Source organism: Parasteatoda tepidariorum, chromosome 10 (assembly GCF_982258835.1).
Source record: "Parasteatoda tepidariorum strain Cologne lab strain chromosome 10, Ptep-v5.0, whole genome shotgun sequence".
In the NCBI taxonomy this organism is placed as follows: domain Eukaryota; kingdom Metazoa; phylum Arthropoda; class Arachnida; order Araneae; family Theridiidae; genus Parasteatoda; species Parasteatoda tepidariorum.
The window spans coordinates 65,455,185-65,743,542 of NC_141764.1; the positions used below are offsets into that span (position 1 = coordinate 65,455,185).

The window sequence follows — 288,358 nt, forward strand, 5'->3', positions numbered from 1 at the left end:
ATTCTAGGCATAAGGTTCTATATTTACGTTTTGATAACATTAACACATGAATGATTAAATAAGCATTTAAATTTGATCAGAAATACCCAACGCTTTCAGTAAGTTATTTTTTAAATTAAAGAGCAATTAAACACGAGAAAAGCCCGATTGGCCCCATCCGTCATTCTAGTGTTAATTTGCTTTAAGAATGTTACAAAAATCACATTGACAAAAACCTGTTTTCTTAGTTATTGTTAGCAAGATTTTTGTTGAATAGATAGAAATTCTTCACGATATAATAGAGTAATATTCAATTTCGATACATTATAGAAACTGGTTAATAATACAAAGTACGTGTCACCAGTTTTTAAGTAGTACTACATTCAAAATGCAGTATTTTAAGCATGCATCTTAGAATTCATTTAATGAACAATTGGTAATTTATTGATTCATATGTTAACAAATACTTACCAATAAACATTATGTAATAATATTTATTTTTTAATCCTTTATCAGCATTCCTTGATTTAGTTCATACCTATTTTTTTTTCAATAAAATTCAGTTTAATATCTTTATTTGTTTATAATATGAATTGGAATATATTTTTGATTTTGTAAGTTTTAGAATAATATATCCAATTATATAGTAATTGGTAAAAGTATTTTGTACATATAAGAATATGCAAAATCTTTGCATTTACTTAATTTTTCTTATTTATTTTTTTAGTATGATTTTTTGTGAAAAGACATCTAGTGCTTTAACTATTCCGTCCATTTTACAATAAGACCGGTGAGATTAGTTTATACTATTGTATCTGGACAATGAAAAATAGTTTGTTACGCATTGAAATATTCACAATTCTAGTCATTTTGTAAAGATATTAATTGTTACATTTTTAATATCTTTGAAATGAAACACATGAGTGTAATGAGAAAATTCCCTAAAATGAATTGTAAAAATTCATTGCAGTGTTTCAGGCAAATGTTAGTGCTATAATCCAAATATATGTTAGTGACTTTTTTTTCCTACAATTTTTGTGTTGTTATTTAAACATCACTGCAAATTATATTGAAAAATATTTCACTATATTATTATAAAAATGTAAATTCTAGTAAATTCGTATGCAGAAAGTTAAAACAAGTGTGGTGAATATTTTAGCCAAAATTTTGATGGATTTTTTTTCCAAAGTTGTTTAAATTTTAATCAAGTTTCAGTAAATATTGTTGGAGTCTAAGACAGTATTACTGGGCCCTCTTCTTTTATCTTTCTTAAAAAAAAATATATGATTAATAAAAAATGCCTATAAAAATTTTTGGGCTAAAAAAACTCAGTTTGCCTTTACTTTTATTAGATTTTTATAGTTAACCATTTATTTTTTTGACTCTAAATAATAACTAAATAAACTGACTAAAAATAAAATTTAATAAGAAAATGTGTAAACTTCATATGAAAAATTACATAAAATTCAAATCTACTATTAACATATTTACTATTTTTATCAACTAATTTAAGATGATGTAAATAACAGTATACAGTAAAAGCTCTCGACTACCTGAAAAAGCAGCAAATTTTTGATAACTAGTGAAAATTCCACATATTTGAGTGCCTCAATTTTAATATTTCGTAATTTTCTGGGGGGGGGGGGGAAATGCTGTGCCTCAAAAAAAAAAAAAATTATAACTAAATAATTAAAAAAATAAATAAACCTTTAAAAATAGTCTGGTATATGTGTACTCTTCCAAAAAAATGCTTTTATTCTTTTAAAAAATGTGGTCTATGTAGCCTGCATATTAAAACCTATACTTATAAAGTGTTATAAAAACATGAATAAAAAACTAATGTAAATCAAAGCCACTAATTATAGAAAAGTAATAAAGAAAATAAATAAAAACATTGCAATAGTTAATAAATTATAATTTGAAAGAATTTTTTTTTTTTTTTTTTAAATTTCCAAAAATTTTGGTTACTTGAGCTTTTACTGTTATAAGATGACAAATTATGTTTTTTTTAATGTAAATAATGCTAAAATATTTTTTGCCTGCTAGGAAGAGCTTTCTAGTTTCAGAAAAGTTGCAAAATTTCTAAATAGAAATATAAGTGTGTTTAGTTTATTAACCACAAATGAGCTCTTATACCATTTTACTTTTTGTCTCCCTTGTCTAAGGCCCTAAATACTATAAACAAAATGAGCACATTTATTTGGATTGCAATTTATCAATGTATACTTACATATAATAATGTGTGCACCTTGTATTATATTCACAATGAAATGTACATTCTGAGTGAGTATATTTTGAGAATGTTTTTTATTATAATTTTGTCACACCTTTAAGTGTTCATTGTTAAAAAGTTAATGATGTATAAATAGAATATATTCTACCTTTATTAAATTATTATATCTTACAATAATATATAAGCAAAAATCAAAATTAACTTGTATTTTATGATGCATATTATATTTAACCAATATTATTGTTATATGTTAAAATCTATTTGGGAAATTGTGCTTAATTGTGTGAAAGCTTATTTGTTTCTGAAAAAAAAAAATCATAATGTTTTATTTTGTTATTTACTAAGTTGAAATTGCAGCTCTGTATTTAAACTATGTTTGCAATAAAAAGGAAAAATAAAAATTCATTAACTTTGCCTAAACCTAATGTCTTGTATAATTTCATTATACTTTTCAAACTAGATATGTGATTAACCCTTTAATTGTTAAGTTAGTTCAGCAAATTTTATACAAAAATTATTTTAATTTTCGTTAAAAAATCTGATTTGTTGTAAGGAAGCACAATTTGGTTCCCAACTATAAAACACTTAACTCAGACAAGAACCTAGAATTGATGGGTTAATCATCACACATATAAATAAGGCCTTGTGGACACCTCTACACCATAGCTGCTAACACGGATAGGAAAAAATCCATTTCATGATAATTGTTATGTTATAAATATTTTATACATAGTGAATTTTAGGGATTTTTATAGTCATCAAAATAGAAAAACTGCAATATTTTTCAGTTATGATTGAAATTAAACATACTTGAAATGTTATGTATTATGTTTACTAATTTTGAATATTGATAGGCATTTAATTTATCAAAGATAGTTATAAGACTTTTTTTAGTTGATTTAAAAAGGGAGTTTAGAATAAAAATAAACTGACCATTTTAAAACAAAAAAAAAAATTAAACTGATTTCTATAAATGAGGTTAGCTTCATTATGTATTAGTAATAATTATTTAAATATTTAAGCAATCAAGCAATAATCTGTACAAAAATTCTATTTCAATAGGGATTCTTTTAAGAAACTTTTAGGGAATTTTCTAAAATGTACTAAAAATTAATTAAACCAGTAGAAACTGGCGAAATCCAGTAGAGTTAGCAGCTATTTTATAATGAATTTATTTTTAAAAAAATTGCGCAAATAATATAGGACATATTAGATTTAAATATAATTTTGAACACTTAGATTTGCAACAGAATTAAATAATAATAAACTATTAGAAAATGTAAATAACTAGCATTTTATAAACTAACTGAAAAAATAACTTATAAAAATAATACAAACTTTACAGGCTGGATACAAAAAAGGGGATTTCACTAGTGTTATTTAACTTCATTCGTCTATTCTATTAATTTTAATTGAAAACTCGAAGGTCCATAAATAAATGTTTGATGTAGACATTACTAGAACAAATTAAATAATAAAAAAGCCATTACATTGGATATAGTTATATAGTATTGTCAATGAACATAAAAAAATAAAATAGTTTATGAATGAACTGATCTCTGTTTAGATATTCAGTTAATATTACTATCTTAGAAAATATATTGTGAATAATTTTTAAACTAATGTTAATTTTTTTTTTTTTTAGATAAAAAAATATTGATTACTCAATCTAACATTTGTAATAATTTTAACTGTTTTTCATATTATGCAATTTCATTTAATTTGGGTAACGTAACAAAACATATTTCTTAAATTTAAGATATCATTTTTGAAGCTTTAATCGAAAAAAATTTTTCTTTTAAATTTCATCAGCTGTGTATTAAAGCAAAAGTAAAGTCTAGTTAACGAGCTTTGTATAAAATGTTAGGATCCTATCTCTTCTACGAAATTTTAGGTCTCGATATTTTTTAGCAATATTTAAAATGTCTGATTTTTTTTTTTACACAATGCATCTAAAAGATTTTTTAGATTATGAATATCCTTTGATAATACTTTCATATTTTAAAATGGTATAATTATGTGTATTTAGATTAAAAAAATTTTATGAAATGTTATGTAATTCATATGAAATGTAATGTAATGTTAATTCAAAATAAATATAACTTTAAATTTATTTCAATTTTATTACAACTGCAATAAATAATAATCTGAATTCAACAAAAAATACCACTGATCACTGGAATTGAAATAAAATGAGACAAGTCTAAATACAAGAAGTTTGTACAACTTATCCTATTTTAAAAACATGAAGAAAAAAATGACAAGAATCAAAATATTAACACAAATACTATTTGTAACATTTTGTACTATTATGAAATTAAAAGACAGCTTGAATATTTCAGTATTACAAAGTTCTTAAACATTTTATTATGTTAAATTTTGCAAGTAAATGTATAAGTTATTATATGTATTTTAGGTCGTAAAATTTCCAATTTATATTTTACACTTCAATTATAATACATTAAAAATGACAAACAATGAATTTTCATCCAACAATGCTGGGTTGATGTCAACAAATTTATTACAATAAAAACATGTAGTAAAATTACTTGAGCAACATAACTCAATGTTAAAAATAAATATCACTAATTCTTTTTTTTCTTCCAAATAACATCAATATATTTTCAAATAAGGAATTAAACAAATAAAATTATTTTGAAATATAATAAATCATATGTGTTTATCACTTGCATTCATTAGAAATATGAAAAGATTGTTAATCAAAATATACAACTTTAAGCTGCAATGGTTTAATAAAGATTTTACCTCTTGTATTTTGATTAATAAATAGTAAGTCTTATCCACACAATGAAATAAAATGTAATTTTTTTACTGATTTGCAATTCAAACAATTTGACACAAAAATTTCTCCATTAAGCACTTTATCTTCACTGAATCAGAGAAAAACTGATTGCATCAAATTAAATGTGGAAGGTGACATATAAAGAGGTAATAAGTGAAACTTTATTTATTTGCAGCACAATATGTTTAAAAGTCATACCATCAAATTAAAAAATATTTAATTTCTATTAAGAATTGAAAACATAAGCATTGTTTATTAAAGTGATGGGGATAGAATTTACGATTTTAGTTCTGTATTTTAATGAAACTAAAAAAAAAAAAAAAAGACAGAATGGTTTGACTGAAGATGGCAGAATCATGGTGGCACAGCAACATTGTTGCAGAATGTTACAGAGTTCTTGCAGAAAGAGTTTTCCTTTGGGAAGTAAAATTTTTGCTTTTCTTTTCTGCAGAAATTTTTGAAAGATTTTATTGTTTCTTCAGAATTATATTCAAAAGATGCCTTTCTCGCATGTTAAAGGAGTGGAAAAAAATACTCGTGATTTTTCTTTTGAGAATAATGAAAAATAGAGCAATGAAGTAAAAAAAAAATTAGGTTTTCTTTTCCGCATAAATTTTTATTCTATTATTTATGCAGTTATTACTATGGCCTTTAAAATCCAATATTTACGATATTTATTACAACTAAATCTCAACATGCATTTAGTAACCCCTTTTTGAAGAGTTCGATTCACGTGATATTGTGGTCGATCTTTTTTCGATAGTTACTGCTAAGGATTTCACGATTTTTTTAATGTGATGATGAATTACAAAAATGAAATAGTGTGCTATTGCCCAACAAAATGCAAGAATATCGACCAAAATCTTAGAATAAAAAAAATATTACATATTCAATTATAAAAATTATTTTATTTGATCAGAAATTTTTTTGTTCAAATAGAAGCTTCTGTTACTTTAAATTAGTAATATGTTTATTTCATAATTTTCTAAGTATCTAGCAGAAAGATTGTCGCAGAGAGCCACAGGGTGAATAATACTTTTTCAATTTGTCCTTCAATGTGATATATTTTCTTCAGTTTTTTGATTCTTCTAAAAACTAAGATACCATTTTGACACAAATATACACTTTTCCCAAATGGAAATTTGAATAATATTTTTTTTAACAATTATTAGTTATTAAATTCACGGTTATAGAATTTTATAAAATACTAAATTAAGATTTTTATATCAAAACCTATGTTAAAGAAAAGAATAAAAGTAGAGAAACGAGATATTGAAGAAACTATAGAATATATGAATGAGGAATGTATGAACATAATCCCCAAAATTGGGTTGGCTACGGTCAAGCTTGATTATGAATGAAAAGAAATGTTATAAGAAGGTATTAAATAACTTTCTCTAATAAAATCAATAATTAATATAGATGGGGATTAATTAATTTTCTAAGCAGTATATTCCACGAGTAAGTGCAAACCTATGATTCTCTGTTATAAATCCCATTTAATGCAGATATTTCTATAATCATAAATAGTATTTTATATGATCACTAGTCAAGATTCATTATTATGGAGTCAGACTTATTATTTATTAATATAATAACCTTACTAATAATTGCATACTATAGTTTGTAAGCCTTCTTTATTATCAATTAATTCTATTTTAACCATGTTAAACATAATGAAATTTTCATAGTGACAGGTGGCATACCTAAAATTCTCTGTTGTATTTAAAGATTTCTTTATTGTGGTTAGTAATGCAAAAATAAAACAAATCACATCTGATGCACCACAAGTCTCTGAATTCCTGAGTGAAACATAGAAATCCAAATACTATTCTTTACAATCATCGGTCGTTAGATTAATCACAATATTATTGTCTATCAATAGGATAAGAATCTTATTAATAATTAAATTAAGTAAGCCTATAAGCTTACTTTAGGACCAGTATATGGTGCAGCATCACACCAAAAGTCAGTAGGAGGAGAGGTTCTTAGTAACCAAGTTTTAACCTCAGAGTCAGTTTTATTGGTTTCTAAGGGAACGTAATAATGGCAGTCTCTTTCTTTCATATCGTAAGGAGGTGCTAGAATATCTAAGAATGCTGCAGTCCCACCAATAGCGCAAATTTCGTGAAAATTAGACTCTTTCGGTCTTAAAACACAAGGCTCATCTTTGTCAGTCACATTTTCTGGAGAGTGCTTTTCAACAGGAATTAGCCGATCTTTTTGAGAACTTTTGATTCTGTTGCTGATGTCTTGGGGCAATTTAACCTCTCCAGGAACCTTGGACAAAGCACTATAGGAAGAAATTTTCAATGTACCTTGTATGACTTTCAGTACACCGTGCATACCGGGATGATCATGCAACGGTATTCTAGCACCGCTTCTTAGTAGAAATATACCCATCGAGAAGCACTGATTCTCCGCAACTTCGATATATGTCACGGGAGCTAAGGATTTTGATGAATTTCCACTGTTTATAGTCCTAATAGTTTCTTTGTTTAGCTTTAAATCGGAGGAACGTATTCTAGCAACATTTCTAATTAGTTTGGTAAAACTTTCTGCGAAGTTTTCTTCCGTCAAACTTTTTGAAAATGTAGCTTGCGCTTGTTTCGCTATTACTTCAACCAACGAAGACATGATTATTGAAAATAAAGATGGTGTTGATGCCAGATTATATAAGTGAAATCTAGAAAGTAATAATGTGAAGAAAGTATTGAAGCTCTTTGCAGTGAAGCTTACAGCTTATACAGATGCACATTTGTTCCATCGCGATCGCAACACTCGAATACGCCATCTGGGGAGAGACCGGTTTCATGTTTTTAGCCCTTCTCCCTTCCCTCTCCTCCTCTTTTCAGTTGTATAGGAATGTACTACGATATTTTCCCTTTTCTTAATATTTTTCCTTTTTATATAATAAAAATATTTCTTAAAATTTCCATGATACTTTTCTTTAGAACTATGTTTAATGTAGTTTTCAGTTCCATATGGATGGGGGATCGTGTAAAGCTAAGGGTGGTGGCGCTAGTGGTAAAGTTGCTCTTTCAAGACTTCCGGGTTACTGCTTCCGATATATTTTTACGCCGCAGATTGAAAAATCGCGCCATCATATTATTGCATCATATCTTTTTCAGTATTTCACATGTACCGAGTTCTTTCTTTCAGCCTTTAAACTTCAGCATAATCATATTAATACTATAATTATTAGAATATTTTCTAATTAGGATAACTTGAAAAGATATTTTTAAATATATTTTTGGCGACATTTCATTCAAATGCAGCCAAATAAGGGACAAAATACAAAACATGGCAAACCTTAAGAATTATTCACAATGAGATATTAACTTTCCAAAATTTGTTTTGGCCTTGCGACCTCTGAGAATCAATACATTTCTGAAAGCTCTTATGAATGGTACAATTATGTTTAGATTTGAACCTAAATTACAATAACAAAACTGCATAGAATATTTGGCTTCTTCACACATCGCCTCGTAGACATAACATAAGCGGAGGGATACACCGGAAATTTTCTAAATTTCTTCCGGTTTAAGGACGCTTGTTATTGTTTACATTAGACCACCCATCCATAGTTTCTCAAGTTAAAAGATTTTAATCTATATGAAAAACCAGAGAGAAACTAACGTAATTCCTTCCTCTATGACTTTCCACACGCTAATGGGGAAAGCATGTGAAGTGTTGCCATAGGAAAAGAGTTCTGCTCTACACCACCTGCAGCCCATTTCGATCGCCAATAATCATAAGCTACATTTTCACTGCTAGTTTATTACTTTTTTTAGAAGCATTCACATGCGTGCAGTTCCTTTAAGGACCATTCACACTCATAAAAAAAAAAAAGCGTTTGTGAAATCGTAGACAGGTTCTTACTCGCATCTCCGAATTCGTAGGCGCGATTTTTTTCACATACAGAATGAATGGTCCTTTATTCATTTTCATACCCTATGTATATTCTGATCCATAAGTTTCTGTGTGCTTGTTAATGCAATAATTCTTTTCCTGATGTTTTTTTTTTTTTTTTTTTTTGCTTTTCACCAACGGTCTCTACTATTCGCGATTGCAACGTTGTTGTATGAGACGAATTCCTGCGATTTCCATAAAAACAGTCATTTAGTTGCTCTGGAAATGTCTTCAGTGTAGTATTGTAACGTTCCTTCTTTATTGTAGCTTATTAAATTTAAAAGAGAAAAATGTTTGATATTCTTTCTTATGCAAGCGAAAACAAAATGGTATCTTTTTTTAGAGAAGGAACATCTAAAACACATCGGAAATTTTTTTTAAATAAACAGGACAAAAAATATGCATCTTATTATTAGAGTTAAAACCTAATGCCTGAGGAATAGTTGTAGTTTTAATTAGCTTAATGATATAGTATGAAGTGCCTATTTGAACTTCACATTCTATAGTTTTAAGAATCATATTAGTTCAAACATTAAAATATGCAAGAAGTGTACATAAGCTCATAATTTTATATTATTTAATTTTACAAGAAAAAATTTTTGACAACTATTTTTATTAAATTAAATTTTAACATTTTTAAAGATCTTTTTCTTTACCCTACTACGTTTATTATTTCTTCATTAATATACTAATCAATTTTTTTAGTACTTTAATTTAAGTTTACTTTAAAGTAAAGTTCCTTTTTAACTTATAGGCAAGTTTTTTTTAAGAGAATTATTGTCTGCTAGCTAAGAATGAAACCTTGTTAAGAAATTAAAAACATTCCGCTGTTTAAAATTATTTAATGCAAAACAACTAATTATTTACTAAGCATAAAATTTTTTTCGAAAAGAGAATATAAATCATCTTTTTTTTTGTTTCTTGTGACTTCAACATAGATTATCTAAAAGAGTGTTGATGTTTCAGAAGTCACTACAAAGAGTATAAAGATACCGAACATAAAAGGCTGTTGAATACGTAGCCAAAATTTTTAAGCGTCTTAAAATATCTCAGTATCTTGAAAGTCGTCCTAACATATCTTAGTAGTGAAATTAAATTTTCAATTATCTGACCACGTGTGATATTTACTAATTATTTCATTATATCTTTTACTCTTTCTTTATGATTCTATGTAGATTTTTTTTTCGGATAATATACTAAACTATTTTGTTTAATTTTTTACTTCCCAAGATATTATTGTAGCACGATTTCCAAGATATTATTGCAGTATAATTTGCTATCAGGAAAAATGCCTTATTTTGTTAAGCAGGAAATACTAAAAATTGAAATTTGTAAGAAGATTCTGAAGTTGTGCCAATTTTGGAATCATCTGATTTAAAAAAAAAAATGCAATTAAAAATACGCAATTTCCGAACTTGTTTTGATTAAAAAAAAAAAAACGTGGCAAGAGGGCTAACATACTTTTTACAGACTCTGTGAAAACCAATTTTTCCTACATTTCGTCAAAAAAGAATAAGAATGATATTGCTCCAAGGGACCTACTCAATTTCGCTATTTCCAGAATGAAATCTGTTTGATCGAAACATATTTCCTTGAAAATTAAAATGAGGAAAAAATTAACTTTTATTATTTATCTAAGCTTATTCCATTTATTTAATGATAGCAGTATCAAGGTTAAGGATATGCGATGGAAGCCCAGTTTACTATTATACTATAAATGCATTAAATCATGTAGCTTGAATTATTTATTTTAAGCAAATTATTTAATAATTTTAAGCAAATAAGGGTGTAAAAATAGACTCGATCAAAATACTCCGAAATTATACCCTAAAATATTTGTAAAATAAACTTTGGAATCTATTTATGAAATATACCTTTTTAAACAACTTCGACTAGGACGAAAACTTGTTTGAAATAGTTGTCTTTGTAACTATTTAATTTCGATTCCTGTTGCTAGCGGACATTCCATTTTCACATCCGACTTTTGAAATTTCAATTGTAAACGGAATTTTTTTATGTCCTTAAATTGCTTATGTCCTTATGTCCTTATCCATTATGTCCATTATGTCCTTATCTCCTTTTTTATGTCCTTAAATTGTTAAGGCTTGCAGCAAAAAAAAAAAAAAAAAAAAAAAAAAAATTTACTGCATTGATTTTTTCACAAAGTAGTGAATTATTACTTTTTCCAATCTAAGAACCTGTGCAAAACTTATTTTAATATCGAGTGAAATAATTTAATATGTTGTGTAACTAAATAGTCAAAAGTCGCAATAGAACTAATTTTATTATGTTTAATAAAATCTAAAATCGGTTGATTATTAATGATAATCCAAGAGAAACCTTCTTTAAAAATATTTTTAATTATTTTATTTAAGTAGTTAGAGAAAATGGTGCCAGGTTTAGTTAGATAAGTATTAGTGATAGTTCTAAATTTAACAGGAATTTCATGAAATTTAGGACTGATAATTAAGTAAGGAAATTGTATAAGCTAATTTTAATTTTCACTCTCTTATATAAAGCTAAAATTTTTTTAATGACAATATTACTATTTAAATTATTAAGTTAAAATTTTTACTATTTTTTAATTCCGTTTTTAAAAGTTCAACATAGAATTTTTTACAGAAGATTGCATAATTATTGTTAGCTTTGTCTATGGGAGTAATTTCGAAATTTTTTTCAAGTTGCTTAATTGATTGAACAATTTTAGAAAAATTTGCTCAATTGTTACTGTTATTCAAATTATCCTTATTATTTAAAACAAAGTTTTTAAAGTAATAATAAACACTAGCAGACCTAAAGGTAAAGAGAATCTATTTGATATCTTTAAACAAAAGCTATTGAGATCATTAAGAAAGTATTTTAGAATTTTATTGATTGATATGTGGTAAATGGGACCAAATTTTGTTCCTTTTATCATTAAATTCCTAAGTTCTAAGTTTTCCATAATATTTAAATTACCAGTAATAATATGTTTATGATGTTCATCAATAAAATCAAAATATTTCTCCTCCTCATAATCGGATATATTAATCCTCCCTAAATTTTTTGCTTATATGATTATAATTAAATGTAGTTCTATCAGAGATATTACCCCGAGGAATTAATCTTGCTTCGTAATCATGATGATAATATTAATTTCAATTTTTTAGATTTGGGTATTATAAAAGAGGAAAATATCTTCTTTGCTGATTTATACGCTAAAAGAAATGATTTTAATTTTAATATAAATAAACCAATTCCTTGGAATTCTAATGTCTCTAGGAACATATATTTAAATACCACTTTTAATGAAATGAATAGAATTAAAAGAATAAGTAGTAATATTTATTTATTCACAAAACAAATAGATAAACTATTTCAAAATTTCATGGAAAATAATGGTTACCCAACTAAAGTAATAAAATTCTATATAAAACCATTGAGTTAATCGTATATTATTGTAGATATATTTACTAAAAAAATTTTCTTTGTTAATTTAAATTATTTTTCCATGTAAAAATCAATTTCGGGCTATTCCGTAGCTAAAATTATTTACTAAAAAATTTCTTTGTTAATTTATATAATTTTTCCATGTGCAAATCCATTTCGGGCAAATCAGTGGCCAATATTATTTATTAAAAAGTTTCTTTGTTAATTTATATAATTTTTCAATGTGCAAATCCGTTTCAGGCAAATCCGTGGCTAAAATTATATGCAAAACAGGCAATTCATATTTCTTTCTCCTTTCTATTTTATATTTTTTTCTTAAATAAATATTTATTTTCTATAATTATTAACTGTCAGCTTCTTTAAATTATCCAGTATAATATTACCTTGCGCACATCCATTTCGGGCCCATCCTTGGTAACTAAAAAATCAAACGCACTTCAGTATTGCAATAAGAACGCACTTTAATACAAAAATCCTCTAGCTACGCTTTTACCTCATTTTGCGCTTTTGTTTTCTTTTTTTGCAATCTGGCAATCTTGTTACGAAAATATTTAAAATCATTTTAGAAAAATTTCCCGTTCATGTAAGTTTATTTGAATTCGCTACTCGCTTTTTTGATTTCATTTCATGTTTCATTCAGATTTTTCTTTATACTAGGAGGCTTCACCCCCTGCTCGCTGGCGCTCACCAACCCCTGGAACTGCTTTCGCAGTTCATTTCGGATTGCTTCGCAATCCAATGCTCGCTTTGCTCGCTCATTGGATACGTTCTTAACGTCTAGTTTTTGTATACTTTTTTGAATATTGAAGTTCCAAAAACTTTTCACTGTAGAAAATTCTAAACCTGTACATTTCAATATTAATTTGAAATTGCAAACAGTTAACATATTTTTCTTAATCACACTATTTTAAATTTAAGTTGTTGAGAAAAGTAACTGTTGTAAGCTTTGTTTTAAAGTCTTTCCCACCAGAGGACTAAAGCCATGCGTTGTAAAACAATATAAAATAGTAGTCTGCCACTGAACGCTGGATGTAAAGCATCGGCTTTGATGAAGATAATTTTGTATTTTTAATTCTCTGAAGGGCACCACCTTAATAATATAGAGTTTGTAAAATAAATGTATATAGATGGTGTTTTCAATAGAAATGTAAACAATAACAATCTCGAGCTCGGGACCTACTTTAGTTCCGGTTAAAAAGTTTGCAGCTGCTTACTACATGTTATTCTGATAAGCGATGTTTTCAAACGGATAAATTTGTTTTCAATAAAAGAAATAAATTATAGATAATTTCTGAGCTCAAATCTGCCGTCTTTCATAAGATATTAATGTTATTATGTAATTCTGGGGAGTTTGGAGTGAAAATGTGTTTTAGTTATTTTGTTATTTATTATTAAAAGACGGTGACATGGTTGCTAGATTTTGAATAACTCGCTTTTTTAGCAGTCTTGATTTGGCCTCTTTCCATTTGTTTATTACTGTTTGTTCGTGTTGGAAGCTGTGCACCATCTTACGTTAGTGTTAACACAACACTTTTAGTATTGTAAACACAAGTATTGATAGCATTGTAAACATAAGTAATAAGTAATCAAATGCATTGTTTGCAAGAATCTCAAAACACAATGATGCCAAATGGCTTTAAAATACAACTGAAACAGTAACCCGGAAATTTAGGCAGTCCCGAGCTTGCAGCGTTCCCTAGTATAGAAAACAACATCCATATTTTTGATTGTTGATGAAGCCAATAATTTTGTGTTTTCATCAGTGTTCAAAAGAAGAACAACTATAAGTTTTTTATTTTATCAAAAAATATAAAATGCATTAAAAACAAAGAAAAGAGTAAAAAAATGAGTATAGTCATAGAAAAAGTTAAAATTATAATATAGTATTTGTCAGTTAAAATAAAACTTTTTGTTTAAGACATTGCTAACAATTCAAATTTCTCCGAGGCAATTCTAAAGTATCAATTAAGGTAGTATTGTTAAGTTGAAACACAATATTTTTAGTTTTGATGTCAACAATACAATTTAATTTTTCACAAAAACGATTGTTTCCATTGTTAAGTTCAATGTCAACAATTCAAATTTTTCTGAGGCAACTCTTAACCTCTAAATATTATTTTTTTTATGTACACATTTCTAAATGTCAGTATTCAACCACAAAACAACTTAAAGTCCTCAAATTTAGCATAAGTTGTAAAATGTAATGAAAGAGGGTCATAGCAATAATGAAAGTAGAACTAAAGTTAGTACTGTAAAATTAAAACAATATTTTTAATCAATGAGTCAAGTTCTTCAAGAAACAGTTGTAGAAGTAGGTTTTTTATTTAAAACTTTTTATTGAATTTCTTTGAATTGGGCATTTGGCGATACAACACTTTTAGAATTGAAGGACTTGTTACGTCAAGCGCTCAGGTATCATAATTTTGATCTAGTTGCGCTTCTATGTCATTTTGATTTATGTTGATAAGTTAACTTTCAAAAAATTCTATGGCTGGCAACAGCATTTTTATTTTTTAAGTTGTTTATTTTTATTTCTTTTAGAATTCGTTATTTTTTTAGCGAAATGTTTTTTAACCTAACAGAATTCTTTACCGACTGTTTTCTCTATGAATGAAGAAAATAAAGTAAATATTTAACTGTTGTGAAAAGAATCTTATTTAGTTGTACAAAGTACTTCAGCCAGATTTGGGAGACACGTAATAGAATTATGTATATTAGATCAGAAACACATCATTAAAAGGCAGAATGCTTTGGTGTTTTCAAAACAAAGCAAACGTTGCCACTGGCTGAAAAGAAATACAGCCAAAATTTGGGAGCCACGTAAGAGAATTATTTATAATAGATTTTATTTTCTGTTTTTACGTGATATTTTTACTTATTGCGTTCGATTTTATTTGTTGTAATTTTTGTAAAATTTTTTGACTGCTCCTCACACTATTGTATTGATATATTTTGCTTTGGCTGTATTGATACAATATAAGAAAGCACTCTTTTTTGTGGATATAATCGTGTGAGCTGATGAAAAGATTATATCTTTTATTTTCCGGATTTTTTTTAAAATTTTTGTCCTTTTTTTAGGATTTTTCTTTTCCGGTTTCTTGTTATTTTTATTACTATTTTTCTTTTATTTTTTCCCCCTCTTTCATTGTTCTGTAATTTATATATATATATATATATATATATATATATATATATATATATATATATATATATATATATATATATATATATATATATATATATATATATATATATATATTTATATATATATATATATATATATATATATATATACACAAATTAACATGAAAAACATGAATAAAATAAAAATAAAAAACTAAATGGTAGAGAAACAAGAATGGTATAAGCAAATAGTCGTTGTCAAGACACATCTAATTGCCATAAATAATGCGATATTTCTGAATAAAGAATAATTATCCTAAGATAAAAATTATTCTTTATATGTGTCGATATCGCAAAAAACCTTATTTTGAAAAAAATCATGAAATAAAAGAAAAATGTAATAGGAAATCAAACTTACCGGCGTGAATTAAAACGCGGTTTAGGTTTAAAAGTACAATAATAAAACAGTTAACAAAAATCGCGAAGATGTAAAATATTGCTTATAGCTTGAATCGAATATAATAAAATTAAAAAAACATTTGATCGAAGAAGAAGAAAAAATGTTTAGGTAAAATATTAGTGCTGCCATCTATGAGAAACAATTAGTAAAAAGGTAATAAAATTGAAATAATAATAAAAATGTTTAACGGATTGAATAAATTAGCAGTCTTAAAAAAATAAAAAAAATTAAATAAATAAAAAAATATAAAAATAAAAATAAAAAATTTAAAAAAATTAAAAAAATCATTAATAGGGAAATTAATTTAAAAGTCAGTCTGTCAGGATAGAAAGCCGTTTATAGACTCATCCATCATTCATAATTTTACAGAATACACATATCCATCTTTCATAGGGTGACTTATTTAAAAATCAGAGCCTGCATACAGGAATAGAAAACCGTTTATAGGTTTTATTCTTCATTCATACAACCTTACATAATTTTAAAGTATACACGTATCACCTGCATTCATTTGGGGTGGTTCTTTATGAACCAGAGCCCATTCCACTTATACAAAAATAAAAAATAATTAAATAAATAAATAAATAAATAAACTGTTTATTATACTGGACAATTAAAATTAAATTAATTTTAAGAGGCTACAAATATTAAAAAGTAACTAAAAAATATTTAACTAATCCAGTATAAAAGGTCATACATCCAAACTATTCCGTCCAGTGGCTTTAGGAATAGTTTATCATAGTTAGTTCCTACCTTGAAAAAATCAGAGCTTATTCTTAAAACAGAAAAATTAAATAAAAATTAAAAATTAATGTACCAAGTTTTTTAAGATTTTTTTAAAATAGAAATTAAGAAATGAACTAGGAAAATGGCTATTAATTAAATCGTTTTTATATATATCAGTATCTAATAAAAACTCGTTATAGTTAGAATTATTCCTGTAAAATCTATGAATTTGATTGGCAATAATATTAGAAAAAACCTTATTGGCTAAGTTAGAGTTGAAATCTATGCATTTTTTAACTGGAAATTTAAATTCATTTCTTTTGTCAAAAAGTTTAAATGTAATATTTTTATCTGCATTAATATCAAGAGTCAAATCTAAAAAATTTGCTGAAGAATTACTATTATTTGTTTTATTAAGAATTAATTCATTTGGATAAATATGTTTTGCTAGAATATCGAAATCATTAAAATTAATAACTAATAGATCATCAATGAATCTGAGAAAGAGAGAATCAATTGGAAGATTAACATGTGATTTTACAAATCTATATTCTTGTAGAAAAAGAAAAATATTGCAGATGTTAGTACTAAAATTATTTCCCATGGGAATACCATTAATTTGTTGAAAAAGGTGGTCATTGAAAAGAATATAATTGTTGTTAAGGTTAATATGTACTAGAAAGTTCCAGTTATCTTCATTAATAATATCACTGAGATTAAACATGCTATGAATTTGAAGAAGGTCATCATGAATTTTATTAGTTGGAAGGGAAGTATAGAGGTTTTCGAAATCAAAACAGTGAATTGAATCTACATTTTTTAAAGTTTTTAGTGTATTTAAAACCTGAATGCTATTTTTAATATTCCAATTTAAATAGTTATTATTTTTAGTAAGTTTATTAATTTTGTTATAAACTTTTTTAAGAATGTTCTCAAAGTAAATACCGATTTTTTTCATGTTACTATTAACGCCACTTGCAATAAACCTGAATTTGGTTGGAGTTTTATGGAATTTTGGATTGGCAAAAAGAAAAGGAAAATTGTTAATATTATTTGGTTTAATTTTAAGTCTTTTATAGATAGCATTAATTTTATTAATAATAATATCACTGTTGGTGTTAAGTTTTTTGTAGGTAATATTGCTATTAAGTTCATTGGAAAGAAGTTGTTTGTAAAAAAATTTTCAAATAATTGCAAAATTATTACTAGCTTTATCAACAGTGGTTATACAAAATTTATTTTGAATATTTTTAATATCTTGTCTTAAAACAGAGTTAAAAATTAAATCCTTTTGAAAAACTAATTTGTCCCTTTTAATATTGATTTTAAAATCTTTAATGATATTCTCTCTCCATTCAAAGAAACCTTCAATTGGGAAATTATGTTTGTAAGATAATTTTAAAATAAAATCATCGAGATTTTTAATAAAAATGGAAATAACTTTGTTTTTTGAAGTTGGAAAAGATGGTCTAAATTTTGAACCTAAAGACATAAATTTTTTAATATTATCGTTGTCAATAATATCTAAATCCCCTGTAATAACGTGTTTATGGAAGTTATCAAAAAAAGGAGTATCTTTAAAATCATCACAATTACATACATAGTTGAAATTATCTGTAGCTATATTCCTATAATTACAGATTAAATTTTTTAGACTCTTAGTGTATCTGAAAGTTGGTTTGCAATTAAGTTGGATAGGAAGAAGGTTTTTATTTTTACCTATAATGGCATTTATGTTAAGATTATTAAAAATTTTATTGGTAAAATCTAAAACAAAATAATCTGGTTTGGGTAAATCCTTGTGCTTATAATTATTCTTAAACCTATATCTAGCTAGATCTTCTACTAAGTTTAAAAGATTAGAAAAATATTGATTTGAATTAATTTTTACTTGATCTAACTTTAAAAAATTTAAAAGTTTGTTGTGAAAATTAAGTTTAACCCCTAGAATTTTAGTTTTAATAGATTTAATAGCATTGGGTTCATCATAACAATTAATGCAATCATTAACAAAATCTTTTAAGTTATATTTAATTTTATTTTTACTGTTACCTCTTTTTCCTCTATTATTATTATTGTAATTTTTAAAAAGTTTGAAAATATTATAAATACACTCATTATTATCAAAAGATTTAAAATTGAAGTTAGTATTTAGACCGTAAGGAAAAATAGATTCATTAATAATCATATATTTATTTTCAGCCTCAAGACGTTTTTTAGGGTTTTTTACGAAATCCAGAACCTCTATTGAAATATTTTTAAACCCGTGTTCAGAAAAATGTTTAATTTCAAGGCTATTGTTATTATTACAGTTAAACTTATTTGTTAAAGACCTATGTAAATTAATTCTTTTGTGAAGGGGTTGGGAGGTTTGTCCAATATATATAACATCACAAATTAAACATTTAAAATACAAACATACATCACAAATAAAACATATATATATATATATATATATATATATATATATATATATATATATATATATATATATATATATATATATATATATATATATATATATATATATATATATATATATATATATATATATATATATATATATATAAAAGTTAGCTTGTAATCTCGCATCATTAATACCGATAAAGTAGCCATCACTTTTCAAATAACCAAAACTTTTATTTAAAAGGTGAGAAATGTGAGTGATAGCTCATCTAACCTAGCAAGAATGACGAAGGGAGGACTAAAGTTGTAATTAACCCCGGGGGGTGATGAGGGATGGAATCTTTGGGCAGATAAAGGCTAACAGTGATTTACTAGTAATTTGAAGAGGGGGGAGCTGAAGAATCAAACACACTGTCAATGTCACACCAAAGTCATATTTCCATTCAAGTGGTTCAAATAAACGACTTCCTTAAAACTTGAAATACGGGTATCCAGTCCCCTGGTGGTTTCTTTCAAGAAGTAACAATTTGTAGCAACTGTAAAAGTTGTTCCAAATCGAAATTTCGAAGCGTGTTTGAAATTTCTTTGCCTTTGGAAATTTATTTATATAATGGCTACCACAGGCGTGGACTATCCTGATTTCTCGCTTGTTTTCAAAGCTTTCCATCTGAAAGAAAATGCTCCAAATGGAATGATTTGCCGTTGCGGGCTTGAAAAAGAGGATACTGTTTTATTTGAAGACGAAGAGAGAGATGATGATATTTGCTATTGGTATGATTTTACGAGATATTCTTTTCAAATCGAAACTGTAATGGTACCAACATGTGATGATGATATTTCATCAATTGAAAAGTTGAAAATGATTTTTCGCGATATGTCAACTTACAAGAGATTGGTTTGGTGTGGTCGCCTTCTAATTGAATTCCACGAAGAAAACCAATGCAGTCGGTATTTATCGTCTGCTCTAAAGTTTTATTTAAGAGCGATTGAAATTTACAAAAAGACTCGCCATCTTTTAAATATCCATCCTGATGATATTAAAATTAAAGAAGTTTTAAGGCTTTCATCTAAATTTCGCGTTCACCATAGTGTATTTCTCGAACTTTTGACATTGTTTAGCACAGATGTATATTATTACAGAGCGATTCCGTTTTTCCATGATGTTAGATTGTTAGAAGATATATTTAGAGCTGCAAACGAACTTAAAATAGATATATTGGTATTAATGAAAAAATTAGACAGCGGATACTACTACAATTTATTTACTTGTTTTGTTCATAAAAACATTGAAGCTTTTATTCCATTAATCAAATTTGGAAAGACTGAGTGCATATCTATAGAGAGTGGTAAATATTTGCTGTCATCATTGCGCGGGTAATTATTATTATTTTTCTATTTATTTATTATCTGTTTGTATACTACAAACTATTACTCTTCATCTCAAATTGTTGAGAGTACGAAACTGCAAAGTATTCTATAGATAATTTTTAGCAACATTTACTTCTTCTTTATATCAACTACAAGTTACTCCAAAATGTAGAAAACTGCTTAATTTATAGTTATCCACACGTCCACCGAATATCGACTTAATTGTTTTTTATTTTTCCGCAAAAGGATTCACCAGATACACTTGTTTTTTTCTTTATTAGAGTATTTAAAATAAGTAAGGAAAACAATGAAACGTATTTTTTTTTCTAAAACTTGTTTTACAAGTTATCAGCATAATTTCTGTTAATTATCACTATTCATGTAAAATAAATTTTATTATTAATTGTTGTGGAATTGAATAATATTCCGGTTTGACTGACTTTAAAAATATACTTGCTTACAGGGTGTGGAGAAAAAAAATGGACAAATAACTTTTAAGAGAACTTTATTAAAAAATAAATAATCACAAATAATAATAATAGTAGATTTACTAATAAATAAATTTAATTGACAATAAATAGTAATATTTAAGTTTGATTAACAAAGCGGCAATCTTAAGTAGAGGCGCAGATGTTTATCGAAAGCAGTGGGCCACAATTCCCCATAAAGGTGTTTCGTGGAATCCTTGTGTTCTGTGGAAAGTTCACAGGGGTTAGGAGCTTTTATTTAAAACTAGAAATAATTTTTGAAACCTATATTAGGTTTGCAGTCAACCAATAATTAATTTATTTTGTTAATTTGGTTATCATTATGAAATAATTTAAATAAATAATTCCGCAATAAAAAATAAAGAAGTAGCAAATTTCAAAATTTATCATCAAATTTTTTTCCAATAACAATAAACTGAATAAATTACTAAAAAGGTTTGCATTTGCATCAGCCTTTCTCAGCGAACTTTAAAGTTCAAAATAAAGTTACAAATTTATGGATTACTAATTATTTTTTCTCTGATAACTCTGTCATTTTATAATATTTCTTTTAGGTTAATTTATTCAATTTGATTTATGCATACGCCAAGAAGTAATATTTAGATTAAAAATTGTTACAGATTTGCAAATTCAACTGCCTAAAATAAAATCTAACTTTAAGACTGGTATAGAAGATGAAGGAATGAAAAAAAATTTATTGCCCGCAGCAAATTCACATCTGCTAATTAGCTTTTTTAAGTCCGTGGGAAGTTTAACCACCAAGGGAAGTTCAATCATTTAGGGCAGAAAAAAATTAAAAGTCACTGCTTTAGAGAATTAAAACTTTAGTAAACTTTACAAAAAAAAAAAAAAAAAAAAAAAAGGAGCACCTTTAGAATTACTGGTCGGATTTTCATTCTATAAAATCCTTTGATAATTATAAATTTCTAGAAATATGTATAACAGTTCTTAAAATAGGTATTATAATTTTAGCGGAATATACTTTTTCGGACAATTTAGAAAATGCACTTTTTTTTTAGAAACTTGCTTTTCCCCCAACAAATTCAGATTTATCATCACAATATAACTATCTCCTGAGCCGCGATGGCTCAGGGGATAGAGCGTTCGCCTTCCAATGATGTGAACCGGGTTCGAATCCCAGTCGATACGAATTCCGCATCCAGCTTGCACCGTCCACAGTGCTGACGTGAAACATCCTCAGTGGTAGACGGATCATGGGTTAGAGTCTTCTTGCTGTCAGGCTAACCGTGGGAGGTTCTCGTGGTCTTCCTCTCCATGTAACGCAAATGCGGGTTAGCTCCATCAAAAAGTCCTCCACGAAGGCAGATTTCTCCCAATACTCGATCCAAGAGTTCCCTTGTCTTCTGGATTGGGTTCAAAATTACAAGGCTACGGATTTCAGCATTAGTAGTCGTAAACCCATAAAATTGGATCGGCTGTTCAACGACTGTTATAAAATAAAATATAGGAGGTAAACCAAGTTCTAAAGGGCTGGTTTTATAGTTTAACCGCTACAGTGTTCCAAATTTTTGTTACCCTAATATGACAAGATTCACATATTTTCTTTTAAAATATTTGATAAATTACAATTATTTTTTCACAAAAAAGTCTTGGCCCAGAGACAAATATGTAAGATAGAGCAACAATGTCTCAGGGGGTAGAGCGTTGTATAGCAATTTTTCTGTCAAAGATTTGATTTATAAATTTTTGTTTACGTTTGAGATTCCTATTTCTTTTGTATTCTTACTGACTTCAGGAAGGTAATCCTGTTCAATCTATCACCCTCCCTAAGTATTGGAAGGCCACCTTAATTGGTAAGATAGGTTTTATCTCTTATCTCTGGACTATTTTTCTGTAATTTTTCTACTGATTCACATTCCTAAATGTCCAATCAATTTTACAAGCTCAACTTGAGACTTTAGGAATGTAAAAAATTCTGTTAAATTAAAATGAAAAAAATTCTAATTGTAAGCAATTTTAACGTAAATCGAAACATATTGAGAAATTCGCGCATTTTAGAAAGAAAGAGGACAATTTAGGGGAAATTCGTGCCATGACAGAACTGCATCCCGAAAATCATAACTTTCAAAATTGTTTGAAATTTATGATTGAATATAATTGGTAGGTGTCATGCGATTGCAGTGCCAATAAAATTGTAATTAAAATCAACTGCAGTTGTAGTTGTATTATAGTGAAATAAATAAAACCTGGAGAAAGCATTTTTTTTTTTGAAATTTTCATTAATTTGAGAAAAATTTATTTCAAAATTCATGAAAATTGCATCACTTGTGAAAGAGAGACTAAGGAGTCTTTTTTTGAGCATATCAGGATAAATTTTAATTTTTTGTTAAATTTTTTATTTTGCTTTTGAAAAAAAAATTAATATATAAGGGGATTTACAAGTCTAACATAAACATTGCTTATACCAATCAATCAACTTTGTCAGGAAAAGGAAGATGCTCCACCATTAGATGCTTACTACCACATTCTGACGTAAACAAAGTAACAGACAGAAAAATAAAATAAATTACTAGACAATAATTATAATAACGAGTTAAAAATTTGATAATGCTATATTTGGAACCTAAAGTCGTAATTGTTACAACTAGATAACTTTTAAAATAAAACGTAGCATTAATATTTTTATTATTAAAATTTTTTTTTCAAGAAAAGAAAAGAAAAGGCGGAAGAAATTTATCTTGTTTTTGTTCACAATTTTTAAGATTAAAGGTAATTTGAGCATGGAATGTTTTATACAGCAGGCCGGGCAGGCGTTGAACTCGTGTTCGTCTGAGCGGGGGTTCAAATCCAACAGACTGGTGTATTAAATGGCGACTGGTGAAAGCTAAATTCTATTGAAGTCACAAAGTCCTTCAAGTTAACGAAGCAAATCAATACATCTGGGGGTACTGATCCAGGAGTTCCCTAGTCTTCTGGATTGGGCTCAAAATTACAAGGTTACGGAGTTGAACATTGGTAGACGTAAACTCAAATTTGGGTCTGCTGCTAAACAACGGTTATAAGTTAAAATACTTTACAGCAAATCAGGATTAATAAATAGCTACTATAAGGTATTTTGTTAGTAATTATATTCTTTTTGTTAATTATATTTACATACCTGCCAACTCTTCCGGATTTTCCGGAAGATTTTATTTTCATATTTAAAGTGGTAGTAAATATATACTATTTTTTCTTTTATGAAATTAATTTTTAAATGATTTTGATCACCACTATTCTTACAAAAATTAAACACATATATTAATATGCGTTACTATCATGATTGTCAACTTAAGTTTTCTCAAATACAACGTATTTGTTTGCTTAAAATTGAAGTTTTAATTCCATTTTAATACCACTGGGAAAAATGATAATGGGAGGGATTAAAAGTTGGCAGGTATGTATTTATTCTATTCATTAATTATATTTATTAACAATATTCTTTGCACTTAAAAAGTTTGGAAGAAAATAATGATAAGCCACACTTTCAAATTGTGCTGTTATCAGGTAAAGGTTCCAGAAATTTGAAAAGTATTTATCTGGAAATTATGCTATGTGAATTATGTATTTATCTGGAAATTATGCTATGTGAATTATGTATTTATCTGGAAATTATGTTTTATGTGAAAATGTCGATTTTTGACAACAGTGGCTTATCATTATATTGCACCTACCCTTATATTTTGGTAATTTTAAATTACATTTTTTTCCTGTTACAGTGTGTCTGAGTCAATAACAGTGAACAGTGACTATGTATATAACTCTGCAACATTCCGAGCACTGCAAACTCTGCGTTTGTTTTTTCAATTAAATTCCACAGACTCTAAACCAACTACAGGACCTTACGCACTGAAGTTATTGTGGAATAGTATAACAGAACCATTTCTGCGTCAGGAGGAGTTTAAAAAGAGTGTAAAAGCAATCCAACCATTTGATCGAACAACTGCAGCATGGGATTGGTATGCAAGTCAGGTGCTGGAGAACGTCATCTCACCCAGAGGACCAAGATCTCTGGCCCATCTTTCAAGGTGCTCAGTTCGTCGGCAACTGGCGACGTGCCTTCAGCTGCCGTGTGGTGTAGACCAGCTTCATGTTCCGAAGATTCTAAAGGATTATATTCTCTTGAAACATTGAAAGCCTTTTACCAGTTCAGAGCTGAAAAAGCTGTATAATTTCGATGAATAAATTTCATTCTAATAAATAAATTACAATTGTTAATTGTACATTGTTCCGACTAAACACCTAAGATAAACTTTCCAAATCTTTCCTTTGAAATTATTAAAACTCCAGACTGCATTTTTTCTATACAAGCAATGAAATTTCCCTTTCGTAGAAGATGTGTTGGTTATAACATTTTGTAGGAAATAAAATTTCATAAGACGAAGGTCTTATTTTCAGATTTTATAATACAGAGTATCACTTCTATATAAATCTAATATATATAATTCTCTTACGTGGCTCCCAAATTTTGGCTGCATTTCTTTTCCGCCGGTGGCAACGCTTGCTTTGTTTTGTCAACGTTACTATTTCTCTTACACGGCGAATCGACCAATGATTGCCGCTAAAAATGTCACATGCCAAATCTAGCTGAGGTGGCTCAACATATGGCGCTTTTAAAAACGGTAACTGAAGTAACCACAGAGCATCAGCTGCGGCCATCTCATACTATTAAGCTAGGCAGAAGTGAGTAGTCATTGTCGATAGATCTCCTCTATTTTAGTATTTTGTCGAAAGCGATTTTTTTCACGAATTTATATATCACAAATTTATTCGACGATTTTTGATTAATATCACGAATTATACTATAGCGCATTTCTATTAGGTTTAACGAATTACATGTCATTTATTCGAATTCAAATTAATTTTAATGACTTAGTATTTACTAAGAAGATGTAATTTTTTTTTAAAAAAAAAGTTTTTATACGGATTTGAATGATTGTTTTGAATTCTGAGAATTTTGTGCATTTGCAATGTACCTAAGTTAGTAAGTAGCGAGCGAAGCAAACCATATAAGATTGCGTAGAAATTTTCGGGGGTTGGCGAGCGTTAGCGAGTAGGGGGGGGGCAGCTCACTAGTTAATAATAATATTCGATTTTTAGTTCGAGAATATTAACAGTAAAACCTTCGAGAGGGAGAGCAACCAAATTTTCAACAAAAAATAATTACGTTTCAAGCTCTTAAAAAATAGTTTTGAAAATTTTTTTCTAAAAAAAAAATCTAATATTTTCCCCTCTCCATGTTGAAAGCCTATTATTTGAATGCATAAAATTATCAAAGTAGAAAGACACTTACAAAGATTTTATATAATTATTTAAAAATAATAAGTTTCTGACAAAGTTTCTGATAAGTTTCTGACTACTCAATTCTTGATTTTATTAGACACCATAAAACATTTTATGCACAATTCCAAATATATTCAATACCGAGTTCATTATTATATTTTTTAAATTAATAACAATTTTATTCAATTGTATAAAAAATTAATTTAATTTCGAAATTGCAATTAGTTAAAATTTAAATAAAAATTTATAAATATACACTCAACAAAAACATTTACAAGATGATTATTTGTAATTTTGTTCAGTATTTCTTTAATGAAATATTTAAAAAATGTATTCTATAAATCTGAAATATAAAAATTGAATAAGCATTGCAGCTAAAAAAAATTGTACTGCTAATGCTTGCGTAAGTGGAATATATTTTAAACTGTATAGGTTCAATCATAGCAATGGAAAAGGCACAAGCGCAGTTCGGTGATGAATGCAAATTTTTGCGCTATATAACGAGAAACACATAAATGCTTAATCGAAATCTTTATTTTTTGTTACGTAAACATATACAGACTTATGTGCTCAATTTCAAGAACAACTTATAAGCCTACCAAGGGCAAGAGCAGATAACAGAAAGGAAAGGAGAACAGCACAAAGATGCATCAACGGTAACGATAGGCTTGGAACCTGCTACTTCCATGTTTTATGTTCGGCCTAAGGCACGACAATACCACTGGGCTACAGAGATTGGAGGAAAACCGATATATTTTTAAGATTAAGATGTGAGAAAAACTTATTCTATATGAATCCTTGATTTAATCTAATATCACTTCCTATATCGACTTATATTACAATTTAAGCAAAATGCAAACAGGACTATTACGATGCCACTAAAAAAAAAGGGGGGGGGGTAATATATTAGGCATGAGAGCCAGTAATTAATTTGTATCAAAAGCCTTGGGTGTGCGTTTCAAAACCATTAAAAATCCTCAATGCTGACTAGTGAATAGCTTTAAAGTACTCGAAAAAGTTGTGCAAACTTCATAGCTCTAGGGCCCGCAGTGGACTGATCGTTAAGACACGGTTCCCAGCAGATCACCGAAGTCAAGCATCACTGGGCTGCGGGCAGTGTACGGATAGGTGACCACTTGGATTAGTCTGCGCAGGGACCGAGGGTGTGCGGTATTGGTCCTCATTAAACTGTTCGACCGTAAAGTGCTTGACTTCTCGTGCAGGTCGTCAGGCTACCAAAGTAGGGGTGCCATCCCCTCTGCAGAGGATCAAAATTGCGATAGCATGTCATCGGATCATCCTCAGGGATGTTACCCAGACCGTCGCCAATAGCCCATTGGGCAGCTCTAATGCGACGTAAATGAGCTGCAACAGCAACATCATAGCTTTAGACCTCGGCTCACGAACCGGTGACAGTTAGCTCCGTCTCTTTTAGTTTCCGGTTCATATAAGTTTTTCTTTTCAATTTAATATTTCGTTCATAATTTTTGCACACATATAAAAATTTATACGAGAGTGATCTTAATTTCAATGAAATAAATTTAATATAATGGTTAATTCGATTTTTTGAATATTCGATTCGATGGATCCAAAAGACAATACCAATGTTAAAATAAATAAATAAATAAATAAAAACAAAAATTGTTCGTTATTACGGTTTGCATACATACTTAGTCAATTTAACGAAATTTTCTCTTTATCTCTGGCAAAATTTTATTTGTCATAGAATTACAATGAAGTCATGTTGCATAAAATGGCGTTGTTGCTTATTTAGAATATTTTAAAAGTTTTTTTTTAATACTTAATCAGGAAAATTTAAAGTTTCACGAAGTGACTTTAAACTGTTAGAGACATGGGACGCCTTTTTCTTAAAAAGGACACTCTCCAAATGAAATAAGGTATGATTGGAGACGAACTATTACATTTTTTAAACAGTATTTTAAGTGTTTAGTTCTAAGTTTTAAATATGCAACTTCATATGTTGTTATTGTTTATGAAGTTGCTAAATTTAATCTGTATATGTTTGTTTTCAAAAGGGTAAATTTGGTAAACATGGAAAACACTATTCCGTTTTCCCCCTGCAGTTTCGAATTGCTTATAGTGTTTAAAATAAAATTAAGGATTTGCTCAAACGTTTTTTATAAGTTATTTGAAACATTAAGTTCTATACTTTAAGTTCTATGCAAGTCCCAATGTATGCGAATATTCGAATTACTGTCGCATTTTTTAGGAAAAGCTACCTTTTTTTGCACCTCGTCTCATCGTCCATCAGTGTCTTAGAAACTATATATCCGATTTCTATATTTTTTTTTCTTTTTCTTCAATAAAGTGTTAGTTTTTGACATCTCCGATTTTGAATATCCTATAAACTTCAGCATTTTAATTTTACGTAACCTTTCGTAGCTTTTAAAAAAGTAAAAGTGCGATATCAATAATTGTTTTCGCTACATTTGAGGATTGAATTAGTAATAAGTTAGTATAAGTTAATCGCATATATGAAGGGAAAAATTGTGGTTGTAGGTCCAAATTTGTGATTGTTGCGCATGTTTCACATTACTTCATTTGCTTCTGTAACTTTTCCACGTAAGCCTGAATGCTTAAAATTCCTGTAAACATATAATTTACTCTATAAATTAACAAAAGATGCAAAAAAATTTTTTTTGAAAAAGTTTATGGTAGTAGCTAGAACTTTCAGGGAGTGTTTTTAAGGTTGATGTTCTTTAAGTGCCCAAGGACCAGTTACTGACAATCACAATAAATATTTTCTTTAAAATAAGAAAATGATTTTTACGTATATGAAGTTTTAACAAAAGAAACGAATTGTTTTTTGCCCCTCCTCGATGCACTTTGTCATAGACAAAAAACAAGTAATAATATGAACTATAACCAAATGTGAGATATTTCGCATTGTGAATTCAAACTGAATATTTCAAAATACATCGATTTGTTATCACGTGAAATTAAAACAAGATAACCACTAAAATGCGTAATAAAAAAAATCATGTTTCAAGTGGATAAAAAAAGAAACGAGACAATTATTTAGCCTTTGCCACGCCTAAAATAAAGAAAAATGCGAAAATTTTAGACAGGAATTCATTTGTGAAATAAATACATCGACTTCCTCTCGTGTCTGCCTAATAAAGTGCTCAATGACTTCGACCACGATGATGACGTAAGTTTTGTTTTATTTACTTATTTTTTCTAAACTTTTTATTTGAAGACCAAAAGTGTTAACGATGTAAATTTAAAAAAAAAAATGCAAAAAACTCTTTCTTACCTTAAAGTATCTGTTAATTTAAATTGGTGGGTGTGAAAATGCAATCTAATGGTATGTAACAGTAAAGAATTTCCGCAACAGCCCGTTGTGGGCCAGGGGGGGGGGGAGTGATAGAGGTTAAGGCTCCGCAATTTCGTGACCAACGGCAAGCTTATGGTTTCGTGACTAACGGCATGCAACACCGTGCACCGGCCGCCTTTACTTCCCTGACAAGCCAATATCCATTAATCTGAGCCTGGTTGGGCTTCAAGCCACCACCGTAATTTATAATGTAACACTTTCCTTATAAAACCTTCAAAGTAATTCAATTTCGAGTGCGGCAGTTTATAATCGCAAATTTTGTAAGTCTATGATAGATGGAACAACAACGAACATTGTAACAATAGTTCACGATTTTTCAACATTTTTCTTTTTGGCTATTGCCTTGTTCTGCACTTTTAGTCATAGAAGGAAAAAACGAAATTTCAAATTCTCCTGCATTTATTTTTCAGCAAAAATAGATAGTTTATTTAGTGCCCTTAAGATTGTTCGACTTTTACAACTGGGTCGTGTAGTGAGAAAATTGAAAAACTATCTAGAAAATGGAGAGTTTACTACTTTGTTTCTACAATGTTAATTTCTCACTCGCTCGCTTGCACATATTGTTCACTTGTACATAGGACGTAGTAGATGCTGAAAACGGTTTTGTACATAGTTAGCTTTTTCAAGTTTGATAAAAAAAAATCTTTCTTAGTCCACTAACTTCTTCAAGATCGAAATTATAAATCTGCTGATAAGGTAAAACTGAATTTTCTCAAGACTGGATGAAATCATGCATAAAAGTGCATATTAAAATTTTTTTTTAGCGTCAATTTATTCACTCGATTTTTGCGTCTGTAAATTTAGGCAGGAAAGTGGACGAAATTTGATTGACGATAAATTCTGCTCTTATAAAGGAAGAATACACATCTCGAAAATTCCTATTAAAATAAAGTTAATCTTAGATTAGAAATCATGGTTGAAAACCTTGGATAGGGTACAAATTAGTAGCTTGATTAGCCTTTAGGGTAAAATAAACTCAGTTTATTTACTTTTAAACTAACAATAACTTTTCAGCTGATGTGTATTCGTGGTGCAACGATTAGGCTGCTGCGTTTTACCAAAGCGGTCCAGGTGTAAAATCTCAGCTAGGACAATTGAAATTTACCTAATTTTCTTTCCTAAAAAGGTAGATATTTATTAAGTTTTATTTCAATTTATAAATTATTTTTTAATTTCATTTACTTTTTAAAAAAAAATAAATTTTATTGAAAAATTAATAGGTATTTATTTTTTTTATTTAATACATATGGATTAGTTTAAGAAATTACAAAATTTTAATTTAAATTTTAAATTACAAGTTTTTTTTTCTAATAATCAATACATTTCAATTGAAAATAAAATTTACATAAATCATTTTTTTTAATGTTTTTAAAAATTAAATTTGAAAATACTAAGTTTAAAAATAATACATTTAAATTGAATAGTTATAATTTATAAATTGAATAAAAAATATTAAGTAGTTATCAATCTATTTAGAAAAGAAAATTAGACGTAACACTCAATCGTCCTGTGGTGTGGCTAAATCAAAAAGGGGGGTGACTAACATTAAGTCAATTTACGATTAAATAAAATTTAGATACTAATTATGTAAAGGCCGAAAAAGTATAAGTGGTATACAGTGGAAGTGGGTGCAAATATTAAGGTAAGGCAACAAAGGAGCATGCTGAAAAAAAAGGAAGAGAAAACAACTTATACTGTAAAATTACTCACCAGATACATTCTTTAAGATGCAAAATACTATTTTATTTGTAAAATAACATTTAAAAACAGGTAAAAATGCTTGGCAAACATGCCAACACCAGAAATCTCGGCCTAAGCCGCAAGAACTAAACAAAACTACAATTGAGAGAAAAACAACTGCTACTGACTATTTCTTCATTATGAAGATAGGGGAGAAAACTCTCGCCAAAAAAATTAAACTTTTGCGAATAACCATTCGGTTGGCTGGAGAAGGATCTGAGGGGCAAATCACAGAGCTGCAAATATTGGCCAACTGGCGAAATTAATTGTTAAGCTCCATGCCAAACATGAAGCGGGGTTGTCTAAAGTGGTGATACACCTGGTAAAGAATTTTGTGGAATGTTCTGGAACATTCTTGGCGCCATCATAAGATCAAAAGGGGCGCTTTGCAATTGATGCAAGCCGAAACGTGGGAAAGAGGACTTGCTGACATTCCCTCTCCATCCAACAATAGGGGTTTGCTGACTGGACATACATCTTGCTGTCAGCAAGTAACAAAAGGAGGAATCTTCTTTTAAAGGAAGAACATACATGCAGAGAAAGATTACTTTCCCAAGGTTACAAAACCAATTGAGGCTTAAAACTTAAATATTACATGAAATATATTGCAAAGAATTATTGAATACTGATAACTAAATAACATTAATTACAAGTGTAAAAAGAAGAAATTAAAAAACATACAATTAAAAGTTTATCACAAATTTAACAGTTACAATTATTTAAGCGTTTAATACATTATTAACAAAATAACAATTAACAAATGATTATTAAATTAGATGAATGATGATGATTACATGAATTAAGATGATTAGATAATTAAATTAGAATTAACAATGATTAGATAATGAAATTAGATAATTAAATTAAAATTAACAATTGATTTTATTTAATATGTAGTATACCATACTACATATATTCCCCCCAGATACAGAAAAAAAGGTGAAGCCTTTTTGTACAAAAACTAAATTCAGGACAGCAGGATCTGAAAATAAACAAATGCCAAAACAATTAATATATCCAATGCAATAATGGGAAGACAAAAATCAGAAGCTGGGAAAAAGGTAAAAATTTGCATCCAACAAAAATTAAAAAAAAAAACTTGAATAAATACTTAATTGACAACACACAGATACACTACACTGAAAAAAAAAAAAACTTGGTGAGATGTTAAGTTGTTTTCAATGAATAATGGCAACACAAAGTCTAAAAAAAAATATATATACACAAAAAAAGGAAAAGGTTTACAAAATTCATCTGAAAAGCAAAAGTATTAGTGCTTGAGAATGAAATTCGTGAAAAGTCACAATTCGGGAGGGAGTCCATGTCAAGAAGAACCAATCAAGTAAGACAGATAAAAATATGTACTGCTCTTGTAGCTGTGCACCTTGATCTCAAACAACACATCCAACCACTTAGCTGCCATTAATTTGACGAAATAACACAGTTCAGTGAATCCAGAAGGACATAATATATAATGCACGGTGAACTATGAAACACCGACATTGAGTTGCCACTAATTTGTCGAAATCACACCGTTCAATGAAACCAGTAGGAGCACGATATGAGACTATGTGAACGAAGAAACATTGTCATTAAATAAGAGGCCAAGATTACCTCAGTATAAGACGGCAGGATCATGCCTCAGGAGCCGATAGTAGACAATACACACATCAGAAATACCCAGCAGGGGTCTGTCCAGACATCAGGGACGAAGACAGTTCGCGGTAGCAGATACACTGACCACTTCCAGATAAGGTCTGGCAAAGACAACTGGCAGAATCGCAGATGAGGGATAGCAACATCAGGGATGAAGACAGTACAAGGTAGCAGATACACTGACCACTTTCAGATAAAGTCTGTCAAAAGTCCAGATGAGGGGTACAGACATCAGGGATGAAGACAGTTCAAGGAAGCACCAGAAGACAGAGCCGAGCAGTACAGTTTGTGTCGTTGTAGTAAGTTCTGACTCATATGTTCATACAAATATTGAAAACAATTTATATTAGCTCAAACAAAGATATATGCATAAAAACAATACTTATAGACAAGTAAGTATAAACAAAAAATGAGAATAATGTACAATAAAAAATTTAGACTTTGTGTTAGACCAACAAGGTTTAGAACATGTCTCCAAAAAAGGTTGCATGAAAATGCATATAAAAATGACACATAGAAGATTGGGATAAACCCATTACTTAAAATTAAATGCAGTATTAAAATTGCATTAAAGGTTATTTGTATAGTACCACATTCCAAAATAAACAAGGAAAACCTAATTGTATTCGAAAAAATCCAAAGTAATAATTAAAGTCACTTAAGTTACAAAATGTTTACATGAATAGTTGAGTGAAAACAAACTAAGAAAATAGGTAAAAAGTATTGCCCTGAGTTGATAAAAAATTAAACAAGAAAGTGATTAATTAATTAATGATTCTGAAACAAACGTTTCGATCACAACATTCCCAAAAAAAAATCTTGTCAGGCCTGATAAGATGTCACATGTACGCCAGCGTAGCAGAGACATCCCAAAATTTTATGGGGGTTAGCAAGCAAAACATTAGCAAAATCACACAAACAGTTATTTGAATTAAACATGTGAACGAAGAAAATATCTAGTATTTTGTTGAGGTAATTTATTACTGGTAGCACACAGAGATGTTTTTCTATGCGGGGCTAACCTTAGACGGTTTGCATGAATTTTAAACACAGGAGCATTAGGATTAGATAAAAATTGGATACTAAAATTAACATCATTATGTTTTGTAATGATGGTGTATGGACCATTGAATTTGGGATTAAAAGAATCTTTGGATTTCAAATATACAATATCATTTACTTCGAATTTACGAAGTTTAGCATTCCTTTCAAACTTACTGTTTTGATCAGTCTGATTCTGCCTTAAAGAAGTATAAGCATTACTATAATAATTATTTAGATCATTTAAAACCTGAGAAACATAAGAAGCTTGGTCTAAACTTATAAGTTTATTGTTAGAATTTTGGTATGTGTCAAAGAAAATACTCATTTCACGACCAAAATGAAGCATGTTAGGGCTATATCCTGTGGCAGGATGAATAGCACTATTATAGATTTGTTGGTGAATTAAGAGGGCAGATTGAATAGAAATTCCTTGTTCTCGCAAGGCAATCAATGAGGATTTTAAGGAAGTGTTTATTCTTTCTGAAACTGAGTTCAGTTGAGGGTGCCCTGAAGTGGTATGTATTACCTTAATACCTAGTTCAGAATTTATAGTATGAAACACTTCACAATTAAATTGAGTTCCAAGATCACTTAAAATCATGGTAACTCTACCAAACAATGACATATAATTTAACAAATGTTGGACCATAGTATTAGCAGTTAAGTTCCTTAAATGATATAATACAGTAAACTTACTGAAGTGATCAATAACAGTTAACACATGCCCAGTATCTTTAATAGGTCCAACAATATCAATACTAATAAAATCCCCAGGGCGAGTAGGTATGTACACATTTTTTAAGGGGGCTGGTTTGACAGAATAATGCTTGATGCGAATACATGCATCACAAGATAACACATAGTTTAACGTGTCAGCATAGTAGCCTTTCCAATAAAATCTTTTCGACAATAACTCAAAAGTTTTCTTGACACCTGTATGAGATACATGAGTAATTTCCAAAACCTTAGGTCTGAGAGACTTGGGCACAACTATTAAATCAGCATAATCATTCTTATTATATTCTTTATGAAACATGAGTAGCTTAGTATCAGGGGATATAAAATATTTATCAATAAATTTAGTGTTTAAGCTATTATCCTTTAATTTAGTAATGATATCATTAAGTTCTTGATCTTTGGTTTGATTGTCCTTAAATGTTTCATTAGATATTTCAAATTTAGGGTCAGTTTGAGTAACACACACTAACTCATTATTTTTAGGATCAGAAAAAGGTACAATTAGGGATTCAGTATTATCAAAATCATTAAAATTACAGTCTTCTCTTAAATCAGGATTTTGGCATCGACTAAAATAGTCAGCTAGAACATTACAAGAACCGGGTACATATTTAAAATCAAAAGTGTACTCACTTAATAAAAGAAGCCAACGCGTTATAATGTCAGCAGGTGAAGTAGATTTTTTGTAGTATTTAAGGGGTTTCGAATCAGATAGAACTGTGAATGATTTGTTGTATAAATAGTACTTGAATGCTGTTATACCCTTAACAATGGCGAGCAACTCCAACTTTATAGCAGGATAATTTTTCTCACCCTTATTTAATGATTTGCTAAAATAACCTACTGGATGAAAACCATCCTCATATTCTTGTAATAACACAGCAGAAACTGCCATTTTACTTGCATCAGTGTTTAAAAAGAATTTCTTAGAAAAGTCAGGTAATTTGACAAACGGCTTGTTAAAAAAAATATCCTGTAATGATTTAAATGCATCTTGATGCTGTTGGGTCCATTTAAATGAAATATTCTTCTTCGTAAGATCAGTTAAAACACCAGTTAATTCTGCAAAGTTGGGTATCAATGAGCGATAAAATCCGCATAAACCTAGAAATCGTTTAACTTGTTTTACTGTTTTTGGAGCAGCAAAATTAGTGATTTTAGCAATATTAAATTCAACAGGTGAAATTATGTTTTTGGCAATACGAAAACCTAAATAATCTATTTCTTGTTCAAAAAATCTACATTTAGAGGGAGTAAGAGTTACATTATATTTACTTAAAATGTTTAACACAGCTTTAACTTTACCCATCATGTCATCAAATTCATTGGCACAGATGATAAAATCATCTTGGTAGGCATAAATATGCTCAATACCATGTGCTTTTAACTCATCAATAATTTTGTCAACGAAAGCTTGAAAGGTACTGGCACTAGTTTTGAGACCAAAAGGTAGTCGTTTGTTAGAATATGTACCAAAAGGTGTAGTAAATGTTAACACCTCCTGAAGTTCATCAGGTACCATTATTTGATTATAAGCACTTTTAAAATCTACTTTTGAATAATATTGAAATTGAGAAATATTGTTAATTAGAGTCGAAATCTTGGGAAGAGGGTACGTTGAATTTTCTATTATGGAATTAAGTAACCTAAAGTCTAAAGCAAGTCTATATTTGTTTTGATTAGAGGAATCAGTATCTTTTTTCTTTACTAAAACCATGGGCGAAGCCCAGCTAGAAACATTTCTTTCAATAATATTAGCATTCATTAACTCAGTGAGTTCATTTTTTACAATATCCTGTAAAGCTTGTGGTATATCATAAGGTAAGGTTTTAATAGGGTTATTGGATTTTAACTTAATACTAGGTTCAACTAAATCGGTACAGCCAAGTGTGGCAACAGATTTTGAAAAACAAGCATAATTATTTAATAAAATATCAGCAATAACATGTTTTTGAGATTCATTTAAATTATCAAGGTAAAAATCATTAATAGACAACTCTAATTTTCGTCTTTCAAGCATTTCAGGTGAAGCTTGAATCAAATTTACATATTCATTATTGACATTTTGGTTATCAAGATTATTTTTAACATCAAAATCACTAGAAATTGATCCAATTTTGCAAGACTTATTTAAATGAATTGGTGATGCACTTTTGTTATATATTAATACATGAAATGAATTTTGGGTTAAATTATGAACACTTGGATGCATCAATAAATCATTATGATTAATAAGGGGAGTAAACAAAATGTCATTATTTAAAAACTTGTCATTATCAGTAGAGACATTGATGAAAACACTTTCATTAGGATCAATAACAACCTTATTAGTTAAATGAACATGTGATATTATATTTTGAACATTTTTCTGTTCAGACAAAGGTAAAGCAAAAGGTAATTTAAAAGAGTCAAAAATCAATTCATTATTCTTAGAATCTATAATTATGTTATATTTGGATATTATATCATATCCAATGATACCTTGAAAATGAGAAGTATTAAATTTAGATACAAAAAAATGATGCTTAAACTGACTATTACTGATTTTAAAAGAAATTTGAGCACACGATAAAAAATTAAGTTCAGAGTTTAGTGTAGAAATTTTTACATTTCTAGATAAATATTTAACTTTAGTTACTAATTTAATTTGGTCAAAAATATCTTTAGGCATTAATGAAATAGAAGCACCAGAATCAATTAAAAATGTGAACTTTTTATCACCAAACATTATATTAATAAGTGGCAAATTACATTTGTTTTCACTAAATAAATTAAACAAGGTTGTCTCATTAGACATTGGATTTAAGAAGTCAGATATTTTTGTTTTACCATCACCCATAGTGTGATTTAAATACTCAGAAGGTTGATCAGACTGATCAGAAACAGGGGTTCGTTTAGTTTGAAAAGGGACCACAGTTTGTCTACAATGTGGTCCCGACACTAGTTTAAATTGGGACGACCTTGATTTTGTGGTCTTCGGTTATTACTTGAACCACTACTTCTGTTAGGATTTTGCCCAGAACCCTGCAAGTTCAAATATTGGTAACATCGAGCCATAATATGACCATTTCTCCCACAAAAATGACATACAACTCGTTGTCTAGCATTGTTATTTTGGGTTCTCACATTAGATGTTGTGAATTGAGGACAATTTTTTAGACAATGGTCAGGAGATTTGCATAGAGGACATAAATTTACTGCCTCTTGAACAATAGTAGTCAATTGCTTAATTTGATCTTTAAGCATTTCGATTTCAGAGCATTGGTCCATATTTTGGGTTTTATTTAGAACATTAACTGCAGCATTAGTATGTGGTGCAGAGCAGGAAGATATTATTTCTGCCTTATTTACAATTGCCATGAAATCTGAAGGATCCTCAAAGGCTAGTTGAGTCTTTATGCTAGGAGATATAGCATTTAAGAATTGAATTGACTTAATTTTGTTTAATGCAGCTGCATCATTAATAAAAGCATATGCCTGATGGGCTGCTGACTCAAGTCTATGGGCAAAATTTCTTATCGTTTCATTATGAAACATGTTTAGATCATTAAATTCAGCAATAGCTGAGGCTTCATTTTTTGTGGCACAAAAGAAATTTTGAAGGATTTTTACTGCTTCCTCAAAAGAATTGAGGCTTAGGCAACTAGGAGAAGTTGCAAAAAAGGTAAGTGCAGAACCCTTTAATTTGGACTTAAGGAAAATAAGGGCTGCCTGATTATTCCATTTGTTAAGTGCCTTAAGTTCCCTTACTTGGGACAAAAACCAGTTTAAAGTACTGGGATCCCCATAAAATGGGTCAATATTAAAGTGATATTCTCTTGAAGTTGGAATAACCTCACTCTGAGGGTCTGCTTGCCTAGTCCTTGGCATAATTAAAATATTCAAATACCAAAAATTAAAAAAATGCTTAGATAAAAAAAATCAATTATCTACCCCTAAAATAAATTTATGAAAAACATGAAATAAAAAATAAAAAAAACACCATCATAAAAGTGCACACTTAAAACATAAAAAAATGGAGACATAATCTAAACTATTCAAAAATTTCCTTTTCACCAATGATGCATCTCAAATAAAAACATTTAAAATAAATATAAAATAAACATAAGTACAATGATCGAATGAAAAGAGGTGCATCATTGAGTTTTCAGCATGTCAACTGTTGCAAACGCGGCACCAAATATTATGTGGTGTGGCTAAATCAAAAAGGGGGGTGACTAACATTAAGTCAATTTACGATTAAATAAAATTTAGATACTAATTATGTAAAGGCCGAAAAAGTATAAGTGGTATACAGTGGAAGTGGGTGCAAATATTAAGGTAAGGCAACAAAGGAGCATGCTGAAAAAAAAGGAAGAGAAAACAACTTATACTGTAAAATTACTCACCAGATACATTCTTTAAGATGCAAAATACTATTTTATTTGTAAAATAACATTTAAAAACAGGTAAAAATGCTTGGCAAACATGCCAACACCAGAAATCTCGGCCTAAGCCGCAAGAACTAAACAAAACTACAATTGAGAGAAAAACAACTGCTACTGACTATTTCTTCATTATGAAGATAGGGGAGAAAACTCTCGCCAAAAAAATTAAACTTTTGCGAATAACCATTCGGTTGGCTGGAGAAGGATCTGAGGGGCAAATCACAGAGCTGCAAATATTGGCCAACTGGCGAAATTAATTGTTAAGCTCCATGCCAAACATGAAGCGGGGTTGTCTAAAGTGGTGATACACCTGGTAAAGAATTTTGTGGAATGTTCTGGAACATTCTTGGCGCCATCATAAGATCAAAAGGGGCGCTTTGCAATTGATGCAAGCCGAAACGTGGGAAAGAGGACTTGCTGACATTCCCTCTCCATCCAACAATAGGGGTTTGCTGACTGGACATACATCTTGCTGTCAGCAAGTAACAAAAGGAGGAATCTTCTTTTAAAGGAAGAACATACATGCAGAGAAAGATTACTTTCCCAAGGTTACAAAACCAATTGAGGCTTAAAACTTAAATATTACATGAAATATATTGCAAAGAATTATTGAATACTGATAACTAAATAACATTAATTACAAGTGTAAAAAGAAGAAATTAAAAAACATACAATTAAAAGTTTATCACAAATTTAACAGTTACAATTATTTAAGCGTTTAATACATTATTAACAAAATAACAATTAACAAATGATTATTAAATTAGATGAATGATGATGATTACATGAATTAAGATGATTAGATAATTAAATTAGAATTAACAATGATTAGATAATGAAATTAGATAATTAAATTAAAATTAACAATTGATTTTATTTAATATGTAGTATACCATACTACACGTCCCTTCTGGGATTTTAATTCCTGACCTCTCGGACAGAATGCAGACAGCCTAACTGTTACACTACTGTTGGATAAAGTTTTTTTAAAAAAATAAATAAATAAATAAAAAAAAACTGAAAATTTAATGGGCATATTTCATCCCAGATCTGCCGGCAGATTTGTGTCTTATCCAAGGTTTTCAAAAACTCTCTTTAATTTAAGCTTAACTTTGTTGTAATAGGAATTTTCGAGATACTTACTGCGTATTTTAGCATTTCGAGGAGTGCGTAATTAGATGCGTATTTTTGTATGCGTATTTTAGAGTATTTTCTTTTAGCGATAGATGCATATTTTCGAGATGCATCGTTAGCGGTAAGGAAATAATCTAAATTTTTATTGTCATCTGGCCTGTAGCTCTAACTGAAATTTGTGCATTCCAGTGAGTCGAAAAACGGTTGAAATTTTGATTGTAAGATTTGATCTCCTCTCGAAAGCGAGTGACAGTTTTAAAGCAGTTAAAGATAAATTAAAATTTAGTTTGATAATTGTTTACATTTCTTGTGTCATCATGTTTTTTAGAAACATGAGAAACATTGTTTAGGTATAGATAAAGAAAGTTTTGATTCGATTTAAAATTGGAGATATTTTACTTGCGAGTTGAAGATTTCAATTGGAAACATCAAGTGGTACTTTAAAAAATAAATAAATAAAAAACCTGCATATTCTTTTTTTATTATTGAATAAATAAATATTTTTATATTTGTCAATAAAATAAAAGGTGTTCCATGTAGGTCTCCTTTACATGTATAGTATTTTGAATTCTTAGAGCAAAAATGAAGACAAAAAATTGCACACATCGGAGGTTGTCACATAAAACTTAAGCGATGGAGGGAAAAAAAAAACGCTATCGAAGATTGACAAGTTACAGTTAAAGAAGATGGCTATACGAAAAGCAAAGCTTGTTTCATTGATAGAGGAAACAGAAAGAATTTTAACAACGAATGATCGAAACGCCATCAAATTTCAACCTACAATCAAACTGGATTTGATGTTCTGTACAACCGCTTTCCTCGCTTTTGATTCTTTAAAATTCGATTACGTTTTTTTTCCTTCCTCGTTTAAATATTGTCTTTCGACCTTCAAGATTGTATACTTTTTTTTACCTTCATTTTTGAAAGGGATTCTAGAAGTAGATGTTATGGGCGGTCTTTACGGAGCACTCTGCGTAATGTGTAATTTTTGCTTGGCTACGTTTTTATTATATCTTGTAATAATGTTTCCCAGTATATAAAATTACAACTCACTTTGACAGAGAGTTGGCATTAGCTTTTATCAGCCAGTAATACTGAATTAAACAATTCACAGACAAACCATGATGCGTTTTATTTTTTTTTTAACTGAAGTTAACAAGAACTATAAATACAAAACGTTAAAAATATGTAGATTTATATATTGCTTTTATTTATTATTATTATTTCATTCAAGAAAAATACACTTTTCAATAGGATTCATATTGCTTCCAGGCTTACAGTTAAATATGTTTCCAAATGTTTTTGAGTTTCTCACCATTCCATTTAACCTTCAAAAAATAAATACAAAAGCAATAAATTAGTGACATAAGTAAAAAGACGAAATGTTAAATAGGCAAATAAAAGGATAAATTAAATAATAAATAATTATAAATATAAAATGAGAGATAAATTTCAATTTAGAAATACGCTCCTGTTTATAACAAATTATTTTTCCCCCAGAGAGAAGGGATGTTTCCCAGACCGTCGCCAATAGCCCTTTGTGCAGCTCTAGTGCGACGTAAATTAACAACAACAACCCCCAGAGAGAACAGCAATCAAATTAACATATTGACTTTTTTAATGTTTATAAAGATTATAGAAGCATACTTTTAGTGGTTTTGTTCTCTCTGTCACCTTGCCGGTATATCGGAAAGCCTCCTATGATTGCACTGTAAAATATTACTGTAAATTATACAGAAGAAAAAAAATTGTTTGAAGATAGATTTTTTCTGTTGTTAATTGTTACCCGCGTGCTGCAAAAAATCCCCCCCTTTTTTTTAACAGGATTGCTCCATATATTTCACGGTTTAAAGCTGTTTTCGACATAAGTTTTTCTTTGTTTTTCACCTTAATCATAAACGGATTAAAACGGTCAATTCAAATCGAAGTTTTTATCATACAGTTTTCCTAACCGTAAGATACCGTAGATATTCCTTACCGTCGGAAAGCCCCCTATGTTTACACTGTAAAATATTACTGTACTCAGTACAGAAAAAAAAAAAAAATTGTTTGAAGATAGATTTTTTCTGTTGTTAATTGTTACCCGCGTGCTGCAAAAAATCCCCCCTTTTTTTTTAGCAGGATCGCTCCATATATTTCACGGTTTAAAGCTGTTTTCGACATAAGTTTTTCTTTGTTTTTCACCTTAATCATAAACGGATTAAAACGGTCAATTCAAATCGTTCAACGGTCAATTCAATCGTTTTTATCATACAGTTTTCCTTACCGCATGATAACTTTATATTTTTTTTCCACCCAGCACCAATATGGTGCCCATGATAAAATGGTTATAAAGTGCTACAATGCTTCTTTAAAAAAAAAAAAAAAAAAAAAAAAAAAAATAGAATGATGAAATATTTCTTAAATTTGGACGAAATTCGCTTCCTCGAAGAAATTACAAAAATTATTTCGTCACTTCTTCTAGAAGTTCGACGAAATTTTTGCTCGGAGCAAATATCAGGAAAGAGTTTCGTCAAAAACGAAAAAAGTTTCGTGAAGTTTATGAGCCTCCAGTTTCTACACTGTGCTTTGAGACAAATGTGTTGAACGTTTTTAATTATGGCAATATTATACTGAGCATCTTACATACTCAAACAATTTCGTTAAATTCGAATGAATTAGAACTATTTCGCAACATTTTCATGTTTGAAATACAATTAATTATACGCAGAAATAACAGAGTAATAAACAAAATAATTGTTTACATTTCTTGTGACATGTTTTTTAGATACAAACAGCCAGTATGGTATAGATAAAGAAAGTTTTGATTCGATTTAAAATTAGCGATATTTTACTTGCGAGTTGAAGATTTCAATTGGAAACATCAAGTGGTACTTTAAAAAATAAATAAATAAAAAACCTGCATATTCTTTTTTATTATTGAATAAATAAATATTTTTATATTTGATTCATACCTTATGTATGTAGGAGCATGATTATCATTTCGATATTTCTCTTCCTCCAATTGACGGCTTCTTGATTCGCATAAAAGCTATAAGATTAAAAAAAAGAAAACTGGAAAAAGCAAGTTCAATTTAGAGCAATTTTAGCTCATTCTCACAGTAAAAAATGAGAAGGGGTGAATTATAATGAAAAACAAATACAAATTTAGGTGTTCAAAACGGTTTATTTAAGATACTCTTGTAAAGATTTTAACAACAAAATTTGTTCAAAATGTCAGTAAATAAGATAATGATATCAGAAAGTTTAGGATAGAGTGACTTTTGGTCTGAGGAACCAATTAAAATCGAAATTCTTCTCCATTGGTACAAAAGTAAATCTATACAAAACCTTTATCAGACCAATTATTCTATATGGTAGCGAGACCTGGGCAATTAATAAAGCAGAGGAAAATAGACTACTCATTTTTGAAGGAAAGATCCTTCGGTCAATTTTTGGAGCAGTTAAGGAAAATAATATTTGGAGAAGTTTATATAATCATGAGATATACAATAAATATAGATTACCCAATATTTTGAGGGCTAATAAGGCCTACAGGATCAGATGGTTGGGGCACGTTTTTCGGCGTGAAGATTTAGATCTAGTTAAAAAGCTTACTTTTTCGAAAATTGAAGGAACTGGAAGAAGAGGGAGACCAGCTACAAGATGGTTGGACAGTGTTGAGAATGACTTAAAATTGCTGGGAATAAACAAGTGGAAAAATCTAGCTCAAAGTCACCCTGCCTGGAGGCAGCTATTTGAGAAAGCTTCGGCCTGCACTGGGCTGTAGTGCTGGCGACGAAGAAGAATAAAGTGACTAGTTTTGACAATAAGTGAATTTTTCAAACTTAACCTTTTGGCTAAACAAACAACACATCAAAAGTGAGTACAACAGATTAAGTTAAAATTCCTAATGCATTTTTTTCTCATTTATTTCCATTGTTGCGTTAAGCGTGCTCATTAGTTGAAGGGACAGGATCCTCCAAAACGGGTTTTCGCCAATCAGGTTCATAAACAAATCATAGTGAAAAGTAGCAGTTAAGATGCAATATATGTCAAGATTAAAAAAAAAAAAATAATAAATGTCCTGCTGATAAATCTCAAGAAAGTAGTGTGTTCAATAATTACACTTAAGATAATGCATAGTTCTTTCTTCTTTTCCATGTTTCCATGGTGCAGGTACACTCATTTTTACCAAGAAAATAAAAGAAAAAATAATTTGCGTTCAAAAAGGATATTTTTGATTGTTTTTTTTAATGATGGATTAACATGAACAAGATGATTATCATCATGAGCATCCATTAAAATCCTTATCCCTCCTTGATGATACCATCAAGATGATGGTATCATCAGATCAATGGTCACCCCATTCTAGGAATTGGAGCTGGTTCAACATGATAAAAACAAACATGGTTTTGTTGGATGGCTCAACAAAAGTAATCCCTAATGAACCATCATAATTTAATGGTTTTCAACTTAATATCCCATCAAAAATCACTTTATTGTTTGATTTTACTATCAAGACTGACCATCTCGTGAAAAAAAATTGTTGATCGCAAACATTAAGTTAAAGTTTAAAATTGGGACAATTTCATCCAAGCAACAATAAGTTGAAATAAAATAATTTATGTCTGAAGCACAATCTGATCATAGTTAAAGTATTCGAGGAGTTTAAAGCGAGGTGCCTGTAACGAGAAAACTGTAGCACTGAACTCGAACAAATTTTCTGTAGAATCATTGCAAGTTACAAAATTAACAATTTGACTATAGGAATTCGAATTTTTAAAAGAAAATTTATTTCTTGTTTAACGTGATTAGAGGCTAAAACGCCGCTACAAGTCTATTTTTTGAGCAAAATAGACGCAGCAAGCAACAAGCACTCATGTAAAAACACGCTGATGCATTTTAAAATTGGCATCTCATTTGCAATTGCATCTTGCAACTTATATTTTATAAAACATTTTAGCAGTTTCTTCCTTGCAGAATCTTGTTATAATACTGATTTTCACGTAAAGGCGGAATTATTTGTATTTCGCCTTTCTTAAATTAAGTGTTGGTATGCTACTTGCTTGTAAGCGATGAATATTTTCAATGATGTAGGATGAACATCAAGACAAACTTGCTTTTGTGCAAAAATCTGAATATACTGCAAAGGAACTGCAAAGGAAAAACATGATTGCTGATAATCTTTTTTAAAGTGTGAGTAGCGGGAGCTCAGGAGATAGAGCGTTCTTCTCCCAATGAGGTGAGCATTGTTCGAATGCCAGAGGTGACTGGCCGATACTGATTGTGCGTCCGGCTCACACCGACCACAGTGGTTGACGGATCCTGGGTTTCCTTGCTGTCAGACTCGCTATGAAAGGTTTTCGTGGTTTTCCTCTACATGTAACACAAATGCGGTTTAGTTTCCAATGCAATACCAATCGAGATTTATCATTCGAGCCGAAAGCAACATCTATTGATGATTGGTCGTTCAGGTCAAAATTACGATCTGTGAATGAAAAGGAATGGAGCTTGAATAGGTCGTCCCTGTTAAACGGGGTTCGACGTGTGTGTGTGGCTGAAGTGGTATTCACGGCCATTCATAGATGGCGCCACTGAAAATAAGAAACGTACCCTCTGCCTTGAAAATCTGCTTGGATTCCCATGGCAGGCTTTCTGATATTGTCAAGTAGCATTAGTAACAACAACAACAACAACTATGCAATCAACAAAAAAAGATGTTCTGGCATATAAAAATTTCATTTCGTAATGTATTAGTATTCTTCTTCTTATTATTATTATCATTATAACATAGCCGACAGGGCATGCAGAAAAAAAAAGGATTTTTCGAACAGATTTTTCAGAACAGAAAGGATTTTTCGATATAGAGTAGTACTGATAATGAGCGAACACATTTTTGTTAGTAATGAAAACGAAATTTTGATGGAGTTTTGATAGTTATTTGCATAAAGTAATAACAATAACGAATGAGTAAAACGTTGAGGCCTATTTGAATAATTTTGAATAGAAATAAGTAATTATATTACGATGAATAGAGGCTGGGTTGATGATCTAAAAAATCCCTAGTAATGCCTTAAAATTGAAGAAAAAAAAAATGCCATGAAAATCATCTAGTAAAATGAAAAAAATCCCTTGTTTCATAAGATTTCAATCCAAAATAACATTTCTTTCCTGAAATTTCATATAACTTACAAATGTATTATAAAATTTATATTAAGAGAAAGTGAAATGCAATTTTCATTACATTTCAAAATTAATGTTAAATTAAAAAATAATTACAGGATAAAGAAGAAAGAAAAACTGCTTTAATGTATGCAAACTGTCTAACCAAACTCAGAAATAAATTTCCCCAAATGATAAGATTTAGATGTTTAGGATTAGCCTATTTTTCTGTAACAGCTGAAAATCAATCAGAGCTCAAATTATTTCGACTGGATGGGTCTACAGAAATTCAGCTGTCGAAAAAAAAAAATACCCTAAAATTTAAAAAAAAAACTAAGAAAAAAATGTTCCAAAAATTAAACAAAATGCCATAAAACTAAGCTAATGTACAGTAAAAAAATTGCCCCAAAACTAAAAGAAATGTCACAAAATTAAACAAATGCCCCAAAAACAAATTAAATGCTCTAAAAACTTTAAAAAAAAAAATGCTTTAAACTAGCAAGTATTCAAAAATGCTTAGCCCCTTAACGATCGGTTAATTTTCAAGAAAACGACCATAAAAGTGCCTATTTTGCCAAATATACATATTTGATTAGTGCTGACATCTAGTTTAAAATAAACGAACTATCTATAATTACCTTAAAAATATTCTGGTACAGCCATCTGGTGAGTAAAATGAGAAATAAAACGTTTTCCGGGCAAAAGAAATGAATTTGTTTTATTCTTATTGGCGCGTTGCTACTGAACACTCCAGCCCGGAAATTTCACGGGAGCGAGAAATAGAGGGCGAAACCTCACCCGTAATTTTCACAGGAGCGAGAAGGAAGGGGTTAATCAAAACCCGGTCTATAAAGAAAAGTATTTAAATGCATCATTTCTGAAAAATTCTGAATGAGTAGAACTAAAAATTTGTTAATTTCCAATGCTTTCAGAAACGTCTATTTCTTTAGAGCATAAAAAGATGTAGTTATTAAAGAAAAGAAAGTTAACCGAATATTATAGTAAATAAATTAACTTTTTGAATTCTGAAATAGATTTCCAAAATTTATTACTACCTGAGCCATTGATATAAATACTAATTGTTGCATTGAATATCGCAAAGCTGGTAAACTCTTCTTCAAGATAGCATCATTTTCAGAAATGAGTTCTTCAAGCATCTAAAAATAATGTGCGCAAATAAAAACACAAAAGCAATTAATATTTAATGTATTTTGCTTCAAAAAAAAAAAAAAAAAAAAAACGAAGCATCCTGAATGACTTTTGGTCTAATGATTGCGTTTTTGGTTTCAATCTTTATGGTTCTAGGGGATGCCCTCAACTATGATAATTAATTAGTGCAGACGATATTTAAAAAAGTTGTATAATTAAAATTCGATTTCTCATTAACTATTAAACCGATAGTAGTATACCACCCGGTATAAGCGGCGGAAGTGACGTCACAGTCAACCGGAGCTTATTTCTGCCCCAACCGGAAGTTGCTTATTTCTGCCCGACCATAAACCGGAAGTGACTTATTTCTGCCCTCCTATAAACCGGAAGTTGCTTATTTCTGCCCGCTTGCTTATTTCTGCCCGCCTGAAAATCGAAACTTCGTCTGCAACGTTATGGGGAGCTTATTTCTTTTTTTTCTTAAGCCTAACATATTTTTAGTTTCGGTTTCTGTTTTTAATTTAGTTTCGTTTTTTTAAATATTATTTAATTTATTAGTTTTTTGAGGGTGGCATCACTTATTATTTTAATATTAGTTTTTAAGGATGGCAACATTTAGAAACTTTGTTATTTGGGGAGATATTGTATATTATGAAGTTATGACGTCATCTCTTATTACATAACACATAAATGATATCATACTTTTACTCTAGTGGCGCCATCTATGTGGGAATAAAATAACTTTAAATCTATTTTAATATTTAAATCTGTTTTTAACATTATTTATTAAATATAATTAAGGCTGAGGATCGAACTCACGCCATCAAAAAGCCTTCGTGGGTCAGTAGTTGGATATCATAACCACTGACCCACGAATGCTTGGTTAGATATGTGTTAATAAGTTAAACTTTTGTATTCTGAACACGTGTATAAATGAAAAGGATTTGATATCGATATCATCCTGCAGTCTCATTGATATATTTTTCACTTAACCTTTGACAGTTATTAAATAATTATTTCTGCCCCTCTTAATGTTATGATAACTTTCTCTGGGTGGCAACGGTACTGACCATACACATGTTAAGATTTGACGTGTTTTGTGTGATAACACAACTACTGGTTACAGAGCGAGTCATTCTGATAACATATAACAAACTAGATCTTGGACTATGACGCATGTGTTGAATTCAGTTCCTTTCACTTGCGCTGGTAAATAGTTAAGCATGTGACAGTTTAACATTTTTCTGATTGGTTGTTAGAGTTATACTTTCATGATTTGGATAGAGTGACTAATTTCCCCTACCCCCCTCTTATATTAGTATTTCACTTGTTCTTCTGTTGTGTCTCGATTAAGTTTTTGAAAGTTTTTCAATTCACCATTTCGTTATGGACGGTTATTTAAACAGAAAACATGCTGAAACTGAAGTAAGTACTATTGATTTCTTAGTAATTTACTATGCTTTTAAATTTATTGTTAATAGAATTGTTTTATTTTAACTTCTAGCACTAATTCGTTTTTAGGCAGAGCATGTGACAAAACTTAGTTAACTTTCAAAATTTTATAACTACGTTATTTTTATTATATTGATGATAAATAGTATATTGATAATGTTAAATAGTATTATTTCTAAAACTACTGAGATGCGTTAATCTGTATCTTTAATTAACCAAGATAAAGTAAATTGTTTTGTACATTTTAATTAATTATTTTTATTTTGTTAATAACAAAAATTACTCATCTTCTTAGTTACAAATTAGGAATAGTTATTATTTTTTTTTTCATTGCGTAATCTAAATGAAGTTAATATTTCTTAAATTAACTTTCTATTTGTTAAAATTTATTAAGTATGTCTACTGTGAATATTAAAAGTATTAGAATTAAAGGTATATTAATTTTAAATTAATAAATATTAGTTTATACGATTAGGTATTTTTATCCCTATCGTTTGGATTTACGGCTATCAATGTTGTCATTTTTGAACCCAGAAGACAATGGAACTCCTAGATCTTGAGACAATACATGTCTTCGAACTTTGTGAGTACCCATGTTATATGAGGAGGAAGACTACGAAAACCTCCTACCCTTAGTCCGACGACAAATAGTGGGATTGGTTTCGTTAACCAGTATCCTGTGAATGTACAGAGATCAGAGGAAAACTTAAGGTTTTAATAAAATAAATTTGAATAATTTAAAAAAATACTATATGAAGTTAGAAAGAGACTATATTAATAACTCTTAATTTTAGTTATTTTTTAACGTAAATACAGTTGATATAAATGGCTATAATTATTATTTACCTATTTAATATTACTTATTATTAACCTATTCAATAAAAAAATACACCCTTTAATAATTAATACCAAAAAGTTTCATAAAAACTAGAAACTTATTACAAAAATATAAAAATTATTTTTGAAAAACTAGAAATTTTTCACAAAAGTAAAATTATTTTCTGAAATATTAGAAAATCTCCCTCAGTAATAAAAATATTTTCTAAAAACTAGAGCATTTTGTTAAAAAGAATAAATAACGACATATTTATATTATCAATTATATATTAAATTTCCTTAAAATTTCAAATGAATTATTTTAAATCTAAGAAACATGTAATGGGAATTTTTGCCGCTTTAAATTCAATTATATTAAAAACATGTAATAGGAATTTATCATTTTATTACGTCGTTTTATTCAGTTATTACAATATACGATTCATTTATTACAATATTATTACAATTACGTCGTTTTATTCATTTATTTCATCGTTTTATTACAATTTAATATCATAATAATGCAAATAACTTACTTTATTTTCAAATTAGGAGGTAATGTTAAACTATTTATAGCCTTTCTATTTGAAAGTATATATTTAAATGATACTGATTACAGAACTTGAACATGTTATCTATTTCTCACAAAATTTTACAAAGATAATGCCTGTCCGGGACGTTCGGGGCTTATCCACGTTTTATCAATTAGTCATAATAACATAGTGCTTCATACTTGTTATAGAACGTGGGAATAAAATTATTTCTTAGAAAATTGTTAAGAAACATATGATGTATGCTCGCAGAAGTGATTGGGTGAAACTTTGAATATAATGTTATTTATTTTATTAAAATATATTTTGTCTTTATTGATCATTTTCACATGTGAAAAAGTTTATATTATCAAGAAAAAATTACACTCTTTAATAATTAATAGAAAAAGTTTCAGAAAAATATATAGAATTTTCTGAAAAACTAGGAGATTTTAGCAAAAACTTAAATATTTTTATAAAACTAACAAATTTTTAACAAAAAAAGTAAAAATATTTTCTTGAAAGAGAATTTTTTTTTGTAAAAGCATAAATATTTTCTTAAAAGATAGAAAATTTTTAACAAAAAGTTAAAATTTTTTCTTAAAAGATCGAAAATTTTTCTAAGAACATAAATATTTTCCTAAAAGATAGAAAATTTTTAACAAAAAGTTAAAATATTTTATTAAAAGACAAAAGTTTTTGCAAAAACGTAAATATTTTCTAAAAAGATAGAAAATTTTGTGAAAAAGTTTGAAGTATTTTTATAAAATTAGCAAATTTTTAACAAAATGTTTAAAAGATAGAAGATTTCTTGTAAAAACATAAATATTTTCTCAAAAGATTGAAAATTCTGTTAAAAAGTTTGAAATATTTTTATAAAACAAGTAAATTTTTTTTGCAAAAAGTTAAAATATTTTCTTAAAAGTGAACGTTTCATATTTGTTTTTGTAAAAAGATTTATTTTAGACAGAACTCAGGAGGTAAAGACTTTTACTTTGCAAATAAATTCTTAATCGTAGTAATCGAAAGGAGTTATGAACATTATCATAAACATTTTAACTGTGTGTTGTTAATTATTTTTCTTGGTGTCTCAAAATTTTCTTTTTTTTTATTGTAGGAAGGAAACAGAAAAGGATTCTCAGCTTTAGTCATTGATTTTGAAGGTTTTCAACTTTCATCAGGGGCATACATTGTCAAAGAACTTGCTTTTCATGCTGTAAAAGGTAATTCCATTACCGGAGTGTGTACATTCCAACCACCGTTTCCGTTTGAAGAACTTCCAACACAACAGAAAATGCAATATTCTTGGACAGTCCGAAATATTCATCAAATAGATTGGAACCAAGGAGAATTACCCTACGTTAAATTTCATACTATGTTGACTTTTTTGTGTGATATGTATTCACATATCTATGTGAAAGGACTCGGAAAACGGAAATTTTTAGAAATTCTAACCGGCAGAGTGTTTTACAGTTTGGAAGATTTTGGCTGTCCTAAAGTAGATGAACTGATACCAACTTTTTCATCGTGCACTATACATTCACCAGATTTTAAGCATTGTGCTCTCGTTAAAGCGAAAGCATTTGGACGATTTCTACTAGACCTATAAATAGGACAAGCACTCGGAATTCAGCATAAAGCTGTTCCTGGAAGTAATATAGTAAATCTTATAAATGACTTTTTTGCGAAATAGAAAATCAGCTCCAGTGGGGGGGAAATGTATTTTTAAAAACATTAAACGATGTTCAATTACCAGCAAATTTATATGAAAATAGAAAAATTATATAGTAAAAGTCAAATTTTTAAAAAAACCCGTGATGTATGCTCGCAGAAGTGGCGAGGTGAAACTTTGAATAAAAATGTTATTTATTTTATTGAAATATATTTTGTCTTTATTGAGCATTTTCACGGGTGAAAAAGTTTATATTATCAAGAAAAATGTCACCCATTAATAAACAATGCAAAAAGTTTCAGAAAAATATCTAGAACTTTTTGAAAAACTAGGAAATTATTACAAAAACATAAATATTTTCTTAAAAGATAGAAAAATTTTGTTAAAAAGTTTGAAATATTTTTATAAAACTAGCAAATTTTTAACAAAAAGTAAAAATATTTTCTTAAAAGAGAAATTGTTTTTATAAAAACATAATTACTTTCTTAAAAGATAGAAAATTTTTAACAGAAAGTTAAAATATTTTATTAAAAGAGAAAATTTTTAGTAAAAACATAAATATTTTTCTTAAGAGATAGAAAATTTTGTTAAAAAGTTTGAAATATTTTTATAAAACTAGCAAATTTTTAACAAAAAGTCAAAATATTTTCTTAAGAGAGAAAATTTTTTGTAAAGACATAAATATTTTCTGAAAAACTAGAAAATTTTGTTAAAAAGAAATAAAAATGTTACATTATTTCCTAGTTCGTTAAGATTTTAAGATGATTACTTTAAGTTAGATCAATAAATATTTTCTATAAAATCATTTTAACATTAATTTTGAATCATGAAGGCAGGAGAATCCGTTGGTTCTATGAAGCATTCAGATGAAAAATGTTGTGATCGAGTCCCATATATCTCAAGCTTTGAAAAAGAGTTGTGAAAAATGTTGTGATCGAGTCCCATATATCTCAAGCTTTTTGGAAAGTTTTTTTCGACGAATTCATAGAGATGGGAGTCTGGATGGAGGATGAACTTTGTAGAAAGTAGTATTTAAATATGGGTCCTTGTCCCACACTCTGAATGCTTCATAGAACCAACGGATTCTCCTGCCTTCATGATTCAAAATTAATGTTAAAATGATTTTATAGAAAATATTTATTGATCTAACTTAAAGTAATCATCTTAAAATCTTAACGAACTAGGAAATAATGTAACATTTTTATTTCTTTTTAACAAAATTTTCTAGTTTTTCAGAAAATATTTATGTCTTTACAAAAAATTTTCTCTTTTAAGAAAATATTTTGACTTTTTGTTAAAAATTTGCTAGTTTTATAAAAATATTTCAAACTTTTTAACAAAATTTTCTATCTCTTAAGAAAAATATTTATGTTTTTACTAAAAATTTTCTCTTTTAATAAAATATTTTAACTTTCTGTTAAAAATTTTCTATCTTTTAAGAAAGTAATTATGTTTTTATAAAAACAATTTCTCTTTTAAGAAAATATTTTTACTTTTTGTTAAAAATTTGCTAGTTTTATAAAAATATTTCAAACTTTTTAACAAAATTTTTCTATCTTTTAAGAAAATATTTATGTTTTTGTAATAATTTCCTAGTTTTTCAAAAAGTTCTAGATATTTTTCTGAAACTTTTTGCATTGTTTATTAATGGGTGACATTTTTCTTGATAATATAAACTTTTTCACCCGTGAAAATGCTCAATAAAGACAAAATATATTTCAATAAAATAAATAACATTTTTATTCAAAGTTTCACCTCGCCACTTCTGCGAGCATACATCACGGGTTTTTTTAAAAATTTGACTTTTACTATATAATTTTTCTATTTTCATATAAATTTGCTGGTAATTGAACATCGTTTAATGTTTTTAAAAATACATTTCCCCCCCACTGGAGCTGATTTTCTATTTCGCAAAAAAGTCATTTATAAGATTTACTATATTACTTCCAGGAACAGCTTTATGCTGAATTCCGAGTGCTTGTCCTATTTATAGGTCTAGTAGAAATCGTCCAAATGCTTTCGCTTTAACGAGAGCACAATGCTTAAAATCTGGTGAATGTATAGTGCACGATGAAAAAGTTGGTATCAGTTCATCTACTTTAGGACAGCCAAAATCTTCCAAACTGTAAAACACTCTGCCGGTTAGAATTTCTAAAAATTTCCGTTTTCCGAGTCCTTTCACATAGATATGTGAATACATATCACACAAAAAAGTCAACATAGTATGAAATTTAACGTAGGGTAATTCTCCTTGGTTCCAATCTATTTGATGAATATTTCGGACTGTCCAAGAATATTGCATTTTCTGTTGTGTTGGAAGTTCTTCAAACGGAAACGGTGGTTGGAATGTACACACTCCGGTAATGGAATTACCTTTTACAGCATGAAAAGCAAGTTCTTTGACAATGTATGCCCCTGATGAAAGTTGAAAACCTTCAAAATCAATGACTAAAGCTGAGAATCCTTTTCTGTTTCCTTCCTACAATAAAAAAAAAGAAAATTTTGAGACACCAAGAAAAATAATTAACAACACACAGTTAAAATGTTTATGATAATGTTCATAACTCCTTTCGATTACTACGATTAAGAATTTATTTGCAAAGTAAAAGTCTTTACCTCCTGAGTTCTGTCTAAAATAAATCTTTTTACAAAAACAAATATGAAACGTTCACTTTTAAGAAAATATTTTAACTTTTTGCAAAAAAAATTTACTTGTTTTATAAAAATATTTCAAACTTTTTAACAGAATTTTCAATCTTTTGAGAAAATATTTATGTTTTTACAAGAAATCTTCTATCTTTTAAACATTTTGTTAAAAATTTGCTAATTTTATAAAAATACTTCAAACTTTTTCACAAAATTTTCTATCTTTTTAGAAAATATTTACGTTTTTGCAAAAACTTTTGTCTTTTAATAAAATATTTTAACTTTTTGTTAAAAATTTTCTATCTTTTAGGAAAATATTTATGTTCTTAGAAAAATTTTCGATCTTTTAAGAAAAAATTTTAACTTTTTGTTAAAAATTTTCTATCTTTTAAGAAAATATTTATGCTTTTACAAAAAAAAATTCTCTTTCAAGAAAATATTTTTACTTTTTTTGTTAAAAATTTGTTAGTTTTATAAAAATATTTAAGTTTTTGCTAAAATCTCCTAGTTTTTCAGAAAATTCTATATATTTTTCTGAAACTTTTTCTATTAATTATTAAAGAGTGTAATTTTTTCTTGATAATATAAACTTTTTCACATGTGAAAATGATCAATAAAGACAAAATATATTTTAATAAAATAAATAACATTATATTCAAAGTTTCACCCAATCACTTCTGCGAGCATACATCATATGTTTCTTAACAATTTTCTAAGAAATAATTTTATTCCCACGTTCTATAACAAGTATGAAGCACTATGTTATTATGACTAATTGATAAAACGTGGATAAGCCCCGAACGTCCCGGACAGGCATTATCTTTGTAAAATTTTGTGAGAAATAGATAACATGTTCAAGTTCTGTAATCAGTATCATTTAAATATATACTTTCAAATAGAAAGGCTATAAATAGTTTAACATTACCTCCTAATTTGAAAATAAAGTAAGTTATTTGCATTATTATGATATTAAATTGTAATAAAACGATGAAATAAATGAATAAAACGACGTAATTGTAATAATATTGTAATAAATGAATCGTATATTGTAATAACTGAATAAAACGACGTAATAAAATGATAAATTCCTATTACATGTTTTTAATATAATTGAATTTAAAGCGGCAAAAATTCCCATTACATGTTTCTTAGATTTAAAATAATTCATTTGAAATTTTAAGGAAATTTAATATATAATTGATAATATAAATATGTCGTTATTTATTCTTTTTAACAAAATGCTCTAGTTTTTAGAAAATATTTTTATTACTGAGGGAGATTTTCTAATATTTCAGAAAATAATTTTACTTTTGTGAAAAATTTCTAGTTTTTCAAAAATAATTTTTATATTTTTGTAATAAGTTTCTAGTTTTTATGAAACTTTTTGGTATTAATTATTAAAGGGTGTATTTTTTTATTGAATAGGTTAATAATAAGTAATATTAAATAGGTAAATAATAATTATAGCCATTTATATCAACTGTATTTACGTTAAAAAATAACTAAAATTAAGAGTTATTAATATAGTCTCTTTCTAACTTCATATAGTATTTTTTTAAATTATTCAAATTTATTTTATTAAAACCTTAAGTTTTCCTCTGATCTCTGTACATTCACAGGATACTGGTTAACGAAACCAATCCCACTATTTGTCGTCGGACTAAGGGTAGGAGGTTTTCGTAGTCTTCCTCCTCATATAACATGGGTACTCACAAAGTTCGAAGACATGTATTGTCTCAAGATCTAGGAGTTCCATTGTCTTCTGGGTTCAAAAATGACAACATTGATAGCCGTAAATCCAAACGATAGGGATAAAAATACCTAATCGTATAAACTAATATTTATTAATTTAAAATTAATATACCTTTAATTCTAATACTTTTAATATTCACAGTAGACATACTTAATAAATTTTAACAAATAGAAAGTTAATTTAAGAAATATTAACTTCATTTAGATTACGCAATGAAAAAAAAAATAATAACTATTCCTAATTTGTAACTAAGAAGATGAGTAATTTTTGTTATTAACAAAATAAAAATAATTAATTAAAATGTACAAAACAATTTACTTTATCTTGGTTAATTAAAGATACAGATTAACGCATCTCAGTAGTTTTAGAAATAATACTATTTAACATTATCAATATACTATTTATCATCAATATAATAAAAATAACGTAGTTATAAAATTTTGAAAGTTAACTAAGTTTTGTCACATGCTCTGCCTAAAAACGAATTAGTGCTAGAAGTTAAAATAAAACAATTCTATTAACAATAAATTTAAAAGCATAGTAAATTACTAAGAAATCAATAGTACTTACTTCAGTTTCAGCATGTTTTCTGTTTAAATAACCGTCCATAACGAAATGGTGAATTGAAAAACTTTCAAAAACTTAATCGAGACACAACAGAAGAACAAGTGAAATACTAATATAAGAGGGGGGTAGGGGAAATTAGTCACTCTATCCAAATCATGAAAGTATAACTCTAACAACCAATCAGAAAAATGTTAAACTGTCACATGCTTAACTATTTACCAGCGCAAGTGAAAGGAACTGAATTCAACACATGCGTCATAGTCCAAGATCTAGTTTGTTATATGTTATCAGAATGACTCGCTCTGTAACCAGTAGTTGTGTTATCACACAAAACACGTCAAATCTTAACATGTGTATGGTCAGTACCGTTGCCACCCAGAGAAAGTTATCATAACATTAAGAGGGGCAGAAATAATTATTTAATAACTGTCAAAGGTTAAGTGAAAAATATATCAATGAGACTGCAGGATGATATCGATATCAAATCCTTTTCATTTATACACGTGTTCAGAATACAAAAGTTTAACTTATTAACACATATCTAACCAAGCATTCGTGGGTCAGTGGTTATGATATCCAACTACTGACCCACGAAGGCTTTTTGATGGCGTGAGTTCGATCCTCAGCCTTAATTATATTTAATAAATAATGTTAAAAACAGATTTAAATATTAAAATAGATTTAAAGTTATTTTATTCCCACATAGATGGCGCCACTAGAGTAAAAGTATGATATCATTTATGTGTTATGTAATAAGAGATGACGTCATAACTTCATAATATACAATATCTCCCCAAATAACAAAGTTTCTAAATGTTGCCATCCTTAAAAACTAATATTAAAATAATAAGTGATGCCACCCTCAAAAAACTAATAAATTAAATAATATTTAAAAAAACGAAACTAAATTAAAAACAGAAACCGAAACTAAAAATATGTTAGGCTTAAGAAAAAAAAGAAATAAGCTCCCCATGACGTTGCAGACGAAGTTTCGATTTTCAGGCGGGCAGAAATAAGCAAGCGGGCAGAAATAAGCAACTTCCGGTTTATAGGAGGGCAGAAATAAGTCACTTCCGGTTTATGGTCGGGCAGAAATAAGCAACTTCCGGTTGGGGCAGAAATAAGCTCCGGTTGACTGTGACGTCACTTCCGCCGCTTATACCGGGTGGTATACTACTACCGATTTCGCTCAAATTTTGTATTTTGCCATGTAAAATTACATACTTTAAAATGATGTAAGAAATTGTATGACTTGAAATTCAAATTTTTTTTGCCTATTACTGAATAAAATAATAAATATTTGCTAAAATATATATTTTTTTTGCATGGAATTATCGTTTTATTAAGGAATTTTATAATAGCATGCAAATTTTTTTAGTTCGCTCTAAAAACTCGCTGATATGGCGAAAGACGAAAAAAGTAAGGTTAACATTAAGAGATTCAAACTTTAGATCGCTTTCTTGACCAAACTGTGTAGACTTCATTTTCCATATATATATCCCCGATATTTTGGGAGTCAGAAATCCGAATCTGTCAGAAAAAAAAGTATGTTTATTCAGAGAAAGTACGTTTTGTGTCTGATTTCGTAACTTAAAATATCGTCTGCATTAATTAGTATATTTGAAATTACCCCCCTCGAACCATTAAGATGGAGTTCTAGAATGTGAAAATCTTTTTTTTTTCTTTTTTTTTCTGCACACTGTACAATAAAGTATAGGATATTGGATACATATGTGTCACAATAAATATATGTGTATAATATAAGAATATTTAATAAGATATATAAGCATATGTAATTTGTGCCACAATAATTCTAATAAGCTGTTTTCCTAATTTTTCATTTTGGTATTTATAATTAATTAATTAATGTTTACAATTTACTTCTTATAAGTTTAGAAACCTAAATCCTTTTAATATAGCGTCAGAAAATATTAGAAATTAACTATTTTTATTTTTGTATATGTTTTACTATTGGCAATCTTGCATCCTGTACAATGTTAAAAATCAACCGGCAAAGCATAAATTGATTAAACATTTTACATATTCCCTAGCATTGTATTCAATGCCGAAAGGAAAAAAAACGTATCAGTAAGAAACGAAAAAATATGTAAGATTATTTCATATTTTTAATTTCCATGGTTATCTATTATTATTAGTTCTATGTAATTTCATAATGCGAAGGCATACGCTATCAGTTAAGTCCATATATTAATAATAACCCGATTTATCGGGGAAGTATCCAGGCAGGCATGTTTGAGAATTTGATAGGTATTTCCTAAATTGTTTCTAAAGACTAAAAAAGTTTGCCGTTATTCCATATACTTATATTTTTCTTGAATTGATATCATTATGTACTATCAGACTTCCTCTAAAAATCAGTTGTCATCGTATTGGGTAATGTGTACAATGTGCAAAAATGCTGTACAATGATGACATTACGTATATTGCCGCATATTACATATAGATTATATAGGATAAAATAAAACGTCATTAATAACGTTTAACTGATATCAGTGATCATTTTTTACATTGGAAAACTCGAAGAAAAGTATTAATTCATAGGAAGAGGGTGATTTTTAAAATTCCTTAAGTTCGCTGAAAGTTAATTGATAGCGCCGGTTGTCAATAACTGCTAAATATTGGATATGGCCCTAAGAAATGGTTAGCCAATGGACAACTAGTCAAATTTTCCTTTTGTGACATAGCTAAGTTAACCGATCATAAGGCCAAAGCGTCCCCATAAAGTTCTCTTTTTTTGTTACAAATATAAACAAAATCGACTGTGAACCTCTTAGAAGATCGACCTCTTAGAAGAAAGAAGGCCTCATCACGGATCAATTTAGTAGTCCGACGTAACAAACATAAACTGCGCAGTGGATGAAAAATAAGAAAGATGTCACAACGTTCGGGCAACTAAGCTGAGCAATGGTGGTAAACACGAAAGATGTCATTACGTTTGGACTACCAAAGGATCAAATTTTTTGTTTATGGTGACCCGTGCTGAGGCCTTCTCTTTCCTAGTAGGTATTGCTCTGAAGCGGGCGGGGATAGCCTGGTTGGCAGGGAGCTGGACTCACGTATGTGAGAACGGGAGTTCGAGTCCAGCCGGCAGAAGACTCTCCGTGTAGTAAATGGTGACTGTCACGCGTTAAATCTGTCGGGTCACAAAGTCCTCTATGTTCTCATAACAAATCAATACTTCTGCGACTATTTAATTGGAGATTGCTCACTCTCTGGCTCAGGTCAAAATTACGATCTGTGGAAGAATGAATGGATGTGTGAATGGGTCCGCCTTATAAACGAGTGTGACGTATGGTTGTCGCATAAGTCGAATTCTTGGCCATAGAGGGCGCCACTGGAAAGAACGAACTGTCGCACCCCGCTGCCTTAATGGCTGACGACGACAACAATAAGATTGGTCAAGATTGAAGAAGTGTTCTCTTTCTCAACCGGTTGTGTACGTAATAGAACCGATTGAACCTCTTACCTTGCTTCGGAGATCACGAGCGATTAAATTTCAAAGTGGCTCGATCACGTTATTTGTCGAAGGGAGATGGTATGTATCGGTTGGCGTTTACTGGACTTTGGCTACAAATTTTGTTTTTACGCTTGCTCTGGACTTATTTGATTCTTTTAAATGTTTACGCAATGTCAGTATTAAGTTTGATTACAATGAGTTTGACTATATCAAAAATTGTCACAACGTGGTACAAATTGTAAATAGTATTTTTATTTTGAACGATTTCGATGAAAAGAAATATTTGTTTAGTCGTATGCATAATACATTATAATATTTGCAACAGAAACAAAATAAAATACTTTCTACAGTCACCAGGTCTAAAGAGAGAATAGAAGAGCTGGTTCACGCTTCTTTGAAGAAACTGTCGCCGCGCCAAACCTCCGATTTTTGCCTGTGACGTCACTGTGACTCAAAGCTTGAACTTTTACTTCATGTACAGAGTGTTCTGTTTAACTAGCTCTAACTTAAACACTTGTTAATTGTAATTAAGCTACCTAATATTTCGTCAAAAGTATGCATAGAAATAAAAAAAATTCAGAAATAGGTTGTTATTTAACTGCGGAATAGTTAGAAAAAGGATTTAAAAAATACACAACAAAGAATATAGTCTCCGAAAATAATGATATTCTAGACATCCGTGAATCGGCCATTTTGAAATTTAATCGCTCGTCAGAGATCACATTACTTATAAGGCAAAAATAAATATTCAAACATCAACAGTTAAGACGCTCCGCCCCGTTCGCGTTCTGTGTGTATGGATAGCAACCTTTTCCTGCTTGAAGCATTTTAGTTCTTGGAATATCGAATGTAACGATTCAACTAGGATATATTAAAAAATTTGACTTCCATCTTAGTTTTCAGATGTAATTAAAGTTATGTTAAAATTTATACATTATTTCCCATATGATTTAGAATACTCTATGAGAGATGGTCAATTTTTTTTATCACTTGTACGGGGTAGACATATATATGTATAAGTTTAAGAATGTTTAAGAATTTTAAACATTTTCATTAAAAAAAACATCAGTAAAAAATTTAGAGTGTAGTACTTATTTGTGTAAATACTTTACTCTTCAATGCTGGTAGAAATCGGAATTGAAAATTTTGTACATTTACCTTGTCAATTATTTGAACAGATATTAAATCAGCAACATTTTCTGAGAAGGTCTCCTTTCCTTTGACCTACAAAAGTATTCAGAAGTTTCAGTTCCGTGAAACTGAAAAAAAAATATGTACAGGACAACAATAAACGAAAATAAGGTAGAAACGTAGGGTGCATAATTTTTGTATTAAACTTCTATCACCATCAAAAATTCTCATTCTGTTTTTCGAAAGGGAGATGCCTTACGTTTTTGGTTTCAAGTAAAACAATAGAAGTATTTTATCCTATTTTGTGCCTTTTTAAAATTTTAGAATAATAAAATTTCGATTAGTATATTTGCTAAGAATCTCACGCTGCACCTATCGTTCGTGAGGCTACTTCCCCAATTTTTACTTAGATCTGAAGGGCAGTGGAATTTTCTCCAGATCCCTGTACCCATGGTCAACGACATGACTTTCGATTTCACAAATTTTACGAACATGTATATCGCATGTAGTCGATGGGTTTTAGCGGAGTCTAGGATCAAACCCCGGCACCTTCGGACCGGAGTCCACTGGGCTACCAGGATCCACAATGCTATGTCTAGACAAGGGAAATATTTTTTCCATATGTGTTTTTCCACGTTGATTTAAATAAGTTCAAACACGAGTCATTGGAATTGATATTTTATTTGTTGTAAGCATTTTTATGTATAAATAGTACCAGGGCTTGATTATCGCACGGGCTGAAAGGGACTTGCCCGTTGATATTTAAAAGATTTGAATTTGACACTTTATTCAAGTGTGATCCTAACCAATTCATTATCTCTTACAATAATTAAATTTTTATCAATAAGGACTTATCACATTAATGACACATATGTGTACGTTTGTTTGTATATATATAATATAGGCAATTGACCAATCAAATTCTCAATAAAGCGAGGCTTATCAGAGAAATTTAGAATTAAATTGATGCGGTATCCAAACGTATGATACAGTATTAACTATGCTAAAGGCAGTAGTGTAGTAGAATGAAATTTTTATTGAAATAAAAGCAAACAAATTTTATAGTCACTTGAAGTTTTGGAGCCCCCTTAGTCATAATTTTCCCAGGGTCCTAGATTATTGGGTTCTGATGAGGGTTATTTTTGTTTTGTTCTTATTTGCACTTTTGACGTTGCTATCTAGTTACTATCTACGCAAGATTTTTATAATTATTTTTTTTCTTTCACACTGAATCTAAAGACCTGGTTTCTTAGGACAGGACGCCGTCAGCTGGAAATCAGCGCTAACCTCTGATTGGTCCATTTGTGAGTTTGATAGTATACGTCATCGAACGCTCATCTTGAACTACAATTGCCGTCCAACTCAACTGCAGTTGGATTACAACGTGAAGTTAACCACAGAAGCAATGGCGGACAACATCCAACAGCACATTGAAATCAGCCAAGATTTTGACATTAAACATAGCTTCTTCATTAAACATAGCACTCTTCATTTAGCTCAGCTATAAAGTGTTTTTTCTTGGACAAAGTCATTATTTGCTCTCTAAAACACTGATCGACAATAATAAAATCAATACAAATTCGAAATAAATATTTGTTTACGTTATTAACGCATGCGCAATGAGAGATAATGTCTGCGTTGAACCGACTGCTCACGCTGAGCTAACAAAAAGTATTTTTTTGGCGTCAGCTCTACGTCAACTGTTAGATGACGCCCAGATAAGGCGCTAGTTCTAAGAAACCAGGCCTCGAGCAAAAAACCAGTATTTTGTTGGCATCAGCGGGACATGGACGTTACGCTGACGCCCAGATAAGGCGCTTGTCCTTAGAAACCAGACCTTAAGAAAATCAACTCGGAGTGGCAATAAAGCTAATAGATTAGAAGAAAATTGGTAAATTAATATAGGAAATTGTACTTTTTGTGCATAAGAACCCTAGTAACATCTGAACTATAAGTCCTATTGACTAATGTTTGGTCTTGTTTGGAACAATCGTTTATTTGTCTGGAAAGAAAACTTAAGGCCTGGTTTCTTAGGACAGGACGCCGTCAGCTGGAAATCAGCGCTAACCTCTGATTGGTCCATTTGTGAGTTTGATAGTATACGTCATCGAAAGCTCATCTTGAACTACAATTGCCGTCCAACTCAACTGCAGTTGGATTACAACGTAACCAGAAACCAGGAAACCAGACCTTTAAATGTATTGATAGGTACTGATCAGATATTGTATTTTTTTGAACGTAGAATTGTTTTAAATTATCTAGTGATAAATAGTCTAAAATATAGTCTAAATAGTGTAAAATATTATTGTCTAGTTCTATCATCTCAGACTTGGTTTTATTCGATTCATCAAAGACAAATATATACGAAACAATACTTTATTTTTTACCACTGTTACTGGATAGCTATATCAAATGCATAAATAAGTACGAGATAAAAAAAATATTTTTTTTATATAAAAATCCTTGCATCTAATGAAATACACTGGTTATCATAAATTAAGGAAAATTCACAAAAATCGCGATAACTCAAGAAATTACACATGGAATTTTATGAAACTTACCCACAATATACAACACATAGTAAGGTATTAAACAACATAAAAAGAAATTATCAGACATTAATAGTAGTATAGAAATTAGCACATGTATAAAATAAACAAATTGGAAGTATCGGTTTGCAATAGAAAAAGTACCTTTAATATGGAATATGATTGCCTCTAGAAGCAATACAGCACAAACAGCGATGTGTGATGCTTTCAATTATGCGGTCTATCAGTTCAATAGGAAGTGAGAGCCATTGCTCTTGTAAAGCAGTTGCAAGCGTGGCAAGGGTCTGAGGGGGCGGATTGATGGCTGATACACGCCTCCCTAGAGCATCCCAAACGTGCTCGATAGGATTCAAGTCCGGGGATCGAGCTGGCCACTCCATGCGAGTAATTGTTTCCTGTTGAAGATAATCATCAACAATGCGAGCTCTGTGTGGTCTTGCATTATCGTCCTGTAACAGGAAGCAATCACCAATTGCCCCGGCATATGGGCGCACATAAGCATCAAGGATGTTGTCTCGATAAACCTGAGCATTCACGGTTCCCCTTGGAAAGACATGGAGGTATGTGCGCCCTCCTAAGGATATGCCTCCCCAAACACAGACACTGCCTCTTCCGTATGCATCTCTTTCACGGATGTTTGATGGATGATAACGGGTCCCAGGTTCTCTCCATATCAAATAACGTCTACTGTCACTTTCTAGACTAAACCTGGACTCATCCGTAAAGAGAACAGGCCTCCATTGATCTGACGTCCAGTGGACATGTTGTCGGGCCCACTGCAAACGGTCTCTCCTATGGCGTGATGTGAGCGGCACGCAAATGGCTGGTCGTCTCGCATACAGACCACCTTCGTGGAGCCTTCTGCGCACAGTTGACGTTGACACCAACCTTCCGGTGGCTGCAGCAAGAGAGGATCTAAGATGTGTCGGAGTAGCGGTTCTATTCCTGCGTGCACTTAATGTCAAATATCGGTCATCGGCACTGGTCGTAACAGTTGGCCGTCCTTGACTGAACCTCCTAGATGCCGAATCTGTGGTTTGAAATTGCCTCCAAAGTCTATGAACCACAGATGGACTCACATTTAGCCATCTGGCCACTTCTGATTGACTCTGCCCTGCCTCTAGTCTCCCGATGGCTCTCCGTCGTAGTTCTTCAGGCAAATGATGCCTAGAGGTCATTATTACGAATTGGCTATCTCAGATTTTCAATGTCGCAATCACAGTAAAATTTGTGTGCTTTCTCTCAAACTTGGACTTTTATGCTCCAGGCAGATGACGTAAGCCGAGTGCAGCGCCACTAATTTGCATATTGCAATTTTACTCAGCTACTCTTAGTGGACAACATATGCAAATTTTGCACGGTTTGGCTTACTTTTGAAAGAGTTATCGCTATTTTTGTGATTTTTCCTTAATTTATGATAACCAGTGTATTATTTTTATTGATTGAAGTTAAATTTCATTCAAATCAGCATGAAAAATGCAGAGGAAACAATGCTTAATTTATTATAAGAATGTCAGATACAAAAATAAGTAGAAATCAATTTTTTGTACATAAAATTATAATAACTTTTAAATTATTAGTCTACCAAACTCGAACTTTGTTTTATTCGCTTTAACATAAAAAATCATCTGAAACAATGCCTTACTTGACTGTACAGATGATATTTAATTCTTAATGAAATTTTAATTTTAGCTTCTTTAACAACAAATGTTTTCAAGCATAGTACCGATTTTAACAATGAAATAATAACTATGGTATTTTTACTGTGATAACTATGATATTTATGAATTATAAAAAAAATTTCTCGTAAAAATTGCTATAATTAGAATCGCATTTTATATTCATTCTACGCCTAAAAATGTGTTTCTTTAGTGATATTTAATACTATTTAGATCATTCTGCAACGATGGTTAGCGCAAACTTGGCGTTGTTTACAATCTCTATTCAAAAAAGTGCAGCGAAAACTCAGGCCGTAGTTCAATAGAAAGTCTTTTTGATTCAATAAGTTATTAAAGTCTATTCTTTCTCTTCTACATGCATAAAAAGGTGAGTACATTTCTTATTGACATTTATATTTATTTTCAGAATTTTCCATTTTAATATATTTATAATAATTACAGCCTGAACATTTAGATTTTAGATAAAAATATACGTAATATTGTTTTTATTTTAATTAAACGCGAGTTTTTGCTCATTTTCGTTTCGATGAATTTTTCATTTTGACCAAAGTGCTTTCATTGCTAGAAGTAAACCATATAATACTCAAATATATGCTGAATATTGAGCAAAATATAGCATATATTTTGCTCAAATATATGCTAAATTTAAAATTTGATTTTGAACAAAAAAAAACAGCAAATAGTAAAAGCCGAATAGTTTTTGTGATATTATTTACAGATATATTTTTAATAGGAAACTAAGTTAATTATTGATACATAGATTTTGATTAATAAGACACTATTTAGTTCATTATAAACGTTTCTTTTTTGTTGCAATTAATGTAAAATTCGACAAGAAAATGTTTCCAAAACTATTTCACATTTCTTCTCCCAAGAAACCAAATATGCAAAAATTAAAAAAAAAAAAGTACCTATGAGCATTTTTATTTAGAGTTATAATATACTTGAATATATAGCGAAAATTGTTTTATATTAGCTTAAGTTGAAACTGAATTTTAAAATCTTTCCTGTATTTTTGGAGATAATCTGTCAAACCTGAAAATTCTCGAGCAGTGTAAATAAATCATGATTTGGAAATGATTGTGGGCAAATTTGCTGCTTAAGGATATTCTAATCTTCTAAGGTTTTCTTAGGGACATAATCAAGTTCTTTTTTTCTCACTTTTTCAGATAATAAATTTTTTTTTGGAGAAAAAAAACTCTAGAATTTCTTAATGTAAATTGGTGAATCGTATTTGATCGTATTAAATGCATGGCAGAACAATTATAACAAAAGTACTTACATTCTTGCCAATCTTTTCCAAAACATACTCAGAAAATTGATCTTGTAGGCAGGCAGATTTTTCTTTGTATTTTGTTGCATTAGCATCTCCTTTATGCATCATAGCATCTACAAACGTTACGAGAAATGCATGCATGAAATTGTAATGTATTTATGCGAATTGCATTCAAATACGATTATCGTATGTTTATTTGTATCATGAATATTTAATAAATACTACATTTCATAAAAATAACTACATTCAGCTAAATAATTATAAGTTGTTGTTAAAATCGCACCCCCTATGCCTGTTTAGGCATAGGGGGTGCGATTGTTCTTGTTTTCCAGTGGCGCAATCTATGGCCAAGAATTCGACTTCTGCCACACCATACGTCACACCCGTTTATAGGGCGGACCCATTCATACATCCATTTATTCATCCACAGATCGTAGTTTTGACCTGAATCAGAGAACGATCGATCTCTAATCCAGTACCCCCAGAGGTATAGATTTGTTATGGGAACATGGAGGACTCTTGCGACTCGACAGATTTAACGTGCATCAGTCACTTTACTGCACGAGGAGTCTTCGGTCGGCGGGTTCGAACCCTCGAACATGGGCCCAGCACCCTACCGACTAGGCTATCCCGGCCTTATAAGTTAAGTTAATAGAATAAAATAAAAGTATATAGCTAAAGTTAAAATAATTATATTTAATAATTAGATTTAATATAAATAATTTCATTACATAAAAGCATTACATTTTACTAAAGTAGCTAATTTTAATAAACTGATTATATTTTATTAATATATTGTAGGCTAATGGAAATGTTTTGTCTTTAACAGATTTTAAATCCCTAAGAGACTTTATTAAGAGACATTTAATAAAGATATTTTTAAATTCTTATTTCTCAAAATGTAATAAATTTCGTCCCCCCCCCCCTCTCCTACATACGTGTTGAACAATTAGGAGCTTTGTGCTATTTCTTTTTCTTTTTTTTCACTGAAAGTGGGAGTTTTAAAGTTTTGAACATTTAAATTAAAACCATAAAAAATTAAGAAATTTTTTTCCAACTCAGCAAATCTTTTAAATTTGTTTTAAAATATGAATCATTTTTTTTAAAAAATTACACTTAATTCATCGTTAGATTGATTTTAAATAACATTTGTCAACTCAAAGTTCTCCTTTCGCTTTTTTGATCCATCCTTTTGAACTTGATTTTAATGTTTTAATAAATTACTTTAAAATTCGCCATAATTTTTTTGAAATAGACGATTAAGATTTATTCCTTTGGGATCAATATTACTATTGCAATATAAAAAGAATGCGATAGTGAAATTAGTCATGTGAGATAGGGTGTTGATGGTCTTATGACGTACAATAGGTTTTAAAAAGTATAGGATGTTGAATATTACTTACCGAGTACCATAGATATTCCATGACCAATTTCATGCAAAATAATATATCCTACAGAACCTAAATTCAGCACGCTGATAAAAAAGAGATAAATTTTAAGAGTGAAATATTTTTCTAAAATAAATTTTAAGATTTACTACACGATAAAAATTATTAAGTTTAACAGCTTACTTTAGATTATTTCTGTACGAAAAAAAAAAAAAAAAAAGGAACTAAATTACTGTTCAGCTTTCACGAGAATTCCTAGTGCAAATCTACGGTTTTCTTCTACTATGGAACGAATGAAATCGTTTCCCATTGGAAATATAAAAAATTGTATATAATTCTCCCTACCTACATGAAAAAGAAAAGATTGACACCACAACCTTATCCTCGTAACCATGGTAACAGTCAGCACGCGAATCGGGTGCCTGAAGGAGTTCTCGGTATAGCTATTCGACCTTATTCTCGACCACGTTTCATGTTCTCCACGGTAGGAGGTAGTATTTGTAGAGGTTGTTTTAACTTCCGGTATAAGATTCAGGTAGAAGAATTTCTGCTGGTGTAAACCAAATTGCGCTAATCCGCATCTTAACGATCTTGTAATTGCATATCAATTTAGGATAATTTTCCGAAGTACCTTTATTTATATCTTTATATGATATTTTAAAATATGAGAAGCACATTTTTTCACAAAAAACACGGCACAAAAATTAAATTAAGAAAAACTAAGTATTCCGACTATATACAAACAAATCCGGAGCGTCTAAAAAAGAAATAGTCTCTTTAATGCTATGACGTCAGAAGAGGACCTCAAGACTTCCGGTAGCTTTTGTTTTTTTTTTTAGGATAGATGGTGAATATAGTACTTGGAGGTTCATTAATATATGGCTGTTTGTTTTATTTCCCTTTTATATGGTACTAATGGGCTGTGCCCCCTGATCGCTAACGCTCGCCAACTCCCGAAAATTTTTTCGCAATCTTATATGGTTTGCTTCGCAAACCAAGCTCGCCTCGCTCGCTACGAACTTAGGTGAACTGCAAATGCACAAAATTCTAAGAATTCAAAACAATCATTCAAATCCGTATAACAGCTTTTTTCTTTTTAAAAAGAAATTACATCTTCTTAGTAAATACTGAGTCATTAAAATAAATTTGAATTCAAATAAATGGCATGTAATTCGTTAAACCTATTAGAAATGTGCTATAGTATAAAATCTTAACATAAAATTTCTAAAAATAAATTCGTGATATAAATCAAAAATCGTCAAATAAATTCGTAATATTTAAGTTCGTGAAAAAAAGCGCTTTCGACAAAATACTGAAAAAAGATTATATCGACAAAGACTACTAACTTCTTCCTAGCTTATGCTCTCTCTGGTTATTTCAGTTTCCGTTTTTAAAAGCGCTATATGTTGAGCCATCACAGCTAGACTTGGCATGTGACATTTTTAGCGGCAATCATTGGTCGATTTTCTAGAGTTGCCATTCGGGGAGTTGTAATGAGGTTTTTTTTCATCGCCGTGTAAGAGAAATATATATATATAGATATTTGTAAACATTGTAAGTTTAAGTAGCTGAATTCTTCCTAGGAATACTTATTTAACTTGATAAACACTTGTTTGATACGTTCCCGTTAGATGGTGGTATAATTTTGATTATCATGTTCGACTATTCCTTGTTAATATTTGATTGTTAACATTGTTTTGAGTTGAAGGTTCCAAGTGGCATTTTACTGGATTGAAGAAAATTAGCATTAAAGTTTTTACGTTATCCTTTTTCTTTCTACATAATTTCACAAAAAATCGTGTTTTTTGTATATAACGCACCGAAGGTAGCTCAATTATGAAGGTGTAGCTGTTTTGATTGGAAAGCATTTCGAATGTTGTTTCAAGAATGCATCAGCATGCATTATGATTTTTATTCCATACGTACAAAAGAGATATTTGAAGAATTTAACTTTTTATGGGAAAAAAATCAGATGTGAGAGGAAATAAAGATTTTGTTTGGCTCTTTTGTCCGTAAGTTGTCAATTAGTAAAATCTATAAGCCTTAAAACTCTCAGTTGAACTATTCGTGTCTCAGAGTTCGAAATCTTGGTGTCTTAATATGCTGCCAAAAAAAAAAAAAATTCTATGAATTTGAGTCCTATGTTTTTAGCCAAATTCTCTTAAAATCTTCCTCCAACCAATTCTGAATTTTTTGAAAGAGGACTAGGTCTATTAAAAAAGCGAAAGTGATTAAAAATCAAAACAAATTTAAAATAGTAAAGAAAGCTTAAAATTTCTAATTATTTATGTGAATTATATACCTAATAAATAAATCTTATGAAAGTTTTTTTAAATATTTCAGGGAAATGCAAAATAATTCTTTTAAGTTCCCCTTATTCGTTTGCCATATTTAATTCAATTAAACCCCATACTCCTAGTCCGAACCTGAGGTTAAAAAATATCTTGTTTTGTGGTATAAGTGAGTGGTTACTTTTAACGCAACAAAATAATAAATTCAAAAATATAGAAAAAAAATCAAAATTGAAAATGAATCTTGCATCAATTAATTTTAACTAACAATCAATGAAGTAAACCAATCACATAAGAATTGATTGATATTATGTTTACAGAAGTTTATAGGGACTTTAACTTTACAAGTTTGGAGTAATGAAACGTATAAATTTATGAGGAAAATATCTTAAATATAAGTAAAGATTTATAAACAAGCGTTTTTTTTAAACACGCTCAGTATCAAAATATATCTAAAACTTTACTAAAATATAGTTAACTTTTGGTATACAAATTAACAAAAACTTGCAACAATATTGCTAAAATCAGCGCTCGAAATTTACTCAGTAAAATAGCTTTAAAAAAACCCCGAAAAAGGCAATTGGTCATTTGATCTTATAACAAATAAATTTTCTGCATTAATCAAAACCCGCGTCATAATACATAAAAATCCATCATCTGGTCAAATGGCTTTTAAAATTTAAAGTTTTTGTTTCGCGAACTATAAATTTAATAATGAAATTACGGAAATGATAGAAAGAATTTCTTACCTTGGTCTATTAAAGTGATAGGCTGGTGGATTAAGAATTCCATATCTAAGAACTGAATACATAGATTGTAAATAATAAGAACTCATTAAATAGTTGTTGTTTTGATTATTTTTATTATTATTTAACTATTGTTATTCATTGAATAACTTTTGTGAACAAAGAATCTTTTAATTTACAGCAAAGATTTAACATCAAATAGTTTTATACTTAAGAGGAACATATAAAATTTTGATTTTGCTGCTGATGACAAAAGATTAAAGAACAAAAGATTAAAAAAAGAATAGATTTTAATCTGGTATTTGTCATGTTACGTAACTCGTTACTATTTCTGTAATCTGGCCATTTACTACTATGTGACAACACTTTGCCACTTGTTAGACAATATTAAGGCAGAAGAGTGAGCTTCTTCCTGTTTTGAAGTGGCGCCATCTGTAGCCTAGAATTTGTCTACTGATGCACACATACGACATAGCCCGTTTCACAGGGAGGACACATTCACGCACTATCCATCCATCCATCTGCAGATCATTATTTTGACCCGATTCTGAGCACGATCATTCTCCGATCCAGTACCCCTACAGGTATTGATTTGTTGTGGGAATTTGGAGGACGTCGTGACCCCGATAGATTCAGCGTTAACCATCCACCATTTTGCACACGGGGAATCTTTGAACGATCAAACAGCAGACCCCTTGAACATGGACCTACCGCCCGATTAAACCGGCAATCCAGGTCATAAAACATCAAAAGCCAAAAAATTCAAAAAGCAACAGATTTCTTTCAAATCTAGCCAAATTTTCTGTTCATTTCCGAATGTTCATTGTTCTAAAAAAATCATCTGCTTTTAAATATATATCAAGAATGATAACTTTTCCTACATCTTTTTATCAACGAAGTTCTCGTTACATTGTCAACTAATTTGATAGATATCATCATTACCAACATCGCATTCTATATCCGTTTTCCCAACAGACAAGATCTACAAGCCTCAGCAGTGCAGCCGGAGACATGACCACGAACCAAAACATGCCTACACTGCTTGCCTACTGACCATCTAAACCAACTGTACTCCGTTGCGAGTTAAGAAAAGACCATTGCGGTATAGGATTTAAGTAATCAACCGCGACAGCATATAGTTTCATTTTATTTCGTTATCAAATTATACAAATTCGCGTTCAAAGCAATATAAAAGGCTTTTAAAAATTAAACACGTCAAACAGAAATTTAATTCGTGCTATCTTTTATGATATATATCATAGAACTATTAAAAAAGGTTATAGTTTTGCAGTCTTACTGGCGACACATTTGGTTAAATAAGGGGAACATTCGCTCTTGAAAAAGAAACAACTATACGATATTACAAGAGCACTGGGTTTGATTGGACTATTAAAAATGGCGCGACTTATGCTGACGTGCCATTAGCAAATCAGAATTTCACTTTCCTTTCGCTATAGAAGAAAATCGTCTGTAAGAAGCAATATTTATATTCTTTCATCACTTTCTTTAATTGCGAACAGAAGGGAATATTTTTATTACAACTCTTAGATTTCATTTTTATTAATTCTTATTACTTGCTCATTGTTTATTCATCAAGTTTAGTTTTCCTCATTTCGCACAATTTAAAAAAGCAAGCAAAAAGAAAGCTGTGCAACGTTGTTTCGAGAGTTGGCGATGTTGATATTCGTTCGCACTAGGAGCTTGGCCTACATTTGGCAGGCACTCAGATGCAAACTGGCTCTCTCTATAGGAATAATGTTTTTTTTTAAAAACTTGCAACAGAGTATAGTTGGATTCTAAATACATCAAACACTCTTCGATAATGAATTCAATGCTTGAAGCATTTAGATTCTCATCAAAAACACTAGTTTTGAATGATGTAAAGTCATAATGAAGACAATAAAGATTTAGATGTGACTAGGAGGCTTCGCCCCCTGCTCGCTGGCGCTCGCCAACCCTCGGAACTGCTTTCGCAGTTCATTTCGGATTGCTTTGCAATCCGATGCTCGCTTTACTCGCTCATTGGATGCGTTCTTAACTTTTAGCTTTTGTATACTTTTTTGAACACAGAAGTTCCGAAAACTTTTCACTGTAGAAAATTCTAAACCTGTGCATTTCAATATTAATTTGAAATTGCAAACAGTTCACATATTTTTCTTAATCACACTATCCTAAATTTCAGTTGTTGAGAAAAGTGACTGCTGTAAGTTTTGTTTTGAAGCCTTTCCCACCAGAGGGCTAAAACCATGTGTTGTAAAACAATATGAAATAGTACTGAACTCCGGATGTAAAGCATCGGCTTCGATGAAGATAATTTTGTGAGAAATGTTTTGATAATTCGATGAGAATTCAGTCGATTAGACATATGATTCTCACTACGTGCCCTTGCGCGCCGAAGCCTATCGATTAAAACGTATTAGCGTTTTATATAATATAGATTAGCCATATGATGCGCACTACGTGCTCTTGCGCGCCGAAGCCCATCAATTAAAAATGAAAACTGTTGCCAACGCGAGAAAAGAAATATCATCGGTTTTATTGATACATACGTACTAGCGTTTTATATAATATAGAAGATAGATAGATTAGCCATATGATGCTCACTACGTGCTCTTGCGCGCCGAAGCCTATCAATTAAAAATAAAAACTGTTGCCAACGCGAGAAAAGAAATATCATCGGTTTTATTGATATATACGTACGTATTAGCGTTTTATATAATAAGATAGATATGATTTTACTTACCAATATGTCGTCCAAAAACAGCATTTACAACAAACATGCTGAAAGATAACATTAAAGTTATCAGTAAAAATTTTCAGATGAAATCGTGCCCGAAATAAAATACATTACTCTATACTAAATTATACGTACATACTTAAAACAATTTTCAAGCTTAACCTGTAAAATAACTTAGCCTTCAGATGACCCACTAGTGCTTAAGAAAATGGTGTAATATTTATTAAAAATGTATTACAGTGAAGCCTCTCGGGAGCGACTACTTTCTGTTCCGCAGTAAAATGGTCGTTAATGAAGGTTGCTCGTTCTTAGGGGTTATTTCCCTTAACCTCAAAACCTTACCGATGGTTCATGATTTTTCGCATACGATTTAAATTTTCGTTCCTGTCATTTTCTTTGCGCGGAAGTGACACTTGTGTTGACCTCATGTAATCCGGATCGATGAATGACATTTAGCTACAATAAAGATGATCCCTACTGATATGTAAAAACAAATTTACCAATTATAAAAAGGATAGAACAATTTTAAATGAATAAACAATTAGGCTTTTTTGTTTACGTTTTCATATAATTTTATATCATAAAAATTAGTTAGCTTTAAAAGATGAGAATTTGTTTGTTTAAGTGATTAGTTTTCTCTGAAAAAAATTTTTTTTTCTCATTTAACTTTCAACTCTAAAAATAAATCATTAATAGCATCGTCATTAGTGCACTCTGATTGCATCATGAGATTGTAGATCTCTTTCAAAGATCGTTAAAAAAAGCTCTCCAAATAAGAACCTCACAAATATTTTGAATAGAATTTACTCTATTTATTTGTTTTGTTATTTTTTTGTTTTGATAATTGGTGCTGAGGTTTGCCCGGTCGCTGGATGAGGTTTTGTTAGTCTCTCCTAAACATAAAGTCAATGTAAAAATTCCTTGCCCCCAAAAGGGATTGTAAGAAGAAAGAAGAGGAGGTCGCTACACAGAGGTGGTCTTTCTTGGAGGTTTCACAGCACATGATTTGTATAACTTTAATTTTAGCAAGGTTTTTGAAATTATGCATTACTCTTTGTAAAGGCACGTGAAGTATTTTTCCAACTGTAATAATTTTTAAATACTTATAAGAAGCTATTTTAATACCTATGATTTGAACAGCAATCTGATGGTAACTTCAACAAAGAAAAAATTTATAAAAGGCTTTGTTTGCATAAAAGTAGTTACAGTAAGGGTACGTGGGATCAGGAAAAGAGTCCAACACACAGGAGTTATTTTTTCTTGTATATTATGCGATCGTGCATTGGACCATTTCTCGTTGAAGTTGCACAGACAGAATTTATAAATTTAGTAATTTATAAGAACAGAAGTGGCCGGGATAGAATGGTTGGCAAGGGGTTCAAATCTAGCCGGCTGAAGGCTCCCCGTGTAGTAAATGGTGACTGGTACACGTTAAATATTTTGGGACAAAAAGTCCTCCATTATCTCTTAACAAATTGTACCATTTGGGGTACTGGATTCGAGATTGATTGTTCTCTGGTTCAGGTCAAAATTACGACATGTGGATGGATGTATGAATGAATCCGCGCAATAAACGGGAGTGACGTTTTAGTGTGGAAGGATTCGAAATCTTGGTCATAGATGGCGCCACTATGTAATAAGAACAATCGCACTCCCTTGCTTTAATGCCCTACGACAACGACAACATAAGAACAGAAGTGCAAGCTAAAGACCACTTCTTTAGAGATGATAAAATTTTGTAAATCTCACTGAAAAAATGGTCTTTAAAATTGAATTAATTTTAAGTGATAAACTAAATGAACTGTTCCTTATAAAACAGTCTTTCCTAAAATTATTTTAATATTATATTAATAGGAAAAAAATGGTCCTATGAAGGGTCTAGGACAATCATTAAAGAATACCTTGCTTTTGAATACTAAATGGTATTTAAAATAGGACATCATGGGGCAACTCTGTTTCGGTCAGACACAAAGAAAATCGTCAAACTGTTATTGACGGTATTTCTATGTATTTATGTCAATTTACGATTCTTTTTTCCAATTATTTTTTAATTGTCAGCTTCGGATATTTTATTTTCTCTTTTTTCTTGTGCAAGAAGTTGAAAATTATATTTTCAATTAATTTTTTTAAAAGTCTTTTTAAAATAATTTTTTTTAAATATCTTTTTTGTAAATTAATTTTAAAAGATTTTGAATCAAATTTGACTAATTTTTATAAAAAATTCAGTTAAAAGTATAAATGATTTTTTTTTTTTTTTTGGAAAAATAATTTAAACTTTGTTTTAAATGTGAAGAACTTACCTATCGTCATTAAATCTGTAAAAATTGGATGATAAAGTATGCTTCAGCTTGACCTTCTGGTATTCTGAAATGTTCCAGAAAAAATTGTCCTTGGAGGGTTCGAACTGAAAGTAAATAATTTCTTTTAAAAGTTGCAAACATAGCTTAAATAATCATATTGAGTTCTGAATCAAATGGATTAGACCTTAGGGCGCTTTTTCATTACACGACACGATAACGACAAAACGGATCCGATTGTCGGCGAACGACATAGGGTCAAGTAAAATACATGGTCAGCAACGGAGCGCTTTTTCACTCACCGATACGATAACGATTATGTCGTATCCGACAAGGCGATATCGTTTGTCGGAATCAAATGTCGGTTAGGCAAGCAAATTTCTCCTCAAATCATGGCGATTTTATTAGTTGTTGTGTATCTTTCCTATTTTTTTTCCTCTTTTGATATCATTATTTTATTCTTTTAATCAATTTTAATATTTTATTAGATCATGTCAAATGTAAAATTCGAAAATAAAAGTTTTATATAATTTATTCTCATGTCTGGTTGTAAATTTTTAATTTCATGAAGTTGCATTTTTTACATTATAATGAGGTTGAAAGACGTAAACAATCATAAAAGTTTCATTGAAAATTTTTATAAATTCATTATATGCTTTAATGAAGGGATGGTATTTTTTATAATAGTAATGGTTTGATAAGAAGGCAAATAAAGACCCTTATGTATTTCAAACAGAACTCGATCTAACTACTGGTTTCTGCTTGATTGAATAATATAAAGTTTGTTCCCTGATTCAACTGAAACATTTTTTTAAAACATGATAGAACGGCTTCATAAGATAAATTTGATAAAACTCATTTAAAAAATCATCTAAAAAGATTATTCTAAATGAAACTAATATTTTAATTCGATTTGAAAAAAACGTTAATACTTTAAAACATTTAAAGAATTTAAGTAATGTTAAGTGATTACATACATAATTTTAAGGGTAGATTGGCGGCACTTAAAAACCGCCAAATCTGTAGCTGCGGTGGCGTTAATACGTAAGTACCATTTCGTGCACCCAAAAACGTTTCTGCACTGCTAGCTTTTTTCTTCTAAAATAAAGTAAGTAGTTTGAGACGACGATTATCATCCGGCATATTTAAAGTTTGCAGAAAAAAATCACAGCAGAACACAAGCAACTGCTCACTTGTTGGGTCTTTGTGCCAACTAAATTAAATGGACGCCAATTTACGATACTACCAATAATTTTATCAAAAAAATAGCATATTTTATTTCTGAAACATTTTAGAACACAACAACATTTATTATATATCTAACTCCGTTGCCAAAACGAATTCAAAACTAAAACTTATAATTTTTCAAAACACGTTCAAATAAATTATTTAAATTTTATGTCTCTACACACTCAAGCTCAAAACATTGAATGAACAAGAATTTCTACTTCTCGGACTAACGATATCGGACAAGTGAAAAAACAATTGCTTAAACGATCCGGCAACGACATTGTCGTTCACACATTTGTCGATATCGTGAACGTGTAATGAAAAAGCGCCCTTACAGTATGAAGCTTAAAATGAAACAATAGAATTTAAAAAGGAATTCCAAATTTTAACTAATAATCCAGTTTTTACATAAACGCATAACTAAAGAAAATAATTGCTGATACTATACGTTTCTTAATCATCGTCTAAAGACGGTGATTACATTAGCTGTTAAATAATATATTAAAATAATATATTAAAATAATATATTAAAATAATATATTAAAATAATATATTAAAATAATATATTAAAATAATATATTAAAATAATATATTAAAATAACATATTAAAATAATATATTAAAGCGTATATAAGTATAAATTTTCTGAAAGCTTATCAAAATAAAATTTACTAAGAACTGCTCATAGGACTCTCAAATTTAGGATTAGGGGTTATTTTCGCCAAAGAGAATAAAAAAGCAGTACCCGAAGCATAGCTCCGATTTCAAATTATATATAACTTGGCGAAAAGAATTGTTCGAACGGGTACGTATTTCCCCAATGTTAAGTGAACATACGCGATAGCATTTGAAGCACAGAAGTGACAGCAGCATCATTCTCCAAGTTTATAAATAAGGTGAGAAAAGTGCACTACAGATTACGTAAGATTTACAAATCAGTTCACATGAGAGTATTTAAAATGAATGCAAAGTTGAGATAAAAGGGAAAAATCAGTGCAACGCCCAGAAATAAAATTTTTGTGTGGCAGAGAGTATTGCGAGCGGCTGAGAGTAAAGGGAGAGTAATGTGAACATTTATCATTAAATGGTGTTGATTATGACGAGCACTGTCTGAAACAAACGACGATGAACAAATCATGCAAAAGTTTTCGTTATTTCCGCAGTTCAATAACAAATCTGAATAGTGACAGAGCAAGCCAAGATATCCAGTTAATCTATCGTTTCTGTTAATGAACTTATTCTGCATCTTTTTTTGCACAACTTTACATTACTTTGCAACTTTATATCTATCCGATTTGCAAATGCTCTCACGCGAACAGGTTAATCAGTTTGCATGCAGTTTGCATCTTTTTTTGCACAACTTTACATAATTTTACAACTTTATATCTATCCGATTTGCAAATGCTCTCACGCGAACAGGTTAATCAGTTCGCATCTTTTTTTGCACAACTTTACATAACTTTACAACTTTATATCTATCCGATTTGCAAATGCTCTCACGCGAACAGGTTAATCAGTTTGCATGCAGTTTGCATCAGTTTGCATCTTTTTTTGCACAACTTTACATAACTTTACAACTTTATATCTATCCGATTTGCAAATGCTCTCACGCGAACAGGTTAATCAGTTTGCATGCAACCTATGGTGCATTCCTTTTACCTTCCTTTATGACCTTAAATCTTTTATGGTTCTATGCATTTCGGACGCTATTACAAGTGTCCATTTTTTATTTCAGCAACCCTTATAATTCAAATAGACATGTTGTTTTTTAAAAATTAAACCTTTTAGAACATGGAAATTTTGGCGAGATCTTTTTCCACTTTCATGAAATTCCTTAACTTCAATAAATAATTAAAAGGCGCAGCAAGGAAAATTTAATTTTTTTCTTTCTATTATTGGATTTATGAAGTCCACTGCGTAAACCAGTTGTTTTATTCGTAAATTTAATTAGGCGATAAACACCAATTTAAGATTCTGGACTTAAATTAGGATTGCACAAAGCCCTATCATTCTTAACTTATGCATATTTTTGAGGTTTTATTTTTTACTCTAAAAGCGTTTTAAATCCAGGTAGTGCTTATGAACTGCATTAGGCGCTAGAAAGAGACAAATGAGTATTAATAGGAACTGGCATCCAAACTTATTTTCATGATTTAAAATTCACTCTAGGTCTGATTGAACTCAACAGTGGTTGGTCAGATGTTAAAAATTCCTTCTCTTAATTTATAACATTAACTTAAAGCTATTAATGTAGAATATAAGAAATGTATTGACTAATATTTTAAAATATCTATGCAAAAATCGGTGATTATAGAGCAACTGTATGTTGAACTGTATGAGGATATACTGTAAGTTTTTTAGCGCAATTGTTAATTCGAATTCTCTTAAATTAAAATATTTTTTTAATTGAAAGGAAAAAAATCTAAATTATGTTACTTTGTAGCTTTGGTGGAAAATAAACTTAATATTTATTTATTACTTAAGGTTAAAAAAAATTAAAAAGAAAATTGTTTTTAGATTATTGACTTTTTTTTTAACGAGTCGTAATACGAGGGTTGTAAATTAAATAGTGGCAACTTAAGCTTGAAACTCACAAAAGGGCGCGCATGCGTAAATAGGGTATGGGTGCGGTGAGGTGGCGCTGTTGTCGATGTGCAGAGTGCAAAAAACAGTCGATTTGCTTAGAAGGGTAGTTGTTGCGTGGCGTTAAAGTGAGGAGTTTCATTTCCAACGCTTTAAAGCATGTTGTGAAAAGGCTTAATGACGAAAAAAGACGAGATGCTTGAATCCATCGTGCTACTGTCCTATATGGTAAAGCATTTGCTCCAAAGGCTTCCACTAATCCTCGATAGCATTCTGTTGCATTTTTGCCACGGGCAACCTCGATTGTAAGCCACGACCGCTGATCACTTTTTGAAAACATGCTTTAGAGCAATGGAAACAAAACTCCTCACTTTAACGCCACACAACAACTACTCTTCTAAGCTAATCGACTTTTTTTTGCACTCTACACATCGACAACAGCCCCACCTCACAGCTCCCATATCTAATTTGCGCATGCCCGTCCTTCTGTGAGTTTAAAAGTTAAGTTGCCACTATTTAATTTACAACCCTCGTATGACAATATATATTAAGGGTAAGAATTACGAAATAACACTTATTAAATTGTACCGAATTGGTTTAGAAACCAAACATAATCTTTAGTGATATAGAAATTGAGTAACTTAATATATACTTACCTTTAACATAAATTGGGAGAAATTACTAAGAAGTTTCTCATATGGATTTAATTCAATAGAACGGAACTGAAATAATGAAATGAATTGAACTGAGCAATACAAAGCAGAAAATGAAATTAAATTAAACATCAGAGTGTATAAAAAATTTAAGAATGAATAATTAAATAAATATTACTTTGGCAAAAGCAACAGAAATGGAAATATAGCATTAAAAAACTCAATAGACGGAATTTTTTTATGAATTATGTGGTCCATACTTTTTTTTAATCTCAATGGTGTGCAATTAAAACAATGAATAAAATATTTATTTAAAATTATAAAGACATTGTAATTGTAACTATTAACTTTCCGTACTCTTGTTAAATGATCTCTTTGACGAAAAAAATAACGATTTTTTATAATAATCCAAAGTTTAATAAGCATTAAAAACAAATTTGAGGATGAAGTTGTAATCGAGCAAAATTATTTGGGCTGATTTATTTGATTCCGATTGAATGGGAAACTCAATTATTTGTTTTGGGAGCTCTTAATCAAATGTTTACTATTTTGATCAAAAATGCTATTTAAAATGCTATGATCAAAAATAACTATTTTGATATCAAAAATGCAGTGGCGTATTTCAGCTAAAAAACAACCTAAATGCAAATTTTTGGGAATTTTTTTTATAAAAATAAAAATCCTTTTAGATATTAGTCATAGTATTTGAAAAATGTTTAACAAAATTTGACATATATATATATATATATATATATATATATATATATATATATATATATATATATATATTCCTTTGATTTTGTAACTTAGCCGCCTGAATTAATTAAAATATCTTAGGTAGTTGTCTTCTTAACTTATGCAAAATTTAGTATCTATATTAATTTCTAGTGTTAGTATCTTTGTATCTTTTAATTTTATTGTTACTGATACACTTGTACATGAGTAAGTATAATTAATATTTAAAGTCCACTTTCAATCAATATCATTAATTATCAAGGAATAGGGGCAATAATTATCAGAATAGGAAAGAATCCTAGAAAAGGCCAGGACCCACTCCGGGCTGTCGCGTCAGTAATAATGGATTATATCTCTTAAAACAAAACCTTAGCTGCATGACAGTAGATTGGTAGATACTAACGTGAAGATGATGAGTTAGTTGGGTTGACAAGTCTTAGTTTGGAAACTATCTATACCGGGACGGGTAGTTTACGAAGTATAAGTAAAGTATCTAAAAATCCGATCATTGAAAGAAAAGTTATGCGAAAGGGAACTTTTATTATTTTGCTCATTGTAACAATTTTTAGACAAAAAAAAAATTGTTTTGGAGAATACAATGATTGCTAATCGAGAGAGAAAAACGAAGAAAATTAAGAAAAATAATAAGTTTTATTAAATTTATTTTATTATTTTAACTTATTTTTTGAGTTCTATATACTTGTAGCTTATGAGCAATAAATAAAATTTATTATTTATCTTACTTTTATTCGTTTTTCTCTCTTTTTTTTCCTTTTTGAGCTATATTTTAACTTTAATCTTTTTAATGTGGAAATTTAAAATGGTGCATTTTGTTTACCAGTTCATGAAATGCTCGTTTTGTTGAATTATCAATCCATTCTTGCTCTACAGTATAATTTCCAGCTTTAATTAGGAAGTTTTTAAACATATCATTAATCTGAAATAAGGAAGAAAATGTATTCTTAAAACTAATATCAGTAAAGTAAATTTAAAAAACAACATTTTAAAGTAAGAAAAAAAATATTTTTTCACTTGAGTATAATTTCAATAATTTATGTAGTTTCAAAAATTCGCTAATAACTAGCCAAATTATTATAATAACTTTTCTCCTCTATTTTGATGATGTTGCAGAATTAAAATTTCACATTTTTTTAAGCATGCTTAATTTATATTCTTCTGTTTTATGACCTTTCTTTAATATTTGGTACGACCATTTTTGCCTGAATTAAAGTAGTGATTTGACGTGGTATGAATTCGATATGCATTTTATTTATACCCTCCATGTTTTATATTATTACAAAAGTAAAATGAAACAAAAACCTCAATCAGAATTTACTGTTTTTTTTTCAGAACAAAATTAATTTTATCAAACAGTAATCAATACTTAACTTCTTCTTCTTCTCATTGGCACGACAGCCCAGGATGGGCCTTGGCCTTCTCAACAAGCCTATGCCAAGACATTCTTCCCTTAGCCAAGGTTCTCCAGTTTATTATCTTTAAAACTTGTAGGTCCTTTTCAAGGCAGTCTAAAAATCTTAGGTTTGGTCGTCCTCTTTTTCTTGTACCTGTTGGCCTGGCACAGAAAACTTTTTTGGTTGTCCTGCTATCCTCCATTCTTATAATGTGGCCTGCCCATTTAATCTTTTGAATTTTGATAATTTAATGACATCAGGTTCTTTATATGCTTTGTAGAGTTCCGTATTTGATCTTCTAAACCAGGTACCGTTTTTACTTATTCCACCAAAAATGCTTCGCAGTATTTTTCTCTCAAAACTAGCTATCATATTTTCTTCTCCACGGGTCATTGTCCAGGTCTCACATGCGTATGTAAGCACTGATCGTATAAGACATTTATAGAGTAACACTTTTGTTTTTCTCTTTATTAGGCTTGACTTAAGATATTTTCTTAGGCCATAAAAATACTTATTGGCCATCGTGATTCTCGTGTGTATTTCTTGTGTAGTGTCATTTTTGTTGTTAATCTTAGACCCCAAATAGGTGAAGCTATCAACGGCTTCGAATTTGTATGCTCCAATTTCAAGCTGTGTTTCTTTATAGCCAGCCTTTGTGCAGGGCATATATTTAGTTTTATTTTCATTGATTCTTAATCCCATCTCAATGGCTTCCTTCTCCAGACATAAAAAGGATTGTGTTAGTGCTGTCTGCGTTCTAGCGATAATATCTAAATCATCAGCAAAAGCCAATATTTGAACCGATTTGTTGAAGATATTTCCTCGGGTGTTGATGTTTGAGTCCCTTACTATTTTTTCTAATGCTAGATTAAAGAGAAGACATGCCAAGGCATCTCCCTGTCGTACACCATTTCTAATTTCTATTGGATGGGAAAGACTATTCTGTATCTTGACCATGATTTTGGTTTCACTTAGTGTCAAGCTAATCAACTTCACTAGTTTCTCCGGTATATTAAATTCTCTTAGGGCTGATATTAGAGTTTTTCGGCTAACACTATCGTAAGCTGTTTTAAAATCAATAAATAGATGGTGCGTGTCAATACCAAATTCTATTGTCTTCTCCAAAATTTGCCGGATGTTGAAAATTTGCTCTGAGGTGGATCGCCCTTCCTGAATCCGACTGATAATCTCCAATTATATTGTCGACAAGTGGGAGAGTCTTTTGAAAAGGATGTTAGAAAATATTTTATAACTTGTACAGAGCAAGCTGATTCCTCTGTAGTTTGAGCAATCCAGTATATCTCCTTTCTTATGTATCACACAGGTCATGCTGGTTTTCCACTCTTCAGGGATTAATTCTTGCTCCCATATAGCTCGTACCAGATCATATATTTTCTTCGTGACACTTGTTCCCCCATTTTTAGAAATTCTGATGGGATTTCGTCGGGGCCTGGTGCTTTATCGTCCTTTAGCTTTTTTATTCCGTCATCGACTTCTTCTAATGTTGGCGGTTCCACAATATGTTGGTTATAAATTTCAATGTCTTCTGTAGGTGGTTCATGTTCATCACTAACTCCATTCAGTAGTTCATAAAAATGCTCATTCCATCTCTCCAATACTTGCATTTTGCTAGTCAAGATTGCTCCATTCTTGTCACGACATGAGGTAGTTCTGGTTTAAATTCCTTTCGTCCTAGGTTTATTTCCCGAAAGAAAGCTCTGCTTTCATTAGATCCCCTTAAATGTTCAACATTTTTTAAAAGATCCTCGAGAAATGCCTTCTTCTTTGTTTTATGAATTTTCTTCTCCTCCTTCTTGCCTCTTTGTATTTGATCTCAGCATTTCTAGAATTTCTCTTATTCAGCATCTTTTTATATGCTTCATTCTTTTTTTCTGTTATCATGTAGCATTTACAATCAAACCAATCTTTCCTTTTAGTTTTCTTAGCTTTTCCAACAACCTCGTTACCAGTCTTAACGATTGTTTCCTTCAAAGAGTTCCATTTATGCTGTCTTCCTCCCCATGGTTATCCTTAGATTCTTCAAGATTACTGTCAATTTGATTCCGGAATTTGAGCTTAATTGCCTCATCTTTTAGTTGTTTACAGTCAAACTTTTCCAAACATTTTCCTCGAATCTTTCGAATGTTGGAGATTCTAGCTCGTAGTTTTGCTATTATTAAGAAGTGGTCTGAATCTAAGTTGGCACCTCGGTAGGTTCTTACGTCTTCAATATCCGATTTATGCCTGGAATCTATCAAAAAATGATCGATTTGATTATATGTGATCCCATCAGGAGATCGCCAGGTCATTTTATGTATCCTCTTATGCTGGAACATTGTGCTTGGTATGATCATATTATGATCTGCAGCGAAGTCAATAAGTCGCTTTCCATTGTCGCTTGAAATGTCATGGAGACTAAATTTGCCAATTATTGATCTAAATTCTTTTTCCTTGCCAATTTTTGCATTTGCATCCCCTAGTAACACTTTGACATCATTTTTTGGGCAGGATGCATATAAAGCATGCAGTTCTTCATAAAAGAGCTCCTTTTCCACACTGTCCTTGTCTTCAGTTGGAGCATGAAAGGTAATGAAACTGTAGTTGAAAAAAGCTCCCTTAATCCTAATTTTACATAGTCTTGATGATTTGGTGACATAATCTATTAATAATGGCCTTATCCTTTTACTCAGGATAAAGCCTGTTCCAAATATGTGTTTCTTCTTATCACAACTATAGATAACTGTGTGATTTTTCTTTTCAATTATTCCATCTCCAGTCCATCTGACTTCTTGGATGGCCATTATATCGATTTGATAGTTTTCATCTTGATCAATCAGCATTTGTTGTCCTTTATTCCTGTACAAAGAGCGTATGTTCCATGATCCTACTCTCAATTCCTTAAATCCTTTTCCTGTTCGTCTCCGAGAAGTCTGTCCGGGTATATTAGCTTTTTGAGAACTCGCAACAATTGTTTTTTTACAGGGTGAGGTTGTTAGCCCCACGCCTAACCCCCAACCTGGAGGACCAGGGTGTTCCTCTTCGTCTGGTGTCTCCCCTCCGACCAGTCCGGCTTGGGTGACCCTGCCAGGAGCCGAAGCTCCCGCCGGCATAGCTCTCGGGATCAACAACACACACAAACCACAACACCACGTTAAGGTGGGAACACCATCGTCAATACTTAACTGCCTCAATATAAAATTTTGACTAAATCTTGTATTGTTCCAACACTTTTATAAAATTCGGGTTCTATTATAAAGTTTCAGATATTTTCCGAACGTGTAGCATATCGTTTAACAATAAGTCATGAATTTTATTTCCTCGGAGATATTGTTCACAAATTCAAATGAGAGGACAGTACTAATAGTCTTTGTAGTAGCATGATAAGGTGTAATCACGTATTTAATTTAAGCAAAATAAATAAATAAATACATTCATATATGAATGAATGTATTCATTATTGAATGATTTATACATGCATTCATTCATCTGCATGAAATAGACTAATCTTTAATCAATCTCCACATTACAACTTTTATTTTTAGCTGAATTTGATGCATAGATGTGTGTCAAATCAATTAATGCAACATTTAAGACAAAGAAATAAAAATTTCAATTGTGTGTTTGTGCAAATTATAAGGAACAGTTAAGTACCTTATAAATGGTTTGAGAATTAATGGTCTATTAATAAGTAAATACATTCTATTTATAGTAATAATATAGCTCTATTTAACAATTTAAGTAATACATAGTACATAGTATACAATTTAAGTAAATATATAGCTCTATTAATAGTGCTATAAATATACACTTTCCCATGAAGCGTGATACGTAAATTAAACGTAAATTTTGGGGAAATAGGTAAAATCAATACTCTCTATACGTAAATTTTACGTAATATGGACAAAATGAAAAAAAAAAAAGCTTTGTTATATTTTGGGTAATATTAACGGAAGGGATTTTACCAACTAAAATTCGGTAAGATTCTTTTCGTATATTTTGCGTAAGATTAACGAAATAATATTTGCTATTTAGATTTAGTAAAAACGATTCTGTGTATTTTACGTTATATTGACGTAGCAAATTTATCATTTAAATTTCTGTTTGAATTTATTTACGCAAATTTCTGCTTTTCAGATAATCACTTTTCTGTATAATTTGACGTTCCAACTTATGTACATTTTGACATATTATTGACGTATAATTATTTATAATTTGATGTTTCAGTTCTACGCAAGTTTAAGGAATGCTTTGTAAAATTTAGCCGGAAATATACGTATTTTTGAAGTAAAATTGATGGTTTTCTGCTACTGGGCTTACTAATAGTGTAATAAATATGAAATATTATTAAGCATGACAGTTATGTTACGAACTCTAACTATTTACTGGAGGTGAAATGTTTGGGAGTCGCAGGTTAAATGCTGGAAGAGCCACAAAGTAGTGAAAGCGCTGAGTGGCTTTTAATTAGGTTCTGGAGTTCGATCTCCGGTAGCAGCTTGAAGCTTTCTCATCTTCAGATTGAGAATTCTAGAATGTTTGGTAAGTAAGGCGGCGATTGCGTAATGCTGACTACATTGCCATCATCTTACCGATGGACCCAAAATGAGTCACTGGGGTACCAGATCCACAACGGGATGTTGCAGGAATTACATTCTTAAATGCTGGAAACAAATTGTTTTCAAAATATTGGATAGAAAGAAAAATAAGAATGAAATTGTGCATTAATACAGTATACTCTTCGATATCTCAAAGTTGAAGGGACGATAAAAAAAAATTTCAAGATAGTGATTTTTGAGATAACAAGTTCAGAACGAAATAAACTGCTGTTTGTAGAAAATGCAACACCATGAAAGAATCATCAGAATCAAATGAAATTTAATGCAGAAACGACTTGTACTGATACAAATAAATGATGAAATTTTCAAAACAAAAGAAACAAATTAAGCGTCCGAAATCAGTATTTGGTGCAGCCACCACGCGCTGCAATAAGTGCTGCTATACGACGTGGCATGGAGTCAAACAGATGTTGAATATCTGCTTGAGGAAGAGAATTCCATATCGCTTGTATGCGCAACCAAAGTTCGTCTTTGGAAACTGCAGGACGCGGATCACGAGTGAGACGCCGACCAACCATATCCCACACGTGCTCAATAGGCGACATATCCGGCGAATAAGCAGGCCAAGGAAGAAGTTGCATGCGTTGTGCTGAACAGAAGTCTCTAACAGTCCGCGCAACATGTGGGCGTGCATTATCCTGCTGAAAGATAGCTCCAGGGATGCCTTGAAGGAAAGGAACGACTTCGGGCTGTAGCACTTCACGGACGTATCTGTTGCTATTGAGATTACCCTCAATTCGTATCAAATTGGATCGTCCATGATACGAAATCGCACCCCAGACTATAACTCCGGGTGTTCGACCACTATGTCGTTCAATAATACACTCAGGAAGGCAGCGTTGACCGGCATAACGTCTAACACGAACACGGCCATCATGGGTCCACAAATTGAAGCGTGATTCATCTGAAAAGACAACTTGGTGCCAATCAGCTCGCCAGTCTCTGTGCTCAAGAGCCCACTGCCGACGCAGCCGTCGATGATCCGCCGTGAGGGGAATCCTGTATAATGGCACCCTTGCACGCAATCCACGGCGCAGCAGACGACGACGAATTGACGAAGCCGACAATTGTACACCTGTAGCAGTAGACCAATGTGCTGCCAGCTGCCTGGAGGAAGCTGTGCGATCATTCACCGCCATGCGGAGCAGGTGTCGATCATCGCGCTCTGACGTCACCTTCTGTCGTCCAGTGCCTGTTTTTCGAGTTGTTCGGTGCTCGTCGGTCCACTGCTTCCAAACTCACATCACTGTGGAACTGTTCCGCTGCATACGAGCTGCTATTGCGCGATAGGAAAATCCTCCTTCTCGAAGGCCGATTATCCTCCCTCGTTCAAACTCCGTAAGTTGCTTGAATTTCTTATTCTTCCGTCGTGGAGGCATACTCAGGTCTCACTAAACGTTTGCCACTAACAAATAATCATAGACTATTTTCAACGTCCCGCTACAGCACTTTATTTATACGCTTTCAGCATCAATTCAGAGGGCGCTGCGCGCGCCACGCACGCGCGATGGCTCTGAAACTTTATTAATTTGCATAATATCCTATAATTGACATTTGCTGCGAATTTCATTTGATTCTGATGATTCCTTCATGGTGTTGCATTTTCTACAAACAGCAGTTTATGTTCTGAAAAGTTAACAAATATATTTGAAAATATTATTCTAAAAAGTAGTCATGAAACATAAGAATAACTACAATTAAATAGGTATATATTGCTAATTTTATTTTTAAAAGTAAGACAAGAACAATTATGCATTCATTAGAAAATAATTGGTTTACCATGAACTTACATTGTGACTGTTCCGAAAAACTTCATTTTCTATTTAAAAAAAAATTCAACATAGCAAAGTTTTGAGAAAAAAACCTTTCGACATAGGAATTCAAATTAGCATTAGGTGTATATATAATGCCAAGGGGGAAAATAATTTTTTGACAAAACAAGATTTTCGATGTATTGAAGTTCGAGATATTGAGAGTATACTGTAGTTCTTCTCTCCAACTTAAACAAGAAAAAGCTAAAAATGAATTACTCACGTCTTCTCTTAATTCAAGAGGCATGATGTCCGAAATATATAGCAAGGCCAATGGTTCGGACATGGCTACAGCCATCCAGGATGCGCAATGTTCTCTCTTATTTTGAGGATGACGGGCAAAAAAATGGCTGTAACCTAGGCTACCATCTTTAATAACATGATATTTCATCGAACGGAAATATACGTTCATTTCCTTCATGTGTCTAATGAAGAATCGTAGAGCTAAGAAGTTCGCTATAGATCTAAAGATGAATGACGAATGATGAAGTTTTAAATATTTTTCAATAAAATTTAAAAGATACTGTAAAATATATGCAAAATAAATGAAAAATAAGATCTATGTTTAAAGAGGGAAATTATTTTATACTTAAACACATCTTGAAGAATAGAGAATTTTATCAAAATTGCTTTTAAGTTGTGTAAGAATAAGTTATTGTTAATAACATATTTTTCATGTTAACAATAATGATAAAAATGGAACAGCATGAATGGAAAATGGAGTTAGGTTAAGTTTTTCTATGCTTAACCCTTTGGCATATCATTTCTTGATATAGAAATGATTGTGGGGGCGGAGTTATCGACAATGCCAACCTTCATCTATCAAAAGGTACCTCGTGATTGAATCAAGTTAGCATGTCTTATATACCAGTGAATTGATGTTTAATTTTCGTAGTGGTAGTTACGCCACAATACTCCTCCACCAGAATTTTATCAGGGATAGAATTCGATGAACGGATCTCACTAGTTGCTGTTCTTGTGAAAGACCGGGAGAGCCGGAATTAAGATCACCGGGTTTTTGAGTGCTGAATGTGAGAGGTGTATTTACTTCACAGTCGTAGTCACTCCTGTGTTGCCATTAGCAGTCGAGTGTATGCAGGCAGACGTTGTGTTTAATCGAGACGAGACTGAGTAGCAACAGCGTGAGGAGGTGGATAATGTCGCAGTCACAAGTAGCAAGTCAACTGTTCAATGTGGATCATCCAACGAAGTAGGCGTTACCGTCAAGTTATTTAGCGAAGTGGGCGTAACTGCGTGTTCAAATCGCGTCCGGGTCACCACTTATCTTTGGCGAGAAATCGGTTGCGATTATTATAAGTCTGCATTTTTAGGTAAGTCTGCCGCCAAAGATAACAAAAAGGAGAAATTCTAAATTTAAACATAACTTTAATAAAAGCTTAACAACAAAATTAAAAACATTCAAGAATAATCGAGTAAGTAATAACTGAAGAAAAACGTAAAGCAGATTACGAAAAGAGAAAAGAAAAGTAAAGAAAAGAACTAGGTATCACGATGGTTTCGATGGTAACGAAGTCTTACGATGATCACATTTTATTTCTTGAACCTCAGTTCAGTTCAAAGAGAGCGTATGTTGAAATTTTCAGGTTCGCCAGAGCATGAACTTCTCGAATCAAGTACGATGATTACACCACATAATCTTTGATTGCACTGTAGACAACATCTCGCAACGGAATGTTGACAGAGATGCCAACTGCTTCTGACATGCCAAAATAATTAAAAAAAATGGTAAATAACTGCAAACTAGATTTTGCATATATTTGACTATTTTTGCTTGCTTTTTAAAAGGCATAGCATGACATAACTACTATAAAGTGGTGAATTATATAAGCCTACGAATAGGGGTGGATAAAAATCTACTAAATTGAATTTATTAAACCAAGAATCACAACTGATAAACTACCACTTTGAAAAATTTTTTTGTTGTTCGAAGCAAGTTGGCATCTCTATGTTGAAGACGTGTGAGACACGTCAATTATTGTTTTGACATAAGAAACAAATGACGTCCCTCAGACGTCTTCGTATGTCAAGGGGTTAAATACTAAAAGTGAAAACGTGAATGAAATTCATAGTTTGGTTAACTTTTCATCTACTAAGCCTTGACACAGATCTCTCGTCTCTCTTATATATTTTGTGGTGTATCTTTTATATATTTTTTCTCACACTCGAATTACAAGCAAAAACTTATTTTGGTAGTTTTTAATTACTAAAAAACAGCTTAACAGATACTAAAAAAAATCAGTAAGATTACTACTAAAATATAAAATACAAAAAAAGTAATTTGAATTTTTTTTTCCATTCATATTCAAAAATGTATCAAATTGATTTTGTACATTAAAGAAATTTCAATGATGAATAATTGTTTCGCTTAGATCTAAATAACTGCAAATAAATGCAAATTGAAACAATTATTGTTTGGAATTGAGCCGTATTTGAAGATTTTACCATTAACACAGAAAAAGATACCGGTGTTTCGCTTTATATTTCATAACCATAAATTATTAAAATGCTTTATACAATATTTTTTTCACTTATTTTGATCGAAATTAATAAATGAAAAAAAAGGGAAATGCAAAAAAAATGGGAAAAAAATATTAAAAAAAAAGTCTTATGATTTCTTTGATTATCGTATTATTAAAAATGAAGTCATTTTCAAATTTTTTTTTTTTTTTAACTTATGGAAGTGTCTTACTCAAAAGTTTGAAGTGGTTATATAATTAGCAAAATAATATAATCATTATTTACTGTTATTCTAATAAAAACGCTTTTAGATTTGATTTTAATCCATAAATAATGTCCATAATTCGTTTTCAAATAGTGAAAATATAATATTTTTATCTCAATAAGAAAGCGAGATAAGACTTAATTTAATTTTTTCCCCGTATTAAACAGGAAATGTTGGGAACTTCCTGCTTCATGACAAGTTTTAATTTTGTTTTTCCACTTTAGAACAATACATTTCAAAACCTTTTTTTCCTTTCGTTAATTTATTTCCCAAAATTTTTAAAACATTTTAAAGTTTCATTTTATAACTCACTTAAATGATAGAGAGACAAAATATATCAGCTTAATTTAGGAATCATTAAAAAAAAATTTTAAATTTCTTAAGTTTTTCAATATTTAAAAATACTTAAGAAAAACAAAGCGGAAGTCTTTGTTCAAAATAACTTTTATTAATTTTTAGGTAAAACTTGTTTATTACATTCAAAATTAGAGTGTTAATTTTTAAAATTTGTAAGTTTCAAAATTTTGTATGGGTTTTAAATCGTACTCGTCCTAAATAAAATTATTTAATTCAGTGTTTTTGATAAATATTGTATTGTACATTGTAAACATGACAAGATTAGGACATTTTTCTCACATTTTATGTGACAAAATACTTACATTTAAAATTAACAACTGCTTTGTTCCAAATCAGCATTAATTTATAATTACATCAACGATAAATTAATAATTACAATATAATAATTTATTTATCAATATGCAAATAAAATTTTTATAAAACCCGATAATTATAAAATACAATAAAATACATAATCGTAAAAAAAAAATATATATTTTTTGCATTGTACAATCGACTTACCTATGTGTATAATTCTTTAAGATCGAATAAAGTCCAAAAACTTCGTCTGCTTCTTGAACTAACACGAACTTTTTTGTAAACTCATTTTCTAATCCAGTATGAGTTATAAAGAATTTTAAAATGTTGCAAATAAATGTCTGAAAAAGAGTAAAATGCGTAAAACGCAAAGTTATCCATTTTATTACAAAAGAACTTGCAACAGTAAAATGCAAGCAGCAAATGGAAAATGTTGCTAGCACTTAATATTGTTTTACTGTTGTTAATCTAGTTTCTCCAACTATGCTCTTTGAGTGTTTTTGCCGTCAAACATTTTGTAACTTAAAAGCAAAACAAAAAACGCCAGCAATACTTTAATTCTGGGATTTTAAATTTTAAAGGCTATGTGTGAATGGTTAAAAAAATTGAGAGAAAGGAAATACTGGAATAATTGTTTTCTTCTTCTATGCAACTTTTTTAGAATACTAAGATAAAAAAAGTGTTTTTCACTATTACCTTTACGTTTTTTCTCTGAAGATTAACGAATTTAATCGTTTTTTTAGTTTCCTTATTTATGATACAGAATGGTTGCAATTAAAGTGATCCTATTCAGTCCCTTCCAGAATCCCGTTTCACTTATTGAATTTTGATGATATTCCGTTTATTTATAATATAGACTATGCGAAAACGATATCTGCAATAGAAATGGTTCTAATTTTGATAACTAGGGGGAATGGTGGCTCCGCAAGATTCATCTAAATCATTAAAATTTATTCAATTGCAGAATGTGCTTAACGTGTACTCCATTGACATAATTGACGTGGTAAAATCTCATAATAGCATGTTCAATGGTAGAGTGAAGAAACTCTCGAGAGAATTCAACAACATAGTGTGCAGGTTTCCAACTCGGGAAAGTTTTAATTCCTCCTTCTTAAGTATTTTGATGATCCCCACGAGCAGAAATCATTGGGATTTTCGTCAGATGAACGAGAGGAGGAGAAACATCCGGAAAATCTCTGGATCCGGAATCGCTAAAGTTAGAACGAAGCAGTTTTATAAATTAGAGCCCGAAGTACATGACGTTGACATGAAGACATATCAGTTCATGTAAAGTCCTGCTGTCGAAAGAATTCACTGCACCACGCACTTGAGACAGAGTAGTTGTAGGAAATTGAGAAGTTAGAATTTTGATGAAAAGCGATCCGAGGATAAAATCATCCACACAATACAGCCACGTAATCAGAATGCATTGGTTGTTGGCGCAGGACATCAGGAAGTAAAGCAGTACGCATGTGGCACTTTTGATTACTCACAGCCCCATTCAAAATAAAGTGTGGATCATCTGACCATAGAATTATCCAAGGTCACGCATCATCAACTTTCATTATCTCCAAAAATCGGCATGCAAATATGCAGAGCATGTTTTGAGCTCTTTAGGTTGCAGAATTTGCATCACGTAGATATTATAGAGACAGCACTCTAAAATGGATAGCAGATTTTTCTTACTGCTGACCACGGAATCGGTAACTCTAGTGCCTCCAATCCAGCACTTGCAGAAGAATGGCTGGAACTGGGCGCTCTTCGATATGAGTTTTTCGTGATCCTTTAAGCGAAGATATCCACGGAGGGCAGCTCAGCAATTAATAAAATTAATAAAGCTATTAAGCAACTAATGAAGCCAAGAAATTAATAAAACAGCTTTACCAGTAAAGCTTCTTTCTTCAGTAAGGTCATAAGTAGCGATGACAAAGTCACGTGGAATAATTTTCTGGCTTTAACTGCAAACTTCAAGTCTCTTTATTTATTTGAACAAATTACGTAAAGAAGTTTTGAAAAATCCCCATCTGGTTGTCAAAATTTGAACTATTTTTTTATTGCAGAAATTTTTGCCCGTAGTCCATTCCTATACGCTAAATTTCGTAAAGTTTTAATAAGTAGAACGTAGACTCAAATTATAACTCAAATAGTAGTATCAAAAGTAGTCTAACACAATAGATCTCCATACTTGCTAACAAACGTGAAATTTGATAACTTAACATAATATATTAACGCATGAACATTTCTACTTACGACGTTATCGCTTTCTGTCTCTGCACACCCCCACAGTTTAGGCTCGTAATTGCGTCCGTAATCTGTAAGGTTTTTTTCAGCCTCCTTAACTTTATTTACAGCAATTTGAGAAGCTGTAGTATCATTCACTGTACTTTCAGTCGTACTTGCATTTTTATCTTCAACACCGTAGACATCGAAGAACAGTTTATTCTAAAAATAGAATTTTTAAATACTGTAAAGCTGCTATTGACTCAATTAAAAAAAAAAAAAAATTTTTTTTAGTCAAAAATTCAAATTTTTTAAATTTGTCATTGTTAAATTAAAGAACAAAATTTCAAATTATTTTTCATAAATCATCATTTTATAAATTATCTTTTATAAATCAAAAACCGAACAAAATAAGGAAAAGTAGACACTGAATTTCAAAATGAACAAAGATGAGTTGGCCCAATGTCCAAATAAGACCTTCATATCATTCTAAACAAAATATATTCGCTAACAACGCATTTACTTCATTTTTAACTTTCCGACCACCACCTAATAATATTTTAATTTCTGTCGGCGCCTAGCACCTAGTTTTAACTGATGGACGCAAGCGTTGCCGGTTTAGATTCACGTATTGATGCCACATTATTACAAACTAGGGGGCTTCGTCCACTGCTCGCTGACGCTCGCCAACCCCCGGAGCTGCTTTCGCAGCTCATTTCGGATTGCTTCGCAATCCGATGCTCGCTTTGCTCGCTCATTGGATACGTTCTTAGCGTCTAGCTTTTGTATACTTTTTTGAGCACTGAAGTTCCGAAAACTTTTCACTGTAGAAAATTCTAAACCTGTGCATTTCAATATTAATTTGAAATTGAAAACAGTTCGCATATTTTTCTTAATCACACTATTCTAAATTTCAGTTGTTGAGAAAAGTAACTTTTGTAAGTTTTGTTTTAAAGTCTTTCCCACCAACCATGTGTTGTAAAACAATATGAAATAGTACTGAACGCCGGATGTAAAGCATCGGCTTCGATGAAGATAATTTTGTGAGAATGTTTTTGATAATTCGGTGAGAATTCACCCGATTAGACATATGATACTCACTACGTGCTCTTGCGCGCCGAAGCCTATCAATTAAAGCGTATTAGCGTTTTATATAATATGGATAAGCCATATGATGCTCACTACGTGCTCTTGCGCGCCGAATCCAATCAATTAAAAATGAAAACTGTTGCCAGCGCGAGAAAAGAAATATCATCGGTTTTATTGATACATACGTACGTATTAGCGTTTTATATAATATAGATAGATAGATTATGTGTTTTTTTTAATAGTCTCTCTCTCTTTACGTGATCTGAATATTATATTTTAATTGATGGAATTACTTAAAATCTTTTTCTAACAGCCAATCTGTACTTTGTTTAGAGAATATCACATTTATGAGCTAGTTCCTTTTATTTATTTTCCTGATCATCATTTAATTATTTGGTGGATGAAGCACACCGAAAATATTTAATCCTAGACTATGCCTCACATAGGCCTCATGATGCATTCAGAGAGGATTGCTAAGCTTCCATCTTTAGTTTTTTGCAGTGATTTATCAAAGAAACGCTTATAAAAATTATAATCAAGAACAGAGAGTCGAGGGGATAGAGCGTTTGTCTCCTAATGAGGTGACACAGGTTTGAATCCCCGCAATGGCTGGTCGATACGAATTCCGCATCCGCAGAAATTAAAAAATAATCAGGTGTTGGTTGAAATTCATTGTGAGCAAGTATATTCAGTTTAAAATAATGTGAAGGGTCTTATTTGAACGTTGGGCCAACTCATCTTCGCTCATTTTGAAATTCAATGTCAGCTTTTCCTTATTTTGTTTGATTTATGGTTCTGTTTGTGCAATAGAAATAAGCTGGAGGTGTTTTAGTTTTAAAATAAAGCTGGTATGACTTATATGAAAAAAGAAAGTAAGGCTTTTATCTCAATCATGGAGTTGACGCATTATTTAAATAAGGTCTTGATATAAAGTAAAGAATGTATTTTTATCGTTTCAATTTAAATTACTAAATAATTAGATAACAAAAAAATTTAGCATCGTAAAAATAAAAAATAAAAATATTACAGTTCCTTCAGATATATAGTTTCATTCAGATAATGCAAAATGGGATTGAAAAAAAAATTATCAATTTATTGTACTACTTGTAAGTTTCATGCATTACAAAGCAGAATATCGTTTCCTTAAGTGCAAATAGTTAATTAAATCTAGCAACAGTAACGTTTAGTCTTATCGCCTTTTCCCACAACTAGGATTTGTACATTTTTCTAGTTTATACTTGAAAATATCTGTTTCTAGACTATTTTTATCTAGCCAATCCCGCATATTTTATGAACAATAATGTTTTTTTAACTCTTAATTGTTTTTAAAATTTGATTTCGTTGATATAAAAAAAAATATAGAAACCGCTAGCGAGGCATCATAAATATCCTTCTCAATGGTTTTGAAGCTTTCCCATTCTTCACTGATTTTATTTTCATTCATTTTATGGTAACGCAATGTTTTCTTGACAATATCTTCATAACCATCAATATATGAGCTATTACTTTCGCTGTTACCTTTAACACTGACCTAAAATTAAAAATTTCAATATTATTTCAAATACAACAAAACCCGGCTCTTGAAAAAAAGAGAGAGCTAAAAACAACACTGGTAGAAATTTCGCTGCAATAACGGTTAAATAGCAATTTATTTAATTGTTATTAACAGTTAAACAACCATAAAAACATAGTTAAACCGTAAAAAAGACAATACTAAAACTATAAATTGTGAAGGAAATAAACGTTTTTTAATTGTTTTTACCTCATACGGTTTAATAATCAGAATTCTTTCCGCGCCAATTAGGCCCAGCTTACGAAGCCATTTTGTTTTGCGCACTATGTATATACTGTAGCTGGAAGGGTTAATCGGGCAATCTCATGACCGGCTAACCATAGATTTGAATCCCAGCGTTGATGACACAATATTTCTTCCATTCTTTCAATACAAGTTCCCAGTATCCTACACTCTTCAGTGACTATTAGAATACGAAAATATCATTCCCGCATAAATGGCGCAACACCCACAGAGCTCCAATAGCCGTTCAATCTTTATTTTTATGGTTTAGTAACGATGCTAGTTGTAAATGGTTACAAAACCGAATAGTTTTGTATTCACGGTCGTTTAACCGTACCAGTTGTAAACGGTTTCAAAACCATGAAGGCAAAGAAATGTTCTTAGCCATAAACTTCAAGGTTAATCGGATGGGCAGATTGCTACCGGTTATTTCACCTTAAAATCAAAATGAAAATTCGAACAGTGTATAAAAGCAGTGTCTAGGTTTACACAGCCTATGTGGAAACAGCTGGTAATAAACCCCAATTGTGCAAGTTGTTAAAATAATGTTTTATCCATTATGTATTTAAAGTATTTTTGTTGTTTTATATGTAAAATGTATTATATGTAAAAAAAAAACTATGTGTAAAATAGTTAAGGCATTAATAGTAAATCAATGCCTGCTTAGGTTATGTCTTTTTTTTCAACTATCGGCTTTCTCAATCGTGGTTGATAATGCATAGCTCTTGCATCTCCATGAATGAATAGCAAGCTAGGTAACGTCTTGAATTTTTAACAGATTTAGTTAAAAACGTGACAACAAGCAAACAATATTCCGCAATAATTTCTCCAAATATACATTTTTAACCTTTGTCAAACATGAAGTTAAAAAAGTACGCACAATATAGTTTTCAAATCAATATTTAAGTTAGGTAAAAAAGAAAAACTTTATTAAAGCTTAACAAATTATTAACAAAGAAGATAGGGACCTTCCTACAGTGTGTCCTGTTTAAATAAAGCCACATTGATTTTGTGCTATAACTGGACACAAATAAATTCAATGGGAATCAAAGATATATATTAAGTAAGTTAACATCTAAACAAGTATTTATATAAAGTAACTAGCTTCTTGCTTCACTTGAACAGGGAGAAATCGAATGGGTAAAAAAAAAAAGGAAGGATAAAATTGTCCCACCGAAATTAAGCCACTTTTGAAAATATCTGCCATATTCTTATATGATTTAAAATATGTGATGTTGCATGCCATGTACCAAGCCCAGGAGGACAGTAGCATTAATGTTGTGTCAAGTTTCAATAATGGCAGTTTTTAATACTACCACAGACGGAGGCTGTTTTTTTTCTTGAAGGGAACAACATACAGCATTACTGAGAATTAGCCTTTCATGTTTTATTGTTGCTTGATATCAGGAGGGGGATGATTGCTTGAGCTTGAGATTATGACATGTACCCTATTATCCAAAAACCATTGCATCAAAGATTTGGCAACGTAAATGTAGGCATTCTCTTGCTGGAAAATCCAACTTGGCTACACAGTTAAGAAAAATGTTCAAATGCCGGTAAATGAGCTACTAGCACTTTTTGATCAGTGGTAATCCTCATGCGTTTAGGAAGAGAGGTTAGTTTATCAACATAGCCGAAGCCTTCCTATAGCCTTTATGAGCCTTCACATTTCTGTTTATTCGGAGAAAATTTTCTGCTTATTTCTCTCATGTACTGTTTCAATTCACATATCCGACAAGAAATTTGCGATATAAAAAAATTTAGCAGTGGAAAACGTTGAAAGCTGCCCACTAGCAAAGGAGAGTAGACAATAAAAGAATTAACATGACGCAGACTGTCTGTGCTATTACAATGATATGAGAAAAGAAGATTTCCTCTCTGTTACAGAGCAAGGTGGAGGCACAGTATGTGATTTCATCCATGGTGGTGGACTTAATCTAGCCTCTCTCTCAGGTCGCATGAAGGCTACCGATTACCAAAACGTTCTAGAAGCTGATCTGCTAGAATTTGTAAGTAGAATTGTTGTACCAAGTCGTATTTTCCAGCTGGAAATACATATATATTATTATTGTTTATATTATAATATTAGTATGCAATATTTTATGAGATATGATCATTTCTACACACGTGCAATAAACTGAGAGAATCAGGACTTTCCGATTTTCTTTGCGCTTGAAAAATGAGGAAAGCGTATTCGTCATGTGCTTCCAAAATAGCCAACGTTTCTTCTAATGTTGGCGAGTTGAAATAGAAATCGTCAGATAAATGAGGCCAATCTCCTAGCCCAAGACGATTCAAAAACTCCGATATCGTTTGCATTGCATTGATTTCAGATGCAGCTGAAATGTATAAAGAGAATTTAATACCAAATGAGCACGAACACTTTATTAAAAAAGCACATTTAATTTGCAGAATTAAATAAATGATATAGAAAATCATTTTGTGAATATATTTAATTTTTTAACTGGAAAATTAATTTTTTTTAAATTTAAAAAGTAATTTTTGTTTTATTTTTTAATGAAAAATATTTTTAAATATTTTTAAAAAAATAATTTTTTAAATACAGTAGAATATAATTTCTGTTTTTTAAAAAAAAAATCTGTTTTTTTTATTAAAGTTAATATCGAAGTGTTTTGCGTTTTTTCAGGTATATGCATGTGTAATGAAATGATGTAAGATACAATGACATTAAAAAAAAGATGTGTTTGATATGAAGATTTGTTGTAATTTAGGTTTGTAATATTTGATTGAAGTGAAAGTTCTTATAAAAAAATCTTAACTTAACTGAAACTCATGCAGGATTCGAACACTGTTTTCATCTTCTCCGCGGAACTATTTGCAGAACCATTCACATTCTGTAACATATCTGAAATAGTCAATAAAATAGTTCTTAAAGTCTTCTGAAATAGTTAATAAACTAGGCACAAATTAGGCAACTTACCTGCCCCTAGGAGAAAATATGCCATTAAAATTTCAGTTCATTTACTTCTAAATTAAAAAACTTACAGGCTGACGAATAAAAGTGGTGCAACAGTTAGGCTGTTCGCTTTCTGCGGAAGAGGTTCGAGGTTCATTCCCAACCAGGAGAATAAAATTTTGTCTCTACGCAATTTATTTTTTCTAAAAAGATAAGTAACTATTTACTATGCTTTATTCAATTTTTGAATTGTTGTTTTTTTAATTAATTTTTTTTAAAAGCTGTTTTAAAACAAAAAAAAAAATAGATATTTCCTTTTAATAAACTAGAGGGCTCCGCCCCCTGCTCGCTGACGCTCGCCAACCCCCGGAGAATTGCTTCGCAATTCTTGCTTGGTTTGCTTCGCAAAACCAAGAATGCTTTGATTTCATATATTTCAATATTAAACTGAATATTAACTGTTATCATCGAAAAGAATTAATTTTCTTAAATGCAGAATAAGCAGTGTGTCAATATCAATGTCACTTTTTTTCGTTGACTACAGTTCCTTCTATGTCCTATTTGTTCTCTAAATGAGCCAAAATTGTCAGAAATTAACATCAATGTGCAGATATAATCTTAATATGAAACTTGTTTAAAAAAAATGATAATCACAATAATACAGACTTTGTCCCAAAGAAATGAATATATTTTTAACACATTTAATTCAATATATATATATATATATATATATATATATATATATATATATATATATATATATATATATATATATATATATATATATATATATATATATATATATATATATATATATATATATATATATATATATATGCAAACACTATAATATTTTTCAATAAGCAATATTGTTAAGAACAGGGTAGTTTTTAAAAAAATATTTTAATAATATTCAGCAAAATAACTATAAATGAAAACATTAATTTTGCGGAATTAAAATAAACAATGCACCAATAGCATTTTCTTTACGCTAAATACATTTATAAATTTGACATTAGTTGCGACTGTGTAGCAATTACACACATTCTCTTTTAGCTCAACCTTTGTTAGTTTAACTTTTTTTTTGTTAGTTGAATCATCATTAGGTTGTATAAGCAAAAGAGCATTATTTTCTTCTATACTATGAAGTTTACGTTTTTCCCGCTTTCGCATTGAGTTGCGACTTTTTAGTAATGTTAGGTCTTTTCTTTTTAGGCATTACTTGTAAATAAACAAATCGAATTAAGATTTAAAACCAGATTAAACTTACGAATTAACGTTTTAGAAAACAAATAATCAGATTAATCAATATATCAATACGAAATAAGTTGAGATGTTGTAAAACTGAAGAATGAAATTCTAACTATTTTGTGATTGGTTGCATCTCTGAAAAAGAAAATTCAGACTTGTAAATCGCTTTTTTAAGCTTGCCGTTTTCAGACATGTGATTGGCTGTTGTGAACGGCGGTTATTCTTCATTATTAACTGCAAAATCGTGCTTTAAAACTAAAATAAATAAAAATTTAAAATTATGTAAAAGATTTGAATGCCCTAAATGTCTTCCCTGAAAGATTCTGAATGAATTGATTCCTTAATCTTCGATTTTCATCACGTAGTTAAAAAGTTTTTCAGGAGACAATATTAACTGCAAAAACTTTTTTTTAGAATAGAGAGAAAATATATGGATAGTTCAAAAAAACAATTACAACATTTTTATTTAAATTATAAATTACATTTTTTAAATATTCCATATATTTTAATTAAAAAATTAAATATCTATTTGTTTTTTAAAAAAATTCATTTAATTTAAAATATAAAAGTTTATAAATTGAACAAAAAATATTAAATGACTATCAACCTTTTCAGAAAAGAAAATCAAAGATAAAATTTAATCATCCTAGCTGGGATTTGAACACTTGACCTCTCTGTTAGAAGGCGAACAGCTAAGCAGTTTTACCAGGAATACCCAAAAACTAGAAATTTTTTTGTTAATTTAAAAGTAAATGAACTGAAACTTTAATGTAATTTTCGAGAATTCCCTTGCAATCATTGAACTTCATTAAAGCGCTGAGCAATACTTTTAAAAATTTTTACATGGCAATACTTTTTACAAAAGTAAGAAATACGTACTATTACTTGTACTTTGTTACGTTTTAATTTAAGTACTTTTACTCTTTTTTTCGTTACGTTTTTTGGAAATAGGTATAATTGTTTGTAACTAGAATGTCAAAAGAAATCATTAATTTTTTAAAAATTTTTTTAAAGACTTTCGTCGAAAAAAATTTTAATTATTTTTTCTAATAAATAAAATAAATAATTTCAATATTTTGTTTTCATTTTATACCCATTTTTGAACATTTATGCTCATCATACGATTAAAATTTAAAAATAAAACTTCTGTGCTTAGTCTTTTATTAGTGAAAAATTAACGATAAATTTAAAAATCGTCATTATTTAAAACTCAAAAATAATTTCTTCTAAGTTTCATGAAAATGAAAAATAATTATTAATTTAAGGAAGTTCAAGGGGTTATCTATGCATGAATACATTTATTTTACTTTTTTATCTATTTATTTAAACAAAAAATACAATGTTATCGAATTCATTCATCAAATTACTTTATTACTACGAATTCTTAAATTAAAACAAAATTTCTAAAGATTTGGTAGTTTTGAAATTAACATAATTTAAAACTGTTTATTGAATTTTGATTTCTTTTTTGGTTTCTGGGTATTTTCATCGTTCATTATTTCAACGAATTTCGTAACATTTTCCGACGTTTTAAATTTTATGTATTTAAAATAAAATTTACTGCATTTTAAATGAAGAAAAAGTATTTTTCTTGCATTTTTTTAATGAAATTAATGGTTACTGCGAATTTTCAATTTCCTCGAAATATACTATAAAATCGTTACTTTTTCGTTTTGTACTTGTACTTTTTTCTCGTCACTTTTACAAATCAAACTATTTTACTTTTCACTCGTTACTTTTGCTTTAAGTACTTGCACTTTTATTGGTTACTTTTTAAAAGTAACGTTCCCATGTATGGCATTGATGGAGTCTACTAAACATTGGTCTACATTAAAAATTCAAGGATATCTACTAAGCACTGGATTTTATTAAAACTCTGAGGAAGTTCTGCTACGAGTTGAGATTTTTAAAATCTTAGAGAAAGCTCATTTAATCCCTTAAAAATAGAGAAAAAAATTACCTGCAATAGTATTTTTCATCGACAGTTTCATATCAGAAATAACAGAGTGGTTTTCTGATTTTCCAACTTTCTGAATGTAACTCCCACAAGCAAAGGAATAAAAATTGTCACATGGATTTACATCTGGATTAATGGATCCAAGAAAATAGTTTGCTGAAAATAACGTTAACTTAAAATAATATATGTATTAATGTAATTGCATGAATATATATATATATATATATATATATATATATATATATATATATATATATATATATATATATATATATATATATATATATATATATATATATATATATATATATATATATAAGTATATATATTGAATATAAGTATATATATATATATATATATATACTTATATTCAATGAATATAAGTATATATATATATATATATATATATACTTTTTTTTTACTTTCCTTAAAATCAATAATCATATTTCATCGATACTATACATAAATGTAGAATTTTCTATAAGAAAAGATCATTACGGGGAGCTTATTGTTTTTGTCATTAATCAGTCTATTCAATGAATTAAATTAAAGCAATATGCTCCTGATTTTATTTAGGGCTAAAATACAAAATTATAATATAACTATAGAATGAGTAGTGAATCTGAAAATTCTAGTAATTCTTGGACCAGTTTTTATTAGTTCATAAAAATCGGAACCTAGATTTACTAAAGCTAACTATGTGTTTCTTTGTGTACGCAACTTTTTACAAAGCAAGAAGATTTACCAATTTCATATTTTAAGTTGTAATTGACGAGTTTTATTCACATTTCTTGATACTCTCACTTTGTGTAAAATTTTGCACACGTTAAATACATTTTACATTTTCAATTTATTTATTAAAATATATATTAAATATTAAACATATTTAATACATATTTTTAATGACTTTGTACAAGTAAATATTTCTTTTCCTTTGTTAAAATAGAGTGGGTAATGTTTGTTAGGAATCCTACTAATAGTAATATAAAAGTTACCAATTTTACAGATTAGAATAATACTTTAATACCAATTATCGAAGTCTTTTTTTTTCTAAGGCTAAAGATTTTGAAAATTAAAAACAATATGTTACGTTCCTATCAGCCAGTTTTTAAATTTTTTTTAAAAATTTAAATTTCTTAAAGTTACAAAATATTTGAATTAGTGTGAATTACACCGGATGGAATTTATAATATAAATAATTTTAAACTAAATTGTTATAACTGTTTAATTTTTTCTTATCTAAGTTATATTCACTTAAAGTGTGCGAATATGACACTCACGAACGTTAAAATTGCTTAATTTAGTTTTTGAATTGTTTTAGTTCTGTACTGTGAGTCAGTGTTTTGTATCAAAAGAGTTTAAAAATAGTTACCATTTTGAATACATTCTTTAGTCAAACATTTTTCGGGACACTGACTTTGCGCCAACACGCTAGAAACTGTAAAAATTCAAATCACATTTCCTATTAATTTAAACTTTAAAAAAAATTTAGTTATATGAGTTATTTAAAACTGCTGGAATATAAAAATAAAGAAACTTATGATTTAATATTTACTTTACCTGTTTGGCTGTAGGCTTCATTTGAAAGCTTATTTCTACCTAGAGTTAAAAAAAATAGCCCATCAACATTGTTATAATATTTATAGTGACAATTCTAAAAAACAACGACGTATGGTAATTTTCCAAATTTATTTAAAATGCTTTTAGAGCTAAAATAATAATCGTATAATTCAATTTCAAACATACTTCTAATTTCAGTTGGCAGATAAGCGTTTTTAAAGATTTAGATAAATGCCATTCTATTTTTAAAAAGAAAAAAATAATAATTTCTTGATTTATTAATGTAAGTTTGGTATACCTGTCCGATAAAACAATCACCTGATGCAGTTTTCTTGACAGCTTATTTGCCCGGCAGGTTAGTTTGCCTTATAACTCATTTCTTCGATAGGTTCGTTTTCCTAACAACTTATTTGTCCGATCGAAAAAAAAACATTCATAGACATTGAAGATCTTTATACTAAATAAATGCTAATATAATTTAAATTATATCTTGAAAAATTAGTTAATTAAGTATTTTATACGTTAACGAAATCTAAAATGAAAAAAAAAATTTTTTTTTGAAACCTACGTAGCGCGAGTCTCAATAAAATTATTTTTAGAAATAATTTCGTGTTTTGAATTTGGTAATTAGTTAGTGGCTGATAATTAACGTTTTTCACTTAAAAATAGTAACTAAAAATTTATATAAATCTCTCGTCAATCAATTAACAGATGACAATTCTACAATTTAAATTTTTTTTTTGAACCGTGGTGGCTAAGGGGATAGAGTGTTTGTTCCCCTATCTGATAGCCCAGGTTCGAATCCCAGCGGTGGCTGGTTGATACAAATTCAGCTCAAAGATATCACGAACCACAGTGCTAACGTAAAATATCCTCAGTGGTTGACAGATCATGGGTTATAATCCTCTTGCCGGCATAAAATAAAATTCTTAGTCATTCAGTTGACGGTGGAAACAACAATTAACAAAGTTTGGCGAAAGCAATTATCAAAAAGCTTTATATATCCTGCAATGTATGTTTTCTTAAATTGTAATAATCACTGGTAGATCAACCCCTCAATTTACTTCCTACATATAAAAATAATTTTAAACACTGCTAATAAAGCTACATCTATCATCGAATTTAAGTATCACATTACGGTGACGTCACTTGAAGTGACGTGAAGAGCAGAAAGTTCATGCATTTTCTTCGCCACAGTGTCTGGCATTTGAGTTATCGGACAAATGATCGGATCATATTATTATAGAAGTACATATTCAAAAGTAAATCAATAGATATGCACAGGAAACTGATATTTGCTCAAAAAGTAGTTTTTAATCTAACATTCATTCATTTGTTTCACTCTAAGCAACGTAATTAACGCTGTTTTTCTAAGTTCTGTCACCAAGAAAAATAAAAAGAACCATAGTTTAAGTGCCTTACACATAAAGCAATGCGATGGTTTCAAATTATATTTATAATCTTGCCTTGAAGAATTATCTGAGCTTTAGAACAGACAAACCTAAATATTTAAAATATTATTAAATTTTTTAAAAAATCGTCAAGTTGGCGACATTTTCCCACCTAGATGAAAATTTTTAAAATCACTGACTTAATCTCAGTTTTGGCAAACTTTTATGAGCCCAAATAATACAGCATTGGAGTAAATTTTAATTATTAAAAAAATAGATCACAAACGCTTCATTTTCACAAAGCTATGGTTCTTCTCCATATTGACGTTTTGCGTCATTTTCAAAATAAACGTAGACAGCCACTGGCTTTAGATAGGCTAAACTTGACCTAACACTCATTAGTAAAAGTTGCTAACTCACAGTAGTTATAAAAATAGCATATTATTCGCAAAAAAACACCTTTTCTCATATTACGACGGAAATTTCGAAAAACAGCCTTAAAAGAAAGTCAGTCATTTTTGGATTTTAAAATTCAGTTATGATTTTTCTGTATTTTATGTTGGGAAAAATTTAGGAACTAAAATTTTCTTTCAGGTATGAAAAAACTAATCATAAATTTTGCCATTAAATTAACATATCATAAATAATATTTATTCATGTGTTTACTTACCTTGATATATGAAACTGGAGTACAGAAATATTGAGCATACTATTATTGTCATAAAAATCATACTCTTCCAAAGTCGTCTCTGAATAGTTCTTTCATTCTGAAACCGTGGCATGCTGTAATCGAAACATTGTAATTTTTCAGTACTTTATTTTTGTAAATAACTTAATTGAATATTTTATAACAATGGCGCTTTTAATCCCTGCTTTTATTTTTTTTCGGATGTTACATTTTATGTATAAACATTTTATTCGGCGCTGGTGTTGAACGAGGAAATTAAGTTGAATTGTTCAACCTCTCTATTTGTAAAAGGTATATTTAGTATGTATTTGTGAACAATCTAAATTGAACATGAAAAAAATCCATATTAAATTTAGTTTCTGCTAATTTGCAGCGACTTTAAAATGTGAAACATATTGACCGGTGCAAATGTGAAACATATTAACCGTACAAATTGAACCATCTTAAACTCGAATGCAAGATACACTCTCAGAAAAATTGATTTTACTCTGAATTGTCATATCGGTACTTCGAGTCATATTATGATGAAAATTGGCCTGCAACTTCAAAAGGTATTAAATTAAACTATTTTTCGTTCAAGATGTAACACGGTGAAAAGTATTAAAGTTTATGAAATACGTTAATAAATACTGTTCAATTTTTCTATCGAGCAAATTTGATGCTACTTCAATACGGTGCTAATTCAACAAATAATAAACGCTTAAATTAAATCATCCTGAAACATATGCAAGATGCGCAAATTGGTTTCAACTTTAATGAAGCATTAAATGTAATTATGTTTCCCTCCGACGGTAATAAACACTTCGAAATCTGCACTAAGTGTTCTGCTGCCCAGGCCTCCCCAGACCACATTTTATCTTGTCTGGGACTTACCAGGCAGGACCTGGTTCAAACTCCCCTGTTAGTGCTAGACTTTCTTAAAGTGAACGAGCTGATGGACCTGATCTAGCTCTGCTGGTCATGGGAATGAGAACAACAACAACAACAACAACATGTTTCCCTCCACGATGAACCACGATTTAAAAAGTACGTTAATATTGTTCTACTTATCGCAGCAATATCGCACAAATTTAAAGCTACTTTAATGCGGTGCTGATACGTTGAAATTAAATCATCCTGAAAGCAGATGCAAGATACACTTCAACGTTGAACTATAATATCGGTACTTTGAGCCTTTAGCAAATTGGCCACAACTTTAATGTAGTGTTTAAGTGGACCATATTTCCGTTAAAGTTCAATCATAGTCTAGTGTGAAAAAGATGAAGAGTTGTATTAATATTATTAATATTATTAATTCATCACCATATTACGGTAACTGAACATTTGAGCGAAACTATGGTTTTACTTGATCGAATTTCTAACTGGAGCAGTTAATGAAGTGGTTCGATTTTAAACTTTTTAATATTGAAAGAAAATTTCTCAATATTATTGTTCAAAGCGGGATTTAAGTTCAGTTTTGGGATGATATTTTTTAGAGTATGATTGTTGAAAAAACATTGTTTTTATGTTGAAAGTTTCCAAGAAATTATTTAAAATAATCAAACAATTTTCAAAAACATGTAACTTACTATTTAAACTAAACCACTCAGATTCGGATCATTAAAAATTCTATATTTTTTAAGCTCTTTAATCTAACTAATCTTAATCAATTTGAACGAATAAACCTTTGCAATTTCTCTAAAATTTCAAGAATAAAGGAAATCAAATTATTTTACTACGATAAAATTATTTATTATTATTATTCTTTTTTTAAAAAAAATATTTTATCAATATTTTTGTTAAATATAGTAAATAAATTGAGTGAAACTTTGCATGTCGTGCGTACGTCTCTGGCAAACTTCGAATATTTTGAAATTATTATTTAGCAAGAACAAAATGGTAAAACTGATTCGTAACATATAAAAATACAAAAAATGTTTCTTACATTGATTTTCAAGATATTCAACCAAATATTTTTCATTCAACAAAAGTTTCTATCAACATTTTCATCTTAAAAAAATATAGACAAGCTTATCAGTGTGTAAGAAGTAAATTGAATCAAAACAAAACATATTACGCTTTCCTTTTGAAACATTCCACCTGCTTGATTGAAAACTAATATGTTAATTTTTTAAGCATGCGGAATCCAATATCAGCGCTCGAATATCAGAAGAATTTTCTTTTATATAATGATTTGGAACATTCGACGTCCGTGATTTTCACCAATTCAGTCCGCTAATTTCAACCGATTATAATGCTAGCAATAAAATAAATTAATAAATAAAAAAAATTGACTAAGCCAGTCCAACTGAAAGTACAAAGTATCATTCGTCCCTTAAGGTCTTTTTAGTAATTTAGATTAATCAGTGGATGTTACTACGAGGCATGTATTTATTAGAGGGACAATTTAAATTTATTTAGGTTTGAGGTCAAGATTTGATTTTGCCCACAAGCCGGAACTGTAAAATAACAGGCATCACAAAGTATATTCTCTCTCACTCTCTTCTTAATTTAATTCTATAATTTTTTTCAAGTTTATTTTAAAATCTATTATTGCGTTTAATTTTTAAAAGTACTAGCCAAATGCAAATCTTAAAATTTTTTTAAAACAGTTTTTGATAATTAAAAGAAATGGAAGCACTGACATACTTGGAAGCATCATCAGCTTCCAATTTTACTTCTTTTAATTATTATTTTTCTCTCTGTTGGCACTGTTAGTGCTTTCACAAGATAGTTTTTAGTTTTGACATTTTTGGTTTGACTTCGTTCTTGTATGAGGTAGTAACTTTTTGTATTTCATCTTTAAATGTGTTTTCTTCGTAAATTCTTCCAGGTGTGACACTAGCAGGTTGGCGCTTTCGCATCTTGGAATGCTATTTCTTATAATATACTTTAGCTTTATCACAAATTTTCACTATTTTTGTTTTTATTTCTTGAATTGTATTCTCTCTGTTTATAATATATATAGCTCTCGTTTGCAAATACGCATATTTTCGGTTTATAACCTATCTGTAGATTAGGCTATATAGTATAGATTCTGGTTTAAAATAAGGTTTATATGAAGATTCCCGGAGAACTTCACCGACATGTGAACAATGAAAAAATTTCGAGTTACCGAATTAGAGTCATGAAACAGAATAATAACTAGCAATAAATATGTATAGCTGATTACAATTTGAACTGCAACAATGATAATTTTATTTTTAAGAATTAGACAAGAATAAATATACATTAAATAGAAAAAAAAATTACTTTACATTAAACTTACATTGTGATTTTTCCGAAAAAATTCGTTTTCTGTACATCTGAGTATACTGTATATCTGAATTTCAATAAAATAGTCAAAACAGCTCTTTAAGCGCAATAAAAGTCATAAACCTTTTCTTCCTCTCAGCATTCATTACACGTTCATTCATAATGTTCAAATTTATCGAGATTCCACAAATATCTTCTCGCAAAAGAATTATTGACTATTCAAAATCATCAAAAGGTAAGAAATATTTCCAGAAATAACATGCAAAAAGAGTGCATCACTTGCTTCTTTTTAGACTAAAAAAATGTTTGAATGGTATATAAGGGGCATAATAATCCTCCCTTGAAAAGCCTACCGGCCATTGAATTCGTCCACATTTTGCACAACAAGTGGTCCCTGACTTTTCTTCTGTCATAAGAAGTCCTTCAGAGCCGATTGAGTTTCTCAATCTTTTGTCGCGCATCGTGTCAACAGTCCAGGAATCTGACTTTTTGATTCAGTCAGAGAAATATCGGCTTAAAAAGTTTTGAATATCAAAGGGGGTGCCTAAAAGGGGTTGGATAGGTTTGGTTATGAGCACAGCTGCATGGATGCCACAGGTGCGCGAAGAAAGGGCTTTTCTGACCGTTCGAATTCTGATATCGATTTGGCGGGATAAATCAGAAATTTGAAAAATATCAAAAGTCATCTTTTATATTAGGTTGGTGAAAAGGATTTTTTAAAATAAAAAAAAAGATTAAAGTTGCCGCAACGTAATTCACGTAAGCTTCAACGGGCAATATTCACTTACGTGCTTCGCGTAAGCTTCTACGAATAGAAGTATTTAATTCCTATATTAAAATATGAAAGGAAAATCGCACTTTCAGAAAAAAATTATCTAATTTGATTATGTAATAAAATTTCAAATTTTTTTTTGGTTGGGAATTACAATATAAAACTTTGTATCGTTACATCTGTTTGAAATATATATCATTTAAATGATGTATCTATTTCTGTTTCATCTATCGATCTATCTTCCATTTATATATCTATATATCTAATAATCATCTATCGCTTAAAATATAGAAATCATGCATAACAAATAATGGTTTAAATGATACAGTAACTAAAAATACTCGCTTGATTTCCATTTCACACAAATGAACATTATGTTTAGACAATGAAAATTTTACAAAAATGTGTAATAATTTAAATGACATTTTTCAAATTTAAATTATGGAAGGGATTTTTAATATCACTATTCGAAATTATGCCGTTAGTGAAACATTTCTGGTTCCAGTTATATAGCCAAAAAAATTTTTTTTCAATAAGAAGAAATAGATCAAAAATCTTTCTTAGTTAAGCCTCCCAAAGTAATTTGGCTGTTTAACTGAAACAATTGGCTTTGTAACTAAAGTAATTAATTGCTTAACTGAAATAATATACTGTTTAATTAAAATAATTAACTTTTCGGTTAAAACAATTGAATGCATTGCTAGAACAATTGTAATCTGACTTTGTGTTTAATGAATAATTTCTTCAGTATTCAAACAAAGAAACAAATCAATGTATACGGAGAAAATTGGTAAAGTTCCCGCACTCGTATGATAATTAAAATTTTGTTAAAAATAACCATAACTCTTGTAATAAAATCAGAATACACGGTATTTAAATTCTACACTTGGTAGTTTTTCCGTTCTTACGGTAACAATTTTCTGAAAGGTAATTATCGGATTATATTGGTTTTCAAAATTATAGTTCTTATTACCACACATTTAGTAAAAATACGAAAATAAATTTTTTATATCATGTTCTAAGGTATAATATTAAAATTACCAGATTTTACCACAGTTGCTAACAAATATTATTGCACTAAAACATATTTTATTGCTAATTTTCCAAAAGTAATCACATAAGAACTTCGGTAAAAATTATCTTGATTTTGGTGTTCCTAAAGAACCAGAAACACGGTAAATTATACCATATTCTGGTAGTTTTGACCATACTTTTTTTTTCTCAGTGTAGTTTTCGTATATTTATTATGATTCAAAAATTTGAAATAACTAAATAGCTACAGTTTCTTAATTAATACTCTTTCTATTGTAAATAACATCTTCAAAAACATAAAAACCAAAAGAGTAATAAGTTATTCAATAAGATTGCATTTAAAGTTGTAATAATCAAAAATAAAATATAATTTTTTGCATTTAAGTTGCAAGGATTTTACTTTTGATACACTGATTGATGCACATGCTCTACATTGCAGTAAAAAATTATTATCATAACTTGTATTTGTATTTATATTTAATTACTTGTACATAGCTTGTATTTATATTATTAGGTATTATTAATTTATAGCATGTAAAACTTGTATTCATAGCATGAATCACTATCTAACATGAATTTATTCAGTTAAATATGAAATACTTTTTGTGTAAATACTGATAGCAGATACTCGAATGGCTTTAGTAATTAAGAGCTATTTTTTAAAATATTATTTCAATTTGTTTGCATAATTTTAAGTATTTAAATTATATTTAATTTAGTTTTTCTTGAATCAGGAAAACAATAATCAATAAGTTGGTAGTTAATTCAAACTGATTTCTTTTTGTCTTGTTCAGGATTATAACTTTACTTTCTAGAATAGAAAAATAAATTGTTTTATTATTTTTTTATTTATTAAAAATTAGGAAATGCATTTTCAGATTAAGAAAAATTTATTAGAAAATTTATGGTAAAGAAATATATATCTGAGTCTTGTTTATAAGTTATCTAAAACTGAATTTGATCTAAGAAGGAAAACATTTCTATGCCAGCACGCTCCCTCATCCACGCTTCCCCTGGCGCAACGCAGTCTCGTTCAATCGAAAATACCCCGAATATGGAATCCAGAAAAGGGGTGCAAAGTCAAAATGGGACCCTATGTTCGATTTAGGCAAGGTGGGGCTCGGACCACTCGAGCAAATCGTTTTAACACTTTCCGCTTGGGCTGCCACTCTGAAGGATATTAGCACAGGATTTAGGTTGGGCACATATTATACCACCCTCGCTACCCCACCCTGTGAAAATAAAGGGACTCCCATCTCGGAACGTTTTATTAGTATCCCGAGAGGAGAATCGAACAAAATAATTAAATTGTTCCATCTCGGCCGATTTAATATTCTATATACGGCATTTAATTGAATTTTAAAAAATTATGTTTGTCTAAGATTATCTAACATTAACAAGCACAATTTTATGACAACACAAGTTCAATTTATATTATGTTTTGTACACAATACAGACTTCTAGAAGAAAATTCTGTAAAAAGTTACCAGAGATGTAGGTTAGAGACATATCTAGTAAAAAAAACTAAGTAAATAAATAAAAAAAAAGCATGAAAATTTTTCTAATTAAACCAAAATGTACAGATATCTGATAGTTAAATATAATAATTATTTACAGTATTTAAACCATTTATTTTGTGATTTTTTCCCGTTTGTTGTTGCAATGGGTTTATCAGAGATTCTGGTTTTTAAAATTTTCTTATCTTATAAATTTAACCATAAAAAAGTAATTGGTTTTCATGCCATGCTTTCAAGAATATTACGATAAAATTACCAAAATGATTTTCCGCACTATTTTATGAATTATTTGGTACATTTTGATGTCTATGCCTTTTTATCGTCAGTTATGAAAATAACTGATGATAAATGAATGGTAATAAATCTCATAACCTGCTCGTCCTTCTCTGGTTTATTGAAAAAAGCTGTTTATTTAAATGGTTGATAGGAGTTTGATGACGGTTAAATTAATATTTTGCTAACGTATTCTTCAGTAATAACAGAGAGAAAATGGGCTTGGATGATGCCTTCAAGAGTTTTAAAAATATTAAACTTGGATAAATCAAGCTGCCTTGTTGTAGGCCTTTTGTATGGGGGTAGTGGAACTTATTTATTCACATTCATCATCATCTTCATAGTTGGCCAGACAGCCCAATGTTAGCCAATGCCTTCCTCTGAAGATTTCTCCATGACGACTTCCGATTTATCTTTTATCTCCAATTCTTCTTATTAATTGCGAGAAAATCAGAATCCACTGAGTCAGCCCATCTCAACCGCTGCTTTCTCCGCTTTCTTTTTCCAGTGGGTCTAAAGAGCAGTATCTTTTTTATTGAGTTGTCGTCACTCATTCGAATCACGTGGACTATCCAATTCATTCTATTTATTTTTATGTATTTAATAATATCAAGTTGTTTATAAATCTTGTACAGTTCAAAGTTAAACCTCCTTCTCCAGTTATTGTTTTCATTTACACCAACAAGTATGCCCCGCAAAATCTTTCTCTCAAATATTGCGATACAATTTACATCCAGTTTTGTCATGTTCCAAGCTTCAGAAGCGTATGTCAAGACTGGCAGGACAAGAGTTTTGTAGATTAAGAACTTTGTTTTCCTAGAAAGAAACCTTGATTTAATAAATCTTCTCAGCCCATAGACAGCCCTATTCGCCAGATAGAATCGATTTTTTATTTCAGCAGTAATTCTGTTTTCAATGGTAATAAATTCACATTCATAAGAGGGTTTTATAAGTAAATGCAAAGAATGGCTTAGAAATTAAATAATAGTACAAGTTTGAGAAAGACAGTACGAATATACATCCAGTGTTATAGCGGGATTCGAACCCACCCTCTGCAGAGCAGTTTCGTGGAATAACGACACAGCATGGAGAGATTGTGTCCTCCGATTTAATGCAAGTAAAACAATCAAACTTTATTCAGATCTCCACGGCAGGGATGATTGTCCTACCGCCAAAGGCTCTGAATTGTAGTTGGTTCAATAACTCTGGCTGAATTCTGAATTTGATCAATTTCACAAGAGACGAGTCATTCTTTGCATTAAGCACACGAGTATTCAAAGAACTATCATAAACTGCTGTTTGTAGAAAATGCAACACCATGAAAGAATCATCAGAATCAAATGAAATTTAATGCAGAAACGACTTGTACTGATACAAATAAATGATGAAATTTTCAAAACAAAAGAAACAAATTAAGCGTCCGAAATCAGTATTTGGTGCAGCCACCACGCGCTGCAATAAGTGCTGCTATACGACGTGGCATGGAGTCAAACAGATGTTGAATATCTGCTTGAGGAAGAGAATTCCATATCGCTTGTATGCGCAACCAAAGTTCGTCTTTGGAAACTGCAGGACGCGGATCACGAGTGAGACGCCGACCAACCATATCCCACACGTGCTCAATAGGCGACATATCCGGCGAATAAGCAGGCCAAGGAAGAAGTTGCATGCGTTGTGCTGAACAGAAGTCTCTAACAGTCCGCGCAACATGTGGGCGTGCATTATCCTGCTGAAAGATAGCTCCAGGGATGCCTTGAAGGAAAGGAACGACTTCGGGCTGTAGCACTTCACGGACGTATCTGTTGCTATTGAGATTACCCTCAATTCGTATCAAATTGGATCGTCCATGATACGAAATCGCACCCCAGACCATAACTCCGGGTGTTCGACCACTATGTCGTTCAATAATACACTCAGGAAGGCAGCGTTGACCGGCATAACGTCTAACACGAACACGGCCATCATGGGTCCACAAATTGAAGCGTGATTCATCTGAAAAGACAACTTGGTGCCAATCAGCTCGCCAGTCTCTGTGCTCAAGAGCCCACTGCCGACGCAGCCGTCGATGATCCGCCGTGAGGGGAATCCTGTATAATGGCACCCTTGCACGCAATCCACGGCGCAGCAGACGACGACGAATTGAAGAAGCCGACAATTGTACACCTGTAGCAGTAGACCAATGTGCTGCCAGCTGCCTGGAGGAAGCTGTGCGATCATTCACCGCCATGCGGAGCAGGTGTCGATCATCGCGCTCTGACGTCACCTTCTGTCGTCCAGTGCCTGTTTTTCGAGTTGTTCGGTGCTCGTCGGTCCACTGCTTCCAAACTCGCATCACTGTGGAACTGTTCCGCTGCATACGAGCTGCTATTGCGCGATAGGAAAATCCTCCTTCTCGAAGGCCGATTATCCTCCCTCGTTCAAACTCCGTAAGTTGCTTGAATTTCTTATTCTTCCGTCGTGGAGGCATACTCAGGTCTCACTAAACGTTTGCCACTAACAAATAATCATAGACTATTTTCAACGTCCCGCTACAGCACTTTATTTATACGCTTTCAGCATCAATTCAGAGGGCGCTGCGCGCGCCACGCACGCGCGATGGCTCTGAAACTTTATTAATTTGCATAATATCCTATAATTGACATTTGCTGCGAATTTCATTTGATTCTGATGATTCCTTCATGGTGTTGCATTTTCTACAAACAGCAGTTTATGTATCCAAAGCAAATTTATTTATTGTTTCACATCCAGGGTTACAGTTGGATTCGAACCTGGTACCTCTATTCTACGTAGCATTTTTGTGGAATGGCAAAATTTGCTCGGATAAATAGACTTATCGACTTTATTTTTGTATTATTCGATTGAGAGAAAAAACGCGATTCACTAGTACGGATAAAAACTGGTATTAATCAAATATTGAACTTTTTATACTTCATCATACATGTTTAATTACTTATAAATTCTGAACTATTAATCCAATCGACCTGGTTTTGGCATCAGATCATTCTATATAGTTCTAAATACCACATAGGAGGCAATACCTCACTTGTCTAAATACCAAAGTATTTCCCCTTTTAACTTTTTCTACCTCCTAATAAATTCAAGATGGAGGATAAAGTTTATTTCAGGATGAGAGGACAAACTTTAGGTATCTCTATCAGACACAAACCACCATGTTTTAATTAATTTCCAATTTTTCTTCAACTATTTCAGCATTCAACTATTTAGGAGCTGACCTAAGGGTGTATTTGCGACTTAAAGGCATGGGAATGTCTCTACAAATTTCGAATTTAGAGTTTATTCTGTTACTATCAATTGGTAGGCTATCAAGCCCGACTGGTTAATGGGTTTAAATAGTTGTAGGCGCCTTACAAAATCTCTAAATTTCAATCTACGCATGCTAGCGAGAAACTGCATCCAATTAAATGCATTCCGACTATATCATTTATGTAGCATCAGTATTGAATTTCTTAATGAGAGTGAAGAAACAGTAAAAATACAAACACCATAATAACTTTCGATGCAATGATCGGATTTACGCAAACTCATTAACGGAAAGGATTGCAGATTCAGATCTGGTAATTACGTTAAACTCCATGCTTGACAACAATTAGAAATCAAATACATACAAAGAATTACCAGTAAAATTTACGCCCTAGTGATAAACATTTTAGCAGTAACATTAAAAATAGTTTATTACAATAAATTGAGTCGTAATTTTTTACACCTTTTAAGTATACTGATATTTGAAATAAAATGTGTGAGTTAAGAGAATGTAATAAAATAATCTCTTAAAACTTAAGTTGGATGTTTCTAAAAAACAAATTTGAAAAAAATGTTTGATTTGATTTAAATAATCAGACATAAATATTATTGGATAAAGGGTTAAAACACAACTACATTATTACATATCTTCTGAATAATTAAAATGTTCACACAAAACAAAGATTTAATAATGTATCTTGTTCAAAATGCTTAATCAAATTTGTATTTTATTCAAAGTGATCAAAAATAAAAATAAAAAATCTGAATATTAAAAATTTTGTGAATAATTTTTTTAAAATTTTTATAAACTTAATTTTTTTGAAACTAATTTTTTATAAAATAATAATAATAATAATAACACATAGATTGAGCTTATTTAGGCTTATCTGGTCTAAGTATTGATAAGGAAATTTGTTTAGAAAATAAACTAAAATAATTTGTCGTGAAGTTGACGGGCAAGTCGAGGCATGTTAAAATAATTTGTTTAAATCTCCGTATTCTAAACTACACGTTTCTCAATAATAAAAAGAAAAAACGAAAAAAAAGTTTATTATGCAATTTTTTTTTTTTTTCATTGATACGTTACAGTTATATAAAGACTGATCTACATACTTTCGAATGAGTTAAATGCAGTTACTTTTAATTTTTCATAATAAATTTTATTTATTACAAGCATTAAGTGCAGTTGTTTTTGTATAGAATTATTGTAACCAAAGAGATATTTGTGATTATTAAAATTTCGTTAATATGTATAAAAAAAAAAGATAAATTTAGTGATTTGAGCCCAGTATTACTCACTATCTGAAAGAAAGAGCTAATTATCCAGAATATCGTTAAAATAATCTTAGAAGCGATATACTATCGAAGTACTCCATCAACTTTTCACGATTTTTTTTGCGTATTAATCAATATATAGAGAAAACAAGGGAAAAATAACATAACAATGAAAAAAGGGGAAAAAAAGAAAAATAATAACAAAAATGAAAATAACAAGAAACCGGAAAAAAATTCCGAAAAAAAGGATAAAAAATTTGAAAAAAATCCAGAAAATAAAAGATATAATCTTTTTATCAGCTCACACGATTATATCCGCAAAAAAGAGAGTGCTTTCTAATATTGTATCAATACAGCCGAAGCAAAATATATCAATACATTAGTGTGAGGCGCACTCAAAAAATTTTAGAAAAAAATTACTACAAATAATCCTTTGTTTTCTCTATATTTTGAACTTATTTTATGAGTTCTATTTACTTGTAGCTTATGCGCAATAAATAAAACTTATTGTTTTTCTAAATTTTCTTCATGTTTTTTTTTTTTTTTTTGCATTTATTTATTATGCTACATATATATGTATACATAAATATTTATTAGGGATATTGATAGTCTTATATAAAGGCCATTATATATACTAATAATGGCCTTTATATAAGACTATCAATATACTTCGGATACATTGACTTAAATCTTTTATTTTTCATGGAATTTTTTTTAAAGTTAAATAAAATGTGCTTATTTATTTTAAGTACTTCTAAAAATGTTTTACCATTTCATAAAAACCCAATTATTTTAAATGATCTTTATTTTAAAGTTTTTGGAAAGATTTGGGAAAAGTAAAACAAAAAATTTGAAATAATATGTCTCTTTTATGGTATAGTTTTTTTTAAAAATTAAAAAACTAGGAACAAAAAGATGTAAGCCACAGTTATAAGGTAAAGGTAAAAGTTATAAGGTAACATTATTTGCATCAAACTATTCCTGAGTATTGTCTCTAGACAGTTATTTTACAAGTTTCTGGAATTTTCTTGACTTTGAATACTATCACTTCATAATACACAGAAAATGTTTTTCACCTACATTAGAATTGAGGTCTTTTTGTTTTTTAACAAAAACCACCCACCGGAAAAATTTCAAAATATGGCTTATTATTACACTGTGGCAATCTCAAGTCTTTCAATTGTTCTGAAAAAAAATGTGAATAAATTTTATGTGTGAAATGAATAGTTTGCAACACTTCATCTAATTTACATCTTTAATAAAAATTTCAATTGTGACAATTTCAGATGTCAGATTTTTCTCGTATTTTTGGCATATATATGTACATCTATTTACTAATACAATATCTATAAGTAAAATTAAATATCACAGAAATAAACTTGTTTTCTTAAAAGTATAACTGAATTTTACGGTCCTAATCATAAAATATTCATATTTTGCTGCATGAAATAAAAAGCAATTGTGAAACTAGAATTAAATTTCCCCACAAAAGAGAGAAAATTTTAAATTAATTCAAAAGGACCGTAAAATACGATTATACTTCTTTCATGATATAATAAAACACAAACTTTTAAATACACATGGTTTGGAAAACAAGAAAACAAAATAAAATTTATACAAATTTCTTCATTATTTTTTAAGGAAATCAGGATATTTTCTTCAGTCCTTGGAAACAATAATTGATCTAATTCTCATTTGCATAATTGTTCATTTTCATCTGTTCAATTGAAATATGTGAATTGTCAAGTCTCTTAATGTTCATAACAATTCACCAGCCGAACTCATATGCTCAGCATATGATGCATTTAAATCTTATTTTTCAAAGATTTCTACGTTGTTCTCTGTATTTTGTTTTCAACACTGAAAATCCTTCTTATTTTGTTATTTACATTTCGATTTATTCTATTGCACTTAGGAGCATGTTGTACTCGAAATCACCACTGTAACCTTTTCCTATTTGCAGAAAAGAGATTCTATTAAGTTTTAAGAATTTCCTATTTGATTTGTAGAAAATAAGAAATTTTATGTAGTTTGAAGGATTTCCTATTTGATTTGTAGAAAATAAGAAATTTTATGTAGTTTAAAGGATTTCCTATTTGATTTGTAGAAAATAAGAAATTTTATGTGGTTTAAAGGATTTCCTATTTGATTTGTAGAAAATAAGAAATTTTATGTAGTTTAAAGGATTTCCTATTTGATTTGTAGAAAATAAGAAATTTTATGTAGTTTAAAGGATTTCCTATTTGATTTGTAGAAAATAAGAAATTTTATGTAGTTTAAAGGATTTCCTATTTTCTTTGTAGAAAATAAGAAATTTTATGTAGTTTAAAGGATTTCCTATTTGTAGAAAGTAAAATATTTCATATAGTTTTAGGATTTCCTATTTGTTGAAAGCAAGATATTTTATGCAATTCTTAGGTATTTCCTATTTGTAGAAAGTAAGAGAGTTAAAAGTAGTTTTAATGAATTCCTATTTGTAGAAAGTAAACGATTTTATATAGTTTTAAGGATTTCCTATTTGTTGAAAGCAGGAAATTTTATTTAATTCTTAGAGATTTCCTATTTATAGAAAGTAAGAGAGTTCAAGTAGTTTTAAGGATTTCCTATTTGTAGAAAGTAAAAGATTTTATGTAGTTGTAAGGATTTCCTATTTGTTGAAAGCAAGATATTTTATGTAATTCTTAGGTATTTCCTATTAGTAGAAAGTAAGAGAGTTAAAAGTAGTTTTAAGGAATTCCTATTTGTAGAAAGTAAATGATTTTATATCGTTTTAACAATTTGTTAGTTTGAAAAAGTAAATGATTTTATGTAGTTTTAAAGTTTATTTGTTTGCAAACGGTTTTCTAAGAAATTTTGAAGATTTCCTATTTTCAGAAATCAAAAAGTGTCCTAATGAGGTACAATTCTACATTAAATATAAAAATTGATTTCATATAAAAATCTGACGACATTATATTTTATTTAGCGTTCATGAGGTAAAAAATATGTGCTTATTTTTTTAAACATTCTTGCAAAAAAAATATTTATGGGATATTAATATGGGATATGGGATATTAATATTTATGGAATGCTGCATATGATAATAAAAGAACATGATCATATGGATCAAGATGATTAATATCTCAGTAAGATCATATTTAGAAAGATATGATTCACATCTTTCTCAAATGATAAAAGAAATTTCGCTAAACAAATGAACAACTTTGAGTATTTTACTCGCATTTTTTACTTGCTACGGAGTATAGCTATTTTAGTTTGTCTTATAATGTTTGCGCTTTCCATTTTTAAAATTTTTTCTTTTATCAGTTTTAGGCATTAAACAAAAAATATTTTTTAGTGTATAAGTGATTATAACTAATAATTGTTCAGTTATGGTATTAAGGAAAATAATAAAACAATACATTGTTTTATTATTATCCCTAATGCCATAACTAAACAACTGTTAGTGTGCTTTTGATCAATCCACAATTTATAAATAAAATAATGAATGATTCTATTTCAGTTATATTTGTGCGTTCATATGCCATTAACTATCCGAGATGTTATGAAACTATCAGGTTGATTCGATAAACAGGCGGTGAGAAATTGTAGTGAGATATGACGTCTCACGCATACGATACTTGAAAAGAATTCATGTTTGTGATTTATTACGACTAGAGTTCTTATATCTAAGCGTAGTTTAAAGCGCTACGACATACAGTGAATAAATATGATGTAACTATAAGCGTTACGTACAAAATTCGCCTTTAAAAACTAAGATGGCTATTTTTTACACTTAAGTTATTTGTTATTTTGTTCTGTTAATTTTCGATTAAAAAGTTCAATTTCTTGCTAACAAGCCATTTTTAATAGAAAATTTTGAAAAACGTTTTACATTCCAAGAGCTGAATCAGTTATAATTAGTTTATAGAACCGTAGCTGAAGAAGAAAAAAAAACGATACAGCTATCATGATTAAATACAGCTATAGTTTGTCTAAAATAAGAACTCCCCCAGACGCTCGTCTGGACCTGTGGCGGTGACTATGGTAACAAGATATGACTATTTCAAGTAGGGGTGTGGGATCACTGTTTTTGGGTGATTTCGGTTCGGTTCGGCATTAGAAAGGGAATCTCTTTCTTCTGTCTAGTCCTAGAGTTTAGCTACCCTCCCTAAAATGCACCATTCCTGTTTCCATAGCCCCAGGCGGCCTCAGACTTTGTGGCGGAAGGAGTTTGTTAGCTTAGACAAACTATAAGCCGGATTCAGCTTCTGAGACGGTGTAAGAAAGTGAGATCTGTACAGTTTAAAGCTGCTTGTCGTAACTCTGTTTAGATATAGGAACTCTAATTATGACAGCATCTATCACTGAAATTTCTCATCACTTAGAGCAACTTGTTTTGAAGATCAAGAACTATATGTGAATGAAATCGAGTACAAGGCCGTGTTGATAGCATAAATGGCGAATTCTTCCGGAAACCATGGCCTACTAGGTTCACTCGATTGTTGGAAAGAACTAGGTAGACGGCATACTATCCGAAGATTCGTCGTGTTGCCGATGATGGTTATGATGATGATGTGAGAGTTCGTTTTCTCTTTTCAGTCGTTTGTTGTCCCGACAGTCTAGTTCGTCTTGATCAGAACAATCATCGTTGCGCATTTGTTCTGCTTCCGAGTCGTGTTTTTTCTTTGCTGTTGCCATTTCTGCTGCGTGTTTTTTTCTCCATTTCGTCCGCCGATTCTGAAACCAAACCTGAAAATAACAAGATAAAAAATTTAGTTGTTTGGTAAAAATAATATTTTTTTTTCCAATGGCAGAAATTGACAAACTCTTAACAAGAAAAATATGCAAATGAAATAGATAAGAGAAAAAAGTCAATGACTCATTAACAGATGCCTAGCACTCCAATATCTTTTCACTTCTAAGTCTCCGTGTACAGCCGAACATCCCATCAAGTGCTGTTCGGTGTAAAAATAATATTGTTATTGGAGAATAAAAAACAGGAGTTGTTGTTGTTACTTATGCCACTGGCCAATACCTGCAACCTGCTTGAGAAATCAAGCAAATTCTTAAGGCAGAGGTTGCGTTTTTTGTTTTTTCAGTGGCTCAATCTATGGCCAAGAATACGAGTTTTAATCACACATAAGTCACAACCCGTTTTAGAGGGGCCACGACAGATCGTAATTTTTAACCTGAAAAAGAGAACTATCAATCTTCAATTCAGTTCCACCAGAGGTATTGATTTCTTTATGGGAACTTGGAGGACTTTGTGTTCCCGACCGATGTAACGTGCATTAGTCACAATTTAATACACGGTGGTTCTTCGGCCGGCGGGATTTGAATTCACGCTCTCACGAACACGAGTCCGACGTCCTATTATTATTATTATATCAATTAATCAAAAATATTTAAAAATTACTTTTTGTTTCCAACTGTCTTACTATATGTAGGTAGGTATATAGTAATATAAAATAATAAAACACAAAAGTAACATATTAGCAAACGAAAACAGAATATTTTAAATGACTTATGGAATTGATAGTTGTTGAATAATATTACTTTTTAAGAAAATTTTAAAATGCATATGCAAATTTTAAAATGCATACAGTTCAATAATCAGGATTATCCAATCATTGCATGATATGACTGTTTAAAACACGTTAATTGAACACTGAAATAGTACACTGATATTGAAATAGTATAATAATCAGGATTATCCAAACATTGCATTATATGATTGTTTATAACACGTTAAATGAACACACACTTGCAAAAAACAAATTTATGTATGGTTTGATTAAAATAACCATACCAAATGGTTTTTTTTTTTCAATAGGCTACCTTTATTGCGTTGATGGATACGAGAAAATTTTCAAAGAAATACAAAGATTTGAAAAACTATGTGTTTTTTTTATTAAACTGAATTATAAAAATCTACTTTTCTCTATTGGATGAATTAATGCAGATAGTTAATAGAATAAAAAGCAAATATAGATAGTTATAGAAAATTATAGATAATAATAAAAAGAGAACGGAATCGAAAAAAAAACAGGATAATTTTAAAGAACATAAACTTAATTATTAGTTTAATAACTTTTTGAGCAAAAGAACACGATGTGTATTAAAATAGTTAAATAATCAGACTTAATCCAAAAGTCATACGATACGATTGCTTACGTCAGCATTTTCGCAACTCACGCTTATCAAAATAGAACAAAAAAAAAACTGAAATTCGTTCATGCTTTGAATAAAATTACCCCACCAAATGCTATCCATGCAATAAGCTACCGTTATTGCGTTGCCACATTCGCAAATGTAATTCCAGAAATCAAAAAGTAAAATCGTTTTGAATTGAAATTCAGTATGACGTAGTAGAGACGAATAAATATTCTGAAGAATTTTGTTACTCACGTGGGGATTCCTTATAGAATTCATTTCGTTCATTTCTTCATATTATATCAGAAAGTCATGAATTCCTATTTCATTTCAATGCATTCATAAAATGGGCTACTAAGAACGATGCTGCGCATGCGTATTAGATTTATTTTCCCTAAATAGAAAAATGGTGCTCGAACCATTATGGGAAAAACAATCTGCATAAATTGAACCATATCGCCCACGAAAAGGTTAATCTATAGCGCGGAACAGAGAAGTCTCGAATGTTATTTGTAGTGAAGCGGTTTGAATAATCTTAAATAAAGCTTTCTGTAGTTTCGTAAAGCTTACGCTTTTAACTCTCTTTAAAAATACTGCTTTTTTGCTTTCCTTTAAAAACAAATATTTTTTGACGATATTTACGATATAAATTTCGCAAAAGTTTTGAACGTTTTGTTCTGACTTGTTTTGTTTTCCATTAGTCTAAACATTTTATAACAACTTTGAGCTCCTGTTGTTAAACTTGAGTAAAGAAAATGTCTTTTCAATTTTTAAATCTAATTTTTTTGTAAGAAATGAATCACAATCGCAACTAGTAATCAAGGGTGCTCGTTCATCTAACTGATATTCCAATAAATTAAAATTGTAATTCGTTTTTAAATGCTAATATTTCATGATTTTGCAAAATTGCGAAGTTTCATTTTTTGATAATGATGCATCATGTCGAATCCCTCCATACTTAGGAAATAAACTTGAAAATTGTGTTTTTATGTTTTATGGTATGATGGTCTATTATTCCAGCCTAGTGTATCTCGCAAAAATATATAAATAAATGCAAATTTAAAGAAAAATGTGAATTACCTTTTCTTGTGTTCACACTATATTGAAATTTATTAAATTAAAATTTAAATTTTGTGTCAAAAACGGTCGGTTTAGTAACATTAAACTAATTATTATCATTCAATTATTTGTGAAATTTGTTGATGTGTATGTGTTAAACTGTAAACTGTATTTTGTAAACTGTAGTTGAGTTAAACTGTAAACTGTAACCTAATTTTTAAACCGTAAAGAATATATTAACATGATTTCTTAAATATTTTTTGCTTTCGCCATCGCCGACGTTGATTTTGTTAGAATTTTCATCAACGATGAAATCAGTTGCGAAGATAGAATAAAAATCATCAAAATTTAAATCTTGGGGAAAAAAATTTAAAACAATTATTGAAAATGTCCAAAATGGCCAAAAAATAGATTTTTATGATTTTAATTCTTGATAGTCAATGATCATCGAATTTACGTGAATTTATTGAAGTTTTTTTTTTCTCACTTAAATCTTATTTTATGACAGATCATGTGAATATTTTTAATAATTATGTTTAACAAGGAATACGAAACTACCTATTAATAGTGATGATTACTGAAAACACTTTATTTTTACCCAATTAACAATCTTGAATGTAAATTTAAGAAAGCCCGTTTTTTATTTTACGAAAATGATGCAAAGAAAGTTTTCTCAATCGCACAAGAAAAAAGAAAAAATACAACATCTTTTTAGTTGCGACATTAACATTTTTTGATTGACTATTTCTTATAAAAGTTGAAATTGGTTTATTGGAAGTTTATCTTAAAAATCACAATAAGAAAGATAATGAGCTTAAATGTTTGTTAAATATAAAGCAAATCACAATATTTTCAACAAAAAAAGTAAGTTATATTTATTAACTCTGGTTTAAAATTCATTTAACAAAGACTTTTTGTTTTGTGGTAAGTTCTAAACTTTCAGCATTATAAAAAATAATGAAAAATGCATTGAAAGTGCGCTCATTAATCATTTTTTTGTGCATATATACACTGTCAGAATTTTCATTAAAAAATTATGGTGAAATAATCGGCAGCAGTCTGATCACCTGATTAACCGTAAAGTTTACGTTAAAGAACATTTTTTACATATACGGTTTACAAGTAAATCATGAGTAAAAAACTTAACGGTTTTTAACCATTTACAACTAGAATGGTTTTGAAACCGTAAAAAAGAAATTTAACTGAACATAAGAGCTAGGCTTTTCGGTTTGGTAAAATGCACTGGAGAGTGCAGGACACTGTAGGCACTGCAGGACACAACCGCCTTCGTGTGTTGAAGGGAATGGAAATAATATTCTAGTGTCAAAGCTTGGACTAGAACACCCGCCCCTCTCGGCTATAATACGTACCCAGGTGAAAGGAACTAAGTGACTTCATTAGCTGGGCCTATTTAGCTCAGTAAAATTCTGGTTGTTTAACCGTATTAAGTGACAGCAATTAATAAGTGGTTTTCTCACAGTTAATAATTTGATTACCATCTTATTTAAGATTATTGATAAAATAACAATAAAATGAATTGTTATTTAACCACTTTTTCCGAGAAATTTCTAACAGTGTAGAATACATATTATAGGCATGCATATTATTGAAACAATTTATTGTTGTATATATATATATAGTCACACAGATGGAATAACAAAAATAAAACTTACTTTTACTTGACTTTCTGACATTCCTAAACCATAAGCCAGCTTTGCTCTTTCAGGGCCTGCCAGATATTTAGTTTGTTCGAATGTTTTTTCTAGAACGTAGATTTGGTGCCCAGAGAAAGTTGGTCTCGTGTGTTTCTTCTTTCCATCTTTATCTACAGCATTCTGAACTGCTGTGGAACAAAGAACAAAAAATAATTAGGCTTTTGTTTAGAAGTTTTAAATAGGAACAATATTTTAAATAATTTTCTTCTGCGTCACCTATAAATAGAGACGAGATTGGCGACACTTTAGTTTGTTTATAACTCTTAATAATTCAGAAGTTTTTCATATCTGGGCAATTTACCTTAAATCATTTTTGAGGAATATTAAAAGAAATTTAAAAATCAACAAATTAGCACTGTAAAGACATTAAACAAATAAAAGTTCTCATGAAAATTTTTTTACGAATTAAATTCTACTGACCGTAACATACAAATCATTTTGGAATGTTTTGGTTTAAATACGTATACGTATAATAATACAAAATAATTTATCTTACTTTTTGCTGCACTTTTTTATTTTTCTGGCAATTGTAAATAGATATATTAAAGAGTTTATAATGCTTTATGATGAAAGTAAATTTTAATGAAAACAACGTGGAAAATCGCAAATATGTACACAAATGTGTAAAATCATAAATGTTACCACTTATGATTTTAAAAGTTTTTTTTTCTTGATTGGAATTTAATATAGCAAAACGATATTACAAGAGAAAATTTAGAAAAAAAAACATGATTACCGACTGTGAAATTTAGAAATATAAGTGTATAAATTAATATTTGATTATTTTTAATTTATCGATGATGATCAAGTTTTACTGATTCACCCATTTACCAATACGACAATTCATTAATTCATTCATCCAATAACTGATTCAATGATTTACTGAAATTTTGATCCCTAACGAAAATTATTAAATAAAAATATTTTGAGTTAATATTTTCTTTTTTCTGACCAATATATGTTTATAAACCTAGCTTAGCTAAAGCCTCTGTCTTTTTTCAGATTAACAATGGCTTATAAATCTAGAATAATTAAATGAATATATCAGCTTTCCTTCGAAAAATATATGCTTATAAACATCTATATCTAAAGTCCTTTGTTTTTCCTTCAGGCTAACATTGATTTATAAACTTAGAGTAGTTAAAAACTGTATCTTCCTTCTCAAGATAAATATTAGTTTATAAACATAGAATAATTAAAACACATATCCACTTTCCCTAGACAAATATATGTTTATAAACTTAGTATAACTAAAGCCCGTATTATCTTTTGACAGACAAACATTGATTTATTAACCTAGAATATAAAAAAACTACATCCTCCTTCCTAAGATGCCTCCTTCCTAAGAGACATCTAGGCTTATAAATATGTTTATAAGCCTAGAATAGCTATAGTCCATGTGATCTTTTTTTCAGAATAAATTGTTTTTTTAAGCATATGTCAATTGAAACACATATCAAACATACATAAGCACATATCACACATACACATCATGTTAATTAAAGCACATATTCTCTTTTTCCCAGATTAATATATGTTTATAAAATTAGTATATAGCTAAAGTCTATATTTTTTCTTGACAAACTTAGAATAATTAATGCCCATTCCATCTTATCTTATACTAGCATTGATTTAGTAACCTAAAATAACTGAAGCTCATATACTCTTTTTCCAGTCTAACATTGTCATATGAATCTAGAATAACTGAAGTTCATATCATTTTTTCCCAGACTCACATTAAGTTAGAAACTTAGAATAACTAAAGTTTATATCATGTTTTCACTGACTAATAAACGGAAACAAGCAAACGAAAAAAATATATTAAAAAATGAAACTTTATTTTTTCACTTGTTTAATAATGGCTTAAACTAAAGTTTTAATATGAAGTTTTAGTACCGTATAATTATTCTTCAAACACCTCTTATTGTTGGTAGTCATTCTCGTCGTAATGAAGCAGCGTTTTTTTTTCTTCCTTTAAAACAATTTTTCGTTAAATAAAAATTTATTTTATAGTTTTGTTAGTAAAGCAATTTTACCTACGATAATAAAATTTATCTGTCTTTCTTTCAAGAAAAAAAAAAAAACTCTACGACTGAAATAGAAAGCGCAATTTAAAATAAAACTTTAATTTGTTTGTTCAAAACTTTATCTTCCATCTCTTCCATAAGAAATAACGTAACTTAGAACTCTTAATTTTCTTCACACTAAGTATAATTTCATTCCAAAACCGAGCAAAGAAAAACAGAACTCTCAAAAACTTATTATCGCGAAAATGATGCCCAAACTCTGAAATTGACTGCCAGGGTATAGCTTAATTCTGCAATTACCAAATCTTTTAATTTAACAATAAGATCATTTTAACGCCCCGCTACTGCTTTTATGTCCGCTTTTCCTGCTTTAATAAGTTAGGACTGCGCAAAAACTTATCGTTTCTTCCCAACAGATGGCGCTTCTTACTCTCATTATTCCAGAACCTTAGCAGAAAATGAAGAAATCTCGCTATCAAGACTAGAGCCGTAGCTATCAAGAAACATGATTATTAAAGGAAGGAAAGGATATTAGAAAGGCAGGAGGCGGCAAGTTTAGTCGCTCCTTTTATCTAGGAAGACAAATTGCCTTCTGGATTGCGGATAAAATGTGCCACTTCATCTTCCTCCCTCCCCCCTTTTTCCACTAGAACCCTGATATTATTCAAGCTGACTGCTAATTAGGGAGATAAATTTTTCATTGCGCCTTAAACGCACCCGTCACGATATTTAATTCCTATAAAAGGGGTTCCCTAAGAGAAAGAGCTGATTGGCCGATAAAGAACTTACAGAGGGAAAGGAAGAGATTTTTGTCTTCCATTTGGAAAGTGGTGATATAAATGTTTATTTAGTGAGAAGTTTTGTGCTTATTTGATTGCTGAATTTACTCTCAAAAGTTGAGCAATAAAATGAACCTAAAAATCAACTAGTACATTCGTAATTTTTCCCCCTGTCAACAGTTTTAATTTTTGTTTTCAGCGAACATATTTAAATTTTAAAATTCAACCTTGTTCTACTCTGTATTTAGGGTCCTTCAATCACATTAGATATTTTCCATATTACTTTGTGTTATTTTTTACCTATTATCAACTTTTTTTACATATTACTTTATTTTTTACCTATTTATTAACTTATATAGATCTAATATAGATCTATAATATATTTTATAACAGTCACTAAATAGCCGACCGAATTTTTAGTTTACGGTTACCATTGCTTATCTCCATAGCCTTGTAATTTTGAACCCAATCCAGACGACAAGGGAACTCCTGGATCAATTATTGGGAGAAATTTGCCTTCATGGAGAACTTTTTGATAGAACTAACCCGCATTTGAGTTATATGGAAAGGAAAACCACGAAAATCTGCCATAGTTAGCCTGACTGCAAGGGGAATCCAACCCATGATCCGTCTACCACTGAGAAAATTTAACGTCAGCACTGTGGCCGTGGCGAAATTCGAATCAACCAGCCATCGCCGGGATTCGAACCCGGTTCACCTCATTGGGAGGTGAGTGCTCTATTCCCTGAGCCACCACTGCTCGATCTCTAATATAGACACCCGGTGGCTGATTGGTAGCGCTTCGCGTTCTCGCTCCACAGGTCATGAGTTCGATCCTCGGACCTGGGTTCAATCCTTTGTTTTACATAATATGTAAAGTATAAAATTAGGAAGTAAAAAAATTTTGAAGAACTACATTTTCTATATTAACTATTAGTAGCAATAAAATATTTTGCTTGCAATTAGATTTTTCACTTCCTTTTATAGTTTGACGAAAGTGTTATACTTAGCGCCTAAAATAATTAACTCATCAAACACAAATATTGGTCCTTATTAATTGTAATATTAAGATAATATTAAATATTATTTGTTTATAAGTACTTAGTACATTGCAAGTTTGGTTACAATACAAGGTAATGCTTATAAATGATCGACACATAAAAGTTTATTTACAAAGACACAATAGGAACCAAGAGACTTGAATAAAAAGAATATATTTTCCTTCATCTGATATAATATTATTAAAATAGGTTGTTCATAGACTTTTGAAAGTGGCAAAAAACTGTACAATAACAGTAGCAGTTTAACAGTAGCAAGTTCTTCTGAAGCTTTATTAAAGATATTACCATTATAATTTTGCAATAATTTTTTTCCTTATTTTCTTATTTGAAATTAACTGTCATGTATGCGTACAAAAAATTATAAAAATCTCTGTATTCAATTAAACTTAGCATCAAACTAGTGAGATGATTTGATCTCCTTTTATTCAACGTAGAAAAATACGGAAAAAAATAAATAAATGTATTTCACAATCACGTTCAATTTTTGTACATTTTTTTTCCTCCACATTTTCTGGTTTCAAATACTGCAGACAATTACTATCATGGATTTATTTTAAAACAACGGGTAACTTAGATTGAAATGATGTAAATACGATGTAAAATATTTCGGATCAAATTACGGCAAAAATTACCAGCATTTAGAGTGCCAGTACTTTTTACCGTGAAATCCATTTTTACTGGAGCATGTTACGAAAAAAACTCTGATGTACAATAGTTTTTTCAATAATAATTACCGTAAAATCACTGAACCATTCGAATTAAATAAATATTACTGCAAAAACTACGGTATCATATTTTACTGTAAAAGTGGATTATACGTTAAAATGGATTTTACGGGTGATTCAACTAAAGAGCTGGTACTTACCATTATTTGATCCGCATTTCTTAAAAGTGTATACGGCATATAATTTAATACTGAATTTATTGGAAATAAACTATACGTTAAATAAGCTATTCATTAAATTCTCTTTCCCTTAAAATGAATATTTGCTTCTTCAGCCAGAGTAAAATAAAAACAAAATTTCTTATAGTATTTTTTGCCGAAAAGTATGTACAATATGAAAGTATAAATTTAATCATGATTAGCTACTGACACTTCCGGTGAATTTCTTTTTAAATAGAAACACGTATTAGAGTTAGTTATTGCAGAGACAAAAATTCATAGATTTAAACATATTTAAACTCATAGATTATTTTTACGGCAACTTTTGATTTTTTAAGGTCTTGCTTGTAAATCATTTTTAACTTACTGACATAATTTGTTTTGCACTCGGATTCTTTTTAATTGCAACTCTTAATAATTAAGTATTATTAATAATTTATTATGTTATGACGTGTTATAAATGCTTGCTGCACAGAGAAAAAAAAATTCTGGTCAAATTATCGTACTGTATACGAATGACATTTCTGGTTTTAAAAACATAATAAGAAAGAACTTAAAGGTAAATTTAACCAAATAAATGGTGCTTCTGTCATGCTCTAAGATTTCATTATTAAATTACAGCCACATTTACTAAATTTCATCACATGCTCTAACACTATATTTTATTGCTAATTTAACCGAAACCGTGACCAAAGCTCTTCGGTAAAAATTATCGAGCTTTTTGGTGTTCCCACATTGCCAGAAATACCTTAAATATTACCATAGTTTTTACCATATTTTTTCCCCAGTGCATAAAGTGTTTCAAATGCTATAAATGTTGTAATATTTCTGTTCTAAGATATATATAGACATTATTTAATTATCATGAATCAAGACCATAGTAGATTAAGACCTTGAAGTTTTATAACATTTTTAAATTTTATAAACATTAATTGCTCAAACATAAAAATAGCCTGTTTTTGTCTGATAAATAAACGTCGTTATGCGAAAAATCACTGAAAAATGCCTATTTATGTAAATGTTTAGATAAAATAAACAATCCACGCACCTATTTCATCTAAATATACATATTTAGTGACTATGATAACGGCGGCAATTGTGAAAATATATCATCGCTTTCCGCAATCTCAGGTGACAGTTTTGCCAAAGTGAAATATTGCCAGATATAGCCTTCAAATAAGATATTCAGCATCAAATACATTACATAATGCGCAAAAGCCCTTTCTGAGTTTATGAGAACAAATAGTGTGAATGATTGATACGGAAGTTAGGTAAAACAAATCGGGGTTTAGGGTTCTGGCAACGTTAGGTAAAGCGCATCCATCAATCAGTGTTAAGCCTTATCCTGCTCTTATTTTCTTCTGACAGGAGGCAGCTAAATGAAAGAAAGTGGTTGGATTTCTAGCGAAGAAAGGGTATTATTCAGTGTTGCCTTCTTTGGAAAAGCTGTTTATTTCTAAGAAAAATTGTTTGGTGCTCGAATGTGGAAAATCTTTCAAGCTTATTGTTGGTTTCTTTCACGCTATTTTGAGAGATGGTTTTAAGTATTATTTTTGGAGTTTTAATTTTAAAGTTATTCCAAATTATTTGAAAATCATAAATTATTTTGGATAGTTTTTATTTTTTAATGTGAAATGAAATATTTTTATAAGTGTTTGCATTAATTACACTAAGGAACAAATTTTTTGTTGCATTTATACATATACTTGATCTTGCCTAATTTGGATGTGAAGATTTCAAATCTGAAATTAGTTTTTGCTCCTAAACCTACAGTTTTTTTAGAAACGACATCTTTAGTTTATTTTTTTGCCAAAATGTACAAGTTTTGAAGTATTTTTTATAAATGTTGTTGAACAGAATTCCTTGGAATTCTATTGTTTTTTGGAACATCTATTTAAATACCACTTATAATGAATTGAATAGAATTAAAAGAATATGTAGTAAGATTTATTTATCCAAAACACAATTTACGACTACTAATGATCAACTCCGTAACCTTGTAATTTTAAACCTAATCCAGAAGACAATAAGGGAATTCCTGGAGTTTCAAGTTTTGGAAGAAATTTGCCTTTATAGAGGTCTTTTTGATGAAACTAACCCGCATTAGCGTTACAGCCACGAAAACCTACCTCGGTTAACCTGACAGCAAGGGGACTCTAACTCATGAACCGTCAACCACTGAGGATATTTTATGTCAGCACTGTGGTCGGTGCAAGCCAGATGCGGAATTCGTTTCGACAAACCATCCCTGGGATTCGGAACCAGTTCCCCACATTAGAAGGCGAATGCTCTATCCCCTGAGCCACCACGACTCAAAAGCGTTCTCATAAGTATTGAGACAATCTTCGAAGGGAATTTCCCTTATTTCGATCTTTTTAGAACCACGCGAGGAAACAGTTCATAATAGGCACTCAACACAAGTGGCGTTTGATGGCATTCCTGGGAGCTGGTTCCTATGCAGTTTAAATCCTGATGATGTGCTCTAACTCCCCCAGAAGTTTGTAGCAACATTTATGCGGCCCACCTGTTATATATTGCCTTTTTAAACTTGAACATTTCGGAAAAAAAAAAAAAAAAACAGACTAAAAATGTTCCTTTGAAAAGAACTGTAGCTTGGAAAAAGAAATGTGATGTGAAATCAGTGGCGTGAAAATATTCAATGTCCACTAAAAAATTTCATGCAACTGAAAACAAATAAAAATTTGTATAAAAGTCAGTCTGCTTTTATACGAATTTCAAAACAATTTTTATTCAGAATAATTTTAATTAATATCAGTCATACAAAAAAAAAAAAAAAAAAACATGCAGCAGAGACAAATAAAACACGCAACAGAAAACAAATAAAGCATGCAGCAGAGACAAAAAAACATGCAACAGAGACAAATAAAACATGCAACAGGAAACAAACAAAAATTAGTTCTTCAGTGATTAATTTGAAATAAATTTAACTAATTGCCATTTTTTTAATAAGCTAATAAATAACTAATTTGTAACAGATTAAAAAATAAAAATTCGAGACAAATTCAACACCTTTAATCGAATAACTAGTAAGAATTTTATGCGTTAACAGAAGGGCCATTTTAAATTTCAACAATCAAGAATCCAAGTATTATCAATGAAAATTAGGTAAACTGTTACACTTGACTTTTCAATAAAAGCAGCTAAAATTAATTCATTCGGGGAAAAAATTTAAAAAGGAATGAAAATTTTGTTTTTTTATATACAAATTTCAAAATCTTAATAAAAAACTTATATAATCCAGTTTTAATATAATCCTATACTTAATCATATAAATTTATACTTTTATTATTGACTTTTATCTTACGAATAAGAAGACTGTGCTAAGTATTCCAAGTCTAGAAATAAGAACAGAACTAACAAGACAGATATTGTTCTGTTTAACAAATAAAGAGGAAATCTTCAAATAAAAATATCAAATGAGAACAAATAAACATGGAGAAACAGTAGCCTGTATATTATTATTTTTTTTTACCACCCTTCCTATAAGAAGTTCATTCTCTACCAACCCGCATGATATACTGCCCGGGTATGTGACTATCCCCCGCAATCCATGAACTTTTACCCCAAAGAGTTTCCTGACTCTATTTACTAGGGTGGACAGAAAATGCACGTGTGCCCTGTTTGTTCAGGTGTTATGATCCCCTCTCTTTAAGGGGTCAGTTTATTGCTCTTACACAAATCTCAAGAATAGGATTTTTATAATGCTTTCCCATTCATGCTATAAACTTCGTGTAATTTTTTTTTTTTTTTAATGTGCTGGTATTTAATCGAAATTTTGGAGAGAGAAAAATATCAGATAAAAAGAGAGCGGAATGAATAATGTTTTTAATTTAAAATCTGTAATATATATATATATAAACAGTCCGACTACTATTTAATGAACTTCCATTTTGCGAATTCGTCTATTTTTCGATTTTTTTTCTTCAAGGAACCAAGAACATTTTGGTCATTCCTTCGTAAAATAACTTCTAAATAGCGAAGTAAATTTTCTATTTAATGAACTTTTCTTTGATGAGATCCACTTTACCTATTTCCCGAAATATTTCGGAACATTTCAGACTTGTTGACGCATTTTATGGGAGAAATGGCCTTGAGTTGACATTCGAAGCCATTTAACTATTAGAGAAAGCTGAAAAATCATTTTCCCTTTTTGTTTGCATTTCAAACGAAAAACTCAGACAAAATTATCGGATTTTATCAGAAACAATTGAACTTAAGAACGCATTTGTTATATAGTTTAAAATTACTTTTATAATAAATACAGCCATAATTTTATGCATAAATTTAACTTTTTTTTAAAGTTAAAAACGTATGTAGTATGATAGTGTAACACTGGATAATGTTTTACTGTATTCTTGCTTTCCATGCAGATTTCTTTTACGATTAAGATTTATAAAATAAATAGTGGATACTAGTTTACAAGATAAACATGTATCAATTGCTTTTTCAATTGTGTCTAGTGTTTATGAATTTAAAACGTGTTTTGTGTCGTTTAAGTATTTCAAAAGGTGATTTTCTACTTAACGAATTTTCCATACAACGAATTTATTTTCGGGATTCAGCGACTTTGTTAAATAGAGGTTCGACTGTATATATATATATATATATATATATATATATATATATATATATATATATATATATATATATATATATATATATATATATATATATATATATATATATATACTTAAAAAATTAATTGATTGATCTATTGAGATTCAATTTCTTGAATCTCAAATAAAAGAACTGGGGAAAAAACCGAAAAAAGCACTGAAAAATGACGAACCACTTTAGCATTGAAATGAATGCAACTACAAATTGGATTGAATGTAATTATAAATTGCTCGAGTGCAATCAGGCATTTTTTTTAGAAATTAATTATTAAACAAGGTTTTATTTGATGTTTTATGCCTCTTTTAATTGTATATATTCTACGATAATATTACTATCTATATACAATTATGCAAAACTGAATACGATAACAAAAATTATGAAGTGTTCTATTATATAAATTTTTTGAAAAGTAATCACTGGCTGAAAAAATATTATTTGTAAACGATAATTATGCAATTTGTATACGATATGCAATGGAATTAAGACAATTTTAGAGCCTTTTGATAGTTTTAATCAACAGCCCATTAAAATAGAAAGTGTGATTCCGTGAACTACAAATTAATCATTATTTGTTAACCGTTAAAAGTAAAAATCCAACTACACTATTATATATTTAATTATGTTAAATTCGGGTTTGGTGGCCCGAATTATATTGGTCGCTAGATTTATTCAATTTTTAAAGTGGAGTTTTTTTTCATGAATTTTCTTTCGTTCTTTCTTTTTGTGTTCAATATCCAGGCATTTTTAAAGAGCTGTTCTTTCCAGTTTTCCAAAATAACAATGGTACTTAAATATGTCTTGACGCTATGTTATCACATGAACGATTTTATTCAAATTTCAATACTCATTTAGTGTACTTAATTAGCTTCATTTAGCTTTTTTAATATTCTTAATAGCGCACTTAAAAAACATTTATGTGTGTAACACTTTTAGTATGTAAATCGTTAAAAAATTTGATAATACATTACACTGTTAGAAATGTTTCGAAAAAATGGTAAAATAACAATTTATTTAATTGTTATTTTACCATTTTCAAACCAAAACAGTAAACCTTTGAGTAAAAGGTTGTTTTTTTTAACAGAGATTTTATTTTTTTCAAAACATCCTTTTAACTAGCTTGTAACAGAAATTATTAGAGAAACTGCGTAATTGCTTTCAGTTTATCTATTAGTGACATAAATTCAAATTGAAATACGGATAATGATAGCATTAAATTCCACTTCATAATTTTTAACTATACTGAAGGATAACTTTTCGGCTTTTTATTTTTATTCATTTATATATATTTATTTCATTAATCTCGAGGTTTACGGAAGATATGTAAGCATCTTAAATTATCTATAGCTTTAAATTTTTATAGTAATAAGTTTTAGTGGTTTTAGAGTTAAATATATAGAAACAGTTTTAACCTCCCTATGAACAATAATTTCATGTTGCAAAAATAAGAATTAATAGGATTTTTTTAAATTAATATTTATCAATTCGACCTATTTTTTTGGAATTTAATATTTTTTTTTAGTAAAATATTTTAGTACAATATAAACATTTAACAGTCTTAGATTATTAATAAATGAAACATAAAATTCTTAATCCATATGATTAAATTATCCTTTCATTTCAGTAATTTAAAGGGTAACTTTCCTAATATTGTATAGTTATTTGACGGAATAGTAAAGGCACCCAACTCTTTTTCTGAAAAATAAATTTCGGCACTTAAATACAAATATAAACTAATAGGGAGTACTGCGATAAAAAAAAACTAACAACTGGTCTTTTAATCTCACTTTTAATACTAATACTTCTTGGAATAATAATTTTATTCACTCCAACTTTTTTTTTTAAAAAAATTCATATAATATTAAATATTATTGCTGGAATAAAAGAATTATGATTTTTTTTACTCGGTTTATAAAGAAATAGATAGAAAATTCTTTCCAAGAACAAACTGAATGTTATTCCTTTGGCGATATTTATTTACTTTCGAAGAGGGTATAAAATCTGAAATCATTACTCTTTCTCTGTATATGTAGCCTTATTTGTGTAACGATTTGGCTTCATGCCATGGCGTCAATAAAGATAACTCACTTACAAAACTCAATATTTTTGATGACATTACGTTTTGAAAAAGTGCCGCAAGAAGCTCATCATGAGCATTCTACTTCGAAAATTAATAAAATGATAAAAAGTCATACAACAATTACCTGGAACTTAACAAGATTAGTTAACAACCATTCGGTTCGTGACGCAATTCTTTATACGCACTGCGAAATAAAGTGAGGTCAAAATCACCAGAATATGGTGAAATTTACCTTATGGTTATGGCGCTTTAATGGAACACCGAAAAGCTTGGTAATTTTTACTGAAGCGCTTTGGTAATAACATTTTTTTTTTAAATTAACAAAATATGGTTTCATAATATGTGATAAATTTTGGTAAGTTTATCATGATACCTTAGAGCTAAATCGGTTAAATTCACTTTTGAGTTTTTTATTTTTTACTAAATGTATATGGTAATAAGAACTATAATTTTGAAAATCAGAATTTACGGTAAACCGTTACCATCTGAACAGAAAAGTTATTAAATGAATGGCTTGAATACCGTATATTTTGATTTTATTATTCAAAATTATGTTTGTAATCAGAAGTGTTTGTAATCAAAATTATGTTTTTAATCAGAAGTGTTATTAGTAAGCAATACCGTTATTTTACCAAAATTTCTTTCTCCTAATATCGATTGTGATAAGCACAAAATTATTTTACAATGTAATATGGAAGTTTTAGCTAATGTACTTCAAATATATATTCTCAAGATATATGAATTCAAAATCGAAATATCGTTATCATAATTACGGTGCAAATTACTGCAATTTCAATGTGTAAAATTGAACCATACTTTCGTTCACGATAATCAGGTACAACTAAGCAAACATATTAAGATTGCAGAAAATGTGAACAGGTAAAAAATTGTGAATTATGCTTGCAGAGATCAATATCATGGTCTAACAAAATCTAAAACTTCTAGGGATGTAGACATGCTTTTAAACTGTTTTGATATTATCTTTTCAACTATTTAACATTAAAATTTTTAAATAATGTGCTTCTTAATTCTTTTACATGTTGTGCCATATTTTCAAGTATATTTTTGATACTGCTTCATACTTTTAGTCATTTATTTATTTTGTGTTAAACTATGCAACATTAACTCTAAACCTTAAAAAAATTGTCAATTTTTTTTTTCTTTCTGAATCTTGATTCTGAATAGTTCATTTTTATATGTTTTTTTTGTGTGCTTATACAAATATTTCATAGATACCGACGTAATCTTTGCTGTTTTTCATTAGATAAAGTATTCTTTTGCCATTTTGCAGCAAAATTTACAGCAAAAGGGATTCTAAAAAAGTGGTTTTTAAAAAGTGACAGCATTTTACAGCAAAAGTGATTTTAGAAAAAAAGGAGTCTTCTAGAACTTTTATCAGATAGAACGGTTTCGGTTTAAGTGAGATGAGTTTAAAATTTAAACTACGATTAACGTTTATCAACTCGAAGTTCTACAGCTTTTTTTGAATATGAACTTTTTTCAGGTATTAAACTATAGTAAGCCATTGAAACTTTGCATTTTTAATAGCTTTATACGGTAAGCTACATAAAGCTATTAATGCCTACAATTATGACAAAATAGTATTAACAAAATAACATAGCAATAATTTAGCATAAATCAAACCTTAATTCCGTTATTTCGGTTTTGCTTTTTTTCTTAATTCTTATACGTTTAAAGCTTTTTCGAATTCATATTTTCAATTTGCTCCATTTCTATATTCGATTCAAAATATTTATTGTTTTAATCTTTTTTTGATTATTGTTTCTAAGCTTTCTATAAGTAAATGGCCACAAAACTAAGGCTCCACTTTTACATTTGAGGAATTTTAGAAAAATTAATACAAACTTGTTTTTAATTCGGCAAAAAAAAAAAAAATTCTTTTTTTGAACATGCTAAAAAAATGAAAATAAGTAAATTAAATAGGGAAAAAATTGATCTTCGCTGTTTTCTTTTAAAAAAGCAAACAAACTGCTTCATATATTAAATATTTAATTATAAACATTTAAATATTTTTATTTAATTAACTATTCTTAATTTAGTTAATTACAGCTCAAAATAAAAAAATAAAGATAAACTTTTTAAAATGACATTCAAAAATTTTTACATACTTTAAACTTTAAAACTTTTACATAGTTTTTAAAATTACATGTTTTTGAAACTGCACCGCTTTAAATTTGATTGTACTAAGATAAAAATTGCCTTTAATTTATTGCTCATAAGAGTTAGCTCCCTCAAATGGATGTTTAAGAACTACTCAGGACCTGAGAGAGTGTAAAGCAATATAGGGATGGTCCCCATTTCTAGTGCAGCTGTTGCCTTTAGAAAAGGATTACCACTCGGTGACCAGGACTAAAGAGCAGCGTTGCGCTCACTGTTTTACAAGCATCCATCTTTAACTCGGATGTAGCTTTCCTTTCAATGCAGGAAAACTTTTAAGCGTTACGTTTAATGTCCGACGGTATTTTTTCTAAATTTAAAGTTTACTTTCAAGATCAGTATTTTAATGCCGCGTAAATGAATCTTCCGATAAAAGAATTTGATTAACGATATGCAAAATGGGAAGATTTCATTTGAATAAGTTTTCAATTATTTGTTTGAATGAAATTGATGGAGAGAGGAAAAATTAGGCAGGTTGAGTTTTCATTGTTTATATGAATAAGGATGATGTAAGCTAAAATTAGTCAAAATAAGTTTTCGATCATTTGTATGAATGATTTGAGCAAAAGTTTGGTGATTAAGTTATTTGTATGAAATTTATAGATGCAAAGTGGAACAATTAGTCTGGGTAAAATTTTATTATTTATAAGAACGGCATGAATAATGTATTCAAAATTAGTCAAAACAAGTTTTCTATTGCTTGCCTGAATGAGAAAGTGTATGAACGTGTTTTTTAAAGGTAGTATGAACGATAAGAATATAAATTACTGAAAATTACTTTTTATTATTTATATAAAATGGATTATGGAGTCTGAAATTAATCAAGAAAAATTTTCAATTATTTAAATGAACAGTATGGGGGAAAATTAGTCATGATAAGTTATGTTATTTGAAGGAACGGTACGGATGATGAGAAAAAAAAAAACTAGGTGAGGTAAGTTTATTATTTTTATCAAGGATATGTAAAACGGACTGTTCCAATAATATTACGTAACAAAACAAACAACTATGCCTAAAAAACAACTAAAAATTCTAATATATTGTGTCTGTTATTATATATATATATATATATATATATATATATATATATATATATATATATATATATATATATATATATATATATATATATATATATATATATATATATATATATATATATATATATATATATATATATATATATATATATATATATATATATTCAAAATGAAGAAAAAACAAAGGAAAATTATAGACATATGAAAAAGTGGGGGAAATAATAATTAAAAAAATAACAAACAACTGAATTTAAGGGGAAAAAAAAAAGGAAGAAATTTTTTTTTTAACCGGAAGAAAAAAAAAGATAGAATCTTTTCATCAGCCCACACGATTATATCTGCAAAAAAGAGTGCTTTCTGATATTGTATCAATATATATATATATATATATATATATGATGAAAAAATAAAGAAAAGATATAATCTCATCAACAGTTCACACAAATATATCTGCAAAAAAGAATTCTTTCTTATATTATATTAATATATCCAAAGCAAAATATATCAATGCTATAGTGTGAAGAGCCAAAAAATGTTATGGTAATGACATTTATTGTAAAAAACACACACACAATTCTGTTTAATAACAGTATTTAAACCATTAATTTGGAAATTTTTTAGTAACGGTTTACCTGATAATTCTGTTTTTAGAATTATAGTTCTTATTACAATATTTCATATTAAAAAACAAAACTGAAAAGTAAATTTAACCGAATAGATGATTTTTATGCCAAGCTCTAAGGTATTAGATGAAATTACCAAATTTTACCACATTACCAAATTTTATCACATATTATTGAAATCTTTTTTATGGTTAATTTTACCAAACTTATCATCAAAGCACTTGGGGTCTCAGTACACCTTTATAATCTAAATTTATTTAGAACCAAGCAAAATATTTCATATAATTTTTTTTACTTCAAAAACCAAATTGTGAAACATCTGTTTTTTAAACTTGATTAAAATTACTTGAAAAATATTTAAAGTTACGCTGATATTAATTTATATATAAAAATATTAGAAGTGTAAATTTTGTTAAATAGAAAAAGGGGGTTGTAATTATACAATAATTTTTATTATTTTATCATCCAGTTTGAAAACTTTTAAAACACATAGAAAACAAAGATATATCTTGGTGTATAATAAGTTAAACATATCTTATCAATTATAAATTTTATCATAAAATGTTAATATTTTTAAGTTGATAATTTTGTTAATATTTCTGCTTTTAAATGTTCATGTTTCAATGGGCAAATGTTTATCTTCAAATGCTTAAAAAATGCATCATAATTTTTTTTGAAATTCAAAACTTATTAAAATTCACAGGAGACTGTATACAGATGAAATTATTTCATTCAAAAAATCTTGAACATGAAAATTTAAAAAAAAAATAGATATCATATGGCAGACAAAAACAATGTTTAAAAGTATAAAAGTCAAAAAATTAACTTCATCAACTTGTAGAAGTTGAAATTCTCAAAAATGTAAGGTTCATGTAATTTTAATTGTTTAATGATTTTGAAATAATGATATAAAAAGGATAAACTATTATTAGAAAAATATTAATTGGAAGGTAGTAATTTTTTAAATCTACTGAAACCCAAAGATAATTTTTTTTTAATCCAAACTAACACTGACTGAAATTTGATTTGAAATTTAGACAGTTTTGAAATGTGCTTTCAAAATGCTATTAAAATGAAATTAATTAATATAAAAAAGAAACATATTTAAAACTCGATTTCTCAGGAACTATTCAATCGATTTCGCTCAAATTTTGTATTTTGCAAAGTAAAATTAAATACTTTAGAATAAGGTAAATATTTCATACCTAACTATTCAAAATGTTTTCGACTATCATTCTAAATAAACTCGACTATTATACTAAATAAATATTAAAAAATAATAAATATTTATTAAATATACTTTTTGCGTGGAATTATCGTTGTATAAATAAATTTTAAAATTGTGTGCTGAAGATTTCTGCATTTGTTCAAGGCTTTCTTGAGATGTGGCGAAATACGCAAAAAATAAAATTAACATTTGGGGTTTTAAACTTTGAATCGCTCTCCTGGCCAAACTATTAAGACCATATTTCTCAATTTGCGGCTACCCCCTAAATTTTTTTTGGAGGGGGGGGGGCAGAAATCTGAATCTGTTGAAAAAAAAGAGTATGTTTATTCAGAGAAAGTAAGTTTTTGAGTCTGGTTTCGCAAATTAAAATATCGCGTGCACTAATTAATTAACATATTTAAGGTCACCCCCTCGAAGGCTTAAGTTAGAATCATAGAACGTGAAGATCCGATCATTAGATTAATAGTTACTCAAAATAGTCAGTTTTTTGCCACATTGTAATCGTTTAATTTCTATTAATGTTTTTTCAATCAGTCTCTTCAGTTAAGAAATAGATTCTTTAAGTAGAAACTGAATAAAAAGTCTAAAAAATATGTTATCATATATGTTTTCATAATGATAATGAAACAGAATGATATAAAAAGTCCATACATTTCATGTAGTTGAAAAGGTATGATTTGAGAAAGTGATTTCAAAACCATACGAATGTATTTTTATTATAATATAAAAAAGGTAACAAAATTATAAGCAGTATAATAGATGTAGTTGTTTAATATATTCCTAAGTCAAGTAGTAAGATCATACATTGGACTCATTAAAACAGTATATTTTTTTTTTAATTTAGGCATGTAAAAAAATTTGAAAAAACTTTGTTTACTTTTTAATTATCTTTGATAAAGAGTAATGTAGGAAAATGGGGGAAACATCTTACTTCTCAGTTAATTTGTTTTTCATTGTGTATTTATAACTTCTTACCGTAATTCATTTTGAAAAACGTCAGATTTTACATTAAGCAACGTGATTGCTGATCTATGTTCGAGCAAAAAATTTACAGAATATCACTTTATTATTGCCGAAAATATTTTCTTAAAAATTAAAATTTAGCACGTTTCCAGACATTTTTTTAATTGTCTAAAACTAATTTTTCCCATTATTTTAATTAATTGTATATCAGAATAATTTTTAAGACACCCAAAATATCTGAAAATCGTGAAATTTTATTAGATCAATATAATAAGTGGGGATTCAAAGTACATAAGCTAATTGTCACACTAAATAAGAAAACTTAATATTTATAAAATAAAATGGCTGGTACAGAGTATAAAAATTCTATTGAATGTTTAATATATCATGTCTTAATATGTTTTAAGCAAAAACTCGGTGCAAAAATCTTTTATTTATGTACACAACTTTTATTTCTGTTACGTACATACAAAAAAATATGAAGCTAAATTTTAATGCGCAGCAAGCTTCGGATAAATGATAAATAACCGAGTTAAAGTCTTTTCTAATTTTAAGAATCAGAAATTAATATCTCGGTAACCATCATTATGCTAATTCTTTTGATTAACTGAGCGTACAAGACCGCAATTTTGAGTAAAGCCTGTATAGAAATCTTCACACACATATTGATCTATTTAAAACTACTACAGTGTCTCACAACTTTAGATAAAAACAACGATTTGATTGTAGATATAATAGATAAATACAATTGTAGATATAAGAGATCAATACAATTGTAGACAGGTAAAATTGTAGATGCAATAGATTAATACAATTGTAGATAGAATAGATCAATACAATTGTAGACAGATACAATTGTAGATACAATAGATTAATGCAATAGATCAATACCATTGTAGATACGATAGATTCATGCAATTGTCGGCAGATACAATTGTAGATTATCGATATAATGCATCAAACGATTGAGAAGATTGTAGATAGGATTATAGAACTTTTCAAAATTCACATTTGTAGATAGCAACAATTATGGATGATAATTATTTTCTTATAGTAAAATACCAATTTCAAACAAGCCTCAACTAATAATACATTAAAACCAAGAACATATAGTTTGATAAAGTAGTAATAATGATTCTACATAAAAGTAGATACAATTGTATATTTCTACAAGATCTATAATGTGCAGATTAAAAATTGTTGAAAATTGTTTTTTTAAATTAAGACTCCTATTTTAATTAATCAACAAAAAAGACATTAAGAGTGGAGTACAGATTTAAATTTCTCACTCGTTAATAAATTTAAATTAAATGTACTACCAAGTATGGATGACAATAATTGTAGATGATTATAGATAAATTCTATTAAATGTACAATTGTAAGGGATAATTGTTTGCCTATTCTAAAAATTACAATAACAAAGTAATTATTCATAATTAGTTTATTGTAATTTTTAGAATAGGCAAACAATTATCCCTTATTAGGCTCAAGCTCTCTCACATATATGGACTGATAGATGATAACAATAATTGCAGATGCAACTGTAAAATTATCTGAAATCTACAATTGAAAATGAAAAAGGTTGAAGGTGATAATAATTTTCTGATTGTAAAATAACTATTTTTTTTAATCAACAACAAAGCACTGAATTGAACCTGTATTGAAATCCCATTATTATTAGATTATTTACATTTAATGACTGCAATTACAATTCTATAAAATCTGCAATTGTAAATAACAACGATTGTGGATAATAATTATTTTCTTATCTTAAGAATTAATTTTAATTAGTCAAAAACAAAGTATTTATTAAATAATCACATATTGAAATCCCTCACCTATGAATTGATTAAAAGTTAAGTAATTTATGATTGTAGATGATAACAATGGCTTAAGATAGAATTGCACAATTCTAGAATATCTACAATTGCAAACAACATTATTAAATTAAAACTAAATTTACTAAAAATTATGACAAAAGTAGTAAATGATTGTAAAGATAATTCTATAAAACTTAGTTGTGGATTACAATTGTAGAAGATAATTTTTTTAATCTTATTCTAAATACCAATTTTAATTAATAAACAACAAATTAATTATGAATTAAGTACAAATGTTATTCATGAATTGATAAGGCTTTAAGTTTCTAGCGAATAGTAGATATTAACAATAGTTTAAGATACAATTTTATGATTCTACGAAATCAACAAATGTATATAAAATCAATTGTAGATGATAAATTTCTTACACTAAATATTTATTGCAGCAACTAAGTGATTATAAGTGGTAGTCCTAAATCCATAACAAAGTAATTATGAATTAAACACATATTGATTTGCTGAAAACTAAATTTACTTCCACAGCTACAGCAACTCAACTCAAAAACTTTCACTTTTCACTTGACACCCTCCCCTCAATTTAGAATTCATAGGTTTTCGGCTTCGATGGCAGAAAACACCAGCAATTGTTTTCTTTCCCTATAAGTTGTTTCCCCGGCAATGCAAAAACTTCCTTCCCATTCTTAGTTGCCCCCTTTTTTTCCACACCCCACCAACAAGGAAAAAAGTATGCGGCCGGACTCTTAAATACCAGGGCCGGATGACGGAGTGATCCCTTCGGGAGAAGGCCGGATAGTCCGGGATTCGATGCACGTAGTCGCGTCTTCTCCGCACGGCCTAGCTAGTTTCGATAAAAACTGTGTTTGACGGCATTTAAAGTGGTATAGAACAAGAATTTTTGGATAGAAATTGGAGGGAGGGTTAGAATAGGAACTTTTTTTTCATTTGTTTATTTTCTTTTCTTCTTGTGTTCCCGTCAATTGCTTTGTGTGTTTTAGTTTTTATCTCTATGCTTCAATAGCGACTAAAAATATTAAAGTTTTACTCGACTGAAAAATATTTTTTTTTCCTTCTTTGATCTGAAAAGAAATATATTGTTTAGTGCCCAATTCTTAAATAATAATAAAAAATTATTTTGAGAAGATTTCAATTTTTGCTTATTTATTTATTTTTGTTTTAGTTAGTTGAAAATAATAAAATAATTCACAAAAGCGTTTATTGATAGAGAAATTTCATTTCTGGAAAATAAGTGCTTTAAATAAATTAAAAAGTACAATGAGAAAAACTTTTGGTAAATTGACCTAGCTGTATGGTAATGACATTTGGGGTAAAAAAGTAGCTACATAACGATTTACCATAATTCTGGTTAAGAAAATAATCGGCGGTATTTAAACCATTCATTTGGTAATGTTTCCCTTCACATGATAATGGTTTACCAAAAGTTCTGGTTTCAAAATTATAATTCTTATTACCACACATTTAGTAAAAAGTACAAAAACGTAAAGTAAATTAAACCGAATAAATGGTTTTAATATCAGGTTGAGGTATCATGATAAAATTACCGAATTTTACTACATTTACCAAATTTTATCACATATTATAGTTAATTTTATCAAAATCATTAAAGTGCTTAGGTAAAAATTACTTAGCTTTTAGGTGTTTCCATAGAGTCAGAAACAAGGAAAATTTTACCACATTCTAATAGTTTTGACCATAATTTTTCTCAGAGTAGTTAAATAAATAATGTGTGTAAAACACAGAGTGTCCCATTTTCTTTGCGCTTAAAAAAATTCAAGCGACGAAGAAAGAGGACTCGTGGATAGTAGAATGAAAAATATCAAAACCCTTTTAATTGCCAGGCGAGACTTCGACCAGCTTTTCAACTCCTTTCTGCCTCATTTAACAGTTAAACCTTTTTTTTTTTTAAGAAATCTTTTCAGTCCCGCCTTCTCTTCTACTGATATCGATAACATATTTTTCCTCCGTAAAATATTAATTTGAGACACTGTGAATACTTTTTTTTCACTTCCATTTTGACAAGGATTCTAAAAATTTAACAGTAAGGGTGGTTAGAACTGAATACACTGTGTTTGCGACCGAAGTTAAACTACGGAAAAGTTCTAATGAGGAAGAAAGACGAAAATTTAGGGCACTTATGAGCAAGTTTAATTAAATGGAGATAATTTCCTCACGCACGGAACAATAATTGACGCATTTTGCTACTGTCAACTTATCAATCAATACTTTAATATCTTATCAAATATTTCAGTTATTGATAATTAATTATTGCATTTTGAATGAACAAGTACAACAATTAATTGAATCATCCTATATTGCGAAGCTTAAATAATTTCCTGTAAAATATTTTCTTAATGAAAACTACACTTTTGCATCCTTTTTATACTTTAAAGGGCTTTAAGAATCTTTTTTTTTTAAAGGAATACAGTTATTTTAATTAAATATTTCTTTTCAATTAGCTAGATAATTAGCATCTCTGCATCCTTTTTATACTTTAAAGGGTTTTAATATTTTTTTCCAAAGGAAAACAGTTATTTTAATTAAATATTCATTTTTGATTAGCTAGTTAATTAGCATCTTTGCATCCTTTTTATACTTTAAAGGGCTCTAAAAATCTTTTTTAAAGGAATACAGTTATTTACATTAACTAATCATTTTTAATTAGATAGTTATAGTTATTATTATTAGCTAAACAAAATTTAAATAATTTATAGTATAAAAGAGCTTCGTAAAGAAAACTACACCTATGCATCCTGCAATTTAACATGTTTTTATACAGTAAAAGAAAATGTTAACCCACTGACGGTTCTGCACGCAAAAAATCGTATATTAACCTGCAGTCTTTTCGACATAACAAAACCAGTTTTTCTATGTTATTAAATGAGAAAATAGTATATTGAAGAGAAACATCCTTCCAATTTTGCCCATTAGTTAAACCAGCTTAAGAGTGTTTCAAAAGACCCATCATCAATTTTCAACCAATATTTTAATGACAAAATTTAAATAGTTTACACTAAAATAACTTCTTAAGGAAAACTACTCTTATACATTCTTTTACTTAGTTTCGTTTTATATTTTTAAAGAAAATTTTAAAAGGTCAATCATAAGCTTTCAAAAACATTTTAGTTAAAAAAAATTCACATCATTTACACTAAAATAATTTCTTAAAGGAAACTACACCTATACATCCTGTTTTATAATTTCATTTTACAATTTTAAAGGAAATTTTAAAGTACCAACCATAAACCTTCAACTATCTATTTCTTTTTCAAATATTCACCAAATGTTTCCATTTCCGGAAGTAAGTGTGACTATTACCTCATAACTTAAGACATTACAGAGCTTGTTTTACTATCTTAGGATAATTTTTTTTCATAACTTTTTCTCATTTCAACCAAGAGCATAAATACCGCGAAGATACTAGTTACATACATTAAAGATCTTCCTTTTAAGAAAAATGCTCGAGTTCTAATCACAGCTTATAAGTTATTATTTTTTTGAGACACAATGTATTTCAAAACTCTTAGATTATGATATGAAATGTATTCTTATATTATGTAATAACCCAATTTTGAGTATACGGTCACCATTGTTCCAACTCCGTAGCGTTGTAATTTTGAACCCAAGCCAGAAGACAAGGAAACTCGTGGATCAAGTAATTGGGAGAAATCCACCTTCGTGGAGGACTTTTTGATAGAACAAACCCGTATTTGGGTTACATGGAGAGGAAAACCATGAAAACCTCGTAGGGTTAGCCTGTCAGGGATGGAACTTTAACCTATGATCCGTCTACCACAAAGGATAATTTGCGCCATCACTGTGGTTGGTCCGAGACGGGTGCGAAATTCGAATCGACCATAATTGACCATATTGTAAGATATGTTTAAAGAAAAGAAAAATTCATCAGTTTTTCACGAGAAGTTAAAGAAAATTTTTCTGGCTATATTTTTAACGGCCTCATATTATATAGAACCTTTCCTGAAAATAAAAATAATTTTTATACAAGATTAATTGAATAATTAACTTTTAAAAGTGATTTAGCTTTAAAAGATTTCAAAAAAATTAAACATTTCGTTTAAAAATATTGTTTGTACACGTTCTTCTCAATTATTAAGGGAGAATAAACTATTTTTCGAATAAATTTTTTTATGATGATACGTTTTAATTTGATAATGACTGACTTTTCTGTTGATGGAAACTTATCAAAGTGACATTGTTTTTATTTTTCATTTATATTCAAAGTATGGGTTTAATCTCTCAAAAAACTTTTTCCAGCTTTTACTTTTTTTCCGTTTTTATTCACTTTTTACTTTACTTTATTTGTTTACTTATTTATTTTTTGAAGTGTGCTATGTGTTACTAGTAAGTTGTGTATATGGTGTGTAATAATATTTATTAACAAGTTACCGCAAAATGATACACTAATATGTTCTGTTACTTAAATAAAGGAGTAATTATCTTCTTTTAGTAAAAGAATATAATTATGTATCATTTTAAATTATTTATTAATAAATATGTTTGTAAACAATTAAAAGCGCACATAGTGAGTGAGTGGGAATGCAAAAAAAAAAATCGAATATTAAGTTTTCAATGAAATAAAATAATATATTTTCGATAATTAAGCTGCAAAAGTAGGGGGAGGAATCACCAAACGAGGTACAGTGAATTCGCGATAACTCGAATCTGATAGGACTGACGAAAAACTTCGACATATCGGAAGTTCGACTTACCGTTAGTTTCGGTTTTGGACTTTCAAAATATTGTCGTATTATTTAATTAATGCTTATTAATTACAAATCTTCTAAATGCTTACAATATTTAAGATCATTTTTCTGACAAGCCATTCACGATAAGACTGTTTGAAGCACTTTATGATACCCTGGTCCATCGGCTGCAACTTTGCTGTTGTGTTTGGCGGGAGAAACTGCAAGTTTACTGCTTTCAAATTAGGTAGATCACTATGCGCTGTGCATTTATCCATAAAGAGTATCAGTTTTCTTTTCTAGCGAAGAATTTCCGATCCAATTTTCTTACATAGTTTTCAAATAATACTGATGTCATCCAAAACTTTTTGTTAGACTTGTAATCCAAAGGATACGTTTTTACATTCTTGAAACATCGGGGATTTCGGTATTTTCCGATAGCAAGTAAGGGCAATTTCTCTGTCCCAGACGCATTTCCTCCAACAAGGACAGTCAAACGTTCCTTGCTCATTTTACCCCCTGAGCAGTTTTCATCCTTAAACATCATAGTCTTATTTGGAAGACATTTAAAAAATAAACCCATTTCATCAAGATTGAAAACATCATTTTAACTGTATCCTTGAAATAAATTTGGTAACGTTTCATTTAATCACTGTTCACATACTTCAAGAGGTACAGCTTTAGCTTCTCCATGAAGAGTGCGAAAGACATTGTGTGTGCGTGTTGCAAAGGAAGGGACAAGATATCAGATCCTAGGTTTTTTTCTTGCTTCAAAAGATCAAAAAAAAATCGAGTTAAAGGGAGTAAAATTCGAGTAATCGAGAATAATTAACATGAAATTGAAGAGAAAAGGGTCGGGACCTCATAAAAAAATCGAGTTATAGTAATATTCGAGTTATCGTACTTCGAGTTATAGCGAATTGACTGTATATGGTGAATGTGATTTCCTTTTAAGAGTATTTAATCTTTTTTTTTTCTTCTTTTTTTTTTAAGAAAAGAAACTGAACTATACTTTTTTAATAAATCATTAAGTTCTTGAATTTTTAAGGAAATTGTGCACTACTATTATAGTACAGATTAATGGAATTTTATTAGAAATAAAACAAAAACATATTGATGTCTTTACGAGGAAAACAATTCTTTCAATTATTCTCTATTGAAAGAATAAAAAAGTTCGAAACAATAAAGTGATTTCTTGCTCGCAAAACGTGCAAATGGTTCTTAAAAATTAAAAATTATTGCAGCTCGGCTCATCGTGAGGGACAACAAAACGATTTCTTCTCTTGAAGTGAGAGGGGAGAAGGGGGAGAGAGAAAGAAGAGGGGATAAGCAAACAAGATGAGAAGAAAAGGAAATTTCGGAAATCGTAAGGGAAAACATACTACTTTTCAAGCTACGATCTCATTGAAACACACCGGGAAACAACCCTATAAAATGCCTTCCCCGCAATACACAGCTTGACTGAGGGACTGTCCACAAAATTAAACAGGGGACTTTATTGTAAGCTTTAAACTTATGTCATGTTCACAACAAAAAATAAATAAATAAATAATTATACTGTTTAGCAAAATGAAATTACGATCAAAATTTTTATGCTATATAAGACTCGTGAATATTTTGTAGGTATAAGACATATTTTTACATCGCTCACAGCTGATGATGTTTTCATTACATATTTTTTTAAATTCTTATTTGCAATCAGTCTACATAGCCGATGTTTATATATCTTATCACTTATAGTTGTTAAGCTCATTACGCTAATTATTTATTTATTTTTATTTACTATCAGTTCACGTAATTCATATTTATTGATATAAATTTTAAAAAATTCTTCTTCAAATTTTACCGCAAAAAATAAAATGTAATTATGATTGATATTCAGAGTAAAATTATTTTCGTACTAGTATTATTACAAATCAAAAACCTCTGATAAATTTGATTTGCATCATTTATGATATCTTAAATATTCTTATAGCATTGTAATGCTGTCAAACGCATTGTAATGTGCTTGACAGACAAAAAAATCTGGTAAAATTACCGTACTGTACGGTAAAGTCATTTTTGGTAGAAAAGAAGTAAAAACATAATTCTGGTAATGAAATGAAAATATATAGTATTTAAATCATGTATATGGTAGCGTTTTTCCGGAAAATCTGGTTTACAAAATTACTTATACCATACTCTAATGTATCATGATAAATTTCAAAATGTTACCATGTTTTCTTATTTGTATGGCATATCGTTAAATTATATTTTATTGTAAATTTTACTTAAGTCATTCCCAAAGCATTTCCGTAAAAATTGTGGAAATGTTTGGTTTTACCACTGAGCCAGAATCATGATAAATTTTACCATTCAGGTAGTTTTGGAAATACTTTTCTTTTTAGTTGTTCACAAATTGAATAAAAAAAAAAAATAACGAACATTTTTTTTAATTTTATAGCTATTATACAAGGTCAATAGAGTTATTTTGGAAACAAAAAGTTTAAATAAAGAATCAATTATTTTACTTTATAATCATCGTTGAACAGCCGACCCAATTCTTGTGTATACGACTACTAATGTTCAAGTCTGTAGCCTTGTAATTTTGAACCCAATCTAGAAGACAAGGGAACTCTTGGATCAAGTATTGAGAGAAATTTACCTTCGTAGGGGACTTTTGATGGAACTAACCAGCATTTGCGTTATATCAAGAGGAAAACCACGAAAACCTCCCACGGTTAGCCTGATGGCAAGGGGACTCTAACCCACGATCTGTCTACCACTTGGAATATTTTACGTCAGCAGAATTCTTATTGACTAGCCATCTCTGAGATTCGAATTCGGTACAAATCACTGGAAGGCGAACCCTCTATCCCCTGAGTCACCACGGCTCAGAATCAATTATTTGTTCTGAAGATAAAGTTACATTTTGCTTTCTACTTAAATATATAGTTGAGTATTGAGTTTTCGAACGATATAGTTTTTTTCTGAACACCATAACTTATTTTTAAATGTTATCAATGATGTTATTCATATTTACTTTACAGTTAAATCGTGATTTATAAGCAATAAGTATAATTTACATATTTAAATATAATGAAACTATTTAACATTTGATTTCATCGATTAATGATGGTGATGATTTATAAATTCTATGAATACAGATATCATTTATAAGAAACTTGATGCTTCTAAAGTTTTTACGGGACAATATTTTAAATAATATGAATTGAATTAAATAGAATGAATTAAATAATTGAAATAATATGATTTTTATTCAACTTTTCAAATTTATTTTTATATCACTAATAATAATTTAACTATATCAATTTTAAGACTAAGAAGCAATAGAAGCTGCTAAGGGTAAAAAGTAACTTTTTTCATGAACTTTTAATTTTAATGAAGCTCTTAGGTAATGATTTTGTTAAAATTAACTATAAAATATGGTTTTAAAATGTTATAAAATTTGATAAATGTGGTAAAATCTGGCCACTTAATCATGATACCTTAGTTATTATTGTTATTTTAGTATATTATTATTTAATTACTATTATTATTATTATTTTAAATTTACTTTTTCAGTTTTGCATTTTTCGCTAAGTGTGAAATAAAAGTAAATTAGTTTAAAGAAATGCTTAAATTACAATTGAGAATTTCATACTTTCAGGTTTATCATTTTTATTCCTGCTAAAGTTTATAAAAATCAAAATAATTTTTATACTAATTACACCGTAATAATGTTAATAATCAAAATTGAAGATTTAAAAAAGTAATTTACTTTTTACTTGGCAATTTTTTTTCTTTTAAAATTAATTCATTACTATACACGTAAGACTTTATACAAATATGTGAATATTATTATATATTATTATATATATGAATATTATTAAAGATATATTAAATATAATGCTGTGCTAGTTTCAGTTTATTAATAGACATAAACTGAAACTATCACATAACATGTTATTCATCATTTGACAATATCTGATTTTTCCGTGTGAAATCATAGAAATAATTTTTAAAAAAAAAACGCTTAGCCCAATTTACAGCATATAATCAAGCACAATGTAATTGATCTCTTAATTGAAGAAACCAACGTAGTGAATTATCAATATTACAAAATTGTAATATCTGAGAAAGTGAATGCAGGGAATTTTCTTATTTTTATTCTAAGAAACATTTTATAGAGTTAGTAATTACTTAAAAAGACTTACTTAGTAATTTTCAGTATTAGTTATCACTATTTTTCGGTTAGTAATTTTTTATCAACCGACAAAAAAACAAGTATTTTAAAACTAAATTATTTATTAAATGGAAAAAACTTAACTTTGAGGAATAAAAATAACTCGTTTTTATTTTAATTGAAAATTCCTGTCATTAAATTTGCGATAAATCGTAGGTACAATTTTGAATTAAATTTGAAACTTCGAATTATCCATAAAAAAAAAGGACATGATGGTGATTTTTGTAAACTGTTTTCCTTTTTTATTCCTAATTAAATTGTCTCACTAGGTAAAATGAATTAGAAAACTTTTTTCTTTCAAATCTGTGATGGGAAACTATACAAAAGTTAGAATGTATTACCACGCATTTAGTAAAATATACAAAACTAAAAAGTAAATTTAACCGAATAAATGGTTTTAATGTCAGGCTAAGGTATCGTGATAAAATTACCAAATTCTACCACATTTACCAAATTCTATCGCATATTATTAAACCATATTGATAATTTTACCAAAATCATTACCAGAGCGTTTCGGTAAGAACTGAGCATTTTGGTGTTTCTTTACAGCCAGAAAGGTTAATCTTATACTTTTTTCTTAGAATAGTTAAATAAATAATGTGTGTAAAGTACAGAGTGACCCCATTTACTTTGCACTTTATATATATATATATATATATATATATATATATATATATATATATATATATATATATATATATATATATATATATATATATATATATATATATATATATATATATATATATAGGATGAAAAATTTCAAAATTAGTTTAATTGCCAGACGAAACTTCACATAATCGCTTTTCTACTCACTTCTGCTTCCATTAACAGTTAAACTTTCAGTACCGCCTTCTCCTCTAGTGATTTCAATAACATATTTTTCCTCTGTTAAATATTAATTTGAGACATTGTGAATACTTTTTTTTCACTTCATTTTCCCCAAGGATTCCAAAAATTTAACAGTAAGGGTGGTTAGAACTGAATACACTGTGTTTGCGACAGAAGCTTAACTACGGAAAAGTTCTAATGAGGAAGAAAGACGAAAATTTAGGACACTAATGAACAAGTTTAATTGAATAGAGATAATTTCCTCCCACACGGAACCATAATTGATGCATTTCGCTAGTGTTAGCTTATAAATCAATAGTAATATATTTAAATAAGTAAAATAAAGAGTGTCTCATTTTCTTTACACTTAAAATATATTTGTAGAATCATTGACGAAGTATATATATATAAAAAAAGTATATACATAATAGGTCGACCTTAGAGGTAATATATAAGCGACAAAGAAAAAGGACTTGCAGATGGTAGATTTTCATTTCATATAAAATATATGCGTTCATTGTTCAAAAAATGATCTAAAAAACATACCTGCCGCAGATGCAAATCTATCCCTCCATAGTGCTTGACTTTGCAAGACATTAGGCCAATATATATGAGGCCTTCCCGGCAAATCACCAAGCCCGATTTTCGGACCTCCAAAGTACATACCAGCACCCATTCCTAAACTCAGTCGAGGCAGGGCGCTTAAAGTTCCCAATGCTGGTGCTGATGTACACACTGGCCGCCCCAGGATGTCATTAATACCGTGGGGCGTCCCCGAGGAACTGGTTGGTGTCATTGGAGAAGGCTTCAAAGTCTGGCTACTAGGATAAGGTGTCACACCATTTGGTTTCATATCTGCCATCGAATGCAATGCCGCTAAAGGTGGGTTTCCCAATAAAAAGTTCTGCCGCGAGGCCTCCATGTTGATATTGAGCATGGACAACATTGAGCTAGCTGCTGTTGTTGCTGGTGTGTTGAATTCCAACATAGTCAGTCGTAACCGACTGTTAGTAAGTCCAGTTTTCGAATTCGCTTGTTGATAAACAATCAGTCCCTACATGGAAAGTTCTAAAGATAAACAAGTCTAAAAAAATTCTCGATATTAATGCGCATCATTGTTTTTTATGGTCTAAAAAATAAATTAATTCAAGTTAGATATATAAATAATAATGTTTTTATTTTCCTTTGGCGCTTTTTTTTTAAAAAACTTTTCCACCACGAGCACTAAGAACAACCCACTATTACTAAGTGTCTAATATCAATGACGAACTACAGCAGGAAACGAGGGTAGGTTTCGCTTTGTAGGCGGGGTTTAAAACCTCGCTCTTATTGGCTTAGTAGTCTTTGAGATAAGCCAATCGGAAGACGGACCGCCATCAGAAGTGGCAGAACAATGACAAGGGGGTGGGAATGAGGCAGTAGCGGTTTATGCTATCATTCCGGACAGGCGAAATTGCACCTAATGAACCATGGGGACACTCAATAAAAACCCTCTTCGACTGACGCGTGGCCAGACGATCATGTGACCATAACTCTTTTTCAACCCCCCTGGCGGAGGCTATGGTCCACCCAGATAAGAGATGGACACGTGGAACTGTGAGCTTTTTCATATTGTCTCCAAACGGAAGACCGTTTTGCCATTGTATTGCTTCGGGGGTTGAAGAACTGTGTATAATTCGTCCTCACGTTCACTACAAAATACTCCTTATCTTTAATCAATTTATTATGGCTATTGAAAATAATGACGACGTGTTTTGGGTTGATGGTATTGTTGAATAAGGAAATTGATTTCCCATTGTAAGGGATCTTATTAGGGGAAGGTAAAGTAATAAACTGGTAGGCACATTGCCGCAATTCATAATTTAAGTACATTTTTTAAAAATGACTTTTTTTGCCGTTTATGCCAGTATTCTTGTATATGCAGAGTTTTCGCAAATGTCTTTGATAACTTTAAAAATTGTGAAAATAAATGATTTTCGAGATAAAATGCATGGTCTGAGATTTGTAGTCAATTCATAGAATCAAAATTTTTATTCATCGATGTAAACGAATTATTATTATTAAGAAAAGCGGGGAAACGACTATTTATTTGCATCGAATAATCACTATCGTAACTAATAATTACGTTTAAATCGTAAGTACGTTTTAAACTAAGACATGAATAATTCCCATCTATAATAATCCTGTCCATAGTTTCAAAAGGTTTTCAAAGAAATTAGCATTGTTTGTCATAGTGTTTTTCAGAACAGTTTGTATTAAATTTACAAAGTAATATAAACTGTCAAAATAAACGGTTTTTCTAGAGGATTGCATGACTAGTTGAGACTTCTAAAATTGTAGTAAACCATTATCAATAATTAAAAAATTCACTTAATTAAAATTTTTATTTTTAGTCCTAAGTAAATTATGAAAATATCCTTATTTGCCCTTATAAGCAATTCACAGAATCGAAATTGAGGTTTGTAGTCAATTCATTGAATCGAAATTTTTATTCATCGATGTAAACGAATTATTATTATTATTATTATTATTAAAAAAAGGGAGGAAACGACTATTTATTTGCATCGAATAATCACTATCGTAACTAATAATTACGCTTAAATCGTAAGTACGTTTTAAACTTAGACAAGAATAATTCCCATCTATAAAGTCTATAGTTTCAAAAGGTTTTCAAAGGAACAAGCTTTGTTTGTCATAATGTTTTTCAGATCAGTTTGTAATTTACTAAGCAATATAAAGTGTCAAAATAAACGGTTTTTCTAGTGGATTGCATAACCGGTTGAGACTTCCAAAATTGTAGTAAACCACTATCAATAATAAAAAATTCCCTTGATTAAAATTTTTATTTTTAGTCCTAAGTAAATTATGAAAATATCCTTATTTGCCCTTATAAGCAATTCACAGAATCGAAATTGAGGTTTGTAGTCAATTCATTGAATCGAAATTTTTATTCATCGATGTAAACGAATTATTATTATTATTATTATTAAAAAAAGGGAGGAAACGACTATTTATTTGCATCGAATAATCACTATCGTAACTAATAATTACGCTTAAATCGTAAGTACGTTTTAAACTTAGACAAGAATAATTCCCATCTATAAAGTCTATAGTTTCAAAAGGTTTTCAAAGGAACAAGCTTTGTTTGTCATAATGTTTTTCAGATCAGTTTGTAATTTACTAAGCAATATAAAGTGTCAAAATAAACGGTTTTTCTAGTGGATTGCATAACCGGTTGAGACTTCCAAAATTGTAGTAAACCACTATCAATAATAAAAAATTCACTTGATTAAAATTTTTATTTTTAGTCCTAAGTAAATTATGAAAATATCCTTATTTGCCCTTATAAGCAATTCACAGTATCGAAGTTTTTATAAATTTATGTATCAGAATTAATATTATTACTAAGCAAAAAAAAAAAAAAAAAAAAGGAAACGACTATTTATTTGCATCGACTAAACATTACTGCAACTAATAATTTACTATAAATACGTTATAAACTTAGATTGAGATGAACTCAATTACGTTTTCTACTATCTATTAAGATCATAGTTCCATAAGGTTTTCAAGGAACTATCATTGTTTGTCATAACGTTTTTCAAAAATGTCTATATTAAATTTACAAAGTAATAGAAAGTGTCGAAATAAACCGTTTTTCTAGTGGAATGCAAGACCAGCTGAGACAAAATGCATGGTCTACTTCTAAAATTGTAGTAAAACGCTATCCATAATTGTAGTATAGTTAAAACTACTAGATTTTGTAAAATTTTCCGTGTTTCTGTCTCAATGGAAGCACCAAAAACTTCGGTAATTTTTACCGAAGAGCTTTGGTAAAGACTTTTGGTAAAATTTACAAAAAAATATTTTTTTCACAATGGCTGTTAAACTTTAGTAAATGAGGTAAAATATGTTAATTTAATCATTATAACTAGGGCCATGGCATAAAAATCATTTTTTCGGTTAAATTTACTTTTCAATTTCGTATTTTTTTACTAAATGTGTGATAATAAGAATTATAATTTTGAAAATCAGAATTTCAGGTAAAGCGTTACCATATGAATGGAAAAAATTAAAATGAATGTTTTAAATACCGATTTTGGTTTTTATTTTAGTTTTTATTCTTTTTCAATAAATAAAAATAATATATTAATGTATTATGCTTTAAAATTTAGTACTTGATTCGTTACCGACTATTTTTAAATGAATTACTTTTAAAAGAAACGAAAGCATAAGAAAAAATTGAACTTAATTTTCATGCAGAGAAAGAAAAATTCACGCAAATTAGCTATTAGCCGATACACTTCACTCACCCAAAAATATAATTTTACAAAGAATTAAAAATCTTTATTAAAACTTTGATTGTAAATTTTGTTTAAAAATTGAAACATTCTGACAAATGTGCTATTGAAACCTTATTGAGTTCACGGTTATATGTAGAATGAAATTTTACGAAAAACTAAAAATCTTTCTTAAAATACATTTTGTACCTTAATATTGTTAAAAAATTGTAACATTCTGACAGACTTTGAAACCTTATTTATTGTTCGTGGTTGTATGAAAAATAATTATCGGGAAGAAATTAAAAATATTTGTTCAGGAAGCAGTTTTTAGGCTAATGTATTACTGATTCATTTTACTTTCAAAGGAATATTTCCCTTTCAAGGAGGCAAAAAAAAATTTTTGTGCAGAAACGAAAAGTAAAATAAAACTGAACCTAAATTTCCTTTTGAATTGGAAATCTAGGCTTGTTTTGTTTTCGGAAAGAAAAAAAAAAACACGAAGAAAAAGAAAATTTTCGTCGTATAAAAATTTTTTTTGGAAAAATATTACACTTACTGTAAGTGATATGTAGAAATTTTGGTTTAATGAAACTGGGTTAGCATATGAAAATATAAGATCCACAGATTTTAAACAAAGCAATCCTCCTAACTCCTCTCTGAATTCTTTCGTCTTCATGTGCTTTCATATTGTTTTGTTTTGAAATTTGGCTATTAACTTAAAGGAGTTTGTAGTATGAAAAAAAGTAAATAAAATGAGTAAAAGTTATGAATTTTTTTATTGTGTAAATAAATTAATAGTTAAAACTCAAAAGAATGTCTGTCACCGTTACTTAAACAAGTAAAATATTAGTTTAATAATGAAAAGCAAAAATAATTACTTGTCATTTTTTATTTTAAAACATTTTTTAAATGTTAATAATGATGCTTGATGAAAAAAAATAAACTAATACATTTAACTTATTCTTCATTTGAAGAAAAATAGCCAACCAATCATAATTTTTTTGTGTGTGGTTTTTTTTATAACAAGATATACTTTTTCAATTATGGGTATTACTTAGGAAAGCATTTGAATGTTTTGATTGAACAGAAGATTAAAACACTATTGGTGGACAAAAATATTAAAAGGTTTGAAAAAATATGTTTAATTTGCAATGTTTAATTGGCTCACTCAATTTAAATTTAATTTATGTGAACTTAAACACTATCGAATCTAAGTTTGGTGTATTTTCTCTTATTTCCTTTGAAATAGTTTTAAATCAACATCTCTTTAAAGAATAACGATTAATGAAATTAAATAAAACTGTTTTAGATTAACCCCGTTTATAAGATACTGCTACACTGGAAGAAAATGGTCAATACTACTAGAATATGATAAAGTTTACGGTGTTAATGGCTCTATGAACAACACCGAAAAGCTCGTTAATTTTTACAGATGCGCTTTGGTAATAATTTTGGTAAAAATTTATAATAAATTGGTTTTATGATAGGATAAAATTTGATAAATGTGGTAAAATATGATAATTTTATCACGATACCTTAGAACTTGTCATAAAAACCATTTACTTAATGAAATTTACATTTCAGTTTTGTATTTTTCATGGTAATAAAAACTATAATTTTGAAAACCAGAATTTCAGGAAATCCGTTTTCCCGAAATAACCATATGGATGGAAAAATTACCAAAGGAACGGTTTAAATACCGTATATTTTGTTTGATAAATCAAAATTATGTTGTTTTATTGTACTAAAAATGTCAATAATTTACTGTAATTTAATCAGAATTTTTATTGTCCGTGTATAAATAAAAATGGATACTTAATTAACCTGAATTTACTATTTGCAATAATTTTTAAATAAATTCTATTAGTTAAAAACTTTAACAACCTCTACATTATTGGTTTGGCTTCCGTTGCTTGTATTATTTTTACAGAAAAGAGAACAAGGTCTTTAATAAGAAAAGCACGCTTTTAATTGAAAATACCATTTAATTCAAAACAAAATTATTACAAATTCAATCAATAATAAACATATTCAATCCAAATGATCGCTAATATAATTATCAATTTTTTTTATTTATAATTGTCAATCTTCGAAGTTTTTTTTCATATAGGTTTAGAAAATACATTAGACTTTGGGATCGAATTTATTTTATTATTATTATTATTATTTTGCAATCTATTGCAATTTCTCTTCGAAGGAGTTCACTATTCAAAACACAAAAATTTTAAACTACTTAACGATTTGTTTTATTATTTTAAAAAGCAACGCTTATAACTCTTTTTCACATGATGAAAAATCTATGTTTTTAATTAAATCATAGTGCGTGATAAAATTTATTACTCTTCTCCCAGTTCTATTGAATTTGCAGTGATACTAACGCTTTGAATGACTTTTTCAACATGATTAATTTTTTCATGTTTTTATAGCTTTTTAAAGATTTATTTTGGAAAACTATTAAAGACAGCTGTATTTAGTTTGGTATCTAAATATTCTGTGTGTTGCATTGCGTTAGTTGTTTTTGAAAAATTTCAAAACGTTTTTTAGACTTTGATGTGTAAAATTAAAAAAATTAATAAGGAGAGAAATTATAAAATTTTAATTTAAGTGACTATTTAAAAAAAAATTAAGAGAAATTTTTTTATTTAAATAAAAAATGAAAAATAGATGTATCATTTTTGAAATGTTAACTTTTTTAATGTCTTTTTAAAAAAATTCAGAACATTTTTCGAATATTTCAAAAATATATATATATTATAATGATAAAAAGGATTTAAGATAAGCCATTATCTATTGGAAAATAGCAAAAATACGTTCTGGAGCTCTTTCGAATATTTTTTCATTCAAAATATCTATTGCACTACCCCAGCAATAACGAACCTGAATAACCCCTGAAAATATTTTCACATTTTCAAAGAACTGTTTAAAAGAAATTACTTTTTTCTAACTAAACTATGTTCTAATTAGAAAGAAGCATTGTCTGTTACGCTGATTGTTGGAATGAATTTTCGAAACTCCCGTTAAGCATTCTATAAATTTTTAATAATTATTTTTGTTATCTTTATAAAGTTTTCAATTCCAATTTGATTTCCTTTAATATTTAAAACATTTAAATTGATGATTTAGTTTTCCTTGTAAGATTCTTTTTCATTGGGTATATAATTTTTGAATTAGCTATGTGATAAACTCCAATTTTCTTTCAATCTGCCACTATTTCGTTAGCTTAAGTTTAAAAACCACTACACGCAATGAAAAGTCCCAATCGATTGTATATGTGTTGTTCAAGTTGTAAATCACACGAAACTTGAAGATTTAGAACTCACCGCTTCAAGCAAATTGCATGAAATGTGGTGTCAGATTACCTTACTTTTGTAATCATATTGTATACTTAGCTTCAAAGAAATTTTTGAATAAGCTATTTAAAATCACACAAAAGTAATAAAAAACTGAGGATACATATCCATAAATTCGTTAGAAAAGCAATCCTGCTTTTAGACAAAACCGCAAATATTTTGAAAACTTTAAAATAATAAATCCCAATAAAAAGTTTGATGAAATATAAAAAATATTAGATTAATCAAATTAATAGAACTGATTTTCGAAGATAAATACTGTAAAATTTTGGGTCAAAATAATGAAACTAAAATGAAATTACATTGCTAGAATTTTTATTATTTTCTTATGTTGAATTATAGCATTTAAATTTGTTGTAATCTTAGTACGATGCCATATTATTGTATAAAATTGAAATTCATTAATGCACATTTAATGTGATCACGAAATATCACGCTTAAAATTAGGTGGAAACATGGTTCAATTTCAGAAGATTCCAACGTGAAACAAGTTATTAAAGTTGCAGAAAATGCAACGAATATTTGAGTTCAACGTCAACCTGTCTTTTATTTATTTATTTTATTTTAATGCCCAAAAAATAATATCTTTTTATTTAAATATACAGTAAAGCTCAAATGAATTTTTTTTAATGCCCAAAGAAAGTTTTGTTGTTAAAATGTACAGTAAGTTCAAATTAAGTTTTTCTTTATCTTTTTTTTAAATTTATTTTTACTTCTAAAAAAGTTTGCAATTAAATTGTACGTTAAAGTTTAAGTTTTTGTTTTGTTTCTCGTTTTTTTTTGTTTTTGTTTATTGATACAAAAACAAAAAGTAAAACTGTAGAAAATGATTTTTTTAATAAAATAAAAGGCTTGCAACGGAAAATTCTTGACCATTTACCTAATCTCTTTAACTGTAATTTATAACAGTATATTATAGTAATTTTCAATAATGATAATAATAGTTGCAAAAGGGTAAATAAGTTTAGACACCGATTTAATTAAATTTATCCCAAAATGTAGCGTGATAAGGTAAGATCTGAAAATTACTTTATAATGAAGAAACAACATTTTAGCTTATAGGAGAAGAATCAATATAAAAAACGTAATACGTAATAGCTGAGTAGTATAAGGAAAATAAATATTGCAGGTAAATACCTTTAAATTAGAGATAAAATATTTCTTTTTTTATAAGAAAAGAATTTCCTACATGATTTTATTTGATTTTATGAAGAGGAGAACAAAAATATGCGTTAAATTTTTTTTCTATTCTGTGGTTTTTCCAGCCAATAAAAGTACACCGCACTCTCAAAAATAAAACTCTCCCTTTTGACGATTCAGCAATTTCCGTTAAATTTGAGAATCATTTCGTCACGAAATCACGTGATTTGTCACGAAATGCAAACTCTCAAATATATTACGAAAATGCTTCCTTTACTCTAAACCTCATCGCAATGGATTATGGGAGATTATGGGGATGATCGAAACTAAAATGACGAAATAAGCCGACTGGTACGGTGGTCAAGGGATTGGCCTTATGTTAGGAAGATCACAGGTTCAAATCCCACTACTATCTGTTTTCTTGTGCTGTGGGGGCGGGTGACAGTGATCCACCGACATGATGCCCACGAAAAAGTGATCAGCAATGGATGGCACACGCGTTAAGCACCATGAGGTGTCAAAAAATATAGATTCACGAAATATTTTTCTTTTTTTTACTTTTGACGAAATTCGTTTCCTTGAAGAAGTGATAGTTATTTCGTCACTTTGAGGAAATGCTCTCTCGGAGCATATTATACCATGAACCGTTTCGTCAAAAACGAAGAAAATTTCATGAAATTTGAGTATTCATTTCTTACCGTTCAACAACAATGGAAAACTGTGTCAGACTATTTAATTAAATTTATTGATCACGTGATAAAACAGTTTGAATATAACTTACTTTAACGTTTGAATATATATAACTGAACCAAGGAATATAATATCAGACAACTATATTTCTATTATACATAGAGATAAACATTTATCAACAATTTAAAACAATAAAATCTGTAAAATATGAGAAAATTCGGCCTCGCAGAATGCGAAATATTATATTTATTCCACTTATGTGTAACGGAGTTAATTTTTATTCCATTCACATATAAAGAGAACATTTTGAATTGAGTTTCATCGAAAAATAAAATTTACATCATCGCGTCAAACACTTTATACATTTTAAATTCTAACATATGGCATCGATGACAGGCGGGGACCAGGAAATGAGAATATTATGTCCTGTCTATTACAGATAAGATCATGAATTCTTCTTTTTACTCCATACTCTATAAAAATTCAAGGGATCGAGATTAAGAACGGATTGGGGGGAGAGGGTATCTATAAAATCAAAAAAAAGGGGGGGGTCCCGTCAGCCTAGAAAGCGTGAACAAAATGAACATTTCCTGAAACGAACACTCTTCGGTAGTTTGTAATCTATTATGACGTCATTGAAACGACATCAACGCCATAGCCAACCTCTCAGAGATAACAAAATATGGGATAATAACATGGAAAAGGTGGGGGCCCCGAGTAGGTCCCCTTTACCGGGTCCTCATAACTATTCGCGTATACACGGCAATATATCTTAGCTTTGCACAATGTTTGTGAACTTTCGATTCATTGACTAGCAATGACAGAAGGTATGGGGGAAACGTGCTTCTGAACGCTAACAGGGGTGCAGCGATATTTTTTTTTTGGGGGGGGGATAGGGGTTACTATTGTAAAAGTCCCACCGACCCTTGACTGATAGCAGGCTTTAATAGGCCTTAAATACATGGCACATCGGCCGCATGTATAAAAGGGATTAGCTTTCGCGTCAACGCGCAAGCATACAAAAAGGAATCATGGTGAAAAGGTTTTTCTCATATGAGGATTTGCCTTTTTATGATATTTCGTACGCTTTTCTTTTCTTTCTTGGCTTGATCTTCTTTTATTTGCAGCCGTCCTGTGAAAGAAACGGTTAATAGAAGGAAAGGGAGGTATAATAATAATAATATCGGATAGAAGGTTATTTGTCCTGATATTTTACACAATCGACTTTTTGTTGGTGAGAAGGGGGGAAGGGGTTTTATAAGGATCATCCCCTTTTTATCGCTTAAAAAAACGATTATCAATGAATTGAAGCGTATCATTTGATTGCTAAGCTTCCCTTTTATCAGATCGAATTATATTTTTATATTTTTGCTATTTAAATAAATGATAACTTTGAGCTATGGAGGACTTTTTTTGTCAAGCAGGAAGTGAAGAGACTTTTAAAAACAACTTTGGGTGACGCTATCGAGGAATTCTATTTGAGTAATGATAAATTATCTTTTAAACGTAAACCCTTATATTGGCCTAAATATAGCAGAAATTGGGTGAGTGGGGAAAAAAAGGAACTTTTAACTCTATAAATTCTATTTAAATCGTTTTATTCTTGCTACTTTAAATATGCACAAATGACATAGTTCAAACGATTTAATTTGATGTTCATATTAATATTATACAAGAACTGATATAAAAAGCATGATTGATTTGATTTATATGTTTTAAGTTTGATTGAAATCGTTCTATTCTTGTTGTTTTAAATATGCACAAATGACATGGTTCAAACGATTTAATTAGACGTTTTTATTAATATTATTTAAGCCATGACATAAAAGAATGTATGATTTGATTTATACGTTTTAAACTATTTTGTGCTAACGTGTTATTTTTAATTGATAAAAATACTTATATTTATCGTTTATGGAGAGAAGAAAAAAAAGAAAACATCTTAAAAATCTCATTTTGTTTTATGAAATCTCGGTTTAAATCGTTGGCACATATATTTTAAACTACTAGAATAAAACAACTTAAATTTATGAAGTTTAAAGCTTATTTTTTCTCACTAATCCAATTACTGTAATATTTAGACTAATATAAGTGATTTATATTTCGTAAAACAGATTGTAATTTTTAAGCTGTTACTTTAATGTTTAAGAAACAATATAATAAAGCATGAATAATTTGATTTACAGATTCTAAAAATTTTGCGCTATCGTGTTATTTTTAATTGATAAAATTATTTATATTTATTGTTTAAGTGTCACTTCCTACCGTAGAATTCCCATGTCATTTAAGTTAACCCATTTTGACATTACGTGACATATATATCACGGGAATTGTGAGAATTCTATTAGAATTCTTCTGATTTGAAAAAGGACTATTTTCACATGAAGTAAATGTTTTTTATTCTTTACAAAATTCAAATAGTAACAAACAGAAGAAAGAACTCATTTAGTTAAAAAAAATACATTTTTTAATAGAAATTGTTTTGCGTCACGGCATTTAAAAAATTCTGTCTTTAATGGGCTAAAAAAAAATCCTAATTTTTAAACAATATACTCTAAACATTGACCATTTACTAAAGTTTAAACTTTTCCTAAAAATAAGTTTACGTATTCCAGTATTTCAGTAATTTAGTCAGGGAATTTTCAAATTTTTTTATCTGAATTCTTTTAAAGTAATATTTGTTAGTTACCACACTAGAATTTTTGGAGAAAAACATCACATCTTTTCATCTTTAAACTGGGTTACTATTTTTCCAAAAAATATAAAATACTAGTAGTGAAACTATTATTAATATTTGAAGTCTCTCAAGTCAATAAGTATATGGAGTTACGATTAATTTATTTCTTCTAAATAAAAGGAAAAAAAAAAAGGAAGTGATTTTACGGGAAGTATTTTATATTTTCCGAATAAGTGCATAGCAAAAAAGTTCGTAACAAATTATGGTATAAAATATCAGCACTTTGGTTGCATCATCCGTAAAATCCATTTTACCCTAAAAGCTATTCTTACCTTAATTTTAACAATATTATTTATTTAACTAAAGTGATTCAGTGATTTTACGGAAATTATAACAGTAAAAATTACTGTATATTGGATTTTTTAATCCGTAAAGTGTTCGAATTAAAATAAATTTTACGATAAAAAGCACCAACTCCCTGAGTGCAGGTACTTTTTCCGAAATTTAATTCTATATTTTTCACAGTATAGCTTACTTGTTTAAATTATTTTTCATAATATTTGGGCAAAAGCTCCAACTACTCAAATATTTATAGCTAAATATTAATCCATTGATTAGTTTGATTGCCAACGAGCGATTTCTATGCAAATGATTTTCATTTCTTTACGGTTGACAAATTGTTACATCAAAACTAAAAAGTAAATAAATAAATAAACAAACAAACAAAAACAAATTTTAACGCAAAAGGAAAAATTTATCTCTAAAAAGTTTTTTTAAAAAAAACCTGAATTTTAGTAAATTTACTTACGTTAAATTAACAAGTGCTACTGCTCAATAATCATTCAAAAATTTAATTCATAAAACTATAAATTTTTTTTGTTGGCAAAAACATTTTTGTGATACCAAACAAATATTTTTTTTAGAAAAAAATTCTACTAAGCAATTTTAAAAAATTTGTAACTTATATTGTTTATATTATAGAAAGGGGCACTTTTGTGAAATGTAATTGAAAAAATTTAAATCAATAAAATTGCGATTTTTTCTACCTAAAAACTTTTATGCTGTACCAAACAAATATTTTTTAGAAGGGGGAATAATCAAAATTTGTTAAAAACTAATCACTTCAATTATTTAGAATAAGGTGAGTTTTTGTTTAAATATTATTCAAAGGCTTTTTATCAGTACAATGTTACAGTAGTGATGTTTTTTTTCATTTTCTCCCCTCAAAAAACTTCGCGCTGTATCAAATAAATACTTTCTAAAAATAATTTTATAAAATTTTAATTTAATTAAAATTATTTTATTTAATTGTTTAATTAATTTTATTTTTATTTAATTTAAATTTTAGCTTCCTTTATGTAACTTAAAGAAGTGCCTACCGAAAACTGTTTAAAACAATTTACCCATAATATTTATTTATTTATCACCATATCTTAATATTTTTTTTTCATTTCTTATGCTTTTCATTTTTTTAAACTCTTTAAAAATTACTAAAAAGTTTAAAATCCAACTATTATATTTAAAAAATTAGATATCATTAATATTTAAAAAATTCTTGACAGTATTTTTTTGAAGTCGAATTATTAGTATGGACGAAGCGACACAAAAGTAACACAATATAAAAATAAACGCGGGTTTAAACTATATTCTATAAGTCTAATGATTATCAACAGAGTAACTCTGATTTAAGGGTTATTCCGTTAGTAACTCTGGTTTAGGGATTACTCCAGCGTAAATACAAATAAACATCCATTGATAGAAACGAATGAGTGGAAAACGAATGAACGCAATGCAGGGCGAAAGTAAGGCTTTAAGTTTGCTTTCCTATACTAGCACTGCCACTGCAGGGAAACTAATTTAAAGTCAGCTTCTCAGATTAAAAGTAAAACAATTTTATTAAACATCAAAATTAAAAAAAACATAATAATAAAAATGTATTTTAATCTTGAAACGATATGGTAAATTAGGATTCATAATTGGTTATCTCCAACTTTAAAATTTTTATTAAAAATAAAGACAAAATAAGAATAAGTTAATGAAAATTAAACAGATAAAAACATATGTGATTCTTTTTCAGGAATGAGCATATTTTTAAAAATTAATTAATTGTTAAAAAGTAAATTTTTTCCGATTAGTTTTTCTTCTTTGAGAAACTCCATCTTTTTTTTTTCAAAATATTTAGTCTAAAAATTCGCTAAATACTTTTGGAAAACATGTTTGCACTGTTAACTAGTGCAGTTATTGGGAAGTAAAGGGAAATAAGAATTTCAATCTAAAGCATAGTTTCTTTCTTTTAACATTTATGAAACATTTGATTCCATTAAAGCAGGTATATTGAGAGATATTGAGAGAACTTATATGATTATTAAAATTTGAAATAAATATTAAATGCAAAAATAACTAAAAACAATCGTTAAACAATTGACACATTTTTTTTCTCTTCTAAGTTGTCTCCAATTTTGTTCCGAGTTTCAATATAATAATTATCAATGTAGTTTTCGTAGAATGCATATTCGTCAGGAATAACGTAAACCAGTGTGTCTGTCTAAACCTGGACTGTAAAAATTTCTTGATCGATTTACGGTAATAAGTACGGGCACTCGGGATACCAGTGCTTTTCAAAATAAAATACATTTTCACCGTAAAATTTTCCGGAACAAAAAAATCTGATCAACCATAATCTCTACAGTAATATCCGTTGTAAAATTACTGAATCACTGTAATTAAATAAATATTACTGTGGAAATTACGGTATAAAATTTTATGGTGAGGTATTTTTTGCAGTGTGACCTAGTTTATAATTTTACAGGTTTTATAAAGTTATATTTGCAGATGCAAAACCTAACTTTTTTTTTCTTTTTTTCTTTTTTGCAAAAAGGTGACTTTTTTGATTTAGTAGACGAATTACAGTGCTCAGCTTTTTGTTCTTCGTGTGTTAGACATCTCTTACATGATTATACCTCTTTCCAATATGCTTGATAACAGTAAACCTTATTCAGTTACAACAATTGTCATACATGAGCCATGGTGGCTCAGGGGGCCCGGGTTCGTATCCCAGCGATGGCTGTTCGACACAAATTCCGCACCCGGCTGGCACCGGCCACAGGACAGACTTAAAATATCCCCAGTAGCAGATGGATCTGGGTAAGAGTCAACTTACTGTCAGGCTAACCATGGGAGATTTTCGTGGTTTTCTTCTCTAAGTAACGCAATTGTGGGTTAGTTCCAACAGAAAAAAGTCCTCCACGATAGCAAAGTTTTTCCCAATACTTCATCCAAGAGTTCCCTTGCCTTCTGGACTGGATTAAAAATAACAAGTCTACGGAGTTGAGCATAGATAGTCATAGACCCAAAATTGGGTTGACTGTTCAATGACTGTTATAAATTAAAATTGAAAAGAAATTTTTTTATACATATTTTACAATATGAATGTACTTAATTTGTAGAAAAGCATTTAAAATGACCTCAAAAATTAACTACCGTAAAAAAAAGCCCTAAAATTTACTTAAAAAAAAAGAAAAAAAATGCCCTCCAGAGCAAAATATTTAGAAATGAAAAAAAAAAAAAAAAAAAAAAAAAAAATGCAAAATCTACCAATTTTCGGCCTTATTAATAATTAAGTTTATAAATAATTAAGTTAATTGGTGGAATGATTGTATAAAAAAAATGATATGTAGTAAAGTAACAGCTTGAATTGGCATTTTTCAGAAAACTAACAATCAATCTTTTAACCAAAATTGAATTTCTCCAGAAAAATCTAACAAGTTTTAATTGTATTAAAACATCTCATGCATTAAAAATAGAAAAACTAAAATAATGTTTTGCCGAACAATAATCACTTTTCTCACAAATAGTTACACACGAAAGAAACAGTTCGTTTTATTTTCTTCTTCACCAGATAAAAATCCATTCCAATCCCATCTTTCTCCAGAAAGGGAAGAAAAAAGTAAAGGATGCCTGTAAAAAATAATAACAGCATCAAAAAAAGGGCGAAGTCGTTTTGTTCGCATGGCTCTAGGACATAAACCCCCACCAAGTCCTGCTGAAGCAATTGGAACAAATCTTCCAGCCAATCGAGCTCGGATTCCATAGAAAAACAAACCTTTCCAGTTAGAATCGAGTCGGGCCGTTAGGCCTGCGATCCAATCTCCAACATGTAATAAAGGTTGGACCAACCTTGTTACTCAGGGGGGAATTAAAAACAATAGCTTAGGTTCATCCACGTTTCCCAATCCGACCCTGGGGAACCCGACATTACCTATAAAGAAAGGAGGACCTTTCTTTTTTTCAGACTAAACTGTATATATATTTCTTTCTTTCTTTCTTTCTTTTTTTACAACCTCTTGCACCTCATTGCTGGACTGGTAAAATTGTATTGGTGTGGGCCCTTTTCATATCCTCCAGGGGGAAATACCGTCCGCGATTGTTTCAAGGCGTCCTTCGCTTCATTTTGGTGTTTTAGTCAGGTTTTTTTTTCTTCGACTTTTTCCTCTAGGTCCCAATCTGATGTGTATATATCTATATATATTTTTTATTCTGCCCACTTATATTGCCGAGACTAGTTTGGTAATAATCATGCCCGGGCATCAGAAAGAAACGTGTCCCTCTGATAATTTTGATAAAATGTGGAAGCCCGTTGGGAAATGTACCGAAATGAAAAAATATATGAAGTCTTTCTTTTCTTTCTGATTCTACTTCATAACTTGATTTATTTTAGATCTAATGAATCAGATAAATTTTATTTACATACATGGTTTTTACGGATCCTTCTCCATAACTCGATTGCTTTTTTAAAGTCAGATACATCTTATTTGTGAACGTGATTTTTATGTACCCTACTACGCAACTTTATATTTTTTAGATCTTATGAATCAGATACATTTTATTTGCTTTCATTGTTTTTATGGACCCTTCTTTATAATTTGATTTCTTTTAGATCTCATGAAACAGATAACTTTTTTTGCAAGCATGGTTTTGTATGGACCCTTCTTCAAAACTTGATTTCTTTTAGATCATTTGAATAAAATCCATTTGCATACATAGTTTTTCTGAATCCTTCTTCATGACTTGATTTCTTTTTACATATTATGAATCAGATGCATTTTGTTTGCATTAAGGGTTTTTATGAACCCTTCTACTTAAAGAAAATAATCTTTTAATCCTTATGAATCAGATTCATTTCATTTGCATACATAGTTTTTATGAATCCTTCTTCATAACTTGATCTCTTTTACACGTTATGAATCGGATGCATTTTGTTTACATTTAGGATTCTTATGAACCCTTCTACTTAACGAAATAATCTTTTAGTCCTTATGAATCAGATACATTTTATTTGCATACATAGTTTTTATGGAGCCTTCTTCATGACTTGATTTCTTTCACATATTATGAATCAGATGCATTTTGTTTGCACTTAGGGTTTTTATGAACCCTTCTACTTAAAGAAAATAATCTTTTAGTCCTTATGAATCAGATACATTTTATTTGCATACATAGTTTTTATGAATCCTTCTTCATAACTTGATTTCTTTTACATATTATGAATCAGATGCATTTTATTTGCATTTAGGGTTCTTATGGGCCCTTCTACTTAAGGAAAATAATCTTTTAGTTCTTATGAATCAGATACATTTTATTTGCATACATCGTTTTTATGGAGCCTTCTTCATAACTTGATTTCTTTTACATATTATGAATCAGATGCATTTTATTTTCATTCAAGGTTTTTATGCACCTTTCTACATAACTTGATTTCTTTTAGATTTTGCGAATCAGACACATTTTATTTTCTTTCCCGATTTTCATGGAAGCTTCTTCTAAATACGATTTTTTTTAAATATTTTATGAAGCAATTATATACATTTTATTTGCATACATTATTGAATGATGCTATTCGATCACATTATTTATATTTGATGATGATTTAATGTTTAATATTTCACTTTATTTTTAATCTTAGTGATACGAGAAGTTTTCACAATTCCATTCTCAATTTCTTTTTTTTTTATTCATTTCTTTTTTACGCAACTTTGCATTGTTAAATATGGACTATCACTTGACTAAATTATTAATGTGTTCAATACGCCCTCTTATGGTTTGTTATGCATAAGATGATTGATTTTATGCTTAGAAATTTTACTCGTATGATATATTAAAATGCCATGATTAATTCTTCTCTAATAATCAAAATATTAAAACCCGAGTTTAACATTCAGTAATCACAAATAAGAAAGCAATCAGATAGTAGTTTGCTGTTGTATAGTAGTTTACTGCTTATACGCTAGTTATGCACAAAACGTCCATAGTTATATCGATTGTTTTTAAAAATTTATAAAGGAAAACTGTACAAGTTTATGAAACAATTCGAGCAACAAATTATTCCGAAGGAGAATGAGTTTTTTTTAAAGTTTTTTTAAAAAAATTTTTGTTAAAAAATTTTTTACAAATGGCACTTCGGTTAACAATAATATAAATCAAAAAAGAAAAAATCTCACCTAAACATGTCACAATATAACATGTGATTATTTCTGATGATGATAACTTCGAAAACATGGTTTTGTAATTTTTATTCTTTAAAAGATTTCGTAGCATTCTAATAAAGTTTTTATTTTTTTTGAAATATTTTTTGTAACGCTTTTACTGCCGAAAATGTTTTGAACTAAAATCAAGAACTTTCATGAAGGGGATTATGCAATGTTAAAAGAATTCGTTTTGAAAGAATTGGTGATTTAGTGACATTGTTATAAAATTTTCAACTGTTTTTCTATGATTTACACTTCAACTACCTGTAGCGCCATCTGCCGAAAAAGTTTTGCACTGACGTCAGGAATTCTTCTCAAGTGGGATTATGCTGTGTCAAATGAATTTGATTTGAAGGAATTGTTTTGCTTAACCCAAAACCATTTTCCTTTAATATTGAAAAACGTCAGTCTAGTTTAGAACACCCTGTGCATAATGTTAATTTTTTTTAAAAGAGTCGGATAAAATTAGAATAAGCGAAATTTCGAAAATTTGAGAGTAATGTTCCTACTCTAATGAAAAATATTCAATATCGATTATTTGATCAAAATTAATAGCTTCTATTTTTTCAAAAATTTTAATTACAAAAATAATTATTGGCCGTTTTCTTAAATCAAATTATTGAAGTGCCAAAAAATTAATTAATAAAAGGCATCTAAGCATTCTAATTCATTGGAAAAATATTCCATATCAGCTATACGCTTTTCCAGGTAGTTCTATTCAAAAGTGATAGAAAAAGTAATATCGATATCAATTTAAAATATCCATATTTAGAAAATGTCACTGTATATTTGCCGCAAACCTAATCTTTAAAAACTATATCTGCTACAATGTAAAATGCTCCTCTATTATAAAATAATTTACACTAGTATTGTTTATAATTTTGTGAAGAGTAGCTAATGAACAAATATTGATTCTAACTGATAGAAATAGTTGCAATCCTGAAGAATTTAAAAAAAAAAATTAAACTTATTGTGAATAAACTTCAAAAATACTTGTTTGTTAGATTAAATAATAAAACCAGTTTGAACCACTTATAGTGTGTTTCTTCAGGATACTTTAATTTTAATTCTTCCTTGTAATTTTACCTTCGTTTACTCGCCCTGTCCACATTTCTATTCTTTCATTCATTAAAAATGTAGTAATGTATGAATTATATATATTGGTGCGATAGTTAATACTGTTTTTCGGAGACCCCACCGTCCTATCAAATGATTCTTTTTGCGATATGTTGCTCTCATAACTGCTGTGAGTTAACAACAATTACTCAATGACTGTTAGGTCACGCTTAACCAATCTAAAGACAGCGTTGCCCATGCTTATTATGAAAAAGGCGCAAAACGTCAGTATGGAGAAAAGCCACAGTTTTGTGAGAATGAAAAGCGTTGGTGGTCTAATTTTTCTATATTTAAAAACTTATTCCCATGCGGCATTATCTGAACTCATAAAAGTTTGCAAAAACTGAGAATAAAGCAGTCATTTTGTTAATTTTCTTCTAAGTAGAAAAATGTCGCCAAATTGGCGATTTTTAAAGAAAATTTTAATAACTTTTAAAATTTTCAAGTTATTTGTCCGTTCTAAAGCCCAGATAATTCAAAATGATAGATATTATTTAAAGTCATGGCTTTGCTTTAAGGCAATTAAACTGAGGATTTTATATTTTCCTACAAAATTCCGGATCAAACCACAGTAAAAAGTACCGGCCTGTTTTTTAAAATTTTTTTAATATATTTTTTTAATTATTATTATTAATATCGTAAAATCAGTTTTTACTGGAACATGTTACGGAACGAAAAATCTGATATACTGCAATTTTTACATTAATAATTTCCATAAAATCACTGAATCACTTTAATTAAATAAATGTTACTGTAAAAATTACCGTAAAATATTTACCATAAAAAGGAATTTTTAATGAAAATAAATTTTACGGATGAGGCACTAAAAGTGCCGGCACTTAATAATTTGATTCGGAATTTTCTGCCGTTTAGTTTCGCTGGAATAAATATAATTATTCCAATGCACTGTAAAAAAACATTTTAACTAAATAATAGTCAAATATTGCTTTATAATTAACTATTATTGTGTAATAATTTTATGTTCCAATTATGTATATTCAACATGAATTGTTATTAGTTTAAAAAAATTCGTCAAATTTATTAATAAAAATTTATTGATTTGGGAAAACTATTAAAATATTATGTAAACAGTTTCTCGAAGATTTGATTATGCTTGGAAGTTATCTTCGCTGCGAGTAAAGCAATTCGTCTTTCATGAAAAGCAGTCAGTATCTATTAATTGACAATAAAACATTTTCTTTAATGAGAAATGCTTTTTTCAAAACCATTATCCAACAGCGTTTTGTTAAAGCAAACTTTTCTCAGCTTTAAAAATCAACTAATCAAATAAATCAAAATAATTCAATCTATTTAAAACAATTCTATATCAGTTCCACATTCTTAAACATAATATTTATGAAATAATTAGAAAATATCAATATTGATACAAAATATCCAAAAAATTTATACTTTCAAAATTTGATCGCAATGTTTCCTTTTAATGAAATGCATTCAATATCTACTATTTAATTCTAGATTTATTAATTTTTTTTTAATTTCAAATGTTTTCATTACAAACACTTATTCAATAGTTAATTTTGTTTGAATGAAATAATATCAGTATTGAAAATTAAAATACCAAAACATAACCAAACAATTTAATAGGTGTTTAAGCAAATCCAATACAGCTCCATAATTTTTGAAGTAGTAAGTTTTAAAGCTGATTGTGGATTGTGAATTATCTATTCAATATATCGAAAAATATCAACATTTTGAAATTTTCTGTGTAATGTTTACTTTTAATTAAAAGAAGTCAAATTTTCTGACCATTTTCAAGTTTTTGATACAAATCACTATTCAATATCATTTTGTTTAAAAAAAATTAACTTAAAATTAAAAATTAAAATAATTGAAATTATCTAAGCAATTCAATCTACTTTGTAACGATTTTCAACTTTAATCCATTGAAACAATTTAATCTATCAATTAATTTCATTTACAATCTATCGATTACTATCAATAGATTACTATCAATCACAAATCTATCAGTTACTACTATCTAACAATTTATTCTATTGAAACAATTTTATCATATGAAAATGATTCCATATCAGCTCCAAACTATGGAAAACGATTTTTAGCAATCTGTTTGAAAACTATTTACAGCAATTTAATCAAGTAAAACAATTTAATCTTTCAACTACTAATAATTACTATTACAATTACTATCTATCAATTACTAATATATCAATTATTATTCAAGAATTTAATGGATTGAAATGATTTAATCTGTTTGAAAGCTAAAAGAACTAAAAGTATCTAAACAATTTAATATATTTGAAAACGATTTCATATCAGCTCCGAAATTTTCAACATAGTAAATCTCGAAACTGATAATGAAACCTTTATTTCGATTGAAATTATGAGGAATTGTTCAAATCGATTCAAAATTTCTTAAAATGGAATTCACAGGAGTGTTTCTACTTTAAGAAAAAGCAGACAATATCTATAAATTGATTATAAATTACTAATTTTTCTACAGTTGAAAGTTTTTAATTACAAATCACTATTCAAAGACATTTTGTTTAAACAAAATAGTCTAAACACTGAAAACTAAAACAATCAAAACAGTTTTGAAAACAATTCAATATCAGCTCTCCATTCCTCAACACAGTAAGTTTAAAAATTCCGATTATGTACTATTCTTTTCTCGAATTTAAATCTCATCTATCGAACGCAAATTCGGTTTTAATGAGTTTCCGATGCGGGGAATAATTTTTCTACCCGATCGAATTCAATCGAAATCGTTTATTCCCTTGCGTTTACCTCGTACCCAAGTCATAATGAACAAAAGTAATGGTATCAATGGATTCATTTCCCCTCGGCGAAGGAGGGTTAGTAATGAAAACGTAATTGAAAAAGATCGGATAGATTCTTCAGCAGCTGATGAAATTCCCAGAGAGTCAGAAGTTAAACGAATGAAGAAATGCTTTTTAAAAGTTCGTTTAGAGCAGTTGGTAGAGTAAGAAACCAAACTATAGTTCGATCAGCCATTTTGTTTAGGGTTTTTCTTCAACAGATTCTTCTAATCAGCAATTATCAGCACATTCTAAGAGGAGTATGAAACTAATTCCAGTAGTTCTATCCGCCATTTTGCTAAGTTTTTTTCTCTAACCAAATCAGTTATTATTTGAAAGGAAAACTGCTGTCAAAAGGAAAATTTATGAAAAAGTTGATGTTGTAGAAACAGTTTATGAAATCTACAATTTATAACACTTAATTTTGTTTCAGTCAATAAGAAATTCTAAATTTCTGCCTTTATTAGCTTTGCATGTTTTTTATTGCTTAGTTTAACTTGATGAGTTCCTCGATATTTTTTAGAAAAAAGGTCTCCATCAGAGTTAAATGCATTCTTAACTATGTCTAAATAATGTCTTATAACTTAATTATGTCTAAATAATATGATAAAAATATTTTCTTACTGATAAACTTTAGAATATCAAATCAAATTTTGGAATCAAATTATTGAATTAAAATTTCGAATTCTGAAGTTTGAAGCCTGAAATTTACCAATTTTAGAATCCTACGAAATTTTTCCGATCGGACTTTGCTTATTTTATTGTTTAGTTTAAAGTATTAAGACGTATCATATTATATCAAGTTTTTGAAATATAATACTTTTAAAATTTGATTAAACTTTATTATAGCTATACTTGCAAATATTTGATTTATATGATTTCAAAGGCAAAAATGCCTAAATGTGGCAAGTAGAAAGCAAATAATTTTCAAATTATTTGAATTTTTTAAAAGCAAATTTAAGAGAGTAAATTAGACGTACCAGAGGCAGAATATTAAAAATAAAATATTGCAATATTTTTTTTTTGTTTTTAAAAATACTATATAATTTTTTTCGATCAAATGCCAGGTCAAACCGTTTTTACTGTTTACATTACTCCAATAATAATATACTTTATATAAAAGTACGAATTTAAATAACTTTAAACTGATAAAAAATTATTTAAGTTTAAGGAAATACCAGAAAACATTAAACATTGTAACAAACGCTTGCAGTATTCCCAATTTAAGAAGAAGAAGAAATCATGCTATAATTCAACGAATGGAAAACAATTATTTGCTTTTTTCATTTAAAAAAAGTGCCTCATTTTTATAATGTAAAACTGGTTTTACCGCTATAGAATTGCAATTGGGATTTAACAATTGCATTTCCTATATAAAAGGGAGAAAAAGGGAAGCATTTAATTAGTTTAAAGTTAATTTAGGAAATAGAAGGAAAACACCTTTTAAAATATTAGAATTATTTTCAAAAAAAAATATTTTTGAGATGATTTTAGGTTTTCCTATAGTTCAAATATGAAAAGTAAAAAAATTTAGGTATTTTTTTCTAAAAAGTAAAAAATAATCACAACATATTTTTTATGAGGTTATTGCCTACAAAGCGTTTTTATTATTGATACTTTTGTTATTTCTCAATTCTATATAACATTTATAGTAACTACAAATAATTTTATTTTTATTTATAAAATATTTTGAAATTTGTGCCATTAATGTAGCAAACTCCGACATAAATTTCACCAAAGCACCTTTTAAGAAAATTTTAAAATTACATGTTTCACAAATTATACTGAAAATTATATTCGGGGGGGGGGGAGGATACTCATCTAAAACCAAGTCAGAAGTTAAACACCTCTATTCTCTGTAGGAGCGTTGAAGCGAATTAAAGCGGAAAAAATCGAATTGCCGGAACGGATGCCACCTCTCTTCGATTTGTACCATCGGGAAAACGATATTAATTTGTTGGGAAAAGCACCGCGTGAGAAAACTGGGATAAGGGACCCTACGGGGTAGCCTCCTCCCCCCCTCCTATTGAAAAGCGGCGTGTGGCTGGGGCCATTTAAAAGTCCCAGGACCACGGAACAATGAGACTTCAATAGTTATTTTGTTGAAAAGTTTTTCCCTGCGTCCTTTTAAAAACCTAAGTTTGATTGGATTCCCATATATTTATAGGTGATCGTGACAAATGAGATTGAAGTGCCATTAGTTAAAGGTGACGCGTCACAAAGTGTTTCTATAAGGGGGATGATATTGAATGAAGAGAAGGTGATATGGGGTGTACCGCCAGGGGTGGTAGGTTTCACAATTGCTCAGCATGAAAGCAAGCAATTTTTCGCTTGTTGGGTCCTTTTCCGGACCATATTAATATTGATCGCTTTGGCTTTTATTGTTGTTTTTCAATAAGTTAAAAGGTCATCAAAAAGTATTTGGTCTTTGTTAAGAATTTCTTTTGTTTTATTGTTGAAAAACGAGTGCTTAACACATGAAAGCTAATATTTCTCAAGATCATATGCAATCTTACAGGTCAAAGTTATTATTTTTTTTTAAATTTCTTTTTTATAAGAAAGTTTTTATTTTTTATTTTTTAACAGATATAATAAATGAAAAAAAAGAAAAAAAAACAGATGTAAGAAGCAGAATAGAATTTAAGTAAATAAATGAACTAAAAAATCAGTATATCTTTGCTTTGTCTTTTTCGATTAACTAATTTTTAAGCTCAACAACGAAGTCTTATGATTTTGAAATTAACTCCCTCTCGGGAATAAAATTTCCCCTTTTGTCGATTCAGTAATCCTTAGACTGTATTTTGTTAGTTTTTAGAATCATTTCGTCACAAAAATCACATGATTTGTGAGAAAATGGGAACTCTAATATATATGACGAAATGAATTAACGGTTGTTGTCATTGTTGGACATTGTTAACTGGAATGACGTAATTAGAATGAAGACCAGACAATCGAAAATAAAGTACCGAAATAAGCCTGCTTCTATGGTGGTCAAGGAGTTGGCCTCGTACCAGGTAGGTGCCGGATTCGAATACGGCTTTGGGCATGGGTGTAATTTATTTCTCTGTTCTATCTGTCCTTCTTGTGTTGTTTGGGTGAAATTGATCCTCCTATGTGGTGCCGACGATAAAGTGAATTTTAGAAAAATTTAGATAAATTAAGCTCTTTTTCTATTTATTATATTTATTTATTTTATTTATTATTTTTTGGAGGGAGGAAATAGAATAGCGAAATATCTATTTGATTTTGGCGAAATTCGTTTCCTCAAGGGAGTGATGATAGTTGTTTCGTCACTTAGGTAAAATTTTTGCTCGGAGCATATACCAAGAAACTGTTTCGCCAAAAACGGAGAAAGTTTCGTGAAATTTGAGTATTTTTTTTTAACAATGGTCGGAAGACAAAGAAATTAATAAATCAAGTTTTAAAAGAAAGTGGTCTTTATGGAGGATTTTTATGAAACACACCTGTATTTACTTTGAATTATTAAGGTGACCCCAAAATATTGCCCTTAAATACTTGCAATGAAAATGAAACTCGAGTCGACAATTCTTGTCAGAATTAAGATTGTTTCTCTGAACCTTACGGTTATTGTCGGGAATTGCACCAATGCTACTTGTGTCATATATTAGCACGTATTTAAATATTTGTGAAGAAAATTTTTAAAAGTCAAATAGTTACGAATTAATAATGGAGAAAGTATTTAAAAAAATGCATGTAAGTGTTCTTTATTGAAATAATTGCCAAGAATTGTTTCATATTTGAAATAAGTTCAACCTCTCATTTAAGAACATCATCATCTGTCATTTTTCGGGATAGTATTTTGCCACTGGATTTGTGGTTCTTCGTAAAATCTTTGCAAGAACAAAAACAAGCAGGAACAAAACTTATCATGGATAAAATTTCGTACGTATTGCACAAAGTTAATACTAGGGATATTTTTTCATATGAGATTTTATCATCTCAATATTTTATTTCCGAAAAAATTTTCCACTTTGTATACGCTTTGTTAGAATTTGACTCGATACGGTATTTGACCACATAGACATTTAAAACCTTACATAATTATGATTACTTCACGTCTATCAATGGTTACTGTATATTCATTCGATATTTTGATTTTATATGCAAAAGTTTTTTAACATTCGTAATTATAGATATCAAAATATAACATTATAATACTGGATACCTTTTGGATTGGATATTGTAATGGAGTAATATAATAGGCCAGAATGAGACTCAGAATAAGACTAAAATTACAGTTTCAAACCAACATTAAACAAGTTTAAAGAGCTATCATGTTTCTAATTTAATTACTTAATTGGCTTTACCGAGCAAAAAAAATGGCCACGAAAAAAACATACGATATTAAAAGATTTAAGCACAATTTTTTTAACGTTTCGTACAGCTGTATATTAAAAAGAGATGATTGTTTAAATTTATTTTATTCTGTAATAAATTAAAACTGGGAGATTCAAAACAAAGAACGTCGACAGCATAGAAGGTTACTGACGCGTTTTTTGTTCAATAAGAAAATACTCTATTTAAAATAAAATAAATAAGCAAGTGTACATCAGTTGACTCAAACTTGATGTAAATCGAAGCAAATAATATTGATTAGCATAAAATGTTGTAGTTGCATAGTTGTCACTGTAAACGACCGAAATTGGTGGTTATTGACTTCTACCGGTGAATGTTGACAATCACTTAGTCGTTTTGGTAAAAGTCCGAAATATATACTAGGTCTACTTAAGTGCCGTTGATCGGTATACATTTGCCCGGTATGCCCTTCATCAATGTTTTCTTAAGGTCAAGTGCCGCTGCCCATTCTGCCTTTAACCGGTACTCCGAACACTGATGTTTCTTCTAATCTATTCTAAGCAGATATTAAAATATCGAATAAATATAATGATAACTTTTAAATTAATATCAAATCGGATAGAACAAACATTTCGGACTCTCACCAAAGCGACAATGCGATTGTTAACATTCACCGGTGAAAGCCGACTTACTTTTGATTTCGGTAACATAGTAATTAAGCTGCAGCTGTACCTCATAATTTAAATCCAATTAACTTTGTGAAATAATAATTTTGATCATTAAAAATTAGTTTTATGAGAAAATTTCAGCAATAAAAAAAAGGTTTAAAAAAACCTCTCTTCATTTCAGACAGATATTCATTCTTCTTTAACTACATCAAAGATATGATCGTTAACGCTTATTAAACTTTGTTTATTGACTTTTGAAGGCTCATGGTAAATTAAGTTTGGATAAAACATCTCAGTCCAAAAGGTTTTGAAAAATACTTTTCTTTCAACCAAAAAGTCCATTAGGCAGGGAAAGCAGTGGACCCAGAGCCTAATTATCCCCAATGACAGTAATTGAAAGTTATTTACAGACGAACGCTCGCCAAAAAGTTCTAATGGAAAAATAACGAAGACCTTCTACCCGTTAATCTCCCAATCAACTAACAATTATAACTTGGCGATCATTAAGAGAAGGAAGTGGAAAAGAAAAGAAGAAACCCCAACAAACAAAGCATCACTTGGCGTAATATTTAGATCCTATAATTTCTTAAAAAGTGGGGTTTTGATACCCTCTTCAACGAAACTCAATCTGCGCGACATTTAAGTCCATTATTGAAAGGGATCTTTTTTCCTTTTTTAGAAAAAAAAAAGAGGGCGCCAATATAGCTTAGGAAGGAAGAGAAGGCGAAAGGAGAAATTTTCCTTATTATTCTTTTTCTTATAGCAGGGGGGAGGAGAGACAAATGCTTTTCTCCGGTGAGAAGGCTGGCCTATAAAGAGGGGTGGAGGAAGCCATTATTATGCAAATGATGTCGATATAATTAGGCAATCTTAACTTTATGAGGGCCTTCGCAAATTCCAGCTGAGTCTTTGCTGCTGAAGGAAAACTTCGGGACCATCTGCGTCCTTCCCTTAATTCTGAAGGATCTTTAAAACGAAAGAAGGGACTCTATTTATAAAAGGACCAAAGCCTGCCGTCAGTAAGATAATGGTTTTTGAGAGCGAAAAAATTGCCATATACTAGCCCTCCCCCTTGCCCCGTTTGTGGGGGTGGAATAGTTCTCGTTCTTGAAGTATTTCTTCTGATTTAAATTATCGTATGAGGGTTTTATCCTTTTTTTTCCTGCTTACAATCAAGAGTTTTTAAACTTTAATTGGCAATTCTACAGCAAGTTTCAGTTCATTCTCGGTATTTTAGAGTGTTTATTTTGTTCTATCATCGTCGATGAATATCTTATCCAAATAAAGGGATTAGGGTAATAACAATCACCTCGTCATCTTTGTAATTTTGAGCCTTGCGTCAACTATCACGGTTATTACTACGCCCTCAATAAAGTTAGTTCGAAGTTGAGTCATACTACCTGCACTTTGAATTAATAAATATAATTGGTGCACTCATAATAAACCATTAAATTGAACCGTTCTTCCTTTCAAGTTTAGCTACAGAATCGCGTAATCAAATTAAAGAAATACGATTCAGATTAGCACCATGTTAAGATTACAGGCAAATTTAGGGGGTATTGGGGTTTAACAGGGCTTCAAAATTTTCAACAGAATAAGAACAGTTTAAATTAGTACAATTGTGATGTATCAGAATACAAATCAACCCAGCATCGTTAGGATTCAATCGGGTCGGTCGTGATTATTTCAGAATTGAAACTTTTCTGGATATGTACTTATTTGGATCATTCACTAGTATCAGATATTGACAAGTATATTTTGTTCATAGTGAAGGAATGCATTGTTATTAAGAGTTCCAAACCAATTATTTCATAAAAATCTCAGCAAGAAATAATACAAATTAAATAATTTTTGCGACGAGTTTTTAACAAAGTTTTCAACAGCATAGGAACAGTTTATATTCGTACAATTGTGATGTATCAGAATACAAATCAATCCCTCTTCAGGGGAATTTGGATCGGTCGTGATTATTTCAGAATTGAAACTTCTCTGGATATGTACTTATTTGGATCATTCATTAGTATCAGATATTGACAAGTATATTTTGTTCATAGTGAAGGAATGCATTGTTATTAAGAGTTCCAAACCAATTATTTCATAAAAATCTCAGCAGGAAATAATACAAATTAAATAATTTTTACGACGAGTTTTTAACAAAGTTTTCAACAGCATAGGAACAATTCATATTATTACAATTGTGATGTATCAGAATACAAATCAACCCTGCATCGGGAGAATTCAAATTCGGGTCGGTCGTGATTATTTCAGAATTGAAACTTCTCTGGATATGTATTTATTTGAATCATTCACTAGTATCAGATATTAACAAGCATATTTTGCTCATAGTGAAAGAATGCATTGTTATTCAGAGTTCCAAACGAATTACTTCATAAAAATCTCAGCAGCAAGTAATACAAATTAAGGAATTTTTGTACTGAGTTTCCAAGAGCATAAGAGCAATTCATATTATATATCCGATACATATGATGCATCAGAATACAAATCAACCCTGCATCGGGACAATTCAAATTCGGCTCGGTCGTGATTCTTTCAGAATTGAAACTTCTCTGGATATGTACTTATTTGAATCATTCACTAGTATCAGATATAAACAAGTATATTTTGTTCATAGTGAAGGAATGCATTGTTATTAAGAGTTCCAAACCAATTACTTCAAAAAAATTTCAGCAAGAAGTAATACAAATTAAGGAATTTTTGTGCTGAGTTTCCAACAGTATAAGAGCAATTCATGTTATGTATCAGATACATATGATGAATCAGAATACAAATCAACCCTGCATAGGGACAATTGGAATTCGGGTTAGCCGCGATTATTTCAGAATTGAAACTTCTCTGGATATGTACATAATTTAAATCATCATTCACTGGTGTTAGTTATCAGCACGTATATTTTGTTTAAGTAAAATGTATTACAAATTGAGTAATTTTTATATTAAATATTTGGAAAAGTACAGAAGAATGCTACTGAAAAAGATTATCAGGCAGAAGCTTAATCATATTTCCTGCATGAAAATATTTAGGGTGGTTGTAATTAGTATCTAGAAAATATATTACCAGGAAAATTTAAGGAATCGATGATTCGACTAGGTAAATATGAAGCCTAAGTAAATATGAAGTAAAATTATATGCTTTAGAAATGTTAAAAGAAGTTGATAATAAGCAGTTTATAAGGAATATTTTTAATTTAAAATTACGACTGTTTAGGTGTTTTGATGGCCTTGAGCATTTATTTAATAATATTTATTTGACAATCGGAACAAATAAAATCAATTTTTTTTTCTATTCTGATTCTCTTCCAGTTCATCCATAAATCTTCCAACTTTGTACGCTTGATTCATAATCGGCTTGTAAACTTTCTTTAAGCCGAGAGGGAAATAACACGAACAACAACTGACCCTGCAGAAGGATGGGGATGCATCCGGTGTTGAGGTGAAATCAAACCTACAATACCTAGAGTACAATTGGAATATATATTTAAAGAGGGATAATACTTATTCAACGCAGATGCGCTGGCTGTAATGCACATTTTTCAAAGATGCATTAGCAATTATTTCTAAAATTCCTTTCTCGATTTTATAAAATGTACTGAATTGAATCTAGAATTCAAGGAGAAGAAACCTGGAAGCCAAATTTTATGCATCGCTAAACACGAAATTTATTTCCTTATTTATTTATATTATTATTATGGCATTTTCTATAGAGGCATAAACAATTATGTCTAAAAAATAATTTCACGATTTTATAAAACGTAAAGAATTGAATCAACAAATCAATGAAATGAAAGCTGGAAGCCAAATCTTATACGCCGCCAAACACAAAATATATTTCGTTATTTATTTATATGATTATTTTGGCACAAAATTTATTTTAGTTAGTGGTAATTTTTTATAGGATTTAAAGATTATATTTGTTTTTATTTTTGCCCGCTTAGAATTTTGATTTGTTGAAAATGTAGATGAGAATCAATTTGAAACCTTCTTCCACATAAGTACTCAACTAAAACTGTCACTTAATATCTTCTCTATTATATCTATAATATCACTATTATAATTTTTTAACTTCGCAAAATAAATCAATCTTATAGATTCACATTCAAATGAGATTAAAATAAGGTTTTCCATGGAAAATCTCATCCTCCCAAAACAAAAATTTTACTTAGAACCTTCTATCAGAAAGTTTTTCAAATTGTTTCTTTTGATAAAACTATTTTAAATGAATGTTCTATGCATATAAATGTTTCCAGATTTACTTTTTCTTGGTTTTTCAGTTTTAATTTATTTTGATAAAAATACCTTATATACGTTTTGAATCAGAAAAAATATTTCGCTAAAAACATCCGCTAACGAACACTTTTTATAAATCCAAAGACTAAAGCTAATAATATAAATAAATTCCAATTCAATAACAAAAGGATATCGAACTGATTCAAATAAAAATAAAGCTTTCTGAAAGAACAAAAAATATAGCAGCCTGATTCGATTCTCTAAAGCAAACGATAAAAATCTTAAAGTATAAAAAGTAAATAAATAAAATTGCCAGGTGGAATTGGAAAATAAATAAGAATTAATGCCATTTCCTGAAACAGAACATAGAATATATATAAGCGAGTTTGGTGGAATGGATTCAAAAAGAAAAATTCGAATTACTTACATCGTCAAATCAACAATAACCTGAATTATCAAGATTTTAGTTTATTTCTTATCGTATTTTGGCAACAGAAGAGAGAAAAATTGATTAAAAAGTATAATGAGGAGAACAGTGTAATAAACGAGCTGCGAGGAAAAGTAACGATGGTCGAAATGATTCAATGGAAGCAGTTGGGAAAATAGAATAATAATCTGAAACTCAAGATCGAGGAATTGATTTGACGAAGAAATTCAGAAATGATGAATTGCAATATGTGTTATCGGTATGTCTAACTTCTTGAGAAATGTTAGGCCAAAAGAAAAGTTTATTGAGAAACGATGGTTGTACCTTTTTCTGGTAATATGTATTTTTCTTTCTTGAATAACTTTTTGTTCCGATTGGCGAAGAACAGCCTCAAGAGGGGAAAAAATGGCGAAAATTGATTTTATAGGGTTTATTCTTCCTTATGCTTAAAGTTTGGCACAAAGCGCTTAGGATTTGCTGAAATCATAGTTTTTCTTTACGAAAAAGAAGATTATGAGATTGTTTATACACTTTAGCTTTGGAATTGCTGAAATGATATTTCTTTTTTCTTTACGGAAAAGAATATTATAGGAATGTTTATACACCATGAAGAACATGAAAAAATATATTTTCCAATTCTTTGCTGAATTTCAATTAGGTAATAGTTTCTGAAATTGGAGATATGCTTTCTTCTTCTTTTTTTCTGTTCATATAAACTTTACGATAAGATTAAGTTTACGAATCGTTTTTATAAAATAATAATGGAAGGTTTTTTAAAAGTAAATATTTGTAATACATTAATTGTTATTATAAGCAATTATTATTTGTTTAAAATTATATCAAATTCATTCATTTTTAAATAAATATAAACTATTTGTTTGTTAGAAAATCTTTTAAGTTTTGGAAAATTCTGTCGTCTTATGAAATAATGCTTTTTAGTAAATAATATTCCTTTTTTATAACTATTGTTAGTAACAGTTATTTATTACTGCTACTTTAAGATTTGCGTCGTAAAAAAGGTGCAAAATGCTATAAATTTTATTTATTTTAATAGTTTTCCTATTCGAGGAAAAATCTCGCCTAATTGGTTTGTTCTTTTCTTCTTCTTCTTTTTTTATTTTATTTATTTTTTAAAAAAAGAAGCAGTTTTGGTGAGATTTTTTTTGTTCCCTTCTTTTAAGTCCCATATTAGAACACACAGTTTTCAGTAGTTCACCGCTGTCAATCATCACGAGCTTTGGTAGTAGTCTATGGGTGAGTGGGTGACCACTTTGCCTGATCAGCCTGCGAAAGGACCGGAGGTGCACGATTTTGGTCCTTGTCAAACTGTTCTCTGTTAAATGCTCGACTCCACATTCTGGTCATTCGTCGTAAATAAAGTACTGCTATACCTTCATATATATATATATATATATATATATATATATATATATATATATATATATATATATATATATATATATATATATATATATATATATATATATATATATATAAAGCACTAATATTTTACTAAAAAAAAAATTTTTTTTCTTCTTCTTCTTCGATCAAATATATTTATATTTTTTAATTTTATTTTATTCGATTCAAGCTATAAGCACAACTTCCAATATTTTACATCTTCGCGATTTTTGTTAACTGTTTTATTATTGTACTTTTAAACCTAAACCGCGTTTTAATTCCCGCCGGTAAGTTCGACTTCTTTTTACATTTTTCTTTTATTTCATGATTTTTTACAACATAAGGTTTTTTGCGCTATCGAAACATATAAAGAATAATTTTTATCTTAGGATAATTATTCTTTATTCAGAAATATCGCATTTATAGCAATAGATGTGTCTTGATAACGACTATTTGCTTTTACCATTCTTGCTTCTCTACCATTTAGTTTTTTATTTTATTCATGTTTTTCATGTTAATTTGTGTATGTATATATATATATATATATTGTGTATATATTGTGTATGTATATATATATATATATATATATATATTGCGTATGTATATATATATATATATATATATATATTGTGTATATATTGTGTATGTGTATATATATATATATATATATATATATATATATATATATATATATATATATATATATATATATACATATATATATATATATATATATATATATATATATATATATATATATATATATATATATATATATATATATATATATATATATATATATATATATATATATATATACATATATATATATATATATATATATATATATATATATATATATATATATATATATATATATATATATATATATATATATATATATATATATAATATACAGTGGTGGCCAAAAGTGTGGACACTTTTTGAAAGTTTCATGTTTTTCAACTTTGTGTGCTTGTAGAATATATTAATTTTCACTTAAATATAAACGTTTATATGTCAAATTGAAGGTAATTTAATGTAGAATTTAATAATAAATACAGTATTACAATATCTGTATCACAAAAAACGTTATGCAAATATAAGTAAGATCTATCTTAGATTTGCATTTTTTTAAAGTGATACTTACACAATCAATACTTAGTAGGATAACCCTTATTTTTTAAGACAGCTTCACGGCGTCTTTTCATCGAGTGAACGAGTGTTTGGAGTTCATCTTTCGTAAACACATGGTGCAAAGAATCAATTATAACTTCACTTAGTTGTCTTTTATTGGATGGACGTTTTTTTCGTACAAGAATTTTCAAGCGTCGCCACAAATTTTCAATTGGATTGAGATCAGGACTGTTTCCTGGCCATGGTAATATATCTATGCCTTTATTTTGAAAGCATGCTTTGCATGCTTTTGCTGTGTGGCATGGAGCTGAATCCTACTGAAAAATAAATGGTGCGCTGTTGGGGAAGAGATCTCTGATGGAAGGTATCAATTTTGGTTTCAGGACAGTTTCGATGTATTTTTTGGCACTCAGGATGCCAAATCAGGCCGAAAAAAATGCATCAGTGCTACTACCGATAGAAAAATTAAATGGATATGCCTTCAAGATAGAAAAATGTCATCAGAAGCCATTAGATGTGAAATGAATGCAGCTGGTATTGCAGTAAGTTCAAGAACAATAAGAAGAAGGTTATCAGGATTTGGACTACAAGCTAGAATTCAAAGGAAAAAACCATATTTAAATCAAAAGCAACGCAAAAAACGAGTTAAGTTGGCAAAAGAACACATTAAATGGTCAAAAAATCAATGGAAGCAAGTAATCTGGAGTGATGAGAGTAAAATATCGCTCTTTGGAAGAAATGGTAGAAAATACGTGAGACGTAGAGTAGGTGAAGCGCTTCATCCTGATTGCATTGAAGCAACTGCAAAAAATCCAACAATTGTCATGATTTGGGCATGTATGTCTGCAGATGGTGTGGGCCGAATTCAACTGATTGATGGCATCTTAATGCCAAGAAATACATCGAAACTGCCCTGAAACCAAAATTGATACCTTCCATCAGGGATCTCTTCTCCAACAACTCACCATTTATTTTCCAGCAGGATTCAGCTCCATGCCACACAGCAAAAGTATGCAAAGCATAGTTTCAAAATAAAGGCATAGATATATTACCATGGCCAGGAAACAGCCCTGATCTCAATCCAATTGAAAATTTGTGGCGACGTTTGAAAATTCTTGTACGAAAAAAACGTTCATCCAATAAAAGGCAACTTATTGAAGCTATAATTGATTCTTGGCACTATGAGATTACGAAAGATGAACTCCAAACACTCGTTCACTCGATGAAAAGACGCTGTGAAGCTGTCTTAAGAAATAAGGGTTATCCTACTAAGTATTGATTGTGTAACTATCACTTTAAAAAAATGCAAATCTAAGATAGATCTTACTTATATTTGCAACAACTTTTTTTGTGATACAGATATTGTAATACTGTATTTATTATTAAATTTTACATTAAATTACCTTCAATTTGATATATAAACGTTTGTATTTAAGTGAAAATTAATATATTCTACAAGCACACAAAGTTGAAAAACATGAAACTTTCAAAAAGTGTCCACACTTTTGGCCACCACTGTATATATATATATATATATATATATATATATATATATACAGTCAGTACCGCCTATATGGTCACCCTCTTATAAGGTCACCCCGCTTATATGGTCAATTTTCTAAAGTCCCGTCTAATTTAATAGGAAACACGTGTTAAAGATCACCGCTTATATGGTCATCCTATTTTTCGAGTTACCGGTTATATGGTCAGTTTCCTTTTTTTTTTCTTTTGAAAAAAGATACATTTTAAGACATTTCTTTAGACAGGAAGACAAGAAAAATGACCAAAAGGTAAACACATTCCTTCGACCCCCGGAAAGAACTGGAATTTCCCCTCTCTATTTCGTCACCCTACCCTCTTTTCTCTTTTGCATTCATTGATGACCTTACCCTCTCCTCATTTGACCACTGGCATTCTTTTCCCCGCCCAAGGGCAAAGGGTCTTTTGATCGTTTGAAGTTATCTCTCAGAGCTTGAAAAGGAGTTGAAGTTGAGAGAAAAGAACATTTTTATTGGATTACTGAACGAATAACATATCCATGCTTTCATTATGGCTTCGAAAAGAAAGAATTTAACAATATCGGAAAAAAATGAATTGGTTGAAAAGTTTAAAAAGTCTAACCTTTCAAAAGCTACTTTTGCCAAAGAAAATTCTATACCGCGAACAACTTTAAACAACATTTTAGCAGCCAAACGTAGCTGTCCAGATGCTTCAATTAGCGACCGAGAAAGAAAACGTCAGCGTGTGTCACCTTATGAGAATGTGGAGAAGGCTCTTCTGTCATGGATCAAATATGCACGATCACACAAAATGCTCCTATATCCTGGAATATTCTAAAAGAAAAAGCTTTAGAAATAGCTAAAGAACTAGGAGAATCAAATTTTGTTGCAAGCAATGGCTGGATACAGCGATTCAATGCAAGAAATAACCTATTCTTTAAGAAATTGTGCGGAGAAGCTGCTGATTTTGACAACAGTTCTTTAAAAGAATGGAAAGACATAGTGTTGCGAGATATTCATGAAAGATATGAACCTGCTAACGTGTTCAACGTCGATGAATGTGGACTTTTCTATAGGATCTTACCCGACAGAACCCTTTGCTTCAAAGGAGAAAAATGTGTAGGCGGAAAAAAAAGTAAGGAACGCTTAACAGTTTTGTTATCTGCAAACATGGATGGTTCGGAGAAAATGATTCCGTTGGTGATTGGAAAATTTCTGAAACCGAGATGCATGAAAAATTGTAAATCTTTGCCCCTTTTGTATGATGCCAATTCCAAAGCATGGATGGCCCAAACGATCTGGGAAAAAACTCTCAGAAGGTGGGACCTACATTTTTCAAAGAAAAACAGAAAAGTTGCATTGATTGCTGATAACTGCACTGCTCACTGTCCTGTTGAGGGCTTGAAATCGATTGAGCTCGTATTTTTGCCTCCAAACAGCACATGTGTGTTGCAGCCTCTAGATCAAGGCATAATTCAAAGCTTCAAGTCTATGTATAGAAAGCTTCTTCTACGGGATATGATCACCGCCATAGACAAAAAAGAAGAATTTCACGTTTCAGTTTTGAACGCACTGTTCTATATTGACCAAAGCTGGAACATGGTGTCGTCGAAAACTATTGAAAATTGTTTCCGTCACGCGGGGTTCCACTGTTCTCCAGACTCTTCGGTATCATTAGAGGACCCTGAGGAAGATCTTCCATTGGCTGAATTGGCAGAAAATCTTCGAAACCGAGGCTATGCAATGCCGGACGTAAATTTGTATTCCCAAATAGACGTTGATGTCCTCACTAATTGTGAAGCAACTGTGGAAGGCATTGTATCTAATGTCTTAAATCTGAATGCTGAAGGAAGTGACGATGAGGATGATACTGAATGCAATAAAAAGTCTGTATCAACAGCTGATGCTCTTAAGGCTATAGATGACTTAAGGTGTTTTTTTTCAAATTCAGATGCAGCAGATGAACATTTAAAAACTATCAGAGACTTAGAAAAAGTTGTTTTAACAACAAAGAAGAAGAAACAGACAAGCTTATTGGAATATTTTTTTTGAACATGTATATATGCTAAGGTAAAGAATTAAACTTTTCTAAAAGTGTAAAAATTATTCTTGCATTCTTTCTTATTATGCACCTTAATAATTAATTTTTAAACGTTTTTGAAAGATGAATTATTTATTTAAGAAATACATTCTGATTCCAAAATATATTCACGCCATATTAACTATACTATATATTTGGTTATCGCATATATGGTCACACCGCTTATATGGTCATAATATTCTGGACCCATGAGCTGACCATATAACCGATACTGACTGTATATATATATATATATATATATATATATATATATATACGCACAATTTGTTTTATTTAATATACATTTAAAATTCCGCTTTAAAAAATTTCACTGCTTTTTTTTAAAAGAAAGATTGTCTTCATATCATAAAATTTTAACTTTATTTCATGCTTTAGGCGGTGAAAGTCAGAACTTTATTTTTCATTGGCTAAAGGGCACAGAAAAACTCTCCTTAAATATTTGCCAAAAATGAATATTCATAGTTGTGGTGACTCCCTATATTTAGCGTTTGTCTTCCGATGAGGTGAACCGGGTTCGAATCCCACCGATGGCTGATCGATAGGAATTCGGCACCCGGCTCGTACCGACAGCAGTGCTGACGTAAAATATAATCAGTGGTAGACGGATCATGAGTTAGAAACCCCTTGCCGTTAGGCTGAGCAGCAAGTGCAGCAGTTAGCAGAGACCGCGTGGTTTTTCTTTCCACGTAAGGCAAATGCGGGTTAGTTCCATCAAAAAGTCTCCCACGAAGGAAAAATGTCTCTCAATACCTGATCCAGGAGTTCCTTTGTCTTCATGATTGGGTTTAAAATTGCAAGACTACAGAGTTCATTAGAAGCCATAAACCAAAAATTGGGTCGGCAGTTCAAGGACTGTTATAAAACGAATATTTAATTATTGCCTTTTTTTAGAAAGTTTTGTGTTTGCATCTCGAAAATTTAATAGTTATTGAGATTCGAAGAGCTTGGGGCAAAAGTCATATTTTCACTTGTTTCGCAAAGCGTTTTTTTTTTGGGGGGGGGGGGAAGAAAAAAAAGAAGGAATAAAAGATTGTTTTTTTTTTTTTTGTCTGTTTTTTTTCTTGAAAATTCTGGAAACTTGATGCTTGAAATTTACTGATAAAAATTCACTTGACACAGTATTTCTCCAATTTTACATTTGCACTTTATGTGATGAGAGCTGCTACTTGTTTTGTACCCCTTCACATTAAAAATCCTTAAGGTTTAATTTAGAATTTGCTAAATTTTCTTAATTTATGTGCGCTTCGTAGAATTTCCAAATTGTTCGAAGCTTTAATTTTCACTGAATCGGTATATCATTTCAATTCTCTGAAAACCTAATATGTTCGAAAAATATTATCGTAGTTCTTGAAATTGATTGCACGTTGCTATAGATCAACTTGAACAGAAATATGGTTCTGTTAAACACATCATTACATTTGTAGCTAATTTGCATCGTAAATTGATTCAAGGTACCGATATTATGGTTCAATTTTAAACCTATTTTTCTGAGACTCTTCTTTACTTACAAGCTTATTTGAGTAAAAAAATACAAAATTTCCTTTGAATAGAAAAGTCTTAATAATGAAGGTGAGATTTGAAACCTATGCTTTGTAAAGAACTTTAGAAATTTTAGCAAGTCCGCTTTTCACGGATTTAATATTATGTAATGCTTTACAGTATGTAATGCTTTTCTGATAATACTATGATTTTGTCTCTAAAGCTACAGTGAATCTTCAGAGCAAATCTGTTCCCTAATTATAAATTATAAAAATATTCAAAAAGAAAACTTTTTTTAATATTAAATTTAAATTATCCATAACACATCCTAAATTTTATAAAAATGTTTTAGAAGTTTTAGTCAGCCTGCTTTTTAAGGACTTTGTGTTACTATTCAAAATATGCTTTGCGAGTCTGATAGTAATATTATTTCGTCTCTAAAGCTACAATAAATTCTTAGAGTAAACCTCTTCACTAATTATTAGTTTTAAAAATATTTGAAAAAATTATTTTGAACATTAAAATAAATTATCCAAATTACTAAATTATCCATAACGAGCCTAAATTTTATAAAAATGGTTTAGAAGTTTCAATCAACCTGCTTTTTTAGGTTTTTGTGGTATTATTCATAATATGCTATGCGAGTCTGATAGTAATATTATTTCGTCTCTAAAGCTACAATAAATTCTTAGAGTAAACCTCTTCACTAATTATTAGTTTTAAAAATATTTAAAAAAATTATTTTGAACATTAAAATAAATTATCCAAATTATTAAATTATCTATAACGAGCCTAAATTTTATAAAAATGGTTTAGAAGTTTCAATCAACCTGCTTTTTTAGGTTTTTGTGGTATTATTCATAATATGCTATGCGAGTCTGATAGTAATATTATTTCGTCTCTAAAGCTACAATAAATTCTTAGAGTAAACCTCTTCACTAATTATTAGTTTTAAAAATATTTAAAAAAATTATTTTGAACATTAAAATAAATTATCCAAATTATTAAATTATCCATAACGAGCCTAAATTTTATAAAAATGGTTTAGAAGTTTCAATCAACCTGCTTTTTTAGGTTTTTGTGGTATTATTCATAATATGCTATGCGAGTCTGATAGTAATATTATTTCGTCTCTAAAGCTACAATAAATTCTTAGAGTAAACCTCTTCACTAATTATTAGTTTTAAAAATATTTAAGAAAATTATTTTGAATATTAAAATAAAATTTTACTTACACTCCTAAATTCTGTGAAGAATTTTAGAAATTTAAATGAGCCGACTTTTCAAGGATTTAATGTTATTATTAATTGCAATATTCCAGGAGAGTGTGATAGTACTATTATTTCGTTTCTAAAGCTACAGTAAATCTGTTCTCTAACTATTAATTAAAAAAAATGTTAAACTCTTTTTTTTCTTTACTTACGGACGTGATTAAATTACGAACACAAATCATTAGAATTATTCAATAATTATCCTCCTCTTCTTTAGGGAAATTAAAAGATAACAACCCCCACCATCCCATCAGTTAATCACTTAGATCCGCATATTAAAACATCACTCGTCGCCCCCCCCCCTATTTGTACATTATTCCATCCTCCCCCTATGGATGAGGGTAAAAGAAGGGTACGTCCACTCGAGTAGCAGGAAAAAGGCGTCATTAAGGGAAGACGTCTATTCGGGAAAAGAGAAACCGGGAGAAAAAAAACGGGCATCGGAAAAGTGCTCTTACATCGAATTAAGTTAGCAGCCGTAAAGCGACGAGTCAGGTGATTTTTCATTGGACGCTAATGTAGTTAAAAAGCGCTATACGTGTCAAAAAAACCAAGCGCGCTTTCGCTATTATTAAGTTTTGGGTGAACTGGGATAGAGGGGAGGGTGGACATAGAACGACGATCGAATGAGCTTTTCTGAGCTATTATTATTTGTTTTCAATTTCGGGACACTTTCAGCTCGATTGTCATCTACCCAAAGAACCGACCCTCCTTAATCGTTCGAAATTCCTGATACGTCATCCCCTCCCCTTTCTATCCCATCCTTGTCACTCTAAAGTGCACAATGAAGACAAATGAAGATGCTTCACGTAATATGTCGTGTTTCTACTAGGGGGTGAGGTGGAGCGTTTTCGAACAAAAGAAAGAAAAAAAAACACGTATTTATCAAATTGGAACGAAATGCAGTCGATGTTTTAAAGCGACATTATGAGATCGTTTTCGCTTTTCTAAACACACGTATTCTGAGTTTCCATTGCTGCAGGAGTTGGCGTTGAACTTTTTTACGGTTATTAAAATGAAATTGTCTTTCGAAATTGAAAATAGAAGCTCTTTTCAGATTGTTTTTGTTTCCTATTATCGTTTGTTCTTGCTGATAATCATCGCTCTCCCCTTTTCATTCTGAATGCAAATATGGATACAGTTTTTCTTTTACGTTTTGTAACTTCAAGTTATTATTATTTTTTTTTTAAAGTTTCATTTCCTTTTTATTTCATTCAAATGTAATATTTATTTTATTTGTTTCTTTATTGTTTTATCGCAAATCGTATTAGGGACATTGTTTTCGAAAGTGTATGAGATCTTAGTCATTTACGAACATTTTATCGTCATCAGTATAGATTCCTTTTTTCTTTTCTTTTTAAAAAATTCCATAAATTAGAAGCTGAAGTTATAAATTTATACGCAACGTTGATATTTTTCAGGTTAAAAAAATCGGGAAAGTCAATTAATTAAATTTTATCAAATTTAGTACAGTCATTTAAAAAAAAAGAAAAAGGAAATGTTTCAGAGACATTTTGTAAGTTTATACTCAGAACGCAAGGTCGGAACTGTTGAATTATATTAAATTCGGGAATGCACAAGCCTTGGTGGAAAATTTTTTGAATGAAAGTAATCTGCATTTTAATTAACACGAAAACAAAATCCTAATGAAAAAATTAAATTAAAAGAAAACCCATGGTTACTTTAAATGCTATGAGACTAACTTACCAAGAGGTTCATAATGCACAAAAAAATGGACCACATTTTTTTAATGATAGAATCTTCACGTTGTGGGACTCAAACTTAATGGTTGGTTCAAGGGGGTGGCCTCATATAGGCTAATTAATTAGTACGAACCATATTTTACGTTACAAAATCAGATGCAAATATGTACTTTCTCTGAGTAAATATGCCTTTTTTCGACGGATTCGAATTTTTGACCCCCAAAATATATGGGTTAGCCGCAATCTGGGCTTGATAGTTCAATCAGGAGAACAGTCCAAAGTTTTGACCCCTTAATGAGAACCTTAACCCTCTAATGACTTCGAGAACTTCTTAAGCGAATTTAAAATATTTTGCACACAATTATAAAATTCGTTTATTTAAATATACCTCTATGCAAAAAATAAATTTTGGTAAATATTTATTGTTTTTTATTATTTTATTTAATAATAGTCGAGAAATTTTGAATTGTGAGGTATATAATTTTTACAACATTTTAAAGTACTTAGTTTTGCATACAAAATACAAAATTTGAGCGAAATTCGTTGAATAGTTTCTAAGAAATCGAATTTAAAAAAGTCGTTTACTTAAGATTCGACAGACGTTTTTCAATTCTCCTAAAAGGTTCCTCGAGATACAGCGAAATACGCAAAAAGTAAAATTAACATTATGGAGTCCAAACTTTGGATCGCTCTCTTGTGAAACTATGAGGACTATACTTCCCAGATTGCGGCCACCACTCCTATATTTTGGAGGTCAGAAATCGGAATCTCTTTAAATGAAAATCTCGTTTTTGCATCTGATTTCATAACTTAAAATGTCGTCTGCACTAGTGCGGATGATTTGAAGCCTATTAAAAGTCACCTTCAGTCATGTTATTTTTTTACCATGTTGTTACCCTTCACCTTAACACCATGTTATTTTTTTTTCTAATTCTTTTTTATGAATTTTTTATAGCTCTTGCAAAAAAGCTCATACAACTTAAAACAAAATTGATACAACTTAAAAAATGTCAATATTTAATAATTTTCATTTGCCTGCCATTAATAGCGAATAACAAAAGTTAAAAGCAGAAAATAAAAAAAGATCCTATTAAATTATTATTTATATAGGTCAATAATTAGATACTTATGTATTTTAACTATCAATGTAATATGCAAATTTTTTTTCGTAATAAGCTATCTTCTAAAATTTGGATATTATTACTTTTTTTTCCAAAAAAAAGGAGGTATAATGACACGTAATTACAAAATACACGTCTAAGATAATTGGCCATAAGCAATCAGCAAATCGGAGGCCAACAGGAGATTCTTTTAAAATCTGTATCATTTTAACAAACTTAAGCCTACTAAAGCTCCCAAAAGTAATGATACTTATTTTCTTTCATCATTTCAAAAACAAATGAAGCGTCGTTTACTTTTGCATTGCTAAATCAAAAAATGGGGTTCAAAACAGTTTCCTTGTAATCCAAGTGGTCACTAAATCCCCGCTGACGCTCTACCAAATTTGCATAATTGCCTTTGCAAAACAGGCAATAATTAGGACACCCTTAGTATCAAGTGAACATGTTAAAGAAGTGGATTTTTCATGGAAGTGCCATGGCGACATTAGATTTTTCTTCCTTTCGCAGCTCATTTTTTTTTTTTTTTTAAAGAGGAAGGTTATTGTTTTAATTTTTTTTCATCTCCCAAATGTGGGTATATAACTCGCTTCGCCCTCAACTTACATTAAGCTAATGTCCGTTGAAACTTCAATTTTTTTGCTCTCAAACCCTCTTTGATAGTTATTTTTTTCTTCGGGGAAATTTTTTTTTAGTTCATCTTAGAGCAAAATCTTGAGTTTCTTTTAGAGGGTGACAGCTGTGTCAGTGATACGATTGAAATAGAGAGAAAGTGGTGTATGTCTGTTAGTTTCGAAGATTGTAAATCTTTTTGGATTAAGAGCTACCATTGGTTTTTAAGTGGACTGCCTATTCACTGTAAGAACTCATAAATTATAACAAACATTAAATAAGTGAGGAAATTCGTGCAGGGATAAAGTATAAATGTACGTATAGGTTAAACTAATCAGTGAAGGAAAACTTAAGCTTAGCTTCTTTTAAAAAAATCATAAAAATTTCAAAATTTGTAATATTAGCTAAAAGGCAGTTCGTCAAATTTTAGGGTACCTACATAATATTATTTAAGCTTTTGGTGGTTCAAGTAATAAGTATCAAGTTGAAATAATAAGTGAAGGAACAGTTCTTACCAGTCAATAAACACTAAATTTTCTTGTAAATGAACACTTAATTTTGAGAATTTCTGATGCACTTTAGGAATTCTTAGGCCATACAAATGTCTAAAAACAAGATTTTTTTTTCTGGAATTATAACATATAACCACAGTTAATGAGAAAAATTTTCCTTCTTTTTTCAGTCTGGAAATGGAAAGTCAAAAGTGGTTGAATGCAGAATATAAAAAAAATATTTTTCATTTTCTCTCTCACAGTTTGATAGCAGATTCTAAATCATTAATGTTATCATTGTGTAATTCGATTATGTTTTATTATTATTATTATTATTATATTATCACTTTTTTGTTTACTCTTTTCCCCCTTATTTTGTAAATTTTTTTTTATTCCTTTAAGTATTTCTTTTCTCTTCGTCATACTTTCCTACTTTAACTTCCTTTGTTTTCTGAAGATTATGCAAAAAATAATTTATTTCTTTTGTTTTGATTTGACCTTCCACTTTTTTCCCAATATTTGGCAAATCTGAGTGTTTCTTCGAAATTTCTTTTGATTATCCAGTACCATTTCTGGAATTCCTCACTGGATAATAAATGGGAGGAAGGAGTTTCGAAGTTTGAGGAAAATCCATCTCTTATTGGTTTATATCTAGCAGGTCTTTAGTAGTATTTACCATTTTCTGTCTTTGATTACTTATAGAATCAATTGCTTTTGCAACTAACAATGCCTCTAGAGGACTTGTCTCAAAATAAGTTTTCAGGATACATTTATTATCAATGTTAGTTGTTTCAGCTTCAGTGCCAAAGTTTGACTTTAGCAAATGCTCTTTTTGCAATAAATTCTTTCATATTGAGAAAAGAACAGGCTATTCGATTATCCCCTTCTAAATATTTGCAACATATCTTGAGAGATTTCATCCTCAAGCTTCTGAAGGAATTATGCATCGTCACTAACTTAACTTAATCGTTACTGTGTCTTGTTGATAAGCTATCTTGCTCATTAACTCTTTGTGTCTGCCTTGCATGCATTTGTTACGTTTACAACATCAAATGGAAATATACCACATTCCTTAAAAGTATTTTAAATTTTAACTTCATCAATTGATGCCTTTAAAACTTATTAAGGAATTGGTGTAAAATTCCTTCTACATATTGTTTTACAACTCTTTTGTTTTTGAGATGTAACGGAAGATTTCCATGAAGCTTTCAAAGCTCGGAATACGCCTACATCACAAAGCTGAAGCACATAAGTACAATTAGGTAGAAGGCCAAACCAGAGAATTTGTTTCGATGCTCAGTTTCAAATTAATATGAGATTTATGCCCATCCAGAAGAAGCAAAATAGGGAATTTGGTAGCATTTTCAATTAGCCATGGGTAGAAGCATTTGATTCATAAAATGTTGCTGCGGTCATTGATTCAATTCATGAATCACTTTTTCCAATGAAATATATAGCAAGAACCGATTCTGCAATACCTCGAGGAATTCTTCATAGGAGGTACTTTTTTTTCCCTAGCTGAAATGTTGGTTAAAACTGTTGTACTCTCTTTTTCTTCACTAGGAACTATAGATAATAAATCCTTATAATTTTCAAGGCCAAAGATTTTTCCTGTTTTAGGGCAGTATTCAACTCCTGTTCCGCTCACATTGTAGATGCGATCAGATTTTAAAAGGATGCCAGGGCTACTTTCCTCTTCAACCACTCTCGAATATCATTCCCTGTTAGGGAAGCTTTGCCTTTTGTAATTATCATCAGATTACGCTGAGTTATCAGTGGATGTCGACTTAAAAAAAGCTTCATCCATTTTTCCCATGGATGATTCTCTTTAAATGGATTTTTTCTACCCGTTTCCGTCATGTCGTTAAAGAGCACATTAGGTTAATAATTTAGTTAATTATTGACACAAAAACCGACAAGGAAGTGTTCTATTCAAGTTTTTATTTTTTTATATATTCAGTTTTTGATTAGTATACGTAGTTTATTAAGCTGTCTAATGTATAATGTATAATGAAGGAACAAGCCTGTTCCTTCACTAGTTAGAAGTTATTTTTTGTATTTTTAACAGAATTTTGACGTATAACATGAGTAAAGGTACAAGAAAACTAAAATTTTTGCTTCATTTTCATTAACTCGGAAAAATCCCAGAAAAAGAACACTTGTTCATTAATTGGTTTTTAATCGTTTGGTAATCCAGTTAATAAACACCCCCTAATCTCAGTACTTGCTTATGATATGATGCTTAAAATAAATAAAACGTAACTTCGATAACCATATATTGAATTCTCTTTATCACAGTGAGAAAAATAGAAGTACTTCATGCAATTAATTGCACTTTAAATGAATAACCTCAAACACTGACCTTATAATTTTGTCAAAAAAAAAAAAAAACTGATTGTTGCACAGATACTAACAAATTCAAAAATTTTCCCAGAGAAGACTAACCCAATGTATTCTTAGATAACTTCCTATTGTTAGGTAGTTAGTAAGCTACTGTTACCAATCAATCTAAATAAAAACTTTTAAAATCTTATTTTTAAAAAATGTCGACTAAATGTTCATTCGCAGGATATATATATATATATATATATATATATATATATATATATATATATATATATATATATATATATATATATATATATATATATATATATATATATATATATATATATATATATATATATATATATATATATATATATATATATATATATATATATATATATATATATATATATATATATATATATATATATATATATATATATATATATATATATATATATATATATATATATATATATATATATATATATTGTTGTTTATGGGTTTGGATTTCTGACCTTCGAAATACAGGAGCTAGCCGCAATCTGGCAAGTATGGGCCAAATAGTTTATTCAGGGGAGCGGTACAAAGTTTGGACCCCTTAATGTTAATTTTACTTTTTACGTGTTTCGCTGTATCTCGAGAACGCTTCGAGCGAATTGAAATTTTTTTCTCCCCAATTATAAAATTCTTTATCCAAGGATAATTCTATACATAAAATTATTTTTAAAATTTATTTTTTATTTGTTGATATTTTATTTAAAAATAGCCATAATAGTCGAGAAAATTTTGTACAGTAAGGAGTAGAATGTTTTACAACATTTTAAGGAATTAGGGATTTAAGATTTGAGCGAAATTAGTTGAATAGTTTCTGAGAAATTGAATTTTAAATATGTGAGTTTTTTAAAATTCGATTCGAGGTATTGGTAACTTTTAAAGGAATTTCACTTATTTATAATGTGCAAAAAATATGGGGAACCCTCAATGCTTCAAATTCAATGTTTCAATGTTCATTTAACCGTAACATTTTTAAAATTATCACATGCGTTTAAAAAGTGATACAAAATTCTATACTGTTCACATTTAAATTTTGACATTGCTACGTTTTTGTGATCTTTTTCTTTCTTATTATTGTGGTATCCATAAACTCAACCAATTTGTTTAAAATGTACGATCACAAGCAAATCTGTCATAATTTATTTATAAATTTTCCATAACTTTCGCAATTCTTAAAAATTTTTGCAGTGCTTAGGGCAAACAGCGCTCTCATCATCTGGGCAAAAACTGCCCAAAATTCAGTATAAAATTACGGTGAAAAGTTCTAGACGCATCTGTAAATCCATTTTCACAGTAAAATTTTACACCGTAATTTTTTACAGTATTTATTTAATTACAGTGATTCAGTGACTTTACAGTAATTATTTCTATAAAAATTAAGGTATAGTTTTGACCGGTACTCAGGGTGGGTTCCAGTACTCTTTACCGTAATTTGATCCGGAATATTTTGCAGTGTAGGTAGGATGGATCAAAACAGCTGTAAGAGCAGTAAACTTGTAAAAATAAAATAAGCAGAAATGTTGCTAACGAATAGAAATTAAATGAAAAAAAAAATCTAATTTAATTATTTTATTTTCGATAATAGGCGTTCACAAAAGTAAAAATTATTTCACAAATGCTCATAACTATGTCGTAAATATTTACAACATATTACAAATCAACAAGTATATGGCATTTTTTTAAAGATGCATATTTTCATCAACACCTAAGTTAAGTGTTCCTCCAAAATAATGATAAACTACCAATTTTCCAATGGTGAAATTTGTACATCAAACTTTTCCTTAGAATTGTTTCCAGATAGGTATTACATCTAGTAATGGACTTGCCTCTAGGTAAGAGCACAATCTTATTGCTTGCACGTAATTCGTTATATTTTTCACCGAAACCCTCTCTTGAGCAATCTCGAAAATGTGACTTATCATTGTATTTTTTCAAAGCCATTTAAATAATTAATATTTTCAATTTTAATAAAAGTACATCGTGAACTGCACGGGAAAAACAGAGCATTAATAACTCCAAAAATATGAAGACAAAAATAACTTATTTATAAATAATAACTTGTGCTTCGAAGACTTACTCCGTTTTCATTCGAAATCTTATGCACCCTTCCTTTTAAGACAGTGGAGGGCTTGCGGGCGTCATTAGGCCATGGCGGCAGTCGAAAGGTCATTACGTCATTTTTCTTTTTTTTTCTTTTTTTCAAAATGACGGATTTTCTTTTTCATTGCCTTGTATTTTATCAAAGATGCACGTAAGAAAACGCATCAGAGACTACAATGTATCTTTTTCGTCTTTTTTTTTTTTTTTTTTTTTGAGTTTTCAAATTTGTTTTTCGGATGTTTGAGATAGCTTGTTTATAAAATAGTTATAATACTCTTATTCTGCATTTTCGTAATTCACATCTTTTGTTTCTTTTCATTTATTTTACATTGTTTTCCAGAAATTATTTATTACATAAGACAAAGAATATGAGTTCAATCAACCAGGTAAAATATGTTGGCAGACGATTTTTCTTACATAAGACAAATTATTTATTACAAAAGACAAAGAATCAATCAATTAGGTAAAATATGTTGGCAGACGATTTTTCTTACATAAGACAAATTATTTATTACATGAGACAAAGAATATGATTTCAATCAACTAGGTAAAATATGTTTGCAGACGATTTTTCTTACATAAGTCCAATTATTTATTACATAAGACAAAGAATATGAGTTCAATCAATTAGGTAAAATATGTTGGCAGACGATTTTTCTTACATAAGACAAATTATTTATTACATAAGACAAAGAATATGAGTTCAATCAACTAGGTAAAATATGTTGGCAAACGATTTTTCTTACATAAGACAAATTATTTATTGCCTAAGACAAAGAATATGAGTTCAATCTACTCGACAAAATATGTTGGCACACGATTTTTCTTAACACTAGAAAAGACTGAAACTTAGTATATACCTATATTGCCCAAAAGCAGTCAAAATGACAGTGGATTGTAAAAGAATAAATAATGTGTGAAGAAATTTGTTTAAATTAATTTTTAATAGTTTTTATGTTATTTACAGTTATACAACAAGTTATTAGTAAATATTAACAATAAAAAAAATTATATGTTTTACAAAATTCTAAGAAATTGCGTCATTATATACATCATTGGTTTTCTAATTGAAATTGAAAGCAGTCTAAATGACTTTATTAGTTTGGAGTGAAATAAATTAAAATATAAATCATGAGATGAATAAAATAAAATAAATTGAAATATAGATAAAATAAATTGAAATATAAATAAAATAAAATATGATCATTCTAAAAAAGCTTACTATCAAAAAAATCTTTTTAAATAAAATTATTTAAAAATAAAAAATCTACCAAGCCATTCGAAATGTAAGTTTTAAATTTTAAAAGATAAAATTTCACTTAATTGAGAGCACTCGCTTCTAAATTAAATGATCCGGGTTTGAATTCCAGGAAAGACTGGTCGATACGAATTCCGCACCCAGCTCGCATCGGCCACAGAGCTGACGAAAATTATCCTCAGTGGTATACGGATTATGGGTTAGAGTCTCCTTTCCGTCAGGCTAAACGTGGGAGGTTTTTGTGGCTTTCCTCAGAATTTAATGCAAATGCGGGATAGTTCTATCCAATAGTTCTACACGAAGCGAGTTTGTCCAAATGTTTGATCCAGAAGTTCCCTCGTCTTCTGATTTGAGTTCAAAATTACAAGGCTACGGAGCTGAGATATTGATTGGTCTTAACTCAAAATTGGGTCAGCTGTTCAACGACGCTCATGAAAATAAAAAAAAAAGTAAACCAATGCTGGATATTTATTTTATTTGGTAATATCCTTCGATAAAATGCAAGGTCATGAGATTATCAGAATTTCAGAAATGTAGAGCGTGATATTTTTATTTTTATTTAAATTTTTTTAACAAAATTATGACAGTGAAATTCTGCAATTATTACTTTTTTAATGTAGTTTAGTAGTAGACATTCATTTGTTTTTAAATTCTTAATAAATATATTTGTTCCTTTCGACAATTTTTCAGCATCATTCAGATCCATTTTTATCACTTTAAACAATATTAAAAATAAATTTAAAAAAATCTAAAATCCGACAATTATAAAATATTAAATTACGTATCAAACAGCTCTCCATTGTGTTGAACATTTATTTTACTGTGTTCCATTTTAGAGAAGAAAAAAAATCCGTGGAAATTTTGTAATACATCAACCGACGTCAAAAACCCCTAATTAGCTAATTCTAATTTTACGACTTTTAATATTCAACTTCGTAAGCTTGTAATTTGTAACCCGACCCAGAAGACACGGAAACTCTTGAATCACACATTGGGACTAACTAGCTATCGTGGAGGAGTTTTTGATGGAACTAACCCGCATTTGTGTTACATGAAGAGATAACCTCCTACGGTTTGGGGAGCATGGAAATTCTAAAAGTCATCAAGCGCTATTGCTTCTACTTCAAAAGCATTTACGGAATATTCTGTAACCACGTTCTTATTATTTACAAAACAACACCTATAATTTTGACTATTTCTGAAAGGTATAGTGCTGTAAAATTCTATTTCATTATGAAAAGTTTCTTTAAAGGAAAAGAACATCAAGAAAACGAAAATCTAAAATTTAATCTGAAATCCAATATGGCGGGGGAAGCATGCGCTTAAGAAACGAATTTTTACTAAATATCTGAATTTAAGGGAATATCAAGAACGCAATTACCCACAAACTTCATTAAAAAAATTCATTTCGAAATGAAAACTGGCAAACCTATCTCAGTCATTATCTTTAAAGTTTTATAGAAGAAAGTTATTCCGGGAGCAAAACTTATCGAACGGTAATCAGAGTATAAACTTCTCCTAGTTCCGATTCGGGATGTCGGCGGGAAAAGCACATTATCTGTAACCCTAATTTGGAACATTCATCGACGTCCTGAAAAGTATACTTTTCAAAACGGAAAAATCTTCCCGAAGACTTTTCCCTATCAAGTGTCTTCAAATTCTCTTGTGGCTTTTCTTAAGGAGCTCGAAGAAAGCTAAGGAAAAGTTTGCACCCCCTGCTCATTAGAAGGGTCGAACAATTAAGGGTAAAATTGTCGCTCGTTTGGGGGATTCCCCCGCGTTTTCTTAAGCGATTTTCGTTTGAGGAATATCTTAGATTAAGTTTGAAAATGAATTTTGAAAAGAAGGATCGTCGGTTATTTAAGAGCTTTGTGCCTCATTCATACATCCCTATGCTTCGATGGAAGAAAAGTTTAATGAGGTTGGAAATTGGACAATACTTGGAAGAAGAAAATCGAAAAGGAAAAGATGATTAAGATTAAAGGAAGAAAGCTTTGATGAAGCTATATCGATTTATTTATCTTCATCGCAATTTGAGCACAACTCTACATTGGAAGCAATCAAACGATAATTATGATCAGTTATACTTATCAGTATACAGTACCGCGCTTGATGTAAATGAAAATAAAAATATTTTGAAATTTATATATATGTATTATCTAAAAAGATAAAGAGTGAAAAAAAAGATGATTAAAAATAAAGGAACGAAGCCTTAATCAAGGTGTATCGATTATTTATCTTTATCGCAATTTGAGCACAACTCTGCATTGGAAGCAATCAAACGATAATTATGATCAGTTATACTTATCAATATACAGTAACGCGCTAGATGTAAATGAAAATAAAAATACATTAAAATTTAAAATATATGCATGTATTATCTAAAAAGATAAAGAGTTAAAAAAAGTTGATTAAAATTAAAGGAAGGAAGCCTTAATCAAGCTGTATCGATTTATTTATCTTCATCGCAATTTTGGCAATGAAAGCACATTAAAAGCAATCAAACGATAATTATGATTAGTTATACTTATCAATATATATTAACGCGCTTGATGTAAATGAAAATAAAAATACTTTAAAATTTAAAAAATATATATGTATTATCTAATACGATAAAAAGTAAAAAAAAATGATTAAGAATAAAGGAAGGAAGCCTTAATCAAGCTGTATCGATTTATTTATCTTCATCGCAATTTTGGCAATGGCTCTACATTAAAAGCAATCAAACGATAATTATGATCAGTTATGTTTGTCTGTATACAGTAAAGCATTTGATGTAAATTAAAATAATTTTCAAATTTTTAAAAATTATGTACGATTTATCTAAAAAGACTAAGATTATCTAAAATTATCAATAGTCTCTAATTTTGAATAGAGCCGTGGTGCTCGGGGGATAGTACAAGTTTGAATCCTAGTGGTGGCTAGTTGGCACGAATTCTGCTCCTGGCTCGCCTCCTAAAAAATATCCTCAGTTATAGACATTTTTTGCCGGACATGTGGCCGAGCGGTCAGCGTGTTTGGTTGCGGGTTCGAACCCCTCTTAGTGCATGGATGTTTCTCTCTGTGTTATTTTCTATTGCGTGATGTGTGAATGTGGCCCACCATATGAACGGCTATCCGTGGAAGTGAGGAGGGGTAATGATGCTCGCCTCCGTGACTTATGTTCATAGGTGCTCACTGGTTAACATTAAACAGCAGGCTACTTCCGAGGGAAAGAACGAGTGTTTAGTGCCTGCCTTTGAAAAGAAATATTTTGAATAGTATAGCAGAGATGCCAACTGCTCCGGACACGCCAAAATAATTAAAAGAACGGTAGATAACTTCAAAGTAAATTTCGAAAACATTTGACTACTTTGCTTGCTTTTTAAAAGGAACAGCATGACACAAGTATTATGAAGTTCTGAATTATATAAGCCTACGAATTATTTTGAAATAGTGGTGGATAAAAATCTACTAACTTAAGTTTATTAAATCAAGAATCACAATTGATAAACTACCACTTTAAAATATATATTTGCTGTCCGGAGCAAGTTGGCATCTCTGGTATAAAAACTGTGACGATAGCTGAGAATGAAAAAATAAACTAGTAAAATTTGGATGAGTGTGGATTCCTTTTGATGATATGTGAATCTTCTTTGTTTTTAACGATCATGTAAAGTGACTTTCTGATCAATGATCATTACAACAATAAGAAAATTGATGAAATATGTCAGTTCTTATGTCAAAGATAATTTTAGGAACTATCCGCTGAGAAAAAAAGTATGATCAAAGCCCAAAGTCGTAAACCCAAAATTAGGTCCATTGCTCAACGACGGTTATAAAATGTTAAATACCATCTTGATATATTTGCCTTTTTAATTATTTCTTCATATATTTTTAAAGTTATCTTTCTTGCGTAAATTATGTTTTAAATATGAGAGAATTACAATTTGTAAATTTATTTAAAAATTTTCTTCAAAATGGAATGCTTCTCATTTTTTTCACGTACAATGCACTAAAAAAACAGAATAACCACTATTTATTGATTTTCACGTATTAAGATTTAATCCTTATGATCATTAATAAAAAAAATTAAAATAGACATGTTTCTAAAATGTCACTTCTCAAATTTTTATATTTAAAGGTACATAATTTTCGATAAAATAAAGTTCCTTATACCTTACTATTCAAATCTGAAATATTGTTAATTGATTTGATAAGATGGGCACTTAAATATGTATCGGAAATTGAAACGTGGAACTCACAGTTTTTGAAATAAATACATTTTACTCATGATCATCTTTAAAATGGCACATTAAACATTGCTTGGGAGTTGTTGATTTTGTAAAATTTAAAGTAAAAAATAAGTGATGATTCTGACGAAAAAATACCTGAAATGAAATGATGCAATGGATATTAAAAAAATCTGCAACAAAACAACGCACCGCAAGAGCTTTTAGTTTTTTAACATAAATGTTTTTTGCTCATATTTATTTTTTAAATGGTTTTTTTGAACTTTTCTTTAGAGATATAGATTTCTCAAATAAATATCGACAGTTCAAATGAGTGTTGATATTATTGGGAAAAAAAATTTGACGTGATACAACGAAATCCAATTCAACGAAGCTATCAGTTGAATTAAAACTCTAATAAAATCTAATTCTAATCCAATTAAAACCTTAATCTACGAAAACATTAATTCAAATTCCAGGATGTAACAATTCAATTTTTGTTGAAATAAAGACAGAAATTACACACATTTCTCTTTCAATTGCTCCTCAAATGTTATAATCAGATTAACAATATCCGATATTGTTGCTCTCAACAAGGAATTTAAATGATAGTAAATAAAAGTATTAGAATACAATTTAAAATTATTTTGCTTTTAATGTGCATAAACAGTGTAAAATTGACTCAATCATATGTAACTTTATGTCTTGCTAATTACATTTATTTCTATTATAATTTTTGTTTATTTTTTTGTAAAAGTAAAAAAAAGGATAGTTAACTGAAAGAAAGGATAAAGATTTTTAAAGTAAATTTTACTATGTTTACAGATATTTTTCTATTTCCAGAATAATATGTCCTCAAAGCATGTAGGGAAAAAAACGAATTCTTTTCGTTTAATATTAAGCCCTTTAATATTTTTATTTTACTAATAAAAAAAAACAGATGAGTTTCGAAAAGAACTCAACTCAAAAAGCTGTTACGATACTTTTTCATCGGTAATTTTTCCTTTTAGTTAAACATTTTGCTTAGTTCTTTCTTACAAAATGGTTGTTTATGTGGGGAAAAAAATTACAACTGTGAATAAGTCAAATCGTTTAATAAAAATTAAGTTACTTTGTATTTCATGAAAAACGTTTTTTGGAGTGATTTCTTTTCAAAATTTACTACAATTTCAATAGGATCTAATCATAAATCTTATTTTATGATGATTAATTTTTTTCAGGCTCTTTTTCATAAGATAGGATTATACTCTCCTATTTACTTTTATTATCTTATTTAGTATAGTTAGTTTCGCAAAAGTAATTTGTTGATGATAAATGATGATAAAAATAATAAATTAAGTAAATAATTTTATATTTTATAAGAAATATTTTAATTATTTTATAAAAGCTAAAATTAATATTTTTTCATAAAATGGGATTATACTCTCCTATTTACTTTTATTATCTTATTTAGTAAAGTTTGTTTCGTAAAAGTAATTTGTTGAAGATAAATGATGATAAAAATAATAAATTAAATAAATTTAATAAATTTAATAAATAAATTTAATTAAATGAGTAAATTTTTTTGTGAAATTAAAATAAATTACACTGATCTACTTTTTGTTTGTAGTTTTGTTGCTTTTATTTTTGTGCACTTTTGTTGCATTTATATTTTTGGTAAATAAGTTATTTTGAAATAATAGTTTGTAATCCCAAAATTTGAATGCTTCCTTTTGTTGAAAATAAAATTTCAGTTAAATTTGAAATTCTTTGCAAAGTCACAATAATAAACACGGACTCTATATTTATTAAAGAAATAAAATCATGTAAGCTATATGATAAACTGAAAATGAAAAGTGCGACATAAAATAAAAATGGACTAAAGTAGTAAAATATTCTAGTTTGTAATAACTGTGAAAACAATAAAAAATCTCACATATCTCGTTGACGGAAAAGAATGTCGTTTTCAGTCAAGCAAAAGATGATATGAATTAAACAAAAGAACAAAATTTAAACTCTCCTGAGAATACGTTCTCTGCATCACGAACGGAATCATAATGCTCTTCTGGCAATGCCATTTTTTTCTCTTTAATTTTAATTTTCAAATATAATTAACGGCAATATTTACCAAGATCATTAACGAAATGTGATAAAAATTAATTAAGCATTTCGTTTAAAGGTATTTAAAAAAGTAATTCCATTCAAATATTCCATTTTTTTCGTCTTTAAGTCATCGTTTGCTGTTATGATATTTGTAAAAACATTTCAATCGTCTGCATCTCTTTAAATTCTCCAATTAAAACGATAGAGCTATAAGCTATGAAAGACGACGATATTCTTGTCCCATAATGACTTACATAATTAAGAGATGAGTTTCTTATGCAAATATACCAAACCCCCCAAATTATAAAGAGCTAATTGAGCTGAAACAGGCTTCTTCTAACAATCACTTTCACGGTTTTTTTATGTTCGTTTTCGTCGCGATTTCGTACCTTTGGGGCTGAGTTGTGGTTTAATATCACTGAAAACCACTTAATGATCCTATTGGTTCTAAAATAAACAGAATTTAATGTCTGGTTTGGGAAATAAAAATGGTATTTGTATTATAATTCATTTCTTTCATTTGCAATGCAATATTTTCTAAAAGAATTTAACTGATATTTTTCAAAGCCAAATTTGATGTATAAAAAATAGTTTGGCTCTTTTTTTCTGCAATAAGGGGAGTAAAATAAATACTTCATTTGAAATGGTTTGCTTTTTTAAAACGAGTTTCATTATTTCTAAACGTAAGGGAATTAAGGCTTTATAAGCTTATTTTTATTATCATTTTTGAAAAACATTTTTACGAAGAAACCTTTCGTTTGTTTTAAATAAAGTTTCTTAATTATTCATCTTTTAAGAAACAAATGTTATAAATAGCAGTGTGTAATAGTACAATAATTTTACCAATAAGTTTTTTTATGTACAATAATTACAGCAATAATTTTAATTAATTAATTATTATTTTAGAATAATTTGAACTGGTATCCTCGTGACGTCAAATCACCAATAGGAAAATCACAAACAAGTTTGTCTGATGAAATTAGGAAAGTAATAGGCATGTTACCATGAATGACAGAAATCAAGATAATGTCGACTTTCACCAGTGAATGTCAGCAATCACACATTCCCTTTGGTGAAGGTCCGAAATGTTTGTTATATCCGACTTGATATTAATTTATTCGTAGATATTATTATATTTATTTAATATTTTAATATCTGCTGAGGATAGACTAGGAGAAACATAAGTGTTTGGATTACCGGGCAACTGTATACCGGGCAGTGACACTGGACCTTAAAAAACATCAGTGTAGGGTATACCGGGCAAATGTATACCGGACACTGGCGCAGAATTATACTTAGTATATAATTCGGATATTTACCAAAGCGACTATGTGATTGTCAACAACCACCAATTTCGGCCATTCCCATCTATAACTGTAGTTATAGATGGGAACTTTTCGAGCAAATTTGCAGAATACCGCGTGTATTGATAATTTGAGATGATGATGACAAAATACCTTTAGCTTAATATTTTTCGCTTAATACTCAAAATACTTTTTTTCATCAAATATCGATGTTTTTTGGAAATTTAAGTTTTACTTTGAACCTTTTCATCAATTATTTATACGGAGTAGTTTGCCTCCAATGTGAAATATTGTTTTAGATATGGATATCTAAAACATTAGGAACATATCTGAAACATATGGATATCTAAAACATTCCTCCAATGTGGATAATGTTAGTAAAATACTATTTCATTAATTGAAAAACTCTTGACCAAATTTGTATAAATATTGACTCAATTATATCGGCTAACTTATCTTATTTAATTTTAAAATTTTTAAGCGAAGTTTTATGATAATATATTCAGAGATAGTAACTTTACGAATAGAATTACAAATGTTAATCAACCATTAAATACAAAAACAACTAAAATATTATACCGGGATAGCATGGTCGGTCGGGAGTTGGACCCATGTTCGAGAGTTCGTGGGTTCGAACCCAGCTGGCCGAAGACTCCACCTGTAGTAGTAAATGGTGAGTGATGGTACTGGATTGGAGATCGATCGTTCTCTGATCCAGGTCAGAAATTACGATCTGTGGATGAATGAATGGGTCTGCCCTATAAATGGGTGTGGCATGTTTGTGGCTGAAGACGAATTCTTGGCCATAAGTGGAGCCACTGAAAAACAAGAAACGTACCCTCTGCCTTAAATTTGCTCGGTTTCACCAAGCAGGCTTGCTAGTGTGGCAAGTGGCATTAGAAACAACAACAACAACAGAACTGAAATATATTTCGTGAAACATAAATATCGTCCGCGCGCTTCTTATTGAAAAATTTTAGTAAATATGCTTTTAACAATGGAGAGAAAAAAATTCGGGATTCGTTTATTTAAAACAAATGTTTTCAAAGTGTGTGCAGAGGTTTTATAGCTAGCTCTTAGACATTTCAAGATATTTTAGCTATCTAGGAATAAGTAAAAATTAAAAAGGTGTTCATCAGCATAAGAGATCGATAAAGTTTGTTTTATAAAAAATAAATATGTTTAATCAATTTTGTGGAAATGTATTGTTTGGAATTTTTTCTAGATGATTGATGGAATTCAATTTCTTTGTGTGAGTTACTGAGAAACGGATAGTTTAGAAGAAGAATATTGGTAAGTGGTGTTTTCAAAACTATAAACGTTCCGAAACTATAAACGCTGCATGAATTTAATATTTTATGCTTATCAGTTGTAAGCATAAAAGATTAAATTCTTGTAAAAGTTCAGAAAGTTTTTTATGGATAAACTTATTCGATGTTTTTTTCATTTTAAATTCCAGATATTTCTACGCATATCAAGCAGAAGTTTTCAAAACTCGTATAAAAATATTTTAAAATAATCTTTTTCTAAACTAATTCATTAAAATATTTGATTTTTTAGAAAATTTGTCCTAAACTAGATTATTCTAAAAAGGACGTTTAATTATTCAATAAACATTATTTATTTAACTGTCAATTAATTAAATATAACTTTTTGTTTTTATCTAACACAGATTAAACCTAATGGCAATATTACTAATTTACTTAACGTTCTATTACTAGTTATATTGATTAAGTAAAGTTTGATTTAATATTTCGGAGTATTAGTTTTCACCATTTTTGAAATCGAATATTTCTAAGGCTTCGTGTAAATCTATGAAAGCGCGGGAAAAGAAATACAAATTCTGAACATTCAGAAATTTTTTTTCTTCTGAAAGTTCAAGTTTAGAAATCAAGTTTCGTTCTGAAAGTCAAGTCAAGTAGTTCAATTTGTACAGCTAATCAACTCACTTTGTATTTAGGTTATATTACCCCAATTTGTGGAATTAATCTACAATAGTTTTTCCCTTCGATTTCAATTCATAGGAACCATTACTGAGTTTAATTATTACATTATTACATTTCAACGTTCAATTATTACATTTCAACGTTCAATTATTACATTTCAACGTTCAATTATTACATTTCAACGTTCGTTTTAATTATATCAATTAAGTTAAAGTCTTAATTATATTAATTCAGTCTAAGTTTTCTTAAACTGAGTTCAAATTGTGTTTCAATTATATCAGTTCAGTCTGCATATGAATAATATGAATTCAGTTGGAGTTTTCGTTATATTAATTTAACTTGTGTTTAATTGTATAGTAATTTTTGCTTTAGAAAACTCATGGAGAATTATTGTGTCCAACTAATAAGAATTCAGTATGTGTTTAAATGTATAGGAGTTATTGTCTTTAAATTCAACACATAGGAAATATTTTTGTATGTAAATTTTACCAATTCAATTTCTGAATCAATTATATCAATTCAGTATATGCACAAATGTAAAATATTTTTTTCTTTGAATTTGGCTCATGTAGGGCATTATTGTTTACTTTCAACGATGAGTAACATGAGGTTTTACAAATGGCCGATTAAAGATAAAACTTTTTCCTTTTTTGTAAATTGATTTAATGAGGAAATATTTTTAAAAGTCATATTGATTATAAAGTAAACTCAAATGATCAAGCATACTATATCAAACGTAAATGGAATTATTTGAATAGGAAAACCATTCATCTAGATATTTAACCAGAACTTTTGGAAGACATGAAGTAAACCTAATTGTAATATCAAACGTAAATAAAATGATTGGCATAAGAAAACCATTGATCATGATATTTAATCAGAACTTTCGTAAGACATAAAGTAAGCTTCATTGTAATGTCAAACGTAAATGAAATTATTGGCATAAGAAAACCATTGATCAAGATATTTAACCAGAGCTTTTGGAAGACATGAAGTAAACTTCATTGTAATATTAATCGTAAATGAAATTATTGGCATAGGAAAACCATTTATCTAGATATTTAACACTAGATTGAACAAGGTAGTCATTTTGACTGCTTTTTAATTTCAATTTGGAAAACAATGATGTATGTAATGACGCTATTTCTCAGAATTTTGAGACTTTTTGTATTACATATAATTTTTTTATTATTAATATTTACTAACAACTTGCTATATAACTGTAAATAATATAAAAAATAGTAAAAACTAATTTTAACCAAACTTTTTTCCACATTAGTTATTTTTTTCACAATCCAGTCATTTTGACTGCTTTTGGGCAATATAGGTATATTCTAAATTTCAGTCTTTCTAGTGTTAATAAGAGCTCTTGGAATACCTGAAGTAAACTTCATTTTAAATGAAAAGGGATTTAATTTACTGTTTACTACAAACCTATTGGATATTTTTTAAAAAAAGCTGAAGGAAAAATTTACATTCATCTAAAAGTTTCTGTAGCTACTGAGTTGTCAACATAAACTTAGAAGAACTAACATTTTCAAACATAATTTAACTTACTGGTTTAGGAAAAAGATCTCTGCAATTATCTAAATCGAGAATATGGTTTAATTTTTAAGAATGTTTGACAATTTTTATTATAGTTTGCACATTGATTTCTTGTTTATCGCAAACTTCTTTAATAATAATTTTTAAAATGTTTTTTATGAAATACCGACAGATATTACATACATTTCAAAACTTTTTATTATTATGTATTAAATGCCGTCTTTTTGAGTACGCTGAGGAAAAAAAGAATGGTCAAAACAATCAGAATATGATAAAAACTTATCGTGTTTTTGCCTCGATCAGAATACCAAAAAGCTCGCTAGCTTACCGAAGCGTGTTAGTAATGTTTTCGGTAAAATTTGCAACAAAATATGATTTTGTAATATGCGATGAAATTTGGTATTTGAGGTAAAATTTTATAATTTTATCATGATACCTGAGAGCATGGCATATAAACTATTTTTTGGTTCAGTTTAATTTTTCAGATTTTATTTCTTACTAAGTGTGTTGTAATAAACGCTATAATTTTGAAAACCCGAATTTTCGGTGAGTCTTCACCAAATGAATGATTGAAATACCACATAGTTTGGTTTTTATAACCAGAATTATGGAATTTTCACCAGAGATGTCATTACTATATAGTACAATAATTTTACCAGAAATGTTTCTCTCCGTGGAGCTTTGATGTTACTGTGAACTTAAATGACCATTCCTACTAAAGTAAATACAATTGAATCATTGATTTGGAAAAAAATTTGATCGAAATCTTGATGTCTTTGAAGAACTTCATCGTACATTAAATGGAAATATATCTTCTATTTATCGCAAATTATTAGGGTCGAATGCATTTATAATTAAATGCTTCTCTTTCATTTTTTCTTCTTTTAATCTGATGAATTAGTTATTTTTTTAAGTATTTTGGTGACATTGTAAGCTTAAATGACCAACCATGCTGAATTAAATATATTTAAAATCCTTAGTTTAGGAAACATGTAATCTTAAACCGGATGTTTTTGAGGATGTTAAATAAATTTCATTGTTGATTAAATTGATTTATATTATCTATTTATAGCAAATTATTAAGATAGAATTTATTTATAGTTAAATTCTTCTCTCTCATTTTTTTTTCTTTTAATCTGAAGACTAATTTATTTTTTGAAAATATTTTTAATGATATTGTAAGCTTAAGCGACGGACCATACTGAATTAAATACGTTTGAACTCGTTAGTTTAGGAAACATTTAATCCTAAACAGGATGTTTTTGAGGATGTTAAATTAATTTCATTGTAGATTAAATTGAATTGTATCGTCCATGTATTGAGCATTATTAGTATAGATGGCATTTATATTTAAATGCTTCTCGACCATCTTTGCTCTTTTAATCTGATGACTTAGTAATTTTGTTTAATATTTTTGATGATATTTTAAGGTTAAATGACAGACCATACTGAATCAATATATTTGAAATCGTTGTTTGAAGGAAACATTTAGTCTTAAACAGGATGTTTTTGAGGATGTTAAATAAATTTCATTACAGATTAAATGGAATTGCATCTTCGATTTATTGCACATTATTAGTATAGATGGCATTTATATTTAAATGCTTCTCACTCATTTCTGTTCTTCTAATCTGATGACTTTAGTAATTTTGCTTAATATTTTTGATGATATTGTAAGCTTAAATGACAGACCATACTGCATCAATATATTTGAAATCGTTGTTTGAAGGAAATATTTCCTCTTAAACAGGATGTTTTTGAGGTTGTTTAGTGAACTCCATTGTATATAATAGAGAAAATGACTTTCTGTTCATCGTAAACTACTCGGACATTAATTTTCAGAATGCGACTTAACCTCACCTGTTGGTCATCGACTTTTCAGTATTTTCAAAATCCGAATTCGATAATGCTTCGTACAAGTCTTCGAGAGCAACGGGCCGAGAAATACGAGTTCTAAATTATGTTTTGATGTCATTCTTGGTCATTATAATCAACTCAGTTTCCGGAGCGAGCCTTTTAATCAGTTCCAGGGCTGGAGGGACTGACCGTTCCAGCTGGTGGTCCAAAATTTCGGAACTTCGCCATGTTAGCAAGGGGCTCGGTAATCAACTCCAAACAACATGACAAGCCCTGCTTATCCCACCCACCGTATATATTAGAACTTAAACAGAATATAGTATGGCCCACAGAGGTATGGCCCAGGTCCAGGATATATACCAATCAGGAAAGTTGCCTTATTTCCAATCTGTAAAACCTCTTTCGTTACCACAGCTGGCCATGAAGGGTGAGCCGAGTGGTCAAGTGAGCTTGGGGCGTGAGATTGGAGGTGGGAGGAAGGGCTGACAGAGAATGATGAATGTGATCTTCATCGAGCGCGCGCCCCATGCAGCAGGTGGACTCTCGGCTTGCTCCCATATAATCCATATTCGCTCCCATGGCGGCTGACTAAATTGGGGCTATTGGTTTCGCCTGATAAACTATTGCGCGCAAATCAAACTATGCCGGAAGCGTTATTAAGTCCCGCTTGTTCCGAGGCTAATAAGTGATTTATGTACTTACATGTAATATAGAAGGGTATGAGGTAATTTCTATAACAGGATTTAGCAGTAATTTTTCTGCAATATTATTGTTGATAGTTTTAAGAATTAATGGTACAAGCAGGTGAGATATATATTAAAACATTTTATATTCGTTATTTAATTCATCAACTTATACTAGTTAGAGTATCAATACATACCTTGTTCAACGGAGAAGCTTTTAATTAAAATGAATGTGAAGTTTTAAAATCATTATATACGGATCAATGAGCACACATGAATTTTCATTGAATTTAGGTTTTAAAAATTAATAAAACAAAATCTCTTTTAAGTAACTAATTATCAGTTTGAACGAACAAAATATATTATGCGTATCTACATACTTTCGGATAAATCAACTAGGCTTTAATAGTAATAAAATAACGTAAGCTTTGCTAACTCACTTTTAATTAATGTTTCATCCATTCGAACTATTCAATACATCGTTCAAAAGAGGACTTATTTAACAAAAGTGATGTTTTAAAAGCATAATATGTTCAGCAGAAGAAATTGAAAATTGACTTTGATCGTAGTAAATTAAATAAAAATTATTAAATCCCTTTTGCTAATTTATCATTAATTAAATTCTGGAACAAATTTCTTGTTGTATTTATACAAATGGTTGATCTTGCTTAATTTGGGTGAGGGATTTCAAATCTGAAAATAGTTTTGCTCCTAAATCTACAGATTTCCTTTTAAATGTCATTTTTTGTCGAAATGTTAAAGTTTAAAAACGTCATTTATTACAGGGAATCGCATAAACGTTGCGACAAACTTCAATGGGAGTTAGGGCACGTGATCCAGATTAAAGTCGCTCAGGAAACCATGCCAGAAAATGTCATCGTACGCAGATAGGGGTGCTTACCTGTTATGATCTGTTCAGAAGCTCACGAAGACACAGTTCATAAAAGGGAAGCGCTCCTAGAGGTATGTGACATCATAACCGGGCATGGGCTCCTGATTCAAATCCTGATGATGTGCACCAACTCCCCTAGAAATTTGTCACAACATTCTTGTGATCTTCCTGTTATATATAATGTTTTTAAAATTGTACGTTATGACAAAAAGTAGAAGAAAAAGGTCCTTAAAAAACAGTAGTTTGGGAAGAGAAACCGATTGCAGGTTTGAAATCAGCGATATAAAAATATCTAAGATCCGTAAGAAAAAAAATCTCATGTTGCAGAGAAAAAAAGTTTTGTTCCCCAGTATTGTGTTATTTATTGTTGGAGTATCAAATTACATCTTTTTTTCCTTCAAAAAATGAACATTATAATGAGAATATGAGAGACATTATCATGCGAATATTATTTCGTTTTATTTCGATTGATATGATTGGAATATGATATGATTTTTTCTAAAATATAATACGCAGATCGATGTATTTTTGCATAAACTATTCAAGATAAATTGTTTAATTTAGGCGTTAGAGCTTTATTGCAATAGACTAAATAACAATAAAAAGTTATTTTTGCAATTAAAAACATTGCATAATTATGCAACTGATGACGTAATTGATAAAGTTTTTGCTCACACTTATTAAAATAGAGTGTATAGTGGTTGAGGCACTGAACTGTCTTTATGAAGGACTGAAGTTCGATTTTCAGTGTTGACTTGAAGTCCAAAAATATTTAGATTGGTGGATACCAGACTGTTAGGAAAGTAGAAACGGCAAAAGAGTGTAATTTTAATATCAATTCACTTCTTGCCAGTTAGTTCAAGTCAGTTACAGTTTATTGTCGCATACTAACTAGAACATGTGTATTTAGTAAGCTAAATATTTTAATTGCGAGTTTTGTAGTTCAGTTAAATTATGGAAACAAACGATTAAATAGATGATCAATTTTGTAATAATTAGTTTGCAAATAGTAGATGCATCTTTAATATTTTTATGAAAAATAGTATTGATCATTTGATACCAGTTAGAAACATGCATGCTTACAATTTTTTTCTTTTTGATTTTGAATGCACAGAAGTTAAAAAAAATTATTAAAGGGGATGTAAATTATACATTAAGCAGCAAAAATTTTGTTTCATTGTACCAAAATTGTTACAATTTTTTTTATTTAAGCTAAATTATCTTTGCAACCATCAAAACTAATGAATGCATTCGGAAGCTTAAAAACAAATTGGAATAAAACTCATAATTTTTCCTCGCATTTAATGTCCTCGAGTTAAATTCCATTGGACGATATAAAAATGCTCTGAAGAATCGGAGCTTTCCTTCACAATCCATCTTCTTCCTCGGAGCTAGTAAAACTCAAGAAAATAATTATGCCGTCCTTAAAACGTAGACATTCTAGAGTAGAAGGGAAGGGTGGGGCAGAAAACTGATTAGCAGAGGAAGATGTCCAAAAGAAAAGCATTCCAAAACTAATCCACGAAGGCCCCAAACTCCAGCCAGATTAATCTCTCCTGTTAGCCATTTGTGACACGTGATTAAAAATGCAACAAGAGTCCTTCCCGCTTTTAAAAGTTAAAACTTTCCCGTCGCTTTGTCCCCAAAGACTTTCACTTAAGCCTCATTAGTACAACAAAGAGAAAGAACAGGGAAATTAAATCTTACCATTAATTAGGACCCCCTAAAAGTTGCGGGGGGGGGGCTCCCACTCGAAATCACGAAATCACATTTCTTTAGTCCCATTCATTTCCCTGTATGTATGAATTAGAATAAATACAATCTCAAGGGGAAAACAAAAATGCACGCTTAATTTGTTTTCTAAATAAGTTAACAATTACCGGGGAATACTCGCCACCACCCCCTTTTTGAAAAGTTATTCTCTTAAAAGCCCCGGTTAACTTTGCAAAAGAATATGAAGATAAATTGAATTGAATGTGGCAAACAATGTTTTGCTGTTATAAATAAAATTATCGCCAAAACTCTGAAAGTGTGACAGAAGCGGAATTTTTCATAATGAGAATAGATTTCGCCATTTTATTTCAAGAAACGAAAAGTTCCTTAGAATAAGTTTCAATTATCCATAACCCATTACTAAATGCGATATTTTTCGTCTCTCCATAAGACGAATGGACGGTGGAGAAAAAAAATAATCTAATTAGAGAAATGAACGGAGTAATTTGGTGATTAAAATATATTCCCAATTTTTTTCCCCGCTCTTTTTCGCTCTTAAAGAGGCGATTTTGAATGACGTAATTTTGTTCGCTACGTTATTGACGTAATTGTTGAAATATTGTCTTTGTTGGAATTATTAGACGAGAATGCATTAATATTTTTTCCGAAACATTTGAATATGATTTGTTCTTGTAATTAATTAATTGTTACTAAAGTTACAGTGTTTGTATTTTTTTAAAATTCTTTTTCGTAAAATGATTGTTGATTTCCTTATGACTTTTGCTTAATGGACGAGTTGTTTTCTTTAATAGTCACTTTTACTAAGAGTTGAAATTAAGAATTGCTTTTTCAAATCTAATAACCATTTATTTTAACATTACTTTTTTTTCCTTCTCAATTCTGGCATTGAGCTTCTATTTTATTGAAGTTTTACAAATAATTAGGCATGCTTTAAAAAGGAATTTTTAGCAGCGATATGGTTAATGTCATAAAGAAAAGATTATTACTTTTGCCTGCTTGGGATTGTGAGAATAAAAAAGAGACTTAAGAGATTTCAACAGACGGCATTTGGCCAATTATCATTAATTTCGTAATTACATGCAATAATTATTCTGTTTTGTTATTGCCAATTAAAATTTTATTAGAGTCAGAAAACGAATTCGAATAATAATAAAATATGTTTTGCTGAAGTCTTTCTTTCGTCGAATTTTTATCTTGTAAATATTTTTAACACACAGATTATACTGTAACCATTCCCTTTAATAAGTCAATAGTGTTATTCATAAATATTCTTTTAAATTATATGCAATAAATTTTATTGCTCTAATATTCTAAGCATGATTTTATTAGATTCAGAAAACAAATTCGAATAATATTAATAAAATATGTTTTACTGAAGTCTTTCGTCGAATTTTTATCTTTTAGATATTTTCAATTCACAGCTTATTCTGTAACCATCACCTTTAATAAGTCACCAGTCTCATTTATTAATATTCTATTAAATAATATATAATTTGTTTTATTGCTCTAATATTCTAAATATGATTTTATTAGATCATAAAACAAATTCGAATAATAATAATTTAATATGCTTTTCTAAAATCTTTCGTCGAATTTTTATCTTGTAGATATCAATAATTCACAGCTTATTCTGAAACCATCACATTTAATAAGTCACCAGTCTTATTTATTAATATTCTATTAAATTATATATAATAACTTTTATTGCTCTTATATTCTAAATATGATTCAATTTTCTGTTAAGTAATAATATGTGGAAAGAAAAATTATTTGTACGCTCATTTTAAAAATATGATTTTCTAAAAAGTTTTTTCGTTATACAGATTTTAAAATTTTAACGAACTTGCTAAAGACTTTGATATATTTAATATGCCTCTTACTGTTTTTTAAAAAAATTATATTTCAGGTATCTGACTGGGTTTGAGAAAAAATTTTCAAGTTGCTTTTATGTTTGAGAAACAAGGGTTGTAAAATTATAAGTAAGTTTAAATAGAAATGAAATAAACTAAAAAAAAAATTCAAATTTTTTTAAGCTAAAAGCTCTACAACAATTTGTATTGCATAAAAATATTAATAATTTCTTTACTAGATCAATAATATTGTTACTTGTGTTTTAGCTTAAATCTTTAAAAAATTTCGAATAAACGATGGAATAGAAATAAATATATTGTTCAATGCTGATTTCTAAAGAAAACATCTAAGCAATCTTACTTAAAGAAAGATGGAAATGATGAATTCACACTTAGGCATTGACTTTTAATTCACAACAGAGCTGTTATATTAAAAAATCTATCTGCAATCAAAGTCTTAAATAAGCTTTTCTATATTAAACTTTTCTTATGATGTGTGTAAGCGAAAAAAGATTTTCTCAGATCTAAAGAAATTATAGATTTCAACCCAGTCGTATACCTTAATTACATTGTTGTATTTTATTGTTGCAATGAAGTTCTTGTTTTTTCTCATTGTTACCACAGTACTTGCATTTTTTTATTGGAAAATCATTTTAAATTGTTATAAATTCAATTTTAAAAAAATTCCTTTCATTTTAATTATACACTTTTAGTTTTAGAAAATTAAATCCGATTAATTTTAATTTTATCCCTTCTTCTATTTATATTTTAAAAAGGGATAAAAAAAAACTCAATAATTCTATATTGAGATGTAACTAGAAAGTACCTAAAAAATACATGTAAAAAACCATATTTTGAGATGGAAATGTATTAATTCAATGTTTTAATCGGTAATGCATTCTGAGGATTCTTTATGTTTCATATCTTTAGTACGAAGATTCGATTTATGCAGAAAATAATAATTGACATTTAGAAATTATCAAATTGGATGACCTCTTCTTTTAAAGGAAATGAACTAAACTTTTCTATTAACTATATTGCTATTGTATATAACAGTATGAACTATATTGCTACAAATTGATTTTTTTTTATAAATCAGATGTTAAAATACTGAAAAAGTTATTATCAGCATTATGAAAAAAACATCTCCTTCGTCATAATATAAATTGGTTATTATTGTTTGCATGAAGTTCTACAAAATGCGCTGTTAAAAAGTGAAGCTTTCGTTATTAAAAATCAATAATTTAATTTTCTTTCAATAAAAATTTAAATATTTAAGAAAAGTGTCCTATCCGTTGTAATAAATGTAAGATATTTTTCTTTGCATGAAGTTTTACTGAATGAAGAGCTTGAACAGTTTATTAACAAATCGAAAACTATTTTTGCTTTCCTTTCTCTTCTTTAAACAAATATAACATTAAAATATTTATTAAAAAAAAAGTGTTATCAGTTGTAATAAAAATCTTATCAGATAACATTGTTACGGTGGAATTTTACTGCATATGTTATGGAAAATTCTAAGCATATATTACTAAAAATCGACAGTTAGTTACTTTTCAAATCAAATACTAAAGCATTGTAAAAATATAAACATCGTTTTAACTTCAAAATATCCCATTCCTTACAACAAATGTCTAATAAAATTGTTTGGGTGAAATTTTTCCATTAATGGAGCTACAAAGTCACCCAAACTGAGCCACTAATCCCCATTATCATTGAAAATTTCATTTAAAAGCCACTTTATGAAGGACATTACCTCCCAAATAAATCGCCGAAATCGTAAATAAATTTTCAACTCATCTTCTTGGTAGCTATTTCCCCCAGATGATCTTAGGAAAGCCCTTAAGGTGCCCGCTAAGCGATATTTCGTTGGCATAAATCCATACTTTATTGCCCGATCTTCGTCGCTGATTGCATCGCCCGTCGAATATCCTTCCTAAACTAATCTTTGATGCTATTCTATGTCTATCAGAATCCGTTCAGCGTCCCATAGACGGAATTTCGTATTAATTCGCCCAAGAAGACGCTTGTGTAGTTGCTCCAGCTGTTTCGTTTTATTCTCGCCTCCAATGCATAAATAGGCTCCTCTTTGTAAAGCTTTTGAGTATTGATGACAAGGATCTGTGCTTTCAAATAGCTGATTGAAAATTCAAAATAGCTGATTTTTCCGGAAAATTCTTCCGCTGGTGCGTTTTGCATAGAAGGAAGACATTGGAAGTGCTGGCTGGTGAACGGGGAAGTTTTGGAAACTTTCGAACAAAATCAAAATGTTCTAAATGGAGAATGGTTCCTAAAAAACACAAGCACTTGTAAATTGTATTCAAATAGTAAATAAAGTATGCAGTTTAAAAATTTCAAAAAAAGTTGACGCTTCCATTTTGCATACCATTTATTAATATTTTATTTTTGATTCTTTATAAAATAGAGGCGAATTTAATGAGATAAGTAGCAAACAAATCAAATCAAATATGCAATGTAATTTCTTTATTATCAAAACAAAATGTAAATGTTTTAAATGGGATATGGTTCCTAAAAAGCAATAACACTTTTGAATTAAATTCATATATCAATCAAAGTATGCAGTTTAAAAAATTTTAAAATAATTGATGTTTACATTGTGCGTACGATTTGTTTATATGTTATAAAGTAGAGCCAAATTTGATGAAACAAGTAGTAGTCAAATCAATTATATATTGAAATTTTTTATGGTCAAAACAAAATCAAAATGTTTTAAAAGGAGAATGGTTGTTAGAAAATACTAGCAGTTGTATTTAAATATTGAATAAAATATGCAGTTTAAAAAAAAATTGACGCTTTCCTTTTTGGATAAAATTTGTTTATGTTAATTTTGTTATTTTATAAAATAGAGGCGAAATCACAGAAACAACTAATAAACGAAGCAAATACACGATATAATTTTTCATTTCAATAGGGTCAAAATAATGACAAACCGAACTTTAGATAAAGAAAGATAAGTGCTTCAGATAAGTTAAGTTAAGTTAAGATAAAGAGAACACAAGTGCTCAATTTTTTAACGAATCAAACATGGAGCAAAGTATATGGATTAAAATAGAGGAATCATGAAATAGAGAAACGAATTACACAAAATGACTTTAGATTTTAAAGGATACAAAGTAGTGACGAATAGAACTTTAAAGGGAGAATATTTCTCAAAAAACAGCAGCACACATTCTATTGGTTTTAATTGCATTTAAACATTAAATAACATATGTGAATTAAAATGTGACAAAACAAAAAATAGAGAAATCAAATACACAATTTAAGTTTTTTTTTTTAGTTGAGGGGTAAAATAATGACGAAGAACTTTGAAAATAGTTCACAGAAAGCACAAGCACTAATTTTTTCTTGAAAATAAATTCAAACATTGAACAAGATTTAAAAATTAAAAATAAGCAAGAAAGAAATTATAAAATTATAATTTGATAATATTATAATTTGAATGCATGCTAATAATAAAATTATAATTAATTTAATCAAAATTTCATCATTTTTAAGTCATATCTGAATAAAACATTAACTTGGCCTTAAAAATATTTTGCTATTTTCTCTACTCTTTAAAGAAAAAACACTTTAAAAAAAATACAAAATACAATAATTATGTAGGAAGATGGATAAATTGCAAATAAATATTCCGGGTAATAATTTAATGTAAATTAATTAGAAAAGAACTTGACCTCCAAAAAAGCAAAATATCAACTTAAATTCATTCATTTACAAAATTTAAAAAAATAAATAAATAAAACAATCCTTGTGCAGTTATACTAAATTATTGCAAAAAAAAAACTGATATTAATTTAAATTTGTGCAGCTTCCAAAATTTAGATAAAATACAGTATTTATGAAGTAAAATTAAATAATTTCAAACAACCATTTCGATATTAATCTAAGTAATTACTCAGATAGTAATAAGAGTGGGTTTAAAAATCAAAAGTAAAGCTCATGTTTGTCAAACAGATAAAATTTTAAAATAAAATAATCATAAAAGAAGAAAAAATTAGTTTAAATAATTAGTTTGTTGATAAAATACTTGTCAATAATTCATCAAAAAAATCAGTGTGGCAATGAAGACAGGAGGAAAAGCTACTTCAATTTGTTATAGTCTCAAAACTTTGAATTAAATATAGTAATTATAAAAGTATATGAAATAATTTAAAATAATTATTACGTCAATTAAATAAACGTAAGTAAATAATCATAAAAGAATTTGGGGGTGTTTAAAGACCAAAAGAAAAGCTGATACTATTTTTGAACTCCTTTTTTATCATAATTATTTTGTCAATAAAATGACTGTAAGCAATTAATCAAAAAAAATTATTGGTATGGTACAGAAGATAGAAAAGAAACTATTCGAACTGTTATAGTTTCAAAACTTTAACTGAAAACAGTATTCATAAAAGAAGATGAAATAATTTTAAACAATTAATATGTCTATTAAATTAACTTAATTAATTAATCATAAACGAACCCGCGTGGTTTTAAAGATCAAAAGAAAATCTGATACTATTTTTGAACCCCGTTATCATCATAATTACCTTGTCAATGAAATAAATGGCTGCAAGGCATTTATCAAAAAAATTGGTGTGGTATGGAAGGCAGAAAATAAACTATTCGAACTGTTATAGTTTCAAAATTTTAATCATAAAACAGTACTTATAAAAGAAGATGAAATAATTTTAAATAATTATTACGTCAACTAAATTAACGTAAGTAATTAATCATAAAAGAATCTGCGTGGGTTTAAAGATCAAAAGAAAAACTGATACCATTTTTGAACTCCTTTTTCATCAGAACAAACATACAATATTGAATTGAACCCTTCTCCTAAAATTAATTAATAACTAGCATAACACGGGAGGCATCGAGGCAGGAAGACAAATTACCCGTTCAACATTCCATCGTTCACTCTAACCGCATCATTAGAGGGTGAGAAGCTCCGCTTGACCTTCAACCTCCCCCACGTGTCGCCAACAATCATTGGAGGGTAGAGGTGCACTTTTTTTTTTTATCTCCTCGATCTAGAATGTCGTCGTTTGGGGGCATTAAAATTCAGCATCCATCGATGAGGGTTTGTTCCAAATTGATATCTTATTTGGCGAGTTTCATTGCATGTGCGGCTATCTATTTCGAATAATTTTAACTTTACCGCTGGTTTCGCTTTGAGAACGAATTCATTATAATTAATTAAAATATTAGATACATAAGTAAGAAAAGTTTCTGAATATGTATTTATATATATATATATATATATATATATATATATATATATATATATATATATATATATATATATATATATATATATATATATATATATATATATATATATATATATATATATATATATATATGTAATATTTGGATGTTGATTAGAACATTTTATGTTTTGACATTAATTCACGCAATCCAATTTTAATTAAGTAATTGCGATTGAAATGAAGCATTAAAAACTCAAATTTAAAACAATCAATCAGAAAGAATTATTCCTCATTAATTCATTTTACAAATATGATCGCACAGATATAAATAAAAATATGACAGGTTCATTGTATAATTTACCGTAGAGTGTCAACTATTCACAGCAACTAAATCAACTAGCCGTTTCCGTCAAGTGTTGTTAGAAGGCGCTGTAGGCAGTTGGGCCAGAAGAAACTTCAAGAAGCGCGTCGTGATAGGACAAAAGTCCATGCTTTTACACTTTCAATTTTCCAACGGAAAGCTCAGTTTGTGTCTGCTTTTCATTGTCCATGAGAGAAATAATTGTCATTCAGAAATTTGCAAACATGTACGTTTACGCACTCAAGCTCATGACAACTCACACGCTTGAAATTTCAATGATTTGTTGCCAACGCGAAAAAGAAATTAGAACTTTCTTTGTCACCGTTTAAGAGAAATATTTGTATATACGTAGATACTGTTATTATTATTTTAAGGACTAGAATTATTTTTAGCATTTTACGCATAAAAGTCATCACTAAAATTGATCACCAAAACAAATAAATTATAGCCATATAAAATTACTTAAAAAAATGTTTAAAGTTATTGATTGATCAGAATAATTGCAGACATGTGGTGCAACTATCACTATAAATAATAAATATCAAATCACTATTATATAAGACATGTTAACTTTGTTCGATCTCAATGTGCCTTTTGAGAGATGAACGTTGACATAGTCGATAATTATATCCCTTTATTGGTGACCTCCGGACGCGGTATGAACTTGCCAACAACGATGGATAATCTATATCAGGGGCTTCCAACTTACATGAGGCCGGGAGCCGCTATTTAAAACAGTTAAATGGTGGTCAGCAACTTTATCAAAATTTTATATAGGACTCTTTAATATTTGAAAGAACATTAAATATTACTATCAGATTCTTATCAAGTTGTACAAAACAATAGTATTGAATTACAAATAATAATACATATTTTTTTGAATCAATATTTCCTTGGATGAAAAACCTGAGAAAATTTTTTTTGTACAGTTGGTATGTTAAATTTTACAGAAACGAAGAAATTAGGTGTTTTTTTTTCAACGTATTTTAAACCCATGTAGATTTTTAACGAAAATTGTCTGCAAAAAATGACAGCTAATATATTTTAGTTCGCGGGCCTCAAAAAAAGGCTTCACGGGCCGGATGCGGCCCACGGGTCGCCAGTTGGTAACCACTGGTCTAGATTAAACAAATGATTTGCTCACAAAACAGAGCTCAAAAATCCGGAGAAGTAAATAAAATTCTCCCAGCTAATAAATAAATAAATAATGAGCAAATTAAATACATATATAGCTTTAATCAACTAGTGGTATTTGCTCATCGAAAATAAAGAGATATAATTATCAACTATGTCAACCTTCATCTATCAAATCAAGTTAACGTGTGCTATATACTAGTGATTTAGCATTTATTATTAATAGTGGTAGTTACGATGCAAATAAACATTTGAAATATTACAATACACCGAAATATACTTAATACAGCAGACCTGATGAACAATAGATAGTGAACCTCTCATACTATGGCACGCTTTTCATTATATTTCAAAAACATGCGAAGGAAAATTCACTTCTAAAGCGCCATAAATCGCCAAATATGTAATTAAGGCAACTCTCATTTGATATCTATTGATTTGAAAGAAGTTTTTGGCAAGCTATCGGAGGCGATTTAATTACATGGGAGGGGAAGATCGTTAACGAAACGAGCTAAAGCCAATTTATAAGATCGGGCCATAAGAGTAACATGAAATTAATTAATAATTAAAGATTGCCGAAAGAGTGCTGGGGAGTATCTCATAATGTTTATATAGTGGGGCTTTATGACGTCATAAAGATATCGGAAGATGATAAACAAGCAATGTTATCAGGAAGAATAGCATTTTTGTTAAATTTTCCTTTCGCACCGTTTACTCTTTTCTTTCCTTATTCAGTGTAAGTTAAGGTAATTATCCCTAAAGTTAGGGAAATTCTTGTTGTTCTGGTAATTTAAAAGTTTGTTAAGCAATTAAAAGTTTCATATAAAAAAAAGGTTATGAGGATTATCAGGTAATGACGAAGTGTTTGTTATTTATTTAATAGTTCCAAAGTATTATTTTATGTTTTAGATATAAGTTTGTTAGAATATAAGTGCAAAATAGATACTGCTTTTTTTTAATACGAAAATTCCTTAAAAGGCTATAAATGCATATGTAAACTATTCATGGCAAACAATCAAAGAAACGAGTCAGTCTTATTTGTATATAATAGTAGTTGTATTTTATTTGTTTTAAGATAGTAACATTCATTCTTTTTTTTTTAAGTAAAAAATTACTTTTTCTAAAAGCAAGTACTTACTTTCATTTTTGAAAAATAAATAATACTACAAAGCAATAACCAAGTCTCTACAGTAGTTTTATCAAAATTTATTGTTCTTTTATTTGCCTAAAAAATTAAAAATTGCTTTTCAAAATAATAATAAAATATAATAAGTTCTATTAATGGCTCTATATGGTAGTTCTACTGAAAACGATAATTTCTTTTTCTTTCTTTATCAAAAAAAAAAATATAAAAAAAATATGATAAATTTATCAATCTGATTATAATGTCTCAATAGTAGATTCACTTAAGTGAGTTTTTTTAAATATGTGTTACGGATTATTTTACTTGGTTTTTTGTTATGAAATTTAAAACTTATTTTTTAATGCAGTTATCACTATAATACAATCACTTGAACACCATAATACAATTATTTTGCATTAAAAATTTAAAGGAAGGAAAATATTAAAAACAGTATATGGTAATAAAAATTGTTCTACTTTTGAAAGAAAACGGAAAAGGTGAATGAATAGTTTCAGTTTTTGAGCTGAATTAATTTGAAATAAGCCGTTTGGAATAAAAAATGAATGAATAAAATAACAGGTTTAAATTTTTAAGTTTGAGGCTCAAAGACTAAGAGAATTTTTTCTTCTGACCGATGCTTTTTTAAAACACGCTTGATAACGTTTATATATATTATAAATTAAATTATTAAAATTCAGACTTCAATTAATAATTAAAAAAGTTAGTTGCTAATTAAAAGATATCTCTTAAAAATTGAAACTGAATATTTTTTCCGGGGTTAAAATTTAAAAGCGGAAATCAATTACAAAAAACTTTAAAAAAAAATTTTGTCGAATACATACTCGGTTTTGGAATTTCTCCTCCTGTCTTTTAAAACACAAATGATGTAAAGTTAGTTTTCTGCTCTTAGAACAAAGCTTGCAGTAAAGCGTATTTACAGTAGATGCTAAAGGCGGAAAAATATGGGAAAATAAGGAATTCAAAACTTGGTTATTAAAATAAAGTCTTAATGTAGAAATCTTAAATATAAGAATATTTTTCATTTTTATTTCACACTTATAAGAAGTAGCAATTTAAAAAATTCTACTGTGTAAAGATTCCTGAATAAAAAAGATTTTCTTTTAAGCATTGAAAGTTAATGAAAATTGGAAAACTCATGTTTATTTTTATCTTACTCTCATAAAACTTGTCTTGTTGAGAAATTGATTTTCAGTAAACAGAAGACGAAATATTAAAAAGCCATATGATTTCATGTTAGAATCGTAAAGTAATCTAAAATAGGGACAATCTCTATTTGAATTATTTAATTTTTAAAAGGGAGAGATTTAAAAAATTAATCTGCAAAAAATGAAAATAAAAGAATTACGCATTTTTTAATGAATTTAAATTTAAAAAATTAAAATTAAAGAAACACTTTGTTTAAAAACAAAAATTCAATATTTTTTAAAAAAAATACTTATAACAGATTTATTTTAATTTGATTATATATATATATATATATATATATATATATATATATATATATATATATATATATATATATATATATATATATATATATATATATATATATATTATAAGTTCAAAATGAAGAATAAAACAAAGAAAAATTATAGACATATGAAAAAAAGGGGGTGGGAAATAATAAGTAAAAAAAAATAACAAACAACATTTTATTAAAAAAAAAAAAAAAAAAAAAATGTTAATTAAAAAACCGGAAAAAAAGCCGGAAAAAAAGATATAATCTTATCTTCAGCCCACACGATTATATCCGCAAAACAGAGTGCTTTCTGATATTGTATCAATAAAGCCAAAGCAAAATATATTAATACAATAGTGTGAGGAGCACTCAAAAAATTTTTTTATAAAATAACTACATAAAAATAGATCATAAAAAGTAAAAATAACATGTAGAAACAGATCATAAAATAAAATAAAAAGTAAAAACATTAAAAAGGGGGGACTATAAAGCGAGTAGCAAAATCATAACAACTTACTTGGACGGATATTTTTCAAGAATGATTTAAGAATGTTTTCGCAGAAAGATTGCCAGATTACAAAATATGAAAACAAAAGATGAAAACAAAAGCGCAAATAGAGTGTAACAAGAGGGTTTTAAAGTGCCGTTCTTACTGCACTGCTGAAGTGATTTGTTATTTTGAGTTTTGTGTGTTTTCGTGTGTTTTCTTGTATTTATTTATTTATATATATTTATATATATACACAAGAAAATACGAAGAAAGTTAGGAAAACCAATAAGCTTCATTTATTGCGCATAAGCTGCAAGTAAACATAACTCATTAGATAAGTTCAAAATGAAGATAAAACAGAGAAAAATTATAGACATATGAAAAAAGGGGGGGAATAATAAATAAATAAAAATAAAAAAGATTAAATTTTATTTTAAAAAAGCCGGAAAAAAAGAGATATAATCTTTTCATCAGCCCACACGATTATATCCGCAAAAAAGAGTGCTTTCTGATATTGTATCAATATAGGGCCATACCAAGGATGTATGTATCATGCCAAGGATGGGTCCAAAGCAAAATATATTAATACAATAGTGTGAGGAGCACTCAAAAAGTTTTTTACAAAAATTACAACAAATAAAATAGAACACAATAAGTAAAAATAACATGTAAAAACAGAAAATAAAATAAAAGAAAAAGAAAAAACAGTATAGAAACAGTATAAAATAAAATATAAACAGTATAAAATAAAATAAAAGAAAAAGAAAAAAGAAAAAACAGTATAAAACATTGACTATAAAACGAGTAGCAAAATCAGATGTACTTACATGGACGGGAAATTTTTCAAGAGTGATTTAAAAATATTTTCGCAACATGATTGCCAGATTACAAAATATGAAAGCAAAATTGCAAATTGAGTGTAACTAGAGGGTTTTAAAGTGCCGTTCTTACTGCACTGTTGAAGTGATTTGTTATTCTGTGCATCGATTTGTTAGTTACCAAGGATGGGCCCAAAATGGATGTGCGCAAGGTAATATTATACTGGATAATTTTAAAAAAAAATTGACCATAAATAGTTTTAGACAATGGATGTTTATTTAAGAAAAAATATAAAGTTGAAAAAAGAAACATAAATTGCCTGTTTTGCAAATAATTTTAGTCACGGATTTGCCCGAAATGAATTTGCACATGGAAAAATTATATAAATTATTAAAAAAAAAATTTTTAATACATAATTTTAACATGGATTTGCCCGAAATGGATTTACACATGGAAAAATTGCATAAATTAATAAAGAAATTTTTAGTAAATAATTTTACCCATGGATTTGCCTGAAATGGATTTGCACATGGAAAAATTGTATAAATTAACAAAGAAATTATTTAGTAAATATATCCACAAAAATATACGATTAATTCAATGATTTTATATAAAATTTTATTACTTTAGTTGGGTATCCATTGCTTTTTATCAAATTTCGAAAGAGTTTATCGATTTCTTTTTTGGATAAATAAATATTACTACATATTCTTTTAATTCCGTTCATTTCATTAAAAGTGGTATTTAAATAGATGCTCCTAGAAACATTAGAATTCCATGTAATTAGTTTATTAATATTAAAATTAAAATCATTTCTTTTATCGTATAAATCAACAAAGCAGATATTTCCAACTTTTATAATACCCAAATCCAAAAAATTGAAATTAATATTACCATCATGATTACGAAGTAAGATTAATTCCTTATGGTAAATATTATTTAATAAAATAGTAAAATCTTGGAAATTAAAAATAATTAAGTCATCAATATATCTAAAAACAAATAATCTTATATCTTTTTTTTCCGGTTTTTTTAAATAAAATTTCATCCTTCTTTTTTTTTTTTAAACTGTTGTTTGTTATCTTTTTACTTATTATTCCCCCCCCCCTTTTTCATATGTCTGTAATTTTTCTTTGTTTTATCTTCATTTTGAACTTATCTAATGAGTTCTGCTTACTTGCAGCTTATGCGCAATAAATGAAACTTATTGTTTTCTTAACTTTCTTCGTATTTTCTTGTATTTATATATATATATATATATATATATATATATATATATATATATATATATATATATATATATATATATATATATATATATATATATAATCAAATTAAAATATATAAGTGTTAAAATATATAAGTATTTTTTTAAAAAAATATTGAATTTTTGTTTTTAAACAAAGTGTTTCTTTAATTTTAATTTTTTAAATTTAAATTCATTGAAAAATGCGTAATTCTTTTATTTTCATTTTTTGCAGATTAATTTTTTAAATCTCTCCCTTTTAAAAATTTAATAATTCAAATAGAGATTGTCCCTATTTTAGATTACTTAACGATTCTAACATGAAATCATATGGGTTTTTAATATCTCGTTTTCTGTTTACTGAAAATCAATTTCTCAACAAGACAAGTTTACATATATATATATATATATATATATATATATATATATATATATATATATATATATATATATATATATATATATATATATATATATATATATATATATAACAAAACACAAAATAGATAAATAAATTTTGAAAATATCCAAAAATTAAATCGGTTTCTTGACTAAATCTTTAAAGCCAAGTATTTTGTAGCGCATTTTTCCATCATTTTGAGTACTGAAAATTTGTATCTGATAAAGAGAAGTATATTGACTCAAAATAATACTAATAATACTTTTTCGGACAGCTGAATTATTAATTAGTACAAATCATTCTTAGTTATGAAAAATCCATAAGCGTATTAAATATCTTCTCTTTCTCACTCACTCACTCTCTCTCTAATATAATATCAATCAGTGTTGTATTTTGTAATGACTATGGTGGAAATGTCGAATAATTTTAGATCTGCACCCTCATGCAAGAAACAAACACACTTCTTTGATCCGATTTCTTCAAACCCGTTCGATAGGTATTCGATGGTGGCCGTTTTCCTAATTTAACTGTATATAACTAATTAAATTTAACATTAAGGCCCTATCGAAGTAAAAGGGTTGCCAGTTGAAGAATCTTATCTCGTTCGGCAGGTCACATGTGCTAAATTCTTTCTCCACCAATTTAGAAATCCATACACGTTTTCTCAACTATAAGTTTTTAAGGAGAATTTTTAACTGTGACTTTCAAATTAGCGTCTGCTCGTAAAGTTTACATAATTGTGTCTGTAATAATTTAAAATAGTATTCAAAGTCTTTAAATGCTTTAAATTATTAACCAGACTTTTTTATTTAAAAAACTAACTAAAATTGAATAGTTAATTTGATATAGTATATTTATTTTAAGCAACCTTCGTAATATTACAGCTGTTATCGAACACAGACATTTTTTCGAATATATCGAGCAGGAATCATTAACTCTCTCGAATTTTTTTTTTCAGTTGCATAAAAGTCCTGGTAAGATGACGTGGACAGCGCCCCAGCTGGTACTCAAACTTCTGCCCCACAATCCACAAGAAGGCCTTGAGCTACGTTTTTGCGCATTGCATACATTCCTAACAAGAAATAAATAGGTTCATGTCCCAGGCTCATGCTTTAGGTTCATGTTTATAAATTTACTACAAATTTATTGTAATATGAGCAGCAACAGGGTTATGTGCTACTGTTCTTAATATCATATAATAAAACAGGTATACAGTAGTGATAAAAATATAAATCAATAACAGTAAAACACTTGTTTTGACAAAAACCCATATAAAATTAATACTTTGTGATATTTTGAAAGTTCTATAGTTTTAACACCTACTGATGCGTTAATCCAGTTAAAGCCTTACGGAGCTAGAACTGGACAATTTAATCATAAAAATGTATACAAATGAGTTTTTTTTAATTTTATTTATTTTTTTAAGGCTTGAATATAACAAAAGGCATTACTTTGTCTAAACCAATTTTTTTGAGGTTTCTTTTTCTCGGCAAATGACAGTGTAAGCACAGTCCTCCTGATGAATTCAAACGAGAAATACAAATATCACGTACAATGCAGTATTGCGTCGTATATGCAGAAGTTTGACAGATCATCTCAATATTGCTTGTTGCTTCAATGATGATTTCTGGATGAGCAATACAGCTTATAATTATTAAAAAAGTATCAAAAGATTAATTCTTAAAAATTTAAATTATGTTGTTTGATTTGTATGGAAATTCACAGCAATTCTTAGCAAAAGATAAAGTGTAGAATATTTTGAAAAGTTTAGGGAAAATGGACAGTAAGACAATTAAATAAATAAAATAGAAAAAAAACAAATGTCTGGTAAATAGGCTAGGAAAATCTACCTCACGGTTAGGAAGCCGATACTATGTGCCCTAATGTATTGATAACAATGATAAAACGGCAACAAGAGATCATTGCTACTAAAGAAAGACAGACGAAATTAATCAACGTCGTGTATATCAATAAAGCATTGTATCAATAATTATATAACCACAGTTACATAGTGTCAGGAAATAAAATTTCACTTTGTCCCAATTAATTTTCTCGGTAAAGTACGCAATTTGAAATAAAAACAAATATTGAAGCTTCCAGTTTTAGTACTATATCTTCGATAAGGAGTTTTATTTCATCCCGGTGGAAAAAGTGTGTGTTTTTAAAATTCAAAAATATTGTCCACTTTAAAGTACATCGGGAAAACTACTCTCAACAATTGTTCTCTCCCTTCTTTCAACGGACAGAACAGGGGTTGAGAGGCCGAGTAAGGTGGTGGAAACTGGAGTATAGGTAAGTGGGGATGAGACATATTCGAAATTCAAACCATCTTTCCGAAAAGGGTCATCTCCCTCCCTCCCCCTTTACCTTCGGAAGAAAAGCCACACGATGATGATGATGACGACTATGGCCGGGTAAGAACGGCGATTGAGTGACAGGCACTTCAACCAATGGGTGGTCGAATAGCTGTGTTCCCCCCGAGACCCCGCCCCATGAATTGCGCAGCTGGAAAGAAGGAAAGAAGGGGAATCTCCAGGCAACATTAGTCCTCCGCGAACATGGAGATTTTTCTCATTTCAATGATGGATCTCTTCTTTCCAACCCAATATCGTCCCTGGCACACCCGCCCTACTCTCCTGATCTGGCACCACCTTTCCACCTCCTCTTTTCCGTCTAGGCGCACGCTTTGCATACAGAAGCCCAACTTCCAGCTGTTACTAGGATCTCGCTCCCGTCGCTCATTTTCTTTTTCAAGCCCCTGGGGGCAGGGGCTGCTAAATCGACATTAGCCCCTGCAGAACGCCCTTTAGTGGTGTCGCCCCCTTCTTTTTTTTTCCACCGACCATAACCTTATTCCCATATCTTTCGTTCTTTTTTTCGCTTATCATTTTTTTTCTGTGGTGAAGCTCGTGGTGCAGATGAGATATGCGCCCCCCCCCTCTCATTATATCTTCAACTAAGTCTTCATATTGTGACTGAGGGATTGGATGCACGCCCCCCCCCCTTTTATATGACTCGAAATAAGAACGCATTTACTGGAATCCCTGTGACTATTAATATAAAGCTGCATTTTTCCCTTTTTGGGTTTAGGCATTGGGGAAAAAATTATGTTTTTATGTAAAAGAAGAACAGTGTTACGTTCCATTAATCGCCTACTTAGGGATTTATTTTATGCCAAAACGCTCGAACAATAATGCTGGAATTTGAAATAGTCTTTCAAGGAGATATGATGTGTACGGTATAATCCTAGCATTACTTTTATTTAGAAAAAAATAAAACATTGTGTTTTTTGTATTAAGTTTTCGTACTTATGTTTTGTGTATATTTATTTACAAGATTTCCCTATTTTGTGAAGCTGGAGTTTTTAAAATGGCGATTGATTAAATAAAACACAAACCAACTATGCTTTCAAAAATCTCCATTCCACACTGTTGAAAATTTTGGACCTCGTTAAAACATAATATCGTGTAAGTTTTCTACAACCTTAATGTGTTAAGTTAAATCATAATACATATTGCGAAAATTCATCCTTATTACAAGGCTACGAGTTAAATGTTAGTTATCGTAAACCCTAAATTGGGTCGGCAGTTCAACGACGGTTTAAAAAATAAAATAGAACTCCTGAAGTCAATTAAAATTTTAATTTTGTTTTTTGCATTATTTAGAAAAACAAGTTACACCAAAAAATTTTCATTCGCATGAAAAATAATTAAAAAGCGTATTTAAACATTGTAATTTTTAAAAATATTACAGTAATTATTTAAATTAATTTGATCAGCATAAAAATTTAATTTTTTGCACTTTCCAATGCCAGACTTCTTTGGTGAATAAGCTGCGTATTTTGAAGAAAATACCAATAATTAAATAATAAAAAATTTATTAAAGTTAGTGTTTTTTCATTATTCACATTAATTATTTTTAAATAATGTACGAAATATAAATCCTGTCAATAAAAAATTTAAAAGTATAAAGAAAGGAAAGAGAAATAAAATGTATCTGTTAGGAAGTTGTGTCTCTAATAATTACAATCCATTTATCAGCTGTGTGCTCCTACCACTTAATCTTAAACGAAGAAAGTCTAAAATTAAAGCATTTGCAGCACTGTAAGAAATGAACCCTGAAGGGTCCGATCCGGGCAAGCCGTAGTACAATTAATATTAGTACAATGAGTAACCCGGTACGAGCGGTGGATTACCGGGACGACCGGGTCACTGGTACAGCAGAGGTCCGCATTACTCTTTAATGTAAATATATTTATTATGTTTATTAAATAACGTACTAGTCTTAATTATATATCTTGTATATATTTTTGTATATAGTTATCTTAATGTTACTTACATTTTATATTAACATTACTCTAATCACACTGGTTTTTTGTGCCTACAGTGTATTTGACTACTAGCCTGGCTATACTTTTCCTTTTGTTTCTTCTTCTCCTTGATTTCCCAACCTAAACCAGTTTATGACTTTAATAATGACTTTCTATTCAAATTTCATACTAGTGCAGACGAATCGGTCAGTGGCGCCTAGTGCCAAACGCCGAGTTAAAAAGATATTCAGCATCCAGCAACTGTAAAAAATGGATACTTAAATTTCACGAAACTTTTTTCGTTTTTGACAAAACCGTTTCCTGGTATACGCTCTGAGCAAACATTTCGTTAAAGTGACGAAATAACTATCGTCACTTCTACGAGGAATCGAATTTTGCCAATAGTAGCAAAATATTTCGTCATTCTACTTTTTTCCAAAAAAAAAACAAAAAAAAAACGAACAAACAAAGAAAGCAAAAAAAAAAAAAAAAAAAAAAAAAGAAAAGAAAGCGAATAGAACAGAGAGATAGGTTACACACATGCCAGAAGCAAAATTCATATCCGATATCTTCTTTTGTGAGGCCAACTTCTTGACCACCATATAGCCTGTCGGCTTATTTCGCCACTTTATTTTCGATCGCCTAGTCTTAATCCTAGTTTCGTCATTCTAGTTAACAATCTCCCACAATGCATTACTATGAGGTTTCAAGATGAAGAAGCATTTTCGTCATCTATTTCAAAGTTCCTGTTTCGCCCCATATGACGTAATTTCGTGACGAAATCTGAATCATCAAAAATGAGACTTATTTCTGAGAAAGAGAAGTGTCCATGCTTCTTAATCATAAAGGCATCCAAAATAATTAAAAAAAGAAAACCATAACTATTTTAAGATACTTATCATGCTTAATTTCAAAATGCTATTCTAAAATAAAATCATAAATTCCATTTATCCACTAAATTGAAATGCAAAGTTTAGAAATAAAATATAAATAAAACTAGCAAACTCAAACTTCAAAATCGCCTTTACTTGCATCCAATACTTCAAATAGAAATCGCGAAATATTTAAAGAGCAATACAAAGAATATTTTTTTTATTAACTCTATTTTGATAGATAGTTTTTAATAAGATGCATATTTAGATGGAATTAAATTCAATACCCTGGATAATAATTATAAAACCACATTTCTCATTCAATTCCTTCCAAATAAATCGTTGCGCTCAAGTGCTTTTAAACTTCCTTCTTTATAGATATATTTTATTGATTATTGCATAGATATTCTCTCCATTGCTTCGCCTCTTAAGGAAAAGCGGGCGGAAAAATTGCATAAATATTTATTATTGGAGGAAAGATTTTGCTAATGGTATGTTTTTACGATAGCTTCGTTGCTCGAAGCGCATATTAATAAACATCAGATAATTTTAATGGTATCATCTTTCAGGAAAAAATAGCAATAAAATCGAAAGATGGAGGAAAGTAATATTGAAAAATTGGGTTAACGTGGCTCAATATTATTTGCGGCGCAAATGTTGTCAGTTATTTGAAACATGCATTTTTTATTCATAACTAATATTAGTATGGAATGGATCTGATTTTTAGTTTGCGTTCGTTAAAATGTATTTATAAAAATTGCGTTTTGTAACTAAAGTGTGTTTTTTTTTAAAAAACATGAATCTGTTTTTTTTTTAAATTGTTTTAAAAAATATATAAAATCTCATAAGAGCAATGATAAGGGAAAAATGGACAAAATGGCACAAATAATGTCAGCTATTTGAATCATGGATTTTTTATCAATATGGCATGGATTTGATTTTTGGTTTGAGTTCATTGATATGTATTTATTAAAATTATTTTATTACTAAAGTAAACTACCTTAAAAACTGTTACTGTTAATAATGTAAAACTGTTTATAACTGGTATAACTAAGCTGCATAACTGTACTGTAATTACTGTTATAACTAAAACTGTTAATAACTATTTTAAAAAAGTATGAATTTGCTTGTTTTTTTAAAAATTGTTTTAAATAAGATATCAAATCTCATAAGAGCAATTATAGGGGGAAAATGGCTAAAATATTGTCAGTTATTTGAAACATGGATTTTTTATTCATAACTAATATTAATATAGCATAGATTTGATTTTCAGTTTGCGTTCGTTAAAATATGTTTATTAAAATTATTTTATAATTAAAGTAAACTGCTTTAAAAACTGTTACTGTTAATTATGTAAAACTGTTCATAACTGTTATAACTAAACTGCATAACTGTACTGTAATTACTGTTACAACTAAAACAGTTAATAATTGTTTTAAAAAAATATGAATCTGTTTTTTTAAAATTGTTTTAAATAAGATATCAAATCTCATAAGAGCAATGATAGGGGAAAAATGGCGCAAACATTGTCATTTATTTGAAACATCGATTTTTTATTCATAACTAATTTTAAGATGGCATAGATTTGATTTTTGGTTTGCGTTCGTTAAAATATATTTATAGAAAATTGTGTTTTATTACTAAAGTGTTTTGAAAAAAATATGATTCTATTGAGTTTATTTTAAATTATTTCAAATAAGATATAAAATCTCATAAGAGCAATATAGAGAAAAAAAATTGAGAAAATTACGCAAATAATGTCAGTTATTTTAAACATGGATTTTTTATTTATAAATAATAATAATATTGCGTGGATTCTAGTTTACGTTCGCTAAAATGCCTTTATGAAAATTTTTATATTTTATTAAAATTATTTTTAAGTATTTATAAAATATTTATACATTTAAAAATGTATTTATAAAAAATTTTCTATATCTTAAGTGGTTTAAAAAAATATGAATCTGTTGTTGTTTTTTAAAAATTGTTTTAAATAAGATATCAAATCTCATAAGAGCAATAATAGAGAAAAAGAGAGAAAAAAGCGCAAATAATGTGAGTTATTTGAAAGATGGACTTTTTAGTTATAACTAATATTAATATTGCGTTTATCCTAGTTTACGAGCGTTAAAATGTATTTATAAACATTTTTATATAACTGAAGTGTTTTAACAGAAATAAAAATATTTTTTGTGTCAAATTGTTTCAATAAGATACAAATTCTCATAAGAGCAATGATAGGGAAAAAACACTGGAAAATGTGACATGAAAGAAAATAATATTAAGAAATTAAAGCAAAGTTGTTTAACTATTCTTTCCACACCTTTTAAAAAAACTATTTTCATAAATGGAATTTGTCTAGAAACATAGATGAAATATAGAAAAAAAATACATTGATAATTTTTTGCGGAAAGAAAATTTTTTTTTGTCACTTTACGTTTTTGAAATATTTTTACACATGGTTACAAACTTACTGACACCTTTATACTTAATGTAAACAAATAAAATCCTTGCAATAATAAATACAAAATTAACAAAAATTTAACAAAACCATTAAATACATAAAAAAAATTTAGGTGTTTTTCCACCATACAAATAAGTGTTACATTTCAATCAGTTGTGGAATAAACAAAAGCAGTTACGTTTACAAGTTAACTTTACATTTAACAAGTTAACTTTACATTTAACAAGTTAACTCCACATTTAACAAGTTAACTTTAGATTTTTCACACGTCACACATTTATATTTTACAATATGTTCTTCTAGTATGTTTTACGGGAGATGTGCAGTAAAATCATCATCCCAAAAAATGGCTAAATGAAAATACAGCCCATCATCTCTGCCAGTTGAAACACTGAGCACCATAAATTCATAAACTGTGGCCACTTTTTGTTTTCCTCAGTTTATATTGGTTAGAGGTTCTATCACAGGATATTTATCTAAAAGTAGAATCGTGACTTACAAGGTGAATAAGAAGTTCATGTTTAGTATTTATGTAACATATGAAAAACTAAACAATATTAAGCAGGCAATATTGTAGATATTTAAAGAAAAGTAATGATTGTGCTTAAATCTTTATCAACAGAAGTATGAAATAACTATCAAAGCCTGGTTTATAAATCTTGATGCTGTAGGTACAGAACAGACGGCGTCGTAACTTTAGACAAAATTTATATGTTGTTTATAAACAAAAAGCTTTTAAATTGTTAATTAAGGAAGTATATTACAGTATGTTAGTAAATTTGTATAAATTGACAATGGGCAATTCTTAAAGCAAAGGAAGCATCCATTTGGCCAATACCTTATGATGAAGCAGGCACTGATCACTATGAAGTTCCACAATCTAAGGTAACAGTCAGGAACAAGATTTTTTGTTTGAATACTTTCGTTTCGCTTCAGGCACTGATAATCATGAAGTTCCAAAATCTGGGCAATTCTTAAAGCAAAGGAAACATCCATTTGGCCAATACCTTATGATAAAGCAGGCACTGATCACTATGAAGTTCCACAATCTAAGGTAACAATCAGGAACAAGATTTTTTGTTTGAACCCTTTCGTTTCGCTTCAGGCACTGATAATCATGAAGTTCCAAAATCTGGGCAATTCTTAAAGCAAAGGAAACATCCATTTGGCCAATACCTTATGATAAAGCAGGCACTGATCACTATGAAGTTCCACAATCTAAGGTAACAATCAGGAACACGATTTTTTGTTTGAATACTTTCGTTTCGCTTCAGGCACTGATAATCATGAAGTTCCAAAATCTGAGTCAACAATCAGGAACAAGATTTTTTGTTTGAATACTTTCGTTTCGCTTCAGGCACTGATAATCATGAAGTTCCAAAATCTGGGCAATTCTTAAAGCAAAGGAAACATCCATTTGGCCAATACCTTATGATAAAGCAGGCACTGATCACTATGAAGTTCCACAATCTAAGGTAACAATCAGGAACAAGATTTTTTGTTTGAATACTTTCGTTTCGTTTCAGGCACTGATAATCATGAAGTTCCAAAATCTGAGTCAACAATCAGGAACAAGATTTTTTGTTTGGATACTTTCGTTTCGCTTCAGGCACTGATAGCTACCATGTTCCACAATCTGAGTCAACAATCAAAAACAGGTTTTTCATTTAAATATTTTTGTTTTAATTTCAGGCACTGATCAGAATGAAGTTTCACAATCTAAGGCAACAACCAGGAACATAATTTCTTACAAAAATATTTTCGTTTCATTCAGACGTGCAAAGTAGTTTTCAATGTTAAATTTTCACCTATAGTTTAGTGACACTATTATAAAAATAATTTTATTAACTTAAAAAAAACCTTTTAAGTTAATTAAACCTTTTATTGGAACCTTTTTATAATAATAATTTAATTTGGATTACAATCAGGCTTAAAGAGAACATGTCAAGTTGCAAGGAAGAGTGAGTCAAAGTTTCTCTTTCAATCAACCCATACGTTTTTCTAAAATTATTCTAAATGTATTTTATTCAATAAAAGAATTTAAAGGCAGGGGTAACCATGTTGGTAGGGCACTATGCCCACGTCCAAGAGGCCATGGGTTCGATCTCCGCCGGGCGAAGGCTCCCCGTGTAGTAAATGGTGATTGGTGTGAGTTAAATCTGTCGACTCATAAAGTCGACTTCCATGCTCCCATAACAAATTATACCCTCGGGGGGGGGGGGTACTGATCCAGGAGTTTCCTTGTCTTCTGAATTGGTTCAAAATTAAGAGGCTACGGAGTTGAACATTAGTATTCGTAAACCCAAAATTGGGTTGGCTGTTCAACGACGGTTATAAAAAAATAAATAAAAATAAAATTATAAAAAGTAATACAATTTATTTAACATAAAATAATCCGTACTGTAGATTAATGTAAAAAAAGACACATATGCTAAGTCAAGGAAAAAAAGAGCAAACAACTCTTTTTAAATTTTTCTAAAATATTATTAAAAAATTTTGTTCAATAGGCAAATTTATGAGCAATAACATAATCTGATAACAGTTTTACGCAAAAAAAAAAAGAAGGAAATAAGATCTAATAAGAGGGAGGCAAGAATCTTTGGGCTCTTCTAAATTTTTCTGAAAATGTAATAGAATCTTACCATTAAATTAAGAAATTTATTAACAATAATATAGTATGAATCGTAGCTTCATGTGAAAAGAAAGGAAAAAGGGGCTGAGATTTAAGAAGAGGGTGGGAAGAATCATGTTTGAGCTCTTCAAAGTTTTTCTAGAAATGTTTCAAAATCGTATCATTGAATTAGAAAGATCTTTAGGCCAGGATAGTTTGGTTAGTAGGGCGTTAGATTCATGTCTAAGAGGTCATGAGTTCGATCCCAGCGGGCCGAAGACTCCACAAATAATAAATGGTTACTAGTGCATGCTAAATCTGCTAGGTCACAAAGTCCTCCATATTCCCATAACAAATCAATACCTTTCGGGGCACTGAATTAGAGATTTATCGCCCTGGTTCAGGTCAAATTTAAGATCTGTGAATGGCTGAATAGATGTATGAATGGGTTCACCCTAAAAACGGTCTGTGACGTGTGTGTGGCTGAAGTCGCATTCTTGTCCATAGATGGCATCACTGAAAAACAAGAAACTCTCCCTCTGCTTTAAATTAACTTGGCTTCACAAAGCAGGCTTGCGGGCATTTGGCAAGTGGCATTAGGAACAACTCAACAACAACTGGTTGATCTTTAACAATAACGTTGTATAAGTCAATGGTTCCATGATCAAAATAAGAAAACTAAAAAGCTCCTAGCTCTAAATAAAAGAATTAAGCTCCAAAAAGAAAAATTAATCAACAAGAAAATGTATTAAATCTGCATTTCATTTTCATAAAAAATAAAAATTATTAGGAAATCCTTCACAATAAAATATATATCGTAGTTTCATGATCAAAATAAGTGAATACAAAATCTTCCTGCTCCAAATAAAAGCATTAAGCTCTAAAAAGATTGGGAAGGGTACCAAAAATCTAATTTGAGTTTTTTCTAAATTTACCTAAAAATGTAAAAAAATCACTTCATTAAATTAGGTTGTTGTAGTTCATTTACGTCGCACTAGAGCTACACACTGGGCTATTGGCGACGGACTGGGAAACATCCCTGAGGATGATCCGAAGACATGCCATCACAATTTTGATCCTCAGCAGAGGGGATGCCATCCCCGCTTCGGTAGCCCAACGACCTGCACGCGAAGTCGAGCACTTTACGGTAGCACAGTTTAACGAGGACCAATACCGCACACCCTCGGTCCCTACGCAGACTGATCCAAGTGGTCACCCACCCGCACACAGACCGCAGCCAGTGATGTTTGACTTCGGTGATCTGCAGGGAACCGTGTCTTAACGATCAGGCCACTGCGAGACTCATTAAATTAGGAAATTCTTTAACAATAGCATAATATGGATCGCATAATCATGGTGAAAATAAACACGCACAAAAAAATATATCCTAGCTCCAAATAAAATCATTAAACTCCAAAAGGACTACCTCAAAGTTCTTTTATGACTTCTTTTAAAAATATAATGTAGTCAATTATTCAACAAGAAAACTTATTAACAATAATATAATCTGAATCACAGTTTTATGTAAAAAAAAAATAATAACATGTTAGGTTTCAAGAAGAATGACTCAAACAAAATCTTCTAGCTCCATTAAGCATTGAAATGATTGGGGACGGGAGAAAAAATCTTATTTTAGCTTTTTCAAAATTTATCTAAAAATGTAATAAAGTCGCATCATTAAATTAGGAAATTCTTTAAAAATAGCATATAATGAATCGTATAATCATGGTGAAAATAAACACACGCACAAAAAAATATGTCCTAGCTCCAAATTAAATCAACCTACTCCCAAACGACTACTCAAGGTCTTTTATGAACAAGAAAATTTATTAAAAATAATATAATCTGAATCACAGTTTTATGTAAAAAAAATAATAACAAGTTAGGTTTCAAGAAGAATGACTCAAAAGTAGTTGAATGCAGGAGGATATAAAAATGGAAAGGGAGAGTAGAAAAAGAATGGAACAGAATGCCACCGATAACAAATGCCTAACTCCTGTTGCACAAAATGTGTGGATTTAGCATCTGTAACACCCACTACAACTGCGGTTTTAGTGGTTCACGAAAAAAAATCCAAGTAGGCGGGGGTAAAAGAGGAAAGAACGGGAAAAACAGGATTTAGATTGTGGGGCGTGACTGTAACGACAAACCCCATGGGGATCAAACAAAATGTCAACTTCTACCTTTGAAGCCTTTTCCACACTTTTGAAGAATAAATTTAGTATAAAAGAGCAAGGAAAGTTCGAAAAGTGTTGTTAAATTATTGTAATATTGAACTAAGTAATTTTTGTCAAAAGAAAATTCATTTCATTTCTCCGACCCTTCATACTATAGGGAAAATTCAGGGATTATGAAGGGGAATCTTTAACGTAATCCAGTGTTTCCCAAAGAGTGGTACGCGTACCCCCAGGGGTACGGGAACAGTTTAGCGGGGGTACGCTTTCTTATGCAAAATATCTTGCAACCAACGAAAATTTCATAAAATTTTATTTCAAAACGAAGCTAGCCATGAAAATTTACGGTTACGTATTTTTCTATTGGCAATTTTTCGCAGAGTTAACAGTTAATAATTAGTGGTGTCAACAGCCAGTTATGATTTTTACATTTTGTGCAATTTTTTTATACTAAAAAATACATTCATTTTTTTATTAGTGGTACACAGCATTACGTAAAATTTAGAAAGCGTACACAAAAGTCATAAGTTTGGGAAACACTGACGTAATCCAACGTCAATGTCAACTGCTACCTTTGAAGCCTTTTCCACACTTTTGAAGAATAAATTTAGTATAAAAGAGCAAGGAAAGTTCGAAAAGTGTTGTTAAATTATTGTAATATTGAACTAAGTAATTTTTGTCAAAAGAAAATTCATTTCATTTCTCCGACCCTTCATACTATAGGGAAAATTCAGGGATTATGAAGGGGAATCTTTAACGTAATCCAGTGTTTCCCAAAGAGTGGTACGCGTACCCCCAGGGGTACGGGAACAGTTTAGCGGGGGTACGCTTTCTTATGCAAAATATCTTGCAACCAACGAAAATTTCATAAAATTTTATTTCAAAACGAAGCTAGCCATGAAAATTTACGGTTACGTATTTTTCTATTGGCAATTTTTCGCAGAGTTAACAGTTAATAATTAGTGGTGTCAACAGCCAGTTATGATTTTTACATTTTGTGCAATTTTTTTATACTAAAAAATACATTCATTTTTTTATTAGTGGTACACAGCATTACGTAAAATTTAGAAAGCGTACACAAAAGTCATAAGTTTGGGAAACACTGACGTAATCCAACGTCAATGTCAACTGCTACCTTTGAAGCCTTTTCCACACTTTTGAAGAATAAATTTAGTATAAAAGAGCAAGGAAAGTTCGAAAAGTGTTGTTAAATTATTGTAATATTGAACTAAGTAATTTTTGTCAAAAGAAAATTCATTTCATTTCTCCGACCCTTCATACTATAGGGAAAATTCAGGGATTGTGAAGGGGAATCTTTAACGTAATCCAGTGCTTCCCAAAGAGTGGTACGCGTACCCCCAGGGGTACGGGAACAGTTTAGCGGGGGTACGCTTTCTTATGCGAAATATCTTGCAACCAACGAAAATTTCATAAAATTTTATTTCAAAACGAAGCTAGCCATGAAAATTTACGGTTACGTATTTTTCTATTGGCAATTTTTCGCAGAGTTAACAGTTAATAATTAGTGGTGTCAACAGCCAGTTATGATTTTTACATTTTGTGCAATTTTTTTATACTAAAAAATACATTCATTTTTTTATTAGTGGTACACAGCATTACGTAAAATTTAGAAAGCGTACACAAAAGTCATAAGTTTGGGAAACACTGACGTAATCCAACGTCAATGTCAACTGCTACCTTTGAAGCCTTTTCCACACTTTTGAAGAATAAATTTAGTATAAAAGAGCAAGGAAAGTTCGAAAAGTGTTGTTAAATTATTGTAATATTGAACTAAGTAATTTTTGTCAAAAGAAAATTCATTTCATTTCTCCGACCCTTCATACTATAGGGAAAATTCAGGGATTGTGAAGGGGAATCTTTAACGTAATCCAGTGCTTCCCAAAGAGTGGTACGCGTACCCCCAGGGGTACGGGAACAGTTTAGCGGGGGTACGCTTTCTTATGCAAAATATCTTGCAACCAACGAAAATTTCATAAAATTTTATTTCAAAACGAAGCTAGCCATGAAAATTTACGGTTACGTATTTTTCTATTGGCAATTTTTCGCAGAGTTAACAGTTAATAATTAGTGGTGTCAACAGCCAGTTATGATTTTTACATTTTGTGCAATTTTTTTATACTAAAAAATACATTCATTTTTTTATTAGTGGTACACAGCATTACGTAAAATTTAGAAAGCGTACACAAAAGTCATAAGTTTGGGAAACACTGACGTAATCCAACGTCAATGTCAACTGCTACCTTTGAAGCCTTTTCCACACTTTTGAAGAATAAATTTAGTATAAAAGAGCAAGGAAAGTTCGAAAAGTGTTGTTAAATTATTGTAATATTGAACTAAGTAATTTTTGTCAAAAGAAAATTCATTTCATTTCTCCGACCCTTCATACTATAGGGAAAATTCAGGGATTGTGAAGGGGAATCTTTAACGTAATCCAGTGCTTCCCAAAGAGTGGTACGCGTACCCCCAGGGGTACGGGAACAGTTTAGCGGGGGTACGCTTTCTTATGCGAAATATCTTGCAACCAACGAAAATTTCATACAATTTTATTTCAAAACGAAGCTAGCCATGAAAATTTACGATTACGTATTTTTCTATTGGCAGAGTTAACAGTTTCGCAGAGTTAACAGTTAATAATTAGTGGTGTCAACAGCCAGTTATGATTTTTACATTTTGTGCAATTTTTTTATACTAAAAAATACATTCATTTTTTTATTAGTGGTACACAGCATTACGTAAAATTTAGAAAGCGTACACAAAAGTCATAAGTTTGGGAAACACTGACGTAATCCAACGTCAATGTCAACTGCTACCTTTGAAGCCTTTTCCACACTTTTGAAGAATAAATTTAGTATAAAAGAGCAAGGAAAGTTCGAAAAGTGTTGTTAAATTATTGTAATATTGAACTAAGTAATTTTTGTCAAAAGAAAATTCATTTCATTTCTCCGACCCTTCATACTATAGGGAAAATTCAGGGATTGTGAAGGGGAATCTTTAACGTAATCCAGTGCTTCCCAAAGAGTGGTACGCGTACCCCCAGGGGTACGGGAACAGTTTAGCGGGGGTACGCTTTCTTATGCGAAATATCTTGCAACCAACGAAAATTTCATACAATTTTATTTCAAAACGAAGCTAGCCATGAAAATTTACGATTACGTATTTTTCTATTGGCAGAGTTAACAGTTTCGCAGAGTTAACAGTTAATAATTAGTGGTGTCAACAGCCAGTTATGATTTTTACATTTTGTGCAATTTTTTTATACTAAAAAATACATTCATTTTTTTATTAGTGGTACACAGCATTACGTAAAATTTAGAAAGCGTACACAAAAGTCATAAGTTTGGGAAACACTGACGTAATCCAACGTCAATGTCAACTGCTACCTTTGAAGCCTTTTCCACACTTTTGAAGAATAAATTTAGTATAAAAGAGCAAGGAAAGTTCGAAAAGTGTTGTTAAATTATTGTAATATTGAACTAAGTAATTTTTGTCAAAAGAAAATTCATTTCATTTCTCCGACCCTTCATACTATAGGGAAAATTCAGGGATTGTGAAGGGGAATCTTTAACGTAATCCAGTGCTTCCCAAAGAGTGGTACGCGTACCCCCAGGGGTACGGGAACAGTTTAGCGGGGGTACGCTTTCTTATGCAAAATATCTTGCAACCAACGAAAATTTCATAAAATTTTATTTCAAAACGAAGCTAGCCATGAAAATTTACGGTTACGTATTTTTCTATTGGCAATTTTTCGCAGAGTTAACAGTTAATAATTAGTGGTGTCAACAGCCAGTTATGATTTTTACATTTTGTGCAATTTTTTTATACTAAAAAATACATTCATTTTTTTATTAGTGGTACACAGCATTACGTAAAATTTAGAAAGCGTACACAAAAGTCATAAGTTTGGGAAACACTGACGTAATCCAACGTCAATGTCAACTGCTACCTTTGAAGCCTTTTCCACACTTTTGAAGAATAAATTTAGTATAAAAGAGCAAGGAAAGTTCGAAAAGTGTTGTTAAATTATTGTAATATTGAACTAAGTAATTTTTGTCAAAAGAAAATTCATTTCATTTCTCCGACCCTTCATACTATAGGGAAAATTCAGGGATTGTGAAGGGGAATCTTTAACGTAATCCAGTGCTTCCCAAAGAGTGGTACGCGTACCCCCAGGGGTACGGGAACAGTTTAGCGGGGGTACGCTTTCTTATGCGAAATATCTTGCAACCAACGAAAATTTCATACAATTTTATTTCAAAACGAAGCTAGCCATGAAAATTTACGATTACGTATTTTTCTATTGGCAGAGTTAACAGTTTCGCAGAGTTAACAGTTAATAATTAGTGGTGTCAACAGCCAGTTATGATTTTTACATTTTGTGCAATTTTTTTATACTAAAAAATACATTCATTTTTTTATTAGTGGTACACAGCATTACGTAAAATTTAGAAAGCGTACACAAAAGTCATAAGTTTGGGAAACACTGACGTAATCCAACGTCAATGTCAACTGCTACCTTTGAAGCCTTTTCCACACTTTTGAAGAATAAATTTAGTATAAAAGAGCAAGGAAAGTTCGAAAAGTGTTGTTAAATTATTGTAATATTGAACTAAGTAATTTTTGTCAAAAGAAAATTCATTTCATTTCTCCGACCCTTCATACTATAGGGAAAATTCAGGGATTGTGAAGGGGAATCTTTAACGTAATCCAGTGCTTCCCAAAGAGTGGTACGCGTACCCCCAGGGGTACGGGAACAGTTTAGCGGGGGTACGCTTTCTTATGCAAAATATCTTGCAACCAACGAAAATTTCATAAAATTTTATTTCAAAACGAAGCTAGCCATGAAAATTTACGGTTACGTATTTTTCTATTGGCAATTTTTCGCAGAGTTAACAGTTAATAATTAGTGGTGTCAACAGCCAGTTATGATTTTTACATTTTGTGCAATTTTTTTATACTAAAAAATACATTCATTTTTTTATTAGTGGTACACAGCATTACGTAAAATTTAGAAAGCGTACACAAAAGTCATAAGTTTGGGAAACACTGACGTAATCCAACGTCAATGTCAACTGCTACCTTTGAAGCCTTTTCCACACTTTTGAAGAATAAATTTAGTATAAAAGAGCAAGGAAAGTTCGAAAAGTGTTGTTAAATTATTGTAATATTGAACTAAGTAATTTTTGTCAAAAGAAAATTCATTTCATTTCTCCGACCCTTCATACTATAGGGAAAATTCAGGGATTGTGAAGGGGAATCTTTAACGTAATCCAGTGCTTCCCAAAGAGTGGTACGCGTACCCCCAGGGGTACGGGAACAGTTTAGCGGGGGTACGCTTTCTTATGCGAAATATCTTGCAACCAACGAAAATTTCATACAATTTTATTTCAAAACGAAGCTAGCCATGAAAATTTACGATTACGTATTTTTCTATTGGCAGAGTTAACAGTTTCGCAGAGTTAACAGTTAATAATTAGTGGTGTCAACAGCCAGTTATGATTTTTACATTTTGTGCAATTTTTTTATACTAAAAAATACATTCATTTTTTTATTAGTGGTACACAGCATTACGTAAAATTTAGAAAGCGTACACAAAAGTCATAAGTTTGGGAAACACTGACGTAATCCAACGTCAATGTCAACTGCTACCTTTGAAGCCTTTTCCACACTTTTGAAGAATAAATTTAGTATAAAAGAGCAAGGAAAGTTCGAAAAGTGTTGTTAAATTATTGTAATATTGAACTAAGTAATTTTTGTCAAAAGAAAATTCATTTCATTTCTCCGACCCTTCATACTATAGGGAAAATTCAGGGATTGTGAAGGGGAATCTTTAACGTAATCCAGTGCTTCCCAAAGAGTGGTACGCGTACCCCCAGGGGTACGGGAACAGTTTAGCGGGGGTACGCTTTCTTATGCGAAATATCTTGCAACCAACGAAAATTTCATACAATTTTATTTCAAAACGAAGCTAGCCATGAAAATTTACGATTACGTATTTTTCTATTGGCAGAGTTAACAGTTTCGCAGAGTTAACAGTTAATAATTAGTGGTGTCAACAGCCAGTTATGATTTTTACATTTTGTGCAATTTTTTTATACTAAAAAATACATTCATTTTTTTATTAGTGGTACACAGCATTACGTAAAATTTAGAAAGCGTACACAAAAGTCATAAGTTTGGGAAACACTGACGTAATCCAACGTCAATGTCAACTGCTACCTTTGAAGCCTTTTCCACACTTTTGAAGAATAAATTTAGTATAAAAGAGCAAGGAAAGTTCGAAAAGTGTTGTTAAATTATTGTAATATTGAACTAAGTAATTTTTGTCAAAAGAAAATTCATTTCATTTCTCCGACCCTTCATACTATAGGGAAAATTCAGGGATTGTGAAGGGGAATCTTTAACGTAATCCAGTGCTTCCCAAAGAGTGGTACGCGTACCCCCAGGGGTACGGGAACAGTTTAGCGGGGGTACGCTTTCTTATGCGAAATATCTTGCAACCAACGAAAATTTCATACAATTTTATTTCAAAACGAAGCTAGCCATGAAAATTTACGATTACGTATTTTTCTATTGGCAGAGTTAACAGTTTCGCAGAGTTAACAGTTAATAATTAGTGGTGTCAACAGCCAGTTATGATTTTTACATTTTGTGCAATTTTTTTATACTAAAAAATACATTCATTTTTTTATTAGTGGTACACAGCATTACGTAAAATTTAGAAAGCGTACACAAAAGTCATAAGTTTGGGAAACACTGACGTAATCCAACGTCATTATTGAATGACATTGGTTAAAGGGAAAATTTAACCATCTTGATTCGTTTTAATAGATGATTTTATGCAGATTATAGGGAATTTCCTTAGCAAGCATATTTCTAAGAATAATTACCCTTTAACTTCAGGAAATAATCTTTTACTTGAGATCGTGGCTTCTTATGGCTCTTTGCGAAAGAACGATTTCTACGTCTTAAAATTAATAAGAAATACTATTTTTAGCCATAAATTACTATCGAAAAACTAGTATAAACATTATATATATATAGCAAGGCTTTATATTCTTTTAATAATGCATTTTGAAATTTAAGTAATAACTAAAATAATACAGCTCAATTTTACAACTCATAGACTCATAAATGGTATTATCTTCACCCACTGACTTCTAACTTAAAATTTACATTATTTACAGAATTACACAATATTGTTTTTTTTTTTTTTTTTGCTTTGTTTTTATTGTTACTGTAAAAACAATTTAGGTTGATTTCAATTTGTTGTTATTGTTGTCTTATGCAACATGTCAATACTAGCAAGCCTAATTTTTAAGGCAGAGGGGTGTTCTTCTTCTTATTTTCCAGGGATACTATCTATAGCCAAGCATTCGACATCTGCCACACACATGTGTCACAACCCGTTTTAAAGGGAGGACACATTCAAGCACCATTAATCCATCCACATATCGTGACTTTGACCTAAACCAGAGCACAATCGATCTCCAATGCTGTATCCCTAGATGTATTGATTTGTCATGGGAACTTGGAGGACTTTGTGACCCTGATAGATTTAACAAGCACCAGTCACCATCTTTGGCCAGAGGGAATCGAACTCACGATCTCTTGGACATGAGCCCAACGCCCTAATAACTAGGCTATCCTGGCAAACGTACTTCTATTGCTGTTCTCTAATGTAATTAAAAAATTTTAAATTAAAAATTACCGGCCAATTTCAAGCAAATGAAAAACTGCAGGTTAACTTGCTCGGCTGAACGCTTTTCAAAAAGAGAGATTTTATAGAAGGAAAGCTGCAAGCTTTGTTTTACATCCTTTTGGAAAAATTGGTCTTTATAGATCTCCAGTTGTGTAATAAAAGATTTTCTTCTTAAATTCTAATTATTTCATTGCTTAAAAATAATTACTAATGCAGATTTTTTTTATCCATAGCGCAGCCTCATGCAATTATGAAGCAAAAATTTATTGATATTTAGTTTTTTCTTTCCTATTTGATTTCCGAATTGAATCTTCTATCGAAAATTTGGAGTTAGAGCTACATAAAATATTTTTAATGGTGATGCAATTTAATTTTGAGCAATGATTTGTCTCGAAGAACAATTAGGACTCTTTAGTGTAATATTAATTTTCATAATCATAATATTAATTACAATTATAAACCTGTAATTTCTATAACAGATTTAAATGTAACTTCTACAGTGTTTTTATTTGTATCACTTTATTGTTAAAAAGAATTTAAATATTGAAAAAATTAAACAATTTTTTTTAAATAAAACGTTGCAAAATAGATTGCACGATTTTTTTTAGTTTTTAAGTATAAACATTTGTTACATTAAAATAAGATTGCTATTTTTTCACAACTTGTCTCGCTGTATATTAAATGATATAATAGCTATTCATGAAGATTTTTCATTATCTCTCTTTTATTTTAACCCTTTGACGCAGAATTTTTATTAAACATATTTTCATGCTTTTTTTCATTATTTTGTATTAATTTAGGTCAAAATAAGTTAAGAACATTATATTCATCATTTGATTCAACTTATGATTACGAAATATAGCATGAAACACGGGTATCTTTTTTGCGTTCGAAGTAAAACCTTCCAAGCACTAGTCTCTTCCAAACAATAATCATTCAAATTTGCATTTATTTGCTGTTATTTAGATCTAAGTGAAAAAATTAATCATCATCTAAATATCCTTAATTTACAAAATCAATTAGTGCTAAGTTTTCGAATATAAATGGAAACAAAAATTCAAACTCTTTTTTCTTCTTTTTTTGGATTTTATATTTTAATAGAAATAATATTTCGATAATCTAATAGATTTTTTTTTGTTAACTATTATACTGTTTTTTGTATGATTGAAAAATACCAAAGTGTATTTTTGCTTTAAATTAGAGCATCAGAAAAAATACATATGAAAAAGAACACAGGTGGTTTATTTGCTTCAAAAGATTAACATGTTTGTATTTGCAAGTTTCATCATGTTTTAGGACTTAAATTAGGAAACTAAGAATATGAAAAAAATAGTGGCAAATATTTCTTTTTTAAACGCTTTGAGATTTCCAGAAATATTAACTATAAAAACTGACCTAATTTAAAAATAACAATGATCACAAAGTGTATAAAGGCTTATCATTTATACGCTTTATGCAAATCAAAAGGAAAAAAATTCTTTCTGAATAACAAAAAAGAGCGACTATAACCTTAAGAAATTCAAAACGCACATTTGCTTACTTACCATTTTGATAAGGTTCATCCATTTAGGAAAGATGCTATAAGCAAAAAGAAAAAACCTTTATTCGCGGTTTTCCATTCTCTTCCCCCCCCCCTATTCAGAATATTTTCATACACTGTTTGCCCCTTATTCGTTCCATCTTAAAGAGAGGGAAGGCGAATTCGGTATAAATCTGGTGCAAAATCATCCCGGTAAGGCCATCGTTTCGAAGGAGGCGAAAAGAGCCTCTTTTACCTTCCCTTAATTTTATGTAAGATGTTTCTAGATTAGCTATTTCTTCCCGCCTGGAGTACAGAATAAGGCGTGAAAGAAATAGCCCTCAAAAGATTGCTTTAATGCCGAGGGAACCGGGGAGGATGGGGTTGTTATCTTTTCCTTCGCTCATTTCTATCCAAGATCACGTTTTCGTTTCGAGAAAGGCGAACCATATTCGAATATTTCATCGCACCTCCCCTCCAGCCACCCCTTTTATTCCATCGGCTTCACTTCTCTGAGACGAAATATCCATGAACGCAATGTAACGCACGTAGGTAGGATACGGATTTGCATACGAGGAAGAACTCGGAGGGGGGCAAGTAAACCCCCTCCCTTTTCAAAAAGGGGTGCAGAGATATGAAATTCGAACTACGAGACGGAGGAGATGGAAGAATAAGGAAAAGAAAACAACAGAGGGAATAGAACAAAATGGAATTGAGACTTATAACGGACTTTGGCCGACTTTAGAAACGGGAGGGTATGGACATGGCACAACAGTCCAATGGGTTTGCATAATTTCGCTTTTGTCTTCCATTTGAAAATATGTCGCCCACAATAAGACTACCTTCCATATCTCTTTCCCCCCATGCAAATCTATTTCATTCCATCCCCCTCCACCCATATTTTCTATCTTCATATGTAAAGGGAGCCAGAAAATATATATATACATATAACTAAATAGGTTTCTTCCTCGCTACTCAAAGATTGGTTATTCGGAACGAAGACGTAAAAGAAGGAAAGAGGGGGAAAAGGGAAAAAGAGATACAAAGAGAGGGAAAAATAACGCAATTTTCAGCTTGAATATCCACCTTACGTTTCTTCTGATAAGAAATGGAAATACTCCGTAAGCCTGTTTTGATGAAATTTTTTTCCAGATGTTCGTGTAATTGAAAGCGCTGATGGAAACGAGGCTTCAGAAAGCAGAATACATTTTCTACTTTATATATACATATACGTTGAATATATATGTATATATAAATATATATGCGCCTATATATATTATAAGATTTAGCAATAACTGTACCTGTGGGATATGCAGATACAGTGAGGAATAAGATGGAGATGGAAAAGTTCAATTTAAATGTATAAATGTGAAGAAAAGATTATTCAAATAAGAGATAAGTTTATTTTCGTGAGAGACGATTAACTGTCGAGTGTTTTCATTCAGTTTTATTAAAATTTAATCTCGAGAGCCATCATATGAGGAAATCACCAGAGTATCATTTTATCTTCTTCTATATGTCTGGTGGTGCAAATATATTTCCATGTAATTACGCAAAATGGACTCCGCGAGTGGAAAAGGATTCCCCTTCATTTTATTGTTTTGATGCAGTTTTGTGTCAGTTTTTTATACAGCAATAAATTTCGTGCGATTAAAATATAGAAAGATGGATTAAGGGTAGGTAATTAATAGGAAGATTGATTCATTACATATGATATGTTTGATAGATTTATTCATGATATATTACACTGGGGAATGTATTTGTACAAATACTTGATCTTACGCATTTCGGTTGTGAGGATTTAAAATCTGAAATTAGTTTTGCGCCTAAAGCTGAGATTTTTTTTTTCTTTTTGAAATGTCCTTTTTAGTCTATTTTTTGTCGAAATGTACAAATTTAAAAACATTATACATAACAATTGGTTGCCTGAGTAATGCGACGAACTACTAAAGGAGTCAGGATTAAAACTAAATTAGTAATATCGTCAAACGCTACTAAGTCTCTTTCCTATTATGAGCTGTTTCGTTGTGTGATTCTGAACGAGTCACAATAGGGGAAGCGCCCCTAGCTGCGTGTTTCTATGCTTTTTAAATCCTGATGATGTGCCCTAACTAACATAGAAGTTTGTCGCAGCATTTATGTAATCCTTTGCTATGTGTAACGTTTCAAAACTTGTACCTTTTGGCAAAAAAATGGACTAAAAATATCATTTTTTAAAAAATCTGACATCAAAGGATGCAAAAATTTCACCAGCTCCCTCATCAAAAGTACTAGGATCATATTCTCTAGGTAGTGACTAGCTACCTATTTGAAAGTTAAAAATCTGAATAAGATGGGGGGGGGGGGGTAAGGTTTGCTTATTCAGAAACAGTACGTTTTTGTGTCTGATTCTGTAACTTAATAGTTAGCGCCTAATTAATCTGTTTATTTGAGGCCAACTTTTGAATCATTTAAGTTATTCCGGGTGAAATTATAGGTCAAAAATTAATATTTAAGCTATAAACAAACAAAAACGCTATCTGAATGTGATGAATTACTATTGAGAAAAATTGTTGTAAAAACATGTGTTTTCATTACCAGCTGGAACTTGAAAGTGTTTCTAATAATTACCTTTCGACTCTCTCTCTTTCCCTTTGCAATCAAACAGGTTTTGATGCTCTTAACCCTGTAATCCTCAGTTTTAATTAGTCAGATTTCCTTAGAATTTTTTTATTCTCCATAGTTTAAATATCAATTTGTTGTCCCTAATGTTCATACTTCATTGACAAGTAATTTAAAAATATATATTAGCGGATGGGATTACAGATTACCCTATATATTATGGAACAAATGTTAGTCAATTCAAATAAAGAATTTACGTTCACTCCACCTCTTTAAAAAGTTATATTGCTTCACCAATTCACATTTTATCAGTAAAACAATATTGGTATTTCAGTGGAAATTTCAGACTTACGACAAATATTCACAACTAAAACAAATCTCACACTCACTCAAAAAAACAATTTACATTCTAATTAGTCACCATAGCCACCACAAAACTCTTCTCGTTACCATCTATAAACTGATATATACTAAATAAATTATTTAACAAAAAATACGATGCGCATAAGCACATAATATTTTACACTCTGGTTATTTCAGTTTCCATTTTTAAAAGCGCTATATGTTGAGCCACCTCAACTAGATTTGGCATGTGACATTTTTAGCGGCACTCATTGGTCGATTTCCAGCGTTGCCATTCGGGGAGTTGTAATGAGGCTTTTTTTTGTCGCCGTGTAAGAGAAATATATATATAGATTTTGGTCATAAAAAAATGCACGGGATGTAAACTATTACAATTTATTCCGTATCATAATAGTACTTCTATATAAGTACCTAATTCCTAATCGTACTTCCATGTAAATACCTAATTTACAGTAGCTGATCATAATTTCGGAAGAAATATCCGACTTACGACAAATATTTTCCATTTTGGTCGTAAAAAAATGCATAGAATACATTTCCTCCAAAAACTATTAAAATTTAGTATAAGCTATTACATTTTACTCAGAATCATAATAGTACTTCCATATAAGTACTTAATTTATAATAGTACTTCCATATAATTACTTAATTTATAGTATCTAATTCATAATAGTACTTCCATATAAGTACCTCATTTAAAGTACCTAATTCATAATAGTACTTCCCTAGAAGTACCTAATTCATAATAGTGCTTCTATATAAGTACCTAATTTATGGTACCTAATTAATGACAGTACTTCCATATAAGTATCTAATTTATACTACCGAATTCCTAATAGTACTTCCATATGAGTAATACAGAAATATTCGCGACCGCTAAAATTCCCATTACAAAAAGAAATAAACATTAAGATGAAATAACAATGAATATAATAGAAAAATAGTGCCTCATCTTTCACGGGACGCGTGTCGGGCACACTGCCGCTAAAAAATCTACCCGGATTGCCCTTGTCAATCTCCAACTATCGCTGGCATGGCACATAATAAAGGAACAGGATTAGACGTCTTTATGCGGCGCACAGTGCCATGTGTTTGTTCGCTGCTCTTTTTTTTGTACACCCCCTATTTTGTAACAGAGGGGTAGGGTGAAGAGGTGCCGCTGAAAGACCATAATGGCTCTTGTATCCCCATAATCCACAAAATTAATTGCCTGCGCCGGCCGTACCGATTAAATCCTCAATTTTCTCCAGGGAGGTTGCCCGGATTAGGGCATCTTTCCGGGTACGATACGCCCAGGATTGGAACATCTGGGGCGGGGGGATCGGTGAGGGTGGAGCCGTTTCTAATTAAGAACGCCCATCGACCCTTTCAAGATGCCTTTTTTTTTTTATTGGTATCAGGCACTTCCTCTTCGAACCATATGTAGAGATGGGAGATTTTTTCGAGAATATTTGTACTAGGATGAGTCAATTATTGACGCAGTTTAGGTGAATAACGAGTTGTTTAGCAATAATTTACCAGTTAATTTTTATATGATTATTTTTTAATGTCTTCTTTTAATAATTTTATAATACGTTAATTAATACAGGTGGAATGAATTCTACTCGATCTATTTATGCACTGATTTTTTAATAGCTACGAATGATTTGAGCTGATTCAAAATTATTTATATTCTGTGTATTTTATGTTCTTGTATTAAAGTTTGTGTTTGCAGAATTTTGTTCCGAAATGATCCTGTAAATTTTTTATTGGTGAATGGCATTTAAATGGGGAAGAGTTTATGGCTGTTTGAAATTTCTAAAGTATACGGTGCAAATGAAGAAATGATGAAAGTCGTTATTAAAGTTAAAATTGTGCTTAAGGAAGTCGAGAGCTTTAACCTTGCCCCTAAGCAAGTTTACCCCAAGCGTACCTGAACTGGTTTTATGAAAATTCAATAGCGGCAACGAAGAGAAGACAAAACCCCGATCAATATAAAATACATTTGTTACCTCAATGTGTGTTACTTTGTAAAGAAGATGCATCTGGGTGAAAACTGTGCTACCAAAAATCTAAACGTTAAAGTGGTATATCCAAAAAATAAATTTTAATTATTTGAGAGATTATAATTAGCTCTATAGCGGCTGGTAAAATGCGTTATGATGATTTCAATGCTTTTTGTAGATTTTTTCTTCATTTTAAATTTAATTTTGCTCCAAACTTATTTTATAACACCGTTTGATTTCGTTGCACCATTTTGCTTGAGCTTGATGCAGTATATTACATTCCGGTTCGTGTAGTTTTTTGAAGAAATCCAATCAAATCAAATACTAGTTACGCTTGATAACTACATTATAAAAAAATGCTTTAAAGTTGCGGTATTCAAGCCAATATTTTTACCTTAAAAATGTGCGGCAGAAAAATTTTGTTAAAAGAACCACGGAGCCATTATTTCTGCCTAGAAAATCTATTTAACAAATCCTAAATATGCTTAAAATATCCTCACTAGTAGACGGATCATGGGTTAGAGTCCCCTTGCCGTCAGGCTAACTGTGGTTTTTTTTTTCGTGGTTTCCCTCTTTATATTTCTCAAATGAGGTTTGGTTCCATCAAAACGTCCACCACGAAGGTAAATTTCTCCCAATACTTGATCTAGGAGTTCCTTTGTCTTCTGAATTAGGATTAGAATTACAAGGCTACCGAGTTGAACATTAGTAGGTTTGGATTTACGACTACCAATGTTCAACTCCGTAGCCTCGTAATTTTGAACCTAATCCAGAAGACAAGGAATCTCCTGGATCAAGTATTGGGAGAAATTCGCCTTCGTGGAGGACTTTTTTGATTGAACTATTCCGCATTTGCATTGCATGGAGAGGTAAAACAACGAAATCCTCCCACGGTTAGCCTGACGGCAAGGGGACTCTAACCCATGATCCGTCCACCTCTGAAGACATTTTACGTCAGCACTGCGGTCGATGCAAACCGGGTGCGGAATTCGTATCGACCAGCCATCGTTGGGATTCAAATCTGATTAGCCTCATTGGAGGGCAAACGTTCTATTCCCTGAACCACTACCGCTAATTTAATAGTGTTTGAGTTAAGATTGAAACGCTCTAGGCAAAAACATTACGAAAGAGCTGTGGCTGTAAATTTGTCTTAATATTCAATCGTCAGTGGCGGCCTAAGGACCACCTAACTTCGGATTAATGAATATACCAGCATGTCTGTGAAGTAAAAGCAGCTTGCACATAATACTGTAAATATTACTTTATTCGTGAAGTTCAAAAAGGAATCGTGGAGCCTTAACTTTCATAACCCTCAGGCCCACGAAGAGCATTTGCCAGAATACTTTATTTAATTGATGAATTAGTTAGGAGCATCTCCCAACACCCGTTAGTAAATTTTCAATCAGAGTTTTGTCAATGCTGCCGAAGAAGCCGTGGTGGCTCAGGAGATAGAGTATTCGCCCCCCAATGAGGTAACCCAGGTTCGAATCTAAGTGGAGTCTGGTTGATAGGAATTCTACTCACGACTGGTGCCAACCAAATTATTCTCAGTGGTACACGGATCATGGGTTAGAAGTCCCTTGCCCTCGGGCTAACAGTGGGAGATTTTCGTGTTTTTTTTCTTTTCGTGTAACGCAAATGCGAGTCACTTCCTTCAAAGAGTCTTTCGTGAAGGCTGTTTTATTTCAATGCTTGATTCAGGTGTTTCCTTGTCTTCTGGGTTGGGCTCAAAATTTCAAGGCTTTGACTCTGATAGTCGTAAACTCGGCATTGGGGCGTCTGTTCAATGCCGGTAACAAAATTAAATTAAATTTCGCCGAAGACAGGATCTTCATAACAGTAGGTAAAAGTTTATGTAAGATTAAAATTCAGAGTAAATGTAAAATTTATACAGTAATGATCATATATGGCAACGTTACTTTTAAAAAGTAACGAGTAAAAGTACAAGTATTTTTAAAAAAAGTAACGAGTAAAAAGTAAAAAGTTCTTATTTTAAGAAGTAACGAGTAAAAGTACAAGTAAAAGTACAAGTACTAAACAAAAAAAGTAACGATTTAAAAGTACATTTCTAGGAAATCGAGAATTCAAAGTAACCTAAAATTTTATTGAATAATATTCTTATGTTCTTCAATGTTTTTGCAAAATTGGTTTTATTTATTTAATTATTTTTAATTTTGAAAGTTATGGACATTAATTTTCTTTCAAATTCGGAGGAATGTTATAATATAATTTTATGATATAATTGTATAATATTATTTTAAAATCAAATATAATTTTAATATCAAACTTGTTATGGATTTGCACTAAAAAGAAATTTTACCTATTGATTTTAATTTTTAGTTTATTATTTTTATTTATTTAAATTACCATTGATTTAAAATTGTTTTACTCTATAGAAACGCGTTTTAAAAGCACAAAAATAAACAAAGCAAACATGGGGTTTCAGATAGCTTTGTGATCTTTGAGCTGGTAAAAAATAATTGAATGTGCAGTGTAAGTTGAAACAGAACAGTCTACAGTTTTATTTGTAACAATGGCTAATGCTGAAGTCATGCGAGAAAATCATTTTCCGAACAATTCTGCCAAACGGAATGATTAAAATTTGTAAACGAATTTTAGTATCAGCGGCTAAATTAATACCTTCGAGTTTTCAAGAGTTAAAATAGCAAAATAGTTTTCAGTCGCACAAATAGTTCCGAAGTTCTTAGAGATTTGACTGGGCGTTGTCTGACAAGGTCGGGCATAAACATAATTTTAGGAAAAAATGTACTAGGTAAAAATGTATTTAGTAAAAAATGTATTAAGACAAAAATGTATTATTAGTGAGATCAAAAAGAAAATTGAAAAACGTAATAACAAAATCCAACAATTTTTATTTAAAATGTATTAAACAAATGCATAAAACTCGAAAATGAATGAAAATAACTTCTTAATTAATATTTTTATTCATTTTGCAAAATAATTGCATTTTGACAGCACTTTTTTTTATTTTTTTTTTAGAAAGCTTACCGAGTTTTAGAAAAAAGTAACGATTTCATTCGACATTTCCGTTACAAATACTTGTACTTTTTCCCAAAAAAAGTAACGAAAGTACAAGTAAAAGTACTAAATTTAAAAAGTAACGAAGTACAAGTAAAAGTACGTACTTTTTACTTGTACCGGCGGTACAAGTAACGAAAGTAAAAGTACTGCCATATATGGTAATGATCAGCAGATAATATTATTGGAAAAAGGAAAACCCAAATTATAAAACGTCCTCAAATGATTGATAATATGGAATAGAAAATGAAATTAATTTTTGAAAAATTGATCCATATGGAATTTGAACTATGCACGACAATTACAAAAAAATATTATTAGGTTACATGTCAGGTAAATCAAGAGAGATTGATCTACTACTTTACATTAATTACGCTTTCTTCTACATTATCTTTCTCCTACATTTTATTCATTTCATGGAAATGTCGTGCTTGACTTAATAAATGATGTTTGGAACATTCTTAACACAATTCTCGCCACAAGAGTATTTTTTGGCGTTTGTTCCTGCTCGAAACATCTTGAAATTCCCTCATCGAAACGAAAGTAATAAGCTTTTGTTTTAAGAAGGCTGGAAAAGAAGATGCAACTGACAAGGTAACGATGAAAAATGCAACTTAAAATTAATCAATGAGGAGGTTGGAAGGTTATAATTGAAAACTTCCTCTCAAAATTGGCTTCCATCATGGCTTTAATACCTGCCTCGAAATGAAAGTAAAATTTTGGAGATTAATATTTCTGCTAATGAAACAATACGCTGTGGAATAGTAGCATTGACAATTAGATAGATAATTTTGACTCTTACTCTTGAAGAATTAATAGTTTCTTTCAATGGAAGTTCCCATTAACTTTTATTATATTAAAAATTTTATCCATCAAGGGTTTGGTAACACTTAAAAAATATTAAATTTTAGCAATTGTGTTTCAACGTTTTTTTTTCAATGTTTAACGATTTTCAAACATTTGTGCAAGTATAATAGTTGTAAGATGAATGAAACACAATATATGCTTAATTTAATTTTGGTCGTTAATTTCAATTCAATTTCATTGAATTGAATGCATTCCAACCAGTCTCCAATTGCTCTAAAATGCATTTTTATTGTAATTTTTTATGATAAATAGATATTATGGATAATAAAAGATAAAAATAGAATAAAACAGAACAGATATTATAATAGAATTTATGGCAGTTTAACAAAAATTAAATTAGAAAAAAAAATCATAAATTTTTTGATTAAAGTCGAATTTTGCAGTAAATAAATAACTACTTGCAGTTATTATAGCTTAGTTGCGATATCAAAATATAATGCATAATAACTAATATAAAATTATCGCTCGCCTTAAAAATTAAAAAAAGATCTATTAACGAAAAAAACTAATTAATCAAATAGTGAATTTTGGTTTTATTTTTAATTTTTTCATCATACCTGATTTTAATGCTACCTGATGTTGACTACGAAAATATTGGTTGCTCATTTCGAAAATAATTTTGATAATTTTTATTTTATTTTAAGGGAGTATTATTCATAACAATATACGAATAGCGTAATCTTGATGCTTAAACATAGTTAAGCTGAAAACTGTGTTGTTTTTTACTTTTCTCAATTTGAAAAGAATTACCGTAAAATTAAAAATTATTTCGAACTCCTACAAATTTAAATTCAGATTATAGTCACAACCAGATAATTTTCGATAGTAATTTAATGTTTAGCTTGGTCGTAAGCAAAAAAATAAGCAAAAATTCGTATTGGATCAATTGCTGCAGTAAACGAAACGTTGCATCGCAACATTTAAACATGAACTAATGCAAAAAAATTACGAATAAAGATAATTCTTTTTTCACTCAATTAGAAAAGTTATCGTAATTATAGTAATTTTAAATAACAAAAATGGGGGGAAAGCAAAAATTTGCTATTTTCTTATAAAATTTTTTTAGGTCAATTGCAGGTGTAATCACTATAAGTATACTGTCTTTTCTGAATACTGTCATTTGTATACTGTCATTTTTATTATTTTTAAAATAAAATCTCAATTGCGTCAAATTATAAGCGATTGCAACAACTTTTATTATTTTTAAAATAAAATCTCAATTGCGTCAAATTATAAGCGATTGCAACAACTTTTATTATTGTTAAATTCAAGAAATACATACTTTAAACAATGACAATTTTGCTCCCATATAAAACTGAAGTAATTGTCTCCATTATTGTCTGGTTCGATGACTTTCATCGTGTTTATATCATGAAATCATGTTTTTCAAAACTTGACTAAGATGCTCCGAAGATTTATATCTTAGTTTTTATTCCTTCCTAATTGTTCTTTGCTCTAACCAGAACGATTCTTGGTTTCAAAATGGCAAAACTGAAATTTAAATATCACCGTTTTCAAAACCTGGCTAAGATGTTCCGATGATTTATATCTTAGTTCATATTCCTTCTTAATAGTTCTTTGCTCTAACCAGAACGATTCTTGGTTTCAAAATGGCAAAACTGAAATTTAAATATCATCGTTTTCAAAACCTGGCTAAGATGTTCCAATGATTTACATCTTAGTTCTTATTCCTTCTTAATAGTTCTTATTCCTTCTTAATAGTTATTCTATCTAACTAGAACTATTTTTGGTTTCAAAATGACAAAATTGGAATTTAAATATTATCATTTTCAAAATCTGGCTAAATTGCTCTGGAACATTAGCACCCAGATTCTGATTACGACTTAATTCTAACCGATTAGGGATTCTAAACTAAAATTTAAATACTATCGTCTTTTTTCAATCAAAATTTGATGAATTTTCCTTCATATATTTCATCCTCAAATCTAATTACAATTTAATTCTAACCGAACCCTGATTCCAAATTAACGTCACTGAAATCTGAATAAAATCTTCTTCCTAAAATCTTACATATGCCAACCTTGAATTTTATACCACTTTGGAATCAGATTCATACCTGATTAATTTATACCTGAATTATTAGTATAAAATAGCGGTTTTTTTAATACTGATAACAATTGCATAAAATTATATCAGTAATTATATAAATTGAATATATTAGTGTAAAATAAAGGTTATTTAATACTTATACGGTTACAATTTTACATCAATTGTTATTTTATGTCTGAATTTAATTATTTTCTAGTCCTAACCGATCACTAATACCAATCCGAAATTACTGGAATCTAAATATCATTTCTTTTCAAATTCTGAAATATTTATTTTGGTATATTCCAATTCTAATTTTGACTAATCCTGATTCCAACCTCATAAAGAAAAAATTATCATCGTTTTCAAAACTTTAAGAAGTTGCCTGGCATATTCTAATCGTAATTCTGAATCCAGCCTAGCTCTGAAATTATTCCAATCTGTCATAACTAGAATCTATAAATATTTGTTCTCAAAACCTTGCAAAGTTGCCTGGCATATTTTAACCGTAATTCTGAATCAAGCCTAGCTCTGAAGCGATTCCAATCTGTCATAACTAGAATCTATGAGTATTTGTTCTCAAAACCAAAGCAGGCAAACAGAATATATTGATATAAGAAAAACATTTTTTGATGTGGCTCAAATTAATTTTTCAGTAGAAATTTAAGTGAAAAAGCATAATGGAATAGTAATTTGTTTAAAGAGAAAATAAAACAAGTAACGGATTAATGAAATCCCATAAATTTCGAAATTGATTTTTCACGCATTCAGAAAATGTTTATCCACTCCTATTCTTGTCGACGTTTTGAGGTAATGCTGTGTTGCATCATAATTTTAACTACTTGCAGCAAAGCTTTACTTTTGCAACGATAAAGCAGTAACTCTTGCAGGAAAGATCTATATGGCTATTTCGCGCCATTCACTTTAGCCATTACAACCAACTCAGCATTATTACGTTTTAAGACCTTAACTCCCAATTATTTAGATATCGGATTAGAAATCAGATAGATTCTCAACCCTTTACCTTCCCTGATCTGCATCTACTTCAAATAGCTCTCGACGTAATCACCAGGCTATTTATGAAACTCGAACATACATTACGAACAGTAAACGCAATCTGGCTCCCTGATTATTGAACACTATCGACGCAAATTTACGCCTAAAGACACGATTACCTCAAATTCGGTCCTACAAATGCCATTAAAGTCTTGGCGATAAGAATATAATCAGGGGGACATGATGGTGATGATTACTACTAAGATAAGCAAGGACGGAAAATCGCCAATCATCCTTAATTTATAAAGGGATTTTAAATTTATTCCGTTTTACTCCTTAAGAATAGCTGGTCATTGAACGTATTGGAAAAGCTAGTTTAAGCTGAAACAAGGTTAATTCATGGAAATAGTTGCCTTTGATATTGAGTATAATGAATATAAATTATTGTAGGAAACAGCCCCAATTGTGTTAAGTAAACATTTAAGACTACTTTGTACATGTATATAAATCTATATAAATAAAGCAGAATGTTTATATTAAACGAAGCAGAATGTTTATATAATATAGCAGACTGTTGTGCATGGGTACGTGTATGTGCGTGTATGTATCATATCATGTATCACCTTAGGGCTGTTTTTCGAAGGCTACGTCATAATATGAAATGATGCTTTTTTGCTAATAATATGCTTATTTTCATAACTGCTGTGAGTTTGCAACTGTTACTCATGACTGTTTGGTCAGGTTTTGCCTATCTAAAGCCAGTGGCTGTCTACGCTTATTTTGAAAATGGTGCAAAACGTCAATATAGAGAAAAGCCACAGTTTTGTGAAAATGAAAAGCGTTTGTGCTCTAATTTTTTAATATTTAAAACTTACTTCAGTGCTGCATTACCTAGACTCATAAAAATTTGTTGTTGTTGTTGTTGTTGTTACTTTACGTCGCACTAGAGCTGCACAATGGGCTATTGGCGACGGTCTGGGAAACATCCCGGAGGATGACCCGAAGACATGCCATCACAATTTTGATCCTCTGCGGAAGGGATGGCACCCCCGCTTCGGTAGCCCGACTAAATGCGCGCGAAGTCGAGCACTTTACGGTAGCACAGTTTAACGAGGACCAATACCGCACACCCTCGGTCCCTACGCAGACTGATCCAAGTGGTCACCCACCCGCACACTGACCGTAGCCAGTGATGCTTGACTTCGGTGATCTGCTGGGAACCGTGTCTTAACGATCAGTCCACTGCGGGACATAAAAATTTGCGAAAACTGAGAATAAGGCAGTAATTTTAATAATTTTCATCTAGGTAGGAAAATATCGACAAATTGGCAATTTTTGAAAATGTTTAATAAGTTTAAAATATTTAAGTTATTTGTCTGTTCTTCTTATGATTGTGTTAATTTATTTAAGTTATTTTACTCTTGGACAAGCGCCCTACAGACCAGGCTCAAGATTAGTCAGGAGTAGCAACCGCAAATCCACATGAGCACTAATTTCTAATCGGTTGCTTTTTTTTTTTTTTTTTTTTAAATATATATTTAAAGATGATTTTTTTTTTTTTAAAGATGATGTTCATAACGGCACTGAATCCATGTTCTACCAAATAGGAAAACGGGGAAAGCGTTCAGCAACTACTGTACAATAACCCATTATGCAGGATATAAAATTGGAATTTGTTTTTGTAAACAGAATTCGTTGTATCCTTGTTCAAACATTGGTCTGAGCTTGTAAACACACAAAAGGGTTCATCACCCGATCGGGAATATCCAAGTGAAGAATGTCTTCAAATCTTCGGTTCAGGTCTGCATGAAGAGCCATAAGTGTTGAGTTGACAGTTAGCAAGTAAATCTTCATCTCTATTTTACCATTTCGAAAGATTGGAAAACTGAGAACATTCTCCTCGTCCCAAGTTTTGCTTGTACAGAAAAAGTTTTGCAACAAGCTCAGATTTTACGATTTTAGTTTTGTTAGTTTTTGCAGATTGTTTTAAGTTGACCAGAAAGCCTTGGTATCTTCCTACCATTGCCGATACACCTTCAGTAGCCACAGAAATTATATTAGTCAAAAGTATAGCTTTTAATTCAGAAAATAACGTTTTACCTTTCGCATCGTTTTCCAAACATTTAGTAAATAACAATTTTTGGCAAAATTTTTCTTCTTTTGCGAATTTTACATAAGTTAAAACTAAAAGCTTCGTTTCTTGGTAAAGTGGATTCGTCAAGCTGTATTGAAAATTCAGTTGCAAGCTGTACAGAAATTCATTTTTAAGTACTCACATAAAGAATTTTCTACGCATTAAACCATTTTGTCAATCCTTCTTTGTAGATTATTATTACTCAGTGAAATTCTTTTTATAATGTCGAAAGTTGGTTTGTACAACACGGTGCGTATTACCTCACTTACAGCTGGTAAAATAAGTTCTTCACCAATAGTGGGTTGCTTTCCGCACTTTGCAATCAATAAAGAAATGCTATAAGAAACATGCAATCCATTGTCACTTCGCTTAGATGTTGTCCCTATGAGTTGCAGCAGTGACCGTTTTTTGAAATATTTTTGTTTGACTGTTTGAAAAATTGTTAAATCCTTATCTTTTTTTGTCATTATAGATTTTTATTAAACGTTCCTTTAGCTTGGAAGATTCCATTGAATCATTTGACATGGTTTTATTGCACAGAAGACACATAGATAAAGTACTATTTCCTAGTGAAGAAATAAAGCCATACTTCAAATATTCAACACTGTATTGTCGGCATTTTTTATTCGGCTTACTCATACTGTTATCTGTTAAGAGGGACACAGAAGGATATAAGAAAATTTGTATACCAAATGCTTTATTTGTAACAAACCACTGTCAATAATTATTAACTTTTTCAATGCAATGCTGCAATAAAGTCCTTTTGAATTAATTATTTGACGTAAGGATAAAATTTCATGCGATTTTTGAATAAAATACATTTTTTAATAATTATTTTCTTTCAAAAAAGCATCTGTATTAAAAAAAAAGTAATTCAACGTTACGGATATTGAAAAATGTGATTTTTTTCAAAAATGATCAATTTTATTCAAATATACTTTTGCAACAAAAGTACACGATCTGCGTAGCAATAAAAAAAAATGCAACTATACCAAAACTTCCAAATAACAATAAAATACTTCTTTTTATCTAAGACTATAAATACTTCTACAATAAAATACTTCTTTTTGTCATTGTTCATTCACAAAAGGTATAACATAATGCTCAGTACTTAAGTAACATACTGTATTTTAGGCACCCACCTATACTTATATTTTACTCAGGACGTAACCGCAACTAATTTTTTTTTTTTTAATTTCCACAATAATAAAAATCGATCACAATTTTATTATTCTATATTAAACCGCACGCGGACCCCCTGACGTTATTCAGGGACCGAAAATAAATTTTAATTCTCCACGGGTCCCCTAAATGATACCAGGACCCCTGGAGCCACTTTGGGAACCACTGGTCTTCAACAACAGCATTATGATGAATGGCACTGAATTCAGTTTAAATGGATTAAACTTCTAAGACATTTTTTACTTATTCCAATAACGTAAAGTCACTTGAAAGACAATAAAGAATAAGAACTGTTTTCAGTTTTTATTTTTTAAAGGAAAATTATTTCCGTTTTATTAATTGTGTCGGAATATAACTTTCATTTTTGCGCGTGTTTTCGTTCAGTAACGATTGGTTAATTATTTTGTTTTTTCCTCCGTACGTATCCATCGAACATTTAGCAATTTATATTGTAGCATACGCAAAAAGGAGTGCAAAAATATAATTGGCAACTTCCGAGAACGAGAAGAAAAAAACAGAATCTTAATCCACGCATCATTTTTATTCCTTTTTTATTTTTTAAGTTATAGTTTGCTTGAAATTCCATCATTTTTCCTGGTTTTCGACCCAATCTTTATTTGTGATCCAATGAATACTCCTCAGTGAAAGAAGAATTTATTTTTCAAACATTTACATAAAACATTAAGTAATTTATATTATAGCCTACTCTAAAAGAATACAAGGCTACATAAAATTAAATAGTTTTATTACATCATTCTTATTCCTTTTTTAATTTTAAAGTTATAGTTTGCTTGAAATTCCATCATTTTTCCTGGTTTTCGACCCAATCTTTATTTGTGATCCAATGAATACTCCTCAGTGAAAGAAGAATTTATTTTTCAAACATTTACATAAAACATTAAGTAATTTATATTATAGCCTACTCTAAAAGAATACAAGGCTACATAAAATTAAATAGTTTTATTACATCATTCTTATTCCTTTTTTAATTTTAAAGTTATAGTTTTTTTGAAATTCCATCATTTTTTCTGGTTTTCGACCCAATCTTTATTTGTGATCCAAAGAATACTCCTCAGCGAAAGAAGAATTTATTTTTCAAACATTTACACAAAACATTAAGTAATTTATATTATAGCCTACGCAAAAAGAATACAAAGCTACATAAAATTAAATAGTTTTATTACATCATTTTTATCCCTGTTTTATTTTGAAAGTTATAGTTTGATTGAAATTCAATCATTTTTCTCTGGTCTTCGACCAAATGTGTATTTGTGATCAATTGTTAATACTCCTCAGAGAATGAAGATTTTATTTTTGCAAACATTTACACAAAACATTTAGTATTTCACATTATAGCATACGCGGAAAAGATACAAAACTATAATTGGCAACACCAGAGAAGAAAGAAAAAAAGAACAGAACCCATAAAACAAACTTAATCAAGCGATATTTTTTCTTCCTGCAAGAGATATTTATAAGTCCAGCAGGTGACAGGCAGAAAGAAATACCGATTCACATTTCATTTAATATCCCACACTTCACACACCGGAAATACGGCATCCATTTAAAAATCTCTTCCTGAGAAATACAAATTCCAAAAAATTTACGACGAGAGCCAACAAACAAACATCTGCTGCGCCAAGGCGCAAAAGAGGTTTACTCCCAATATACATTAAGAGCTTCAAACTTATATCTACCTTCTTTCGGACACAAAAGATAGAAGATTTTTAAAGGAACGGGGCAATGGGAGGGGGGGGGGATAGAATGACAGCGAAGGCCCCCTATGATGATGAAGATGTGCCGACTTCGTTGCATCATAAAATTTTATGACGCTCCAGTTTTGTGAGTTTTGCATATGAGGGCGTATCGCTATGTTCTTCACACCGGGGAATCAGGCCACCACCTCTGACGTTTATGTTTTTTTCGGGGGATAGAGGGGCATTGAGTTTGTCTAAGGGGTCCGGCAAACGACTCTATATTCTAGAATTAAAACTAATAAACGCCTGGGAATGGTTCATCACCGAGTGTTTTTGATGAGTTTCGAAAGTGGTACCTACTCCATATCCGTATGGGATGAATGGAAGCTCTGTATGGGGGAAGCGGGTGTTTTAAATTGGCTTCGAGCCTTGTCTTGAAATTTTATTAGAATAAACGGCTGAGGAAGTGAAGTCTATGTCTTAAAGAAGTGGTAACTGTATAGTTTGAAATGAAAACTTTCTTGTGTTGCCATCAGTGCAAATAATACCTGCGTATTAAAGGTTAAATGGCTTTATGCCCATTTTTTGACAAAATTAAGGTTTCCTACGAAATTTTGTTCATTTTTAATAGATTTAGTCTACTAACTATAATACTGTAATTAAACATTTAAACAAAATAATTTTAAAAAATTAATAAGAAACAATTTTTCATGGTTTTGCTCGTAAAAGCAAGATATAAAATTTTGCGTGTAACTTATAAAAATCGATTAGATATAATCTCAGTCAATTTCTTCGGTATATTATGCTTATTTTATATAAACTTCATCCTAAAATATTTTATTTTATTTTATAACCGTCGTTGAACAGCCGACCCAACTTTTTGGGTTTACGACTACTAATGTTCATCTCCGTAGCCTTGTAATTTTGAACCCAATCCAGAAGACAAGGGAAATTCTGGATCAAGAACTGGGAGAAATTTTGCCTTTTCGTGGAGGGCTTTTTGATAGAACTAACCCGCGTTCGTGTTACATGTTGAAAAAAACCACTAAAATCTCCCACGGTTAGCACTAAGACTGTAGCTCATGATCCGTCTATCACTGAAGATATTTTTGCCTTGAAATTTTTTGTAAGAATTTCTTATACATTTTTTAAATGAAAGCAGATGAAAAATCGATGGTTTATTTGGTGTTATTATTCTTATCTGAAAACAAGCAACTTTTCATCTGCTTTTTTTAAAACTTGAAATTAAATCGATTGCAAGGAAGATGAGGAGGATAATTATCAAATTAAAATTAGAATTAAAGCAGGTGGAACATATCATATTGCTGGACTATCCATGAAATTTTCTGGCTATATGGTCAAACATGCTATAAAAGGCGTGTTTTCATAATGTTGGTTGAACAACCGACCCATTTTTGGCTTTGTGGCTATCAATATTCAACTTCACAGTTTTGTAATTTTGAGCCCAGCTCATAAGACAAGTAAGCTCTTGGATCAAGCATTCTGACAAATCAGGCAATTTATTGACAATTGCTCTTGATTGACATTTGCAATTGACATTTTGATTCCATTAAAGAAATACCATTTAGCTTAGAGCCGGCAGATGTAAATGAAAGTAAAGATTGACGGTCGATTTGCAGTGAAGCGTAGTAGAAATCAACACTGTAAAAAATTAAGTAGAATATTTGAAAGGGTACTATACTTTACAAAGGCAAATTATTATTTGTTGCGAACTTCTAAGTTGAGTGTAAAATAGGTAACTTTTGAAAAGGTTATTTCGAAAAACCAAAACTATTTCATAACCATCGTTGAACAGCTGACCCAATTTTGGGTTCACGACTACCAACGCTCAACTCCGTAGGTTTGCAATTTTGCAACCAGAAGACAAGAGGACTCCTGGATCAAGTATTGGGCGAAATTTGCTTTTGTGGAGGACTTTTTTGATAAAACTAATTCGCAATAGCGTGTAAGGGAGAAGAGAACAACGAACACGTCTCACGATTAGTCTGACAGCGAGAAGATTCTAACTCACGATCCGTCTATCACTGAAGATGTTTTACGTCAGCACTGCGGTGAGTGAGCGGAATTCATACCAACCAACACCTGCAGGAATTCGAACTATTGGGTGTACAAATTAGTTCGGTCCGTTTTCAAAAGATGGCTCTGGCTGTTATGAATGTTTCATAGTGACAGCTGGTTTCGATTTCAGAGAGGTTAGACATCCGTCAATAGTATTTAGCTTATATCACTTTGAGTTTCATACAAAAACCATGTTTTTTGCTTCGTTGAGTATGTCAAATTTTGTGGTAACTAAGCACCACTTGCGGGTTTTTTTTTTAATGTTTTTGCTTTTAATTGCAAGAAAAGTGCAGCTGAAGAGCAGTGAATGCTTGTAGATGTTTATGGTGACAATGCTCCAACTGATAAATCATGTCAGGAATGGTTTTAACGTTTCAAGAATGGTGAAAGAAGAATGGTGCTGTGTACTATGAGCTGCTACAATTGGCGATTCCATTACGGGCAATCGGTATAGGCTACAATTGATTCTTTTGAGCCATGCATTACGAGAAAAACGACCGGAATACGAGCAAAGACAAGAAAAAGTTATTCTTCTGCATGATAACGGTCGGCCTCATGTCGCAAAAAAGTGAAACATTATTTGGAAACACTCAAGTGGGATATTTCACCGCACCCGTCGTATTCACCGGACTTTGCTCCTTCTGATTACTGGTTGTTCTGACGGATGCAGCATGATTTGGCAGGACACCGGTTCACTTCTTTCGCGAAAATTGACCCCTAACTAAGATCGCCTCAAAAGACAAGAAATTTTTTCGCGATGGAATTCGAAAATTGCCTGAGAGGTGGGAAAAAGTAGTAGCCAGCGATGGACAATACTTTGATTAATCTGTTTATTCATTTTGTTCTAAAATAAAAGCATTTTTGACCACACGAAAAGAAAACGGACCGAACTAATTTGTACACCCAATATATCCCCCAATTGGGAGTCAAGTGCTCTATCGCCTATGCTACCGCGGCTTCACGTGCTTGACGAAAACGGAAAGTAAATAAAATAGATGCTATGATTAAATAGAGTTTTCTAAGTTCAATTTATGCATTTTTTTCTTTTAGGGCACCCATTTTCACTTGGTGGTTGAAATATAAACTAATATTTAACTGCAGATTTCTTTTTCTAATGGTTCATTTAACGTATATGCCAAGTTTCTTAAACATCATCAACCAAAACTGATTCTAAATTGATCTAAGCAAGGTTATTTTAATTATCTGTGTTCACAAAATAGTTATTATAGGCATGTAATGTCCAACAAGGCAGATGAATTGTTGTATGTTTGACTTGTTTCATCTGCATTAATTATTCTAAATAATCCTTTCAAATATTAAGAGGTTAGCATAATGAATAAGGTAGAATTTTATCATATTAGCTATTTTTGCTATTTTAAAAAATTACAATTTTAAAAAATAAATGACGATCCAATCATTTTATGCATTTTTAACCCCCCAAAAAATTTAAAATTAAAAGTTTATTAAGGAGGTAAAAGAAATTGTGACGAATATTTGCTAATATCGAGTATTTAATATAAAGTTCCAATCGTATAAAGGTGGGAATTGATTTTGAACTTTATATCGATGATAAATGAAACTTATCGATCTTCCGCTCAAGAGGAATAAGTTTGTTGGAAGATCTTTTCCTCTAACAATGTCTTGGCAATGCTTTTTTTTTAAATTAAGGGTAAACTTTTTTGTTGATAAGTTAAAATACATTTAAACTTGCTTTAAATCAAAAGAAAAAAAGTTGACATTAAAGCAATTTTTATTTATTTTTAACTTTATAGAAATAAATAAAAAATATCGTCCGATGACAGGTATTTATGTATTTAAAAGATTACAAAGGGGAGAATTAATCTAAATTATTATTTTATTAAACGAAGAATATTTGATGATGAAAAAAAAAGAGATAAAAAATAAAAATCATCGCATTGCATTTCACGACTATTACACAAATTAATCCAATAACTTGAATGAAACAACCAAAAAAATACATAATAACTGTCTTCCAAATTCCAATAAACGCCCCTGCGTAACCCTTCCTACCAAATTGGCAGACTCGGTTCTGCAACCCTGCAGCAGGAAAGCGAGCAAAGTCAGTGCCGTTCAGTGCAAGCGTTCATCTTGATTTTTCCCCATCGGTGGGGGGAAAAAAGTGAGGATAGGAATAATAAGTCCCTCTCTCTCCCAGACTGAGATGAATGGTGAGGAGCGTCAAGAATTATGGGCTCGGAGAAAGAAAATGTTAATGTAATTTTCATAGTGAAGCATTACGTGTCTCGAAGAAGATGGAAGGTTGGGCTGCCTCGCAAATCGACGTTCGCCATTCGTCGCTCTTTTTTTCTCGCCATCGCTCCGCCATTTATTTATTAGAACTTTTTTTTTGTTGTTGCTCACTTCACTTCGCTTCTGCATAAGAGTATTCTATTGGGTATCGTTTGAGATTCATAGATCCTCGTCAGGTGTCAATAGTTGTGATTGATTTGAGTAAGAAAAATTTGATTCAGAGAGAGAGGACAAAGAGTTAAGAAGAGGTTGGTTTAGGGTTAGAATGTCCCTAGGTGTCGCTGCGACTGCACAGTTTATTGTTCTAATTACTTTCTTTTCTTTTTTATAGCCTTTTTTTTAATAGCTATCACTGAAGCTGTAGAAAGTATTTAAAAATAATTAATGTGACACAAGAAATAGAGTAATTCGACAAACACCCTCAAAAATTATCCTTCTAGAAGATTAGAAGATGCATCTTGTTCAATGTTGTTGTTTTCTGTCAGCTCTGTCGTATATATATATATATATATATATATATATATATATATATATATATATATATATATATATATATATATATATATATATATATATATATATATATATATATATATATATATATATATATATATGTTACGCTTTGAAAGCCTAAACATTGTAAGTTCGTAGTGTGGCCGGTGCTTCTTGAAAAAGATACAGGAAAATACGGTAATCATAATCTAATTTTATTAACGTAAGGGCCAGAGCCCCAGAATGACAACATTACATGCTGGTGGATAGGTATAGAATAGCACATTTGACCTTGGAAAGAGGGTTTTTATATCTTTCTGGACAATATATTTAAATGTTAATAGGTCTCAGTAGCGTGGGACTGATCAATTTCCCAAGCTGCTAAAGCCACATCATCACATTTTTTGAGATAATTAGATCAATATTATTACTTTCTTGTGGGAAAGGTTTTTAAACGTTTGCGCGTTGGATAAATGCTCTATTTAAGGATTATATTTAATATATAATTCTTTTAACATTACATAATATTCCCCCCCTCTGAAGAAAGGTCTGATCAATATGCTAGCCTATTGGTCAGAACTTCCCCTTCACGCGATTTCAAATTAAAATTTGTTATTTTTGGCATATTGTCCAATATTATACATTTATAAGTAAAGTATTACAACAATAACATATATATATATAAGTAACTAAATATTTCTGCATAACTTTGAATAACAATAATTAATAACTTTATAATAATTAATAATGATTATGTACATTTTTCCTTTTCCTGTTGAAAAGAATAAGAAATATCAAAACAACTCTAGAATATCTAAAACAAAATATATCATGACATATATAAAATAAAAATAAATCAAACCACAATTTCACAACTTGTGAAAAGTTCTTTTCTTGAAATAAACTGGATCCATTGTTCGGGCCTAAATTTATTAAGTTATTCATCCATTTCAGAAGAAAAAAAAAGTTTATGTTCTTAATCATCATTGTTTCATTTTCGAAACAATTATTATTCATAAAGTCATTTAAATTCACTTATCATTTACATAGTTTTTCTTACTTTCTCATTAGTAATTATGTATTTTCACAAATATTGTGTAGAATTATTCACAACATATGACATACACTTGAAGAAATCAATACAAATAAAATAATACAAATAATATAAGTAATCTAATTTAAAAGGTTTACTTTTCCACATGATAATTAAGTTCTTCGATAGCATAAAAATTTACATACAAAGTGCATTATAAATCTTTGTAGAAAATGATATGCTTTATTCCAAAATAATAAAAATATATGCGTTATCTATTGATAACGATTGATAGTCTAAGTTGGGTAAAATATTCCCAACTAGACGGAAAAAAATAGGGTTTTAAGTTTGTTTACTCATGCTTGATCCTTAATTGAGGAGAAAACATCAGTAAAGAAACATTCTATGTGAGGAGTCCCACGGTTCAAAAAACCATTTCTATATATTTCATTTGAAAAAATAAAATTTAGGAAATTTACCTAAATTTTCCGAAGTAACTCTCAACCATCATGTAATAAAAAAATTCAGACATAGATGCATTAAAAAAAAAATAACGGGACTCCAAAAGTAGGGGCAGAAAATAAAAATGAAAAACATATGAAAATACGAGCATTGAAAAGCTATTGTGAATTTTTTACATACAATTGAAACTGTTGACTTGGATAAAATTTCCTTAATTTGTTTACATGTACTATTTCTGATTCTTTCTTAGTGAGAAAATTAGGTTTATCAATTTCGAATGACACCTCAGATAATTTCTTTAAAATTTTGTATGGACCAGAATATGGTGAACTTAATTTCCTTGTGTTAGGATAATGGAATTCTTCGTAAATTACTAAATCATTAACTTTAAAATTAGGTTCCAAAAAATGAGTGTCATAACGAATTTTGGTTTTCTTAAAAAACTCTTGGGTATTTTGAACAGCTATTTTTCTTGCTTCATCAACTGGAGGATAAATATTTTGATTTACAAGAGAATCACAAGGTAATTTTCCATACATTAAAAAAGCAGGAGGAAATTGAGTTACAGAATGAGGGGTGCCTATAAAGGCGCATGTTATTACTTTTGTAATGTTTCCTATTTTAACACTTACCTTTTGGAGGTTTCCTTTGATATTTCCTTGAAATTGCGAAATTAAAATCCTAGTAGAGTTCAAATGTTTTTTTGATTGTCCTATAAAATGTTTCGGAATTATAGTGATGTTGGATCCTGTGTCCAATATAGTTATTAAATTCTTATTGTTCACTCGCGATGTCACACATAAATAGTCATTTGATGGACAGCTGTTGTTATTGCTGGGATGAGGAGGCTGGGAATCATGCTGAGGTACTCCATAGCGATTAAAAGAATTCACAAACCTTGGCTGCTGCAATCTGTACTGATTTTGGGGAATCCACTGCCTTGGCTGCTCCATTCTGTACCGATGCTGGGGAATCCACTGACTTGGATGCTCCATTCTGTACCGATGCTGGGGAGTAGGTCTATTCTTCAATTTCTATGCATTCATTAATGTAGAAGGTAAAAAAGTCTCTTTTCAGGTATTCAGATATGTTATTTATTGTCCAGTTTTCTTCCAAATGTAGGATTTCACATTTTTTATTGAAATACTTGATCCAGTTGGGAAAATTATTTTTATCCTCACACGGAGAAATATTAGCGCGTGCTGGAGCATCCACCTGTTTTTCTTCTGAATCAGACATTATTCTTTTAATTTTTCTGTTTCTTAATTCCAAAGTCATCAAAATAAAGTTCTAATCGGTGATTAAAGCGAGAAGAAGACAAAACAAAGAGAGAAATAACAGTCCTCGTTGATCAGTCCCACGCTACTGAGACCTATTAACATTTAAATATATTGTCCAGAAAGATATAAAAACCCTCTTTCCAAGGTCAAATGTGCTATTTCTATACCTATCCACCAGCATGTAAGGTTGTCATTCTGGGGCTCTGGCCCTTACTTTAATAAAATTATATTATGATTCCTGTATTTTCCTGTATCTTTTTCAAGAAGCACCGGCCACACTACAAACTTACAATGTTTAGGCTTTCAAAGCTTGCGACTCTGCAGTTCTTCATGACCTATTTTAATACCTTATTTATGACCTCGTTATTCATGACCTGCTTAGCCTATTTTCATCTCTGGATAGTTTTGTCGAAATCAAGTTTAGGCTGTCTTTTCCCAACGTCCTCTGTGTTAATTCTGAAAATGTCGCAGAACGTCAATATAAAAAAAAATGCCACAGCTTTGAGAAAAGGAAAAGCGTTTGCATTTTATTTTTTTAGTATTTCAAAAGCTCTTCTAACAAAAAAGTTACTCTTTCAAAAAACAGAATTTTTCATTAAATTTCGCAATTTTCCTCTAGACGAAAAAATCTCGCCAAATCAGCAGTTTTTATGAACGGTTAAATAGCTCTTAAAATATTCAAGTTATTTGTGCGTTCTAAAGTCTGGATAATTCATTACGACAAGATGGATTACATACAGGTAAAATTTATGCTTCGTCTCAAGTGCAAGTAAGGAACTTAGACTATGAAATTCTTATTTTTCTCTTGGCGAAAGTGGTTCAAGAAACACTGTTAAACCTTTAACACAAAGCAAAACAAAAAGTTCACAAGCTAGTGATCTCTAATAATCGAGAAAAATTTTACTTATTTATTATTTTTCAAACTTTTTTCTGATGGTAATCACTGGATCAACCTCCTTTGAACTCCAGAAAAAAGACATCAATCAAATGCATGAGAGATTCCTTTTCACTTATTCACTACTTTCTTCGAAGATCCAGGCATTTGGTACATAGTAAAAGGCGAGCAAAGAAACAATGGTAAGAAATGAGAGGCAGAGTAACTTCGATAGACGTTGTCGACAGTCATATAAGAAGATTACAATGAGCACTGAAGCTAAATATTGGTATGGAAATTTTTCTATCTGCTATAGATCAATGAAAGACCGCTCCCTTTGTGGTGGACATAACTTCCTTCTGCTGTTCTAGATGAGCTTAAATGTTTTATTTCACTTATCTACATGTCGAAAGTTCCAGACCAGTGTTTTCCAACTGGCTGTCCGAGGACCGCATCCGGCCTGCGAAGCTTTTTTTGTGGTCCGTGAACTAAAATAATAATAGTTGTCATTTTTTTGCGGACAATTTTCGTAAAAAATCCATATGGGTTTAAAGTACTTTTCTCGTTAATAAAAACCTAATTTCATCGTTTCTGGGAAATTTAGCATACTAACGGTCCAAAAATATTAATTTTTTCAGGTTTTGCATCCAGGAAAATATTTATTCAATAACAAAAATAATCGTGCATGTTGCTCTTTTTTATTTCATTTTTTTGTATTTTGTGAATATAATTTAGCACCTGTGTATCAGAAATTTTCTCTAAGAAATTCTCCGATTTAACTTTTTGAAACCACTCATTTTGGACGAAAATATTTACACACACATTTGTAAATTTTAAATTTAAAATGTAAATATCTGTTCTCTGGTGATTGCAGCAGACAAACCTCAATTTTGTCATTGAACATTTTGAGTTTTAATACCAACCTTTTTATATCTTAACAATTAGATATTTGTTGCCCATTAATTGTTTAATACATGGGTGCAAATTGAAGTTATTGTAGCCCGAATTTATTAATATGCAATTAAATATTTTTAAAAATCTACCTCTTATTTTAATTTGTAATTCAATACTTTTGTTTTGATCAACTTGATAAAAATCTGAGAGTAATATTTAATGTTCCTTCAAACATAAAAGAGTCCTACATTAAACTTAGATAAAGTTGCGGCCCGCCATTTGATTTATGTTTTTAATTGTGGCTCCCGGCTTCATGTAAGTTGGAAACCAACGAAGAGTTGAAAATCAATATTTGAACTCACTGTATCTGGTTAGTAAGTTAGTGAGGAATTAATGTTCATGATGGCTTCTCATTGGCCTGGTTATTAACAAAGTTTAATTTTCTTCCTTGATTTCTTTCACAAACTGAAAGTTTGCTATTAAAAATGGAGTGTATTTTGTGACTGGTCAAAATATGATCTAAAAAAGGTTATTTTTGTGACACTATACATGAAGTACTTTATATTTTTAGGCCAATTTTTTTCAAAAAATTATAATTTTACACCAACCTATTCCCTAGTGCTTTAAGATACTTTAAGAGCATGGTGTTTCTTTTACGAAAAATTCTCCCCTCAATAGTTTAAAAATGTGGCTTGTTATTATATTGTCCTAAAACCTTCACGTTTCAAAAGATACACCAACCTATTCCTTCGAAGGCTTTCAGATACTTTAAGAGAATAGTGTTTATTTTACGAAAAATTCTCCCTTCAATAGTTTAAAAATGTGGCTTGTTATTATATTGTCCTAAAACCTTCACGTTTCAAAAGATACACCAACCTATTCCTTCGAAGGGCTTTCAGTTACTTTAAGAGAATGGTGTTTATTTTACAAAAAATTCTCCCTTCAATAGTTTAAAAATATGGCTTGTCATTATATTGTCCTAAAACCTTCACGTTTCAAAAGATACACCAACCTATTCCTTCGAAGGGCTTTTAGATACTTTAAGAGAATGGTGTTTCTTTGCGAAAAATTTACCTCTGAATAGTTTGAAAATGTGGCTTGTCATTATAGTGTCCTAAAACCTTGATGTTTTAAAAGTAGTAAAAAATATAGATATTATTTTAGACTTTAAAATTTTTATTTATATAAATGTATTTATTAATTTTTCGCTCATTTTTTGTTAAATTGTATCGATACGGAAACTTTCACACATTTCCTTATTTATGGGGATATAATTCTAACTTAAAGTATAGAAAAACTGCATTAATATATTTTCTCCAGGGTTATGTAAAAAATTTTGAATTCAAATATGTTGCACAAACGCTGTAGAATAATTTATTATTAAAAAAATAATAAACTAAAATGTTTATTTTAATATACTATAGAAGTTAAAATTAATATTAAAAAACGTTCATAAAATTATTTATCGAACCTTTTGTATGCAAATTTCCATTTTTTCCCAATTTCGAAGAATTTACTATTAATTAATAAAACACATAAATTATCGTAATAATTAAGAATCTATTATCAATTTATTATGAAAAATCATCTAAAATATTTTATTTTAATGCACTACAAAAGTTAAAAGCGAATATTGGAATACGATAATAAAATTATTTTTAGAACCTTAATAAACTTTTCTATACTTTTGTATAGAAAATTGTATTCTTTTTTTTAATTTCAAAGAATTAATTTTGTATCAAAATACTATTGTTGTGGTACAAATTAATTCACAATTAAAGTATATAAATTGTGTGAATTTCGAGAACTATTTTAGAAATTTTCTATACCTCAACTTTAGGAGAGAACAGTTTTATAAGAGAAATAAATTAAAAGTGCCTCAGTATATTTTGTTTAGCAATGAAACGAATTATATGCACAATAATTATATGCAACACAATAATA

General features: G+C 29.7%; 6 protein-coding genes across 7 annotated transcripts; 2 read left to right on the forward strand and 4 right to left on the reverse strand.

Moving 5' to 3' along the window:
- Positions 1 to 4,305: 4,305 nt before the first annotated feature.
- LOC107450775 (2-aminoethanethiol dioxygenase) lies at positions 4,306 to 7,723 on the reverse strand. The gene has a single exon (XM_016066673.5). It carries the CDS (start codon positions 7,650 to 7,652, stop codon positions 6,936 to 6,938), a length of 717 nt encoding a protein of 238 aa, XP_015922159.2. The 5' UTR covers positions 7,653 to 7,723; the 3' UTR covers positions 4,306 to 6,935.
- Positions 7,724 to 19,447: 11,724 nt separating this feature from the next.
- On the forward strand, positions 19,448 to 25,129 carry LOC107450773 (uncharacterized). 2 transcript variants are annotated; one of them, XM_043042402.3, is made up of 2 exons: positions 19,448 to 20,445; positions 24,644 to 25,129. In XM_043042402.3, the coding sequence occupies exons 1-2, from the start codon at positions 19,682 to 19,684 to the stop codon at positions 25,056 to 25,058; spliced, it is 1,179 nt and encodes a 392-aa protein (XP_042898336.3). In that variant the 5' UTR covers positions 19,448 to 19,681; the 3' UTR covers positions 25,059 to 25,129. The 2 variants fall into 2 exon arrangements, with proteins under 2 accessions (XP_042898336.3, XP_087010292.1); XM_087154166.1 differs by having other exon boundaries at positions 19,533 to 19,842.
- A 16,364-nt stretch (positions 25,130 to 41,493) lies between these two features.
- On the reverse strand, positions 41,494 to 109,966 carry LOC107450772 (neprilysin). The gene is made up of 22 exons (XM_087154169.1): positions 109,831 to 109,966; positions 107,889 to 108,001; positions 105,828 to 105,866; positions 105,640 to 105,705; positions 104,271 to 104,423; positions 100,928 to 101,008; positions 100,270 to 100,481; positions 97,714 to 97,878; positions 95,289 to 95,480; positions 93,243 to 93,379; positions 89,865 to 90,105; positions 82,644 to 82,742; positions 81,074 to 81,139; positions 76,609 to 76,712; positions 74,315 to 74,352; positions 71,575 to 71,626; positions 68,550 to 68,620; positions 67,153 to 67,259; positions 61,670 to 61,735; positions 47,504 to 47,605; positions 43,259 to 43,335; positions 41,494 to 41,632 (listed from the first exon to the last, which is right to left on the reverse strand). Exons 2-22 carry the CDS (start codon positions 107,998 to 108,000, stop codon positions 41,530 to 41,532), a joined length of 2,283 nt encoding a protein of 760 aa, XP_087010295.1. The 5' UTR covers position 108,001; positions 109,831 to 109,966; the 3' UTR covers positions 41,494 to 41,529.
- LOC147802998 (uncharacterized) lies at positions 48,901 to 52,176 on the forward strand. The gene is made up of 2 exons (XM_087153616.1): positions 48,901 to 49,022; positions 51,513 to 52,176. Exons 1-2 carry the CDS (start codon positions 48,984 to 48,986, stop codon positions 52,002 to 52,004), a joined length of 531 nt encoding a protein of 176 aa, XP_087009742.1. The 5' UTR covers positions 48,901 to 48,983; the 3' UTR covers positions 52,005 to 52,176.
- LOC147802999 (uncharacterized) lies at positions 53,879 to 57,158 on the reverse strand. Its single transcript, XM_087153617.1, has 2 exons — positions 57,037 to 57,158; positions 53,879 to 54,546 (listed from the first exon to the last, which is right to left on the reverse strand). The coding sequence occupies exons 1-2, from the start codon at positions 57,073 to 57,075 to the stop codon at positions 54,055 to 54,057; spliced, it is 531 nt and encodes a 176-aa protein (XP_087009743.1). The 5' UTR covers positions 57,076 to 57,158; the 3' UTR covers positions 53,879 to 54,054.
- Positions 109,967 to 120,507: 10,541 nt separating the features above from the next.
- LOC107450777 (homeobox protein Nkx-6.2) lies at positions 120,508 to 158,557 on the reverse strand. The gene is made up of 3 exons (XM_016066675.4): positions 157,838 to 158,557; positions 128,138 to 128,307; positions 120,508 to 124,001 (listed from the first exon to the last, which is right to left on the reverse strand). Exons 1-3 carry the CDS (start codon positions 158,277 to 158,279, stop codon positions 123,765 to 123,767), a joined length of 849 nt encoding a protein of 282 aa, XP_015922161.1. The 5' UTR covers positions 158,280 to 158,557; the 3' UTR covers positions 120,508 to 123,764.
- Positions 158,558 to 288,358: the final 129,801 nt, after the last annotated feature.

Excerpts from the sequence above, each read along its gene's own strand:
- LOC107450775 (XM_016066673.5), bottom strand. The coding sequence starts at position 7,652 with ATGTCTTCGTTGGTTGAAGTAATAGCGAAACAAGCGCAAGCTACATTT.
- LOC107450773 (XM_043042402.3), top strand. The coding sequence starts at position 19,682 with ATGGCTACCACAGGCGTGGACTATCCTGATTTCTCGCTTGTTTTCAAA. Across the intron at positions 20,446-24,643 it reads TTGCTGTCATCATTGCGCGG|TGTGTCTGAGTCAATAACAG; the intron begins GTAATTATTATT and ends TTCCTGTTACAG.
- LOC147802998 (XM_087153616.1), top strand. The coding sequence starts at position 48,984 with ATGGACGGTTATTTAAACAGAAAACATGCTGAAACTGAA. Across the intron at positions 49,023-51,512 it reads GAAAACATGCTGAAACTGAA|GAAGGAAACAGAAAAGGATT; the intron begins GTAAGTACTATT and ends TTTTTATTGTAG.
- LOC147802999 (XM_087153617.1), bottom strand. The coding sequence starts at position 57,075 with ATGGACGGTTATTTAAACAGAAAACATGCTGAAACTGAA. Across the intron at positions 54,547-57,036 it reads GAAAACATGCTGAAACTGAA|GAAGGAAACAGAAAAGGATT; the intron begins GTAAGTACTATT and ends TTTTTATTGTAG.
- LOC107450772 (XM_087154169.1), bottom strand. The coding sequence starts at position 108,000 with ATGCCACGGTTTCAGAATGAAAGAACTATTCAGAGACGACTTTGGAAG. Across the intron at positions 100,482-100,927 it reads CGAATCCTGCATGAGTTTCA|CTGCATCTGAAATCAATGCA; the intron begins GTTAAGTTAAGA and ends TATACATTTCAG. Across the intron at positions 61,736-67,152 it reads TGGAAAAGATTGGCAAGAAT|GTCAAAGGAAAGGAGACCTT; the intron begins GTAAGTACTTTT and ends ATACTTTTGTAG.
- LOC107450777 (XM_016066675.4), bottom strand. The coding sequence starts at position 158,279 with ATGTTGGAATTCAACACACCAGCAACAACAGCAGCTAGCTCAATGTTG. Across the intron at positions 128,308-157,837 it reads TAGATTTGCATCTGCGGCAG|CAGTTCAGAATGCTGTAGAT; the intron begins GTATGTTTTTTA and ends TTTGTTCCACAG. Across the intron at positions 124,002-128,137 it reads TGTCAGAAAGTCAAGTAAAA|GTTTGGTTTCAGAATCGGCG; the intron begins GTAAGTTTTATT and ends TGTTATTTTCAG.